Genomic DNA, 273,034 nt, shown 5'->3' with positions numbered 1-273,034 from the left:
TTGCTCCCTGTGACGCATCATTAAACACACACACAGAGTCGCGCTCGAGAAAAAACTGACTCGAGTGTGTCTCTAAACAACATCTCACTAGCCTGAACTGCTGAACAATCAAAATCCTATTCTGAGATGCAATACCAGTAGTTACTAAAATATGTCTCTCCGGAAGCATATCTAACTATCTATTTATCTATCCATGTCTAACACCGCTGCCACCATTGTTAAATGACCCTATCCCCATGTCAAATGGGGCCATCTTTTATTGCTGTATCTGTTTTAAGAACAGAATCAATTATCTTACTCTCCTAAGACGTCTCTGGTGGCAGTGGCTCCCTGGTTCAGCAAATTCCTTCTCTCTCTTCGTCTTCTCTCACTGAACTTATTCTTAAACAAAGGCCTACTGGAATTAAACACTGACATACAAAACTAGACTGTATTTGCAAATTTAACGAAAGTGATTAAAGTGATTCAGCAAAAGCTACCATCATGAAATGGATGGTGGCTTTTTGCTGAATCACTTTAATCATTGCAAATAAAGTCTAGTTTTGTATAAATGTTTAATTCAAGGTCTTTGTTTAAGGGAACAAAAGTGATTTTCATTTGGGGGTGGAATTCATCAAGAAATGGAGTGAATTCATCCATACAAATGAATTCATCACTTGAGGGAAAGCTGTTACACAAACATTCAGGTTATCAATTCTAAACCAGCCGATACTAGTGTGACTAACACCCTGGTCAACAAATAAAGTAATAAGGTCATAATTATTCTAGACCACAATAAATGTCATATAGTATGTAAAAGAAAACACCACTTCCAAATATTGTATGTTCATCCTCACAAGACAAACCCAAAATTCCTGTTGAAAGAAACATATCAATATATTAAAACCTGAAATGGGTTAAAAGCCATGAATATTCAAAACAAAAAATATCTAATGGAGCATTAAATGGGAAAATTCATTATGTAGACATCGATCAGTTTCATAGGTTTTCCCTCTAAAGTCTGGAAAAGATATAAATGTCACTGGCGATTTACCACTTTTACTATGGCCCAGAAAAATGTATCTTCAGAGTGGTGGTTTTCTTTAAGCTTGCTACTGGCTAAAAAGCACATATCAGCCACCCAAGGCCAGGCAGTCTCCCTGTGAATGCTGTTGCATAATACATAGGAGACCCCCACCGGAACCTGGGCACTTCTGGCGCATTGGTTCAATGATGATCATGCTGTTTTTCATGTGGTTGAATTGTGACAGACCCAAATGCTTGCAAGCAGGAGTGCCACTGTCAGGAGCAGCACATAGTTCTCCACTGTGTTGTGTCAGTCAAGACATATACTGTATACTTATAATATATATATATATATATATATATATATATAACATATATATATATATATATATATAAATATATATATATATATATATATATATATATATATATATATATATATTGACAAGTGTCAGTGTCTGTTCTTCAAATCAAACCTGATATCTAAGTGCTTGTCCGGAGTCTAGTGCACCATTTATATATGGTGACCCCAGGTATCCAGTGTCTGTTCTTTAAATCAAACCTGGTATCTAAGTGCTTGGACGGCTGTGTCCGTTGATCGTCTTGCGACGTAAAAGTGATTATTTCATCAGTCTGCACCCTTTGTCCAGTTATTTCCTTGCCAGGGGGACCTCTCTTACGTTTGGTAAGGTCTCAAGAGAATATATATTATTCCCCTCGACCCGTGATTTGGCTGATTAGCTACTACTAATGTTTCAGAGTCACTTAAGGAAGCAGCTATTTTATTTTTGGTTTAGTGTGTAATAAGTTAGGTTATTCTGTCTTTTCGACATTCTATTGTTTTCAGGCCCCCTCTCTTTAAAGTGTAATTGTATAGTCTATCTTAATTTGGTGTAAGTGTGTTTGTTATTCGATGTTTTCAGTGTGTGGTTGATTTTTGTGTTTATTTAATGTATTTTGTAAGAGGCTCAGTGGTCATTTCTTTCTAAAAGTTTGTATTAAATATTAAGGTTTTATATCCTCCTCCTTGATTCCATCTCTGTACACTCTTATGCGGCCATTCCACCTATTAGACTGGTTTGTTTGTGACTTTGTTTGTATTTTTAAAATACTTAGGTGCTTGATGTATGTGGCCCATAACATTTATGACCTTGCTAGATTTGTCGGATCCTGTAGTCACTAGAGTGTATAGAGGGATTCCTTGGGGTGTTTGCAGCATGTAACACTTCTCTCCTATATTCTTGTGTTGGATCGGTGTTTATAATTTTTTTTTTTTTCTTGACCGTAGGATATTTGTGTGTTATTGGTGTTCAGTGTATTGGTTTGTTTTTGGGTATATTTTAGAGATACATTTATATATTTACTGGGGTGTACTAATTTACTATGGCTGATTTGAATATCCCGAGCTCTTGAGTGGAGAGGGGTGGCAGGGACAGGTTACAGAGACTTGAATAAGCCTGATTTAGAGAGGCAGCAGGGTTTGTTGAACTGAAAATCCTGGGTCTGTTAGAAGGGCTTGTTGCTTAAATGTTTATGAAAAGGTTAAGGTGATGAAGGCAGAAGGTAAACCAGGAGATCAGCAGGTGGAGGGCGGTGTCAGTAGAAATTTTAGATAGCAGATTCAGTTGAAAGAATGGAAATAGATCTCCAAAGGTTGAAGGCTGAGGAGAGAGAGAGAGAAAGAGGCAGCAATGAACTTGTTATGCAAGCATTGAGTAATAGGGTTCTTTCTTCTTCCCAACATAATGTGTCTGCATGCCTTGTATTAATCTAACTGAAGCTCTAAAATTAGTCCCAAATTTTCGGTGGAAGTTAACGTGGCAGAGTTTTTTGTTTCATTTGAGAATAGTTTCAAGGTTGGAGTGGCCAAAAGAGTATTGGACCACTCTTATCTCAGAGAGTAAATTGTTAGGTAAGTGCCCAGAAAAGTTTACGTTACCTTGGACGAAGATCTGTTCTCGTGATTATGATTCTGTAAAGGCTTATAGTTTCGAAGGCTTACGAGCTGGTACCGGAAGCACTGACAACGCTTCTCCGTAATTTACAGAAGGAAAGAGGCAGACTTTTGTAGAGTTCGCTTAGGCTAAAGAGCAATTTGGTTGGCGACTGGTTAAAGCTCAAGGGAGGTGACAGACTTGAGAAATTAAAAGAATTGGATTTGGCTTTTCGAGGAGCTTTAAAAGGTCCAGGCCTAATGAGGTGAAGGTACACCCTCGAAGAGTTAAATTAGAAACTTTAGCAGGAGGTGGCACTGGTAAGTGATGAGTACCTCCTCTCATAAAAATGTGATAGGGAAGTACCCAGAAATGAAATCTTGAGCAGGAGAGCTAACAGAGCAGTAATCAGAACAGGTATATTGGTGCTCTCCAATGTTGACCTATATGGTTCTGTACTACTCCTGTTAACAGCTATAATAGGCAGCATCTGGCCAGATAACCCGGAGAAGTTGGAAAACTTTGACTTGTTTCTTCTGTGATAAGAAGGACACATCAAGAGCATGTGTTGGGTGTATTTAAAAGGTCACAGCGACCTGAAAGACGTCCGGTAATGGCCATTCGTAGTGGAATGAGAACGAGTCAGTGGCTGCATCCCCAATAATCAGTGACTAGGCAATAAGTCAACAACTCCTTTTCGAAATTTTGTCTGATGGTTTTGTTCGCTCTTGGGAATCTTCGACTGAGCAAAGAAAGGTTAAAATTTTGCGTGACACTTGGGGCTGCTCAGTCTTTAATTCTCAGAGAATCCTTACCTATTGATTGGAATGTTCAAATAAGGAATATGTTTTGTTAAGTGGTTTTCCAGATACGGTCAGGTCTTACCCAGTTAGAGAGTTTTATTTATCATGCCCGTCTTTTTCAGGTTATTTAAACTGGCCATTATTGATAAATTTCCATTAAAGATGTGGATTTGGTGTTAGGGAATGATGTCGCCCTAATAAATAAAAACTTTCTCATTGTGGCTAAGTTCCGGTAATGAAATACCAGTCACTGATCGAAGGCTAGTAGTGCTGGGACTGGCCGAGTTGGTAGTTGATGTTGATCGTGAGTAGTTTAGATCGTAGTGAAAGCTTAGTTATAGATAGTGGTGTGTTGGATAATAAACTCACTGGACTACTAAGGAACTTATTACAGCTCAGAAAAAGCAGATTTAAAGACCCGCTAGTTCAAATTGGCGAAATTACGGATTTGACGGTCCCTCTCGATTTAAGATAAGTTAATAATATTTGTATAGAATAAGTAGATCTTTTTGATGCCATTAACACAGGTTGTGAAATTGTTAAACAGATTGTGGTTCCTTTTGTTTATCGAAAGGAGTTAATGACATTGGCTCATGAAATATTTGCTGGTCATTTTGGTGTTTTTTAAACCACTCGTAAATTGTGTGAAAATTATTTTGTGGCCCAAGATGAAGATGATGTTAAAAATTTGTAAATAGTTGGTGATGCATGTCAAAGGTCGGGAAGCCTAATCAGCCAATTCCAAAAGCAATTCATTACATCCTATTCTGTTTCTGAACCGTTCAGAGAGGTAATTATTGACGGCTGGTCCTTCGCCGAAAAATCGTGGTGGCAATCAGTATATTTTAACACCATGGATAGAATGTCTGATATCCTGAGGCAATACCACTAATGAAATGTAAAATCTGTTAAAATTGTTGAAGTATTAATTGAATTTTTCACCAGGTTCGAATGCCCAAGTAATTCAGTCCGATTGTGGGTCTAATTTTTCTGAGTAAATTATTTAGGAGAAGATACTGAATTAAAATTAAACATGTGACTTCTTCCATACCACCCCGAAAGTCAAGGCTTTTGGAACGATTTCATCAAACCATGAAGTCTATGATAAAAAAATATTGTTTGTTAATGGTTCTGAATGGGATAAGGAACTACCTTATTTATTATTTGCATTTTATTAAAAGCGAGTCAGTCTTTGTGATTTTCACCTTTCAGCCTTTATTTTTGGTCATTGTGTGCGTGGTCCATTGATGTGGTTCGTGATCTTGGGAGGGGGACGCCCTGATAAGGACTTATTAGATTATGTTATAATTTGCGATAAATTAACGAAGGCTTGGAAGTTTGTTGGTGAAAATTTATTGTGTAGCCAAAAGAAAATGAAATACTTGACCGAAAGACCAAGGAGCGTACTTTGTAGTGGGTGATAATGTTTTGGTATTGCTTCCCATTCCAGGAAACCCTTTAAAAGCTTCATTTTCAGGACCGTGGAAAATTTTAAAGAAAGTAAGTGATGTTAATTATTTAGTTGAAACTCCTGAAAGGAGAGACCCTACCAGTTGGTGTCACATAAATATGTTAAAAGCGTATAAAAGGTCGACAAAGTTATTCCCGTGTGGCATTAGTTGGTGATACTACAAAGTGTACGATATTAATTCTCTTTTCTTTTCCAGACGAGTAATTTTGATGATGATTGTTTTGATGGTGCCGAATGGCTCAATGATAATGAACATTCTGAAAATTTTTTTCAGAAATGGTTTCACATTTGAATTTAGTAGAACAGGATCTTTTGAAAAAGTTAGTTTTTATTATTAGGATTTATTTTCTGGATGTTCCAGGACAGACCACTGTGCTTGAACATGATGTGGATGTGGTAACGCAACCCGGTAAAACAATCCCCTTACAGGTTAAATCTTACTTAAAAATGATGTTGTGGATAAAGAGGTTGATTATATGTTACGACACGGCTGATCGAACCCAGCAACAGCCGTGGTCTTCACCTGTTGTTTTGGTAAAGAAACAGATGGTCAATTCCAGGCTTTTTTATTACCGCAAAGTCAACGAGGTCACAAAGCCTGATAGTTACCCTACTCCAGATAGAGGATTGTATTGACAGGATAGGAATTCAAAATATATAACTAAATTTGATTTGTTGAAGGGGTATTGGCAAGTTCCGCTGTCCAAACGGGCACGGGATTTGTCAGCGTTTGTAACGCATCGAGGACTCTACCAATGTAAAGTAATGCCTTTTGGGATGAAGAATGCCGCTGCGACCTTTCAAAGGTTAATGAATACTTTGGTCCAAGGTTTAGAGGGGTGTTGTTTCATATTGATGATATCGTAATTTATAGTGATGATCAGACAATTCATCTAAACGCAGCATAAGGCTTTTTATTTCAGGTACTTAGAAAGCTGGTTTGGTTATAAACCTAAAAGAGTGAGTTTGCCAAAGCAAAAAGGTTGTATATTTGGGTCACGAAGTAGGATTTGGGAAAAGTGGCTCCGAAACAGGTAAACGTAGACTCTATTAGACATATTGAAATGTCGAAGTGTCGCAGGATGTCAGAAAATTCCTGGTTTAGTAGGGTATTACCGTAGATTTGTTAAGAATTTTTCTGATATCGCTGGAGCCCCCGGACTAATTTATTGATGCAAGAATGTGACTTTGTATGGAATAAGCTGATGCCCAAAAATGCCTTGAAAAGCTAAAGCAGGTCCTAATGAATTTCCTCATTTTGAAAGCCCTGATTTGACGTTCTTTTCAAGGCTTGCTACTGACAGCAGAGCATGCTGTTGAGCAGTTTTGTTGGGCAGGAAGATGCTCATGGAGTATCTCTCATCCTGTTGCCTATTTCTCCAAAAGTTATCCCGGCACAACGGAAATACTGACTGTAGAGAAAGAGACTTTGGGATTAATTTTAGCTGTAAATCATTTTCGCGTATTTATCTCACAGGGACCTGATTAAAATATTAACGGATCATAATCCGTTGGTTTTCTTGAACAGGTTTAGAATAAAAATCAACGGTTGATGTTGGAGCCTCTGCCCAGGAAATGGAATTTTTAGTTCACACATTCCAGGCAAAGTGCATGTTGAAATGTTGTAGTGCTGTCACGCATCAGTGACTGATCGATAGGTTGATTTGAGAAAAACCTTTTGTTCTTCAAAAGTTGTTTTGTATACTTATATTAATTGGATTTGATTAATCCTATAAATTCTATTGAATGTACAGGTTTCAGGTGTGTTGTAATAATGTTGTAGTCAGGTGTTTTTGTTTATGAAATAATTAGTCATATCAAGATTAAGATGTTAAATGTCGATTTGTTTTTCTTCGGTGTCGTCTTGGATTAAGAGTGGTTATGGTACTTTTGATTTGCTTACTTTAGTATTTGTTATTATTGGTGGAGGCTAATTTAAGGTGTTACCATTGTCTTGTGTATGTCCAGGTTAATTTTAAGGTGTTACCATTGTCTTGTTTATGTCCATTAATGATGTGTGTATTTAAGACCCAAACCCGTTTAGTGTGAGGACGCTCTCTGAAGTGTAGAGGCACTAAAACTGAGTGAAGTGAAGTGAAAAGACGCTCTTTGAAACTCGGTGAGTTGCAAAAACAAACAGTGTTGAGTAAGGACGCTCTCTGGAGTGAAAAGAGGCATTATTGGAAGGTGTTGTGAAGGGCCACAATATTGAGTGTGTCGTAAAATCATGGATATGTGAACAGTGTGTTACGTTTTTTTTTTTTTTTTTTTTGGTGATTGATGGTTAGTTTTTATGAATCATTAATCATAATTGTTATGTCCCTGTTCTTATTTATGCCAATGGTCCACATTAATTCTTTTTTTCTTTTACAGCTTAGATAGGTCACGGCTCATGGGTCTGCAGTACAACACAGCTGTTTTTAGGCGTCACAGGCTGGTATGAGCAGACCTAGACTAAGTTGCAATATTTGATCTACTAAGGTTTTGGTCCTTATTTTTGTTTAACTGATATTTGTGTTTTCACAATAATTTAGCCAGGTCACGGGCTCACGGGTCTGTAGCACGGCCGTTTTTTAGGCGCTACAGGCTGGTGTATGAGTGGTGACCTTGGTTGAGGTAACACTAGCCCCATTGTGGTCGATTTATATTTTTGGTTGTTTGTCATTCAGGTTTAGTTCAGTAATAGGTTAGTCTTGTTAATATTGATGCTCTGCTAACCTGTGCCTAACTGCCCACTTGTGAGTTCATGGGGATATTACCATATTTTTCATATGTTGATACTGATGTTATTTTTGGTGTGGTCACTATAAATTATTTAGTTGTATTAGTTTTAAGTCATAATATTAAGGTTAAGATTTGATATCTATTGACTGTATTGAAAGTGGTACAAAAATTTCACAATTATCTAATCTATTTTGGCCTGGCAATGATAAAGCATTCTCAATCACTTTTTGAGTCTTGTCATTGGACTTTATTTTTTCTTATTGTCCCTGTTTTATTTCATAGATTGAATTGCTATGTTTGCTTTTGATATTAGCATTTTAATATGGTTTTTGGGTTATGAGTTAAGTTCAATACTTGTAGAAAATTTCCTTGTGGAAAATTTTTTTTTTTTTGTTGGGTGAGGAGGTGTAGTATGTGTTTAATTTTACGTAAATTGATTTGTTTTGAATAGCTTCACTTTGGCAGCACTATTCTTTTTGGAACGTAATGACCCTGTTTCCTCCTCCTGCTGACATTTCTGACTTGTTGTTTAGTTTTAATTACAATGAGCTTGTTTTATTTTCACGTGGTTTTGGCTGTCCGAGCTGTATTCGGCTCTGTTTCTCGAGGACAGAGAGAGTTGTTTTCTGACGATTATCATTAGAGAGCCTGCCTGATTCTTGGATTAATCCCCAGATTACGATACCTGCCTTTCTTCAGCTGCTGCTGCCGTCCTCCTTTGGGAGTTTGATTTATCTTCGTCACACGCCCTTGGTCCAGTCAGACTGCCATGTAATCTCCCTGCCAACTGGTAAGGTGTGATTGCCCTCGGACGCTAAAACTGCTGATCGTCTTGCGACGTAAAAGTGATTATTTCATCAGTCTGCACCTTGTCCAGTTATTTCTTTGCCAGGGGGACCTCTCTTACGCTTGCAAGGTCTCAAGAGAATATATATTATTCCCCTCGACCCGTGATTTGAAGGCTGCGTTAGCCACTACTACTGTTTCAGAGCTCACTTAAGGGAAGCAGTTTATTTTATTTTTGGTTTAGTGTGTAATAAGTTAGTTATTCTGTCTTTTCGACATTCTATTACTTTCAGGGCCCCTCTTTAAAGTGTAATTAGTCTATCTTAATTTGTAAGTGTGTTTGTTATCTGATGTTTTCCTGTGTGTGGTTGATTTTTGTGTTTATTTAATGTATTTTGCAAGAGGCTCAGTATTACTTTTCTAAAAAGTTTGTATTAAATATTAAGGCTTTATTTTCAGCTTTACTTATCCTCCTTGATTCCATCTTCTGTACACTTTATGCGGCCATTCCACCTATTGTGACTTGGTCATTTGTGACTTTGTTTGTATTTTTTAAAAATACTTAGGTATGTTTGATATGTGGGAATCATAACAATATACAACATATGTATGTATCTATATATGTACATATGTATATGTATATACATGTATATGTGTATGCATATATGTCTATATATGTATATGTATATATGTATATATGTCTATATGTATATGTGTATATGTATATATGTGTATGTATATTGTATATATATATGTATATATATACATATATATGTATATATACATGTGTATATTTGTATATGTATATATTTATATATATCTATACATGTTAATATATATTTATATGTATGTATATGTATATATGCATGTATGTATATATATGTATGTGTATATATATTTATATATATTATATGAATGTATATGTATATATATACATATATATGTATGTATATATATATATATATATATATATATATATATATATATATATATATATATATTATATATGTTAATAGCCCTGGTTCTGAGGGCCATCTTTATTTGGTGTATCTGTTTTAAGAATAGAATCAAACATCTCACTTTTCTTGAGATGTCTCTGGTAGCCGTGGCTCTTCCTTAGGTCAACAAATCCCTTCTCTTTTGTCAAAACTTCTCTCCTAAACCTGTCTTTACACAAAGGCCTACTGTAGTGAGACACTGATCTACAAAACTAGACTTTTTTGTCAAATTTAACGACAGTAACTCAGCAAAAGCTACAGTCATGAAATGGAGTGATTCACACCCCTTATCAATGGAAAACATAACTAGAGGAAATACTTTTTCACAAACAAGCATAGTCATTATTCTATGCCAAGCAATATTAGTGAATAACCCCCTTGTCATCAAGCAAAGGAATAAGGTCATAAAGACCACAATAAATGTCATATCATATGTAAGAGTAAAAACACCACTTCCTAAATATTCGTCCACTTCCCAGAACGATATCCGATTCCTGTTGGAAGAAACATTTCATTATATTAAAAACCTGGAATGAATGTACACATTCAAGACAGAAATAAAAAATGCACAAATGGCCAAATTCACCATGTGGACATCGTTCAGTTTCACTGCTTCCAAACCAGGGGGTTTTCCTTCTAAAGTCTGGAAAAGATATAAATGTCAATGTGTGTTTTCACTTAATTCTATGGCCTTAAATAAAGCATTTTCGTAGTGGCGGTTTCTTTAAACACTACACCAGGCTAAAACACATATCAGCCACTACAGCTCGAGGCAGTCTCCGTGTGAGAGTCACTGTTCCTCTCATAAATATTTCATCGAAGATAGCACACACACGCACATATCCCACTGGAACCTGGCCACTTCTGGTGCATTGGTTCAATGTCCTATCATGGTGTTTCCATGTGCTCGGACCATGATCAAATAGTTCTCTTGTATCCGACTGAGCAAATTCTAATGCACCTCCCTTGAGAACCACTGACGGGTCATCACATAGTTCTTCTGTTGTCCAACGAGAATCAAGACTTAATAGGAGCTCGGACCACCTACTTCTACACGTCCTCGCTCAGATACGATAACTGTCCAATCGAAAGTTCAGTAAGGGCCAACTCCAAAATCATAGCAAAACATATGCACTAGATATGAAAATTATATGTCTCATAACAGATGTTATTCCAATAATAGTTCTTTTATGGAATGCAACACTTAAAATCTTGCATTCTTGGTATCCAGCTATGCTGAATGGCCTGCGAATGCGCAAGCCCATGGTTTCCTTCGCGTCCTGAATTCCTGGCAATCTAACTATGCTGAATGGCTTGCGACTGCACAAGCCCATGTGGAATGCGGCGCTCACGAATCCTTTTCGCCAAACATGTCTCCCAGCAACTACAGCGATATGTAGACGTCCTGTCTGACATCCCTCCAAAACCCTGGATGTTCTCATAAAAGTGCAGGCGTAGAAACCTACAGGCTTACCATAGATGGCCCTATATCTAACTTGTATAAGTTGAGGCTCATAGAAGACATTCCGTACAGCTCTGCTGCGAGGAAGTGGTGTCTTACTTAAGTCGGTCATATCGACAGTCAACCCAAAAAGGTAACTAGTCTACTCACTGTGCCATATTATTACTGAAATATTAAAACTACTAGGGCAAAGGTCATATGATAGAAATGTGAAACAATTCCAAGTTGCTAACTGGAATTTCCACAATCAACTCACTATCAGGTACACTAACTCTAAGATACTATCTATACAAATTCTTACCAGTAAAAATTATGAGAACCCTACCAATATATCGAATTCATTAAAGGCAATTCTAAACATCTGAGAGGTAAAATATCTCATAAAGTCATGAAGGTTCTACCCTGGTTAGCAAATACTGCTCAGTGCCTGCTTAATTCCAGCAAACTAGCAATTGACATATTAGCAACCGCTCCTATGATCATAACAACTGCAATTACCCATGGCACAGCCCTCTTACTTTAAAAGAGAACTGAAAAATCTTAAATATGGAAGTCATATTAAAGTCTTCCTAATCCTATCCTAAACCCCACTGATTTACCCAAACCCGTAACAGAGCAGACAAATTCCGTCCGACACTAAATACCCACCCGAAAACAAAATATTAAGTGACAAAACCTTATTCTGTAACTCTATATTCAAAGATATTGCATCAGACGACTACTGCACATCATAATATTCTTACATAATAACACACGGACCTAACCTCACTACAAAATTAGCCCATGTCACGACTCACAGAGTCATGTGAATGCGAACCATTAACTCAAAGCAGCAAGTTAAAAATGCCAAATGCGAACGATGAAGTCCCTAACCGCAGATGTGATCCATAAAAAAACAAAGAACAAAATTCATATATCTATGAAACTACGGTATTCTGTACGTAGTAATTTTAGCTAAGTATTGCAACACACAAGAGCAAAAACCGAACTTGGACAATTAAAGATTTATAAAATTCTACAGACTAACGTCCACCCCAGTTAAAAAAAACTACGAGTTACGCCCATTTCCAACCCATTAAAAAAACACAGAGGATAAAAAAGAAATGATCATAACCACAGCACAACCCATGTAACCCATACGATTCCCATTAACCCGTCTTTTTAATTTTAGATGTATGTGTCAACCGAGACACCCCATGTTTTCATCTAGAACAACAAATCTATTCCCCTTCTTTGATTCAACAACACGGAATGGACCTTCAAATTTAGAACCTAGCTTATAGTCCAACTGATTCCTGACATTTATTTTCAAAAAAACCCTATCTTCCACAGCCACTTTTACTCTATCTGGTTTGCATTACTCTTATCTACCATGTATCGTGTTTTCACTTCAAGATACATAGCAAGACGCGCATATCTCTCTTTCGCAGTGCATACAAGCGATTTGACTGTTTCACCGCCCGATGGAATAGGCAACAAATCGAACACACCCAGCGCTGGGTAACCAAACAGCACCTCATTGGGAGACATTCCAATGGTATCGCTCACCATAATATTAATACTATGTTGCACCTTTGGAACATATCGATCCCAATTTGGATCATTTCCCCCCACGGTCATCCGAAGAGCTTCAATGACCTTCCTATTTGCTCGTTCACACAGACCATTCGCCTCTGGTCTATAGGGAATAATAGTGACTTTCCGAATGGCCATTACATCCGCAAGACACTCTAATGTTCTATTCACGAACTCCCAACGGTTATCTGTAATGAGAATCTCCGGAACCCCATAACTGCAAATATACCCATTAAAGAATGCAATAGCCGCCTCTTCTACTGTTTTATGCTTCAACGGGAAAATCTCTACGAACCTAATTAATTCGTCAACAATCACCAACAGGTGCCTGTAGCCATAATTAGATTCAAAGAAAATGCTCAACAGGTCCATGTGGACTCTTGCTATGGGTCTGGTAGGAATCGGGAATGAACCCAGTTGACAAGAAGCGACCCTGATGGCTTACATGCATTACAAACTGAACAACTAATCACAAAGTCTTCTCCCGAACTAAGCATATTCTTCCAAAAGAATTGTCCCCGTACATTCTGATACGTCTTCTCAATCCCCAAATGTGGATGCCAGACCTTTAAGAGGTGCAAAATAATGAGCAGTTACTGCTGCTTTATTCAGGACGCAGGCCGTTTATATAGCGGCAGACTGACGTCACACAGAGGAATACAATAGACTCTTGGTGACCTGAGGTCAATTACTCTCGACAATAATTACAATGGATAAATACAAGTTGTGTAAAAAGAACGTGTACAGTGACTGATCTAACAATATTCAAGTACATGTGCAAAAGAAACAGATACAAAATAAGTTAGTAACAGGTACAAATTCACATAGATAAGCGTGGTTGATTGAGTATGGCTGATCCTGCTTGACCTGCTCCTATAGGAGCGGTATTGAAGAAAACGGGTCATTCATCATAGAAGACTCGCTTAGTGGGGACTTTACAAATACTCCCCGCAAGACGTGGGTGACAGTCTGATTAATCCAGGTATCTGCTGGGACGTTGGAGAGTGCCGTGGCTCCGCGAAGTGAGCTAGGGGGTGCGGTGTGAGTGGGAGCGGCTGGCTGTGGGTGTGGTTGGTTGCTTTCGGGGACGGCCCTGCGTCCTCCTTTTGAGGTGGCCCAGCTGCAGAGGCGACGGCTCTCGAGGAGGGTGCTGCATGGTGCCGTCTGCTGTTTCCTCCAGGAGGGTGGGCTTGAGGCGGTCGATTGACATCCAGTCTCCTTCCCGTGCAAGGCGAGGTGGAAGGCTTTGATGTTCCTCTTAAGCATGTGGAAGGGCCCCCTGTAGGGTCTGGTTAGCGGGGGGGTGGACAGCATTGTCCCTGACGAAGACGTGGGTGGTGGAGGACAAGCCGGGAGGCATGAAGGCAGTTGACCTGTCGGCATACGTCTGCTGGCAGGGGGCTAACTTCCCGACTATGTCGCGGAGCCTCTGGACTGACGGGTTGTGACAATCTTCCATGACTAGTTCGCCGGGACTACGAGGGGCTCCCCGTAGATTTTCTCTGCTGCGGACGAGTCACTGTTGGCTCCGGGGGCGGTTCTCAGCCCGAGGAGGACCGAAGGCAGCTGGTACTTCCAATCCTCAGCGGTGCAGTGGGCCATGAGGGACGCCTTCAGGGACCTGTGGAATCTCTCCACTAATCCGTTGGTTGCGGGGTTGTAGGCGATGGTGGTGAGGTGAAATGTCCCCAGCAGGTGTGCCAGGGCAGACCACATCTCGGACAGGAAGGCAGGGCCCCTGTCGGTGGTTATGTGGTCCGGAACTCCGAACCGGCTGATCCAGCTGAAGAGGAGGGCCTCAGCGCACGCACTGGCGGTGGCTTCCTGCATGGGTGTCGCTTCAGGCCATCTGGTTGAGCGGTCGATGATCGTCAGGAGGCATCTGGCCCCGCCTGACGGGGGAAGAGGGCCTACGACGTCTATTTGTATGTGACCAAACCACCTCCCTGGCTGGGGAAACTCGCCTACCCCGGACTCGGTGTGATGCCCTATCTTGCTGGTTTGGCACCGGATGCACTGTCTCGCCCAGGCCCTCACGTCCTTCTGCATCCCGTGCCAGACGAACTTCTCTGTTAGCAGCTTGGCCATCATCCTGCCGGAGGGGTGGGACAGCCTGTGGATGACGTCCAATGCCAGATGGCGGTTGGAAGCGGGCACCAGGGGTCGAGGCTGGCTGGTACTGATGTCGCACAGGAGTTTTGGTCCCCCAGGGGCGAGGGCCACGTCCTTCCACTTTAGGGACGTGATGGCAGTGCAGTAGGCTGGAGTCTCTGGGTCAGCGGTCTGCTCTCGGGCGAGGTCCTCGTAGTTGATCCCGAGCTACACCGCGTTGAGCTCTGGAGAGGGCGTCTGCTACAGGGTTCTTCCTGCCGGGGAGGTATTTGATTGAGCAGGTGAACTCCGCGATGGCCGTGAGGTGCCACTGCTGCCTGGAAGACCATGCTTCCCCCTGCTTGGTGAAGGCGTGGACCAGCGGCTGGTGGTCCGTCCAGATTGTGAAGGGCGTACCCTCCAGGAGGAACTTTGAAGTGCTGCACCGCCCGATACATTGTGCAGAGTTCCCTGTCAAAGGTGCTGTAGCGGGCCTCCGCGGGGCTGAACTTTTTGCTGAAGAAGGCGATGGGCTGGGGGCCGCTGGCGACGATCTGCTCCAGGGCGGCCCCGCAGGTGATGTTGCTGGCATCCGTCGTCTGTTGGAGGGGTGCGTTGGGGTCCTGGTGGGCCAAGGCAATTGCCTTGGTGAGGGCGGCCTTCATCAGGGAGAAGGCCTGCTGCTGGCTGGGTCCCCACACTAGGGATTTCGGTTGGCCCTTCAGGATCTCCGTCAGGGGGGCCATGGTGTGTGCGATCCCGGGGATGAACCTCCTGTAGTAGTTGACCATCCCGAGGAATTCCTGGATGGCCTTGACGGAGGTAGGGGTGGGGAACCTCGTGACGGCTGCGACCTTTGATGAGAGCGGGCGGACGCCATCCGGGGATATCTCGTGGCCTAGGAAGTCAGCTTTTTCGACACCGAAGGTGCACTTGTCGAATCTGACGACGAGGCCATTCTCCTGCGGGCACTACAGGACCACCCAGATGTGCCACAGGTGCTCTTTGGGGACCTGGAAAAAATTAGAATATCGTCCACGTAGCAGACGCAGAAGTTCAGGTCCCCTAGGATGCTGTCCATCAGCCTCTGGAAAGTTGCCCCTGCATGCCTCAGGCCGAAGGTGGAGAAGGCGAAGATGTAGGACCTGAAGGGCGTGATGATGGCGGTTTTCGGGATATCCTCTGGAGCAACTGGTACTTGGAAGTAAAATTTTAAAAGGTCTAATTTAGAGAATATTTTGGCCCCGTGAAAGGAGGCCGTGAGATCTTGCATGCTTGTCAGAGGGTAGTGATCAGGTTCAGTTGCGAGGTTGAGCCACCTGTAGTCGCCGCAGGGTCTCCAGGAGCCATCTGGTTCCTGCACCATGTGGAGGGGAGAGGCCCACGGGTTGGAGGCCTTTCTGCATATGCCCATCTGCTCCATCTCAGTAAAGGTGTCCTTGGTCTCCTGAAGGCGCCGATGGGGAAGCCTCCAGAACTTTGCGTGCGCTGGGGGCCCCTTCGTCTTGATGTGGTGGTAGACTCTGTGCTTTGGTGGGGCTCTGGGTACCTGATGGAGCTCGGGTTTGAACACGTCGTGGAACTCCTTCAGCAGCTGGGTGTACTGGTGTGGGGCGACGTAGCAGATGGTAGGCACGCTGGGTCCCGGTGCCAGGGGGAGGGACTGGCAGGGGTCGGTATCGCGCTGCGACCGACATTGACTGCCAGCCCGAAGTGGGCGATGAAATCAGCGCCCAGGAGTGGGGTCCTTACGTCCACGACAATGAAGTTCCACGTATATCTCCGGCCAAGGATGGAGATCGACAGGAGCCTGGTGCCGTAGGAGAGGAGGAGGGTACCCGTTGGCGGCCGTCAGGAAGGCAGCCAGGTCCAGCGGGCACTTGAGGCCCTCCTGGATGGTGGAAATACTGAACAAATAGCCCCGGTGTCGACCAACATCACCCTACCGGAGATGGTGTCACGGACGTAGAAGCCTAGTGGTTTTGGGCTCCTGGGTTCCTCTGCTGCCAGGGTGGCCTGTTCTGTTGGCCACCACCTACCCCATTTCTTGGATGGGCGAACGAGCAGGGGGGGTTGGCAGTTCCGGGCGTCCTTGCCATACCGCTGGTGGTAGTAGCAAGGGCCCGGTGGACTTTTCTTGTGGTGATACGCTGGCCGCCTTCTAGTGACGGCGCTTATCTCCTCCTCTGCGCTATCCTCCAGCTGAAGGGAACTGATGGGGTGTGCGGGCATGGTTGCCTGCTTCGCTGCCCTTGCGGAGTTGGTCAGCCACTGCGCCGTCCTAATCAAGTCCTCGAGCGGCATGGTGTAAGGGTCGAGGATCTGGGTTCGGACCTCCAGGAGGAGCTGACGGAGGAGGATCTCCCTCGATAGGCTGATTTCAGACTGCCTACCGCTGCTGTTGGTGCCGGGAAGGGTGAGGAGGTCCTGGATCACGCCCCAAGTCTCCACGATGTTCTGGTCATGCTGCGGGCTGGTGACGAGGCCGAGGGCGTAGGCAGCCCTCTCAGCGATCGGCAGGGAGCAGGTCTCAATGAGGGATGTTTCCAGGTGATGGTAGGTGATAGGGCGTGTGTCAGACACCCACGGGACAAGTTTCCTGTAGACATCCTCCGGCAGGGCGTTGATTACGGCGTCGGCTTCTAGCACCTCGTCCGTGAGTCCCACCAGTCTGAACTGTCCCTCGACCCTGTAGAGCCATGATGATGGGTTGCCGTGTGTGAAGGGCGGCAGCTTTATGGTGAGGGCGGCTTTAGTTTGTTCCACCAGGAAGGGCAGCGTGCACGCGGGTAGCAGCGTGGAGGAGCGTGTGATTCTTGGCGTGGGGGAGGGCCGGGCGATATGTGTGGGAGGTAGACGTCTGAGTCCGCGAAGTTTGCGGTTAACTGTATGTGGAAGGGAATGTCCGTGTCCATGCTCACTATAGCCCTCTTAATTGGAGTGGGATACTCGCGTCAATGCGCACTTGGGAGCGCGCCGTGTGGGTCCACTATTGATGCTGGTGATTTGCCGACAAGAGTCAGCATGCCCGAACGCTGGTTACAGCGCCATCTTTAGTCCGTTAGGGGTGTGGGGTAGTTCATGGAGCCAAGACTAAGTAAGTCACCGTCAGGGTCCGCTAATGGCTCCGGGAACCACTCCGGGTTCACCACTTTAAGATTTGCTAAATAATGTGCAGGAGAAAAGTTACTGCTACTTTATTCAGGACGGAGGCCGTTTATATAGCGGTGGACTGACGTCACACAGAGGAATACAATAGAATCTTGGTGACCTGAGGTCAATTACTCTCGACAGTAATTACAATGGATAAATACAAGTTAAGTTAAAGAAAATGGACAATGACTGATCTAACAATATTCTAATACATGTGCAAAAGAAACATATGCAAAATAAGTTAGTAACAGGTACAAATTTACATAGATAAGCGAGGTCGATTCAGTATGGCTGATCCTGCTTGACCCGCTCCTATAGGAGCGGTATATAGAAAACGGGTTGTTCATCATAGAAGACCCACGTAGCGGGGACTTTACACATCCAAAGTTTTTAACAAAAATACATTTAAGGGGAAAAGAAGAGACAGAGGTTAAAGACGTTCTGTTATTAAATGAAGAATTGTCAGATTTTGTCAGAATGGATAATTCATTGGTCCACCTGAAGGGTAATAATTGTGAAGTTTATGTCCAAAACTACTCAGATAACAAACTAACATTATATGCAGGCATTGCCTTTTGCATAGGAATTCCTATTAACAACCCTTTATTAACACTAGAAGAAAAAGCATTTTTCTCTGTAACTGGTCAAAAATCTGAATTAAACAAAGAGATGAATAAAACAGATTTCCCAGAAAACAAAAATAAATTAATTCATGTATTAGAAAAATACAGAGATGTAATAGCTATAGAAGGCGATAGATTAGGCAGAACAAATGTCCTACAACACAAAATTTTGTTAGATGATGGAGCAAAACCATTCTTTATTCCTAATTACAGATTACCAATAAGCCAAAGACCCATAGTTGAAAATTTGATAGAAGAAATGAAGAAAGATGGGGTCGTCATTCCTTCCAAATCTCCATAAAATTCTCTAAAATTGTGGCGGAATTTCAAACACAAAAAAACAGTACACAACACTCACCCTGGTCCTCGGTTGCTGGAAGATGGAGTAAGGCATCCACGGTCGCCAACACAGCACACAAAACCACACAAACCAAAAACCAAAACAGAAAAACACACGACTCACGAACATACAGCAACAAGAACAGCACACTAACAAGGGAAAAACAACAACTTTGTATCAGCACAAAAAACTGTCCAAAACCAAACGACAGACCAGCACTAGCTCTGACTCAAGACTCAAAAAGACTCCTTCAAAACCGAAAAATCCTCACACATATTCCACAGACAGACAGCGCCGCAAACAAACTAACGACCTCATCCCTCTTCCAACAACCGAAGCACTCACTTACGAAAATTACACTCTCTCTCTCTCTCTCTCTCTCTCTCTCTCTCTCTCTCTCTCTCTCTCTCTCTCTCTCAAAACGTTGGGAAATGCTAAATAAAAACAAATTTATTCATCCCTCTATATTTCTCCCCCCTTTTTAGCATTTCCCAACCAATACCTTCCACACTGCATTCAAATCGCCTTACGCAACACCAACGGATGCTCACTAGCAGGTCCTCTAGATCGCACATTTGGCATGGGCACGCAATCATTCTCTCAGAATCATTCTCTCTTCTAGCAACATTCAAATCCACATCTTCTCCTCCATTCTCTCTCAGATTCATGCTATCTTCTTCACTATTCCCACTCTCAATCTCATCCACAATCTCATCTATACCCTCTAACTCGTTCCCGAATACCTCCCCCAATTCTTCAACTAACCCATCCCATTCGCTCATTGACCTTTCCAATTCTTGCAACGATTCATTCATGCTTTCAATCACTCGCATATTACTGCTACGCTCTCTTACTCTTACACTTTCGCTCACCTCAACCGTTCACTAACCCCTACATGTTCAGTCAACTCAGTGATATGAAACCCGCATATGCTATCACGTTCTATTCATACCATCCCATTCATCCGTATTACACGCTTTATCACTCATTTCCACTTTGGCACTCACACCCATCACACAACTTACGGCCATTCAGCTTACTTACGTTCTTCCCTTTCTTACGTTTCCTACCATACTCTATCAAAACAAATTACTTCATGCACTCGTCAGTCTTTCCAGCAAAACCTCCCTCATGCAACAACCCCTCACGTACATGCATCACACGCACCGCTTGCATCCTGGAGGATCCACCCATTTGAACCCTCTTCACACTCAGTTTCCCGAATTCGCTGTCACAGTCACCCTCTTTCGTCTACACACACTTGATACATGCCCTTCCATTCCACATTCGTCACACTTCGCTCTCGGTTCTGAACACATTCTCGCATAATGCCCATTCTTACCACAGTTGCCACATATTACATTCACTCAGGTACCCCTACAACCATTAGCAATATGACCCACCTGTCCGCACCTGTAGCATTTAACCCCCTATCTTTCGTACACTCCTTACCAAATGTCCTGGTTGCCCACACCAAACACGCTCCTAAAGCCCACCTACACTCATTCTTTGTATGTCCTTCCTTTCCACATCTAAAACACTTCGCTCGACTTCCACTCATCGACCTTCCCCTTTGTACACTACTATCCCTAACCCGTCCAACCCGTTGTTCCCTTACAAACCCATCATTCGTCCTCCTGGCACCTCCACATTACTTGCTCTTACACTCCTATCTATTACACTATCGGCCATTCTCATTGGGCCCTCAACACTGCATCCCTAAAGCTTCCAAACTCTGGTACTCTCTCATCTACCCCAGCCCTTACACTTACACTTCTGCTCTCTTTTATAACCCTGTCAAGCTCATAATCTTCTACAATTTCCAAAATTTCTCCCCAAGTCAACCTTTCATTCGTCCATCTTTTCTTCTCCTTCCGCTTCAAGTTCACAAATTCTCTAACTCCATCTGGCACTGTCCCTAACAACTTCCATACTAACTCCTTACATTCATCTATCCCATCATCCCCAAACTTCTTCCTTGCCAACGTCTCCAGCCTACAAGCATACAGTGACAAGGTTTCCCCAGCTTTCATTCTTGCCTCATCAAATTCATTCTTCCTCTTATACTTAACACTCGCTTTCATACGCCTCACTTGCTCAACTAGTCTAGCTTTCACCTTGTCATACTCAACATCTCCCACACTCATAATAACCCTATACATATCAAGCAAAACCCAGTCAAATATTCTCCTAATTCTCGTGCCCACACTCTCTTACTTTCCCCATACTTATCCTGACAAACCTTTCATACTCCCTAAAGAAATCATGCACATCCCTACTTCCATACTCATTATACTTTTCACACCGGGTACCTCCTCACATACATAGCCTTTCTCACTTCTTTCTCACTTTCACTCTCACTTTCGCTACTTCTTTCACTCTGTCCTTTCATACCCTCTTCCGAATACAAAGAGTCCACTTCTGCACTTACATTCATCTTACTCATTACACTCTTCTTCCCCTTTTATCCACTTTTATCCACTCACCTCCATCCACCTCACTATCACTACTGCCTTCACCCCTCTCCCTTCTTTCCTGCCTTTCCCACTTCCTTACCCTTCTTACCAGTTTCCTTTCCTTTCCCTTCTTCCCTTTTTCTTCCCCTGACTTATCCTTTTCTTTCCTCTGTTCCTTCCCTTGCTTTTCATTCCCTTTTCCTTACCCTGCCTCTCATTCCCTCGTTTCTTACTTCCTATTCCCATATCACTTTCATCACTCACGCTTCCATTCACTTCTTCCTCCTTTTCTTTCTCTCTGCCCCTTCACACGTTCCAGAGAACCTGCCTCCAACAGCCCCTTCTCCAAAAACACCCTTGAACATACCTTTCATCATTTCTTCCACACTTTTCATCATTCCTCCAACTTTTATCCATCCTCTCTTCCATTCTCTCTTCCATTCTCTCTTCTGACTCTTTCATCTCCCCTTTCATTTCTTCTTTTTGCACTTTAGCATTCCCTCCACCTCCTCCAACTGACTCCTCAATCTCTCATTCTCACCCCTCAACCACGTATTCTCCTCTCTCAACCTTACTAGTTCCTCTTCCATCCTTCTCTTCAGTCACACTACCAGCCACCAATCTCACTTGCAGCTGCAATACCAGCTGCCCCACGTTGGGCGCCAAATATTATGTGGCGGAATTTCAAAACACAAAAAAAACAGTACACAACACTCACCCTGGTCCTCGGTTGCTGGAAGATGGAGTAAGGCGTCCACGGTCGCCAACACAGCACACAAAACCACACAAACCAAACCAAAACAGAAAAACACACGACTCACGAACATACAGCAACAAGAACAGCACACTAACAAGGGAAAAACAACAACTTTGTATCAGCACACAAAAAAACTGTCCAAAACCAAACGACAGACCAGCACTAGCTCTGACTCAAGACTCAAAAAGACTCCTTCAAAACCGAAAAATCCTCACACATATTCCACAGACAGACAGCGCCGCAAACAAACTAACGACCTCATCCTCTTCCAACAACCAAGCACTCACTTACGAAAATTACACTCTCTCTCTCTCTCTCTCTCTCTCTCTCTCTCTCTCTCTCTCTCTCTCTCTCTCTCTCTCTCAAACGTTGGGAAATGCTAAATAAAAACAAATTTATTCATCCCTCTATAAAATCACGCAGTCAAACTAAGCCTTTTAAGATCTGACACTTGGTATTTCAATAAACATCATTACTACACACAACACATGACAAATATAACAGAAAATATATCAGAATTTACATAAATTATATTAAATTTGCAAAAATATACATATTGCAAGGCTATATCATTATATTCCTCCCCCTAGAAGATTAATTATCCCGGGTTTGAATCCAACGATTCGGAACGGGATAAATAATCGACAATTACATTGTTCTTTCCAAAAATGTTCCCTATCTCTACACAGTAGGGTTACATATTGACACAGTCCAAAAGGAGTAATGAAAGCTGACAGCAACTTAGCATCCTCATCTAAGGGAATTTGATAATATCCTTTTAACAAGTCTATCTTGGAAACAAACTTGGCTTGCCCAATATTACCAAGTAATTGATCAATAAGAGACGAGAGATAATTGTCAGTCACATTGATGGAATTCAGTTTCCTGCAACCAGTACACATCCTAAATGGAAACAGGTGGGGGTTTTTCTTCTCTAACCCTACTGTAGGACTAATCCTCAATGGTTTATCTGTCACTATAGGACAAGGAACGAAGGGTACACCACCAACTTCATTACCCAGTAAAACATGTACACCTTCAACAGCTAGTGAGTTCTTTACAGCAGAACCAATACTTCCTGTTACCAATTCACAGGACAGATGCAAGCAGCATATAGGAGTTACTTGCTCTCTTCGTATACCCTTCAAAATAACTGAATCTCCGGTGAGATTCTTCTCCAACTGCGGGTGGGCACCACGAACTACCACACTATGGTTACTCCCTGTATCACGTAATACCTTGACTGGTACCTGCACACTCCCTCCTTGAGTTGTCAGCATACCTTCATAGATATATGGCTTAAAAGCCTCCAAGCTGCTCAGCCGCTCACTGCTTGAGGTTACATTTCTACTGGTTGCTAAACACTCTGCTTGTCTAGTCTCAGTATTCCCCACACTGCTCTTCGTAGTTTGCTTCACCTGGTTACCTTTAACCACTTGACCAACTGGCTTGGTCTGCTGTTGCATCTGATAACAATCTCGACTGTAGTGTCCTACTCTTCCACACTTGCAGCAGACAACATTAGTCTTCTGTATCTGTCTTGAGAAACTGGGTGATGAGGATTTAACATTCGATTGCTGATGGGTATATCCTGGCTTTGTAATGGCATTGCAACTAGAAGGGTTCCTAATATCAAAGTTCCGGACATTTGAATGAGACCTATAACCTGTGAGTTGTTGGTTTTGGTACTTGACAATATAATTCCTTTTGCTACTGATTATATTGTAGTCCTCACTCAGTGTAGCAGCTTTGTCAAGTTTCTTAACCTCTCTCTCTCTCTTAAATAAGCTCTTATGTGTTCAGGAATTCCTCTAAGATATTGCTCTAGGACTACTAACTCCTCAAATTCGTCCATAGATTTAACTTTAATCGCCTCCAACCATCGTTTGAAACATCTTATTTTGTAGGCATAATCCAAGAAAGTTATCTTGTCATCCTTTCTCAAAGATCTGAATCTTTCATTGTAATATTCAGGGGTCATCTGATAAACTTGTAGCACATTGTGTTTCAGTACATCATACTCTTTACACTGATCAGCTGATAAGGCTAAATAGGCACTTCTTCCTTTACCAATGAGAACACTTTGTAACAAGACTGATCATTTATCCTCTGGCCATCCCATACCCAAAGCCACTTTTTCAAAGTGCTCAAAAAACTCATCTGGAGCTTCTTCTGTAAACCTTGGAATTAACCTCTGTACTCTTACTACATCAAACACAGGGTCCAAATTACCTTGGATATGGTTATATGGTGTTACAGGTAATTTGGAGCGAGCTTCTATTAATTTCATCTCTCTTTCATAATCTTCTCATTTCCTTGCTCTTTCCCTTTCTCCTTTTGCTCTTTCTCTGTCTTCTTTTTCTCTGTCGGCCTGCATCTTCAGCCTAATCAAATTTTCTTCTGATTCTAGCGTCTTCAGCCTAATCAAATTTTCTTCTGCCTCTAAACATCTAAGCTCTGCTCCTGCATCACTGTTCTCTTTCTTTTGCTCTTGCTTATGTGTAAATTCTATTTCAGCTGCAATCAACAATTCTTGTGCCTCATTTAACTCTTTGTCTGTTTTACCAGAGTCCATCAATGCTTGAAATGCAATACATTTGATTTCTGCCTCAATCATACCACTAGTCACATTACCCCACATGCCACTGCTAAAGCAATCCACTGTGCCTTAGGCTTCTTACACACTACAAGCGAATCGAAGCAAAGCGACGATGAGCGATATTAATGTTTTTAGATATTCCTATGCAGAAACGCTTTGGTCTTCACACACGAGCTAAACGGAGCGAAACGAAGCGAAGCGATTCGCTCAATAAATGGACAATATTTTTTATCGCTAGCGACAATCAAATTAGGTAAGTTCCTCGTTAACGTTTTCTGTTGAATGTTTATAGTAAACGTATATAAAAGATCAATATATATTTAATAGAACTTGTTAAATACAGTTCTAATCAAATGTTTAATTGTTTTAAGCAAGTAAACCATTGGTAAAAAGCAAACGGGAAAAACTGTATATTTAAAACATAAAGTTATGTCATATATTTGTGAAATACGAATGAGATGTGTCATATTTTGAGAGTTGGTATATATTACCATTTCGAAACGTGTATCGAACCTGTATCAAAAACGACGCCGCGCTTGAGATGTAAAGAAACAATTCAGTCTGTTTCTTGACTGATTGAGTGCTGCAAGTTGCTGGCAATATGGCCAAGAAGATGCGTTCAAAGGTGAGGATAATAATTTTGGTTATGCTGAGTGAGCTACATTATCAATGTAAGAAAATAAAATGGTACATTTTCAGTTTTGTTTTACATTACTAAGGAAAGGGAGATACACATAGCCAATAATAATAATAATATTGATGATGATACAAAAGAAAAAAATAGAAAATGTATGACGTATGTGAAATCACATAGATTGCCACAAAAATTTACAAAATTTATCCAACATATGAGACACATATGTTGCAGGTTTCATTCGTATGTAGGAGAAAAATCTATTTTCATGTTTTTTGAGTTCTTCAAAGAGATGGTGGAATTCCCCAAGTTTACCTCTCTCATGGTTGATGGGATGGACCCAGTATTTCCTCTTTTGCTGACCGTCCAGCAATAGGTACGCACTCACAAAGTCCTCCATAGCGACTGGTGCAGGTCGCCCAAATGCACCTAATCGCTCCGCTCCGTTTCGCTTATATGTAAACACCTAATCGTTTCGTATCGCTTCGCTCATCATCGCTTCCCGTCGCGTCGCTCCGCTTCGCTTGTAGTGTGTAAAAAGCCTAAGTCAGGTTGGACTCAGATAATTCTTGGGTGGATGGAGTTGCTAAAAACTTCTGAACTTCGAACAGAGCCATTCTCTCTAAGTTACTCAACTAAATAATTTACAATATAATTCAAAACAACTATGTGGTCACTCTTCTATCAAAATATATCCCTAACACCACTAGTATAAATCATAAACCAGAGTGATATTTTGTTTTGTTCTCCCGGGTCTGGGCATCAAATGATATTGTCACGAAGTGTATCAAGTATCTGGTTATCACACAACTACTCACAAAATCCAAAAATTTACCCCACTTCAGCCAGATACCTGAACCCTCTTAACAATAAAATTACGACTGAACACTCTAAGGGTAACAGTGATCCCTTTAAAACTTGCTTATCACTTGAAAAATCAAACTAAGTTTATTAAGTTATGTGTGAGGTATTAAAATATACTAGATAAAAAGGGCATCACTCCATCAAACAACTACAATTGCTTCCCTGGTCTTAATTCACTTCAATAAAACTAAAGGGAACAAAACATGTTTATCACTTTGCCTTATGCACACACAAATACCCCTATTCACTGTGTTTAAGAATTTTAATACAAAAATTTATTTTTAACTTCAAAACTTATAATTAGAATTCACAATCTGAAAAATTTACCATTACTTGAAAACAACACAAGAATTTAATTAATTCTTAAACAAGATTATTTCACAAAACTTTAATTTATCAAGAAATTACATTAACTAAGCAAAATATAAAACATTAAGAATTACTCAAGATTTGAAAAGGAAATCTTAACAAATGAAAATCAAATCAAGTAGGCAATGTTAAAGTATCAAAAATATGTAAAATATTAAGTAAATAAATGTTAAATCACAAGAACACGCAAAAATACACAAAACAAGAACTCACAAAAAAATGCACAAAAGATTTATCAACAACAATTTCACTAAGGCAAAATCTCCCTGATATTTCTTATTATACCATGGTAGCAATAAGTAAAAATCCACTTTAACTTATACAAGCTTGTATCACTTTTGTAAAATCCCTTCCTGTAGCACAAAAACACTTTATATATGGCGCCTATAAGACTGTAAAGTCCCCGCTGCGCGGGTTTTCTATGGTGAACCACCCGTTTTCTTCGATAACCCTTCTATAAGATCGGGTCAAGCAAAATTAGCCATATTTTTCCAGTGTAAATATGTATCTATTACTAATTCATTTGTATCTGTTTTCTTTGCACATGTGTTAGAATGTTGTTATGTCAGTTCTTGTTAACTTACTTTTTACATTACCTGTATTTATCCATTATAATTATTGCTGAGAGTAATTGACCTCAGGTCACCTGAATTCTATTGTATTCCTCTGTGAGACGTCCACACGCCGCTTTATAAGAGACCTGCATTCTGAATAAACCAGCGGTACCTGTCCTGCTCATTATTTAGCACCTCTTAAAGTGGTGACCCCGGAGCGGTTCCCAGAGCCATTAGCAGACTCATACGGCGACCTAGTCTTGGTTCCATGAACTACCCCACGCCCCTAACGGACTAAACATGGTGCTTTAACCAGCGTTCAGGCGTGCTGACTCTCGTCGGCAGATCACTAGCTTCATTAGCGGATCCACACGGCGCGCTCCCAAGTGCGTATTGACACGAGTAACCCACTCCAAGTAAGAGGTCAATAGTGAGTATGGATGCGGACATTCCCTCCCACATTCAGTTAACCACGAACTTCACAGACTCAGATATCTCCCTCCCGCACGACCTACCCGCGCCCTCCCCCGTGCCAAGGCTCACTCGCTCCTCCACACCGCTACCCGCTCCCCGCCCGCTGCCCGTCCTGACAGAACAGACTAAATCCGCCCTTGCCATAAAGCTGCCACCCCTCACGCACAGCAACCCATCATCATGGCTCTACAGGGTCGAGGGGCAGTTCAGACTGGCGGGACTTACTGACGGAGTGTTGCAAGCTGACGCCATGATCAATGCCCCCCCAGAGGAGGTCTACAGGAAGCTTGTCCTGTGGGTTTCTGCCGCACGCCCGTCACCGACCAGCATCTAAAAACCTCTCTCGTCGAGACCTGCTCCCTGCCGGTCTCCGAGAGGGCCGCCCGCACCCTTGGCATGACCAGAACCTCCTGGAGACTTGGGGCGTGATCCAGGACCTCCTCACCCTTCCCGAGATGGACAGCAGCCGTGAACAACTCGTTTTCTTCGATAACACTTCTACAAGATCAGGTCAAGCAAAATTAGCCATATTTTTCCTGCGTAAATATGTATCTATTACTAATTCATTTGTATCTGTTTTCTTTGCACATGTGTTAGAATGTTGTTATGTCAGTTCTTGTTAACTTACTTTTTACATTACCTGTATTTATCCATTATAATTATTACCGAGAGTAATTGACCTCGGGTCACCTGAATTCTATTGTATTCCTCTGTGTGACGTCCGCACGCCACTTTATAGGCGACCTGCGTTCTGAATAAACCAGCAGTACCTGTCCTCCTGCTCGTTATTTAGCACCTTTTAAAAGACTACACAGTTTCACCAAAATCAGATCTTAAAAAATATGTTACCTGTGACCACAAAATCTATTATGCTACAAATTTTACTCTCCTTTGAAGAAAGAGTGGATAAGAGAGAGAGAGAGTCTTGTAAAGTCCCCACTTAACGCATTCTCTATAGTGAACATCCCGTTTTCAGCTGTGCCTTCACATCAGCGTATGGTCAACCAGAACATATGTTTATCACCATAATTGTAAATTGTATATTTATTGTCTTTCCAAATGATCATGCTTTATGTACATGTAACGAAGTATTTATGTTATGCGTCAGACATTATTGATCACTATGTTTTCTGTATGAACCTGTCCTGTTTTTGTAGGAAATTAGTTTGACCTCAGGTCACCTGTAAATCTTTGTACCCGCGGTTTCTGTGAAGTATGCAGACGTCTGCACCCCGCTTTATGAGCAGCTCGCTTCATCAGTAAACTAGCAGTACTTGTCTTCCTGCTCATTATTTCGCACCTCTCTCACAGTGGTGACCCCCGGAGTGATTCCTGGAAGCCATTAATGGACCCAAACGGTGACTAAGTCTTGGCCTGATGAATCTTACCCGCACCCCTAACAGACTATCTACAGCGCTCTAACAAAGCGTTTGGGTGTTTACCGACCCTCGTTGGCAGGTGGCCAATGTCATTAGCGGACCCACACGGCACGCTCCCCCATTGTGTATTGGCACAAGTATTCCCTCACACTTCAAGTGAGAGCGTGAAATGAGCATGGACGTGGACATTCCCAACCACGTACAAATTACTGTGAACCTCTCAGAGGCAGACACCTCCCTCTCGCAACCCCCTCCCATGCGCATCCTCCACGCCGGTGCCTGCACCCCACATGATGACCCCCCTGACAGACCAACCAAAGACAGCCCTTAACATAGGGCTGCCACCATTTACCAGGGAAAACGCAGCGTCCTGGTTCTACAGGGTCGAGGGGCAGTTCAGGGTAGCAGGCCCAATGGACGAGGTGTTAAAGGCGGACATTGCCATCAACGCTCTCCCGGAGGAGATATACAGGAAGATCGCCCCGTGGTTGATGACGACGTCGGGCCCCTCCACCTTCCAAGAACTAAAATCCACTCTCATCGAGACCTGCTCCCTGCCAGTCTCCGAGAGAGCTGCCTGCGCTCTCGACCTCACCTTCAACCCCCAGCAGGTGGGAAACCTCTTGGGAACGTAGCATGCCCTCCAGGACCTCCTCTTCCTCCCTGAGACTGACAGCAGCGGCAGGCGCAAAGAAATCAGGCTGTCGAGGGAGATCTTCCTGTGGCAGCTACTGCCAGAGGTCCTTGGGCAGATCATGGACACATATACCCTGCCAGTCGAGGACCTAATCAGGGTAGCGCAGCAGCTGACGGATTCCACAAAGGCGGCCAAGCGGGCGACCATGCCTGCACACTCCACCAACTGCCTTCTGCCGGAGGACCCCAGCACATAGCCGTCAACATTGTCGAGCAGAAAAGGCTGTCCCACCAGCAGAAGAGGGAGGGGCTGGTGCTTTGCTATTACCACCGGAGGTTCGGGAGAGCTGCCTGGAGATGCGAAGCCCCCTGCCCTTTCTTCCCTTCAAAAAACGTAGGAGGCAATGGCCAACCACACAGGTCGCCATGGCAGCAACAGCAGAAACACCCAGGGGCCCCTTACCATTAGGTTTCTACGTCCACGACACCATCTCCGGCAGGATGATGTTGGTCGACATTAGAGCCATACATTCAGTGTTTCCGCCTTCAGGAGAGGACCGCAGACGCCCGCCGGACCCGACTGCCTCCCTGACAGCCACAAATGGGTCCCCCATCCTCTCCTACAGCACCAAGCTCCTTTTGATCTCCATCCTTGGCAGGAGGTACAGCTGGGAATTCATCATCGTGGACGTCAGGACCCCACTCCTAGGGGTGGACTTCCTCTCCCACCTCGCCTGCTGGACACCGAGTCATGCCAGTCGCTGCCCTTGTCACCGGGGCCCAGGGAGCCCACCATCTGTTCCGTCGCGCCCCACTAGTACAGTTCCCTCCTGAAGGAGTTCCCAGAGGTCTTCAAACCTGAGCTCCGCCAGATGCCTGGGGCTCCTGCCAAACACGGGATGTACCACTACATCAAGTTGAAGGGGCCCCCAACGCACGCAAAGTTCCGACAGCTTCCCCCGCAGCGCCTTCAGGAGGCCAAAAAGGCCTTCGCTGAGATGGAGAGGATGGGCATATGCAGGAAGGCTCCCAGCCCGTGGCCCCCCCCCCTTCACATGGTGCAGAAAGCGGATGGCACCTGGATGCCCTGCGGCAACTACAGGTGGCTGAACCTTGCAACAGAGCCTGACCACTACCTCCTGCCGAACATGCAGGACCTGACGACCTCTTTCCACGGGGTCAAAATATTCTCCAAAATGGATCTTTTAAAGTCGTATTTTCAGGTAGCAGCAGCGCCGGAGGACATCCCCAAAACCGCCATCGTCACACCCTTCGGGTCCTATGTCTTCGCCTTCTCCACCTTCAGCCTGAGGAATGTGGGCGCGACCCTCCAGAGGTTGATGGACAGCATCCTGGGGGACCTGGACCTGCGTCTGCTACGTTGACGATATCCTAATTTTTTCCAGATCCCGGGAGGAACACCTGCGACACATCAGGAAGGTCCTGCAGCGCCTGCAGGAAAGAGGCCTCGACGTCAGGTTCGACAAGTGTACCTTCAGCGTCGAGAAGGTGAAATTCCTGGGCCATGAGATATCCCCAGAGGGTGTCCGCCCAATGTCGTCGAAGGTTGAAGCCACCGAGAAGTTCCCCACCCCTACCTCCATCAGGGCCGTACAAGAATTCCTCAGGATGATCAACTACTACAGAAGATTCATCCTGGGGATTGCTCACACCATGGCCCCCCTGATGGAGGTCTTCAAGGGACGTCCAAAGACTTTAGTGTGGGGTCCCAACCAGCAGAAGGCCTTCCTCCTGATGAAGGCCGCCCTCGCCAAAGCAACATCTTTGGCCCACCAGGACCCTAACGCTCCCCTCCAGCTGACGATGGACACCAGCAACGTCACCTGCGGAGCTGTCCTGGAGCAAGTCATCAGAGGGACCCCCTCAGCCCATCGCCTTCTTCAGCAGAAGGCTAAACCCCACCCAGTCCCACTACAGCACCTTCGACCGGGTACTCTTTGCAGCATACCAGGCGGTACAGCACTTCAAGTTCCTCCTGGAGGGAACGCCCTTCACAATTTGGACCAACCACCAGCCGCTGGTCCATATCTTCACAAAGTTGGGGGATGCATGGTCCTTTAGGCAGCAGTGGCACCTCACGGCCATCGCAGAGTTTACCTGCACCATCAAATACCTCCCCTGCAGGAAGAACCCGGTAGCTGACGCCATCTCAAGGATTGAGATCGACTCAGTACAGCTTGGGATCAACTGCGAGGACCTCGCCTGCAAACAGGCTGCTGACCCTGAGACCCCAGCCTACGGTACAGCCGTCACATCGCTGAAATGGAAGGACGTGCCCTTCGGCCCAGGAAGATCAACATTACTGAGCGACATTAGCACTGGACATCCCTGCCCCCTGATGCCCGCCTCCAGACGTTGGCTGGTCTTTGACATCTTCCACGGCCTATCCCACCCCTCTGGAAGGACAACAGCCAGGCTGCTGACAGAGAAGTTCATCTGGCATGGCATATGGAAGGACGCGACGGCCTGGGCAAGGCAGTGTATGAAGTGTCAGGCCAGCAAAGTAATACGGCACACTGAACCTGGAGTGGGCAAGTTCCCCCAACCAAAAAGATGCTTCGGGCACATCCACGTCGATGTGGTGGGTCTTATTCCCCCATCAGGAGGAGCCAGATACCTTCCGACAGTCGTCGACCACTCCACCAGGTGGCCCGAAGCTACGGCCATGGAAGAAGCCACCTCCAGTGCGTGCGCGGATGCCCTCCTCTCCAGCTGGATCAGCCGGTTTGGTGTTCCAGACCAGATAACAACAGACAGAGGACCAACTTTCCTGTCCGAGCTGTGGACTGCCCTGGCACGCCTAATGGGGACCACTCACCACAGCACCACCTCCTACAACCCCGCAGCCAACGGAATGGTGGAAAGGTTCCACAGGTCTCTGAAGCCGTCCCTTATGGCTCATTGCTCCTCCGAGAATTGGAAATACCAGCTACCCTGGGTCCTCCTTGTGTTGAGAACTGACCCCAGAGCCAACGGCAACCCCTCCTCAGTGGAAAAAGTCTGCAGGGAGAGTCCTGGGGGAACTCGTCACAGAGGACAGGGATGACATAGGGACGCAGAGGTTTCGTGACAGGGTTGGAAAATTCGCCTCCCCACCAAAGGACATTCACTGACAGGACGTCCCCCTTCATGGCCCCCGGTCTATCCTCCACCACCCACGTCTTCGTCAGGGACGACACCATACACCCACCCTTAACTAGACCCTACAGAGGACCTTTCCTTGTACTGGAAAGGAAAAGAAAGCATTCCGAGTAGCCATCCACGGGCGGGAAGACTGGATATCTATAGATCGTCTCAAACCTGTATTCCTGGAGGAGGACTTCGGAGGCGGACCCCAAAGCCTCCCGCAGGATGTGGCACCCTCTCAGACAGCCCCGGACACAGGAAGGAGGCATGGGCATCCCCGGAAAACCCAGAAACCAGACAGGAAGGCACCCCAACAAATTGCTCCAGAGGGCGCCGAGGAAGGCGACCACCCTATCCAGTTGACATCGAGGAAGAGAGGCCCCGTTTGTTACCCCAGCAGATACCTGCTTTGATCAGACGTTGCCTCTGTCTTGGGGGCCGGGGGGAAGTATTGTAAAGTCCATGCTCAACATGTCCTCTATAGTGAACATCCCATTTTCTGTGGTGCCTTCACATCGACCTAGGGTCGACCAGAACATATGTTTATCACCATAATTGTAAATTGTAAATTTGTCTTTCCAAATGATCATGCTTTATGTACATGTAACGAAGTATTTATGTTATGAGTCAGACATTATTGATCACTATGTTTTCTGTATGAACCTGTCCTGCTTTTTTAGAGAATTAGTTTGACCTAAGGTCACCTGTAAATCTTTGTACCCATGGTTTCTGTGAAGTAGGGGAGAGCGGTGATGGTTCGGACATTTTTTTAATTGCTCTCTAGAAGTCAGAGTTTAAGGAGCAGTGATATCCTTGGCATGTCAATGTAAGGTCATCCTACATTTACCAGTAAATGTAGCAAGTCGTTCACTTTATATACTTGAAGCTATTTATCTTCAAGTACAAGTTTCAAAATGTCCGAATCATCCCTACCCATGGTGATGATTCGGACAAGAGCATGGGATGATTCGGACAATTATTATAATTGACATTTACCTTCAAGTCAGAAACAGAAATACCAAACGAAGTGTTTTATTGAAATAATCATAATCACCTTAAAAGATTATTCTCTCCCTTAGTGAATGGCAGACAGAAAATCTACGATGTCTGCTGAGAATAAATGTTATAGTAGTCTTAAAGAATATTGAAACCTTCAAAACAAAAACTAAACTTGAAATATCCTTTTCTTAAATGACCAAAATTTACAAATTATTCTTCTATGAGTAAAACCAAACATAAATCATAACTCAAATACTTGAAATTTATTGTGCTAAATATTAAAGTTGGCCTAACCCTGCAAAAGAAAAGCAAAATTTGAAATACCCTGCTTTCTTTTCATATTCTGCTGAACTGGGTTTGGAAGCACCCCAGTTACTGCCTCTTTACCAATAGTTGCTTCATCCTCAATTTCTGGAAATTTAAAACTATTAGCAGCAAATTTCTGTGATTATCTTAAATAAGAAACCTGAAATTCATCACCCTCGTCTAAATTGCTGATTCATTTGCCTGCATAATAGACTTTGCTACCTTTTACTGGATCTATCCCAACAAGAACAAAATCTCCCTCCTCTGGGACTTTATCAATAAAAACCACTTCTTTGTCTTCTATCTGCTCTGAGATATCAGAAGAATTATTATGATCGGCTGTCAAGATGATGAAGGTCTTCATCACTTGTCTGAGAATCTAACTTTTTGTATTTTTCTTGCTTTTTAATGTTCTTGAATTTCTTGCGTGGTTGTGCTTTTAGGTGGTGTAGTTGGCTTTGGCCTATCAGTCACAAAAGCCCTCAAAAACATCAGTGTAATATAGGTGAATGCCAATGGAATGGAATCCAGATTTGATATTCACATTTTAATTTGTAATTTGTTCTATGATGGGTTTATGAAGTGCTTTATACTAATGAGGGCTAATAAATGCATATACACAAAATATAACTTAATGTTAGTGAGATCTTTTGTTTCTTTGTTGGAATTCATTAGTAAAGGTTTGCTAGGAGGGATGATTCGGACACGTCCAATCATCCCAACCTAGAGTGTCTGACACACCTCAACTGTTCACAACATCTTCGTCATAAAGTGCAAATTCACACCCAAAACTCAAGCTCCTTTATCATATTCACTACACCAAAGCTTATGATTCAAACGCAAAAATTACATAGGAAATGAGAAAACCACGAAAATTACCCTCAATCCTAAAGTAACCAATTCTACAAAGTCCATGTGTCAATTTTTTCACGTGATTTCTCAGAGCTGAAGGCCCTCACATTTTCAGGAAATGTACTGTCCGACCATCCCACTGTCCGAATCATCACACTCTCCCTACACAGACGTCCGCACCCCGCTTTTTAAGCAGCTCGCTTCATCAATAAACTAGCACTACTTGTCTTCCTGCTCATTATTTTGCACCTCTCTCACAGTCTGACCAACTCAAATGGACTCTAACAGGCTAATGCCCAGCTTTCCAAATTCTACTATGAGAAGTAATTTATGTTGCCACTAAGACATTTTTGGGAAACACCCTGGGAATCTTCCCTGAAGGGGAAAAAAATAACAAGGGAAATTTCCCTGGAGAAGGGAAAAGCCGCAAGGGTCAAAGAGGGCTCTTTAGCCTGTCATCTCATATCTGTTTAATTGACAGGGGATTTCCTGCCTGCACACTTGTTCAAACAACAAGTTTTTGAGCCAACCACTGTTACCTAAACCTGTCATCCTATATCTCTTTTTAATGACAGTTTAAGTAGATAAGGAAACAAACCTTCGCTAAAGGGGTTTTTATGCTCGCCTCGGTCCTCAAATATTATTTAGACCTGTCATCTCTCTTTTGATGACAGCTTAAGTGGTTTGGGCACGATCCTTCGAAAAAGAGGGGGTTACCCTGGTTGAACACCTGACACCTGGGTAAACATTAGCCTAACAGCTGTGCAAACATGACTCTAACAGAAAAATGTATCTTATCTCTAAAATCATGCAGTCAAACTAACCCTTTTAAGATCTGGCACTTGGTATTTCAATAAACAGCATTACTACACACAACACATGACAAATATAATAGAAAATATATAAAATTTTACAGAAAATATATTAAATTTACAAAAATATACGTATTGCAAGGCTATATCATTATATTCCTCCCCCCAGAAGATTAATCATCCCGGGTTTGAATCCAACGATTCGGAACGGGATAAATAATCAATAATTACATTGTTTTTTCTGAAAATGTTCTCCATCTCTACACAGCATGGTTACATATTGATACAGTCCAAAAGGAGTAATGAAAGCTGACAGCAACTTAGTATCCTCATCTAAGGGAATTTGATAATATCCTTTTAACAAGTCTATCTTGGAAACAAACTTGGCTTGCCCATTATTATCAAGTAATTGATCAATAAGAGGAGAGGGATAATTGTCAGCCACAATGATGGAATTCAGTTTCCTATAATCAGTACTCATCCTAAATGAGCCATCTGGTTTCTTCTCTAACACACAAGGAGAACTGTAATGACTTGAACTGGGTTCTGCTAATCCATGCTGCAATAAATATTCAACTTTTTTCAAAACGTCTCGATGAAAAGGTAATATGCGGTAAACTCTTTGTTTAAAAGGTTTTCCGTCTTCTCTGATCTTCATCTCATGCTTTGTCAAGTCGGTACACCTAAGTACATCTGCAAAATTTTCAGGGAAACTTTGAATCATTTCACTTAATTCATTGCTTTGCTCAACACTCAGATGTTTTAGTTTGTGCTCCAAATTTTCCACTATTGAAAAATTGTTCATCTTATTTTCAGCTCCCAATTCGTAGCCATCATCGTCCTGTGTAGATGAAGTTGTTTAGGCCATTGACACTGTTTCAGTTCTAGACTCTGAGAAATAAGGTTTCATAATATTCACATGTATCTTCCTCTGTTGTTTCCTTCTCCCTGGTGTTTCAGCCACATAAGTTCAATCACTTAACTTCTCTATTATCCTGTAAGGACCTTGAAACTTATTGGCAAGGGGAAATCTTTTCACTGGTAAGAACACTAGAACTAGCTGTCCAACACTAAAATTTCTTATCTTAGTCTTAGCATCATATTCACTTTTCAGGCTCCCTGGGGCCCGGCGACAAGGGCAGGGACTGGCAGGACTCGGTGTCTAGCAGGCGCTTGTGGCTGATGTCGTCTGCCAGTCCCAAGTGGGCGAGGAAGTACGTTCCCAGGAGCAGGGTCCTAACGTCCGCGACGATGAAGTTCTACTTGTACCTCTGGCCAAGGATGGAGAACGACAGGAGCCTGGTGCCGTAGGAGAGGATGGGGGACCCGTTGGCGGCTGTCAGGGAGGCAGCCGGGTCCGGTGGGCGTCTGCGGTCCTCTCTGGAAGGCAGGAACACCGACCGCATGACCCCAGTGTCGATCAGCATCATCCTGCCAGAGATAGTGTTGGGGACGTAGAAGCCTACTGGTGCGGGGCCCCTGGGTGTTTTGGATGCTGCTGCCATGGCGGCCTGTAGGGGAGGCCGTCACTTCCCCCGTTTCTTGGAGGGGAGAAAAGGCAGGGAGCTTCGCAATTTCGGGCAGCTTTACCGAACCTCTGGTGGTAATAGCAAAGCCCCGGCCTTTCCTTCTTCTGCTGGTGGGGTGGCCTCCTCCTGTCGACAGCGTTGATGCCCTCTGTGGTGGGGTTCTCCGGCTGGAGGCAGTTGATGGGGTGTGCGGGCGTGGAAGCCTGCTTCACTGCCCTTGTGGAGTCCGTCAGCTGCTGCGCCACTTTGACCAGGTCCCCGACCTGCAGGGTGTATGGTTCTGTGATCTGACCACGGACCTCTGGGAGTAGCTGCCACTGGAGGATCTCCCTCGACAGGCTAATCTCTTTGCACCTGCTGCTGCTGTCAGTCTTGGGGAGAAGGAGGAGGTCCTGGAGGGCATGCTACGTCTCCAAGAGGTTCGAGTCCTGCCAGGGGTTGATGGCGAGGTTGAAGGCTCAGGTGGCTCTCTCGGAGACCAGCAGGGAGTAGGTCTCGACGAGCGTGGCCTTTAACTCCTGGAAGTGACAGGGCTCGTCGTTGTCGTCATCTTCTTGTATATCTCCTCTGGTAGGGGCATTGATGGCGATGTCCACCTTCAGCACCTCATCGGTCGGGCCTGCCACCCTGAATTACCCCTCGACCCTGTAGAGCCAGGACGCTGGGTTCTGATGGGTGAAAGGCAGCAGCTTTATGCTGAGGGCCGCCCTTAGTTGGTCTGTCAGGAGGGGCATCGCGCGGGAGCGGGCACCGCATGGAGGAGTGCGCGGAAGGGGGTTGCGCAAGGGAGACGTCTGCCTCCGAGAAGTTTGTGGTAATTTGTATGTGGGTGGGGATGTCTGTGTCCATGCTCATTCCGCAACTCACTTGGAGTGAGAGGGAACACTCGCGTCAATATATGCTTGGGAGCGTGCCGTGCATGTCCGCTAATGACACCAGTGATTTGCCGACGAGGGTCGGTAACGCCCGAAAGCTTTGTTAGAGTGCCGTAGTTAGTCCGTTAGGGGCGTGGGTTTGTTCATCAGGTCAAGACTAAGTTGCCATTTGGGTCCGTTAATGGCTCTGGGAACCACTCCGGGGTCACCACTGTGAGAGAGGTGCGAAATAATGAGCAGAAAGACAAGTACTGCTGGTTTTTTGATGAAGCAACCTGCTGATAAAGTGGTGTGGGGACGTCTGCATATACACAGAGACCGTGAGTACAAAAATTTACAAGTGACCTGAGGTCAAACTATTTCTCTACACAAAACAGGACAGGTACATATAGAAAACATGATGATTAACAATAGTTGGTTGGCCATAAAAATACTCTGACACATATACGTGGTACAAGGGCAAATGAACAGGTAATAAATATACAAATCACAATAATGATAATAAGATTGTGTACATGCGACCTCAGGTCGGCTGTGAAGGCACCGCAGAAAACGGGATGTTCATCGTAGTGAATTTGTTGAGCGGGGACTTTACACTCTCTGCTTCACGCTTTGTAAACATTGTCCGGCATTTCACTGAATGCATCCTTTTCTTATATCCCATGACATTGCTTTAATTATCAGTGTTACCGTCATCGAGGAAGAAGCTGACAAAGACCAAGTAATTCCAGATGTGGGTTGATTGGAACTTTGACTGCAGAAGGAAGAAGAAACATAATGACATGACAACATTTGAGGTGACTCAAGCAAGCAGCCGAACTTGCAGGTCTTGCAGTTGCTGGAGGGTTACTAAACAGTGTTGCCACTTTTTTTTTCACAAAATCTGAGGATCTGCTGAAAAAAATCTGTAGACGCTGAAAAGATTATCTGGAAAAAATCTGTTGATGTCAAGATTGATTTTGAATTTGATGTACGTTATATGAATAACTTACCTGGATCAAGAAAAATAATTCTGAGGTTTAATAAAAAAACAACATGAAGCTCTTTGTACTGTATTTCTATGCCATTTAAGGCTAGCAAAAAAAATTCCCTTTTTTCCTATAACAAAAAATAAAAGCTCATCATTTTCTGTTATTTGTAATCAACTTAAGCATGTTAGAACGAAAAGGTTGTAAAAGAATATGAATATTTACACATACTGACATAAACTAAAGATTACCGAAGCAAATATAACATTTACAATTACAAAAGTACAACTCACGAATTATAAATCTGTAAGAATTCAAATCAATGTAATGCTATTCTATAGAACCAGTGAAGAATGTTTAGCCTTTAAATACCACTATTACCAAGAATTTACACATTAATCAAAAGATAACCAATTTCTTTTCAATTTATAATCAACTAAAGATTGCCGAAGCAAATATAACATTTACAATTACAAACATACAACTCATAAATTATAAATTTCTAAGAATTCAAATCAATGTAAAGCTATTCTGTAGAATCAGTGTAAGAATATTTAGCCTTTAAATACCAATATTACCAAGAATTTACACATTAATCAAAAGATAACCAATTTCCTTTCAATTTATAATAAAAGTTAGCATACTGAAATAAACTAAAGATTGCCAAAGCAAATATAACATTTACAATTACAAAAATACAACTAACACATCAGTCTATAAGAATTTAAATCAATGCAATGCTATTCTATAGCGTCAATGCAGGAATTTCTAGCCTTTATACCAATATGACCATTCACCAAGCCATGCAACATGCTATTCATTTTGTTGTTGGTGTTTGTACTGTACATGGCACTTCCCATTTTTCCTTTGCTTAGCAATCACTTGGAAATTGGAAAATCAAAACATGATTTTCCTTTTATTAACTGCCTAGTGTGCAGCAAGCCTGTTAGGGTGCCTGTTGATAATAGCCTATATTTACCCAGTTTAGTACAACATATGGATACCGTAATGAAACAAAATACTTTTGACAATGTCGCTTTAATTATCCTACACATAAAGGAATATTATAGGAGATTGTGGATTATTTTTGGTAAAAAAAAAAAAAAAAGTAGATTTGGTTCATTTTAAACATTTACTGGCCCCGGACTTCACTCGGAGAACACTGCATCGAAGTGACAACAGAGCAGTTAGAGCAAAGATGTAGGCTATTCTTTCCTGTAAGTTCCTAGCAAAATGATTCAGGAATAAGATGCGAATCATCAAACTTACGCATACTGTCCACCAGTAGGCCTACTGTTAGGCCCTGTTCAGACGAGGCGGAAACCGCCCGGATGCGAAAAGTGGTGACCGTACACATTATGGCGGTTATCGGCGCGGTTCATTCAATGTTAATATGGAAGTGGAGTAAATAACATGCGCACGGTATGTTCAAAAGACTGGGTCCAAAACTGAGAGAATATGAACCCAGATTCATTTATATTTCAAAATGACCATAAAATAATTTGACGATTTACTTAGACTCAATAAGGATGATAGTTCATCATATAACATAATGCAGTGTGTTCATTTACATGTAATTATGAATACACACATCAACACATATATGTATATATATAAAATACATAGATATATGTATGCATGTATATGTATATACATAAACATACACGTGTATATATATATATATATATATATATATATATATATATATATATATATATATATACAGTATATATATATATATATATATATATACATATATTGTCTAATATATATATAAATAAATATATATACACATTTATTTATATATATGTTATATATATGCATACATATATATTATATATATATGCGTGTTTGGATGTATGTATTCATAATTAGCCTACATATTAATGAATACACTGCATTATGTTAATGATGAACTATCATCCTTATTAAGTCAATCGTCAAATTATTTTATTGTCATTCTGAAATAAATGAAGAATCTGGGCTCATATTCTCTTAGTTCTGGATACTCGTGTGTGTGTGTGTATATATATATATATATATATATATATATATATATATATATATATATATATATATGAAATTTTATCACATCACCGTGATTCATATACAAGCATTAAGCTACAAACGTCCTTTAATATCTAATTCGCTCTACCTCGGAAATAATATATTTTCATATATGTTACCAAAGGGGAATTTTTTTTAGTTGACAATAAGTTCGTCGTCCCGTGGGCTCGAACCAGCGAAGGACAAGAACTCAGGACTACAGTGACGCCTTAGCCCACAAAGCCAACAAGTGAGGTATAAGTTATTACCGACCCTCAGCTACAAATCACCGTCGACTCGGGTATTTGTATTTAGAATCAGTATCAACCCACCTCTGCCATGCTAACCTTGTAGTGCGTTTGTCGCATGTAGCCATATTATGAATGAAATTTTATCACATCACCATGATTCATATACAGGCATTAAGCTACAAACGTCCTTTAATATCCAATTCGCTCTACCTCGGAAATAATATATTTTTATATATGTTACCGAAGGGGAATTTTTTAGTTGATAATAAGTTCGTCGGTCCTCTTATTTTCATTATTCATCTATGATGTATAAGTTAATTTTGTGCATAAGTTTAGTTTGCAGAGATGTGTATTATAAAAGTGTTAGTGAAGTAGTATTAATTTATTTGTTTAGAGCATGTCAATTCATTTTTTTTCTTCAAGGTATTTCCAGACTGCCCGAGTCATTCAGAATATTGTAACTTCTGCCAAATGATGTCGCAGGAAATAAGCTAGAATGTCTGCGTCTGGGCCGAAGGCAGCCCATACGACCAAAGTACAAGATTGTCAGTCAGCAGAGAGAGAGAGAGTAGACCGATATAGTACGTCAGCTGGGACCACTTTCTTTGCACTCCCCCCAGGACTTAACTTCATTGTGATTTCCTGTTAGCTTGGGTCACGGCATAGTAGAAAAAAAAGTGTTCCCACAAAAAATACTCATTTGGAGTACAATAAATTTCCATTATAATAATGCTCCTCTGCAAATTATTGAAGCCGCCCAGATGTTCACCTTTTTTAAATATTTGTTTCCTAAATACCCGTATCAAATTTATTTCACGCCATATTAATTTTGAAAGCACATCATTGAGTAACTATTACAGTATTCTACGTTATTTTCAGGATGTAATATGCCCACAGCATGTATCTCTTGACAACTTTGTTTTTTAGTTATGATGCACAGAACTATGCTCGTTACATGTCATATTTGGTTATGTTCTTTGCTAATATTGACTGGAGTCGTCCAGGAGCCAGCGAAATGCTGAAACTTGGAGCATTTAATGTCCCTCGATCTTTTGTGCCTGGCAGTAGACGTGTTGTAGGTGAGACCATTGAAGAAACAATTATGAAACATGCAAAGTCCAGAGGAGGAGCAGGAGGTAGTGGATTGGCTTCAGTGGGATCACCAGAAACTATAAAGCACACCAGTGGTGGGCACGGACAACGCATGAGGGAACTAAATACCTTTGTGCCACTCTTGGCCCTGCAGGCATGATGACTGACAGCCATAAAGACCTAAGACCAAAAGAGATCAAAAGAGGGGACAGTTTTGTTGAGGCGGTGAAAGAGGCAATACAGTGTTTCGGTAATCCTTTTGAAATCGACAGTAACATGATGCGTAACGTAAGGTCTGGTGCACCAGTGCCGGCTGAAATTGAATACGATCTTTGCATGCAGAGGAAATAGGGAAAAAGTCAATGGATGAGTTTGTAGAAACAAGACTAAAGATCAATGTAAGTCATGAAAGGCAACTGGACTTTTTTTGTCCCATCGAAAGGAAAAACCTAAAGACAGTGTGCAATATGACTAAGATGGTAAGATTAAAGTCAAGCCAAAACACGACAGTTAGGTATAGAAATAAAAAAAAAAGTAATGCGTTTCTGTTTTTTATTAAATGTAAAGTGTTAGACGAAAAGGTAGATTTGAGAGAAGTAATGAAATACAGCTTAACACCTGTGCCGTACTCTTTAGCAACTGCAGGTGGCTTCCCAAGGAAAACTGACAAAAGCAAAGGATTTGCCATCTCACAAAAATATTGAATCGGTTGATGCTTCGGAACATCTGTTTGTAGATGTTACAATAGAGGATGGCAACGCACTGTTTTATTACATGAAACAACTGCCAGAGACCTTCTTCGAAATAAGTGAAAGAATTTATGGCTTATGTGCAAGAGGTGATGTAATATTCAGTACAGACACTCATGCAAAAGGTCAGTCAAGTCAATGGAAAGGAAGAGAAGAGGAGAGAGTGAGAAATTTGTCGTAGGTGGTACGAAGACAAGAAGACCAGGGGATTGGAACACCTTTCTCAAAAATGATGAAAACAAGCAACAGCTTGTCGCGCTATTGTTCAAGGTCTGGACAAGCAAAGAGTTTGCTGATAAAATTCGTAGGAAAGTCATATTTATTAAAGAAGGGGAAGCATTTTTCTAATAGAAAGTGGTGAAATGAATGACACTGAAGTAACAGAAACTGAAGCTCTGAAATCAGATCAAGAAGAAACTGACACGCGAATAATTTTGTATACCTTGTACGTCAACAACAAAGGTTACAAATCGGTGAGAGTGAAAAGCCCTGACACAGGTATTTTTCATTTTGCTAGCACATGTTCATAACATAGATTCAAGAGTATTGTTTGATACTGGCCATGGTAACAAAAGGAGGCTTTCAGATATCACAAAATTGGCAAATGAATATGGTCAGGAGCTTTGTTCGGCACTTGTAGGCCTGCATGAATTCACTGGTGCTAACAGTACGAGTGCGTGTACGAGGAAAAGGTAAAATGAGACCCTTGAAATTGATGTTGGCCAACAAAGAGTTCATTTCAATATTTGCAAAACCATGAGAAACTTGGAAAATCCCACAAACTCTGATGCAGAGCTTACAACGTTTCATGTGTTCTTTGTATGGATTAAATAAAGAATCTGATATCAACACAGCAAGGTATCTAAAGCTTGTGGCCAAAGCTAAGAGTGAGAGTGATTTGATGAAAGGGTCTAACTTTGATCTGGCATGTGCGCCACCCTGCAAGTCTGTGCTTTTACAACATGCCAAGAGAGCCAACTACCAAACCAGAATATGCAAGTCAGCTTAAGTTGCAATTCAAGAAGTTCCAAGCCCATGTGAACATAGTTGGAAGAGAACAAATGAAAATCTTGAACCATTATGGAGTGAAGATGACATAATGCCAGTCTCTTTAGTGGGTCTTTCAGAGGAAGGAATTGAGGCTGGGGTAGAGAAAATGAAGAGTAGTTTATTCAGTCAGAGGAAGATCACGAAACAAGTGAATTGAATGTCGGTGAAGAGAGTGAAGATGAGTGAGAGAATGTCCACAACATCACTTCATTTTACAGTTGCCACTTTGTTATCTTTAGTAATGAGGATATGTGACATCCCAAATTTAGTACTAAAAGTATTTTACATACCACACCCAGCCAGCACTGCCAAATGCCTTAAATTGTGCAGTTAATTGATTTTCTTGGTAAATAAACTATTTGCTTTTTATTTATAACAAGTTAATATTCTGTAAATACTCCATTAATATCAGTGCTTATAATATGATGATTTCGTGTATGTTGATATGTTTAAACTTAATGTATGCATATAAAGATTATATGAAGTTCAACCGATACAATCTTTTTATTTGTTCTGCATAATTCAGTATAAACACATTTGGATGAGGCTATCGAGCACTGTTTTTTAAATGGAATGGTCGTCAAATTTAATCATACTATCCGGACTAGTGCAAAAGAGTTTTTATGGGAACATTTTTTCCCAGTTTATAATGAACTAAGGTATGCAACAATACCAAAAAAGTCAAGTCCTGGGTAGTGGGGGGGGGAGGTTGCAAAGAAACTCCCCCTCTAGCTGACGGACTAATACCAAGGGCAGCCTACCTTATATCCCTTTCGTCATCTCGTGTAGAAAGAAGAAACCCAGAGCTTCGTTTGGAGAGGAATTAATTTTAGCAATAGCTAAGAGAAGAGCCGTCCCCAGTGAGAAAGAAGAAGACTGTTAATATAATCTTTTTCAGACCGTATTCTGTAAAAAGTGAAAGCACATTGTAAAGACTTCACTGAATTAATTGTATATGACTTCCTACCACGAGCAATATCTTTGCTTATACCTCATACATATCTCACATATTTTGTGACAGACTCATTCCTTCATAATGATTTGAAATCATGTTATGTTAAAAAGAACAGCTGCACCTGACAAACTGATTTTATGATAAGTCTTTCAGTCCTAATCATTCTCTTTTTTTCGTTATTGATGTTTGATTAAATTTGCCAAAATTCGTTGGTTAAAAGAATCTTAATAACTTAAGATTCGGAATGACATTAAGATTCTTTTAGCCAAGTACTAACATTAGCCAAATCTTATTTAACATCAGTATTGATGAAGAGAAAATATTTAGAAGGACTGAAAGGACTTACTCAAGAACAGTTTGGCGGATGCAGCTCTTCTTTTTCACAGAACCTTGGAAATGTGGTCAGCCTCACTCCAAGTCTGCCTGGGAGGAATTCCCATTCAATTTCAGTCTACATACAGCGTCAAAGTTCAAAGACAATACAAATATCGCCCTTCTGGACCCTTCCAGCTAGTACTCTTTGGATTCAATGAATCAAGAAATAAAGGCTGGCAAATTTGCTGATGAGTGGATGTTCACTGAAAATCGCTTCGAGGTCATTCTGTTCCACTTAACGTAAAACGAAAGTAAGGGCCTCTTTTATACTCATGTATGGTGTTTATGACGTGTGTTTAAGTGTGAAACAAAACACAAACTAATTATTTGGTCGCTAGGGCAGTGAAACAATGGAGCGAGACATATTTTATCTATACCTAGGGTATGTGAGCTTATGTATGTATAAGCTCGTCAATATTTCTCTTATACATACAGTAGTGCATTCTCTACTTCTGTATATCTTCCACTGGTAGCATTTAGCTTTCTAACTCTGGTTACAGCTTGGCTGATAGTAATGATTTCAAGAATTGCACAGTCCGATGACGGAACCCTTTCTTCCCGCGAAAGCCAATTTTTCGAATCGTCGTCATCGAACGCGGGCAGTGAAGTAGGAGTAGTCTTCTTTCTTTATAGAATAAAGTTACTTTTACTTATTGCCGCTGCCGCTACTGGTAATATTAATCTATTTTAATAACGTATAACCTTCTCTCCCTTAAGAGGCGCGGCTGTCGCTCCCTTCCTTCGTGGTTTATCCCAAGCTTGCTCTCCTGTTTGCTCTCCCACCGGGTTTTGGGAGAAGTGAACACGCTTCTTTAGACAGTAGGGTCATTAACATAATCTACGATTCTCTATATTCTTAAAAATTAGCAATGAGAAAGTAATGACAATAAAAAGGAAAACAATAAAAACTTTTCAATAATCATTGCGTCCGTAATGAATGAGCCTTAAGCTTCAGCTGGCGTTGTTGGGGGACTAATAAGGACCTTGATTTTGTTGTCATAATTCAATCTTTTTCCTTATAATCGATGCCCCGTCACTCAAGCAAATGACATGTACAGTACAGCACAGTACAGTACAGTACACCTTCTCACAAGTCCCAACAACCCCTGAAGGGTTGACATCGGCCACGTACGTATTTTAATCCATTTTGTTTCTTTTCATTCACTTTATACAAAGTAATTTGTGAAATAATCGTCTTTTCATCACCAGTCTCATACTTTATTCAATGAATCTAGAATTTTGTCAAACGAAAATTCAATTTTTAATCGGGAGATAAATCGTTGCTCTCACCTTGACAAGAGTGATGTACCACCATGGTATATATATAAAATGATGACCGGTAAATTGACACGTGACGTTAAAAATTGGTCAGTAAATGTAGTACTGGAAAGGTTTATTGAAACTCATCAACTAAAACTTTGAAGGGGGAAGACTTTATTGAATGTAAGACCCCTCTCTGCTAAATCGGTTTGGTTCGGAGATAACTGACACTTCTTTTGAACCAGAAAAGTACCTCATATATTGTGAACTATCTTTACTATGGCATTTTTATACAGCGGAAGGATAATAATGATTAGTTAAGTATTCTAGACTAAGCTTTTTGGGAACGTCCGTCATATTACTGATCTCAATACTACAGTAATTGCGCTCCTAATTACAAAGCTTCAGACTATTTTGTGTTAATGGCGTTTTGATATTCTTGTCCTTTAATCACTTTTAACCAAACTTTTCGTTATTCCTTAGCCCCCTCGACGCTTTCTTGTCTACCACCGATTTTGTTTACTGCATGAATCGCTCAGCTCAACGGGAGCGTTAAGGCCTACCCGAAAAGCTAGAAATCGTACAGACAGCAAGGATGTAGGCTGCAGCAGCTTGATGTCGCATAAACCAGAAAGTTAGTTACAGAGTAAATGCTAATGGTGGCAGTTTAAAGCACAAGAAAAAGGATTCCTTCCTTTAAACCTTGATAAACAGCAATTGAAAGTCAAACTCCTCAGTTTATAGGTCCCCTACACAATAATCTTACTCGGATTTTTGTCAACCCGTGGACAAAATGATTCAGTCTAATTATTATAATTCGCCTATTCGTCCTTAGTATTTTCTGAAGGTGACTTCGTTGTATTTTTGTTGATATTCTTGGTTAATTTCTCTTGTATCCAGTTCTCTGTAGTATTTGAAAAAACTTACGAATGCAAGGTAAAATGCAAAGTTGACTGAAGTGGATATTGAAAGGGGTTGAGATTTTCCTGATTATATCATTTCCATTTTTTTTAATTGTCCACAGATATGAAGGAGCCTTTACATGTAGGCTTGTGAGAGAGGTGCGAAATAATGAGCAGGGAGACAAGTACTGCCGATTTATTGATAAAAAACAGCTGCTTATAAAGCGGGATGCGGACGTCTGCATAGTGCGCAGAGACCCCTCATACAAAGATCTACAGGTGACCTCAGGTCAAACTGCTTCCTTAAAAACAGGACAGGTTATACAGAGAACGTAGTGATAAACAATGTCTGACATATGAAATAAATTTCTTGTTACTTGTACATAATAAATGATTGCTTGGAAAGACAATATATACATAGTTTATAATTGTGATGAGAAATATATATATATATATATATATATATATATATATATATATATATATATATATATATATATATATATGATTAGCTGATAGGTAAGATGGGTGAAAGAAGAGTGAGGGCAGTTAGCTAGCTAACCATGGTAGGGAATAGTTTAGAAAGTGAAATATTAGTAAGAGTAATGTCATGTGGTTTATCCACAATTTTATTTAGGTATGGGTACAATTTTTCTAATATTTACATAATACAATAATAATTTTACATTATAACAACATAGTAAATTGTACATATTGCATATTTTGAATTTTATTTCTTATTAGTATAATCATATTTAAAACATAAAATAAAAAAAAAAATTAGTTCCAATTTCCTCATTTTAACCTTGATGTTAATTATCATAATGATTTTGCATGATACCTACATAGTAAATTCTAAATATTACTTTTTAACAAGGCATTTCTTAATAATATAATGGTTGAGGTTCATCACGATGAATATATGAAGATACTCTTCTCCACCATCTGTGGTCTGTGTTGTTTGGGTGGTTTCTCTCTTCTGATACGGGTTTTGAAATATATATTCCGCTCGACCTTAGGTCGCGGAAAGGACTGCAGAAAATGGCATGTTCTCCACAGAGAACGCGTTGAGCGGGGACTTATACTCGTACAGGCTTGTCAGCCAACGAATACAGTGAAAACGACGTCAGCGTTAACGTTACCTCACCTGGCCATGGATACACCAGTATTTTATCAGCTGGCAGTGACAGAATAAGGTCGTTCGTCATAACGCAGAGGTCGAAATGGATACTAGAGTATTGGAGTTCGCTCTATGGAGAACATTAGGGTATATTCATGGAATATTTTGAAGTCTCTTCTTCAGACGATGTAGGAAATACCTTTGCAGAATTAAGACACAAAGGCTTTGCACTTACAGTATAGTAAATGTACGAGAATCTTCGCCACATGATAGGCTAATATAAGTCACTGGGCATGTTTTTATTTAGAAAACTCACTGGCCGATAACATCATATATTTTTTTTTATATTTATGGTGTTAATCCATAAAGCTAGTCCCCACTGTTGGTTATTTTTCAAAATATATAAACAGTTCTCCATTCATAGTATTAGACATGAAATAAAACAGATTACATTAAGTATCATAAGAATGACAGATGGTTTGCTCGATATTATTTTTCTTATTTAAAACGGAGATGCCCCGAATGGAAATTTGTAGAGAGGTCCACTCTCCCATGTACGGTATGTAAACAGTTTACGAATATTCATGTCTAATCACGAAGAATAAACCATAGGAACATGCTTGCACGTGTTGTGAGGCTTCAAGAAAAGTCAGGGGTGAAAGATTGATTCTTTATTATTGTTGTTTCAGGCCGTACAATGATGCGTAAGATGAGGTACACAAAAAATCTGAAATAAAGACAGGTAAAATACATGACATGATTAATGTACATCTGAAAAGGAGAAACACAAGGAAAGAAAGGCGCGATTTGTCGCCCTTACAGTGTATATAATGGCCATGGTGGTAATGATCCTGCGTTCTTTATTGGAAATTTAATATTCTTCTGCTTCGATTGGAAGGAGGGAAACAATCTTCATTGATATTATTATTATTTGTAAATTACTCATTACTATTGTCTACTGCACAATGAAACGATGTATGTGCATAATGGTTATACCAACTGCTATATCAGAGGGAAATATATATTAACTCAGGGCTTCACAATAAATATTTCACGTACATCTTCTACTGAAATCTTTGTGTCGTAAATAGAAAACGAAATTTAGAACACCAGTTTTCATATGCTTAACTCAAGGTTTTAGAATTCGCATTTAAAACAAGATTGAATTTAAAGTTTGAGCTCATCATTGGGCAGAGGGTGATATTCCAATAAGCAGGTGAATATTTCAGACAGAGTTTATGATGATTTCTTGTGGTATGTATATAAAAATCTTATTAATAAAAAAGGGGGTTGAATTTAATATTGTTTAATGTTAGGCTACTTTCTGAAAAATTCAGTAACTTCATATCGGACATTAATTTATACAGGATATTGTACTTCAGATAGCTTCAGCATAGATTAAGAAGGCTTGCCATGCTTAAATAATATTAAGAAAGCATGATATACCTAAAAGAATAATATCACTAATAGTAATAAAACACGAATGCGCTTAGCTTATTGCTTCTGTTACCTATTGCCACTATATTGCGCAAGCTGTGGATCAGAGGGGCAGTTAGCAGTATTGCCAAGGTTGAACAGTTTTAGCGTTTTCAGCCAAAACAGTGGCCTGACGAGTCGAATAACAAGCCTTTGTCACAAGTCATTAGTTACTTCCTGCATCTCTTAAATAAGTGTTTGTGGTTATACGATAATCCCTTTCCGTAGAGAGTGTGCTAATTTCTATATATATTGCAAATACCAAGATTACCAAAATTCAGCGATTTTTAGTCTTTGCGAGACTCGTCATATACATAGCCTACTAGGAATATTAGGAGTATGATGTTTAAATTTAATGATTGCTGAAGAAGTTAAAGGATGATTTGATAACCAAACCCCATTTAGGTTTTAAAGCGTTGTTACTGAAATACTTTTTTTTTTCATCTTACTTAGGGGATTTCGAGGATCTGCAACTCATCTCTGTTTACATGAACCTCTCATGATGGTTACACTATGTTTTTATCCATTTGCCGAAGTGAAGGTATCTAGAATTTAACGTTTCCTAAAGGCACTGCTACCTTGAACCTTAAAGTGTCACCTACCGTCTTCTAAGATATATAGTTGAATAAGGTGCGTTTGTTTAAATCTGGAGATTATTCGTCAGACTAAGCTTTTAAGCTTTTTATATAATAATAATGATAATAATAATAATAATAATAATAATAATAATAATAATAATAATAATAATGATAATAATTTATTATTATTATTATTATTATTATTATTATTATTATTATTATTATTATTATTATTATTATTATTATTATTATTATTATTATTATTATTAATTTTGGTACATATAAAAAATGTAAGAAAATGAGTGACGTTCTGCAGAACTGAACAGGAAATGGAATTTTAAAGAAAATTTCGTTGTTAAGTTCAAGCTGGTCTTCACGGATTTTTGCACTTGCATGATTAACAGACAAACTTTTTCTTTAAACCATTATCGCATTTTGAACTTGAGAATATAATTTTCCCATGTTTTAATGTAATCTTTACACGTTTTTGACGTTCGTTCCGTTAGCAAATGACCTAACCAACAACACGCGACCCTTGCCTTAGTGAACTATATTAGTTTGAAAGCATATCATAAACTTATTTGAATCTGAATGAGAACTGTCAGTGGGGTTATGGTCCGTATACTTCAATCGTTTTGGGTTTCCCCCCACCCCAAAAATCCTATTTTCCCACTGTGTTCCCCGAATATTAAGATATAAGGGTGGGGTCCAATATCTCTAGAAGTACTCATTTGCTAACTGGACAAATGTCGGAAACGCTTAAAACACATATTAAAACAGAGGAATACGATGATTCCAAGTCAAATAATAGTTTAAAGTAAAATAATTACTGAGTTATAGCATCACCTGAGGCAACATAATCTAAATGTCGCTGAAATCTAACTCATTTTTGGCGTCTTACCAAAATGTTTGCAGGAAAGGTTAAATGGCAATGCTGTTCGAGTGTTGTTTCAGGCAGTCAGTCGTGGACGGTCGGTACCATCCGACGTCCTTATGCTCTGTAGTGTTTCCACTGCCATCATTCTGTAAGTTGCCACCCTAACTTTCTTCCTTCAAGTCAGTGTTTACTTTGATATAAATTTTAAAGGAGCGTACATCATGATTCGAGCGCGAGCCCCTTATGCAAGGGCAAGTCCTGACAACAGTGGCCTTCGATTTCAAGTTGTCACGTCGAGTTTGGTCGCCATTATGTTGCGGTGACTTTGGAAAATGTTGTCTTTACAGCTGCTGCCCGCACCAAGAGAATGCCCTTTCTCCAGCTCCTGCGCGAGCTGCTGCTGCTGCTGCTGGTGCACGGTGCCCTCTTGAATCAGGGATTCCGTCAGGGTCTCATATCCCCGGGATTCTGTTAGAATAGCCTGTGGGGGCATGAGATAAGAGAGGTGGTGCGGGAGAGGCTGCCAGTGCCCCTGAGGGAACCAGCACAAAACATTTACCCGAGGCCGCCTTCCTGCTGAGGCTCACCCGCCGAGGTTTGCCTTGTAGACCTCGACAAAGGTGATGCAAAGGCTGCCCTACCTTCTGAAAGGCTTGGGGCGAAGTTTTATGTAGGTCTTGCCCTGGCTGTCTAGTCTGGAGACCATAGTGGAAAGACTGGTCTTGAGGAGGTAGGCTCTCCTGCCCTCGAGCTTATAGCCTAACAGGAGAAAAGTGAACTGCTGACGCCTCGGGTAGCCATCCTATTTGCCACACTGCCCACAACACATGGGAGAGATTTTCGTGAACACGAGAAATCGGGCTGTGACCCGAGACCTACTACAGTACATATGAGATTGTTGGATTGGTCGTATTTTGATTGAAACCACCATTGCATTTGGACCTGAGAAGCTCATTTTCCTAGGCTACGCAGCCTATTTTAGGTCCTTCTAAGGAAGAGCTGTGCACAGATATAGGCTGTTGTTTATGAATGAAATTTTTTGACAATAATATAGAAAGAGTTGCAGGCTTAAGTTAAGTATACCTTAGTTTTACCAGACCACTGAGCTGATTAACAGCTCTCCTAAAGCCTATAATGCAGTACTTGTGAGATATGGGAAATAGCTTATACCAGGATAATCAGAAATTTTCCGTCTTGTACGTTTGTACGTTAATCCCCTAGGGGCTCGTACTAAATGTGGGGAAGCTCAGTGGGACAGTGTTTACTACCAGCCATTCAGGGATGGATGTAGAAATATGAAAGACATTAAATTCTTGATTATCTCTGTATATTTCTCAGATTGTATTGCCTGTACAGCATTGTAAGACATGTACCCTTTTTTGTCTCTTCCTTCAAAAATGTCATTAATAAATGGTATCTCTATGCAGAGCCCTTCCCTAGAATGACCGTATTTTAGTGGACTTCGAACGTTTCTGACAAGCATGTTCACACATGACCTAACCAACAACACCCAACCTAATCTAACCTTGGGGTCCTTACCCTTGTGCTTGATATAAGGAGGCAAGCGTAGAACAACAGGAACAGGTTCCGTAGATGAAAACAAACCTAACCTTTCATAGAATGCTATCTCCTGACCTAAAGAGACCTTATTTTCCTAACCTCACTTAGGGCACTGTGCCCAAGTAATACGAAACATCAGAGGCAGTCCCATCATTTTGCAAACTATCAGAAATTAGTGTAACACACTCATGACTCACTCACTTCGGTCACTCTAAGGTCTCTTGGTGACCCATGGCTGCTTGCACCAGGCCTCTCCACATTCAATTGTTGAATGGTGCATCTCTTCAATTATCAGGATCTTCCACTCCCAATTCTCAGAGGTCTTTTAACATACTATCTTTCCATTTCCTCTTCTGACAACCTGTGTTTGGACAAGGTAGGAAACCCTCTAGTGTAATTACACTGGAACCCTGTGAATCAGCAGAGAGCAAAGGGAAATTGACCAGGAATTAATGTGAAATAGGAGCAGGTATATTTGAAACCTCCTATGACAAGTATTTGACCTTTAATCTGGAAGCTTCTAATTGTGGTATTTATAACCTCTTGAGCCAGGTTTACTTATAGTTACTTATAGCTTTGGTGTTGAGTCTGGGTCACATTTTATATATATATATATATATTATGTGTGTGTGTGTATGTACAGTCTAAAAAAAAGCTACACTATATATTATATATATTTTCTTGCGATTTCCGCTATATATATATTTTCCCCATTTATCGTTCGTCTGGCAGCCTGTATTGTCTATATGAGTTTCTAATACTTCAGTATACTATATCGGCTGTCAATTGGCGTCATTGTATATATATATATATTTATATAATTATGGCTAAAACTATCCTTGGTAAGAAAGCAGAAATTGTGATACAAAACTGGCAAGTCAATGTCAGCTATTGCAAGAGAGCTTTCTCTAAAAGCACCGTCTCATTGTGGTGCAACCGCCCAAGACAGGAGACCTTGATTCATCACTGAAGCGGAAGAAAGGCTCAGGGAGGCCACGAAAAAACTACAAAAAGAACGGATAACATTTTAAAAGGATTGTTATTCCATCAATGCAGCCAAAAGTTTGAAGTCTCAAACCCTGATCTGCTTAGGAACGATCTGAACAGACCGTGCAACATCGATTGCAGAAAGACCTTGGTCTCCCATGTCGTGTTGCAGCAAAGAAGCCACTCCTCACTAAGCCTATGAAAAAAAGGATGGCTTTTTGCAGAAAATATTTGAAGTGGACTGAAAAGGATTGGGAAAGGGTAGTTTTTAGCGATGAATCTAACTTCCACATTATTCATAGCGCTGGCAAGAAAGTAAGGAGGCCCCAAGGATCTAACCGCATGCATCAAAATACACAGTCAAGACTGTGAAACATCCAGCTTATGATGGTATGGGGATGTTTCAGCGGATATAGGGGTAGTGGGGGATTATATTTTCTCCCAGAGAGCACCAATGAATGGAGAGATTTATGAAAATGTCTTGAAAATGAATTAGTCCCTTACAAGGAACTTTTGGGCATGCGTGTATTTATGCAGAAAATTGGACTGGCCAGGCAATTAAACCAATTGAAAATTGCTGGGCATACATTTGAAGGCACTAGCAGATGAGAAAACGTTTTGAAGGATGCCATCTGTAAGTTTTGGTTTGAAGAAAACTTTCAAATTTAGCATTCAATGCCAAGAAGGTTAAAAGCTGTAGTTTATTGAAAAAATATAAGTAAACTAAAATTTTCCCTTTATTTTTTTTTTTATATGCATTGCTATGATTTGTTTACAAATGTAAAGTGGTTTTTTTTGATTTTTGCGCCGACTGTATCTATACATATATATATATATATATATATAATATACAGAGAGTCCCCGGTTTATTTCCAAGACGCGCTTTTCAAATATATTCATCAGAAATTATTTCCGGCTTACGACGATGTTCGGGTTACGACGCGCACAGAACAATCCGAAAGAAATATGGCCCCAAACGGCAGAATAATCATAATTTGAAGGTTTTTTTGTGTAAAACTCAATAATAATGCAGTTTACGGCACCCAGAGCATTAAAAGTAAGGTTTTCTTATGATTTTTGACGATTTTCGACGATTTTCCGGCTTACGATGATTTTCGGGTTATATGTATATATATATATATATGGGTTCTTTCCCTGATCCCGGACATTTTTCAAGGTTTAATAATCCCAGGATATTTTTGCAAATCCCGGGAAATCCTGGGAAAAAAATTAAGTACAAAAATAGGGACAAATTTGACTGCAGGATGGTTGTGGACTTGTTGTTCTGTTTATATTTTTATATACTGTAAATACAGACAATTTCTGTCGTTATCCTTATGATAATAATGATAGATGTGTAGATTATGTCACTGTTTTGATATTTATATAAAATACTTTATATTTTCAGTGAATTGTATTTTCCCATCAACAGCATCTTGCTAAAATTGCTAAAATCTTGTAAAATTTCAAGTTGCAACGCTTTTGCAAGATAAATCCTGTCAAATAAATCCATGGAGGGAAGATAAAGCGTCTGTTTCAGTGTTTCCAGTTTATTGCAGTAACTAAATCTATAGGGGACAGGGATATAAAACCATGACAAAATAATCATGTATAATTTTGCAGATTTTTCAAGAGGAATATATTACTTCTTTATTACGTGGAAATGTCGTATTACTGTTTACCTAATGCATTATTTTGTATATTTGGGACGGTAATCACGCGAAGCAGGTTTTGAACAAGAAGTGTTTGTGATGAGTGACTGCAGCCTGTGTGTGATACCGTCCACTGTGTCGTGTTATATAAGGTCGTATTCTATGAGAAACTTCTCATTCATTTACTTCATGTTATAAATGAAGAATGCATACGTTTAATTTTTCTTCATCTAATTTTACTACATTTTCTGTCACTAAGTACTCTTTTCATTTCACTGAGTATAAACGAAAACAAATGTATTTTTTTTATCAGTGATAATGAACTATAATTTACATTTTCCTTCGCACTGGAATTTGGAAGCAGAACAAAAATAAAGTAGTAAACGAAGCATATTTTAGCTCTTGTTCTTATTCCTCTTACTTTGTTGACAAACAAAGTGTATGCTGTAATTAAACATTAGGTGGAATTAATAAGACAGTCAATCTACAGTAATATTTCTGCATATCTAGTAATGCTAAGCACATCAAAAACCTGAAAGGGAAACAAGGTATAATGTGTAATTTTAGATAACTGAAAATCCCGGGAATTCTTGGGATCCCGGGATTAGGACTAATTTTATCCTGGAATCCCGGGAAAAAGAAAAAGCTCCAAAACGATAATCCCTAGTATTTATGTATTTATATATATGTAAAAACAGAAGTAGGCGACAGCCAAATGGGATACATCGGCACGAAGGTGGACCATGGAAACGTACTAATTTCAGCACAGTTCTTTATTTCCAGGGAATCTGTTAAATAATGAATAAAATTACTTTAAAAATTGCTTTAAAAATCCGTGAAATTCATGAAATACGGCACAGTTAGAATACAAAATAAAAAAATAAAAAAAAACAAAAAAGACATAAAAGCAGAATAAAAGACTGCTAACCAACCTTATAGCCTACCAAGAAGGCAGAAGACGGAATGCATAAATGAAAAGTTAACTCGGGTAGAGCTGAGTGGAGGTGGTCTGGATATTTAACTGGGGAACAAGTTGTTTAATAAATAATGATTCCAGGTTAGGCAGTTTGCATTCATTGCATGTTTGGCCTATGATACAGAAACCATTTCTATCAATATATGTTTTACAATTTTTTGAATGGTTTCTTATGCTTGAATGTTCGGGATTGGAGAGCCTACAGCCAGTATGGAAACTTAATCCCCCATGAGAGTCAATTCTGACCTTCAGTAACCTCCTCGTGGATCCGACATATGCCCCAGAATTACACTTAGGGCAAGTATACTTACAGTATATACCACGTTAGAGGTCAAAAGCCGGTTTAATCAATTTTTGTATCTGAAAAAGGAACCAATCGTTAGTGGATTTTTTGGGATTAATTTTAGATTAATGGCACCATAATGGTTATGAACAATTTGTGGGAACCTTTATCGAAAAGAATCATCATGTAAAAAAGGAATTTTGGCATAAAAAGCTAATTTTGGTACTGTACAAGGCTTGAAAAAGTCTTTGGCCCTCTCAAAAGAAATATTGTCCCTTCTCCAGAAGGGGCGATAGAATTAGAGAGTGTGGGCTCCCTAGGGTTCTACAACCGTCTTTTTGTGGTGCCCAAAGCTTCAGGGGGCTGGAGGCATGACCTGGACGTCAGTGATTTGAATGTCTTCATTCAGGAGACAAAATTGAAGATGGAGACAAATTGAACTGTCATGTCATCCAGTTGCCAGGGAGACTGGGTGACATCTATAGACATGCAGGATGCGTACTTCCATGTCCCTATGCATCGGGAATTGAGGAAGTTTCTGAGGTTCATGTTTGGGAACAAAGTGTTCCAGTTTCGTGCTCTATGTTTTGGGTTATCGACAGCGCTTCAAGTGTTTACCAGAGTGCTCGCTCCCTGTGCAAAATGGCTCCATCTGATGGGAATCAAGATCTCCTTTTACTTGGATGATTGGCTACTTCAGGCCCAATCGAAAGAGAAATGTTCAGAGGACCTTCAAAAGACTTTTCCTAGCCCAGGAGCTGGGATTGATGATTGTTCATAAGTTTCAGTTGATTCTGTCACAACGGATTCTTTATTTAGGGATGATAATAGACTCAGAGTTGTCAGGTTTTTCTTTCACCGAAGAGAATACAGTCTTGCCTCAAGATACTGCACAGATTTCTTCTTCTGGACCAATGCTCCGCCAATGAATAGATGAGTCTTCACGGGACGTTATCGTCCATAGACTTCTTCTCAGACGCGTCAAACCTAGGTTGGGGAGCTCTGTTGGGAGACAAGGAAATTTCAGGGACCTGGTCTCCAGAACAAAGAAATTGGCATATAAATGCCAAGGAGTTGAAGGCATTATATGCCATATTATATGCCAAGGAGTTGAAGGCAGTTCCTCTGGGGTTACAATTTTTCAAAGAAGTGTACAAGACCATCACAGTGCACTCCGAAAGTATGACTGCCTTGGCGTATATCAAAAACCGAAGGAGGATCACACACTTTCTCCCTTTACGAGATGGCAAGGGAGCTGCCTTGGGCAGAGCAGTTTCAAGTCAAGCTTCTTACATGCTTCATTTGAGGGAAGCTCAACGTTCTGGCAGACGAGCTAAGTTGCTAAAGACAAGTGTTACCCACGGAGTGGACTCTGGATCCTCGTTTCCTCGGATCTTTGGAAGTTGTGGGGGACTCCAGTCATAGACCTGTTCGCGACTTCCAGAAACCATCGTCTCCCTCTGTTTTGCTCGGCAGTTCTGGATCCTTTAGTGTTGGCAACCGATACCATGCTTCAGGACTGGTCAAACAGTCACCTTTATGTGTTTCCCCCCTTCAGCGTGATAAGACAGGTGATCAACAAATTCCAGACTCACCAAAATCTGTCAGTGATCCTAGTGGCCCCCTTTTGGCCAACAAAGGAATGGTTTCTGGATCTTCTCCACCTCCTCACAGACTTTCTGAGGCTGCTACCTCAAAACCTCATCAGCTAAACCACTTCAGGCATTTTCATCAGGGGTTGTCTACTCTGGCCCTGACAGGATACAGACTGTCAGGAAACTTCTTAGAAAGAAGGGGTTTTCTAGATCGTCTTCGCAAGCTATTGCCAAATGCAGGTGACAGTCCTCTGATAGAGTATATCAGGCTAAGTGGACAATTTTTAGAGAATGGTGCAGAAAGCGCAGTGTCCTCTTCTCAGACATCTATAGCCGAAAAATAGCAGACTTTCTACTATATCTTAAGACTGACGGGAACCTGTTGTAGGAGCCAGAAGAGACAATTTAAGTGTCAAATAAAGTAAAGGCAGATGGTTTCAAACAAAGGCTATTCAGACAATTTTCCTTAATATTTATTTATTCTATGAACTACTTACAACTTATAAATGGAATTTTAGGGCCCCTTTTACAGTACTGTACTGGGTGGCCAAAATTATTAATACAAAATAATACTCTAACATATATGTACACACAAAAATGCAAAATGCAAACAGTGAAACTTATATCAAAAACTTCCACGTACACACTAGTCACACAACTTTCTACAACTACTTAATGATTGGGACTAAACACTGCAATTCAACATAAGAGAATAGTACAATAATAAATACAAAATAGATTAGACAGGTTATAAGGACAAATATATACTTAGTATTTACTTGTCCCTTCAACCTTAGGGTCTTTAATCCAAACAAGGGAACACATATACAGTATTATATATTTCCCTTGACAACATTAGGGTAGGGCCCTCTCCAATCAAACAAAGAGAAATGCTTATCAGTAGCAAAAATAAGATATAGTCCACCGCAGCAATGTGCAAACAGATGACACTGAATTAGTACTCAAGGTAAACAACAAAAATTGCACCCTTATACTTCCACAGTATGTCTTTTACATAAGGTCATTGAAACAAACCACCACTGCAAGTTTATCACAGTTGATTGTTTTCAAAGAATGAAGCTACTAAATAGTTCAGCATATACCACATGTCACCTATCAGTGTTCTGCAGTAGTACACTTTGCATTTATCCAATTTTAAGTCACATAAAAACTGCCACAAGGGCAGTCTAGAAGGGGGGAAGTTGTTTCTTTTTTGTTCTTTTCTTTATACTGTCACATTTCTTGAAGCTCAGAATGAACTGGTAGTAATCAAAATGAAAATATTTATTGAATACATTCAACTAAAAAACGACTAAAAACTCAATAACAAAAATATAGATGCAAAAGCAAAACAAAACATCACCTTACTGCATTTGTTTCCCAAAACACAAAAATAGTCTCCCTTGTCAAAGCAAACCCGTTCAAAATAAAATAACAAACAAACAAAAAAACCTACCACACTGCCATCCTTGACAGTCAAGGGTCCACAGGGGAGTGGACCTTTCCTCTAATCAGGATTTATCTGATCTAATTAGATCGTTTGACACCATAAGACAGAAAGAGGTAGCAGCGGTGTCATGGAACTTGGACGTTGTCCTTGAATGGTTATCTGGCCTATGATTTGAGCCTATGCATTCGGTTTTCCTAAGAGATCTAACTAAAAAGACCCTCTTTCTAGTTGCTTTAGCGAACACTGAACAAATCAGTGAGATCCATGCAATAGACAAAAGAGTGGGTTTTTCCCAAGAGAATGCTGTCTGTTCCTTCTCTTTGGGATTTCTAGCCAAGAATAAGTCCAGTTCCAATCCATGGCCACGTTCCTTTGCAAGTAAAAGGTTGTTTGAGATTGTAGGCCCAAATGAGGAAGAGAGAGTATTGTGTCCTGTGAGAGCTCTAAGGTTTTATCTTCATAGCACAAAGAAGATTCGTGGTCCTTCAAACACCTGATGGTGTTCTGTTAAGAATCTTTCTCAGCCACTTTCAAAGAATGCCCTGGCATTCTTCCTTAGAGACCTCATTTCGGAAGCCCATTCTTCTGTTGAAGATGAGGTTTTTCCATTGTGTAAAGTGAGAGCTCATGAAATTAGGACTGTAGCCACCTCGTTGGCATTCAAGCATAATTTGTCTCTCTCCTCAATATTGCAAGCGACTTTTTGAAAATGTAAGTCGGTCTTTACAGCACATAATTTGAAGGAAATTGAAAGAGTTTACAATAATTGCAGTACTTTGGGTCCATTTTCGGTGGCTGGCGTGGTGTTGGGGGGAAGTGTAGGAAACAATCCTTTCTTCACCTTGATTTGAGGTGGTTTGAGTTTTTAAGGAAGCCTGGGGGTACATTGTATCAGAGTGCCCTCCAGTCCTTCATAGTTGGCCAGTGGTTTTTAACTTTTCATGGTATTAGGCGACGTTTATTTCATTGTCGTTTTTTCTGTACTGTGCCCTGGACAGGGACAACAACATTACCTTTGTCAGCAATTGGAATCATCCTTGCTACAAGGTACCCACTAATAGTTTGTAAGCCTCGGCTATACTGCCTCGCCACTATACGATAAGGAGAGAGCCAATAGAGGCAGTACCTTCCAGCAGCAGCTCCCATATCAGATAAGGAGACAACAGGCATTTTTTAATGCTAGCAGTCCTTTCTATTTTCAAATTCATTACCATTTAATATTTTGGGGTAGATTTGTTCATGCATCCCACATCCTGTCAGTGTGGGAATCAGCACTGTAATTGCAGGCAGTCCCCGGTTTACGACGGTTCCGTTTTTACGCTGCGCCGTAAACCGAGAAATCGTCGAAAATAGTCAAAAATCCTAAGAAAACCTTACTTTTACTGCTTTGGGTGTATTGAAAATGAAGTAAACTGCATTTCTATTGAGTTTTTCATAAAAAAAACTCCAAATTTTTATTATTCTGCTATTTTTGAGCCATATTTCTTCCGTCGGATCGGCGTACGTCTCGTAACCCTAGAACATGGGTCGTAAACCGGGAAGTAATTTCTGATGAATATATTTGAAAAGCGTCGTAACCTCGGAATGTCGTAAGCCGGACCTGTCATAAACTGGGGGCTGCCTTTACTGTACTTGGTAAGTTACTGATATGAAAATGACATTTTTATGATAAAACAAAGTTTTATATATACTTACCAAGTAATTACATGATTGGAACCTCCCTCCTCCCATCACATGAACATTATGGCACAAATAAATTGAATACTTTTGCTAGTTGTTCCTCTCTTACCCCGAAAGTGGGCGGGGTTAGTCACCTAGCCAAACAAAATAGCGCTACCCACTAATTTCAAAACTTTTAGCCGTCGGTCAATAGAAACTATAGGAATGTAAGTACTCGTCAGTATATGTAAAACTTTATCATAAAAATGTCATATTTACCAGCAGCCATTTTCCAATAGTAATAAATGTAGCTTCAAATCCTTCATTTTCAAGGCTACCTGAATGGATCATTGGTAAAGCTGATTTGGCAACATTCTAGGAATTCAGCTTAAAGGTGACTCGGCTGATGACTTTCCTCTGTAGAGTCTTGACTTTTTGAATAAGGTTATATTTTTGGCTTGTCTTCAATCAATACCTAGGACTTCTGGCATATTTATCCACCAACCAGTTTCATGATGGACTTGTCAATGCCAGGAAACTCACCAGGTACCATGGAAGAAAATGTGAGCATAGTATTACTGTGTTGAATTTTGTAAAGCAAAAGCTCATTTCTGCATGGAAATTATAAAGGAATCTGACAATTTTTGTACATGCAACTTACCCGTCAGATATTTACTTAGCTATAGTCTCCGACGTTCCCGACGGATATTCAAATTTCGCGGCACACGCAACAGGTAGGTCAGGTGATCTACCATACCCGCCCGCTGGGTGGCGGAATAGGAACCATTCCCGCTTTCTAATCAGATTTTCTCTGTCGCTGGTTCCGCAACATCTGTTGTTGGTTCCTCCTGCTTAGATTTTCATTTTTCGCTCGCTGAGGATTATTTTTGACTGACCTTTGGTGACGTATTGGATCTTTGGCTTGGCATATGCTTTTGTGGTTTGATTTTGATTTTGGCTTTGGATTTTTCTGTAAGAAGATAACACTTGTGTTGAATGCGAGAATCTCACTGTTCTGGAATGGAAGGCTTTGAGCTCTTATGTACGCAAGCTTCCTGTACATACTTACCCGGCAGATATATACGATTAATGGTCCTCCCAGCCTCCCCTTAGGAGACAGGTGGAAGAGAAAATCTGATTAGAAAACGGGAATGGTTCCTATTCCCGCCACCCAGCGGCGGGTATGGTAGATCACCTGACCTACCTGTCGCGTGTGCCGCGAAATTTGAATATCTGTCGGGAACGTCGGAGACTATAGCTAAGTATATATCTGCCGGGTAAGTATGTACAAAACTTTATTTTATCAAAAAATATCATTTTCATATCTTCACTGAATTCAAAAACACCTTAGACTTTGGTTAGGAAGAGAGAAAAATAGCAGGTAAATTTACTCCCTGTCAACTTTCAGTTATCAAGATCCGGTCCTTGTCGTTCGGCCATAAGTCATTTAGGCCATAACATCCAAAACAGCGTAAGAGATCCTTCTGTTCTCGAACGCCTCGTGCGAGGGTTGGGGAGCATATTTGGAAGGTCCTGTAACTTCCAGTGTGGACTTCACAGGAGAGGCAGCCTTACATCAGTGTTCTGGTGCTGAGCAATTTCAGGAGAAGGTGATAGGGCACTCCGTGGTGCTCATGTCAGACAACACCGTGGTGGTGGCCTATGTAGACAAGCAGGGGGGCCTGGCGTCACGCCAACTACACTCCCTAGCGGTGTTCCTTCATCAATGGGTGTTAGATTATTCAGTGGATCTCTCTGCCAGGTTTATCCCGGCCAGGAGGAATGTAGTGGCGAACATTCCGAGTCATCAGAGTCAGGTCATAGGGACTGAGTGGTCTCTGCACCAGGACATTGCAAATAAGCTCTTTCATGTATTGGGAAGACCCTCAATAGACCTGTTTGCAACGAGGTTCAACAGAAAACTAGAGGTGTTCTGTTCCGTGGTTCGAGATCCTTTTGTAGTGGCGGAGGATGTCCTGCAACACTCCTGGGACAATCTGAGATCTGTGCCTTCCCTCCATTTTGCCTAATCTATCCAAGTTCTGAACAGGGTAATGGCCTCTCAGAACCTCAGAATGACCCTAGTTGCTCCAGTGTGGCCCTAAGCAGAATGGTTCCCTGATCTCTTAACCCTGCTGTCAGAAGCTCCAAGAAAGGTTCCTCTGTGGCACAACCTTCTGTGTCAACTCTGCTTCCAGAGATTCCACCCTTCAGTAGAGTCTCTATCTTTACTGCTGGAGATTATCCAGTATCTCCTCTGAGCAAGAGGCTTTTCTTGCAGAGCAGCATTGTAGATGTCTGGCTATCTCAGAAGAATTTCCTCAGTCATGTACCAAGGCAGTTGGGCCGTTTACTGTGGTTGGTGTCGTCAATGGGGTCTCTCTCCAATCGGAGCTTCTGTTCAGCAGGTAGCAGACTTCCTTGTTTTTCTCTGCAGAGAGAAACAACTTTCCATGTCTTCCATCAAGGGCTACAGAGCTGCCTTGAGGGCAATTTTACGAATGAAGGTTATCGATCTTTTTTCTTCCTGGGAGATCTCAGTGCTTCTCAAGAGCTTTGATCAGTCTTGTCCCTCAAAAGAGCTTAGACCACCCATTTGGGACCTGACTTGGTACTGGGCAGCCTCACCCATGCCCTGTTTGAACCTCCACGTTGTGCGTTAGATGGGAACCCGGCTCAAGGTGGTTTTCCTGCTGGCTCTGGCCTCCTCAAAGCGAGTTGGCGAATTCCATAGCCTATCCTATGATGTCAAGCATACGAGGGGTTGGATGTCCATAGCCTTCGAATTTGTCCCGGAATTCGTGGCTAAGACCCAAAACCCGTCTTGTCATGATGACAGATATGAGGCCTTCTCAATTCCGTCTCTTAATGACTTTGTTGATAACGATCCTGACGAATTGTTCCTTTGCCCTGTCAGAGCAGTACGCTGGTACCTGCAAAGGACTCGCTGTCTCCAACCTCATTGCCGAAGACTTTTCCTTACCACTGGCCGGAAGTTTCCAAGAATACAACCTCCTTTTGACTGTATGAAACTATCAGACAAAACTAACCACCCTCCTCTCGCCAAACGGCTCCATTTAATCGGCATAAACTTCAGCCTTTACCTAGATGACTGCTTCTTTGATCACCCTCGAAAGAAAAGTGCACGAAGGACCTTCAGACAACTCTATGTCTTTCTCAAGATCTAGGAATTCTTCTAAATCTCCAGAAATCCCAGTTGGTTCCGACGCAGGAGATTCTTTATTTGTGGATGCTTCTCAACTCTCGGACTTTTCAGGCTTTTCCGTCCCCGAAGAAAATCGCAAACTGCCTACAGACAATTCACAAGTTCTTCTCCCTTTCGTCGTGTTCGGCCCATCAATGGATGAGGCTTCTAGGGACTCTGTCATCTATCAAGACCTTCATCACATTGGGCAGACTGCACACGAGAGTTCTTCAATTCTTTCCCAAAGCCAACTGTGACAGGAAGACTCAGGAGATAAAGTCGGATCTTCAGTGGTGGCTCCCGGAAGGAAGATTTTTGCAGGGGAGATCCCTTCTCCCTCCGAACCCCAATCTAGACTTCTACTTGGATGCTTCAGATCTGGGCTGGGGAGTTCTTCTCGGGGATCAAGAGGTCTCTGGGACATGGTCCCCGGAGGAGACTTCCCTTCACATCAGTGTGAAAGAGCTGAAGGCCATTCATCTAGGCCTCCTACATTTCTATTAGTTGATCTGCAGCAAAATAGTGGTTGTTCATGCAGACAACACCACAATGCTGTCGTATATCGAGAAACGGGACACTTGTCCTTTCTCCTTCTGCCAGACTGCAAAGGACCTTCATCTTTGGGCACACCAGAATCAAGTGACGCTGGTCACTCGCTTCATCCAAGGGAAATTAAACATCCTGCTGGACCCGCTGAGCCATCACAAGCAGGTCCTTCCTACCAAATGGACCCTGGACTATAGGATTTGTGTCGACCTTTGGAGATTGTTGGGCAAACCTCCATAGACTTGTTTGCCACCTCAAGAAACAATTGTCTTCTTCTCTTCTGCTCTCCAGCCCCGGATCCCCTGGCTTGGGTGACGGGCACCATGCTTCTAGATTGGTTAGGTCTGGACTTCTATGCCTTCCCTCCCTTCGTGTCTCACCGCAACATTTCAGTGACACTCGTGGCGCCATTCTGGCCCACAAAGGAATGGTTCCCGGACTTTCTTTGTCCTTTGGTAGACTTCCCAAGGCTGTTTCCCCAAAGACCATGGCTACTCAGACAGCCACACTTCAGGAGGTATCACCAAGGGTTATCCACTCTCTCTCTGACAGGGTTCAGACTGTCAGGAAACTCATCAGAGCAAAAGGTTTTTCAAGAGCAGCTGCAGACAACAGTCTACTTGCAACGTCTACAAGTTGAAGTGGACAGCAGACATCACATCTCATCTTCTGAGACTAGCTCAGATTGCAGATTTTCTCCGGTACCTGAAGACTTCTAAGAGTCTCTCCTCATCCACCATTAAAGGATACCGAGCGATGCTTTCCTCTGTTTTCAAGCACAGAGGTTTAGATCTTTAATCTAATCAGGATCTTAATCATCTCCTTGAGTCTTTTGATATGTCCAAGCAGAAAAGTCTGATATAGTGTCTTGGGACTTGAATGTAGTCCTTAAGTGGCTTTCGGGCCCTCTTTTTGAGCCTCTCAGTTCCGCGTCTCTCAAGAACCTTTTGCGGAAGACCCTCTTTCTAGTAGCCCTGGCTATGGCTAAACGCCGTAAGTGAGCTACATGTGATCAATAAGAGGATTGGCTTCTCCCAAGGGGATGCAGTTTGCTCTTTCACTTGGGGCTTCTTGGCTAAGAATGAGCCATGTGATCGATAAGAGGATTGGCTTCTCCCAAGGGGGTGCAGTTTGCTCTTTCACTTTGGGCTTCTTGGCCAAGAATGAGGACCCTTCTAAGCCTTGGACTAGCTCATTCCATATCAAGAATTTAATGGATATTCTGGGCTCGGACAAAGAGGAGAGGCTTCTTTGCCCAGGCAGATCACTGAGGTACTAACTGCAAAGGACCGAGAAGATCGGAGGACCCTCCCGCATCCTTTGGTGTTCTATCAAGAATCCTTCTCGCCCTCTTTCTAAGAATGCCTTATCGTTCTTTATTGGAGACCTGATCTCCGAAGCACATTCCTGGATTCAGGAAGACACGTTTCCGTTGATCAAAGTCAAAACTCATGAAGTCAGAGCAGTAACCTCCTCTCTCACCTTCAAACATAATTTATCCCTCTCTTCTATTCTTCAGTCGACCTTTTGGAGGTGCAAGTCAATCTTCATGTCTCATTATTTTAAAGAAGTGGGAACAGTATTTGAAGACTGCAGTACCCTCGGACCTTTGGCAGTGGCTGGCATGGTATTGGGGGAAGAAGCATAGTAGAGATCCTGTCTCTCTTCTGCCTCTTCGTCTTGCTATAAGGATGTTGAGTGTTTGGGGAGCCTGGGGTACTTTGTACATGGAGTGCCTACCAGTTCGTTGGATGGGTAATGGTTTTTGTTTTGTTGTGTCAGGGTTGGTGACAGGTGTTCTCTGGTTTGTTGTTATGGTACTGCCCAGGCCAAGGGCATCTTTTTTCCTGCATTATGTCTTGTCAGTGATCAGGCATATCCTGTATTGCAAGACTCCCACTTATGTAGAGGTGACTCTCGGCTCACCTCCACGCCACTACAGGTTAAGAGGAGCACCAACCAGAGGCAGCATTCATCTGCTGTAGCCCTCTTACCAGGTAAGGAAGCGACAAGCACTGCTCCAGTGCTAGCCACCTTTTTTCTAGTTCAAGATTTTACCACACCTAATGTGTTGAATTAGAGTAGACCATTCATCCCACCCCCCTTGCAATATGGGATTCTGCTAAGTAATTACTTGGTAAGTTACTTATATAAAAATGACATTTTGATAATAAAATGAAGTTTTATATATATTTACCAAGTAATTACTGAATCAGAGCCCTCCCTCCTGCCCTCGGTTTCTTTTGTTCATGGACTTTGCGACAATAAATAGAATGGTGCCGCTGGCTTCTGTTGCTCCCTTGCTCCCGTTGCAGCGGACAGGGCCTGTCACCCCTGCTTTGCAACCAACGCGCTACCATGAATTTTTTAATTTAGGATGCCGTGCGAGCATAATCGTTAGCCAAGCAATTGGTAAGTATATATAAAATTAATTATATTATAAAAATGTCATTTTTCATTTTATTTTCCAGTCTGCTTCTATTGAAATGCAAAAAGTTGTATAATCATAACATGGAAAATATGAAAAGAATGAATGGCAAAGTAACATGACGTTTATCTATAAAACTATACTGTACAAAACAAATAAACATTCATGCATAAAAAATCAATCTCTTATCTCACTGTGGGGGAGAGAGAGAACAAAAATACATATGCACATTAAAACTATCTAATAATACACAAGTTACAGTAATTGTTTTTACCAATGTAAAGGAAATCAGAACAACAACAATACTATGAGAGAAACCGGCCATGCCAGGGGTAACTTGGTTGGTGGTCAAATGTTTTGTAAGGCCCATTTATTTCATTTGTATCAAATATTCAATTTGTATTAAACATTGTATAGATATTTTGTCGTATTTATGTAAATATCATTTGAAAATTAACAAATCATTGCTATAAGCATTTTATGGGTGTTTATGCACTTAAAAGTAACAGTTGTATGAGGGTAATATAAGAAGACTTTGGGTGTTTGGGGTGATGGTTTAGGATGTATTTTTGTTTGAAATATTAAATTGTCTTAGTGTGGTAATTTAAGGCACATTTTTGTTTGGACTATTAAATTTGGCAGTGAACTGTTATAATAGGCAGTTGTAAGCATTTTAGTTTAAGGGGTACAGGGTATTTGGTAGTTACTAGATCTTTGAGCATTTTTAGAGGGGTTTTGCATTTCTGCTGACTGCTTTTTCGTGGTGGGTTCTGGAACCTATCCCAGCGAAAAATTGGGGGAGTACTGTACTATGTTTACCTTGAAATAATGAAAGCTGTTTTCATCTTTCAGGTGTATGGCCATTTTTATTTAAGGTTGGAAAATAAGTCACCTCTTAGTGAAACTGCAAACAAGTGTTGAACATGTCTTTGGACAACAGTAAGGCCACTTTGCGGCCTGTCCGCAGAATTCAGTTTGGCATTCTGAGTCCTGATGAAATTGTAAGTGCAGTAATTACATTTCAATGTTTTTGTTTTTTGTTGAATCATTTTGTTGAGAATGTAGTTGATCTTTTAAGATTATGTAAATTTTTATTTAATGCAATCAGATCTGAGCAATAAATATCATGTACTGAAATAAAATTCTGTATACTCAATATATATTCCTAATTTTAAGAATGTTATTTGCACAGAGACGAATGTCAGCTACAGAGGGTGGCATTAAATATGCAGAAGTTTATGAAAATGGACGACCAAAGTTGGGTGGCTTAATGGATCCCCGTCAAGGATGCATTGATAGGAACACAAGATGCATAACATGTGCTGGAAACATGACAGACTGTCCAGGTCACTTTGGTCATATGGAGCTTGCCAAGCCAGTTTTTCACATAGGATTTATTACAAAAACCATCAAGATTCTGAGATGTGTGTGCTTCTACTGCAGTAAACTTCTCTTCAATGCAGTAAGTTTACCTATAGTTATACTTGCTTTGACTAGATTTACTGTACTGCATATCAGTTGATGAATCTCTCTCATTTATACCCAGCTGCTGCTTATAAGATATGGGTTATACGGTATATCTGTTCTAGTAATGTTAAAGAAATATATGAGCTTTTCAGTCGAGAAACATGCCAAGTGCCATTTTTGAAATATAATAAATTAAATTAAAAAATACTTTGACCCAGGATGGCGCTTGACATGTTTCTTGACTGATAGCCTCATATACAGTATAAGTTGACCCCCCGGATTCGCGGACTCAGCAATTCGCGGGATTTTCTGTGGCACCTATCTATAAATTATTTGCAGGAAAACTCATCCATTCGCAGACTTTTTCTTAGAGCAACATTCTGTATTTTCATATTATTTTCGTGACTAAATACTGTACTGTACCTACATATACATTTTATGGTAAAATAATGATTTACAGTACTAATTTTCAAATAATATTAAATTTAATAAGATTAAATAACATTAAATAATAGAAATAATAATTTTATATATGACACCAAGTAATTACATTACTTTAAGGGTATCGGCGGCCTGCGATTTTGGTGATATTGGCTCAAATTCGTGAAAATTAGTTATTGTCATATTTCCACGGATCTGGGTCCCGCCATTGCCACGCGTAAGATTTTATCGATACTGAAGCCTTTTAAACGGTTTAAAGGCCAATTTAAAGGCCACACCCAAGTAGAGAATTAAAGGTCTGGTTAGGGTGGTTTTACTATTTCATTTGCATTCATTCTTCAGGTATTTGTATTTCTTTTCATTGCGTATTCTTTCGTATGCCGTACAATATGTTTTCCTGATAGAGATGGCAACGCTTCCCAGGACTGAATAATGCGAGCCAGTTGTCCCGAGAGAGAATTCTTGTATTTCTTTGATGTAATCGTGTATTTGTTATTTTCAATCCATTGCAACACTTCCTCGGACTTTTGGATGTTAATTGTGTATTATATATATTACCAACATGCCAAAAAGAAGTTTAGTGTTTAAGGAACCAAGCTCTCGAATATCAAAACTTATCTTGAAGCTAAAAGTATAGACACAGCTAATGTTATGGCTTCTCACAAGTTGCCACCAACCACGTGTGCTGAGGAGATGCCAAGTACTTCATATTCTATTAAGCCGCTCGAGTGAAATCTATTATTTCCTTGCAAAAATATATCAAGATGATGATGATGATGGCACCGACGACTTTGTTTTGAAGTTATCTGATGATGAGGAGAGGGAGGAGGAAGAGAATGAGCATTTTCAAGATGTAATTGCTAACCCTGACGTAGCTTCTGGAGATATGGAAGCTGCTGGTGCTCTCGCATTGTGGCAAAGATCACTAGACAGGGAATTCATATATAAAGTATTTGTTGGTGAAGGGGATTCGACAGCATATAAAGGAGTATGCAGTTTGAATGAGGGCACTGGGCCTTATGGCACTCCATATCCAGTGCTCAAGGAAGAATGCATAAACCACATTCGGAAGAGGATTGTCTTTCATCTTATGGCTTTGAAAAAGATACACAATATGTTTCGAAATATGTAACAACAACAAACAAAGTTATGTTTAGGAGTGAGCTTGGAGGACTCAAGAAATTGAGTGATAGCACGGTCATAAAGCTTGGAACATGATATCAGCTATGCATCAAGTTCATTGCTGCCTATTATGAGAAAAATGACAGGAGAAAGCCTGAAAGGCCCTCAGATGAAAGAGAAGACCAGGAAACGAATGTCTGCTATGCATTCAAGAAAGCAAAAGAAGCAAAGAACATCAAAAGGAGGATATGAAGGAGGGGCTCATTAGCCTTCTAAAAACCTGGCAGCACAAGAGTTGAGTGGCATTCTATGATTATCCCCAAAAATAATATAAACTATTTTCTTTAAGTGATAAATGTTTTTTTTTAGAGGGAATAATATATCTCTTATAAAAGAGAGGGGAACAAGTGCAATGTAGGCTTTTCCAAGAAACTTTATATGCTTCTAAAAGCAAAATAAATGGTTAGCAAAACTTTAACTGCATTTTTCTCAAAACTTACTTTTCTACATTCAAATTCCAAAACTCCCTTATTTATGAATGGATTTTAAAAATCTAAAAGCAATTTGAACAAAGATAGTGAGAGAACACATCGGCAAATTTATTTTTCTTTTTCTCTAAAAAAATTTTTTACCAAGATTTAATATATAATTTTATGGTATTTTTTATTGCACTTTTTAAAATATTTCTTTAAAATAGCATACATCACATATTAGATTTTTGAGTTTGCCGTTTTATTTGGTAGGAACTAAACTTTCTGCAATTACTTTTGTTTTTAAATTGAATGATAAATAAAGGAGATGTACTTTAAAAAAACATAAAAAATGTTATGTTTAAAAGAAAAATATTTAAAAAAAAAAGTTTTCATCCAATTCACCTGAAATTTTGTATGCTTCTTTGGTCAAACTAGAGGTAACATCTGTGGAAGTTTGAACACCATCACTCAAAATTAATCCCCGACCCCGCCGATACCCTTAAATGGCAGCTTAAGAATAATAATTTTATATATGACACGTACCAAGTAATTACATTACTTTAAACGGCAGCTTAAGAATTGAAAATTCACGGTGGCGCTCTTTTGTTTTGGTGCAGGTAAGTGCCCTGCCCACTTTCTGGGAAGAATAGGTAAAACGTAGCTGAAGAGCTCACTTCATTTCTGCCATTGATGAGCAAACATCAGTCGTTCAGCAGTTGTGTTTTGTTAAATTCACTAGTTTCACCGAATGGTTTGGTTGGCTATCAAAGGATTTGGTGAAGTATTCTTTCACTTGGTAGCCTCCAAGCTATATTTTCATAGCTTAGCCTTTTTCAATTTTTTGGACTATTATGTCGAACACGAGTGTGACCAGTAACCGGTATTGCAGCAAAGCTGTAATACTAGGTTGACTTCATTTAAACATGATGAACAGTCTGTTTGTTTTCACTGCTGTAGACAAGTATGTTCCCCGACTTGACTTGCGAGGAATGTAGGGATTGGGACATAAGCAAATGAAAAGTTTTGACCAATCATTTGGGTAAATTAGAGAAAGCTAGGCTTAGGAAAGTGGCTGCTAGACCCTAGACTAGAGCTTCTGTGTCCTATACTCCTAAACCTGCCCTTTAAACATCTGACTTACCTGGTAGTTATATATATAGCTTAAGTCCCTGACACGCGGCAGAATTTCAAAACTCGCGGCAATCGCCGATGGGTAGTCAGGTGTACCACCTGTGCGCCTTCTACCCAGGTACATGGAACTATTCCAACTATTCCTCAGATCTTCCCTGCCGCCGTACCAGTTGCATCGTTAGGAATTTCGCTCGTTTGGCCCGTGTTTTTTCACAGTTTTTGGTGAAGTACACTTTGGCTTTGGCTTTCGCTTGTTTTTAGATTTTATTAACTAGAGGCTAGACGCCACTTTTAGATACTGTTGGTTTAAACCCTTGCTTGTTTTCATCTCTCTTACGATTTTCCTTTTTCCAAGATGTCTGACTCTGCTTCGAGTGTGAGAATGTGTGTGAGGGAGTTTAAACCCGGCTTGCGATAAGCCGCTTTAGATCCCCACTCGATTTGTGTAAATTGCAGAGGTAAGAATTGTGAGTTAAAGGACAGGTGTGATGAATGTTTGGGTTTATCAGAGAAAGAGTGGATGGTTTACTATCGCTATGTTTCGAAGCTTGAAAGGGATAGGATCAGAAGAGCCGGGAGTAATAGATCTCGCTCTTCTAGAGATAATCAGAGAGTTGACAATTCTCCGCTTATTAACAATCCTATTATTCCTTCCCCAGTAGTGGTAGTTCCAGACACCCCCACTGATTCTGATAATGAGCCAACTTTGAAAGACATCATGACGGCCATTCAAACCTTTAGACAAAGGATAGAATCCCTCGTAAGAGACTAGAGAGGATTTATGGTCAAATGTGAGAGATTTTAAACACTCAAGTGTTGGTGAGAAAATAAAAGTGAAAGTGTTGTGGAGGGTGCGATTGCTCGGTCCTGTCGTGCTCCTAGTCCTAGACCTCTTCCAAGCTCACCAACCCCTGTGAGAAGGAATGTCGACAGATGAAGGGAGGCGAGAGGCTTTAGCTACTGGGCAGTCGTCCCCTCGAGCGTACCTGTTGACGCTTCCCAGGACGCTCACCCTCGCCATAGGAAAGGCGAGGTTAAAGTTTTTTTTTTTTCATCCACCGGTTGCTGTACGTCAACCGGAGGAAGCTTTTGACCGATGTCGCACAGGCGGCCAGTTCTCAAGTAACCTCTAGGTTTGACGGGACAGCGAACTTTAGAAGTCTGGACGCCAGGAAGCCAGGAGGAGGACGCCAGGACGTCGAGCGTTGAGAAGCTGGACGCCAGGACGTCAGGCTTCAAGAAACTGGACGCCAGGACATCAAGCGTCGAAAGGCTAGACGCCAGGGCGTCGGGAAGCTGGACGCCAGGACGTTGGGCGTCGAGAAGCTGGACGCCAGGACGTCGGGCGTCAAGAAGCTGGACGCCAGGACGTCGGGCGTCGAGAAGCTGGACGCCAGGACGTCAGGCATAGAGAAGCTGGACGCCAGGATGTCAAGTGTCGAGAAGCTGGACTCCAGGACGTCAAGCGTCATGAAGCTGGACGCCAAGACATTAAGCTTCAAGAAAATGGACGCCAACACGCCAGGCGTCAAGGGACTGGACGCCAGGGAGCCGAGCGTCAGGATGATATTTTGAAAGACGTCGCTACTTCCGTCTTCGGAAAATCGGAAGAAGAGAATGATGATATCCCGCATTCTCCTTTGGATCCTATTGAAGAGATTTCTGACGAAGACAATATTAAAGGCCATCAACTTTCTTCAAACTTGAAAAGACTTATGAAGCTATTTTCGGAAGTTTTTCCAGAGAACTTTATCCCGACTGCTTCTCGTTCCCCGCCTTCAGAATTTTCTCTTGGGAAGGCGTATAAGAGGGCAGCATTTACGAAGATGGTTTTTTCCCGCTCGTCCAAAAAAGCGCTTAAAGTTATGAATGAGTGGATGCTTTCGAAGAGGGAACAAGGAAAGACAACCTTTGCTTTTCCTCCAGCCAAGCTAGCTTCGAGGTCTAGCTTTTGTTATCAAACTGGAGAATCGTTCGGCCTCGGAATACCTGCCTCTTCCCAGGGAGACTTCTCAAATCTGATTGACTCTTCTTGTCGAGTGGCCATGGAGAAAACGAAGTTTTGTTGGTCAACATCAGAGTTGGACCACCACCTCAAAAGAATTTTTAGGGCCTTTGAGGTCTTTAATTTTTCTGGACTGGACCCTGGGAGCTTTAGGAAGGAGGATGGAATTATTCAACACGACTGATACCGAAAAACTCGTATATCTGATGTCGTGTATGGATAAAGAACTCAGAGTTGGTGCCAACGGATTAGCTGCTCCTTTCTCAGCGGGAATTCTGAAGAAAAGGGCCCATCTTTGCTTTTTCCTGGCTAATGGGGTCATGCCCAATCAAAAAATCAGAACTGATTTATGCCCTCTCTTTTTCTTCTCACCTCTTCCCTCAACATTTAGTAAAGGAGGTCTCTTCATCCTTGGCCTAGAAAACCACGCAAGATCTGATATCTAAATCAGCAAGAAAAGTCCTACCAACGACTTTCTTCACTAAAAAGAGTAAGGCTGAGGCTCCTGTGTTTCAGGTGTCTCAGCCCTTTCGTGGGCGGCCCTCCGGTAGAGGTTCCTCTAGGAAGGCTAGAAGAACGACAACGAGAAGAGGCTCTAGACAGGGAAGAAGCAGGACCTGACTATCTTTTCCTGGTGGTAGGAGCCACACTGTCCAGCTTCTGGCAAGTGTGGGAGGAAAGAGGAACGGACCTATGGTCCATTCAGTTACTCTAAGAGCGGTACAAGATCCCTTTCCTGAGGAGACCCCCTCTAACAGCAAGACCAATAGACCTTTCTGCCAAATGCAACGACAGAACCAAGGCAAAGGCTCTACAGCAACAAGAGTGTATGATGTTGCAAAAGGAGGCCATAGAGATCGTTCGAGATCCGAAATCCCCAGGATTCGACAATAGGTTTTTCCTGATCCCCAAATGCTCGGGGGGTTAGAGACAGGTGCTAGACGTCAGTGCACTCAACCTTTTTGTGCAAGAAAATGAAGTTCGCTATGGAAACGACAAAATCAGTTCTAGCAGCGGTCAGACAGCATGACTGAATGGCCTCACTGGACCTCCAGGATGCGTGCTTTCACGTCCCCATGCACCCGAACTCCTAGAATTTTCTGAAGTTCGTTCACCGGAAAGTTTTTTCCAGTTTCGGGATCTCTGTTTCGGCCTAAGCAGAAGGGGCTGGCGTCTGGCGCCGAAGTCGAGACCTCAAGAGCAAGTTACCCCCTATTGAGGGACGTCATGATAAGTCTTCACAGGCTCCAGGTTGTAGCCACTGGAGCAGCCCGGAGCTCTTCCCTTCCAGCTCCAAGGGTAACTCTCCTACTAGGAGTAAACGTAGACAGTCCTGTTCAGTCAGGATACCAGGCAGCAAGAGCATGGTGGACGCTGTGCTGCCTTCCGTACATCCTCCTCTTCCTCCTTCGGATGGGTACTCGTCTGCTGAACCCTCTCCATGATGAGGAGGAAATAATTCCCGTAGTTGAGGCTTCCCTAGCCTGTCCCCAACAGCAGGAAGCCCCGCATATAGCTTTACTGCAAAATATGCAGCAGACTTTGTCTTCTCTGGTGCAAGTGTGACAACGAGGCAGAGACTAGAAGGATAACAGACGTCCAACTAAAGCTTCTAGACGTCCAGAGGTTCAAGACGCTGAACGTAGTGAAAATGAAACTCTAGACGCAGGATGCACTGGCGTCAAGCATCTAGGAGTGAAACACCATGACGACAAGTGTCAAGGAACTGGATCCCAAGATGTCAAGCGTCAAGGCATTGGACGTTGGGACGTCAGGCGTCAAGATATTGAAAGACGTGGAGGTAGCTCAGGACGCAAGATGCACTGGCATCAAGCGTCTAGCACAGATTTTCACAAGGATGATTGCCAATGTAACAGAGTTTTTCTTCACACGAGAAACATCAGAATCTCCTTGTACTTAGACGACTGGCTCCTCAAAGCTCCTTCCCGCACACGCTGCCTGGAGGATCTTCAGACCACGATTCAGGTATAGGAGGAACTAGGTCTACTGATAAACAGAGAGAAATCTCAACTGATCTCACCCCAAGAAGTTCTGTACCTTAGGATGAAGATTCAGAGTCAGGACTTTGGAGAATTGAATCTATGCCCGTTACAGTTTAATCCAAATCAGAACTGGGACAAGAAAATAGATCTGGAGACCAAGTGCATCCCCATTTCGGAACCAATAAGGCCGTACTTAGAGTGGTGGAACGACCCCGTCAAGCTCCAGGAGGGCCTTTCTCTACATTAGAGGAGCCTAGACCTAGTGTTGTTCTCCGACGCGTCGGATTCAGATTGGGGAGCAACACTAGGGAAAGAACAAGTTTCGGGCTCCTGGACCAGACAGCAGGAGAAGTGAAACATCAACCAGAAGGAACTAACTGCAATCCTTCTAGCTCTCAGGGAGTTCTAACACACAGTGGAGAACAGCATTGGCCTGCATTAGCAAACAAGGGGGCACTCACTCCTTGGTCGGGTTGGCAGGTTCATCCTTGCTAAGATCCTTGGAGAGGATATGATGTATGATGCCAGTGGCATTTTTAGATTTATTATCGACGCTGGTCTTCTCACAAAAATATATCTCATTGGTTTTCTTTTATCGTTTTATTGCTTTTATAACAGCTATGTTGTTTTATTTAATTAATGTCGGCATCAGTGACCCAGTTACCACGATGCCAGATAACTTAATATCATTCATTCATTCCTCTCCTGTCAGACCTGCTTGGCCAACCAGTGGGTGAGCCCTTTCAGTAACCTAGCCTCTATGGAGCAATTTCTCTCTCTGGGAAGGCTCCATATGAGAACCCTTCAGTTTTACCTGCAGGCTAGCTGGGACAGGAGAGCTCATCCAGACACATTTGTCTTCCCTGTCTCTCAAGAAATCAGGGATTATCTCTTTTGGTGGATATCAGAAGACAGACTGTCAGAGGGAAAGTCCCTTCTCCCATTGAGCTCCAACCTAGACTTTTATGCTGACGCATTAGATCCAGGTTGGGTGGCTCTTCTAGGCAACCAGGAAGTGTCCAGAACGTGGTCCCAGGAACAGAGTCGCTGGCACATCATCCTCTAGAAACTGACAGCAGTTCGTTTGGGCCTACAACACTGCAACAGAAGTTTATAACCAAATGTTGACTATGCATTCAGACAACACTATGGCCTTGATATATATAAAGAAGCAAGGAGGGGACTCATTCATTTTCCCTTTGCTAGGCGGCAAGATCTTTATGCCTTCTTGCCATTCTGTGTGGTATGAGAAGTCCTCAACAAGTTCCGCAACCACACAAACGTCACGATGACTTTAGTGGCCCCATTCTGGCCAAAGCAGGAATGATTCCCATATCTCCTCAAGCTTCTGACAGACTTCCCGAGGTTGTTACCACAAAGGCCAAGTCTGCTCAGACAGCCCCACTTCAGGCGGTTCCACCAAGGATTGTCCGCTCTGGCTGGGACAGGGTTCAGACTGTCAGGAAACTCCTCATAGAGAAGGAGTTTTCAAGAGCAGCTTCAGAGGCAATTGCGTAATGTAGACGTCCTTCCTCTGACAATGTCTACCAAGCCAAGTGGGTATTCTTTAGAGCCTGGTGTAGAAGACATGACATCGTGTCTTCTAAGACATCTGTAGCAGACATTGAAGACTTCCATCTTTATTTGAGGACGTCTTTGCTTCTCAGTCCTCCATGGAGAAACTTAGTTCGCGTTTGTCTAAGGACAGGTATGGCAGGGTGAAAAGGCCTAGACCTTCATGATTGACTCTGTTGTCCCATGGTCATTCTAGTTGTTTTGTTTGAGCCAGATAACTGATGGAGATCCATAGTTGAGTATATCTTAGTTTAACCAGACCACTGAGCTGATTAACAGCTCTCCTAGGGCTGGCCCGAAGGATTAGATTTATTTTGACGTGGCTAAGAACCAGTTGGTTACCTAGCAACGGGACCTACAGCTTATTGTGGAATCCGAACCACATTATAGCGAGAAATGAATTTCTATCACCAGAAACAAATTCCTCTTGTGAGTGCTGCTGTTGTGCCTGCAGCCATTTCTAGGAGCCCTGGGTCTCTAGATAAGCAGTTAGGTAGTAAGCCTTCGCACCAAGTCTTCCATTCTATTGCTGATGGTCCAAATTTTGATTTTGTCAAGGCCACTGGTATTTTTGCATCCGGCTTTTGTGGCTTTTACGGACTGTCTTTCTAAAGTGAAGGTAAGCATGCCAGATAGTTGTGTTCTCCTGGCAATTGTCAACACTCATCGGTGGCAATAAGTGCCAAAATCCACAGATTTTTGGTTATTGGCTGCTCTTTTAGGTATGTATCGGCGCCAATACATGATTATTGGCACCGATAAACGGAAATTGGCACATGTCGGTACTGAAAATTGCCGATTTTCCACACTAAATAAGCACTGAAAATCCGGATCACCGATAACCAAGCCCGCCGATAACCAGGGACTGCCATTATTTACTAATTCCAGCTGGAAATGCCAAAGGTTCTGCAAAAGCTGCTTTAATGTAACCTGGACATTGTCTTGAGACACTTTTCGTTGAAAACACTGTCTGGTGGTCTTTGCTTCAGCCAAAAGAGTAAGTGAATTACAAGCAGTTTCATTATTAGTAGGGTTTTCACATACTGGAGTAGAATTTTTTTTTTTTTTTTTTCTTCTCTCTCTCCATGAAGAGAATGTCCAGTCCAAAGCTCTTCCAAAATTTTCCACTGTTCCCTGTCCTGGAAACTCTAACTCATGAGGAAGAATAGCTACTTTTATGCCCTGTTAAGGGTTTACACATCCCATCTTATCCATTAAGGAAGCAGTGTAGGAACCTATTTTGCATTGTCATGAATCCTGGGGTTCCTATGCTTCAGAATGCTTTGGCTTTCTTTACTAAGTCCTTAATCCTAAAAGCCCACCATGCATTGTCTCCAGAGGACTGTCCCCTATTGAAGGTGAAACCACACGATGTCAGTGGTGGCTACATCTGTTAGTTTTCATCAGCACTTCTTACTAGACCATCTAGTTTTGGTGGTACAGGAAGGTGTAGTTGTTTGTTTGCTTCTAACTACTTGAGGGATGTCGAGATCCAGAATGAAGACTGCCATACACTAGCACATGTAGTTTAGCCAGGGGAGATTATCTCCTAGTCTCCCCATTATCCGTTATGAACAGGTAAAGGTTGTCACCGTCGACCTTCCTCCTGGCAAGTAGGGAACTGTGTGTGAGTTTGTACATTGTAATATCTTACTGTACTTTTCTTTAAACTATTTTGATAAGTTGTATTTTTCTTTTCAATTATTTTGATAAGTTGTATTTGCTTTGTTTTCTCTTGGGTAAGGACATAAAAAGTTGTTTAGATTAAGTAATGTTTGTTTTATGGTGAACAGCCATTGCTCTTGTTGGAGAAGGCTACCCTGAGCTGATCAAATACTACTTTTTTTTTTTTTTACATATAAATTGGTCTTGTTGTTTTGGGTGTGAGGTGCCACGGCAACTCAGATAGGTGGTAATTTTTTAGGGTACATGGTTTAGTTGTGGTTGTAGGCCTGAAGCACTTATGCCTAACTTGCCATTCTGTGTTGCACAATCATCTACCATTTTATCAGATTCATGTTAAAATATAGCGGAAACTGGATATGCTATAATTTTTTTTGAGAGAGATTCATTGGGTAATAATGCAGAAGGTTAGTGTGCTCTTGGTCCCTCATATTGCTGTTAAAAATGGAATAATTAGTCTCAAAGTTGTATGATTAAGATTAAAAAGTAGAAATGATGGTATATTAGATGTTGAAAGAGATTTAGGCTATTCAGAATGTAAAACATACAGCTTACATGTTTAGTATAAAGTAACCATAGCTTGTGCAAACTCTCTCTTCAAGCAAAATCCAAAAATTCGTGAAATTGTGACCAAATCCAAGGGTCAACCAAGGAAGCGTCTTCTTCATGTGTATAACTTGTGCAAATCCAAGATGATTTGTGAAGGAGGTGATGATGTGGATGTTGGTAAAGATCCTGAGGATCCTAGTGTACTGAAGAAGGGCAGTGGCCATGGAGGTTGTGGTCGCTACCAGCCAAAAATCAAGCGAGTGGGGTTGGAGTTGATTGCAGAGTGGAAACATGTCAATGAGGATACTCAGGAAAAGAAGCAAGTTCTAACTGCAGAACGCGTATATGAAATCTTCAAACACATCACAGGTTTGTAATTGGTTCATCAGTAGTTTGATTTAAGTAATTTCCATTTAAGACTTTTTAGATCAATTGTTTCCATTGTCTCCATAAACTATGGTATTTAGAATTTTAATGGTAAACTTACTGTAATTTTCAAATTGAATGTATTAGAAACAAAACGTATTTTTTCAGAGGATAAAATGTACAGTGGCTAACATTGTATTCAAACAATGAATTTTTGTTCTACAAGAAAACTTGGTCAGTGATTATTTTGATTTGGCATAAGACTGTTGATTTCCATATGCTGTGGAGAGTACATAACTTCTCTGTAGTTTATTTGCTCTTTCTTCTGTTAGTAATAAGGTACCATATTTCTTTTTCATCCAAATAGTCACTACGGAGATCTATTTGGTCTACAGTTTCTCTCTCTCCCTTGATGGGTGAGCACGTACCCATAGACTTTAGTTATTTTTACCATAGTCTGACTAATGTTTTCCAAGTTGATTTGGATTTGACTTCAACCTTATTTTAATAACTGCTGGTGGTTTTTGATTTCTTGACAATCCTTAAAGTATGTAGCCTAATGTAATAGCCTATGCTGAAATTTTTTTTTAGCATGTATGTTTTTTTTGTGTGTGTGACATTTGAAAACTTTGTTTTTCATATCTAAATATTTGAGCATCACCATAGGAAGTTAGATAGTGACTCACCCTACTTTGAAAGTATTATACTCTCTCTCTCTCTCTCTCTCTCTCTCTCTCTCTCTCTCTCTCTCTCTCTCTCTCTCTCTCTCTCTCTCTCTCTCTCTCTCCTTGAAAACCCAGTGAATAAAAACATCTACTGGGAGGTTCTCTGATAATATTGAATCCAGTTTGGTTTTTACATGGCTTTCATTCAACTTGGCTTCTGCATCTGTCCATCTGTTTGGGTCAAATCTTGTAACTCAATTTTCAGCCTGTTCCCTTTGTCCGATAGACTTGAAATTTTGTACGATTACTCAACCCTGGTGACAATACAACCTTACATGATCAGTAAGTCAGCAGTGACCTCTCTCTATCTCAGGATATGTATGAAAATCTTCGGATTTTTCATGCCTTCTTTGACAAAGAAGAGTAAGTTTTCACTATAGATTTTTCAAACCTTCTTTGGCTAGACAGGATAACACGTTCAATTTCGTCAGCTACAGTCGTAATTCAGTTACAATTTTTGTCTAAACTGAAAAGTATAAAACAAAAAAATTTTAAAAATTTAAAACTCTTTTATTGAAATCTACTAAAAAGTAAAAAATAATTTTTTGAGACACCAAGATTTTCGTACAATTAAATGTCTACAAAAATAAAAGCGTGGGTGCGAAACTTGGAAGGAAATGCTGCAAGAAATAAAAAATATTCAGTATTTCTTTTCCTGTAGTGTTTCCTTCCATGTTTGGCAGCCACGCTTTTATTTTTGTAGACGTGATTAATTGTAAGGAAATCCTGGTACAGTATGTCTAAAAAATTTATTAAATACATTTTAGTGCATTTTAATAAAAGTGTTTTAAATTTTTTTTTATATTTGTTATGATAAACTAATCTTTTGTTTGTCATATATACAACTTTTGTAGTAAGGATTCCTATCCTTTGGTGATCATACAGGTGAATTCTACTCCTTTTTCCATAAGGGCATCAAATTCCATAATTTTCTCCCTAAGATTTATCCTGTACAGTCTGAAACACTTCATTGGACAGTTGTTGACAGTGATCCCTCTCTCTCTCTCTCTCTCTCTCTCTCTCTGCACCATTCCTTATGACTCTTTGAGAGTAAAGTGCTTTCAGGTAACCTGTGTGTAATGGGTTGCTTTTTTACATACTTCTTTTACACCCAAGGCCTCATTTTTGTTAGTTTTTTCCTTCTCTCAAGAGGTCTCATAACCTACTAAAGCTTATTGCCCTTTTTTTTTTTTTCCTATACTGATATCCAGTTGGCCTGGGCTGGTTCAGCATGGGATATCAAACCTTAGTGGGCTGTGATTTGGTGTCTTGGAAGGATTATGATCCATTCACTCTTTGGGATAGTGGATTATGCTCCTTCCAGGACACATTATCCACTATCCCTTTGGAAGAGTGACTCATGCTCCTTCCAAAACACCATACCATAATCCACCATAATCCACCAAGGTTCAATACACCATGTTGACCCAGCTCAGGCCAATTGAATATTAGTACTGGAAAAAAGGGCAATAATCTTCAGCAGGTTAAGAAATAATCTTCAGTTAAGACACCTCTTGAGAGATGAAAAGAAAACTTGAATGTCTAGACTGATTTTAACAACTTCCATATTCTGAGCAGAATTATAGCTGGATTGACTTTTTTTTTTTTTTTTTTATTAAACTTTACTTAAATTTGTGTTGATGGGCCCAAGCCTAAGTAGCATGTCTTCAGTTTCTGACCTACTAATGTTGCTAGCAGTGGATTGCATTTTATACAGATTTGTCTAGGAAGTGATGCTATTAAGAGATAAGGGTGAGTGAGGGTGTCAGTAGTATTTAGGTCCACCTTGCTTGACGTGGATCTTAGTGCCAGAGATCATAGTAGGACTCTTTCTGTAAAACTGAAAGGTCTGCCATTTGAGTTGAAGATTGATTAATGATAATTGCAAATGTTTTTCTTTTTGTGTAACACTGTAATTCATACTAATCTTGTCTTGCTCAAGTATTATTGCATTTCATATAAATTGATTTTAATGCCTTGCACCTGTTGTTCAATGCTCTTTGGAAGCTATGACACTGGATGGCAACTGTGATTAATAATTAGTAGTCTTGCCAATAAGTAATCAGCAAGAAAGTTAATCATTTCAGTAATTTAACCAAAAGATGTAATGATTATTTCCTTAATTTTTACTCTATAACATTTTGTATGAATAATGTATTTTGTCAGAGCATAATTTTAAAGTTTTTAGGATAGTGCAAAACAAGTACAGGCGGTCCCCGGTTATCGGCAGGGGCTCCATTCTGATGGTGTGACAATAACCGAAGATCGCCGATTTTCGGTTAGTGGCACCTCTGTTAGGTATGTATTGGTGCCAATGCCCAATTATCAGTGCCGATAAGCAGAAATCAGCGATTTTTGACACCGAAAATTGCCGATTTTCGTTGCTAGACAAGCGCTGTTAAACTGGATCACAGATAACCAGGGACTGCCTGTCGTAGTATACTTTTTCTATTTTCTACCAAAGGCTTTAGAGCCTTAGGCAGTAATCTTTAGGATTGTGGGCATTAGTTGTTGAATTGATGTAGGTATTAATATTCATTAATTTTTCAGATGAAGAATGTTATTTGTTGGGTATGGATCCAAAATATGCACGCCCAGATTGGATGATCTTGACAGTGTTACCAGTCCCACCTCTTCCTGTTCGGCCTGCTGTTGTTATGCATGGTTCAGCTCGAAATCAGGACGATCTTACACACAAACTTGCAGACATCATCAAAGCAAATAATGAACTTATACGAAATGAACAAGCAGGTGCTGCTGCACACATTATTGTTGAAAATATCAAGATGCTTCAGTTTCATGTTGCAACTCTAACTGATAATGATATGCCAGGTATGCCTAGAGCCTTGCAGAAGTCAGGAAGACCTTTGAAAGCAATCAAAGCAAGGTTAAAAGGTAAAGAAGGTCGAATTCGAGGTAATCTTATGGGTAAGCGTGTTGACTTCTCCGCACGTACAGTCATTACTGCAGATCCAAATCTACGTATTGATCAAGTTGGTGTTCCAAGGTCGATTGCACAAAATCTTACCTATCCAGAAATTGTCACACCATTCAATATTACAAAGTGAGTTTGTGTGGATTTCAGGTGTTTCACATAATGAAATAACTTTAATTCTGAGTTTTTAATATAGGTATAGAAATTATGATATAGATTTTTTCAACAAAAATACAAACCACTGCATTACTAGAAGTTACACTTTGTATTTTCAAGAGCATTTTATCAAGATATGCCATAGATAAAAGCCATATGGTTTTAGTTATTAGGCCCAGTCTTCTAATATGTATTGTTCCCTTATTTTCTCAACTAAGCCTACAATTTGGTTCAAGTTTAAGTAAAAATGGTCCTTAGTAGGTTTTCATTCCTCATCTAGTGTATAATTCATTTTCATCCTTTTATAGTTTTATTTTTCTCAATAATAAACATGGTCTTTTCATGTTCACTGATTGTAGGGCTCAGTATTTCTTACCTAGTGTAAATAGTATCATCCTCATATTTTAAAGGTAATTTGTATTTTTCCGAACTATACAAACATGAGGTCTTTACAGTTAAATGCCCACCTCATGCCACCCTTCATTCTGATACCAGGCCTGAAAGGCAAAATGAATGCTTACCATCTGGGTGGGCAGGACTCCCACCAGTTGGATGGTAGTTAACTGCCTACCACCATGTTTAAAAATGAAACGGCTGTTGCCAGCTGTGCTGAAGCATATTCCTTATGGAAAGACCTCAGGTTTGTAAAGTTACGAAAAATACGAATTACTTTTAAAATTTGTCATGTTTCTCCACAACAGTAATTACTCTCCCCCCACCAGTAGCAGATGGGCTTTTTTTTTTATAGACATGATGAATCTGTCAAAACATAATGTAGTTGCAGGAGAGTATAAAAAAATTAGTAGGAACACAGAATGCTATGACACCAGTTTTGTGTGGTGGGCTGGGAGATGAGGAGTGCTGCTGCTGCCTGGATGCCCAGCAATCATGATAGAGTATTTTACCATATAGTACTTGTGTTATCTCTAGTTTTGTTATCAATAACTAAGTGAAAAATTTTTCTTCACAACCCCATTGATCATCCATTGCTTTGTTTTTACAGATGGGGAAATTCCCTTTTCATACCACCTTAATTGGTCAAGATTAATAGCCCTCTACTACTCTTACCCAGTTTGGCGAGTGACACCTTCATTGCTCATCATTCATTAGGTTTTGCTAATGAAATTTTCAGTTCATTCAGTTTATGTTTCCCTTTTTGGGTTGTGACACAACTGGTTTTTACTCGTTATTGCATAATTCTTAATTGCTGATGGTTGAAGTGTTCATTTTAGATATTCTGTTTTATTGTTTTAGAATTTTTGTTTCTCTTACACAGTAACCTGTTAACCTTGCAGTTTTCTGAACCATTTGAAAACACTGAGCTGTACTGTAGTGAGTGAGGGCCATTGTGTGTTTTGGATGAGTTTAGCCCAGTTGTTGTAATATTGTTTGTTTTTGATCAGTGATGAGTTTTCTACCTTTCCTCAGTGTAATGATCTACCTGTGCAAGCTTGGAGCTGTCTGACTTCACTGGAGAAGGACCCATAACTTTGGTTTTGTACCACAGAGAATATTGTTCTCCTCAGCTTATATGCAAAATGTGCTGATTGGTGGATGCATCACATAAACATCTACACCAGTGTCTTCCTGATGCTCTTCAGACTCATTTCTTTCAGGGTGTTTAGCCTTTTATACCTTTCATTGCCATCTGTTAAGGGGTGTGTTTCTTTGGTTGTTGCATCTTCTTGTGTCACTCTTTCTCATTCAGCAAATTCATGGGGTTACTGTGATACTGAATAGGAAAACGAATTAGACTCTTCTGGGTTGTGCTCTAACTGCTTCTGATGGTCCCCCAGTGTGCTTGATGATCACTCTCTGCACCACACGACTTCTATCTGTGCTTTCTTTTCTGCTTACTCTTCTCTATTATGTGCTTTTTAGCTTCGTTCATTGTTTTTGCCTGGCCCCTACCATTCTGTACTTTCACTCATGTAGGCACCAGCGACAAATTGTCAGAGAAGTATACAGAATTGGCCTTCTTTGCAACATGCAAGGTGTTTTTTGTTATGCTGAATGACATGCAAAACAGGAATGGTAGGCTATTGCCTCCTGACTTTGCAAATTATACCCATCCTTGGGGTCCACAATTATGCATTCAACTTCTGTCTCAAGATGCTGTGGTGGAAAGCTGATCCTCCTGTTGCCACAACTTGAAGACATTCCTCTTTCTGAACGTAGACCGTGTGATTTAAGTTCTCTGGCCTTGCCTGTGGTAATGATTCTTAGCTTTCTTTAAGGTGCAAGGTGTTTTCTGCTAAGCTGAATGACATACAAAACAGGAATGGTAGGCTGTTGGCCCTTGTTTGGCAAGTGATACTCATCCTTATGATCCTTACCCAAAATTACAGTTATCTAGGATGTGAAATACTGATGTCTAAAGATTCTGTGATGAAAAGCTGTTCCTGTTGCCACATTCATCTTCCTGAATGTAGACCTTGTGATTAAAGTTCTCTGGCCTTGCCTGTGGTAATGATTCTCTAGAATGAAATATGGTGCACCACAAAACTTGGCATTTTGGAACCTTGGTGTGCCATTGTTTATCCTGGGTACAAGCTAGCAGATGAGCAGTGAGTCCCTGAGACATGGCGTTGTTCTCTCTCACTGTAGCAGGGATCATAGTCATTCTCAGGTCTAGTAACCATGGCCTGATTTACTCTCCAGAGGATAGTTGGGTCTCCAGATATCAATCCTTGAGCCAATAGCATGTTTTTAGGAGTGACTCAAGATCAAATTATCATAATTGAGAATTAAAGATTTTTTGTGGACTTTCACCATTCTAGACAGCTATACCTTGCCAGAATCTCTCCTCATTGCAAGAGGAGACACATTCCTTCTCTTGTCTTGTGCCGTGCCCTCGCTACCCCCAGGCACACTACACCAGATTGCTGACTGGTGTTTCAAGAAAAATGGATGCTTCCAGTGCTGCTCATACCCTTTCCAAGAGGATAAGAGTCAAATAATCTATTTGGTGAGGTTAATGTAGAATTCTTGAAGATCTCTGCACCCTTGAGGAAGAGCCTTCCTTCACTGAATTTCTGGAATTTGTCACATTCGGCTTTGAACTCATTTCCAAGATAGAAGCTTTGTGTTTGCAATTGTTCTGCGATGACAAGTGACATTTGCCTGTGGATATGATGTGTCCATGGTGAAGTCTGTCTCTACCATCCTCAAGGACATTGCAGTCATGGTGCCTGGACTGGGCACAAAGTGCATTACATCTTCCCTAGGGTGTCTCTACTTGGTTCTCTGTGCTAGACCAGTGCTTGCAGAAATTTTAAGGATCCAATGGTCACCATCCCAGGCTTGTCACTCTTCCCTTACAGTCATCATTTTTTGATGTTGTACCAGCTCCAGCACTGGTCCCTGGCTGGCTCCTGCAAAAGTGGACACAAGTGTTTCTGTAGAGAACATGTTGCAGGGATAGGTTTCTCATGGTGCCAGAGCTCCTCCACTTTCTGTGGCACACTTTCTGTGGCACTGTACCTCCTGATGAACATCATGCTAAAGAAGAGGGGCCATCTGTAAGGATCTGCCCAATCCCTTATTTTATGTTTACCTCTGGACAGTTCCACTTAGTTGACTTCTTGGAAACTCTTCTTTTTCTGGAGTTGGAAGGCTTCAACTTCGACTTCTTGGAACCTCTTCTTTTTTCTGGAGTTGGAAGGCTTCAACTTCCAACACAGAATCTGCTCCAGTACACAAGTCTTTGTTGTCCTAAATCTTATGATAGCTAGAATCTGAGGCCCAGCCCTTCACCCTGCATTGCCAGCAATTTTCTTTTCTAGGTTAAGCATTTGTATTTTTACCAGATTGGATATGTATCCTTATTGGGTCGCATATCTCCAAAACCCTTGGAGGACTTGGAGAGATCATTGATGCTCATCATGATGGGTATCACCTTACCTTTCTAGAGAATCCTTCTGTTTCCTCAAATAGTTCATTTTTACTTGTATGCCCGTGGCAGCAAGAAGTTCCAGTCACTTGATTGGGAGGTCACATCAGTTATAGCAAAGGAGGCAATTATAGAAGTGAGGTAAGACTCGCCACATTTCTACAATCATATATTCATAGTCCAGAGGGGCTGTGGGGGCTGATAATTTACCTTAATTAGTTCCGGTTGCTTTTGACCTCCTTCATGTTAAAGGCAGTAGTCTGTAACGAGTTTGCTTCCCTGGCCTCACTAAATCTACCTGATGCCTCCTACCACATTCCCATCTACCCGTTCATGATGAACTGCAGTTCATGTAGGAGGGACTAGTCTGCCAAGTTTGTGACCTCTTTTTGGGGTGTTGGTTTTGCTGCAAGATTTCACAAGAACTTCCTGTCATAGGACTCTGTCTCTGCTGTTACATCAAGAACAGATTAATCATTGCTTTGTCAAAACAAGATTGTAACCCCTCAATTCTCTTCAATTTATGCAAACCTTTAGGATTGCAAGTAAACTTGACACATCCATGGAAGCAATTCAGCAATGGCAGTAGACACTTGTAGGGAAATAGTTTGATCTTTAGAAGCAGTTTCATACTTCAGTTTTGCAGATGTTCTTAAGTGACAGCCAAGTTTGTCTGGTTTTGATTGGTCGTAGGTGTCTGCAGAAGGTTGTGCCTCACAGCTGCTTCAGGTTTGATCCCTCTAGCTTCAGCTTAACAGTTTTGGATGACAGTGGTGACTTCCAAGAATTTTTCAGTTTCAGTAACAGACAGGGTTTTGCTGAACATTTGGTGGTGATGGCAGACCATCTGTGACCATAAGTTCCTCTGGTTCTTCCAGATCTAGTTGTGATGTTCTCTAACACTTTAACTTACTTTAACTTAGGTGCTGGACCTTCAAGCAAGGGGTGTTGGTTGCAAGAGAAAAAACTTCTCCATACCAACTTCTTAGGAGCTCAAGACTGTTTTTCTTAGACGTTTAACATTCCTGATAAGCTCGGGATGGTAGGCAGGCAGACTCAGTTTGACAGTATGACTGCTATTTCTTACTTCAGGAGCCACTCGTTGTCATCAGGCTGTATTTGTGGGGGAGGGACATGAATGTGGTAAGGCACTTTTGAATTCCAAGCCCTATCATTCTGGGTGGTTGATGACCATTAACGTGTGTAGTTCATGTTGGTAAATGGGGATCTCCACCTGTTAATTTGTTCATATCATCCATGAACAAATAATTGCTACTGTATTTCTCACCTGCAGCCTGGAAGACAGATTCAGCCATTAGACGACTTGGACGTCAATGCCTGTCCCCCTTTGGCCTCATCAGGCAGTAACCAATGAAGTTTCAAACACCAGACACCCAATTGAGCCTCAGTGGCACCACTCTGGGCCCAGCGAGAATGTTCCATTAACATTTCGGATCCGGTCATTTACAACTATTAACATTTCGGATCCGGTCATTTACAAACCAAGGATTCTCCAATTCTGGAGGAAGCTTCAGAAACAGCCCCACTTTTGTAGGTTCCACATTTGGCTGGAATCTTGCTTTCTTCACACTAGAGTTTATCCAGCAGAGATTGAGAAAAAAAGAGATTTGTTTAAAAATTCATCATCTGTAATCACGAATCCATGTGACACGTTAGTGACTAACCGTAATCATGAGGAGTGGATTAGTTTTATTAAAGTGTGTGATGTAAGGAAGACTTTGTTTTAGTAATTGGAGATTTTTTCAGTTTTACCCATATCCAGAAGAAATAATTTTTATGTGTGAGTAAAGATTACAAGGTGGCTTTTCTGAAGTCTTCATCACTGGATTTGAGTGCCATTTGGGGCATTTCAGACTTACACAGTTTGGGGGACACATATGTCACAGAGGTGCCTCAAGATTTAGAATGCAGACATTCTAAAGCACACCACCCAAGGGAACTTCAGGTGTCACTTTATTTTATATTTCACTTCAGTGTATTCATCACTGGTCCAGTAAGGAAGTTTCATTGTGTGGCCTTTAAGAAAGACCGTTCTACCTTGAAGTTTCACCCGTGATACAATATCATCACATTCCACCAAAATAAATATACCCAGCTTTGTTCTTTGAATCTTCAAAAAATAGAAGGCTTTCAGTTGTTTTTGACCAGTGAATTATTCTCATTTTGTACCAAGCCAGTCATTATCATCATAATAGTATTATGTTGGGCACCCAGTGTGCAAGGCACACTGTGCTGTATGTGTTATTTAGGTTACATTCTTTGCAGTATCCCTTCAGCCTTAGCTGCATTCCCCTATGCCTTGTAACAACAAAATATTTTCTATACAAACCCAATAACCACCACAATCCAGGCTAAATATGTTGTAACATAACCTTCTGACCAAGCAAACTTGATGTTAGCCAATTAGAAGAAAAATCAGTGGAAAGAAGGCATGCACATACATATTGGTATAAAAAATGTTTAAATTTTGCACTTTTTGCACTTAACACAGCAAGTTGAACATCAGTGTTCTGTGCTGAACATCAGTGTTCTGCAACATAGCAAGTTGAACATATAGTGTCCTGCTATCATTGAGCAGTGAAGAAGCTGCATTGGAAAGGTTTGCATGGATTGTTTTTGATCAAGCTGGCATTATTCCAGCATGGGCTGTTGCTCGTGGAGCAGACACACAAGTGAAAAGATCATCGATGAAAAAACTTATCATGATTGTCTACTTCATCCCCAAGCATAACTATAATCATGCTGATATGTTGGATTATCAGCATCATAATCAACATCATCATTGTTATCCAACAGCCTCTAAGTCAAAGATGGCTAAAATTGCAGAGAGACACACATAGGCCTAAGGAGATTCAAGATTAGCAGCTTCACCTTCCCTCACAAATAAAGGTAATGGGCCTTCCAGTCAAAGAGCTTATTCCTGATAAGCTACCAGTTGTTATTTATGGCCCATTCAAGCGATATGAATGGTTTCTCCAAATTTCATTATCGTATGAAATAATCAGACAATGTGAGGATATCTGGTTGCAACTGCAAAGTTGATAATGGACCTGTCATGCAGTAGTCTGCCTGACTCAAGTGGTTAATCTTAAGGGGAATGCCTTCCTTACATCCCCACACCCGTTCTGCTTGGTTCTTTTATGCATGGAGTGAGAGATGGTGAATTGCATTGGATGATGGTCTGGGCATGGGCAATGGTAGTTTTTTTTTTTTTTTCTTAGTACAACAGGTTAATGTAATTCTATATGTATTTATTCTTTGCTTGTCTTCTCTTACAAATACATATCTTGGTGAAGTTTTCTAGTAGAGGCAGTGGTTTGTATTATCCCAGTTAGGATTTTAAAAGAAAAACTTTTATATTACAGAATGCAGGAGCTTGTAAAGCGAGGCAACAACCAGTATCCCGGGGCTAAGTACATAGTTCGTGATAATGGAGCACGTATAGATTTGAGGTACCACCCCAAACCATCTGACCTTCATTTGCAGTGTGGTTATAAAGTAGAAAGGCACATCACAGATGGAGATTTGGTCATTTTCAATCGACAGCCAACTCTGCATAAAATGTCCATGATGGGTCATAGGGTGAAAGTAAGTGCTGTTGTGTTTGGCTCTCAAGTACCCCTGTGTCTAGAGGGTGAAGTTAAAAGCTCAGTGAATCTGTACAAATTTTTTTTTTTTTAGGATGTACAAATTTTTTTTTTTTTAGGATATGGACGCCTCAATTTTAGATCAGCATCTGGATGAACACGGAGGAATTTAGCCAATTCAAAATTAATTTATAATCTACAGTAATGTAAATATCTCCAGATGTATCAAGTTGACAGCAGAGAAGCATTGCAGTCTGAACTTCCTGACCTAATGACTATTAAAATTGCAATAAAAAATACAAGGTGGTTGTATGACCAAAGTGACATCATAAATATCCTCACACATCAAAGTTAAAAGCCAGTACTAGAATTTCCTCCCCTTTAGACAATCTGCAAGATCTTTTTTAGTATCCACCTGTAATATTTATTGAAAAATTATGTAAATAATCCTGAACTTCATAGACGGCACAGAGAAGTACATACAGTAATGCTTTAACTACAGTAATAAGACCAGTGGGTGGTGTGGTTCCATACACTGTGGTTATGGGGATTTGAATAGCCTAGCCTAAGTTTTGGCTACCAATAAATCTTAGGCTAACCCTGACTAGGGTACGTAGAAATACACAAACTTGAAAAATGTGTTAATCTACTTTTATACTAAACAAAACTCCTGGCAAATACTGCACTAGTAAACAAATTGTATCGTGCAAGACCTTCATCAAATAGCCTATTTAAACAATGAGTAGCCGGTAACTGAAATCACACACTATTAGTCCATAGTTTTTGTATATATTTTTTTGTATTTGTAATGAATGTTATGTGCAAGTTATAAGAAAAGGAAAACTGACCAGGCCAACCACATGATGCACATATATGCACAGTGACTTAATAAAAATGCTCTGAGCTAAACTGTCCAGTTATTTATATTATTTGGAATTAATCTTTACTGTGAAAGTTAGCTTTATCTTCACGCCGTTTGGTGCAATCGGCATTTTAAAAAATCAAATTACGCTTGGCTAACCCGCTCAGACTCTCTCTGTAGTCATCTGTTTCCCACCAAATGGTGCTGGAGTGTTTATGTTTGTGACATATTTCTTCATGACGTCGTGTCAAACACACATTCTCAACTGGCTTTAGTAGTGTTTTGATGATGTCTAGCTAATTTCCCCTGTATGGTATTGTGCTTGTTTTCTGTTTTTGCTTTATGTCATCTACAACAAGTAGAGATAAGAGCATTAGGCTGTATAGGAAAGATTTTGTGAAAACTGATTATTGTCAATGACAACGTAGCCTATGTTAGCAGCTATGTTAGACTAGCTGTGCAGGCTTGAGTGTGGTTTTCATGCTAAGTGGATTATGAGTGTTTGATGAGAGGATGTAATTTTGTGAAGTATCAGAAGATGTTAGAGGCGAATAGTTTACATAGATAATTAGGGCACACCAGCAGCCTACTCAGTTTTTCCTTTTGTCTTCAGTGTTGCTTTTCCTTATTCATTTAGCTTACCTGATAGCCTAGGTTAATCTCTCTCTCTCTCTCTCTCTCTCTCTCTCTCTCTCTCTCTCTCTCTCTCTCTCTCTCTCTCTCTCTCTCTCTCTCTCTCTGCTCTGCTTATTTTGCTCCCTAAGTGGTTCAGGAGAAAAATAATAATAGACATATATTCTTTTCTTAGTTAGGTTTTTGATCGAAATATTAGGGCCAAAATTGCCCTCCCCCAGTTTTCGACTTTTTTCGGTTTCCCATGAGAGAGAAGGTGTAGGAGCCTTGGCGTCTATCTTTAGGCTGCCCTCTGTACTGGCCTGCTTCGGTTGGCTGTCTCCTCTGACAGGGAACCAAGGCATGTCTCAGGACCAAGGTTCTGTGCCCTTCGACGCTTCTCTCTCAACCGTTTTTCCAATTTGGGTTTAGCGCCAAACCACTGAACAACTCCGGCCAAGTGCAGAGTTTGTCTCTCGTTCACTGGCTGAAACAGTGTTGCCAACTGGAACAACCTGAAATTTGCTAAATACAGCCATTTTTCCTCTCTAAGTTGGCAACACTGGCTGGCTCCCATTCCATCCCTTTTGGAGAGTGTATTGTGAAGTAGACGGACGGTAAGGTTAGGATTCAGACATTACATTTTCCTCATTAGTTCTGAGCCACGTGTCAGTCCCCCCCCCCCCCAGTTTTCCTCCGTATCATCTCGTATTTGTCACTTTGTGACAATTATTCCTTTTTGTGTGGCTCTTCCTTTTCTGCCGCTTACTTATCTGGAGTGAGTTAGCGTAGTAACAGCTCTCGTTTCTCAATATATGCCTCTCAGGTGTATTCACAGTTGTGTGATGACATCATACAAGAGACTTCCCTTTCTCCATCTGTGCAGATAACATACTGTTGTCGAGGTTACATGGTGACATCATGCAGGAACCCTGTACCTTTTCACTTGTGCAGGTGGCTCCAATTGTTGAAGGGTTAGGTGGTGATGTCATGCAAGAATTGTCTTCCTTCCCCACCTCTGGCATTTCGTGACATCTTTGCTAACGTTACATGGTCCTCCGTTTAGACTTGAGGAGTTTCAACCATGATTTGATTCTCCTTTAGTATTTAGGCAATGCATAGCTCGTGTTGTTCCGTTTTCGCTTCCTTTGACCAAACCTGAATCCGGTAACTGGCACTCTTTAGTTTACTTCTACCTTGGCTCCTGTTAAAACAAATAAGGTAACACTGATTTTCGTAGGGTGCGTTATCATGAAATTGGAGCGTTTGGGAAATGGATGAATAGTCGAAGAGAAACGGAAACTGTTTAGTGTATGCTGGCTGTCAGATGCCACTGCATCTTTTTCCAAATTTGAAGCTGCCTAGAGCTGGGTTAGATCTTACATACATTACATGCTTTTCATCTTCCTCTGTTCATCTTGTAGTTTCTAGTTCTTGGACCTAGGAAGCTAAGACTCCTCTAATAGGTAAGGTAATTTGGCCTAATTGTGAGGTGAAAATACCCTTGAATGTGGTATTTCGTTCTTTGTGTTACAGGTCAATTACTATATGTAATATTTTAGCTTGCATTTGTAAATATGTATGTGTAGATTGTGTGTACGCATGTAGATATAATGATGTCTGCTCTGTCTACATCACCCCAATTTTGTAGCCTATGTTATAAGGCATATAGGTAAAAAATCAACATAGGCCACAATACATAAAGCTAAGCTATCCCATGTTTACTGTACCTTAGGCTAGGGTAATATAGACCTAAATGCCATAGGTTAGGCTTTCATACCTAAAAATAAATACTGTCCTTGATGGCTTCGTTGCCAGATTTTGGGATGTAGGGGTAGTTTATAACAGATAAATAATACATTAGTTCTTCATCGTAGGGGTGGGTAGAGCTCTCAGCTAGCACACTGTTGGCCCAGCGTTCAACTCTCCAACTGGCCAGTGAAGAATTAGAGAAATTGATTTCTGGGGATAGAAATTCATTTCTCGTCATAATGTGGTTCAGATTCCACAATAAGCTGTAGGTCCCGTTGCTAGTTAACCAGTTGGTTCTTAGCCACATAAAATAAGTCTAATCCTTTGGGCCAGCCCCAGGAGAGCTGTTAATCAGCTCAGTGGTCTGGTTAAACTAAGATATACTTAACTTAAGATATGGTGATAATCATATTTATATTAGTCCTGTAGATGATAGACCTACTTCCAAGGCTAAAGGGAGGAATCTTATTCCTTTTACAACTCACTTGTAAAGTAACAGACAGTTGTGGAAAAATCATATAGGTAGTCCTGCTCAACCATTAGGGTAGAAATTCTTAGCACTACCTTTGAAGTCTTCCCTCTAGGGTCTAGCCCTTACAGCCATTTTTGCACCAAAGTTCCAGGTAGAATTTCCCAATTTACTGTCGCGTTTTGCTTCAGTAGAGTTCTGGCTCATGTTATCAGTGACAAAATGTGACACTTCACCTTAACTGAAGTTTGGAACTCCCAGTTCTAGTAGGCTGTGTGGATCCTCAGAAGGCCGTGTGCAGATTTTTAGAAGGATATGGCAAGTGTCAAGCAGAACATTTGGTAGTGATTAGTCTCAGGGAAAGGTATTTTCTACTTTTTGTTATATTTTATCCCCATCAACTTACTAATATCCCTCCCTCTCCTTCCAGCCTGAGAAGAACCCTAAAAGAGTTCAGAGGTCTGGTTAAACAAATCATTTATAACTAACCTCCCTCTCTCCACCACTACACACAGAAAAGTTCAGAGTTGGGAAGGGTAGTTTGGACATCTGTTATGCAACGAGGCCATCGAGCCATCGGCATGTGTCTCAAGTTTATTCATATTACTCCCTTTTCTGTGAGTCATTCAGTTGTGTCCTGGCAGCTTTTCAGAAGGGCAAAGGATAAGTTCTGTCGACATGTAGGACACGTACTTCCTCTTCCCAGTACTCCTTCAGTCAAAGTAAAGTATTTTCCTGTGAGTTGAAGTCTTAGCAGTATAGATTCATCTGCATGGTATCAGAGTAGTGTAGTTCTCCCATATTTGGATTACTGGTTTGTTTCTCACCAATTTGTATTTTATGATGAGAATTATGTTTTATTTCTAGCCTTAGGAGTGGACATTTTGTTCAAGGTTGACTATTTATGCTTTTCTAACCTAGTCAGTTGTTTATCTGGGGGTAAGGATCAGCTGTCTCTTGTTGAAATTTTTTACCAACAGATAGAAGGATAGCAATTTTCTACCACTGTTGAGAGCTTTGGGTTGACCTGTAGGCCTGAAGAACCTTTACACTGTCCTCGGATGTCTCGGAGGCAGTTTGAGGGGCCATTCCGAGAAACATTTGATGTCAGGAATGGGAAGTGTAAACATCCTACAGCTCTTGGTAGTTTTGAATACAGTAGTCATACACAAATCTTTATTCGTACATAATACAACAAGGAAAGCCAAATCAAGAATTTTGTTCAGGCTAGCAAAGAAACTACCTTTTCCTTTTTTCCTTTAGACAGAGTGCAGCAACGTATTTCCATTTCCTCGTTTTGCCCTAAGTAGAAACCTGGGTGCTGAAGACAAAGTCAGCAGTAAGGGCAAGGTCTCCAGTCAGATAGTCTCCTTTGCCTCAGGTTTGCCAGAAGTTGTGGAACCTTTAGGGAGACCCAAGCACCCATCTTTTCATGACTACCCAAACACTACATTACCAGTTTACTGACTTCCATGCCAGGATCCTCAGGCATGGGCAGTGGATGTCTTCATTTAGAATGGTCGAATTTAGACCTCTAGGTTTTTGAGAAATACTCAAGTTGTGAACTTTGCAGATCACAAGGATGATTTTGATAGCACATTTGTGGCTCCAAAGGGAATAGTTCCCCTAGCCTCCACTTTTAGACTTGTGTATCAATAACAATGGTTAGTTTTTGATCTTGGTGCTTGTCCTGGGTGATATCCAGCACCTGTTCCACTAGATATCTTGATTCAAGCTCTACCAGTATCTCAGATATGCAAAGCCGCTTTCTGTTATAGTGATCAAGGATACCACTTTACATTGCTTTCAGTTTTGCATCATACTGACTGGAATATTTCTCATGATTTAAAGTTTGAAGAAGTTTTCAATCTGTTATGCTGGGAATTTCATCTTCTAATCATGTTTTACATTGAAATATAGACACACAGCTGTTAACATAATCTCAGTTAAGCCCTTTGATAAGGCATCACTTATCTATAAAGACACTAGTGCCTAATTTAACTACTTTGGTAGACAATGAAGAAGTGGCTGTCTTTACATCCAGATCAGACCTAGCAAGAGGTTATATTAGTGAGCTTCAAGCCCTATCTTGTTCTTTGGCTTTGCTCTAGTGGCAACCTCTCTCTTTTCGTTCATTACTTAGAGGAAAGACTTAGAGTTGTAAGCCCTTCCCAGATTTGTGACAATGCCTAATTTAACTGCTAGGGTGGCAGTGGAATAATGGCTGTCGGTGTCCAGTTAGAACTCTGAAGGGTTTACCTGGACAGTCGTAAACCTGTAAGAGGAAAAGCTAAGAATTTATCTGTGATGTTAGAAGGCCAAACACTCCTATGTCCAAGATGGGTAAAGTCTATGCACACACAGTTGATTCCTGAGTTTTTACCATTTTTCGAAATAATCCTCATGGCTTCTGTCCCGTAAACATGTCTAGAGAAGGTTGTCCTGCAGCTCAGGGGAGTTATAACTGTTTTTGTCTCATTATTTGTGAATGTTCAGTTTCAGCATGAGCCGTTAAGCCTTTAGTCCTTTTGTTGTGGTGGGGACACTTTCTCCTGAGCCAAATATGATAGTAACCTTGCTTTTCATCTTGTTAGAAATCCTATTGAAATTTGGGACTGAAGGTACACATTGGTGTATAGGAGTTCATCGTCTTATATGATGGTGGTAGTTGTGTTTAGTTTTGGACTGTCAGTTATGGGCTTTCGACTCAGGCACATGACTCACCAGTGCTCATCGAGATAGATCTTCTGACAAGTCTCACTACAAGGACCCTACATCCTGTTGTGGTTCCAATGTCTGGCGACAGTACTTACCAGTAAGGATCACACATCAGGCAGGAATGTTGAGAAGCTTTTTCTCCCCTTAAAATGATTGTATTCTTGTAATACTCTCGGTCCTAGCAAGCAGGTTCGGCTTACACTTGGGCCACTCTAATCGTATTGTGCCATCCCCTGTGGGGTAGGGTAAGGGGCAGACATTTGGGAGTCAGCTCTCACTTGTGCCATTAGTCGAAGAATAAACTCCATGAGAGGCTAATGATATCTTTTTAAAGTTTTCAGGTTTATTTTTTTTTTCTATTTGATCTTTATGAATAGTAAGAATAAAGCGATGAGTACCCCTGGGCCCTCTGATGATACTGTTTTGGCACAGATGATGACAGTTGCACCCACCTTGGAGATTGAACATTTTCCAAATGTTCATGACCCATGCAAGAAAAAGGATATGCTAATAGATTCACAATTTCGTTTAAAACAATCTGTGTAATAAAAATCCACAATTATATAGTAAGTATATTACTATGTAAAATATGTAAAATAAACCAAAGACTTTCAAACACTTGAACAGTGTTCCTCATCAGTGCTAATGTTAAAATGTATATTGTTAGCACTGATGAGGAACACCGTTCAAGTGTTCGAAAGTCTTTGGTTTATTTTACATACTGTATTTTACATAGTAATATATTTGCTATATAACTGTGGATTTTTATTACACAAAATGGATATCCCTGTAAAAGAAAAGGACCTGGCATTGTTAAAATGGAACCATTCTCCTTTGAGCCAGATGTTTCTGTGCCTGTGTCGTCCCCATCAAAAAAAAGGAACGAAAACTAGTTGAAACTTTTCAATTGTGAGCCGTTTGGAGCCTAAAAGACTAAATAAAAGAAAATATAGACCTGACTCAATTGATTCACTTTGATTCCCTCTTTGGAGAATCAGACTGTTCAAGGTTTTTGAATTTGCAAGCTGACCAATATATATCCTTATTAAAATTGGAAAATTACTTGTTGAACCGATGCCCATCCAAGAGATGAGCATAAGAGAAATTAAAAAAAGGGAATGGTTGGTTGAAACAACAACCAGAATCCAGTCAGAAAATTATCAGAACGTTAAAAATATAGAGAACATAAATATAAGCTTTACAAGGCATGATACCATGAACAGTGTGCAAGGCACAGTAATATTGCCAAATCTAGAAGAAGAAATGCAAAACAAATCAATGTTTTTAGGTTTACAGAAACGATATAACAACGTTGAAGACTGCAAAATATATGAGGTCCCAGGCAGGAAAGACAAAAATAAATGAATCAAAATAGCAAAAATAAAGTTCAGTGGCAAACCTTGCCCTTGAAAATTAAAATACTGTGATTAAATAGGGAGCTAAGACCTTATCTTCCCAAACCCATGCAATGCAATAACTGTTGCAAATATGGCCATACAGGCATTAAATGCAGAAATTTTCCAAGATGTGCCTATTGCAGTTCGCAAGAACATTGAATACGCTGGGACTGTGGCCAACCAAAATGCATAAATTCTGGCCTAGAACATCATGCCCGATCTAAAATGTGCATTCTATATTTACAATACTGAACTTACACTGAACTTTCATTACTACAAGAACGAACAGGCATGTCATTCAGGGAAGCAAAGTTAGAACTAAAAGTGAGAGGATTGAATGACCCAGCTAAGAAATTTAGGTATGCAGATACTTCAAAATCAAATAACACCCGAACTGAAGTGAATGACAATAGAAATAAAGAAATACCACTAAAAAAAAAATATGTGATCAAAAGAACTCTTCTATGGAGATTTCTTACAATAACGACATTATCACAATCGACAATAGATTTACCTCCTTACCAGAAATAGATACGAATATTGACATAAAGAAAGAAGAATTAAAATCACAAGAATATGATAAACAGATGACACAACTCAGAAGAGGCAACTAGAGAAGACCCCACCTAATTCTACCAAACAAAGCTGTAAAAAGATAAGTAACCCACCAATCTCAACAAAAGTTGAAGTTCAGAAACAGAACACTAAATCAAAAAATTTCCTCTGTCTCCCATAGTAACAATAATACCTCTAGGAGCAGAATCACAAAATTCAGATGAAATGGAAAACCAAGAAAAGGCGTAGGCTTCCGTCTTGTTCTTGTGCGTCCTCTTCGCCCTCTTCGTTGTCATCGTCTTTGTCTCGCCCTACTCATGCTTGAGTTAGGCGTTGGAGGATTGAAGACTTTGTTGCTTCGCCGTCAGAGAAGCCAAGGATTGTTTTGTCAGCCTCTTCCCACAGACACGTCTCTAATTTGCGTACGCAGATGCAGTCATGTCCATGTTCCTGTGGATGGTGTTCATCGCTCTGCAACCCCTCAGAAATCAGCTTTAGTCATTCATTCCTCTCCTCTTATTCCATGCAAGTTTGGCAGAAAGATAATAAGGCTCTGATTAAGAAGTTGAAAATGGTGGACCCTGTTAGTAGTCTAGTAGTCTAGGCTTACAAGATGTTCTCCTTCGAGGATTTGGGTTTCCTGACATAATTACAGGTGGTTCTCTGACCTGCTTCCACCTCATCTGCGTATCAGATGCCAGATGCCACAGCTTCCTTGCATATATGATTTTTTATTGTTTTTGAAAGCGGTTTCCAGTTGGCGCCAGAAGATTTACCCTAATGTTAAGACCAGGTTTGTTAGCTATGAAAAATACAAATTATTAAAAATTTGTCATTTTTACCAAGTTATAAATTGTTTTTTTATGTAAGTAACTCACCAAGTAATTACATAGCTATAGTTTCAACTATCGTGGCAGGCTAAATTTCAAAATTCACACCAGTACTTCAATTGTTTTAATGTAGCTGACTAGTCCTGCCCACTAACGGAAATACCAGAAACAACTTGGCATACAATCTCATTCAGTTTCCTGCTGGTCTTGATGTAACAATCAATACAATCAATGATTAACTCACCTTTACTGAATAATGTAATAACCGTTCCGAGTAGTGTAATAAACCTAAACATTGCATCCGCTACCATTTTTGCTGAGTAGCGTAATAAAATTTAAGCATTGCTTTCGCTATCAAACTGATATTTTTGGTGATGAAATACTTATCTGCAAGTCTCAAATAATGTCTGTTAGTTGAGATTTGGCTGTATGACAGTACTCTGTGTACTTCTAACACTTGTCGGTAAAGAACTAATTCAACATCTTATTTCACTTTCCCTTGCAGAGAACTGAAAAGTGTAAGGGCAGAACACAGTAAGGAGAGAAATTGCTTCGTATTTTGGTTGTTGTGCTGGCCTCTTGGAAGAATCAACGTTCTTGACAGCTGAGAATCAGTGCCGAACACCCAATAGCACTCGCCAACTCCCCGAGTTTTTAGCTCCCAAGCTACTACCTTGCCGGGCGCCCAACTAACCTGGCACCATCTACATAATGGGAGCACCCAGCACCTGGCACTAACTCCCGATTGTCAGCTATTGGGCGCCCAGCCCCCGTTCTCAGGCACACAGCGCTGGTTACTGAGATCCTGGCGCCAGCTCTCCCTGCTACCTATTTTTCTCACCTGCTACTAGCCCTCTTATTTTTATTCACTTGCTCCTGCGCCTGGTCTCCTCGCGTCCTTCCTATGCCATTGACAGTCTTGTGTCTGGGTTAACAAAAGTTAACTTTGTAATAGTGAAGTGTTGTGCAGTGGAGGAGGTGGCTACTTGTCCCTCAACACTCCTAGACAAAGGTCACTGTCAGACTCCCATGCACCAGGGAGGAGGCTTACTGGAAGTACAAGGGAGGTCGGGGGGTTTATACACGGGTAGTCACCCCCTCAGTCAAACCTGTTGCCAGTCCCAGGTATCGACAGACAGCCACTGGAAAGGCATGTTACTGGATGTGTAGTGAAGGGGTAGCTATCCAGTCCCTGTCAGACTCCCATGGACCAAGGAGGCATAATGAAGTCCTTGGGAGTCCGGAGGGGTTTGCCTTGGGTAGTTGCCCCTTGGTCATGCCAATTGTCCAAAGGCATCAATGGACAGCCATTGGAAAGGTATCCGTAAAGGTGTTTTATGCTGAATATAGGCTGTTGGAGAGGCACTTTGCAGTTGCTAATTGCACTTCTCCACTCTCCTGTAAGTGACTCAGGGAGCAGGAGCAAGTCCACCGACTTCTTGTAGCTTCTGGGACAGTCCTCATTGCTGGTCTCTTTAGCTTCCAGTTGTGGCGCGCCAGTATTTGGTGCCAAGTTCAACAATTTTCCAAGCGTACAGTTTTTCCAGAGTGCCCAGCAGTGTCTGAGCGCCATCTCCTGTCTGGTGCCAGCCTACAAGTGACTGGCGCCAGTTCCTCCTTGGCTCGGTGCCTGTTTCTTTTTAAGAATGTGCTCTTGCTCTTTCTTGGATGCCAGTTCCTATTGAATAGGTATCAAGATAACCCCAACTTTCAAGTGACTGGCGACTGTCCCCGAGCACCAGATGCCAGTTCTCCAGATCAGGCTAGACAGGGAGCTTACAAGCTTTATTGTCTCTCTTCAGTCTGTTCCAACTTCGTTTCAAGTTCAAGGCGAAGCCGACGTTGCTTTCCTTTAATGACTCCAGTGTCTTGGAATCCTGTTCTTTGTGGACAGAGGCTGTACATCCCTTTTTTAGGAGCTTGCTGAGAAAACTGTCACCTCTAGCGTTTTCATCTTCCCTCTAAAGTCTCCAAGGAGTTGAGTGTTGGACTTTCATTGATAAGGAGCTAAACAAGTATCTTTTGAATTGCCTTCTTCTGGTACTTTGATGGAACTAGACGTCCGCATTGAAGATCCCGTCAAGAGTTTTTAAAGTAAAGTTTGTCTTGACTGGCAGCAGGAGCAAGGGCCTAAGATAGAAACAGCCAAATGTTGACCGAGAGACTCCGCCTCGTTTTACCTCTCGTCCTGTCTTGTGCGGACAAGGACAGATGAGATGAATTTTAGAGATTTCCACTGCTGCTCTTCTTCTATGAGTCATCTGTCAGCCAAAAGAATAAAAACTGCTTTCAGACGGTCGTCAAATTGCATATTTGGAACATTAGGGAAAGAGTCCACTGGGGTCTCTATTGTCCTCTGAGACGTTAATCAGGTTATCAGACTTCCTTGAGAGTTTGCAACTCTTCCACAAGTTTCATCCAGTTCCAAAGTGTCTGACACAGACAGTAACACCATAACTTTTCAAGTGGCTAAGAGGTTTGCTTCATCTCACAGCCTTCCTTCAGCTTCACTGTGCTTCCACCTGTCTCGTCCTCGATCCATCTTCTTTGGAGTGACGATGTCTTCTCTCTTGAACGTCCCCTTGTTGAAAGGCCTTTCTTGAGCTCCAAGCGGGAGAGTAAGTACCATACTCTCTCTCGAACCAGTGCTTTTTTGAGGCACCCATTCCCGAGTATCTGGAATAATTTTCTGAACTCATGGTGCCAACTTCTGGCAGTGCCGATGACCAAAACTTCTTATACCTGATCCAGAGCTCTTGGCACTTTCCAGCCAGTAATAAGCTTCTGGCTGAAGGTCTAGCTTCCGCTCACAAACATATTTTCTGTTTAGAGGATTTTGTCTGCTGTCTGCAGAAGAATTTGTTGCAACTGGCTTTGGACAAGGCCACTGTTATTCCAGGCCTTGTTTGTCTCCTCTGGACTTTTCAACCCCTTGATAAGCATGCCAGTTATTATTTTTGCCACGTACAGTGTCACATATCTCAGTCTGTATGAGGTGTCTTCCACGCAGGCATTATCGAGTCCAGTAAGTAATAGACAACTGTCAAGAGTCACTGGGGTCGGTGTTTAACCCACACAGCTTTATGCGAGTCTGCACTATGGTCTGCATGGTCACTCATTTGCTTTTGAGTCTGCAGTGTCGTCTATGGGTTGGTATGACCACAGCCCTCTTTTCTCTTGCCCTAGACCAACTGGGACAGGGAACACAGCCTTGCCCATTGTTGTTTCCCGAAGCCCCAGTTTTAAGTCAGACCTGCAGTAGTGGATGTCTGAGCTTAGCATTTTTGAAGAGAAGTTCCTCCTTCCATTGAGACTAGTCTTAGCCTTCTTCAACAGCTTGATTTACATCGGGGAAAACGAGGCCTTCATATGTCAGAGAGCTGAAAGTGATCCACATAGGGTTTCAGTACTTCTCATCCCTAGTTCACTCCATACTGTAGTAATCCATTTAGCTCAGATCACAGTCCTAACGTTTATTACTTTAACAAGGAGACACACTCGCTCATTATCTCCTCCTAATAGCAGGAGAACTTCTACAGTGGATGATCAGTCGAGTGTTTTAGTCATTTGATTTTTTCAAGCCAACTAAAGTTCTGGCGGATGAACTGAGACATCAGAAGCTTTTTCTTTCTTTTAAGGGAACCTTGATTCCCCTGGTCTTTGAGGTTCTGTGGAATCTATGGGGCAGGCCGATTTGGACCCATTTTACCACATTAAGGAACCTTCGTCTTCCTCTCTTATGTTCTCCAGCTCTAGACCCTATAGCATGGGCAGCAGACTTCATGCTCCAAGCTCGGCTCTTCAGGGACCCCTACGCCTTCCAGCCGTTTGACTTAGTCAAGGAAGTATTAAACAATTTTAAGCTCATTGCAACATTACAATGACCCCTTTTAACCCCATTCTGAACCATATGATATCTTCAGAATCTATCACGGTTGGTGAACCTTCCAAGACTCCTTCCCCAGTCTGCATTTACTCAGTTAACCTCACGTCAAGAGATACCACTAAGGGTGGTGCACTTTTACCCAGAGGGACTGCACACTGTCCGGAAGCTTATCAGAATGAAGGGGTTTTTCAAGACATACTACAGAGACCATTGCTAAACGCAGCCATCAATCCTCTTGCTCTGTCTGCCAGACTAAATGAGCATTTTTTCCGTAGTTGGCCTCTCAGACTCCTCGTCCCTTATTTGAAGACATCTGTGACCTAATGGTGGATTGCCTCTTTGAGGAGATCTAGTCTCTCATATTCTATCGTTAAGGGGTATCAAGCCACATTGAACTCACCAACGAAATTTGCTCGTATACCCTTGAACCTTCTAGCCAAGAATGAGGACTCTTCCAGTCCTGGTTCCATTCTTTCTACCTTAAGAATCAATGGAAGAGAAGTCATTCTTGTCAGCTGAGAGCAGTGCTCTAAGCACCCTGGAACACCCTTCAGCTCCCAAGCTCTTTCTCGCCTGACTTTCAACTCGGCTGACTCCAGCTACACCCTGGCACCAGCTCATGCTCCAAGCACCTAGGAGCGTCAGGCAGCCCCCAAGTAATGCCTCTCTGGGCACCCAGATCATCTGGCGCCAACTTCAGCTTGGTGTCATCTCAAGAGTACCCAGCCCCTGACACCAGCTGCGGGTTGTCTGGTGCCAACTCTCCCCTCATCTTTGGCTCTGGGGAGAATAGTGAGCTCTTTCTGGTTGGAGCTTTCATGTATTGCCAGAGCAGGATTGGGAGAGCAGAGAACCTTCCTTATTTGTAGTGTTTTGGCAAGGACCCTTTTTGCTCTCTGGCTAAGAACGTATTGTCTTTCTTCCCAAAAGGATTTTATTTATGAGAACTACTCCCAGGTTCAGGAGAGCAGTTTGCCTACTTTTAAGTGGAAGCTAAACATGTCAGAACAGCTTCTATCTCAGTAGCTTTGAAGCACAGGATGCCCCTTACTTCCATTCTGCGACCAACCTACTGGAAGTGTAATCTATCTTCACTTCACAAAAATTTAATTAATTAAGACAGCGCTAAAATTTTTGCATTACCTTGCAAAGTATTAGTAACTGGCATGGGATCATGGAAGGAAGCATACGATTTTCTCCTACTGTCTCTTCACCTTGTAGTGAAGTGTTGATTTTTAGGAGCCTTGGGGCGTTGCGAGGTACCCGGAGAACCCGCCACTCTCAGTGGATTGGTTGTGGTTTTTCTTCAGTGTAGGTGACAACGACGTCTGGTTGTTTTTATTTTGGTACTTTGCTCCCAGGGGCAAGGGCACCTTTTAAAGTTTTGCTAGCCATCTGAGTACTCCTTTGCTATAAAGCTCCCACGTAAGTAGAGGTGCTCCTCGGCTTTACCGTCACGCCACTACAGGTTAAGATGAGCACCAACCAGAGGCAGTATTCTCCTGCAGTAGCTCTCTTGACTTAGAAGGAACGACAAGCATTGTCTTCAGTGGTAGCAACTTTTTATTTCAATTCATTTCATGACTTAATGCTTTGGAGTAGAGTTTTTCCATGTATCCCACCTCCTGTCAATATGGGATTCAGCTATGTAAGTACTTGATAAGTTGCTTATATAAAAATGAGATTTTTATAATCAAATAAAGTTATATATACACTTACCAAGTAATTACAGAATCAGAGCCCACCCTCCTCCCCTCTGATGGACATGGGGCACAAACATAATGAGACGTCTGCTAAGTTGTTCCTGGTATACCTGTAAGTAGGTGGGACTAGTCACTTACACTAAAACAACTGAAGTGCCAGTGCAAATTCTGAAATTTAGCCTGCCGCGACAGTTGAGACTATAGCTATGAATTACTTGTTAAGTACAGTATATATAAAACTATTTTATTATAAAAATGTCATGTCTAATAATTTTTTAAAATTATATTTTGTAAAATTATAATTACAGCTCACACAATATCATAACATAATTAAAGTCAGTAACAGATTCTTAGTATATTTATTGTAAAATATTTAAAAGACATCTTGGGATGGGGAGTTGCAGTATATTTCCCCCATGACATCTCAGGCCAAACTGTCCTCTACTGAGCTATTGTAGTTACCATCTAAGAGTTACCAGAAGTCATTTATGGCCCATGGAATTGATCTGAACACTTTTCCTGCAAAATTTGTTCAACTGTATGTCACGTAATGTTGATTGTCAAGGGACGATACCCTGATATTACCCCAAAGCTATAAATAGTCATCAGTTGATGATGCCTGCTCTCAAACAGTCACGTTCTTGTCCCCAAACACACCACCTCTGATCCAGCCCATGGACCAGCAGATCATCTGTAATTTTAAAAAGCTATATAACCCTCAGACAAAAATCATTTAAACATCTAAAGAAAAATCATCAGTTAATGATGCCTGCTTTCAAACAGTCAAGTTCTTGTCCCTACAACCTGGACACACCTACCTCTGATCCAGCCCATGGACCAGCAGATCATCTGTAATTTTTTGGTGAAACACTTTGCTATACAAAGGCACTCTTCCAGAAGCGCCAAGAGTACTTTTAGACTCTTCCAGATATTCCCAGGGAATAGTTAATTCTTTTCCCCTTGATAACTATCCTTTGATCCTTCTCCCGTACTCTGAACCCCCTAGTTAACCAAATTCAGACAATTCAATAGAAGAATCATTTTAATATCCTGCATTGCCTCACTCATGTTGATAAGGTCTTGGGAGAAGTTTCCTATAGGATCTTGAATTCTGCATGGAAGACATTGTGGCCAGAAGCTGTAACATAAAGGGGCTTTAAAGGCTTTGAGGAGGAGTCTGGCCTAGTTGAGGAGGATATTTGTCTTGGCAAGTTCAGGAGCCAGGAAGTCAGAGGTGAAGACTTGGAGGAGTTATTGACAAAGCACAGAGAATAGCTGATCACGAAGGAGCTGCAGGAAATTTAGGGGGAGCAGCAACAGGTGGTGGTTGAGAAACTGTTGCCAGTTGAGGTGGATGGAAAGGAGAATATCCCACTTCATTAATAAAGGACATTTGTGCCAAGTGGGTAAAAGTGCAATTTTGTTGAAAAAAAAATCACCTGAACAAAGCTCTAACAAGTCCAAATCTAAATCTATTAAATGACAAAACAGTTTCTGTTTTTAAGGCCATGCTGAAAAGACATGGAAAATAACTATCAGTTGGTAGGGTTTTGGTGACAATTGCACCTGAAGAGTCTCAATCAAGGCTCTGGCCATGAGGACAGAAAATTGAAATGGAAAAAACACCAGAAGTCCCGTGCCGTTATTGGTAGGGGACTCATAAAATGCTTTATAAAGTTATCATTTTCCGGGGTTTTGGCACAAATTAATTCAAGTTGCATCATTCCTAATAAGAAAACTTAATATTTGGTACTCATCATGCATTTTGGAACCAAATAACGAGTACTGAGGTATCACTGTATTTGATGAATACCCTACCTAACCCCGACCTTGTGTGCAGTGTATGCAAATCTGCACAATTAAACATTAAATATAAGTGCCAGTCTTCCACCTAAAGCAAATGCTGAGATTTGGAAATAAATTCCTATTGAATTATGAACATTTGCATTTTATCGAGTTATTATATTTAAAAGAACCACAGGATCATCTAAATTTTATAATTAAAGACAAACCTTTTGGACCAGCTTTACAATTTAAGAATTTTAATGCAGTAATCAGGGTAAACTACTTAATAGCAGTAACTGTATAGCTTGTTTTGCAGCATTGTTTCTTTTGTTCTTGTGCCCTTTGGCAGTCTTTGAAAGAACCAACTTTGTTTCTAAAATAATTTTCTGTTAACTTGCACCAGCCCCCTTTCGGGAGGAAGAAGAAGAAAAGGAATAACTGTTTTTAATGTTCTCGTACTTGGGCGGTAGCAATGTTAGTAATTTAATTTCTCATTAGTAATGTATTGAGTTATTTGTCTGTCGATGTCAAATAATCAAATGCTTAAGATTCTTAGTGTGGAGTTAGATTAATGGTTACTTTTTGCAGGTTCTTCCGTGGTCAACATTCCGTATGAACCTTTCTGTAACATCTCCATACAATGCTGATTTTGATGGTGATGAAATGAATTTACATGTGCCACAAAGTATGGAAACAAGGGCTGAAATTGAGAATCTCCATGTCACCCCACGCATGATCATCACACCACAGGCTAACAAGCCTGTTATGGGAATTGTGCAGGACACACTCACAGCTGTCAGAAAACTAACAAAAAGAGATGTTTTCCTTGAGAAGGTAAGACTTACATCATGTGGATTTTATGTATTTTGATATAATTAGGGTACAATGCACAGTGGTAAAGGATCTTTGTCTCATCCCTTTGGCACGGCTGCTGCTTGACTTTCTTTTACTTTTCATCCATTTCCTTAGGTCTCTCCCCATCCAGCTGTCCAACTTCTTAAAGGGGTCTGGCTAGAATATGAATGATGGAAATTGAGAAAACAATTTCTGTGTTTTTTATTGCTAGTTATGGTATTAACAATGTGAATATGAATAATCACATCAAAGTTCATTGTAGTTTTGCAGATATTTGTAATCACCTCTCAAACTGGAGGATATGCTTTGTATTTGATTATCAGAATTGGCTTGTTACAGTAAATTTTATTGAAAAGGATATTACAAACTTCAAACTTATTTCTTTGTTTTAAGGTAGTTTCATTAAAACTTCACATACAATAAACCTTAACTTGTCCAGTTAACAGTGGTGAAAATTTTTATACTGTATAGGAATAGATTTTTTTTGGTGGTAGTAAAAATTGAAATAATTTTTAGAAGTTCTTCTTCTGTGTTGGAAGGTTATAAGGCCATGTTGATTTCATTCCTGTGGAGCAGGCATTAGAACTTCTTTTAATTGCAGAAGCAAACAAAATGGAGAGTCACAAAATGCCTTTTTGGCTTTAAAATTGGTGCATGTGATTACTTTTATTCCTGGTATATGTACTGTAGCCATAACTGTATAATTTTTTCCTTTCTGTAACTGACTGGCACACACAGCTTTATCTTACCCATCTTAACTGACTGGCACCCTTAATATAATCTTTCGTAAAATGTACATGGCTTGGGCTAAGACCCTATCATACAACCATCATAGAATGTACAGAACAGTAGTAAAAGTAGTACCTGTAAGAAAGGGGCAGTGAGTCACCCTGCCATTAAGTAAGAAGAGTTAGGGTGAATGCTGTATTCCAAATGGCCAGGTAAGCCCTTCAGTGAAGTTTTAGTTATATTGTTGAAGCAAAAAAATGTAAAAGAAACCAGTAATTTTTCAGCAGCAAATTTATTAATATGAATATTTGATCTCAGGAAGAAAAGTTTTACGAAACCAAAACTTGAAGTGATGGTAGGTAGATTGTTTTTAAATCAGAAAGAAGAGAATTTGATGGGAGCTTAGATAAGGACATTACTTTTCTGCTACAGAAATCTATAGTGATGTAATGCAAAAAAGAGGGAATACCAGGAAAGGGAGTTTTAATTTAAGCCGCCTAGGAGAGTAAAACCACAAAAGTGCAAAAATACAGCATTTCGTACTTATTAATGTGGTGAGACAGGTGAAGCAGCAAAACAATCACAAGCATTGTGTATGCGTGCAGACCTAACACATTTGCGGGTGGTTACAGAACAAGACATGGACACCTCAACTTATTGGGTATGTCTGTACCTTTCTCATATTCACAAAAAAAACTGCAGTTCATGTTAAAATGTGGTCTTTTATGTCTAGCGTAATATTATTGAACTGCTGGTTGGCATGCTGGAACCCACAGCTGCTGTCTCGTCTACCCTCCTGATCCCCTACCTACCCTGGCTCTATTCAGGGCAGACAAAGAAGTTTGCAGGAGGAGGGTGGATGTCTCCCCTACCTTCCTGTTTCCCTACCTACCCTGCCCCCACCCAGGGCAGACAAACCAGTTTGCATGGGGTGGTTGGCTGTGTCATGTCTCCCCCACTGTCACCTTGGGGAAGGACAAACAATATCAGATCCTCTCAGATTTTATTATGATAGATAGATAGATAGTAACCTGGCTGAGCTATAGTTTTGCGGTGTTTTTTGCTCTGCTACATTTTCTCTTTAAAATGAATCTGTAATTAAACCGTTGCCAAGTTTTTGTTTAATAATGACTAACATTTAAATGAAGACTTAATTATTTGGAATGAATCTTACCTACTGTTAAAGTTAGCTTATAGTACATCTTCACGCCGGCAGGTGCGAATGGCATTTAAAAAATCAAATTACACTTGGCTAACCCATTAGGACTCTCTATATCACCTGTTTTCCCACCAGGAATGTAAACAGTTAAGTCAGAATTCTTAATGCCTCTTGCTTCCACAGACGTGTATGAATCGGCATGATTTTTTTCGAGCTAAATTTTCCCCTGTACGGTATTGTACTTTTCTGTTTTTTGCAGTTTGTTTGCTACCACAAGCAAAGGTGAAAACATTAGGCTGTATAGGAAGAGTTTGTGTAAACCAATTGTTTTAGCTTTGCTGTTAACCATATAGTCTATGTTAGCCTAGCTGAGACATGAGCGAGGTTTTTCTTGTCAAAATAACGAGTGATCTGATGAGATGCTAGATTTTTGTGTAGTATCGAAAATACTAGAGAGATGGTACTGCATCTTCTCCGGCTTTCAAGCAGCTTAGAGCAGATTTAGGATTTACTGTACATACAATATAGCCTAAGTTGCCTCTGGTACGTCAGGTACTTAGCCTAATTGTGAAGCGACTTTATGTTGCGATATTTTGTTCATATCGCTATAGCTCAATTGCTGCAAGAGTAATGTATGTTATATACATTTGTAAGGTTTTGCAGGCATTTGGTAAATTACTGGGCTGTGTAGATATATGTTATTGTGTGGTGTCACTGTTTTGTCAGCTCTGTCTACATTCCCCCCTTTTTGTAGGCTATATTTTATAAGGCATACAGGTTAAATAACCAATGTAGGCCACAATACAATAGGCTATCCCATAGGTTAGGCTATCATACCCAAAATAAATACAGGCCTAATGGCTTTGTGGCCAACTTTTAGGATGTAGGGGTAGATATATCAATCTATAACATATTACATTTTATGCCTCCATCACCATTTAGTACATTTAATAATACTGATAATACAGTAGTTAAATATAAACCCTGTAGAGGCAGAGTTTCTTGATGATGCGCCAGCCTTGTGTCCTCTCCTTGATAGCCCTACTCTTAGGCTAATTGGTGGAATGTCTTTTTCCTTTTCTCAACTCAGTTGTAAAGTTTCAGAAACAATTGTGTATAATTATTTTAAGTTAACCCTGCTCAGCCATTAGTTGCCGTATTTGACAGTGGATCATCATCGTGTCCTTCACCCCTAAATGTTTAAGGCTATCACCTAAAATGCCTCAGATCAGGATATTAGGTTCTACAGCCTTTTTTGCATATCAGTTCCATGTAGAATTTCCCACAGTTTGGAAAGATAAATTGGACAGCCTGCTTTGAGCCATGGGCTTTTCCTGCCTCGACAAGTTTATTCATATGCCTCCCTTTTCAATGGGTCTTTCAGTTTGCTCCTGGCAGTCTTTTGGAAGGGCAAAAGATAATTCCTGTCAACATGTAGGACACATACTTCCACTTCCTGGTACATCTTCAGTTGAAGTAAAGTTTTCTTGTGTTCTCTCATGTTTGGACAGCTGGTTCATTCTCACCAAATGGGTTTTTATGATGGCCTTGATGGTGAAGAACTGTTTTATGTCTAACCTCAGGAAGGGTTTTTTTTTTCTATGTTGACTAAACTGTGCTTTTCTGACTGAGTCAGTTGCTTATCTAGAGGGCCATTCTGAGAAACTTTCGATGTCGGGGAGCTGGAAGGCAAACTCTCTATAGCTCCTGGCACTTTAAGATGGTCTTATGCAAGTCTTGATTCTTACTTAAGATGACAAGGGGACGCAGTTCAAGAGCATTCTTCAGAGCAGTAGAGAAACTTCCTTTTCTTTTGGACAGATTCCTGCAATATTTTGTTTAAAAAAAAAAACTGTTACTGAAGACCAACTCACTGGTTGCCAAAAGTTTTGGAACTTTTGGGGAGACCCAAACACCCTTCTGATCTCGACTGCCCTAAGCACTACTCTACTAGTTTACTGCCCTTTATGCCAGGATCCTCAGGCAAGGGCAGTTGATGTCAGTTGTTGCCTTCCTTCAAGTTTGGTCTATTCTAGACCTTATGCTTTTTCTCTGTTTGCAGTTTGAGGAAGTACTCAAGCTGTAAGCTTAGCAGATCACGATGATTTTCATAGCTCATTCATGGCCCCAAAGGGTTGGTTCCCCTAACTTTCTTTCCTGACGGTAGATGTTTCGTCATCTTATGTTCAGGAAAGATTTTTTTAGACAGTCTTTTAAGTAGATTCCTTCTAGCACCCACATGCTTCATCTACCCTCGTGGAGATTGTCATATGTCAGTTACGAGGTTAGGGCTTTTCTAGAATGACCAAGGAAGCAATCCTTAAATCTAGAAGGCCCTCCTTTGTTAGATTTGTGAATCAATATGAGGGGTTAGTTTTTTGATCTTGGTGCTAGTCCAGAGTGATATCTGGCACCCATTCCACAAGAGATCCTGTTTGAAGTTCTACCAGTATCTCAGGTACACTAAGCAGCTTTCTGTCACAGTGATCAAGGATACCACTTTACATAGTGCTTAGAACAAGTGCTTTCAGTCCTACCTTTTGCTGGCTGGAATTTTGCTCACGATTTAAAGTTTGAAGAGTTTTTCAATCTTTTGTGCAGAAATTTCATCTTCCTATCATGGTTTATGATGAAATTTAGTCGTAGTCCTTCAGACCTTCAACCTCGGTTGAGCCTTTTGATAAGGCATCACTTGAGACTTTGAGGACACTTTTCTTTTAGCTCTTGCTGCGACAGAGAGTACTGCGTTTCAAGCCCTCTCTTGTATGTGGGGTTTGTTCTAGGACAACTTCTCTTCTCTTTCTTTGCATAAAGAAAAGATATAGTAGTGAAGCCCTTCCCAGTTTTGTGACAGTTCCTAATTTACCTGCTTTGATAGACATTGAAGAAGTGGCTATCTTTATGTCTGAACTTCAAGCCCTCTCTTGTTCTTGGGCTTTGTTCTAGTTGACATCCGCTCTCTTTTCTTTCTTTTCGTAGAGGAAAGATATAGAACTGTCAGCCCTTCTCAGATTTGTGACAATGCCTAATTCAACTTTGTAGGTAGGCAATGAAGAAATGGCTGTCTTATGTCCAGTTAGAACTACTAAGGGTTTGTAGGTGGGCAACGAAGAAACGGCTGTCTTATGTCCAGTTAGAACTACTAAGGGTTTATCTGGACAGACATAAACCTTCAAGAGGAGGAGGTTTTATATTTTCTTTGTTGTTAGTAGACAAAACCCTCCTATGTCCAAGATAGCTAGTCATGCACACACAGTTGATTCCTAGCTTTTACTTTTTTTGGAAATAATCCTCATGGCTTCAGTACTGTAAACATGTTTTTATTTCCTTTAATCCCTCTTTATAGTAAAGGTTGTCATGCAGCTTTGGGGAGATAGCTTACGTAGACAATTCATTAAGGCACACCAGGAGCCTACTCAGTCTTTTCCATTTGTCTTCCTGTGTTGCTTCTCCTTCTCCTCCATTAGCCTACCAGATAGCCTAGGTTAATTCTTCTCTCTCTCTCCTTTCCTTTTGCTCCCTATGTGGTTCAGGAGAAAAATATGAGTGAGATATGTTCTTTTTTCATAGTCATGTACATATAAAAGAAAGGTGTTGGAGCCTTGTCATCTCTCTGTAGCCCTTTCCCTGGACTGCCCTTCATCTGATGGTCTTCTCTGACAGGGAAACGAGGTCTGTCCCCTTCATCACCTTTCTCAACCGTCTCTCCAGATCAGTTGTTTGGTTGTTGGCTCCTGCTTTCGCTAGTTCATGTGTCACCCCGTTTAGCGAATGTGATATAAGATGGGTGTAAACTGTAGAGTAATGTAGAGTTACAGGCTTATTACGTTTGCCCCAGTAGTTCCGAGTTGCACACTAGTTCTGTTTTCATTTGCTCTCCCGATATCGTCTCCGTGTGAACGATATCCCTCCCCCCTTCTTTCTTAGTTTTCCCCTGTATCGTCTCGTATCCGTCATCGTGTAAAAATTATTCGTAATAGCGGCTTTTCCTCTTCAGCTGCTTCCTTCTCTAGAGGGAATTTGCCAGTTGTCAGAACATCACTCACTTCTTGGTAATCACCTCTTGTTACGTGATGACGTCATATAAAATCCTCTCCTTCTCCACCCAGATTTCCATTCACTCCTTCCAGCTCTGTCTCCTGGCATTCAGTGTCATCATTGCTGATGTTCTGGTGTGGTCACCTCTTCCCGTTTAGACTTTTAGGAATTTCAGCCGTGTTTGTGGTTGATTCTCCTAAGTTTTTAAGTGATGCATAGCTCGAGTGGTTCCATTTTCCTTTTACCAAAGAAAGATAAATCTGTGAACTGATGCCCTGTAGTTTACTTCTACCTCAGCTCCTGTTAAAATGATTAAGAAGTTAACATGGATTATGGTAAGGTGCATCATCATGGAAGTAGAGCCTTTGGAAATGGGTGAACAGTTGTAAGAGCAAGTTAGGAAACTATTTAGTGTTTAATAGCTTGACTCCTAACACAATGTAGTGCTGTCAATTGTGTTTTGTATAGGAGGTATAAAGCCCTTAGTCCTTTCGTTGTGATGGGGACGCTTGCTCCTGAACCAAATGTAATGGTAACCTTGCTTTCTATCATATCGTTAGTTGTTAGCAAATCCTGTTTTGAACTTTGGAAGCATGAAGGTACACTGGTGTGTAAGAGCATACCTTCATATATGAAGGTGTTAGTGTCTTTAGTACTCTACAGGGTAGAGTCCTTTTATTCCTGTAAGGGTCCTCTGACAATTCTCGCTATGAGGGCCTTACACCCTGTTGTGGTTCCAACCTCTGGCTACAGTACATGTCAGTAAGGATCACACAACAGGGAGGAATGTTGAGAAGCTTTTTCTCCCCATTAAAAAGCTTTTAATTTGCTTTGAGCTGCTCAGTGTTGTTTCCCAGGCTGCACTAACCCACCATCCTCATTCAATGTAGTAATCAGCAGACTTTAAAAGTAGGTAAGATTCATTCCAAATAATGTTGATTTTCGTGATAAAATTAATTATTTGGATACTTACTTACTGTTAAAGTGGAAACCCACCCAGCCTCCCCACATCTTAGTGGGCGGTCATGAAGAATTGTGACTTTGTTTGCATTCCAGTACCACCTGGTAGGAAAACAGATGACTACAGACAGTCCTAACAGGTTAGCCAAGTGTAATTTGATTTTTTAAAATGCCAGTCGTACCTGATGGCGCGAAGATGTAAGCTAACTTTAACAGAGTTAAAGAATTTAAGACATCCAAATAATTAATTTTATCATGAAAATTATCATAATTTTATTCATAGGCCTTGTTCATTTTCAAAGTTTTGTCCATACAAAAATTTCCTTTCATGAAGAAAGAATTTTCAACTTAAATTACTGTAGTTCATAGTTAACAAATATCTCTTAATTTACAGATACTGTAAAGTACAATCCTCAATGAAGTGCTCCTTGTATATGAAAAACTAATGTATATTTGTAAAGATAAGCGTTATATTTACTAAATGAATGCAAAAGTAATGATGTAGAATCAGTTGATGAACTTGTAACTGACTGACTTGCTCATGACTTGAACTTCTCATGATCATGGCTTGAACATAATATTGATTGTGACTTGAACTTAATATTGATCATGACATGAACTTAACCCTTAAACTCTGAGCCTCTACTTACAAAAGTGTCTGCCGTATGCCGGCGGGGTTTGGGAGTTAACGCCGAAGCGGAAAGAAAGTTTTTTCAAAAAATCACAGCACGCTTAGTTTTTAAGATTAAGAGTTCATTTTTGGCTCCTTTTTTTCTCATTGCCTGAAGTTTAGTATGCAACCATCAGAAATGAAAAAAAATATCATCATATATAAATATTGGAATATATGGCAGCGCAGAAAAAAAATTTCATTTATAATTGTATACAAATTGCGCTGTGAGCAAAACAGTTAAAGCTAATGAGCTATTTTTTTGTTGTTGTATTGTACACTAAATTGCGATGATTTTGGTATATAACAAATTGTAAAACAATCAAAGCAACACAGAGAAAATATTATCACAAAATGATGCATGAATTCGTAACGGGCGGACATAAAAAAAAGTTTTTTTCAAATATTCACCATAAATCGAAATATCATGCTGGAGACTTCCTGTTTGTTGCAAAATGAAGGTAAATTATTGAATATTAATAGAATGTAAGAGTTTTAGCTTACAATTGCATTTTTCTACCATTTCAGTTGAGTCAAAGTTGACCGAAGGTTGAAATTTTGGCACTTACCGTGATTTATATGAAAATATTTCAAAACTAATAAAAGCTATAACCATGAATTATTTTTTGTTGTATTCTACATGAAATTGCGCACATTTTCATATATAAAACTTTATGTAAAGGCTAATAGAAAATGGTGCAAAAATTACGACAAAGTGATTAAAGAATTTCTGAGATTTTCAGCAGAGTTAGCTGATGCTTTCTTTTGGGATAAGAAAGAAATTCGCACATGCGCAGCTGGGTCATGCTTGTAAACAAAACAACAGCGTGATCCATGAACTCCCAGCATCCCTCAAGGCGCGTAATTTAAAATTTTTCGCAAACGAGGCCTATAAGTATTTTTCCGCTATTACCATGGAAGAACAAAAATTCATTTTTCTTTAAAGTAAAGCACATGGAGAGGGGAGGTGAACAATGATAATGAAAAACTATAATTGGCATAACTCAAGAAATGAAAATAGCAAATTGGGTAAAATGCACTCTGTTGCCAATTAATTGACAATATGTTTGCAAAATCCCCATAAATGAACATTTCCTTGCAATCTGGCCGTCAGTAACGGTTGTGGATTTGCAAAAAAATATTCCTTGGAAGCCCAGCCGTATATTTCAGTAGGTGTAAATAACATTCTTCCTCAAAGGTTAGCAAGGAAGGAGAAGGAGTTGTAACAATAAAAAGCATAAATTCCCATAGGCAAAAAAATGAAAAGAAAAATACAAAGGAATCTAAAGATGAAATCATTGTGCTATGTAACTTACTATAAAAAGAATATCCACTGAAATTCATGCTTAAGCTTCAGTTCAGTATCATAAATAAACAAAGAATGTGTCAAGTATAAAATGCAAAAAAACTCGAGATATTAGACATTGCTGAAAATGGAGACATAATGAAAATCTCAGTTAAGGGGTGAGCACAGACAAAAGTTCTTCATCCAAGTCAAGGTATAAAATAAACTAAATATGAATACAAAAATGAAAACAGTTCAGTTCATACTGGTAAGGACAGTGGCAGTTAATACCTAAAGAGAAGTAGTTCATACTTGAAGGGACATATTGGCAACATCAGCGACACTGACCAGAGCAAAGGTGCAGAAAGGTAAACCCTGCCAAACCCTTAACCCATTAAGACAGAGAAGAGAATATATAAAACTTTCAAGAAAATATGCACATGAATAAGCACATTGTAAAGAAATGGATGAAAAAAAACACAAAAAGCAGTGTAGACTTGAGATGGACCATACACATCTTATACAATATGAGCTACCCAGAATAAAGAAATGTTGCAGTTTGACAAGGGGTTAGGCTTGTTTAGAGTTCTGTAACATCTTTTCTTTCAACTGTTGAAGCCTGTGTACAGCAGTACCTCCAGTTTTATATTTCATTTTCCCACATTTTCAGCCTTATGGCAATTTTTATTAAAAATTAGTAAATCAGAAGTTTTTGCTTAATAGGATAATAAAAATCAATGTACAGTACTGTACATCAGTTTATGTAACTTATGTCTTTGAGCAGCAAATATTGATAAACCATATGAATATAAATGTGAATGAAAAAAGTGCAGAATCACATAAAAACACTAGTTGAAGTATAATAATGTAATGTATAAAACCATTTAAAACCTTCGAGGCAATACAAAGAAGAAATCAGAAGGAATGAATGAATACAGAAGACAGAAAGCAGTACAGCTAGGGAATGAAGAGATGCAGCAAAAGGCCCTTAGTACTCTTGACACTGTGTCATTCAAGGTTCAATGTAACTTTATCTGTAGGAGCATCTATTTATCAGTAAAGGGTAAAATTAATTTCTTGTATATGTTTAGCAATGAAAATGTGTTACGGGCTTAATGTAGGCTTTTTCGAGTGAGAAAGGCAATCACAATAATTGAAAGTTAAAGTGAGTTTCCAGTTATTTAAAATTATTATATAGCAATGTGTGGGTTGAAAAGAAGAATGTTTGCGTCTACGTATTTGGGACTTCCCCAATGTTTTCAGCCTTTTTTTTTTTTTATTTTAGGCTGAAATGATGAACTTGCTGATGTTCTTGCCTATTTGGGAAGGTCGCATGCCTCAGCCAGCTATTTTGAAGCCCAAACCTTTGTGGACTGGAAAACAGCTCTTTTCTCTCATCATTCCTGGAAACCTTAACCTGGTCAAGACACATTCCACACATCCAGATGATGAAGATGATGGACCTTACAAATGGATATCTCCTGGAGACACAAAGGTATAAAGACAAGTTTATTTCCTATGGTAAATGTCAAGTAGTTTTATGCTTTGTAGCCCAGCCATTCACTAATAATATCAATTCACCCAGGCTACAAACTAGTTTATAGCTTGCAGTGAAGATTGATTTCACAATTTTTTACTTTGAAGTGAAAGCATAGAATTTTAAAAATATTTAAACCAGATTGATTTTTTTAAAACTAAAGTAAACATTATTATTTTGATTTTGTGAAATCACCGCACTAAAAGATGGGTGAACTCAATATTTGGCAGTTTTTCTATTTTTCTCTGAAATCTGATTGTTTATAGAGTAAACTTGCCAAATTGGAATGCAACTCATAAAGTGGAACTTTGCAAGTTCTGTCCCTAGCCTACCCAAACCTTAGCCTAACCCTGCAATAAGCCTATGATAAGTTTGTATAATAACCATAAATATTGCACATTAAAAAGCAGAATTTCTCACCTCAGATAACTGTTGTGGTACTCGTGTAGACTAAACTATTAAACAAATACTACAGTGGTGTAATGTAAACAAAAAAGATAATAGTAAGCAAAGAAGTTTTAATACAAAACATCTGTAAGCTGGTCTGCACTTTTTGTCAACCCGAGTCTGCCATAGTCTTCTATGATCCCTGCCCATTTTTTTTTTATATATAAAATCTATTGCAAAAGAAAAAAGGCTAAGTACAAGCTTCCTTTATGTTACAGGGGAGTTGTAAGTAAAATTTCTAAGTAAAAACAGGTGTCCTGTTAATTAAATAGCATGTTAATACTATACACATATGCACAGATCAGGTGTTTTTGTTTGTTAAGGTGTATTATGCACCAGTGTATGAAATTGAAAAATTCCCTTCTGATGGCCTATGTTAATTTCAAGAAGGCATTTGACAGTATCCACAGACTTACGTTAGGGAAGGTCGTGTTTCACTGTGATATTCTTGTTAATACATAAAACTAATGGAAGATCTATTTTACAGAGTAGGGGCAAAGTTAATGCTCGTGGATTTTTGCGTAGTGAATTTGCTTTAAAATGGGCTACTACAGGGGAATGTTAAACTTATCACCTTTACTGGTTGCCCATCTCATGGATTTTATAAAAAAAAAAAAAAAAAAAAGTGGTTAGAGATGGAAAAGGTTTAGATTGGTGTATTGACAGGAGACTGAAAGGCTTAAAAGACAAAGGGCTGTTTTAATCAGCAAAACCAAAAGATTTATAAGGGGTTGCTTAATAAGAGTTCTTCACATAGAGAATGGGCTCATGAGAAATCCTAGAAAAGCAGAAGTAATCAGGGCAGAGTATCTCAAAAGGATGAAATAACATCAGGTGGAGAAAGGGTTGGCTTTGAAGATTTCTATTTCATAGGTTTTTATAATAACTGAATTGGCCAACAGTGGATGCAGAAGGGATCTTTTGCAATTTGATCTTTCGTTAAAGGAGTAACACACTAAATCCTTCCCGTATTGAAAAGTGTTGAAACCGTCAATAGTCCAGATATATACATCTGCCTTATCAAATACAAACTGTGTGATTGCATTAGTTTGAGGGTTTCTGTTTGGATGTTGTATGGCTCTTACTTGAAGCCATTGTATCAGCAAAGAAGCTCAAATAGCCATTGAATGTTTGTATTCAAGGTAGTTAAAATGGTATTGATTACCATTCCTTTCCTTGTATGGCCACCACAGCAAGAAAACACTACTTCTACCTCATATGTTTGATCATTGAATTTAGAATGAGTACCTGAAGTTCATTATTCCTTTTAGCTATACCTTACCCATAATGTTGGCTTTGGTACGAGCAGTGTCCTGGTTTAGGCCTGTGGATTGTGCCCTCACGGACTACGTCGTTACAGCTATTCTGTCTTTGGATCATAGAATTATGGTTAGGAGGTTGCTGATGTCAGGTGGTAGAGCTCTTACTCACCTGGCACACAAAGTAACCAACCAGTGGGCAAACCTGGTCCTGAAAAGGAGAGGTTGTGTTCTCTACTTTCTTGCCTGGTGTCTCACAAGAGCAGCCCCTCAGTGTGGAATAATTCGGTGTTGAAGTGGCCTCTCTACTTTACCCCAGGAAAGGTATTTAGCATTTGAACTTTGATGGGAGAACTCTTGGGACTCCCTGTTCACCTGCACAACAACTTTTAAACCCCCTCAGGGAGATATGGTGCCTGCCACTAAACCTTCAGGTCTGGCAAAACCAGTGGTGTAGCTGGCATTCCACATGGGGGCTGCCTAGGTGGGGCCAAGATGTTTGTTGGGGGCTAAAGAAAATTTACAAAAAACTATGTACCAGTTCTGTAATTAGTAAAATATACTGTTCTCAAATGTATATATACATGTGAATGAAGGAAAATAATAATATTAGTAAACCTGTATTTGTAATGGTAGAGCTCAATTTTCGATTAATTTTCAACTCTACTATATGCAAGTGTATCAGATACTGTGATGTAAATCACTATATGCAAATGTATCAGATACTGTGATGTAAATTTCCTCAACCTTATATTCAACACTAGCCGAATTTCCATTATCAAGCTTTAATTTTCAACTATTGTATAGTGATATCCTTGTCACGTAAATATATCAAAATAGTGCATATCATCAATAACACAAAAGACTTATGACCCTCCAAAATCTCTTCAAAATTTCAACCTTTCCCATTCCCTCTTTATCTCCTCTCCTTGGAAATTAACTCTAAGCAACAATAGCAAATTGCATTGCAGTTATTCAGAACTGTAACTATAGTTTCAATCACTTCATACTCCTACAAAAGTTGATAACATTAAGTTGGATCAAAATATCATGAACAAACATGTCATTTGTGTTGAAAACCTATAACTGTAATTCTGCTTTTGACCACCAAAGTGTTCAAGTTTAGCTACAAAGGGAATTTCAACTGTGGTGGCCAGTGGGGCCAAGCATCTGACTGCCCCCCCTCCCCCCCATAGCAACGCCACTGGGCAAAACCCTCCATGTCTGGTTTGCAGAAGTAGACCGAGCTTCAGAAGCCTAGATAGGACAACAGTCTTTTTCCTCTGTTAGGAAAGTAGGGGGGCAGACCTTCCCAGCCCTTTCATCCCCCTTTCTCTGGTCAGCCCAAAAGGGGTAGTAAGGGAAGTGGTCTCTGAGAGCAGCATTCTCCCTTCTCCTCAGGGTTGCCAGTTACACCTCTCTTCCCCCTTCCCCCTCCCCCTCCCCTTCCCCTTCCTGGGCTCTTGCTACGGGAACAGGATGTTTCAGTGGTGTTACATAGCCTTTTGGTGCTTCCTATGAACTGCTGTCTTGTTTTTGTGACTGTGAAGAATGTTTTCCCTTAGCTTTATCTTTGGTGAAGAGGGAGGGGAACTGCATGATTTGTTTTATCACATTAAGCACCTGGGAGGGGGGGGCCTCTTGTTCTCTTGTCCCAGAGTTTGTAGCAAACACTCAGAACCCTGAGAATGATGTCGAGGCTAAGTTTTTCCGAGAACTGTAAGTTGGTGGAGGAAGAAGAGGCAACACTTCTCCGTCCTGTTAGGGCAATTGTCAAGGAAATTTCTGATGAGCTAAAACATTGGAAACACACCTGTTGGAGAACAGTTATCTGGGATTAGCCATTTGACCTTTCGTTTGAATGCCGACTTGCCAATCAGTGCAGAGATATAAGCTATCTTTAACAGTAGGTAAGTATCCAAGTAATAAATTTTATTATGAAAATTTATGCTTTCTTGTAATTTATGTTTTCTTGTAATAATGTCCTGTGAAGTGCATAAAGTATTTCTGAAAAGGAAAGTTCGTTAATTTTTTTTGTGAAGCTGGGAAGTACAGGCAGTCCCCGGTTATCAGCGGGGGTTCCTTTCAGAGGGTGTGGTGATAAGTGAAAATCGGGGCTTATCGGCACCGAAAAGTGCCAATTTTTGGTTATCGGCACCTCTGTTATGTATGTATCTGTGCCGAAAACTGCTGATTTTCATCGCTAGACAAGCCCCATAAAACTGGATCACCGATAACCGAGCCCGCCGTTAGCCGGGAACTGCATGTAATTTAAAAATTACAGAGTTTATATTTTCAGTTGATAAGCATTTAACACCAGGCACACTGGAATGTTTAATGTACAATATTAATAGCGACATTTAGACTAAGTAGGGAAATTTAAATCATAAGTCCTGAATTTATATAAATACATTGTTGGTTTTGTACCATAAACATGGAACCTTTACAGTACAGGCAGTCCCCAGTTAATGGCGGGGGTTCCATTCCTGCTGAGCGCCGGCAACAGAAAATAGCCACTAACCGAAAACTGGCGATAATAGTGCTGATGAACCACTTCATGGTGTCACTAACTGGATATCAGCACTGATAACCAGTTATCAGCGCCGATAATCGGGTATCGGCGCCGATAAACTGCTTACTGATGCCGATAAACCGCTTACTGACTGACGCTGATAAACCAGCATCACTAGCCAAGCGCCATTAACCGATGCCACAGGTAAACAGGGACTGCCTAGTATATTATTGACCCTAAACAGAGTGAGCAAGATGTATGCATTATGGTAATGACTTCTATGTACAGGCAGTCCCCGGTTAACAACGATCCAGTTTTATGGTGCTTGTCTAGTGACGAAAATCGGCAATTTTCGGCGCCAAAAATTGCTGATTTCCACTTATCAGTGCCAATAATTGGGTATTGGCGCCGATCCATGCCTAACAGAGGCGCCGATAACCGAAAATCGGCACTTTTCAGCGCTGTTAACCCCCCAAAAAGCACCGAAATCGCCGATTTTCGGTTAGCGGTGATTTTCGGATAGCGGTGATTTTCGGTTATCATCACACCCTCAGAAACGGAACCCCACCGATAACTGGGGACTGCCTGTATTATGTTTTACGCAAATATGTTAGTGACTATAAATTTTTATGGGTTGAAATGGTTTATGCAACATGATAGAGTTTATGTTGGAAGCTTTCTTTTGATTCAAGAGTTTATGTTGGAAGCTTTCTTTTGATTCATCCAGTGTATGCTTTATTGCTGCCAGTACCGTAAACTGTGAGGAATGTTAACCAGTAATATATTTACCTTTGCAGGTGTTGGTGGAACATGGAGAACTGGTCACTGGAATTCTCTGCAAGAAGACTTTAGGAGCTTCTTCTGGGTCTATGTTGCACGTTGCTTGGATGGAATTAGGTCATGAAATTGCTGGTAGATTTTATGGTAACATTCAAACTGTGGTAAACAATTGGCTGTTGCTTGAAGGTATGAGCATAGGTATTGGTGATACCATTTCAGATCCTGCCACATACAGAGTCATTCAGGACACTATCCGGAAAGCTAAGGAGGATGTAATAGAGGTTATTCATAAAGCTCACAACGATGAACTTGAGCCTACACCAGGTAACACATTGAGACAAACTTTTGAGAATCAAGTAAATCGTATTCTGAATGATGCTCGAGACAAAACTGGTGGTTCTGCTAAGAAGTCACTGACAGAATATAACAATCTAAAGGCTATGGTAGTGTCTGGTTCAAAAGGATCCAATATTAACATTTCTCAGGTTATTGCTTGTGTGGGTCAGCAGAATGTAGAAGGTAAAAGAATTCCTTTTGGCTTCCGGAAGAGAACTTTGCCTCATTTCATTAAGGATGATTACGGTCCAGAGTCCAGAGGTTTCGTGGAAAATTCATATCTTGCAGGACTGACCCCATCAGAGTTTTATTTTCATGCCATGGGTGGTCGTGAGGGTTTGATTGATACTGCTGTAAAAACTGCTGAAACTGGCTACATTCAGCGTCGACTTATCAAAGCTATGGAGAGTGTAATGGTAAACTATGATGGGACGGTTAGGAACAGTGTTAGTCAAGTGATTCAGCTCAGATATGGCGAGGATGGCTTAGCAGGAGAATATGTAGAGTTCCAGAAGATGCCAACTGTCAAGTTGTCTAATCGTCGGTTTGAAGATAGATATAGATTTGATGTTACAAATGAAAGGTATTTGAGACGTTTGTTCAATGAAGATGTTGTACGCGAGTTGATCGGCTCTCCTGAAGCTATTAGTACTCTGGAAGCAGAATGGCAGCAACTTCAAGAAGATCGAGTTGGTCTGAGAGAAGTTTTCCCCAAGGGTGATACAAAGGTACTTAAACATCTTTATTTCTCATTATAAAGTAAAAAAACTAGATTGTTTTCTTGTTGGTCATCAGCCTTCATAATTTCTTAATAATTGGATTAGAGAGACGAAAGTTACTATACAGTGGCACCTCAACTTATGGATTGTTGGGTGGGGGTCTGCCTCTCCCAGTAAGTAGCAAATCAGTTAAGTAACAAAGATTGTGGTTTATAGCTGACACAATACAGTACCTTGGAGCAGCTCTCTTTGCTTATAGTGTTCATAAGTTCAGTATAAATTAATTAATAATCCATAGCAATATTTTGTCATTTTCATTCAATTTAAAACTTTATTCATTCAGTTTCAGGGATAGGCCTATGTCTGTAACATGTATTGGAATACTTCTAAATATGCATACAATACAGTACTGTATAGCTTAGACTAACACATATGTGGGCAATTGCGGTAGTGCTACCTACTTAGCCGGTATGCTTGCAAGATAGGTAAAATATAGAAAAATCATACTACATTATATAAAAAAAGTACACCTCTCTCTCTCTCTCTCTCTCTCTCTCTCTCTCTCTCTCTCTCTCTCTCTCTCTCTCTCTCTCTCTCTCTCACAGTACAGTATTGTGCCAAACATAGTCATTTCTTGTTAAATAAATTTTTCAATTTGCAGTTGTATATGTATTCGTATGTTAGTGGTGGGAGTAATGGATTACTAACCAAAGAAAATATCGTAATGGATTTCTTTTACTGAAATCACTTAGGTGAACAATTACTACACAATTTGTTTTTTACTTTTGACTTAACAGAAAATTGTTCTTTGGGAAAGAAAGATGAAAGAAAACATTAATTGAAATAAGATGGTCATGCCTTGCTTTCTTTTACCCAGAACAAAATTTGTTACAAAATCTTATAAATGCTGTACAAACATGCCTTTTTAAATTTCCTTGCAGCCACAAGTGGGCTTCTGCTTAACATTTTTCTAACTAATAATGGGTCATGAAGAGTAAGAATCAGTAATACTCAGAAAGGCTGTGCAGTAAGGTAAGTAGAGTTTTCAATTGTAAAACATGCAAAATTCAAATATGTTGAGTAATCAATTACTTTCTCAAAATTAATCAGTAATCACGATTTCAAAAAAATATGGTAGCACCCACCACTAACATATGCATTATGTTAAGGTATATTGCGCACTTACTGTGCGTTTGCCCACCTTTCAGTTTTTTTTTATAGGGAATGTGGTGATTGCTAACCTTTCTTGCTGTATAAAAAAATTATTTTTTTTATATAACCCAGAGAGGGGGAGAGAGAGAGCGCATTGTGTAATCTTATTCAATGAGTACTTGTATGCTTGTACATACACACATAAAATTTTATATATATGTAATTACATTACTGTATTAAGTACAAGTAGTATTCTTCATTGAAATTTTAATAAAAAAATGCTGTAAGGGGGGCGAGAAAGAGTTTTGTAATGTGATTCTTGTGTATGTATAGACTTGCACCGATATAGGCTGGAAAGTATATATATATGTAATATGACACTTTTGTAAAATACTGTACCTGAAATAGAGAGAGTTCACCACCTCGTGTGTGGTGTTTCTTAACCCTTAAACGCCGACTGGACATACCGTACGTCAACTAAAATTGTCTGTGGGGTGACGAGTGGACGTACTGTACGTCAACTACAAAAAATTTCAACCTTTGGTCAACTTTGATGCGACCAAAATGGTCGAAAAATGCAATTGTAAGCTAAAACTCTTACATTAGAGTAATATTCAATCATTTACCTTCATTTTGCAACAAATTGGAAGTCTCTAGCACAATATTTCGATTTATGGTGAATTTAAAAAAAAAAACTTTTTCTTTATGTCCGCGCGGTAACTCTGCCAAAAATTTCAGAAATTCTTTCATCACTTTGTCGTAATTTTTGCACCGTTTTATATTAGCCGTTACATAAAGCTTTATATATGAAAATGTGCGCAATTTCATGTAAAATACAACAAAAAACAACCCATGGTTGTAGCTTTTATCAGTTTGGAAATTTTTTCATATAAATCACGATAAGTGCCAAAATTTCAACCTTCAGTCAACTTTAACTCGACCGAAATGGTTGAAAAATGCAATTGCAAGCTAAAACTCTTACATTCTAGTAATATTCAATCATTTACCTTCATTTTGCAGCAAATTGGAAGTCTCTAGCACAATATTTTGATTTATGGTGAATTTTTAAAAAAAAACTTTCCTTACGTCTGCGCGCAGTAACTCGGCCGAAAATCTTAGAAATTTTTTAGTCACTTTGTCGTAATGTTTGCACCATTTTATATTAGTCGTTACATAAAGTTTTTTATATGAAAATGTGCACAATTTCATGTAGAATACAACAAAAAATAACTCATGGTTGTAGCTTTTATCAGTTTTGAAATATTTTCATATAAATCACAATAAATAGAAAAAATTCTGCTTTCGGTCAACTTTGACTCGACCGAAATGGTCGAAAAACGCAATTGTAAGCTAAAACTCTTACATTCTAGTAATATTCAATCATTTACCTTCATTTTGCAGCAAATTGGAAGTCTGTAGCACAATATTTCAATTTATGGTGAATTTTTGAAAAAACTTTTTCCTTATGTCCGTGGTAACTCGGCCAAAAATCTCAGAAATTCTTTCGTCACTTTGTCGTAATGTTTGCACCGTTTTTCTAATAGCCGTTACATAAAGTTTTATATATGAAAATGTTCACAGTTTCATGTAGAATACAACAAAAAATAACTCATGGTTGTAGCTTTTATCGGTTTTGAAATATTTTCATATAAATCACGATAAATAGAAAAAATTCGACCTTAGGTCAACTTTAACTCGACCGAAATGGTCGAAAACTGCAATTGTAAGCTAAAACACTTACAGTCTAGTAATATTCAATCAATTACCTTCATTTTGCAACAAACGGGAAGTCTCTAGCACAATATTTCGATTTATGGTGAATTTAAAAAAAAATTTTTTTACATCTGCGCGTTACAAATTCATGCATCATTTTGTGATAATATTTTCTCTGTGTTGCTTTGATTGTTTTACAATTTGTTATATACCAAAATCATTGCAATTTAGTGTACAATACAACGAAAAAAAATAACTCATTAGCTTTAACCGTTTTGCTCACAGCACGATTTGTATACAATTATATATGAAAATTTTTTTCTGCGCTGTCATATATTCCAATATTTATATATGATAATGATATTTTTTTCATTTCTAATGGTTGCATACTAAACTTCAGGCAATGACAAAAAAGGGAGCCGTAAATGAACTCTTAATCTTAAAAACTAAGCGTGCTGTGATTTTTTGAAAAAACTTTTTTTCCGCTTCAGCGCTAACTCCCGAACCCCGCCGGCATACGGCAGACACTTTTGTAAATAGAGGCTCGGCGTTTAAGGGTTAATGAAGGTGATCATTTTCAAAAAACGCACCCCACTGACTGATATTGTGTATAACAAAAAATCTTAACTTGAAGACAAAAATAATGTAAACAATAGTAAATGCCAAGGAAAGTAACAAACCAAATTATATGTACAGTAAATTTCTTGTAATCTTACCTATGAGATGATGATTGAAGTGTATTAAGGCCCCAGCGGGCATGGTGACTGGAAACATTTAGTCCAAGTTATTGTCACCAAATGCCATCAGTAATTTTTGGAGTAAATTGTGACGTTTCAAACTTACGTGATTGGTGGTGTGAGACTGGGGCAATTTCACTTCTTTAAACCATAAATTGTATTTAACCACAAATCTTAGATTTTTGAGTTCAGGTGCACACAATGGAACCAAAAATCATGTAAGGAAGTGGTTCTATTGATTTGATTAAGGAATTCCTGTTCTGTAGTACATGCACAGTGCAGCTACATTTCTTTTAACTACAGATCTTAGAATTTCAGAGCATGTGCTCACACAATGGAACAAAATCATTTTCAAGAAAATTCATGTAAGGTATTATTATTATATGTCTAAATAACGTTGGTTTGCATTTGTGTGATTACCTGCTCTGAAATAGAGATACAGTACACTTATGCATGCTGTCACGTTTTATTTAACCATATGAAAAAGAGTGACACTTCACTTCTAAAAATTACTGTTTAAGCATAAATTTAACAGTGTATATCAAGAGAAGCATTATAAATTATAGTTGTATTGTACACTGTAGTTAGAACTTTTAACATAGGAAAAATAACTACACACAGTTTACTTAAAAGTACTTTTTCCCCCTTGCCAGACAAATAACTACACACAGTTTACTTAAAAGTACTTTTTCCCCCTTGCCAGACTTGACAATGCATCTGATAAGTTGAGGTGCCATTTTATTCAAGATTAAATTCACTTTTGAAAGAATTTAGATCGGTGCTCTCATATGGCTTGCCAAGATTGTCAAAAGAAAAAAATCTGAATTTATCCATATTTTTCACTGGAAAAATATTTAGTTTTTTGTAATTTTTAGCATTGAAATAGCTTCAACATATAGTATATATGCAGTAAATATGAAAAGAATCCATTATAATCTCAGATTACAAAAATGAAAAGACTTTTGTTTGCATGTGATGTATGTAACTAGTTTTCTCATGGTGTGATCAGTATATTGTGCAAATAAAATGTGATGACCGAAAACTATAAGTAAAATGTTTATCAAACCTGTCAGTCATATAAAGTCCTCATGCATATGAAATCTTCCCAGATTTGTCAATACAGAAAGTAAATAGCATTGTGCAGTTGACCAGGTATGCACACCTGCAACCCATGGTTGGATAGAAACTATTTTAATTTTGTGTGTAGTGCAGAATTCTTCCCAACTCATTGGCAGTTTGGAAAAATTTCACTCATTTTCATTTATTTTTCATTCTTTTCAGATTTTTTCACCATCACATATAATTCTTTTTCCTTCCTCTGATTTCATCATTACTTAATCTAATTCTTTTTTCCTCCCTCTTTGGAGAGCAAATTAATAAATGATACTTACAAGTTGTGTGTGTAGTAGTGTTTGCTGATGGTGTAGTGGTTCCGTGCTGTGACCTTTTGAAGTGTTGTATTGTGCAGTTGAATAATAATTTTGTGGTGTTAATCACTTATTGCAGTTATGTTTAAGCAAAGTTTTCAAGTTTTCTCAGGCTCCTGAAATCCTGGAGGTTGTGGCAGGAGAGACAGGCAGAGCCAGTGGTAGCCAAAAAAGATTGAGGTTTTCAAAAGTTGCAGATGAAGTCATCTCTTATTCCTGCTGCCCCTGATCTTCAACCTTCACCATACACAGTTGGGCAGACTTTCATTGGTGTGAGAGCGACATCATTGCACTTACTACTTATATTCCTCTGATTGCATACTATTTTGCTCATCTGCCCCTCCTGAGGGAGGTGTAGGTGTCCTTAATCTTAGATTACAGAGCAAACCTCTCTAAAGTACTTGAACTAGGGCAATTGAAGTAACTGCATTTAGGGGCCTCAGAAGACTCTTCTATCAGTTCAAGAAGGGCTTCCAAAATAGGATAATTCAGTCACCAAATTGGACTTATTCTCCAGAGCATCATCAGAGCTCCTTACAAGCCACTTTGAGAAGTGTCCTTGCTTCATTTCTTCAAGAAGACAGGTTTTTGCTGGCCTTTGACTCTGAAAGAGGCAGGAGTGAGTTGTTTGCTCTGTCTGCATACCAGTGGTTGGTCTTCAGTTTGTCTGTCTGCTTTGGATTTCATTGCCAAGATAGCCAGCATTAATGTATCACCTCTGCTTCAGTGGCCATTCTAGTCTAGGAGGTAAATACTCTTCAATTTGTTTACACATCAGAATATTGTTCTGCAGACTGAGGTGGGTCGTCCTTCAGGTGTTATAGAGGGATGAATAAATTTGTTTTTATTTAGCATTTCCTTGTTAGTGTGCTGTTCTTGTTGCTGTATGTTCGGCAGTTTTTGAGTCAGTGGTTTTTTTGGTCTAAAACAGTGTTTTTTCTGTTTTGGTTGGGTTTGTGTTTTTTTTTGTGTGCTGTGTTGGCGACCGTGGGCGCCTTTACTCCATCTTCCAGCAACCGAGGATCAGGGTGAGTGTTGTGTACTGTTTTTTGTGGTTTGAAATTCCGCCACATTATATTTGGCGCCCAACGTGGGGCCGCTGGTGTTGCAGCTGCAATTGAGATTGGTGGCTGGTAGTGTGACTGGAGGAAAGGATGGAAGAGGAACTGGTGAGGTTGAGAGAGGAGAATACGTGGTTGAGGGGTCAGTTGGAGGAGATGGGGGTAATGCTAAGGAGTGCAAAAGAAGAAATGAAAGGGGAGATGAAAGAGTCAGAAGAGAGGATGGATAAAAGTTGGAGGAATGATGAAAGGTGTGGAAGAAATGGTGAAAGGTATGTTCAGGGGTGTTTTTGGAGAAGGGGCTGTTGGAGGCAGGTTCTCTGGAACGCGTGAATGGGCAAGAGAGAAAGAAAAGGAGGAAGAAGTGAATGGAAGCGTGAGTGATGAAAGTGATGTGGAAATAGGAAGTAAGAAACGAGAGAATGAGAGGCAGGGTAAGGAAAAGGGGAATGAAAAGCAAGGGAAGGAACAGAGGGAAAGTAAGGATAATTCAGGGGAAGAAAAAGGGAAGAAGGGAAAAGGAAAGGAAACTGGTAAGAAGGGCAAGGAAGTGGGAAAGGCAGGAAAGAAGGGAGAGGGTAAAAATTGTAGTGATAGTGAGGTGGATGGAGGTAAGTGGATAAAAAGAGGGGGAAGAAGAGTGTAATGAGTAAGATGAATGTAAGTGCGGAAGTGGACTCTGTATTCAGAAGAGGGTATGAAAGGACAGAGTGGAAGTAGCGAAAGTGAGAGTGAAAGTGAGAAAGAAGTGAGAAAGGCTATGTATGTGAGGGAGATTGCGTGGGAATATTACGTACGTTGGTGAATGTGGATGATGAGAGGTACGTGAAGGTATGGCAGGTGATGACAGGTGATTTGAAAGGAGTTAATGATTGGATGTATGAGGAGTTGAAGGAAAGAGTAAAGGTAGATGAAAATGTAAGTGATAACGTAAGAGAACGATTGAGGAGAATGTTGTGGGATAGGCGGGGGCATTGAGTCGTGGAGACGAGGATTTTGGGGATCAAGCTTCCAAATTTAAAATAGTTCTGGAAGATGACACCCCATATATCAGCGTCCCGACATTTTTCTCCGTCTATCAATCGTGAGATAGAGGAGCAGTGTGAGGAGCTTGAGAGGGTGGGAGTGATTGAAAGGAGTATGAGCGCCTGGAATAGCCCCATTGTACCAGTACGTAAGCCAGATGGAAGTTTGCGAATGTGTGTGGATTATCGGAAGGTGAATGAAGTAACTGTGAAAGAGCGATTCCGATGAATGTGGTGTCTGATTGTGTATACAAGATGAATGGAATGAAAGTGTTTACAAAATTAGATCTGGTAAGGGGCTATTACCAGATGCCTCTGGAGGAGGGGAGCAGGCATATTACGGCCTTTTCTAGTGGTTCCTGCCACTACCAGTTCCGAAGATTGAGTTTCGGACTGGCTAACCGCCTGCTGCCTTCCAAAGGGCAATAAATGTGGTTCTGGCTGGGTTTGATCATGCAAGAAGGTAACTGTTTTTATAGATGACATTTTGATTGCAAGTGAGACTGTAGAAGAGAATATGGAACTGCTTGAACGAGTGTTAGAAAGGTTGGAAGAAGTAGGAATAAAAGTAAAACTTGAAAAGTGTGCTTGGTTGGCTGGGGAGGTGGAATTCCTAGGGCATATTGTGAGTGGAAGAGGTGTAAGGAAGAGTGATAAGTTCGTGAATAAGGTAAAAGGAAATTTCCACGTCCCGGACCGTGCGTGAGTTGAAAGGATTTTTGGGTTTAATTGAGTTTGAAAGGAAGTTTATAAAAGATTGTTCAGGATCGGAAACCACTTACTGAATGGACGGGAAGAGAAATTGTGTAAGATTGAAATGGGATGAGCGAATGATCAAAACGTTGAGAGATTGAAAGAGGAGGCTGCAAGAGACGTGATGTTGGCTTTCCGGACTATAGTGAGAATGCGAATAAACTAGAACTGTATACGGATGCAAGTAAATATAGTATGGGAGGATGCTTGGTACAAATGCAGAAGGCGAATGGGGAGAACAATTGAGAGTAATTGCGTATGTGAGCAAGGCGTTTGGAAAGGCAGAGTTGAAATATTCGGTGATTGAAAAGGAATTGGCTGCAATAAGGTTTTGTGTGAAAGCGTTGAAAGTATTTTTGTATGGGGTAGATTTTGTGATACGGACGGACCTTCAACCGCTAGTATATATGGTTAAAAAGGAGAGTGTGAATGCTAGAATTGCGAGAACGATAGAGGATTTGAATGAGTTTAGTTTTAAGGTAGAGTATGTACAAGGTAGACAGAATATTGTTGCAGATGAAAGAGTTGTTTGAGATGGTTGTGATTGATTGTGTGTCGTTGCCTGTGACTGCTAGAGGACATGTGGGAATGGTTGTAATGGTAGATCATTTGAGCAAGTTTGCATATGCGGTAGCAATTCGGAACAAAAAGAGTGAGACTGTAGCGAGAATGGTGGGTCAAGTGATGTTGCCAATGTGTGTGTGCAAGCCGATGCAAATGTTGAGTGACAATGGGCCTGAATTTGTTGGATGGGAGTTTGAGCAAATGTTGCGTGATTGGGCCATAGAACATGTGTACTCTATCTTGCCGATATGCCCAGTGAGAATGGATTGGCGGAAGGTAACGGTGAGAACGTTGACAGAGATATTACGCATGATGAGTGAATGTGATGATTGGGATGTAAATCGTTGGGCGAAAGTGTTGTGGGTATACAACGCCACCGATAAGGGTATTGGTATGTCTCCGTGTAAATATATGTTAAATTTTGAAAAGATAGTGAGACTGAGATTGGGTCTATCTGAGAATGATAGGGAGGTATGGAAGAAGGCACATGAAAGGTTTGAAAGTTACAAGGTGGGAGAAAGTGTTGAAAGAAGTAATCGAGAAAGGGCGGTTGAATGTAAATAAAGTGCGTGAAAAATTTGAGGGTCCGTATGAGGTGTTGGAAGTTTGTCCCAGTGGGCTTAGTTATGTTGTAGGGGCAGTATGTGTAGATGGTAGTGTGAGAGAAATGCGAGCAGTCATCACAACCAATTGCGAGATGGAAGGATGTACCGAATATGTGAGAGAGAATGGGGTGTATAAATGGTTGAAATCGAATGTGGGTGAACCAAGTATGCATGAGAGCTTGTGTATGGAGGATCAGCAATTTGTTTTGATAGAGTATGGTAAAAAACGTAAGAAAGGGAAGAACGTAAGTAAACTGAATGGTCGTAAAATCAGTTGTGTGATAGGGTGTGAGTGCCAAAGTGGAAATGAGTGATAAATGGCTGCGTGTAATACGGATGAATGGGATGGTATGGATAGAACGTATAGCATATATGCGGGTTTGATATAACTGAGTTGACTGAACGTGTGTAGGGGTTAGTGAACGGTTGGAGGTGAGCCAAAGTATAAGAGTAAGAGAGCGTAGCAGTAATATACGAGTGATTGAAAGCATGAATGAATCGTTGCAAAGAATTGGAAAGGTCAATGAGCGAATGGGATGGGTTAGTTGAAGAATTTGGGGAGGTATTTGGGAATGAGTTAGAGGGTGTAGATGAGATTGTGGATGAAATTGAGAGTGGTAATAGTGAAGAAGATAGCGTGAATCTGAGAGAGAATGGAGGAGAAAATGTAAATCTGAATGTTGCTGGAAGAGAGAGCGAGTCTGGGAGAATGATTGCGTGCCCGCGAACGCGATCTAGAGGACCTGCTAGTGAGCATCCGTGGGTGTTGCGTAAGGCGATTTGAATGCAGTGTGAAAGGTATTGGTTGGGAAAAGCTAAAAGGGGGGAGAATTATAGAGGGATGAATAAATTTCTTTTTATTTAGCATTTCCCAACGTTTTGAGAGAGAGAGAGAGAGAGAGTGTAATTGTCGTTAGTGAGTGCTTCAGTTGTTGGAAGAGGGATGAGGTCGTTAGTTTGTTTACGGCGCTGTCTGTCTGTGGAATATATGTGAGGATTTTTCGGTTTTGGAGGCAGTTTTTGAGTCAGAGCTAGTGCCGGTCAGTGGTTTTTTTTGGTCTAAAACAGTTTGTTTGTGTGCTGATTCAGAGTTGTTGTTTTTCCTTGTTAGTGTGCTGTTCTTGTTGCTGTATGTTCATGAGTCGTGTGTTTTTCTGTTTTGGTTGGGTTTGTGTTTTTATGTGTGCTGTGTTGGCGACCGTGGACGCCTTACTCCATCTTCCAGCAACCGAGGATCAGGGTGAGTGTTGTGTACTGTTTGTGGGTGTGAATTCCGCCACATAATATTTGGCGGACTCTACAGTTGTTCCTTCTTCAACGCGTCTTGTTCCAGTTAGGAGAAAGGACAATAAGGCCCAATCAAGAAATGATTCTTCTCCTGATTCCCTCGGACGCAGACGTGTGAATAGACACGGCCGTGTAGATTGTGATGGATGTACAAGTAGACACTACTGTAGAGATGGATACAACCACAATTCTTCATCTGACTTGCTGCTTCACCGTTCTAGATGGCATTCCTCATCGTTATCTTCAAGAAGAGACCACCACCATCGTTTGTCCTCCCCCCATCTGCGGCCGTCATTCGCCTCCCTGCATCTGCAGCCGTTGTACAAGAAAGGGTCTTCTGCATCTCGAACCAGCGATTGATACCTCTCTCTTCCCTCTACTTCAAAACTTCAAGCTCCCACAAAGGTATGAGGATCTGACAGATCTTATGCTCCAGTTCTAAACCCTGCGAATCCTTCAGAGGAGGCAGACAGGGATCCTTGTGTCCAGAAGGCGGGGGATTTTCAGGAGTTTCTTCCTCTTTCTTCTTATGACAAGGTTATTGATCTCATTCTTTCTAAGAAGACAGTGACTCCTTCTACGATTGTTCCGACAGGAATAGAAGCCTTGCTGGGACCGAAGAAGGACTCAAAGGCATCTTTTGAGTTGCCTTGTTCCAGTCACACTGACTCAGTCCTCAATCATGTAAATTCCGTGATTTCGGGATGGGATAGCTGCTTCTTTGGAGTCGACGGCTTCTTCTGCCTTCCAAACTGTTTCTTGGCCAGATTTGTGGTCTTCAGCTGTTGCCAATGTTTCTTCTTCACCTTTGTCAAGAAATAAATTCAATAGTTTAGCTTACATCAGATTGTTGCAATCTGGTGCTAAGGCTACCTTACCCATCTGACTGCTGATTTGTGGGCTAATATCCTGCTGATGAGGAGAGATGCAGCCCTTTCCAAAGTGGCTTGGTCTGTTGATGTGGATTCCTTATCCTTGAGGAATGGCGATATTCTGGACTCCCAGCTTTTCCCCAGGGATCGGATGCAGCTGTTGACAGGCATGGAGCCAACGAAAACTATCATCTCGTCCAACAAACAGTGAGTAAAGCAGCAGCTCCTTCTTGTCCAAGTGTTCCAAGGCAGAATCCGCAGCCCTCTCCCAAGAAGCCTATAAGGCCTCCTCCTACGATCAAGACGTCTCAACCTGCTTTGTCAACAGAGAAGCCTTCCCAACAATGTTCCTTTCAGTCACGCTCTTCCAGGCCAGGAAGGGGAAATATGGCCAGAGGTAGGGGAGGTAGACGATAGAGTGGGTGCCCCTCCCCACTCTGTGCCACCAGCAGGGGGATGCCTGGCGAGCCACTGGGCTACGTGGCAGAATTACAGAGCGGAGCCGTGGGTGGTAGATGGCCTGCGGGTAGGTTATCTACTACCTTTCAACTTTGCTCCTTCTCTCTCCAATTGCCTCTCCCTCACCTCACTTACACCCAGGGTTCTCTGAAACACCTAGCTCTCCAAGAAGAAGTGAGGAAGATGATGGAGAAGGGAGCTGTAGAGCAAGTAAAGCATCCTTCCCCAGGATTCTACAGCCTAGTCTTCTTAGTCCCCAAAGTAACTGGCGATATTGGAGGCCGGTGGTAGGCCTATCAACAATGAACCTCTTTATCAGAAAGACGAGGTTCAAGATGGAGACTCTTCAAACAGTCTTGGCAGCCATTAGAGACAATGACTACATGCTGACCATAGATTTGAAGGACACTTACTTCCAGATCCTTATTCATCCCTCCTCCTGGAAGTTCCTTCACTTCAGTCTCAGAGAACTGGTGTTCCAGTGCAAAGTCCTTTGCTTCAGTCTGACAACAGCTCCCCAGGTTGTGGCGGGATTTAAAAAACACAAAAAACAATACACAACACAGATACACAGAACATATAACCACATACAATACTCACTCTGATCCTCGGTTGCTGGGAGATGGATGACGTGTCCACGGTCGCCAACACAGTAGACAAAATTACACAAACAGAACCGAAAAACAGACTTTCAACCCAAAAAAAACTAGCAAAAAGAAAGAGACACATGCACAGACAACAATGACATCCAACGGAAAACACACGACTTACAAAACGTACAATAATCCACCATCAATGTCCGCCTTGCACAGAACTCAGCTCAAGACTCCCCAAAACCTAAAAACCTCCCTCGACATTTGCACAGACAGACAGCACCCTAAACAAACTAACAACCCCATCCTCTTCCAACAACCAATCACACACTAACAACAATTACAAACTCTCTCTCTCTCTCTCTCTCTCTCTCTCTCTCTCTCTCTCTCTCTCTCTCTCTCTCTCTCTCTCTCAAAACTCTCTCTCTCTCAACACAAAACGTTGGGAAATGCTAAATACAAACAAATTTACTCATCCCTCTATAATTCTCCCTCCTTTTAGCATTTCCCAACCAACACCTTTCACACTGCATTCAAATCGCAACCCAACACCCACGGATGCTCACTAGCAGGTCCTGTAGATCGCGTTCATTTGGGCATGCAGTCATTCTCTCAGAATCATTCTCTATTCTAGCAACATTCAAATTCACATCTTCTCCTCCATTCTCTCTCAGATTCACGCTACCTTCTTCACTATTACCACTCTCAATTTCATTCACAATCTCATCTATACCCTCTAACTCGTTCCCAAATACCTCCCCAATTCTTCAACTAACCAATCCCATTGTTGCTCATTGACCTTTCCAATTCTTTACAACGATTCATTCATGCTTTCAATCACTTTCTATCACTGCTACGCTCTCTTACTCTTACACTTTCATGTATCACCTCCAACCGTTCACTCACCCCTACACGCTCAGTCAACTCAGTTATATCAAACCCGCATATGCTATATGTTCTATTCATACCATCCCATTCATCCGTTATTACATGCTTTATCACTCATTTCACTTTGGCACTCAAACCCCTATCACACAACTTACGACCATTCCGTTCACTTACGTTCTTCCCTTTCTTACGTTTCCTACCATACTCTATCAAAACCAATTGCTGATCCTCCTCATGCAACAACCCCTCACGTACATGCATCACACGCACCGCTTGCATCCAGGAGGATCCACCCATTTGAACCCCTTCACACTCAGTTTCCCCTGAATTCGCTGTCACAGTCACCCTCTTTAACGTCTACATACACTTGATACATGCCCTTCCATTCCACATTCGACACACTTAGCTCTCAGTTCTGAACACATTCTCGCATAATGCCCATTCTTACCACAGTTGCCACATATTACATTCACTGGGTACCCCTACAACCATTAGCAATATGACCCACCTGTCCGCACCTGTAGCATTTAACCCCTATCTTTCGTACACTCTCTTACCAAATGTCCCGACTGCCCACACCAAACACGCTCCTAAAGCCCACCTACACTCATTCTTTGTATGTCCTTCCTTTCCACATCTAAAACACTTAGCCTGTGACTTCCACTCACTGACACTTCCCCTTTGTACACTACTATCCCTAACCCGTCCAACCCATTGTTCCCTTACAGACCCACCATTCATCCTCACTGGCACCTCCACATTACTTGCTATTACACTCCTATCTATTACACTATCGGCCATTCTCATTGGGCCCCTCAACACTGCATCCCTAAAGCTTCCAAACTCTGGCACTCTCTCATCTACCCCAGCCCTTACACTCACACTTCTGCTCTCTTTTATAACCCTGTCAAGCTCATAATCTTCTACAATTTCCAAAATTTCTCCCCAAGTCAACCTTTCACTCGTCCATCTTTTCTTCTCCTTCCGCTTCAAGTTCACAAATTCTCTAACTCCATCTGGCACTGTCCCCTAACAACTTCCGTGGACTAACTCTCTTACATTCATCTATCCCATCATCCCCAAACTTCTTCCTTGCCAACGTCTCCAGCCTACAAGCATACAGTGACAAGGTTTCCCCACCTTTCATTCTTGCCTCATCAAATTCATTCTTCCTCTTATACTTAACACTCGATTTCATACGCCTGTTGCTCAACTAGTCTAGCTTTCACCTTGTCATACTCAACATCTCCCACACTCATAGTAACCCTATACATAACAAGCAAAAACCCAGTCAGATATTCTCCTAATTCCCGCGCCCACACTCTCTTACTCTCCCCATACTTATCCTGACAAAACCTTTCATACTCCCTAAAGAAATCATGCACATCCCTACTTCCATACTCATTATACCTTTCACACCGTCCTCCCTCACATACATAGCCTTTCTCACTTCTTTCTCACTTTCACTCTCACTCGCTATTTTCACTCTGTCCTTTCATACCCTCTTCCGAATACAAAGAGTCCACTTCCGCACTTACATTCATCTTACTCATTACACTCTTCTTCCCCCTCTTTTTATCCACTTTTATCCATTCACCTCCATCCACCTCACTATCACTACTGCCTTCACCCTCTCCCCTCTTTCCTGCCTTTCCCACTTCCTTACCCTTCTTACCAGTTTCCTTTCCTTTTCCCTTCTTCCCTTTTTCTTCCCCTGACTTATCCTTACTTTCCCTCTCTCGTTTCTTACTTCCTATTCCCACATCACTTTCATCACTCACGCTTCCATTCACTTCTTCCTCCTTTTCTTTCTCTCTTACCCCTTCACACGTTCCAGAGGACCTGTCTCCAACAGCCCCTTCTCCAAAGAACTCCTTAAACATTCCCTTCATCATTTCCTGCACCCTGCTTACTGCAGACTCTAACTTTTATCCATTCTTTCTTCAGACTCTTTCACCCCCTCTTTCATCTCCTCTTTCATTTCTTCTTTTGCACTCCTTAGCATTACCCCCATCTCCTCCAACTGACTCCTCAATCTCTCATTCTCACCCCTCAACCACGTATTCTCCTCTCTCAACCTCACCAGTTCCTCTTCCATCCTTCTCTTCAGTCACACTACCAGCCACCAATCTCAATTGCAGCTGCAACACCAGCTTTTGTCCCCCACGTTGGGCGCCAAATATGTGGCGGGATTTAAAAACACAAAAACAATACACAACACAGATACACAGAACAAATAACCACATACAATACTCACTCTGATCCTCGTTTGCTGGGAGATGGATGACGTGTCCACGGTCGCCAACACAGTAGACAAAATTACACAAACAAAACCGAAAAACAGACTTTCAACCCAAAAAAAAACGAGCAAAAAGAAAGAGACACATGCACAGACAACAATGACATCCAACGGAAAACACACGACTCACGAAACATACAATAATCCACCATCAATGTCCGCCTTGCACAGAACTCAGCTCAAGACTCCCCAAAACCGAAAAAAAAAACTCCCTCGACATTTGCACAGACAGACAGCACTGTAAACAAACTAACGACCCCATCCCTCTTCCAACAACTGAAGCGCACACTAACGACAATTACACACACACACACACACACACACACACACACACACACACACACACACACACACACACACACACACACTCTCTCTCTCTCTCTCTCTCTCTCTCTCTCTCTCTCTCTCTCTCTCTCTCTCTCTCAAAATGTTGGGAAATACTAAATACAAACAAATTTACTCATCCCTCTATAAGGTGTTCACAAGAGTTTTCACCTAAGTGTCAACGTGGGCTCATGCTCAGGGAATTCGCCTCCTAAGATATCTCGACTACTGGCTGGTCTTGGCGAGTTCTGAGGGAAAGATAATTCAAGACAGGGATTGTCTTCAATTTGGTGCGGCTTAGGCATTGTGATAAATTTGGAAAAGTCCAGTCTTCAACCCAGTCAAAGAATCCTTTACCTAGGAATAATCATAGACACTGCCTCGTCAAGAGTCTTCCCATCGGGTCAGAGGATAGAGACGTTCAGGACAGTGGCTCACTCCTTCCTGTCCGAATGGAACCAACAAGCTCGGCAATGGCAAGTGATCCTAGGACTTTTGACATCACTAGAGAAGCTGGTTCCTCATGGCCATCTTCATCTTTGTTCCCTGCAATGGAGGCTGAAGGAACTTTGGTGTCCAGCAGGGGACTTTCCTCAGCTACAGGTCCCTCTGTCGACAGAGGTATGAAGCGACCTTTTATGGTGGTTGGACGATGAAAATCTAACAGTGGCAGTACCTCTTCATTCACCCCCTCCAGAGCTGCTCCTGTTCTCGGATGCTTCTTCTGAAGGTTGGGGAGCATATCTAGAAGATCTGACTTCAGGTGTGTGGAGTCCTCAGGACAGGAAACTTACATCAACATGCCATGCTAGAGTTGAAAGCAGCCTTCCTAGCACTTCAGGAGTTTCAAGAAAGTGGTGGAGACACTGTTGTTCTGATGTTGGACAACACTATGGTGGTAGCTTTTGTGAACACACGAGGCCTAGTGTCAAGCCAACTTCTCTTGATAACAATCCGGTTAACCAGTGGTTTATCAACAACTCAGTGGACCTCATGGCCAGGTATATTCCAGGGAAGAGGAATGTAGTGGCTGACAAGCTAAGTTGTCGGGGACAGGTTCTAGGGATGGAGTGGTGTCTGCATCAGGAGGTGGCAGACAGGCTTCTTCATCTGTGGGGGAGACCAGTGATAGACCACTTCATGACAAGGTTCACCAGGAAGCTAGAGGTCTATTGTTCAGTATTTCCAGAAATCTTTGTCGTAGCAGAGGGCGTCTTTCTCAGGATGACCCTTGTAGCTCCTTTATGGCCTCAAGCAGGATGGTTTCCAGATCTTCTAACTGATGGTGGTTCCACGAGTAATACCCCCTTGGCAGAATCTTCTCTGTCAACCTCATGTAGAGCAATACCATCAGTTGGTAACATCCCTGTCTCTTCATGGTTGGAGACTATCCAATATTTCCTGCAAGCGAAAGGCTTTTCTCACAGAGCAGCTAAACAGATGTCTCATTACCTCACATCTTCTTCAACCATGTATTAGGGGAAATGGGCCATCTACTGTAATTGGTGATGTCGACAGGGTTTCTCTCCACTCTGAACCTCTATTCAGTGGATAGCTGATTTTTTTATGTTCCTCACAACAGAAAACACCTTTCTGTTTCTGCTATTAAGGGCTACATGGCTGCCTCTTATCTGGGATCTGACTCTGGTGCTAAGTAGTCTCACTCAAGCACCGTACAAACATCTGCGTCAGTCATCAGACAGGAACTTGACCCTCAAGATGGTGTTCCTTCTAGCCTTGGCTTCTCCGAAGAGAGTGGGCGAACTCCATGGCCTAGCTTTTGATGTTAGGTTGGAAGTCAGTAGTGTTCGAGTTTGTCCCAGAATTTGCGGCTAAAACTCAAAACCCCTCAGTTCGTGATGACAGGTTTAGCTCCTTTTCCATCCCTTCCCTTGGGGATTTTGTTAAAGACGATCCAGATGAATTGCTCCTTAGCCCCATCAGAGCACTGCATTGCTATCTAAAAAGGACTCAACAACTCAGACTGGGATGCCAAAGACTTTTTGTTAGCACAGGCCAGATCAAGAAAGAAGTGTCCAAGAATACTATTTCGTTTTGGCTTCATGAAGTGATTAGACATGCCTACTCCTCATCATCACTTTCTACTGCCAATACTGTGCATGCAAGAGCACATGCTATTAAAGGACTAAGCTCCTACTTCACATTCAAGAAGACTTTATCAGTTCATAGTATCCTGAATGCTGGTTCCTGGCTCCACCAAAACACATTCACTTCTTTCTACCCGAGGGACATTGCCTACAGGTCCTTGGATACTTTTTCCTTGGGTCCAATGGTGGCTGCTCATGGGACAGTTTTGTATCTTGCCTAAGATAATGGTATGAAAGTGAGGATGATTGAGGTGACTGGTGTGTTTTCCTTCCCCCTTTTTCCTTTCTTCTCTACCTACGGACCGTAAGAAGATGGTTCCATCATACGCTGGAATGGGTCAGATACAGGTGAGTGAAGTAGCTTTACTGGTAGGTTGTTTTTATTCTACATGAATATACCTAGCAGTAGCCAACCCTTCCTCTCTCTAGCCAGGAGAGAGAGGAACGGTAACAAACACGTATAGGTGGCTACCTTAGTTTGTTACCTTCCTTTAATCCAGTGAGTTTCTGCGTTGGACTTAGCCCAGTAATCTGACTGTTGGATACCCATATATCTAACAGATCAGAAGCTTAGGCCTCCTTCCTTTGAATTCTTTTATTCAAGAAGTATGACTGTGTGTGCAGAACCTCCAGTCGGTTCAGGATTCTCTTAGCTCTCACCAAAAGTGAGTCTATCCTAGTTGAGACCCAGGTTTGTTCCCGATGAACAAATGACAAATTTTAAATTAATTTGTATTTTTCATAGCTAACAAGCCTGTGGTCTTAACATTTACTGCCCACCTCTAGCCTCCCCTCTTTCAGTTAACAGTGGGCTGGAAGAAAACTGAGATGTCATTGGTTTGAGATAAGGTTGCTGGCCGCTTCCCACCCCATCTCCTTGATGGATTCTAGATGCCACCAATTCCTTGCATAAACAAATCTTGTTTTTATTTTTACTGGTTCCCAGCTGATGCCAGAAGATTTATCCTAATGTTAAGACTGCAGGTTTGTTAGCTATGAAGAATACAAATTACTTTAAAATTTGTCATTTTTCATAACCGTCGAGAAATGCAGGTATGCTAAATGTCAGTGAGACTTTGCTCATTTTTCACTTCTGACATTATGCACGGTTGGATAGGGTGGTACTCATTTGGGCCATTAGTTATGGCAGGTCAAATTTTACCATCCTTTTAATAATCACCCTTGTTTTTTCATCATTTAGTCACAGAACAAAATTTTTCTTGGTTACAAAGTGCAGTGTCTCACTTGAATGTTTAATTGATCTGTCCCTTTTTTTTTTTTTTTGATATGCCACAAAACAAACATTATTTTGTTTTTCAGCATTCAGGTACTTGTGCTACCTGATCAGAATAACTTTATGCTTGGCTCCTCCTTCATGCTGTGTCACATTTGTTTTGTGCAAAGCAACAAGAATGGTTGCTACCAACTGATGGGTCATGGACATGCACTCTTAGAGCTTCTGCTGCTTCTGTCTACAAGACAAAGTACACATGAATGGGGTTATTTGAACTCTGCTTCTGTCTACAAGACAAATTACACATGAATGGAGTTATTTGAACTGTGGATGAGGGCTCTGTGATTGATTGGTTTGCATGAAAAAATATATTTGTAATAGAAATTGATTTTTAACTATAATGTTCATTGAATTAATAAATTGCCACCAGCCTTTTGGGCATACAGTTCCTATCCAGACTTGGAATTTGGTTTATAAGTAGAGCACTCTAAGCTACCTAACATGTAGGTGTGAAGATCAGTGATTTTCGAGTCACATTGACACATGTAAAATGGAAGTGTTAATCCATGAAAGATCCTGCTAGACCATTTCAGTTTGTTTATAGGAATGTTATGTCAATTTCAGAAAATGACTATATCAATTTTGCTTTTATACAGTTTTTCAAAATCAACTCTTGACTTTGTGCTTAGAAGGAAATACATATGGGTTTACTTATCATCATCTTGAGCATTCAGTTGTTCCGATGCGAATATGAACCTATGCTTTCATGTATGGAGTACTCATGCATGGCGCATTTCTGCTACTGCTGAATTGCCTCTAAAAATAAAATAGTTTCATTAGACCTATTGACATGTGACCTGAGACAGCTCGCTCCATTGTGCTCGTAACTGCACCTGACCAACCAACCAACCACACACACACACACACACACACACACACACACACACACACACACACACACACACACACACACACACACACACACACACACACACACACACACACACACACACACACACACACACACACACACACACACACACACACACACACACACACACACACACACACACACTCTGATTCCTCTCCCCTTTTTGTGCTGTACTGTTTTCTTTGTCTGTAGGGTGCGCTTGCCCCCACGTGTTGTGTTATCGTCAGGTCGTTGCCTGAATAATTATAGCTTCCCCCTCAGCACTTTCGTTAGTGCAGTGCGATATGTGTTTTCTTATTCGGGTTTGTACCCTTTGTTTGGTGGAGGAGAAAGTAGTGCGTACATAAGAACATGAATCACATGGCGTCTCCTTTGTGCATAGTAATTGATAATGTGGTGCTCAAGTGTTCTGGTGCTTTCCTCCCTTGCTTAAGTGTGGCCCAGGGTTTGTTTTTGGTCAGATTTAAGTATTTTCCCTGTGAGGCCTGGCATTAGGTTTTATTGGCTTTCCCCTTGGTGTGTTTTTGTCCTTGAAAGTACTGTGTGGTACCCATGGGTTCCCGCTCTCTTCTCCTCTTACCCAGACTGATTTGGGTGGGAAGAGAGAAGAGAACCTTAAACCTTGGGTGCAATGCTGTTCCAGCAGGGGAAAACCTGCTGTAAGTTTATGTCCCTGGTAGCCATGGACCCCCACTTAGTTTGTTTTTGTGCAGGGACAGAGAATGTTCTCACAAAGCCACATGCAAGAATTGTGTGGACTGGCCCTCACAGCAATGGTTGAAATACGAGAAACGGCAGAGGAAGAAGGAAAGTTCCACCTCCTGGGAGCCCACGCTGAGCCTGTCTCCATGCCCTCCATCAATCCCTTTGTCATCCTCCCCTTCCAGTGATGCCCATGAAGGACTTGTTTAGACATACTACGTCACAGACAGGAAGGCAAAGAGTGGAAGATATCCTCCAGAGATTCATGCAGTGCATGAGGCACGAGCCAAAATTTGACATCGCTGCAGAAGCCTCTGATACAGGGAGACTCTTCATCTATCACCACATGGTCTAGAATGACTAAGGTACTGGCAAGAAGCTAGTCCTGGCTAGTAGTAAGAAAAAGGTGAGACCGGACTTGGTAGCCCATTCTTCCCCTCCATTCAAGTACCAGAGAATGGAAAATGTCCAACAGTTGGAGGAACATGCAGCAAGGGACTCACGATTGGTGGACCCACTCCAGCCACTTCCAGGGCCTCACGATTAGCGGATGCACTCCTGCCTCTTCCAGGGCCTCATCAATAGTGGGACCTTTCTCTGTGAGGCTTTGCAGGGACAGAGACAGGTCTGTTACCAGTAGGGGAGAAAGATCACAGGATGGTGGAACTGATTGGATAGGAGCAGCTGGTCGTGCTAAATGATAGACCGGTGCAGAGCCAGCGACAATGACATGAGTCGCTGGCTCTGTACCGATCTATCCCAGATATTCCCCCGGGAGAAGTCCCTGGTCTTGCTCGAGGAGTAGGTCATCCAGGCATACCTTCCTCCCCCCTCAAGCTGATCAGGGCAGAGCCCTATCTTGCTCCACTTCACCCCGCTCATAGCACCAGTCATGGGGCAATGATGACACTGTCCCTGGTTGCCATCTCTCCCCATGTAAGGTGGTACAGGACTGCCCAGCACATCATAGCAAGGTCGGAGACTGCTCTACCCCAGGGAACAAGGTCAAGACAGGGCCGATCTCCTGCTGTAGTTCTTCCCTGTCATCCAAGGCTAAGGGTAGATTCTGTGCATCCAAGGCTGAGGGTAGACATCCCAAGACCCCAGGGGAAGGGGGGACCTCAGAAGTGAAGGAGTCCTCTCGCTTCTAGAAGTACCAGACAAGGAAAAGGGGTTTATTGAGTTTTTCCTCTAAATCAGGAGGAATTTGGGACACTCAGAGTCGGATGACCCCATACCAGAAGAGCTCCCTGCTTCTTGTTTTTCAAGCAGATGGCAAAGCAACTTCTGAAAGCCTAACAGGCAGTTCATCTTCCCTGGTCACCATTGATTCAAGGCACCATGAGGAAATTGAACAGTCCAATAAAAAGGGAAGAGGGGTCCTTAGCATCCTCTAGGTGGGAGAAATTAACCCCCCCTTCTTCCCGCACCAGGCCAAATATTATGTTCCGGAAGATGCCATTACCATGCTTAGAAAGCTAGACTTGACGTCTGCAGACTCTTGAACAATGTACTGTTGAAACATTTCTGCAAACAAAGGTAAAAAAGTTTACCCACACTGAAATGATGAACCTAGAAGCAATGTTGGGGAGAACATTGAGAGTTGCCCCATGGTTGGATAGATGCCAAGGAGCATGGCTGAGAGATACAGATGATGTTGTCCCTCCTTCAAAGTGGCACATTGAGGGAGTACATGGCTCCTTTGGGGAAGGGCTTTTCCTACCTTGTCCAGCAAGCGGCACATAAAGGCCAACGTAAAGGCCCAGAAACAAATTTCAGTGGACAGTTGGCTAAATCTCAAGAATAGCCTGCTACTGGATTCAGTGTATTACTTGCCTCTGGTAGTGATGAGACAGGCTTTGGAAGAGAGAAGAAAGGACATAAAGGACTCCCTCACCTCAGCATTGCAAAAGCAAGGAACTAGAGGGCAGTCCACAGGATCCTCAGCCTGTAGCAGGCATCCGCCTCCACTATTGTCAGCAGAACCAGCCGACACCTCAGAATAAGAGGAGGAGGAGTGCAGTCTTTTATTATAGGTCCTCAGTACCCCTCCATCCCAGAAGATGGAACAGGATGGGGAAGAGGTGAGGCTCTAGGCAAGAACTGCCAAAGGTGGGGGTTTTCTGGGGAGCAAGATGTCAGTATGGCAGCTGTTCGGAGCTGAGGAGAGGACAGTGCGGACCCTCAGGAAGGGATACATATTTCCTTTCGTGAAACAAGACTGCTGTTGTTGGAACTGATCGAGCCCACTCCTGCCGGAGCAACTCACTCGAAGGGAGGGCCCTGCGACTGGAGAGCAGAGATATGCTGCACAAGGAGGTGATAGAAATAGTGAAGGACGTCACATTGGGGTTCCACAGTTGCCTCTTCCTAGTGGAGAAAGCATTGGTGGGTGTTGGATGCCAGTCATAGATATGTTGGCCCTAAACATCTTCCTACAACAGACACCGTTCAAAATGGAGACAGCACAGTCAGTACTGGCATTGGTCAGGGAAGGGGACTTAATGGTCTCGATAGACTTACAGGACGCATACCTTCACACCCTGATACACTCCTGCAGGAAGTTTCTGCAGTTTGTCTCCCAGAAATGACATACCAAGTCAGGGCTCTGCTTGAGACTTGAGACAGCCCTTAAGCCTTCACTCGGGTCTTCCAGTTAGCATCAGAATGGGTGCACAGGCGGGGTATCAGACCTAGGAGGCACCCTGATAACTGGCTCATCCTGACACCCTCGGCAGAGAATGCTTTAAATGACTGGCACTTTGTAGAGATTTGGGATTCTGGTCAACCTCAAGAAGTCAGACCTTGTACCGAAACAGAACATCAGGTACTTGGGCATGGTGATAGACATGGTGGTGGGGAAAGCTTACCTCTCCCAGGAGTGGTTAGCGAACCTGATCAACATCTCCGACCCCTTCCTGTCGAGCCCCCTCCAACCAGTCAAGCAGTGGCAGGTGCTGGTAGGCTGTCTGGTGTGGTTAGAGAAATTGGTACCCGTTCCTTCAGTGGCAGATCAGAGGGAAGGGAGAAGGCAATACAGAAGTTCAGTCGTAATGTTTACACGAAGGACAAGGTCTTGGAAGACCTGTGTTGGTGGAGAGACCCGAGGAACCACCTGCGGGAAGTGCAAGTAAGTCAGCCACCTTCGGAGATGTTGATATACTCAGATGCATCCCAAAGGGGATGGGGCGCTCACCTGAAGGACCATGGAACAACTAAGGCAACACATCAGCATCCTGGAGATGTGAGCAGTCTGGATGGTGCTCCAACATTTAGAGGACCTGCTCCAGGACTAGGCCACAGTCGTGATGAGCAATAACACTACAGTGGTGGCACACTTGAACAAACAGGCACCATGTCTCACGAACTGAACAAGCTGGTGGTAGAGATGCACAGATGCACAAGTGGGCAGGTACCCGGGGACTTCTGCTAACAGCCAGGTACATCCCCGGAAAGAAGAACACCGACTTGGATCAGTTAAGCAGGGCGGACCAAACAGTACTAGGTACAGATTGGTCACTGGAACAGGGCGTCATGAACAAGATGTTGAGCGAGTAAGAGGGCCCCTTGTTAGACCTGTTCAGCACATGAAGAAACAACAAATTCATTGTATTGTTCTCCAGTACCCAATCAAAGGGCTGTCCTGCAGGAAATTTTCCAGCACACTTGGGAAAACATGGACAGCATGGACTAAGGAAGGTCATCAACATGCTGTTCATGTCCCAGTGGATAAGGATGACCCTAGGGCAAGATGGCCCCTAGCAGAATGGTATGCAGATCTCCTCCATATGCTAGTGGACATACCAAGGCACTCCACATTGCTGAATCAAGAACACAACGGTCAATACTTTTAGGCAGTAGCCTTTCTCCAATTTCACAAGCAACTCCTCAGAAAGAAAGGCTTTTAGGTGGCTTTTAGGTGAAAGCTTTAGCTGCCATCTCTGACCCTGTCATGCCGTCAACCTTTTGGGGTATATCAAGGAAAGTGGAAGGTCTTCCGTCAGTGTTGAAGTGGGAGGGATTTTCTCATCATCCTGCAGCAGGAGAAAGGCTTTTCAGTGACAGCAATCAAAGGATACAGGGCTGCCCTTGCCCAAGTGTCCAGACCAAGAGGTAGAGGTCTTTCATCCTTCTGGGAACTGTCAGCCATGTTGAAGCATTTCAAAGAGCTTTACCCCACAGGAACTAGAGCCTCCCGAGTGGGATGTGACCAAGGTCCTTGCCACCCTGAGACTACTGCCTTATGAGTTCCTCAAGAAGGCATTGGACTGGGATTTGACTCAAGACAGTCTTCCTACTAACCTTGACATCTGCCAAGCAAGTAGGCGAGTTTCATGCCCTCTCATGTGTTGTCTCCTACACCCATGGTGGTTTCCACTCAGTCTCACATTTCTCCAAGAATTTGTGGCATAAACCCACAATTCTGCCTCCCAAGACCCAAGTTTTGATGGTTTCTCTGTCCCCTCCTTGAATGACTTGTAGGTGGTGAAAAAGACAAGATGTTACTGTGCCTGGTGAGGTCCTTGAGAACCTACCACAGGCGTACGTCCCCTCACAGACTGGCCTGTAGGGGACTTTTTCATAAGTACAGGCCTGGAAAAGAGGGACGTTTCACGAAATACTATCTACTTCTAGTTGAGGGGAGTGATTGTCAGAGCATACCAGACTGATGACAACAGCAACCCTCTGTCAACTGTGAGGGCCCACAACATCAGGGGGATCAAACCCTCGCTGGCATTTAAGAACCACCTCTCAGTCCTCCAAGTCCTAAGAACAGGGGTTTGGAACAGATAATCATCCTTGACCTCCTCCTGTCTTAAGGGTTGAACACACAAGTCCTTGGACAATTTCACCTTGGGACTGGAAGTGGCGTCCCAACAAGTGATATAGGAATGTTGAGCCCTGTAGAAGCTCTGTCCAAGGAGGAGGAGGACAGCATCACCTTTGTTAGGAAGGTGATGCTGTCCTTCTCCTTGGACAGAGCTTCCACAGGCCTCTCCTTTCCGATTATTGGGGAGGGATACACCCCACCTGGCAAGTCGACTTCCCACCTCCACGTGGGTGGTTGTCACTCGTTCTCATGTTTCTCCGAGAATCCCACCTCCCAAGACTGAAGCTTTGATGGTTTCTCTGTCCCCTCCTTGAAGGACTTTGTACAGGGTGAAAAAGCCCGATGTTACTGTGCTTGGTGAGGTCCTACCTCCAGTGTATAAGGTCCCTCACATACCAGTCTGTTGGACACTTTTCATGAGTACGGACCGGGAAAAGAGGGAGATTTTACGCAATACCATCTTCTGGTTGAGGGAAGTGATTGTCAGAGCATGCTAGACTGATCACAACAGCGACCCTCATGCCAACCAGAGTTGGGCCTCATGACATCAGGGCAATTGGACCCTCAGTAGCATTTAAGAAGAATCACTCAGTCCTCCAGTTCTTAAGAGCAGAGGTCTGGAAGAAGCAGTCAACCTTCACCTATCCCAAGGACTTAGCACACAAGTCCTTGGACACACCTTCCCCTTTGGACCGGTAGTAGTGGCTTAACAGGTGATATAAGGATGTCAAGCCCTTTGTTGCAGAGGTGGTGGTGGGTATATACAACACATACCCTGATCCAGTGCATGCTTGTGACCAGCAGGTCAGTAGGTTACAGAGGGACTTCTTGAGGTGTCAAAGGCGTCAACTCCCCCACGATTATCAGGAGGGACACACCCACCTGGCAGCCGGATGAGAGATTGATCTCCTGCCTCCAAGTGAGGCTCTATATATGAAAGCTTAGGCTCGTATTTGTGTTGGAACAAATACCAACCTCTTAAGTGCTTTGTATTTTTCCTAACATATGAACCTATGCTTTCCGTTTTCATATGTATAGGTTTACCCTCCTGTGACCACCCCGTGTAGTTTTGAGCTCTCTCCATCTAAAGAGTAGAGTGTAGCTGCAGATGGCCTGGTTTACACAATGTAGGAGTCAGGCTGTCTCAGGTAACTTTTGACCATAGGCCTAATGATAGGATTTTGTTTTTAACGACAAACCAGTAGCAGCCGAAGTGCAAGTACTCTATATGTGAAAGAAGCATATGTTTGTATGATAGGAAAAATGCAAATTACTTTAGAATTTGGTATTTTTGCCATAGCAAACTTCTCAAAAATTCATGGCTTACTGTGGCAATATAAAGTGGCCTTTGTACTTGATAAATATTTTATTGTAGGGAGTTTTTGGTGATGAATATATTTTAAAACTAGGGAGTACTGTATATGTTACATCTATCCTGTAGGTGGGTGGCTAAAGTGATCTTTATACCAATGCTTGAAAAATGGTACATTGTCAATTATTTTATGAATTTTTTACATTTGAAATTTAAAATTATATACTTTTTTTCTAGGTTGTATTGCCATGCAACTTGGAGAGGATGATCTGGAATGTACAGAAGATCTTTCACATTAACAAAAGAACTCCAACAGACTTATCACCCGTAAAGGTGGTCGAAGGTGTAAGAGATATGCTTGTGAAATGTAACATTGTGACAGGAGAGGATCGTATTAGTGTACAAGCCAACAGGAATGCCACATTCTGTTTCCAGTGTTTAGTGAGGTCTACACTGTGCACCAAAAAAGTTGCTGAGGAATACAAGTTAACTACAGAATCATTCAACTGGTTGATTGGTGAAATTGAAACAAGGTTCCATCAGGCAATTGTAAGTTATATTTTCATTTTTTATTTTTACTAAGTTCACTGGGAAGGGTGAGGAAAATGCACTGGAATTATTGAGTCTGATAAAACACTAGAAGTTTAGTTGTGAACTATATACTTCATCTGTCTTTGTTACTGCTTGATGCAAAATTACTTGTTAGAAGTAATTTCAACTTATGCTTTCCCTTTCACCAAGAGTGCTGAATTGTTAAGTGTTTGTTTTTGTAATTGGTATGATCCTTTTAAATAGAAAGTAATTTTTTTCACTTATTAGATTGGCTCTTTAGAATAAAAAAAATGTAGATTGCTGAATTATAGAACTAAAAAAAAATGCTGAATGGCCTTGTTGCCCCAGTACTTGGCTTTTAAACTTAGGTAGCTTGATGATTCAGTTTAACAGTATTTAATGTGTGCTAGTTGGTGGTAATATAAACTGGTGTTACAGTTGGAAGTTTTCTGCACTAACTAGATAACCCTGGTTTTTTGTCTAACATTGTTGGCCTTTAATCCATTGTATTTGTCATCATGAATCATTGTTAAAACAAAACAGAATTTTTAAAAAACGATGATGAGAACTTGGTGGGTAAGTACAGTTTACCCAGGTTATTTTGTATATTTTTAGGATTGTTCATCATGTGAATAACTTGTTTGATATGATATCTTTAATAGTAATCCCTATCACTCAATCCCTGTAGGGATGCAGTGCTGTCAGTGCACCTCACATGGTGCACTGTAGGCATTACTTAATGGTTCCGTGCAGCTACCCTTTTTCCCTTAACTGGACCTCTTGATATTCCCTTTCTTCCATCTTACATACCACCTGCTCCTAACAGTGTAACTGTGGGGTTTTCCTCCTGTTACACCTTGAAAATCTTTAAACCCCCAATTTCTCTTTCAGTGCTGAATGACCTCATAGATCCCAGCACTTGGTTTTCGGCCTAAATTTTATATTCCATTCCATTCTTATCACTCATTCCCTGGGTAACATGGCATACACTTGGTGAATATTAGAGCGTTCTGTCTCTTCTTTAGGGCATCTTATTGCGGGGGGTCTTAGTTGGTGGTGAGATGTAGCTGTTTTTGTAGATAGTTTTCCAATATTCATAGATAAAAGGAATGGCTTTTCTGTAATACTGAGGGAGGGCTTTTTCCTTGGAAGCAGGAACACTATGAAGAAATGTATAAGTATTAACTGCCGAGCAGAGTTGCTGAGAACTACTCTGGCATATTAGTGTCTTATTCTGCATGTGTGCCCATGTATATTTGTACATGTATATGTGTGTATGTACACATATGCATCCTTTTCAGGTAAACTAAATATGTATTTGCTGTGAATTTGCTTGCCTTTCTCTCTGGGTTGTTCTTTATTGCTGTTTGTATGGTATGTGGTATGAAAATTTAAGAATCCTTAGTTGTCCAAAACACATCAGAATCTGCTCCAGCTTGCCACTTTACGTGCAGTTCTAACCATTAAATTAAAATGCATTTAAGGCAGTAGGTATTGCATATCCTTACAAGCTCAAGACACACTAAAACAATTAGGTAGCATTTAGATTTTTATTTTTCAGTTGTAACCATTTGTAAACTGCCTCTCTCGGACAACTCACAGATTGATTTTCATACCTTAGAGAACTTTGCTTGTTTCACCTTGTTTCTGTAGTCATTGCAGAATGGAGGATTTTCACCTGACATAACAACCTACGAGTTGAGCCCTGTATGTCCAATCCTTAGCCTGCACATCATTGTTTCTAGTCTCCTTGGCATATAAGGATACGACTAAGGAGATATTGATGATGTAATACTGAATCGTTTGTGGGTTGTTTCAATATTTTCCCAAAGGAACTGCTAAAGTTTTTTCATTTTTTGACCATCAAGAGGACATACATCTGTATATATAGTAAGCATCTGGTTTCTGGAGAGGTGACTGCTTGCGTTCTGAGTTTCATCAGCTTGCTTTTTCCCAAGAACCCCAACCTGGGAAGGCACCCAGCAAAACTTTACTTCTTTATCCTTTATTTTCACTAGGAACAGCTGTTCCAATATCTGAAATCAATGAGTGTGAAGAGTTAAAGGATTATAGAGACTGAAGTACATTTCTTGAGTCACAATGTATAATAAAGACGTTTCCATTCAGAATTAAAATTTCCTATAAGGCCGCTAAAACTGCAAGCAGTTCTGTTGCAAAAATAGATGCAACAGATGATAATCTCCCGCTTCTTTTACATCAGGAAAGGCCACTCCAAAGCCGATGCCACCATCAGACTTTGAGCTATCTGTGAAAACTGCAACAGAATTATCATGTAGGAATGAATATTCTAGAAATATCGTTTGCACTGCTTCATTGGACATTTTGGCTTTTGTCAGATAAACATACCTGCACCATTTTACCCCTGGAAAGTTCCAGAGAGGCCTAATGAATATCTAGCAGGTAAAGTCTGCATCCTTGGCATGTTTGACTGGTTGTACATATTGCTCGAAGCAAATGGTTGGGATTGCTTGGGGTGATTTTCATAAAAATGCTGATGCCTTTCATTTCTGATACAAATGTTGGTTAAGGACTTTGGGAGCCTCTGAAATCTGTACCAGCTCCGAACGAGCAGATGTTGGTAATGTAGATCCAGAGGCATCTCACCAGTATCTACAAGCATGCCTTCAGTGGGAGATGGCTTAAATTTTGAAAAGAACAACATCTGGGTTTGGTCAGCACCCCAGGAAGTGTGGGACATAATTTTCAGGACATTTATTGCTTTCAAGCATTTTTTCTCAATATACTTCAGATTTAGAATCCAAGTTCTCTTTGGGGGAGGGTAGGATGCCACCCCTCCCCCCTTGGTTGGGGGACTTGATTCGGTGTGTGATTTACTTCCAGGTTCAGACTTTGATGGCACCATTCTCTGTGAGTATTGGTTGACCTTAGGCCTCCCCGGAGAACCGCAATTGAGGGAACTACTTTCTCATCTGATGTTACCCCACCATGCATCTTCTACTTCTGGGAACGTTCTGTCTGTTGTGCTGTCTTCACAAATGACTTCCGCAGCAATCTCTGTGACAACTGCCTGTGTATCGGCTGTGGCTTTTGGCTGCATGTCTACATCAGTGTTTCCCTCTTCATATGATGCTCCAGGTACAGCCACTCCATCCCATATCCAGGCCTTACTGGAGAGGGTTCCAGTCCTCGAAAGGGTCAACCATTCCGTTTCTACGGTACCTAGAAGGAAGCGCCTCAGATCTCCATCTCCGGATTTTCAAGACACTGAGAAAACGCTGGCGGAAGAGGGACTTTGCACTTTCTCTTCCTGAGAAGATTTTCGGTCTACGCAACAACTCCCCACGCTACAGAAGCCCTGCTCAACCTTGGCAGAGCTAGTATAGCAGAGGTTGTTCTTGTTGCTTTCTTAGTAGGGAGCATTCTCCCAGGCATTTCTCTCCTGATCATCCACGAAAAACTTCATCAACCTGCTTCTCCTCGGGATCCTTTTGCTTCTTGGCCTCCATCTCCAGTTCCTTTGACTTCTTGGGGATTCAGAGGATTTAAAGCTCTTCATTTCATCCTAAGAATGAGTGTGATTATTCAGATTCTCATCCTTCTGCACTACCCCTGAAGGTTTTAGATCCTGAATGTGCTTACACTTTGGTCATTCAAAGGGATGACGTTCAAGTTGGAGATATGCTGGACACAGCTGATAGGAGTTTTAGAGGTTTGGAATTGGAAGACCCTCTCCCGCTTGATCTTGATGCTGACGAGTTGGCCATTACGTACAGTGAAGTTGTTGGGATGATTAGGAAGTACCATGACGTGGAGGAAACTGCTACTGCCCCATCAGACCAGTCTTTGGCCCTTGAGAAGTTCTTAGGCCCCAAGAAAGAAGCAAAGACCTTGGTAGGATTACCCTTGGCCAATCTTGCTGATTTCACTTTAGAACAGGTGGATGCTCTTGTCTGTGGAAAGGATCTGGGCGATCTCTCAAGTTACTGCCACCTCCTCTTCATAGGCACAGGCGTTTTTATGCCACCCCAAGAGTCGCCCTGCAGCCTAGACAATTGGATTCGGACTTTTCTACGGCGGCAAGCAAGATTTCGTCGACAGCCTTTCCGAAGGATTCTAAGGAGTGTGCATCCTTCTTTCATCTTCAGTCTGGGGCCAAGACATTTCTTTTGTGACCCACTTATCGGTGAGTATGTGGGCTAACTGGCTACTGAAGAGGAGGGACTCCACTCTTTCTGGGGTGTCTAGATATATCAGCCTGGAGTTCATGCTAGCAGTAAGAAATGGAACCTTATGAGAATCATCTTCCCTGTTCTTGAAGGACCTGGTTCAGTCCACAGTTGATAGACAAAGAGCTGATAACAACAACCGGCTGGTTCTGCAAATGGTCTGTAAATCGTCAGGTCCTGCTCGTTCCAACTTAGCTATAGAGAGACAGCCTGCTTCTCAGAGGAAACTTCAGACTTCACCAGGTCCTCGTAGGGAGCGACAATTGTCTCCTAAGACCCCTAAGACCTCTCAGCAGCATCCCTTTCAGCTGCGATCATCTAGAGGCACACAGGGAAGTGCTAGAGATGGCACCCCTCCCCATCCGCTGCCATTGGTGGTGGGGTGCCTGGCAAGCCATTGGGCAACTTTGCAGCAACTATGAGTGGAAGATTGGGTAGTAGATGTTCTTTGGGTAGGATATCGACTCCCTTTCGACTTTCGTCCTCCTCTCACAGATCATCCTCTCCATCAGAGGACGTACCTTCCAGGCTTGTCAAAGGATCTGGCTCTCCAGAACGAAGTGAGGGCGATGACGGAGAAGGGAGCTGTGGAAGTAGTGAGGGATCCTTCCATGGGTGTCTACAGTCGAGTTTTCCTGGTAGAGAAGGCATCAGGCACCTGGAGACCAGTGATAGACCTGTCAACTTTGAATCTGTTCATCAGGAAGGTTTGTTTCAAAGTGGAAACTCCCCACACAGTTCTAAATGCCATCAGACAGAGTGACTTGTTGACAATAGACCTGAAGGATGCCTACTTTCAGATCCCAATTCACCAGTCATCTCATAAGTACCTTCACTTTGTGCTGGGATAGACAGTTTATCAGTTCAAGACGGTTTTGAGGTCATTCTTATCAAAACAGACACAGCCTGCACATCAGTGGCAAATCGTTCTAGGTCACCTGTCATCTTTGGAGAACCTTGTCCTCATGGTTGACTTCACCTCTGCTCTTTACAGTGGAGATTGAAAGAGTTTTGGTCCCTGCTGAGGGATTCTCCATTCTTCCATGCCGCTCTGTCACAGGAAGTGAGACAGGACGTGGCACGTGGCTGGACGATGGGCTTTGTGCTCATCTTCCAGAGATCCTTCTCTTCTCGGGTACCTCTACTGATGGGTGGGGGGCTCATATGGAGGATCTTTTGATTTCTGGAATTTGGAGCCCAGAAGAAAAATGTCTTCACATCAACGTCCTGGAGCTGAAAGGGGGGGCCTTTTTAGCCCTCCAGGAGTTTCAGGATCAGGTAGCAGGTCTTTCCGTGGTTGTGATGTCTGACACCACCACGGTACATAACAAGCAGGGGACCTAGTCTCTCACCATCTTCACGAATTGGAAGTCCAGTTTCACCAATGGGCTATAAACCGCTCGGTGGTTCTGTCAGCCAGGTACATTCCAGGAAAAAGGAACGTATTGGCAGACAAATTGAGTTGTCAAAGCCAAGTCTTGGGGACAGAGTGGCCATTGCACCAGGAAGTGGCAGAAAGGCTGTTTCTCCTTTGGGGGGACACCAATGGTGGATCTGTTCACTACCTGTTTCAACAGGAAACTGGAAGTATTCTTCTCAGTACAGGTATTGTCCCACTTATGATGGGGTTAGGTTCCAAAAACCCCATCGTTTGTTGGAAAAAACGTATCCCAAATATAGCCTAGCCCACACTAGGGTATTCAGTACCATCTATACATTTATGGTAGCCTAGCCTACACTATAAAATATACTTTGTACATACATGGTATAGTAATGATTAATATTAGCTAATTCTGGAGGTTCATGCTGATTGACTAATGATAATTCAATACAAAGAGAAATTGAATAACAAGAATTAGCATAGCCTATACTGTGTTATACCATATACATATACGGTAGCCTAGCCTACATTATACTGTACTCTATATTCACATATATCGTATTATACAAACATCAACATAAAAATGAACATGTATCTTTTCTATGAATCTTTCAAAAAGTTATGCTTTACTTCACTGTATCCAATAACATTTTGTGTATTTTTGCATTGCTTTTGTATTATAAATTGTGATCAATGTTTTGGTTTGGAAATCAATTACACAGTAAGTTTATTTCACTATTTAACCCAGTTCAGAGCGCTTTTCTTGCTTCTACTTAGCGTAAATGAATCTCAGGATACTTTATTTATATGGGACAAGGTTATTTTTCATTAAACGAAGTGTTTTTAAATTGAAATATAACTTGAATACGTCTCGTTGTGAAATTAATTTAGCCATTTTTTCGTTAATAGATGACTTTGGCCATTGTGGCCATGTTTGTGTTATGTAAAAAATCAAGATTCCATTTGCTATTTTCACGTGATTTCATCTTAATACGAAGTTTACATATTTATCTTTTATCGGCACGAAAACAGATGTAATATGTATTCTTTCATGCCCATTAGTTTTGATTAAAACACTTTTCTGCAGTTATATTTACCGTCGAGTTTCATCCATGTTGCCAATGACGATAATTTATAGTTAGCACTTGAACATTGTTTTCTCAGCTTCAGCTTCAACTTGCAGCTTAAAAACTTGCAGCTTAAATTTAGCAGTATATTTCCTTGCCGATCTTTTCTCCATAGCGAATAAGGGTATAATGTCATTTGTAACATAACTATGGTAATTGTTAACTACAATGAAAACTTCTGTTGTTATCCGATTCAGTTATTAGCAAAACAGCAGTTTCTTGTTCAGTTGTTTATGGCTGTATGCATTTACACGAGTATAACGTTACTAACAATACTTGTATCATGCTCTTTTACTTTTTTAACTAGAAGATGGGATAAAGAGATGGAGAAAAGTTGGTCTATTGTAATTTGGTGTCTCTTGTTGCCTGATTGTATGCTGCTGCATGTGCCCGTGCAAAATTTAAAAATATTTTCTAAATATTGACATATTGGTATTAATTGCTAACCTCATCGTAAAATTGAATTATTGTAAGGCAAATTATCGTGACTCAAGGACCTGTAGCTCCAGGTCCTTGGGCAGCTGCAGAAGACGCCATTCAACATCCGTGGAACAACCTGGATGTGTACGCCTTTCCACCCTTTTGCCTGATTCAGGAGGTAATCAACAGGGTAATATCTTCCCAGAACCTCAGGATGACTTTGGTAGCTCCCTTGTGGCCACACGCCGAGTGGTACCCAGCCTTTTAACTCTGCTAATAGAAGCTCCGAGAGAGACTCCTCCTTGGCACAGTCTACTTTGCCAGCCTCACATTGAAAGATATCATCAGTCCGTCAAGTCCCTATCTCTTCACAGTTGGAGACTATCCAGTGTCTTCTGCAAGTGAGAGGCCTTTCTCTCAGGGCAGCGTCAGAGATGTCCTGATATCTTGGAAATCATCAACATCCGTATACCAAGGAAAGTGGGCAGTCTACTGTGATTGGTGTCATCAAAGGGGTTTCTCTCCAGTCGGAGCTTCTATTCAGCAAGTAGCTGACTTTCTTATTTTCCTACATAGGGAAAAGCTCCTTTGTGTCCACCGTTGAGGGCTATAGGGCTGCTTTGGGACTGGTTCTTCATCTAAAAGAAATGCATCTATCTTCCTCATGGAGATTTCTATGCTCTCCAACAATGGTCAGGAAGTGACCCCAGGTGAGCCTGACCTACAATCTATCATTACTTAACTTTTCATCCCACCAATAAGTCTCCCTATGTAAAGGCTGAAGGTTTGCACTGTATTCACATGGGAACAAATCACAAATTTTTAATCAATTTAAATATTTTCCGAACATATAAACCTGAGGCCTTTACATTAATGGCCCACCTCAGCCACCCCTCATTCAGTTTTCCCTGGGCTAGAAGATCACTGGAACAACCGGGATTCTTAGGGGCAAGCGAGATGAGGCTCCGCCCACTCATTGGCCACATTGGGTGACACTGTATCCCTCCGCCACACTTGGATACTGTTATGCAGAATTTGTTCATAACTGTTGTTCTGTGTGGGCAGGAGAATTTCCCAGTGTAAAGGCCTCAGGTGTGTATGTTAGGAAAAATACAAATGGATTAAAAATTTGTGATTCTATCATTTTCTCCATGATTTGACACAGACATGATGTCAGTGCAGTGGGACGATAATGCTCTTATCTTGAAAGGGTTTTTCCCGGGTTTTACAAATGGGAGTAATTTTAACATCCCCCATTGCTTAGGGAAGATATGTTCTTGAAAAATTCTATTACTAAGGCTCAATATGAACACTGGTATTTCCTGGTGTATACTTAATCATTGAGTATGTTATACTATCCAGTCCAGGAAGTGATTCACTTCACTTAATTGAGCTGATTCAGATGCCTTCATAGGAAAAGGTACATTGTCTTGTTCGTTCCTTGATGTATTAAAATCAATTTCTACTTGTTCCATACCCTTCCAGCAAAATGATTAGCAAACTCATTCGTGACTAACCGGGGATCTGCTACTTCACAATTATTGATCTTGATAACTGGAGGCTGACAATGAGTAAATTTGCCTGCTATTTTTCTAACTCTGCCAAACTAAAGTCGGGTGTTTTTTAATTTAATGCTATTAAAATTGTCCAGGATTCCTTTTGTGCCTTTTAGTTTTCTGTAAAAGAAAACTGTTGATATGGCATTGTCCGTCCGTCCACACTTTTTCTGTCTGCCCTCAGATCTTAAAAACTGCTGAGGCTAGAGGGCTGCAAATTGGTATGTTGATCATCCACCCTCCAATCATCAAACATACCAAATTGCAGCCCTCTAGCCTCAGTAGTTTTTATTTTATTTAAGGTTAAGTTTAGCCATGGATCATGCATCAAACAGCATCATACGCTGTACAGAAAACTCGATTGCGCCCAAGAAACTTCGGGGTATTTTTTAATTTCCATGTGTGGAAATGAGCCCTTGTTTTTCAAAATTCAGTACGGTAATACTCACATTTTCTTCTGCGATATCTGCGAGTTTCCTGCGATATCTGTGAGTTTCCTGATATTTATGAGTCCACCAGAGAACTGATCAGCAGATAAACATGCCTGAAGTCCTATGTATCGATTGGAGACCAGCTAAGACAATAATTGTGTTGAAAAAATTGAGAGCATTATCTACAGAGGGAAAGTCATCAGCTGAGTTATATACTGAGCTGTGTTCTTGGAATGTTGCCCAATCAATCACTTACATTGAAGTCTTCCATTTGTTTCATTTCTGTAGTATCATTTTTATATTTTCTGCATTTTCTCACAACCCAAAAGATGAAACCAATTGTGAGGGTAGGGTATGTATGTATGTATGTACATACATACATACATACATACATACATACATACATACATACATACATACATACATACATACATACATACATACATACATACTCCAATGCTTTCGTTGATAGCACCAAGCCTTAAGTTGAAAATAGCACAATATGTTGCCAACATCTACAAATTTGCATTATAAATGTTGTTAATTAGAGATGACACATCAACTGATAAAATATTCTCTTGTGTATTCTATATTTTTTATAATTACACCCATAGCCAACTAAATTTTTAATGAAATAATGTACAGTAGTCCAGCAAAGCAAAAAGGAAAAATGGCAGTACATGGCTATGAAACGCACACACATGAACTTGCACACTATGTAGAGATGGTAATGTCATTATTGATGAAATGCTACATGCAGATGTAAGCACACACAGTCATATAAGTAAAACTTGCGATGCTATGAGGTGAAATGAAAAATGATTAATTCCAATAAAACAGAAATTGATCAAATACTTTTCAGTAGTGTTGTTAGAATGAATTTGCTTTGGACAGTCATCATTGAAAAATGCCATATGTACTAAAGATGTAAACACAGGGTGTTTTACACAAACAGTTTCCATGATAGGGCAAAATGAGTAAAACAAATGAATTTTGGCAAAATGAGTAAAATGAAATATGCATATGTACTCATGTATCATTCAATCTCGAGTATCATGTTACCCTTGAAATTTCATCCCCTAAACATGATTTCATCATATATGTACCTTGTGTATCATGTGAGTTGCATTTTTGATAGCCCAGATAACATTAGGCTAACCTCTGTTCTTCAGCAATCCCATCTTCCTGTTATATAAATGAAAGTAAAAACAAAAAGTCGTTACATGCAGAACAAATTTCAATTTTGGTAGATCATACCGTATAGTCTGGGCTTTCAAACAAGATTACTAAACTTACGGCATATGTACCATTCATAACTATCTCTTATAATTAACAACAACTTACTATATATATTGCATAAACACCATTTACCAAAGAACTGACATAAACAACATCAAATATGATGTAATTGAATGAATTGGGAAGCAGCTGCTGTGTGATTTTGAGGAATTTTATTTCAACATAAAGTATGTTAGTTTACCTTTGTATACCTGTTTTACTCTTATGTACAAAAATAAAAATAATTCCAGCAATAATCCATTTCTTTTAGCAAATAAAAATTGCTTATCCTTCTTACAGGTGAGGGAGGAGGATACAGAGTTAGCCTTGAACCCCCTAGAATTTTTACTAGTCCTTTCTGGATTTCACCCTTATCTGAAGGCCCTTTGGCTTTATTAATTTGGATAATCAATATATATATATATTACTGTATATATATATATATATATATATATATATATATATATATATATATATATATATATATATATATATATATATATATATGTATGTATGTATGTATGTATGTATGTATGTATGTATGTATATATATATATATATATATATATATATATATATATATATATATATATATGCATGATAATACTTCTGTTATCCACATTAATAGAGCCAAGGGCCTGTCAGATGAGGGCGCATAAAAAATCTAGGGGTGTATAAGGGTTACAGCAACTCTGTACCCTACCTCACCTAACTTTGTCAATACCACATAACTTTAAATTCTCAGTATGCTTATAAACAATAATCATGGCACTTTAAACTGAAAACTTTATGCAAAAGACAATTATCTACTTTTCCCCCCTTATTGGTAACAAAATATACTTTGAAAAAATGTAACGCCTTTTTCTCTTTAATGACACAGTTCGTTAGGTAACCAATTTACTTGTGTTAACCCACAGCTTATGGTTTTATCACCATTAATGTATTTTTATTATACAGCGACTTTATTAGTTGTTACCATACTGTATTGCCATGCATGAGATATAAAATGAGTGTGTGAACTAGTCTAGGTGTTACACTCACAGTATCCATTTGCTACAAAAATGGGCCATTGCAGCTGTATATAAGATAAAGGTAATGGTGATTAAACTGATATTTTACTTTTGGAATCCATTTATACTGTACAGTATTATTATGTTAAAATATCTTCATAATATGTATAATAAAAAAACAGTCATACACCAATTGCATTTGGTAATGTTTACATTCTCAGGATCAGCTGATTGAGCCTGCTAGCAAAAGAATTAGGAGAATAATTTTTTTGTTGCTAAAAGAAACAAATGTATTACTGGAAATAATATTTTACTTATATTTTTGTCCATTTATTAGTTTAAATTATTTTTTCTTTTCTAATAACTGATCTCTTCTTTCTGTATTTCTTATTACCTTTTGTTGCTTTTTTGAAATGAACACCAATTCTTTGGAAGCTTGAACTTCAAGTCAGTGGCCCCTGTGGGCTGGTTCCATATGAGTATGGTTCATCTTCTGAATATTAATAATACAAGCCCAAGGGTTCCAGTAGGGAAACTAGTACAGAAAAGGCAATTGAGAACTAAAGAGTAAAGTAAGAAAGAGAAGTAACATGGATAAAATAAGATGATAAATTACAAAATAGCAGAAATAAGACAATTAACAAATAAACTAGGAAGTAAGACTCACACCACTTTAACTAGGAAGTAAGACTCACTCCACTTTTCTTGCCTCTCAAGTACAGTACTCCACAATTAACGTTTTAAAAATTAAACTTGCAACTGTTGCTGAAGAATCCAGTCCACCATAAGCCCTTGTGTTTACTATACCCCTTTTTTCATATTGTTAAAGCTGGAAGTGGCGGGGAAGGTGAACGCTCAGAAAGCCTTAATCAACACCCAGGTTCTGAGCTTGGGTCTGAGGTTCTGAGCTTGGGTCTGCATGCGGTCAGGATTCAGTTTTGAATGCTTTGCTCATTCCGATTTTGGCCTATTACTTCATATGATAATGGGATAATTCCTATAACAAATTTAATATACCTTTTTTTAGTCTTCTTCACTAAGAATGTCTAAATTTGTGGATGAAGATTCCCAATAAACAATACAGTAAAGGTGTTTGTCCATTGCAGGCTGCTCCAGGTGAAATGGTAGGAGCCCTTGCTGCCCAATCCCTTGGTGAACCAGCCACTCAGATGACACTCAACACTTTCCATTTTGCTGGTGTGTCTTCTAAGAATGTAACTCTTGGTGTGCCTAGGCTAAAGGAAATTATTAATATTAGTAAAAAACCAAAGGCTCCTTCACTTACTGTGTTTTTGGTTGGTGCCTCTGCTAGGGATGCAGAAAAAGCCAAGAACGTTCTTTGCCGTTTAGAACACACTACTCTTCGAAAGGTTAGTATTGCCTCGTATTTTACCTCAGATGTATGTTGTGTTAGTTTAAAGATAGATTAGTGAAAAATTTGAATAAAATATCTTAGTATAATGTGACAAAAACATAAATGCACCTACAGTTTACATACATCTGAACTTCATGTGTACAATATCACACGTGAATTGTAAGTTTTTTATGTAGATTATAAGAAATTAAAAATAGACAAAATTTTAAAGGAAAGACTGTGATGCATGCATAAATGTACAAGGGATATAATTATGTGTATACATGTTTTGTACCATCTATAATTGTGTCCACTTTTATAACCCCTAGTATTGAGCAGTAATCAGTCTCTCAACATACCTGTGATAAGAATAATAAATAAAAGAATTTATGTAATGTACTATATGTACATCATTAATATAATTAATATTTAATTCAAGAGAAACAGTTAATATCACTACATTATTGAAAGCATCAGGATACAGACTGTACTTTCATATATAAAATAATAATGTTGGTCTTGCTAGTTAAGGTAGTTATACAAATATAGACATCATTGTACATTTACATATACCATATATATAAGAGAAGACATCATTGTACATTTACATATATATATTTAAGAGAACAGTAATAATAAATTCCATAGGTATTAGTCAGAATCTAACTTAAATTTATTTATTGATGGTATGAGACTTCTAAAAATCAAGTTTATTTTATAGTTTCTTAATCACCCAAGTGGGAAATTTAGTACTGTATCATTTAGTTTATTTATGAGTACTTGACCATTGAAACAAAGTCCATATCATTCACACAAAACATTTACTAGTCGATGAAATATGACTCTATATGTTAAGTGGTGTATTTGAGTGAAAAGCAAGTAGTCAGAGTATTTCAAAATTAAATTCTCTCATTTTCATAAATTTTAAGAAGACATTTATTATTTGTAACGTTAATATCCATATCCAGGAAGATCATTTATACAGGTCTTTATTAGTATTTAAAATTCAAATACTCTTTGGTATATTGAATTAATATAGAATACCAGCTGACATACCTGGCATTGCACAGTAAAAGCTCAAAGCATAGAATGCACCCAGACCGTAGAACACACTTGGATATTTATATATCCCAACTTTCTGTTAGACAGGAAAAGGAATCAAATCTATCTATAGTGTAATATAAAAGAATTCTTACTTATAGGTTTTCAAAAATATAAATACTGTATACAAATTATAAAGTAAAATCTTTCACAAAATCACTATAATATTACTTTAACATAAAACTTGATTGTAAACATTTTTAGTTTCACCATCAGGAGCAAGGATAAATAAATTTTTGGGTGAACCCATCCTTGAACAGTCATCTAAAAGAGCGAAATGAAACTCACATTCACTGAAAGATGATAAACTGGAAGAGTTGCTGAGTTAGCTTCCCTTAAATACAGACTTCTTTTTATTTTTACAAATCTCCAGAAGGCTCTACCAACACCAAGTTATATTTGTTTCCAAAAATTTTCAGAAGATTATGCAGAGTTGTATTCATTCTGTTCAACTAAGCTTGGACTTCAGTGGCAATGGGAGTGTCACTATCCATGTCAACGACCCCAAAAACTATGGATTCAACTCTAATCTCGGTCATTTTTTACATTTTATTTTTCACCTCTTCTCACCCCCCCCCTTCCTATCATGGCTGAACTTGCACTTAAGGGGCATCAGGAGTGTCACTATTCATCTTGCAGCCTCATAAACTATGGGATTAGACACTAATAGCTGTCATTTTCGGTTATTTTTACGTCACCCACTTCCCACCCCACCAGCATTGGTGCTAGTGGTGTCTTACCCCCACAGTACAGCCATGCCCCAAACTTATGTGAGGTTAGGTTCCAGAACCCCTCGCGCAGGGCGAATTTTCACGTAAGGTTGGCACGGTCTCTAAAAATGCTAATAAATGCTTATTTCTAAAGTTTAAACACTAAATATGACCCTAATCATGTTCCCAAATTATGAAGCTAACTTTTAAATGAAATTAAAGTTACTGTAATTTCATTTAAAAGTTAGCTCAATACATTACCCTTAAAAAAAGAAATAAATGGTTGACATAAAAATAGCGAGTTGGAAGAGAATTTCTCTCTCCCCCTTCCTCCCTTCCAACCAATCTATTTTTAGAAGTCTTCTCAACCCCTTTTTAATAACTTCTTTATTTTACGTCTCTTTCTCTTTGTTCTGAAATGCTTTTTCATGAACAAACAGTGTTTTTTTATTTGGACTAATTCAGCTCTTAGTTATTATGTCTCTATGTTTTAGAAAGTATTTGCCACACTAGTGCATTTACAGTTTGTAGACTTACAGGTCAAATTAGGTAAATTTAAACTATCTACTGTACAGGTAAAGACATACAGAGAAATAACAAGTTATAAAAATGTGTGAACGCTAATTACGAGAGAGAGAGAGAGAGATAAGGGTTGTCCGTACTTAGAGAGTGAAATTATTTATCAATTATTACGGAGACAGAGAGAATAAAACGAGAGAGAGAGAGAGTTGTCTTACTAGAAATATCAAGTTAAAATTATTTATGAATTATTACAGAGAGAGAGACGTTATTCATACGTTAGATATCAAAAGATGGGAATTCACAATTTATGAAGGAAAAAGAAAGAAGAAAGAGGGAAAGATAGTACCAGAAATCCTTTGACACGCTGTGGGCAACGATTGACGCATTTGACAGCTTTGCCCTAGCCCCTCTCTTCAAAGGTTTCATGAAAGATTGGGAAATGATATTTGTTTGTTTAAAATATCACATACTGTAATTTACTATAGAAATGTATACATTTTGTAATTACAGTTATATTATTATTATTATTATTATTATTATTATTATTATTATTATTATTATTTAATCTTATTAATATATGAAAATTAGTACTCATTATTAGGTAAGTCATTTATTTTATCATACAAAACAAACATATACATGTAACCAACCTTAAAAGTTCTCTCATCTCTTACTGAGATGAGAGAATTTTTATGGTTACATGTATATGTTTATTTGTTTTGTTGATAAATAAATGATTTACCTAATAATAAGTACTCATTTTCAAATATTAATAAAATTAAATAATAACAATAATAATAACTAATTGCAAAATTTATACATTCCTAGAGTAAATTATTTGAACCTTTTAAACAAACAAATATTTCCAAATCTTTCTTGAAACCTTTGAAGAGAGGGACGAGGCCAAAGCTGTCAGATATGTCAATTGTTGCCCAAAGCGTGTTAAAGGATTTCTCTCTCTCTCTCTCTCTCTCTCTCTCTCTCTCTCTCTCTCTCTCTCTCTCTTTTTCCTTTATAAGTCACGAATTTCCATCTTTTGATATCTAACGTAAGAATAACTCTCGCTCTCTCTCTCTCATGTTATTTTCTCTGTCTCCGTAATAATTCATAAATAATTTAACTTGATATTTCAAGTAAGGACAATCTCTCTCTCTCTCTCTCTCTCTCTCTCTCTCTCTCTCTCTCTCTCTCTCTCTCTCTCTCTCTCTCTCTCTCTCTCTCTCCGTAATAATTGATAAGTAATTTCACTCTCTTAAGTAAGGACAACCTCTCTCTCTCTCTCTCTCTCTCTCTCTCTCTCTCTCTCTCTCTCTCTCTCTCTCTCTCTCTCTCTCTCTCTCTCTCTCTCTCTCTCTCTCACATTTTTACAACTTATTATTTCTCTGTATGTCTTTCCTTGTACAGTAGATAGTGTAAATTGATCTAATTTTACCTGTAGTACCGTCTACGAAGTGTAAATGTGATAGTGTGGCAAATACGCTCTGAACCATAGACATAATAACTAACAGTTGTATTAGTCAAAATAAAAAACTATTCGTTCATGAAAAGGCATTTCAGAACAAAGAGAAGGAGATGTAGAATAAAGAAGTTATTAAAAGAGATTGAGGAGACTTCTAAAAATAGATCAGCTGGAAGGGGAGAGAGACAGAAATTCTCTCCCAACTCACTACTGTATTTTTATGTCAACCATTTATTTCTTATTTTAAGGGTAATGTATTAAAGCTAACTTTTAAATGAAATTACAGTAACTTTAATTTCATTAAAAGTTAATTTAATAATTTGGGAGCATGATTAGGGTAATATTTAGTGTTCAAACTTTAGAAATAAGCATTTATTAGCATTTTTGGAGACCGTGCCAAACTTTCGTGAAAGTTCACCTCACACGAGGGGTTCTGGAACCTAACCTCGTGTAAGTCCGGGTTATGACTGTGTATATATATATATATATATAATAAAATGAATTGTCATAATAAATCTTCAGCAAAAATACTAACGAAATATAAAATGAACAAGTAAATACAAACTAAAAGGGTGAGGCGTAAAATAACGAAAAATTAAAAACACAAGCATAAAATATGAAAATAAAACTATAGTGAAATGTAAACAAACTACCACTCACAAAGTAAAATATTTAACGACCTAATTGAGTACCTACTATGAAATTACCATAGCTAGTTGAATACCAGGCGAGTTGTTGTTCAATTCGGCTTCATCTTTTTAATAGTCAGCGACTCTGAAATTAAAAGGTCAGTCTGTTTGAACAAAAGACAGTACCGAAAATCCAGGTCAGTGAAAGGATGGTCTGTGCTAAACTGTGTTCTCCAAACCACCCTTTTCTGCCATTAGAGAACACAGTTTAGCATCCTTTCACTGACCTGGATTTTGGGTACTGTCTTTTTGTTCAAACAGACTGACCTTTTAATTTCAGAGTCACTGTCAAAAGATGAAGGGGATGAAGTAGGTACTCAATTGGAATTGAACAACAACTTTCGTCTGGTATTCAACTAGCTATCGTGTTAATTTCATAGTAGGTACTCAATTAGGTCAAGTTAAATATTTTACTTTGTGAGTGGTAGTTTGTTTACATTTCACTATAGTTTTATTTTCATATTTTATGCTTGTGTTTTTAATTTTTTCGTTATTTTACGTCTCACCCTTTTAGTTTGTATTTACTTGTTCATTTTATATTTCGTTAGTATTTTTGCTATATATATATATATATATATATATATATATATATATATATATATATATATATGTATGTATGTATGTATGTATGTATGTATGTATACATATGTATATATATACGTTTCTATACATATATATATATATATATATATATATATATATATATATATATATATATATATATATATAAATGCAAATGCAGTGTCCCTTTCATCCCTAGCTGTAACTCCTTTCATTGTGCTATACGTCCATTCATATTCTCTTTTCTTCCATCTTACTTTCCACAATCTCCTAACAATTGTTTCATTATTTTCAGTGCTGAATGACCTCATAGGTCCCAGCGCTTGGCCTTTGGCCTAAATTTTATATTTCAGTTCAAGTTCCAATTGTCCAGTGTTTGTAGTGTCTGAGTTTTGTGAAAATACATAGCTCACAGGAAATTTTGAGCAGTTTCCTTGAAAACTGCATATCTATGTACATTCATAAGCTGTGTAAATAAAAAGAAAAGTATGTATACATTTTGAACATGAACCCCTTGCATCTGGTCATGGTCATGGTCTTGTGAGGCATAATAATAGCTTTTGGGCTTTGATTCTGACTGGTTTAGGTGAGAATGTATATTTGTCACCATGCAGTTTGAACAAATTTTAAGGGAAAACTGTTCAAATCACTTGAATGGGCCATAAATGACTTATGGCAACTCTTAATGGCAACACACATCATAGCTGGCAATAGGAAAAAGTCCAAAGAACAGTCTTCTATTAGAAGTCACAGGAAGGCACTACACCTCCCCATCCCAGTACATCTCAAATATATTTGTCCATAAATATACTCGGTGATTGTTGCTAGTTTTAGTTTTCATCTTTTATTATGATAGTATGTTAGCTGTAATTGCAGTTTTGCAAAATGAAGTACAAAAAAAATATTAGAACATGTATAACTCACTAAAAGGTACTATAGTACTTCTCCCCATCTCAGTACATCTCGTAAATATTTTTCCATAAGTATACTCATGGCTTGTTACTGATATGAGTTCTCATCTGTTATGTACATAAGCTGTAATTGTAATTTTACAAAATGAAATAAAAACAGTTGCTAGAAATAACATGTACAACACACTAAAATTACCATATTTTTACAAGCATCATGATAACCCCCCATTTTCAACTTCCTGTGGAAGGTACAAAAAATGTTTAATAATTTATTTCTTATATGTGTATTTACACATCTCCCTCCTTCCAGTGGTATGATTTTTTTTTTTTTTTATTGGCCAACCTTGAAGTTTGTCTGATCTTGGGATATTTTGTATATAATTTTAGAGAGTTTATATATATATTATATATATATATATATATATATATATATATATATATATATATATATATATAAAATATATATATATATATATTTCATAGGTACAGGGTATATATATATATATATATATTTTTTTAATTAACTTGAGTTGGTACAGTATTTGATTTCAAGGAAATTTTGTTTGGTTATTGCAGGTAACGTCCAATACAGCTATTTACTATGATCCAGATCCCCAGAATACCTGCATCACAGAGGACCAAGAATTTGTAAATGTTTACTATGAAATGCCTGACTTTGATGTCTCGCGCATTTCACCTTGGCTGCTTCGTATAGAGTTGGATCGTAAAAAAATGACTGGTATGTATTTGATTATCACTAAAGTCTGTGGTAAAAATGTTGATATTTTGTGTAATTGATGTTTCTGTAATTAATTTTATGCATTTCTAAATTTCTACAATAGATAAGAAGCTGACCATGGAGCAAATTTCTCAGAAGATCAACTCTGGATTTGGTGATGATCTTAATTGCATATTTAATGATGACAATGCAGAGAAGCTTGTTCTTCGTATCCGTATTATTGTTGGGGATGACAAACTTGCAGACGATGCTGAAGAGCAGGTAAATTTAATCATGCTTTGTGTTGGAATTCAGTGCAGTATGTTCGTTATAAAAGAGATTTAAGGAGGCCATCAAGCAAATATTCTGAGCTGTTAATTTTATTAATAAGATGTTCGCTGAAATGTTGTAATTTTGTGTGAGTACTCTTCTTTCAAGGCAATTAGTGTTCTGTTAGTGACAAGTACAGGTAGTCCCTGGGTATCGGCAGGAGTTCTTTCCAACAGTGTGACGATAGCCAAAATCGCCAATAGCCGAAAATCGGCTGCTTATCGACACCTCTGTTAGGTATGTATCGGTGCCAATACCAGAATATTGGTGCTGATAAGTGGAAATCAGTGCATATTGGCACCAAAAATCGCCGATTTTCGTCCTCCCTAGACAAGTGCCGTAAAACCGGATCGCCGATAACAGAGCCCGCCTATAACTGAGGACTGCCTGTACTTCGTTTATCTATTTAATATTGTTTAGTATTCTTACTGAGGCAATGAGAGCCTCGTTTTCATAACTACTTTTATTTTCTACACTATCTTATATTAATACTGGTTTAGATTTTATAATGGTTGGGAAAGAATATGTTTTTGCATTTGTGTTTAATCATGTTTTTATGGCTAGGTGAAGCCTTACAATAATTAGTTAAGTGTACTGTATTAGCTAATTACAGTATTTACCACATGTTTGCTTTGTATTCACCTTGCTATGTTACCTGGAAAAGAATACAGTTGCTCCAGAACCATGACCACTTCCTCTCATTTTTTCACTACCTGGTGTCATGGTAGACCAGCAGAAATCTAGGAGATTTCATCACAGTGCTTATCAAAAGGGGAACAAGCAGCTCACCTTTGACAGGTAGTCATCATCAGTCATCTTTTGTCTCTGGAGAAGCTTGTTTCACCAGGAACTGTATGATGGTACACTCTGTAGTGTTGAGTGACAACATGACCATAGTAGCCAACCCAAATAAATGTGTGTTATACATCCCTTCTTTGCCAGCTGGTAATGCTATTGCATGATTGGGCAGTTTGCCACACACATTTCATCCAGAAGGAAAGATTTTCTGGACCAGTTCAACAACCAGGGGTAGTTAGTCAAGACAGATTGATAATCACTCTTTTGCATGGGGGAGAGCTTTTTGAGCATGGTGAACTCGTAGTGTTCAATCTGTTCACCACATGGTTACACAGTAAGCTTCTGGTGTTCCTCTCTGTTCCAGAACCTGGGCTTCCTTGGAAAATACCTTTCAACAACCCTGTGATGTCTGGATGTCTCTACCTCCACCTGTCAGTCTGATTTGCTGAGTGTTCGTCACTTTGGGTTTCAAATAACCATGGTAGCTCTTCATTACCCCTATGCCAAGTAGTTTCCTGATCTGCTAGCTCTTCTGGTTGAGGTGCCTAGAGATTCCCCTTTGGTCCACTCTTAACTGTTAGCCACCCATTTTGGGGTAATATCAACTACTGTCTACCAGGGAGGAATAGACTATCTTCTGTGATTGGTATCTCTGATGGGTTCTCTCTTCAGTCAGCGCTGCTTTGCAGCAGATCATGGATTTACTCCTCCACCTTCGGGACAAGTTCCTTGTAGTCCCTTGGGTGAAGCCTGTTGCTGCCATGAGCCAGGTCTTCTGACTGAGAGGCATGGAACTCTTTTCTTCAGTAGAGTTGTCTGTGCTCATAGAAGCTCTCAACTGTTTTGCCCACCTCACTATCTCAACCTTCAGAGTGGACAGTGGCTGACTCAGGTTTTAGATTGAAATCTCAAGACTTATTTTGCAAGCCTGAGTACAGGCAGTCCCCGGTTTACGACGAGGGTTCCGTTTTTACGCCACGTCGTAAACCTAAAAATCGTTGAAAATCGTCAAAAATCATAAGAAAACCTTACTTTTAATGCTTTGGGTGCATTGAAAACGATGTAAACTGCATTTTTATTGAGTTTTTCATAAAAAAAACTCCAAATTATGAGTATTCTGCCGTTTTGAAGCCATATTTCTTCCGTCGGATCGACACGTAACCCTGGAACATGCGTCGTAAACCAGGAAATAATTTCTGATAAATATATTTGAAAAGCGTCGTAACCTCGGAACATCATAAACCAGGGACTGCCTGTATTGTCGTAATTTGTTGACAAGTTGCACTTCCTTTTGTAGTATATGTGGGTCTCTTAGGGCTGGAATTTATCTTGCTGTCTTTCATGAGTTGCTGGAAAACTAAAGTCCTGCTAGTTTATGACAAAGGACTACAGAATCTTGTGGTCCTCTCCCTCCAAGAATTTATCAGTGAGGAGCCAAATTAGATGCTTTGATGCCTAGTATGAGGCCTGCTGCACTGTCCGTGAGAACACAACCTCTTAGGCCAGTGTGTTAGGGTTTGTTTTTTTCTAGTACCAGCGAGCACAAGAAATTATCCTGAATACCCTTTCTTTATGTCTTCATGAAGTGGACATACAATTTGTCTTGTGAGGAAGACAGTCAGTCCAATCAAGAACTCACAGAGCTTGGGGCATTTGCCCATCCCTGACTGTTCAGAAAATTTTTTGGTCCACAGTTAATAGCACAGATGTTTGGTAACACCAGACTAGGGACATCACCCACAAGTCCTTGGGCCCTTCCCTGTAGGACATGTGGTGGCTGCTAAATAGGTTGTGCAGTCTTTAAGCTCCTTTTGTACAAAATTACACGTCTTAAATTACTTGGGTTATATGAGGCTGGAGGTTGAGCTCTATTCCTCCTCCTGTCCTCTGCAAAGCTGCAGTCAGACCAAGTACATGCTGCATGGGTCACAGTGCAGATGGATACATCGCAGTCTGGCTCTGGGTCCACCAGTCTGGCATCCCTGTACCAAATTGTGAAGGTGGTTACAGGATTCTTTGCTCCTCTGCTTGCAATCATAACAAGGAGCATGGCATTTCTGGGTGGCAATTCAGCTTGCCAGTCAATTCAGAGACTATTCTCCCACCCAAAGATTGAGTTTCTGACATAAGAAGTGAGGGTTTTTATTACCACAGGAAAAAAAAATAAGATGAAGTTGATTGGTGTATTTTAAGGTTTACCAGCCTGAGCCTTTTATCATAACCCCACCTCAACCACCCCATGTGATCCCTGGTGCCAAAGGAAAGTGCTTGATGATGGCATGTGAGTTGGGGGTCCCCCCCCTTCCCACCTGCCACTAACTACCTTAAGTTTCAATGACCAATTCCAGCTTGTGCTGAGGAATAAGCCTACATAAAAGGCTCTGGTTTATATACCCATGAAAAATAATTACTTTTGAAAATTTTATTTTTAATTAGATGAGTGTAGGAAGTATTTTAGAACCTGTCCTTTTTGGAATATAGTCAGTTTTTTAACAGCAACATTGCAAAGGGATGCCATTTAGTATGTGTTACATTATGCTTTGCAGTTGGTACTAAAAGTCCTCTGCTGCTTTAGCTCCAGTTGCTTTGCCTTTGATCTTTGCATTTTACTTTTCATCTGTTTCTGTGATTTCTCTCCATTTAGTTGTCCAATATTTTGTACAAGCCATCTGAGAGTTGAGAATGTGACTAAATTAGTTGAACAAGTGATCTTGTTCAACTAATTTATAACAGCACCAAGAGTAGACAGTTGCAATAAAATTAGAAGAACGTTAGATCTAATTTTTGTTTGTTCCTATAGGGATATCAACTCTATGGCTTTCATATATGGACTATCCTTCAGCACATGCACTGGACTGGCTGTAGATCTGACTGACGAGGAAGGTGGGGTGGTGGAGCTGGGGGAGGGGAGGATGTTACCCAAGCCCTCCATACTCAATCCATCCATTCTTCCTTTAGCTGCTGTCAGTTGTGGACACAACACACCACTTCCACTCCTCCCCTCTGTTCAGCTGTAGTTGGCTTCTTCCCCAGTTCAGCTGTAGCTGGCTCCCTCCATAGTGTAGCAGTAGCTGGCTGAGTACCAGTAACCTTTACATTTTTCTCGCTCAGTGGTACTGTACATTTCCTGGTGTGTTTTGTTACCTCATTTGTGTCTTTTAGTCTGGTTGTTCTTCCAGCATGAAACAAACTCAGCCAATACTGCTGTGAGGATCATGGACGGCCATGTAACCACTTCATATCTCCCTTTGCTGTAGATCTGTATTCAGTATCCACATCATTTAGAGGAAGGGAGTGCTCATGTGCCCTTTCTTGTGATGAAAGTGCATTGTGGTTTTCCCCCCAGTGGGAGCATTACAGTAGGATGAGGAAGCCGAAGAAGGGCTCTTTGGTATCCATAGAGCATGTCCCCACAACATGAGTGACATCTTGTCCTTCCAGATCTTTCTTACCCCCTTCCCCGCCCCTAGTGCTTCTTTTGAGAAGGATAAGTCACCAACTAGCAAACCAGTTCATCCCTCATCAGACGATGAGGAAGCTAAGGATAATTCATTTTTTATGTAACTATGGAAGGTTTGGCCTTCCTTGAACGTTGCAGGTTCTCCATATCTTTTTGCCCTCTTAAACTTGGCAGGAAAGAATGGAGATCAATAGATCACAGTCACAATATTGGAGACAGATCCCTCACTCCTCCTTACGGGTACCCCCACCCTGCCGAGAGACAGATCCCTCACTCCTCCCTACAGGTACCCCCACCATGCTGACCCACTGGTGGATAGGTTTTTGAGGCATACATAGCATTATGGCTGCTCTTCCTCCTTTTCATCATCACCTTCCATATCCTCCTTGGACTTGTATCATCGAAGAAGTAGTCAGAGTCCTGTACAATGAGTTCTTGACATTCTTTGTACCATCACTCCGCCTCTTGTAGGTACCGTAGGGCAGAGACATCAGTTCACCCTTGGGTCACTGGCACTCTTTGCCCTATTCAGGATCCCTGTTGCCATTCTTGCGCAGTTCTCACAAGCCATTACAGGTTGACCAGCACTGCCTGCTCAGTCTCCCCTCTGCTCCCAGTCACAGGAGAGCCCACTTGCCACCTTCTTTCTGTAGGTGACTCAACGAAGTCAGTCAAAAACTTGGGCCTCCAATCACCTTACATGTACTGTTGATGTATTTCTCTTTCTGGAAGGTAACTCCCAGATTGTGGATACCCTTTCTTTCGACCTTGATTTATTGTAATTCTCTGTAGTATTTTCTGATTTTCTTTTGGAAACGATAAGTTATTACCTTAAATGAGTTTGTGACAAAAATGGAAACAAATATTACATATATATAAAAAAATATCAGGAACAGTCGCCAAAAATAATTTTTATCTTGTCTGCTGGTATTTGGAAGTTTTAATTTTTTTATGGTTGCATACATCATCAAAATGCAAAGGACCTTTATTTGGATGATGTTAGAAGATGCCTACTGCCATATTGGGATTTATGGCCTCTAGGAGGTCAGAAAATTAAAAAGAGTTGGCAGTTCTAATGGGAAAATATTGCAGTAAATGAAAAAATGCACAGTATTACGTCATCAGTCTCCTTGGTCATATCTGGATATGCCAAGGAGACAGTAAATGATGTTATGCAGATTGAGGATTGGACATGCAAGACTCACTCATGGGTTCTTGATGTCCTGGAAAATCCTCCATTTTGCAATGACTGTAAGACATTTGCTGGTCAAGTGTCCCAGCCTTGGGAATTTGAGATGTAGGTTCCTTTCCTGGGGTTGTGACAGAGAAGGTCATTTTATTCTAGCTACAGTCCTCGGAGAGGATTGTAACATAAGGCAGTTATATAGCTTTATGTGGGAGGCGGGCCTCCTCAGCAAAATTTAAATTATACATATAAGGTATATGTAAGTATTGATTAATATGTAGCAATATAGTAGTCTTGTTTATGCAGGTGACTAACCCTGCCCGCTTTTAGGGTGAGAGAGAGAAACAATTAAGCTAAGAGCTTCACTTTTGTTTCTGCTGGCTTAACAGCGACACGGTGTTAAGACAGCAGCTCGATTTTGGTTTTCGGCTTGACAATCTTAGCTTTTGGTGATGTATTTTCAGCTCGGTAGTCTTCGGATTTGTATTGTTTAACTGATATATATTGTTTTTCCTGATTTTCACTATTGTTCTCCTAGGAGATTTTTTTTTTTTTTTTTTACTCTGTTAGCTAGTAACTATGTCAGACTCTAGCGCATCGAGTATTAGGTATTGCAGCAGAGGTTGCAATACTCACTTCACCAAGGCATGGTATGATTCACACACCTTATGTACGACATGCAGAGGACAAATTTGTTCAATTGACTTGACATGTGAGGAATGCTGTGAATGGGACGAAAGAAAGTGGAAGACTGTAACTTCTCACCTATCCAAGTTAGAAAGGGATCCTAAGAGAAAAGCAGCTGCTAGAGCTGAGGTTAAATTAGCAACACTAGACGTGACTCAGGAATCTAGTGAGGTCAATATTCCTTCTCTCCCTTTTCTTGCTAAAGTGATTCCTCCTACTTCCAGCTCTCCTCCTGCACCACTAATCTTTGCTCCTGGTTCCCTCACTCCCGACTTGGATCACTATGCCAGTCTCGAATCAAAATTTGATAAGTTTGATTTTCTTACTAACACAGTGACACAGTTGGGTGATTCGATGCGTGTCCTCGTGGACAAATTCAGTGCAAAGTGTTCAAGTGATGTGCTTGTGGAGGAGGTGGCTACCCATCCCACCAACTCTCTTAGGCAAAGGTCACTGCCATACTCCCCCAGCCCTGGGAGGAGGCATACTGGAGGCCCAAGGGAGGTCGGTGGGGTCTGCCCACAGTTGTCGACCAAAGGCAGCCGCTGGAAAGTTGTGCCTAGTGTGTATCATCTCTCATCTAGTTCTGGGGATTCTGGCCCTTCCCACAGGCACCAGTGGAAATTCTCAGACAAATCTCATCCGTTGAAAAGGCACGCACCTCTCAGAGACCAGTCCCCTCAGTCATACGGCAAGAGGTTCTGGGAACGATCAGGTAGTCCGCAGCCGTTGTGCAGCAGATGGGACAGTCCTGAATGTTTTTCTCAACCAGTAGCTCCCAGGCCATCATCTGTGTCCAGCAAAAGGACTAGTTCTTCAGCTTTCAAGTGCCCATCTGGAATCGAGGACACCCATTTGGCAGCTGAGCGCTCTTTGGCGACCGAGTGCCCAGTAGCAAACAAACGTTCACTAGTAGCTGAGCACCGAGATGAAAAGAAGTGCCCAGTAACACTCACAAACGCTTGACACCCAAGAACCCTTCAGTTCAGCACCCGGATTGTTTGGTGCCCACTCCTGTTTTGCTGACTTCCTCATTAAAAATGCCCGTTTTCTTTGCCTCTTCATTCAACTTCTGTGTTGTCAACTCCCAGTTTGGACCTTTCCTTGGCACCGCTGCAGAAGCAGTTAGACAATATTTTGGGTATTCTTAAGATTCAACTTCTTCCTCAGTAGCGCCTGAAGATCGCTCTCTGTCCCTGGTCTCATCGGAAGAAGAAGATTTAAAACAGGACTCCACCCCATCGGCTTATGCTGCCTTACTGAATAATTTTCCAGATTTCTTCGCTCTGGCAGCCCCTTCTTCTCCGGCTGCCTCATCTGTGATGAGTGACCTCCCCGGTTATTCATCTAGACTTCCCAGAATAGTTTTATCTTCTTCGTCTAAGAAGGCTGTGAGAAAAGTGGATCTCTGGCTTTTGGAGAAAAGATGCCAGGGCAAGGCATGCTTTAGTATTCTGCCTTCCTGCCTTTCAGCCAGGAGATATAGGCCATATGTGACCAGAGAGGCCCCATCCTTGGGAGTGGGTGCCTCCTCCCAGGGGGACTTCTCTGATCTTTTTGTTGATTCGGCCCGTAGGTTGGCTTTTGCTCCAGCAAAGACTACGCTCTCTGCGTTGGAGATTGACCATCTACTCAAGAACATGTTCAAAGTGTTTGAAGTTTTTAGTTTTATGGATTGGTCCATAGTGGCCTTGGCAAAGAAGATCAGAGATTCGGATCTCCCTCAGGATATCGCTGCTGATTGAGGAGTGTTCTCTCCTGCACCCATAAAGCAATTAGAGACAGTTCTTTGGAGATCTCTTCCCTTTATGCTATGGGGATTTTGAAAAACAGGGAACTCTGGTTTTCGTTTGTAACTAAGGGTGTGTCTCCATTGCATAAATAGCTCTTCTTGTCTCCCCTTGGATAGTACGCATCTTTTCCCACAAGCAACAGAAGAAGTGGCTTGTCGCCTTCATAAGACATTTACACAGGACCTCCTCTCTCAATCTGTGAGGCATCCGAGAGAGTGGAATGCCACATTTTCAAGTCATCTCCTCTTCAGCGTCAACCCTTTCGAGTCAGCAGGCAGAGATCACAGTCAAGACCGCGAGCTTCTGTATGTTTCACCCTGCGTGTGGCCAACAGACCCTCCACCAAACCCATAACCCACAAGTGAGTTATCAGCCCTTCATGCTCCCAAGGGAGCCAGACTCCAACTTTTTTTGGTAAAGTTGGAGAATGAAAGGGACAGATCAATGGGTGATAGAAGTATTAAGGGAAGGGTATTCTATCCACTTCAAAGACAAACCTCCCTAATCCAGCTCTCCAGTCAAATTGGCAGCTTACTCCATAGGATCAATGAAGTATTTAGCCCTCTCGGAAGAAGTGTCGTCTCTCCTCAAGAAGAAGGCGATAGAAGTGGTGGAGAATATAAAGTCCAAGGACTTTTACAACAGGCTGTTTGTAGTACCAAAAGCCACAGGAGGATGGAGACCGGTACTCGATGTGAGCGCGCTGAACTTAGGTAGCGAAAACAAAGTTTCATATGGAAACAGTTCAGGCTGTATTATCATCCATTTGTCGAGGGGACTGGATGATGTCTCGACATGAGAGATGCTTGCTTCCACATTCCCATTCAGCAAGACTCGAGGAAGTATGTAGATCCATTTTTGGGAATCAAGTATTCCAGTTTCAAGTGTTACGTTTCTGCCTGTCAGCAACACCACTTATTCACCAGAGTTTTCGCCCCATTAGCAGTTGGCTTCATCTGCTGGGAGTGAATATTTCCCTATACCTGGACGATTGGTTGATCTGTTCGCCCACAAGAGAGGTGCATGGAGGACCTTCAAAGGACTTTGCTTTTGACTCGGAATCTAGGTTTGCTGCTGAACCTTTAAAATTCCCAACTGACTCCCTCTCAATAGATTCTATATTTAGGGATGAAGATCAACTCTCAGAATTTTCAGTTTTCTCCTTCTCCCAAAAGAATAGAAGCCCTTCTGAAGAAAGTCACTCTTTTCCTTTCCCTACAGAAGTGTTCAGCCACTCAATGGATGAGTCTCCTGGGTACTCTGTCATCGATCGAACAGTTTGTGAGGTTGGGAAGCTGTATATGAGGCCTCTACAATTATTTTCAAGTTGGTTGGGATCAGAAGATAAATCAAGACTTGTGCATTTTCCCAGTAACACCGTGCATTTTCCCACTAACACAAGAGATAAAGGAGGACCTGTGTTGGTGGAACTCCGCAAGCAGACTTTCAGAGGGAAAGTCTGTTTCAGTAGTGAACCCCGACCTAGACTACTACTCCGGCGCGTCGGACCTATGTTGGAGAGCTCTCCTTGAGGGAAAAGAAGGTTTGGGAGTTTGGTCCCAACATGAGAAAAATCTTCACATAAACACCAAGGAACTGGAAGCAGTCCATTTAGGACTGCAACATTTTGCAAGAGAAGTACGCAACAAAGTAGTTACGGTTCATGCAGACAGCCTGACAGCCTTAGATTATATAAGACTCCAGGGGGGGGGCTCACTCATTCTCCCTTTGCAAGACAGCCAGGAGCCTCCTACTTTGGGCAGATCAGAATCAGACCCAGCTGTTAAGGCGGTTTATTCAAGGGAAGTGCAACATCTTGGCAGACGAACTCGGTCGTCGCAAGCAAATTCTCCAGACAGAGTTAACCCTGGACCATCGGGTATGCTCCGACCTGTGGAAGTTGTGGGGAGAACCGATGGTGGATTTGTATGCGATGCCCAGAAGCCACCATCTCCCCCTGTTCTGCTCACCTTCCAGACCCTCGAGCCTGGGCAACTAATGCGATGATGCAAAATTGGTCAGGCATGGGATGATGAGGGAGGTAATGAAGCTCCAATGGCATCAAAGCACCAGGATGACATTGATAGCTCCCTTCTGGCCGAGGAAAGAATGGTTCCCGGAGCTTCTCAAGCTGCTAGTAGACTTCCCACGCCTTCTTCCAGCAATCCCAAGTCTATTCAGACAACCCCATTACAGGAAATTTTATCAGGACACATCTACTCTGGCCCTTACAGGGTTTCAACTGTCCACAGACTCTTGCGAGCGAAGGGCTTTTCAAGAGCTGCGGCAGAAGCTATTTGTAAACGTAGATGACATTCTACTAACAATGTCTACCAGGCAAAGTGGGCAGTGTTTAGACTTTGGTGTGAGAAGAATAACATCTCTTTTTCTGAAACCACTATAACTCAAGTGGCAGACATTCTTTACTTGAGATCCACCAGGGCCCTTTCTTCGTCTACGATAAAAGGATATAGAGCTATGCTTAGCTCAGTCTTTAGACACAGAGGTTTAGACATTTCTTCCAACCAGGATCTCTCAGATCTTATTAAGTCTTTCGACATGACCAAGGTTAACAAGGAGGAGGAGGTATGCCCTTGGTCATTAGACGTAGTCCTCAAGTGGCTGTCTGACTCACGATTCGAACCAGAGTTCATCATTGTTGAGGGATCTTCATGCAATAGACAGAAGGATAGGTTTTTCTCAAGGTGACGCTGTCTGTTCCCTTACCCTTGGCTTCTTGGCAAAAAACGAGAATCCTTCACAGCCATGGCCTCATTCTTATGCTATTAACCCTTTAACGCCGAAGCCCTATTTTCAAAAACGTCTCCCGTATGCCGGCCTCTCCGAGAGGTAGCGCTGCGGAAAAAAACGTTTTTTCAAAAATCACAGCGCTTAGTTTTCAAGATTAAGAGTTCATTTTTGGCTCCTTTTTTCATTGCCTGAAGTTTAGTAAAAAAGAAATAAAAAAAATATCATTATATATAAATATTGGAATATATGACAGAAAAAAAACTTGTATATAATTGTATACAAATCGCACTGTAAGGAAAACGGCTGAAGCTAATGAGTTAATTTTTTTAGTTGTATTGTACACTAAATTGCGATGATTTTGGTATATAACAGATTGTAAAACGATTAAAGCAACACAGAGAAAATATTATCACAAAATGATGCATGAATTGCAACGCTGAACAAAAAAAAAGTTTTTTCAAAATTCACCAAAAATCAAAATATTGTGCTAGAGACTTTCCAATTGTGCCAAAATGAAGGAAATTGATTGAATATTATTAGGCTGTAAGTTTTTAGCTTACAATTGCATTTTTGAACCATTTCGATCGAGTTAAAGTTGACGAAGGTTGATTTTTTTCTATTTATCGTTATTTCGATGTAAATATAAAAAACTGTGAAGAGCTAAAGGAATGATATATTTTTGTTGTATTCTACATGAAATTGTGCACATTTTGATGTATAACACTTTATTATGAAATGGCGAAAAAAATCACTGACGCAAGAAATGACAGGATTTTCAGCGGAGTCCGATGCGCTAATAAAAATCTACATATTTTGCTAGAGACTTTCCGTTTGTTGCAAAATGAACGTAAATGATTGATTGTTACTCGAATGTAATAATTATGGCTTAAATGCATTTTTCGATCATTTTGGTCGAGTCAAAGTTGACCGAATGTTAAAATTTTGTCAGTTATCGTGATTTCGGCGAAAATTAAAAAACTGTGAAGAGCTAAAGGAATGACATATTTTTGTTGTATTCCGCACATTTTGATGTATAACACTTTATGTAACGAATAATATGAAACGGCAAAAATTACGGCAAGGACGCAAGAAATGACAGGATTTTTTTTTTTTTTTTTCAAAATTCACCAAAAATCTAAATATTTTGCTAGAGACTTTCCGTTTGTTGCAAAATGAAGGTAAATGATTGATTGTTACTCGAATGTAATAATTATGGCTTACGGATGCGTTTTTGATCATTTCGGTCGAATCAAAGTTGACCGAATGTTAAAATTTTGTCAGTTATCGTGATTTTGGCGAAAATATTAAAAAACTGTGAAGAGCTAAAGGAATGACATATTTTTTGTTGTATTCTACATGAACATTTGTAAACAAATTTGATGATATAAAAAAGGAAAATAAAAGGAAAATTTTAGTTCACTTATATTTTTTCAATACTTAGACATTTCTCCATTATTTTTAAGTACAGCTTTAACCTTCTTGGCATTGAATGTGCTAAATCTTTGAAATATTGTGCATCCATGTCTTCAAAAAAACTTACGGATGGCATCCTTCAATTTGGGGAGGGACTCATCTGCTAGTGCCTTCAGTTTCCGTTTCATGTAAAATTTTCAATCGGGTTTAAATCTGGTGAATTGCCTGGCCAGTCCAATTTCTGAATATTAAATTCCTTAAGAAGGTTTGTGACCTTGTGAAATCGGTGGCAAGGTGCCCCATCTTGCATAAATACACGCATGCCCAAAAGTTCCTTGTAAGGGACTAATTCATTTTCCAAGACATTTTCATAAATCTCTCCATTCATTGTCGTGTTAGAAAATATAATCCCCACTACCCCCATATCCGCTGAAACATCCCCATACCATCACATAAGCTGGATGTTTCACAGTCTTGACTGTGTATTTTGATGCATAGCGTTAGATCCTTGGGCCTCCTTACTTTCTTGCCAGCGCTATGAATAATGTGGAAGTTAGATTCATCGCTAAAAACTACCCTTTCCCAATCCTTTTCAGTCCACTTCAAATATTTTCTGCAAAAAGCCATCCTTTTTTTTTCATAGGCTTAGTGAGGAGTGGCTTCTTTGCTGCAACACTTCTTTCTGCATCATTTTCCGTTCAGATAAAGCAGATCAGGGTTTTGAGACTTCAAAATTTTGGCTGGCATTGATGGATGTTCCATAACAATCCTTTTAAAATGTTATCCGTTCTTTTTGTAGTTTTTCGTGGCCTCCCTGAGCCTTTCTTCCGCTTCAGTGATGAATCAAGGTCTCCTGTCTTGGAGCGGTTGCACCACAATGAGACGGTGCTTTTAGAGATTCCCAGCTCTTTGCAATAGCTGACATTGACTTGCCAGTTTTCCATAGGGTCATTTCTGCTTTCTTAACCAAGGATAAGGAAGTTTTAGCCATAATTCATTAGCTAGCGCATAAAGAGCGCCAAATGTAGCGGTGACGAAAGCGTGAATGGGGCACGAGCGCATACAATGACAGCCGACCTTTGTGATAGCTTGAGTATCACTGAAGTGCATTAGAAACTCATGGTACCGAACAGCGAGACAATACAGGCTGCCAGACGAACGATAAATTGGGGAAAATATATACTTCTCGGGCGGAAATCGCAAGAAAAGTCCGAACGCATATTACAGTAATATAGAAGTCGTTTCGCTTTTTTTTTGCGACTGTATTCTACATGAAATTGCACACATTTTGATGTATAACACTTTATGTCACGAATAATATGAAACGGCGAAAAAATTACGGCAAGCTGACGCAAGAAATGACAGGATTTTCAGCGAAATTTTTTTTTTTTTTTTTCAAAAATTCACCAAAAATCTAAATAATGTGCTAGAGACTTTCCGTTTGTTGCAAGATGAAGGTAAATGATTGATTGTTACTCGAATGTAATAATTATGGCTTACGGATGCATTTTTCGATCATTTCGGTCGAATCAAAGTTGACCGAATGTTAAAATTGTCAGTTATCGTGATTTCGATGTAAATATTAAAAACTGTGAAGAGCTAAAGGAATGATATATTTTTGTTGTATTCTACATGAAATTGCGCACATTTTGATGTATAACACTTTATGTAACGAATAATATGAAATGACGAAAAAAATTACGGCAAAGCTGACGCAAGAAATGGCAGGATTTTCAGCGGAGTTCGCGCTGAATGAGCGGAGGAAAATTTTTTTTTCAAAATTCACCAAAATTCTAAATATTGTGCTAGACTTTCCGTTTGTTGCAAAATGAAGGTAAATGATTGATTGTTACTCATATGTAATAATTATGGCTTACAGATGCGTTTTTCAATCATTTCGGTCGAGTCAAATTTGACCTAATGTTAAAATTTTGTCAGTTATCGTGATTTCGATGTAAATATTAAAACACTGTGAAGAGCTAAAGGAATGATATATTTTTTGTTGTATTCTACATGAAAATGCGCATATTTTGATGTATAACACTTTATGTAACGAATAATATGAAACGGCGAAAAAATTACGGCAAGCTGACACAAGAAATGACAGGATTTTCAGCGGAGTTCGCACGTGCGGAGCAGAGGAAAATTTCTTTTTCAAAAATTCACCAAAATTCTAAATATTGTGCTAGAGACTTTCCGTTTGTTGCAAAATGAAGGTAAATGATTGATTGTTACTCGAATGTAATAATTATGGCTTACGGATGCGTTTTTCGATCATTTCGGTCGAGTCAAATTGACCGAATGTTAAAATTCACTTTGGATGCTGTGTCCTTCTCCAGCATCCCAGTCTAAAACTCGCCTCACACGCTCACTTCCGACAGGCAGTATGCGCCTTTCACGGTCCTGACGCCTTTGTGACATCTCTGCAAACGTTCTGTTGCAGCACGAATACGCTAATACTCGCAAAAGTTCAACAAAACACGTCTGCATCAAAATATCGCTCCCGCAAGGTGCTGCTCTGATGCTCTCTGATGCGAGATGGGGGAAATTCGGCGCATGCGCGTCTGGGTGACGCTCAGAAACAAAACAACAGCTGGATCCGTGAACTCCCAGCATCCGCCGAGGCGGCGGGATTTGAAATCTTCCGCAAACTAGGCCTACAATTATTTTTCCGCGAATATTTAAAAAAAGCATTTTCAGTCGACGTTTGCAACGTCCACTCGGCATTCGACAGACAATTTTGGACGACCTTTAAAACGTCCAACAGGCGTTTAAGGGTTAAAGGCTTATTGAACATCCTGGGTCCAGAGGAAGAGGAGAGAAGTTTGTGCCCAGTAAGAGCGCTTAAATATTACATCAAGAGGACAGAGAAGATTAGAGGCCCAGCAAGGAGTCTTTGGTGTTCGGTAAAGAACCCGTCCAGGCCTATGTCTAAAAATGCTCTATCGTTTTTGTAAGAGACCTGATTCTCAAAGCACATGCTCAAATTGGAGAGAATGTTCTGCCTGTGCGAAAAGTTACAGTGCACGACATGAGAACAGTGGCTACATCAGTTGTTTTTAAGCACAATCTTTCTCACTTCGATCTTACAGACTACATTCTGAAAATGTGGTCTGTTTTTGCTATGCATTATTTGCCAGACGTGGAGATGACTTACGAAGACTGCAGTACAGTTGGACCATTGTCTGTGGTTGGCGTAGTGTTCGGGAAGGGAGTGTAGGAAGCAACGTTTATTCGCCTTGACAAGGTGTTGAGTTCATGGGGAGCCCGGAGGGTACAAGGTACCCAGAGTGCCCATCAGTTATTTCTATGTAGGGTTGTGGTTTATTTATATATGTGCTTTTTATGTGTGGTGTAGGTGACTATTTCTCTGGTTTTTTTTTTTTTATTGTACTGTGCCCTGGGCAGGGGCATATTATTGTCGGCTTTGTTAATGAGCGGAGATTCCTTTGTTGCAAAGTTTGCTTCGTGCTTTGTTAGCGATCAGAGTACTCCGCTACGAAGTCGCTCACTTCAGTAGAGGCGACCCAACCAGAGGCAGTACCTACCTGTGAAGCTCTCTCACCAGGTAAGAAACAACAAGCATTGTTTCAATGCTAAGCCTATATATTCTGTTCTCATTTCATTATCATTATTAATGTCTAGAGTACAAGATGTCCATGAATCCCCCCTCCTTCAGTGTGGATTCAGTTAAGTAATTACTGGGTAAGTTACTTATATAAAAATTACATTTTTATAATATTACATTTTTATAATAAAGTGTTATATATACTTACCCAGTAATTACAAATGGAGCCTGCCCTCCGTGGACTTTAGAGCATAAACAAAAGTGAAGTTTCTGGCTTAGTCGTTTCTATCTCCCACCCTGAAAGTGGGCGGGGTTAGTCACCTACATAAACAAAAGACTATCACTACCGTGAATTTCAAAATTGAAGTTGCCGTCGAGTTAGAAACTCTTAGCTAAGTAATTACTGGGTAAGTATAATAAAACTTTATTTTATTAAGGAAATGTAATTTTTCTATTTAAATTTATTATGGCATCAATAACCTAGATGTTGTGATGCCAGTTTTAATAGATGTAATCAGTCAATCCATAGGTAAGTGAAAGGGTTGAAAGCCCTTCCCCTCTGGAACCCCTCCCTGCAGACCCATTGTGGCTGCTCAACAAGTGTTGTGATTACTGGGTCCTGGACTGGGTACCCTACTTCTCACATGAGTTCATAGGCTTGATTTTTATTTGGGAATGAATGATTGCTCCCTCATCTTTTCCTTTCCTCTTCTTGAGAGCATTCGAGGTGAAGTACACGCTGGGGCCAAATGAGTTACAGTTAATTACACTATGGGCTCATGTTCAGCTAGGTTCCAGTGAGTCACCTTCTGTTTCCCATTCTATAACAAGGGGAAGAGGAGATTCTGAACCCAACACTTTATATAAACCAGAAAAGGGAGAGGTACCATTCTGTCATTTTGTAGTTGCATGCAAGGGGATGAATGGTTCTCCTGGTGGTTACAAAGCCTTTTATTAAGAGGTAAGACTCCTAACATGAAAGGCGTAAAGTTTGTATCCCTGTAGGAACAAGTCATACATTTTTTAAGTAATTCATATTTTTCCTCTATATACAAATTAAAGCTTACATATAGGTTTCAACTATGTCATCTGCCCTGCTTCATCCATACTGTCAAAAGAAAAATGGCTTGCGTGCATAAGGAGAGCATGGGTAACACACACAGTTATGTTTTTTGTTAGTTGAGTCTACAGATGGTCCAGCATGTGCCCCGAAGGGTACTCTATGTACGAAAGGCTTCTGCTTGTTTGCGTAGGAGATGTACAAATTACTTTGAAAATTTGTGACTGTTAAGGACAGTCCTTCCAGGCTTTCCATAAATGAAACTATACTATGCTAGTTAAACTAATTAGTTGTAAACATAATAAATTGGTCATACATGTTTGACATTTGGTTAGTTGATGACTAGCATGTAATACAAGAGTGTAGGAAATTCAGTTCAATATTTACCACCTCTATTGTTCATCCCTTTTGCAGGCTTTCCTTCTGAGACTGAGCCACTAATGAGTTTTACTTCAAATACCCATGGGAATATGATGTTCTTGTTTGATTGAAGGATTTCCCTTCTGTAACATTACTATGCTGTCATTGGCTAAGAATCATTATGTAATTCTACATCATTAAATTAGATTTATCTTTTTGGGTAAGAGGTTCTAGCAGGGAAAAGAGGCATACTTTCAAGGCAGAAAAAGACTTGGCATAATTTTTTTCTACTTGTGTTGCACAAGTAGAATTTTTAGATTTGAGAAGATACTATAGAAAATAAAAAAGAACTCTGTAAAAACCTATACTATAAAGTAGGACAAAACACAAGACTTTTTAATGCTTTGTGGTTAAACAGAATATAATGAAAAATGAAGAGTCATTACTGTAAAAGTAATAATACCAACAGAAAAAGAAAAATTTTAGTTAAATAGGTCTGTAGTGACATTGAAGATTTTTATTTAACTCCATCTGGTTGGTGGTTATCTATTATGAGGAATATATCTTGATGCAGACGTATCTGAGACTGTTCCATCTCTCCAAGATAGAAGAGAGAATATGAACAATACAGTACAACTACCCTTGTATTGGCATTGGCATACAAACATACGATCAAACTCTAACTGCAAGTTGCCACACACAAGAGATTTCACAACGGTATGATGCTTACAAGAGATTTCACAACCATATGATACTTTTAACTGCGTAACAGGATATGATTTTACTAACTTTCAACACAACAATGTTACATTTGAATACGAAATACATAACACCAAAAACTGGCAAACAGATTACCCTCCTGATCACACTACCATCTGTCCGCGACAGATTCAATGACGTGTCACAGTGTCGTCAAAATATTTGGTAAATATCACCTACTCTCTCTCTCTCTCTCTCATACTTTCAAGTTTCTTTCTACTCTACCTTTACAAGAAATTATTCAGTCAACAGTGTATTTCAGTTACTGCATATTTATTACATATTGCTCAGGTGTGCCTAATGTGTGATCCACCACCAACGCTCGACTCAATTTTAAAAAATATGACGTGCCCTTCAAAATAACAAGTCATAACAGATTCAGGTAATCCATAACAAAAAAACATTCCAAGACAATTCACAGACCAGTACCATCTGCTTGCAATCACATATCTAAAAGAAAATATAATTGTCACCTGCCATCAATCTCTGTATATCCATTACAAAGTACATAGACCAATATTAGTAAATGCATACAACTTGTAATTACATGTTAGAAAACAGTCTGCTGATAGTTAAGCAAAACCCAAATAATAAGTATATAATATAGAACATTATGATACCCATATATAAAAAAAATCACATCAGTAGTGTGGTAATAAAAAACATTGCCAAGTTTCAACTAAATACAAGATAGAACTCAAAAGTCATTCTGGAAAACACATGCAAATGGTCTCACAATAACATATCAGTGTATATTGTATTTCTTGATCAGTAAACCATATGGAATGAATAAACATGTTATAGAGGAACTGTTATGATTTGAAGTGCTGTGACAATCCAAATGCACCAGTTGAAAGCACGAAAGCAACAATATACCGAGTGATACAAAATGTAATAATACATTCAGTGATCCGGCTTGTTAAAAAGCACACTTCTCAGTTTCTTCCTCCACACCACCAATTACGTATTCACAATGTGTTGGCCACCGCAAGCATTAAGCTCTGTCAGTTATGCAAAATGCAAGACAGTCCTAATAAAATGTGTGCCCCTGGGCTGGTAGACCCAGACTACTTAACTTTTAGGTCCATTCAAGTATTAGTTGATGCATGCAGTTAAGGAAACCAACAGTAAATTATTATGTGAACAAAATTCTATGAAGAAATTGTCAGACACCTTAGTATTTTATCATTTGTTTAGTTTTGATTTGTGCTGTAAAATCCTGGTATGGCACGTATTTATAGTATTATAAAAATGCTGCACCTAAACCCCGGTAATGTCGAGTTGGGATTCTTGCCTTCAAACGTAGTTGCCCTAGTGACTCCTGTATTTACAGCAACATGGTTTGATAAAAATAAATCCTCTTTTAAGTGTTATTTTGGCAGAATTTAGCTACATGGATGTTACACTCTGTTTGCATAGTTGACACTAGTGGCTTAAGAAGAAAACTGGTAGTAAATTACTTTGAAGTTTGATTTTAATTTAACTGATGATTTTTACATGATTGATTTTGATCAACCAAGCTGGTATTGTCTTTCTGCATTTTCTTACAGTACAAACCATTGCATTATATAGAGGTTGCCTCCTCATACAAAAGGTTTAATGTCCACTTTAGAGAAAAAGACAACTGTGGTTGAAGATAAGGGGCACACCCCTACATGAAACTTCCTCCCTTTCCTGAAGAGACAAACATTTTTCTTAATTAGATATTGAATGGTCTTATCCTAAAATTAGCAAAGTGAAGGGCTAAGAAAAATCCAGTGGTTTTTATCAAAACAAAACAGATTTTAATTATTTGCTGTCATGCAGTACTCTTCTGTTGCATTGTAGCTTGTATTAAAAGTGGATTACCAAGATATCAAAGTAGGAGGCTCCTACGAGTTCATTGGTTTTATTTGACAAAATATTTTAAGTCTTTAATTTTAGCATTTAAGATTTGAGAGAAGTATGTTAACTTTAATGGAATTATCTTCTTACAGGTGGACAAAATGGAGGATGATACATTTTTGCGTTGCATTGAAGCAAATATGCTGAATGATTTAACTCTTCAGGGCATTGAAGCCATCACTAAAGTATACATGCACTTACCACAAACTGACGAGAAGAAAAGGATTATCATTAATGACCAGGGAGAATTTAAAGCCATTGCTGAATGGTTACTTGAAACTGATGGTACAGCTTTAATGAAAGTTCTTTCAGAGCGTGATGTAGATCCTGTCCGTACATCATCCAATGACATTTTAGAAGTTTTTGAAGTCTTGGGTATTGAGGCTGTGCGTAAATGTATTGAAAAGGAAATGAATGCTGTGCTGATGTTCTATGGCTTGTATGTAAACTATAGACATCTTGCTTTGCTTTGTGATGTAATGACAAGCAAAGGTCATTTGATGGCTATCACACGTCATGGCATTAACAGGCAGGACACTGGAGCGTTGATGAAATGCTCATTTGAGGAGTCTGTTGATGTGCTGATGGAAGCTGCTTCATGTGCGGAGGTAGATCCTATACGAGGTGTGTCTGAGAATATTATGTTGGGTCAGCTTCCCAAGATAGGCACTGGGTCCTTTGATCTTGTGCTTGATGATAACAAATGTAAACTGGGTATGGAAATTCCTATGCCTGGAGCTGGTATGATGATGGGAGGAGGATTTGGTGCTGCTTCGCCATCATCAGGCATGACTCCTGCCCAGACCCCATGGTGCTCAGGAGCAACTCCCTCCATGTCTCCATATGGTGCCTTCACTCCTGGTTTGGGCACAGGTATGACTCCAGGAGGTCCATCCTTTTCTCCTGCTCCTGCAAGTGAGACAACGGGTCTTTCACCAGGATACTCTCCTGCCTGGTCACCACAGCCAGGTAGCCCAGGGTCACCTGGTGGGATGAGTCCATACTTCCCCAGCCCAGCCAATCCTCTTTCTCCTTCATATTCTCCTTCTTCCCCAGCCTATCAACCAACATCACCAAGTATGACACCAGCATCACCTGGTTATTCTCCTACTTCTCCAACATACAGTCCTACAAGCCCACAGTACTCTCCTACATCCCCACAGTACTCTCCAACCAGCCCATCTTATTCACCAACATCTCCCTCATATAGTCCAACTTCGCCATCTTATTCTCCAACATCTCCATCATATTCCCCAACATCTCCTTCATATTCCCCAACATCTCCATCATATTCACCCACATCTCCATCATACTCTCCCACTTCCCCATCATATTCCCCAACATCACCCAGTTACAGCCCAACATCACCATCATACTCACCAACTAGTCCATCATACTCGCCAACTTCACCTTCATACTCACCAACATCACCATCTTACTCACCAACTTCCCCTTCTTATGCACCTAATTATTCTCCTTCTTCACCTGGCTATTCTCCAACTAGTCCTTCATATTCCCCAACCAGTCCTTCTTATTCCCCAACTAGTCCCTCATATTCTCCAAGTTCTCCTCAATATTCACCTGACTCTCCTTCATATTCTCCTAGTTCACCAAAGTATTCCCCTACCAGTCCTAACTATTCCCCTACAAGCCCTACATATTCCCCAGGATCACCTTCTTATTCCCCAAGTTCCCCAAAGTATTCTCCGACCAGCCCCACATACTCCCCAACATCACCATCATATTCACCTTCATCTCCCAAATATTCACCAACTTCACCCAACTACTCGCCATCATCTCCTAAATATTCGCCAACATCACCAACGTATAGTCCTTCCAGTCCACAATACAGCCCCTCAAGTCCCAAATATTCCCCTACATCTCCCACTTACAGCCCAAGTAGTCCCAAATATTCCCCGACAAGTCCCACTTACAGCCCCACCACACCAGGCTATAGCCCAACATCACCTCTGTATTCCCCAAGTTATGAAGAAGATGAGGAAGAACAGAGAAGAAAACAGAAAAAGAAGTCTAAACGTTAAGTACCATTTCTTTTGTAGACTTAGTATAAGTAGAGGGAATTTCACTTTAGTTGTGGACTATATTATGATTTGCTATATTAGGGATAAGAATGATGATTTGCTATATTAGGGATAAGAATGGAAGGATTTTTTATCAGGTCCTATTACTTTGCAGAAAGGCAAAAAAAAAAAAAAAAAAAAAAAGCTTTAACCTAATGTAAAGCATTCTGTACTGGATTTTTATTATAACTGAGTACGGGAAGATTTTATTTAATTATTGTATCTGAATATTTAGTGTTTACTCTTTACATCATCAATATATGGTGTTGCATTGTTACACTCCACTAGTATAATGTTGTATTGTTTAAAGGCTTTGGAAAAGAGTGGCTACTTATCTTGTAGGTTAAAGAAAGCATCAAACATTAGATTTTGCAGATTTGTTAAAATTGCCGAACTGAATTTAGTTCCTGGTAGCTGCAATTTGTGTTAAAAGGCTGAATGGCCATATTCATGGAGACGGATTTTTTAAGAAAATCACTAATACAAATGTGTGATTTTCACATATTTTGCTTATGGTTATTCCACTACCTTTATGTTGTAAACTCTTACACCTTGACTGAAGGATGTTAGGGATTTGTATTAGTAACCGACATGGTTGATAAAAATTATAATTTTGTTGATTTAAAAAAAATGCACTTATTTGTTTAAAGAAACCCTTTGACTTGATGATCAAATGGGAAATTCATGTTCTTCAAGAGTAAGTTCATCAAGCTTGTATTTTAAATTTTTTTCATTTTTCATGTCTTATTGAAATGTACTGGATTACAATAAACAATAAAATGCATTTGTTTTTTCCTTGTAAACATTTCCAGCTTCTAAGAGACTAAATGTTCTTCTTCAAAGATGGACATGGGATATATTTAGGCAAAACTACACTTGAAAAGTTTAGTATGTTTGTTTTTCTTGAAACTAAATAAAATTTCAGTTTGACACAACAATAAACTGTAGTTTTGTTAACAGACATTAAGTCAGCAGTTTACTGTAAATTTGATATGTAAAACGCTAAATAAATGGCTGTATCTAAATACCTCTTGACTCCCTGAGATATACTGACTGAAGTTGACTAAGCTACTCAACTTTTAGTGACCTCCAGAACCAGTTAAACAGTGCTATTATGAAATGTCTCTACAGGAAGAACAAAACCAATTAAGTAGTGCTATGACAAAATGTTTATGTATAATACATAAGCAGATAACCAATCCTATGACAAAATATGTCGATACAGGAAGACAAAACCGGTTAATAGTGCTATGACAAAATGTCTGAACAGGAGACCAAAAACTGTTAAGCAGTGGTATCATGGAATGTGTCTGTACAAATGTCTCTGTACAGGAAAAACAAAATCAGTTAAGCAGTTTTATGGCAAAAAATATCTGTACAGGAAGAAAAAAAATAATTTGGCACTTCTATGACAAGATGTCTCTGTATGGGAAGAACAAAATCAGTAAAGCAGTTCTATGACAAAGTCTATTTACAAGAAAAGAAACAGTTAAGCAGTACTAGGACAAAATATATCTGTAAAGGAAGAACAAAACTATTAAGCAGCACTATGACAAAATATGTCAGTCCAGGAAGAACAAAACCAGTTAAGCAGTACTATGACAAAATGTGCCTGTACAGGAAGAACAAAATAGTTGAGCATTACTATGACAATATTTCTGTGTACAGGAAGAACAAAACAGTTGAGCACTACTATGACAAAATGTCTCTGTACAGGAAGAAAAAAGTAGTTAAACAGTACTATGACAAATAGTCTGTAAAGGAAGAACAAAGCGGTTAAGCATTATTATGATAAAATATGTCTTTAAAGGAAGAACAAATGCTGTTGAACAGTACTATGACAAGTCTTGTAAAGTAAGAACAAAAGCAGTTAAGCAGTACTATGACAAAATGTCTTTATGCAGTAAGAACAAAACAGTTAAGCAGTACTATGACAAAATGTGTCTGTACAGGAAAAACAAAACAGTCAAGCAATACTATGACAAAATATCTCTGTACAGGAAGAAAAAAACAGTGAAGCAGTACTATGATAAAATGTCTCTAAACAGGAAGAACAAAACAGGCAAGCAGTACTATGACAAAATGACTCTGTATAGAAAGAACAAAGCAGTTGAGCAGTAAGACAAAATATCTCTATACAGGAAAAACAAAACAGTGAAGCAGTACTATGAAAAAATGTCTCTGTATAGCAAGAACAAAACAGTTATGCAGTACTATGACAAAATGTCTCTATACAGTAAGAACAAAACAGTCAAGCAGTACTATGAAAAAATATCTCTGTACAGGAAGAACAAAACATTTAAGAAGTACTATGACAAATGTATCTGTACAATAAGAAAAAACAGTCAAGCAATACTATAACAAAGTGTCTCTGTACAGTAAGAACATAACAGTCAAGCAGTACTATGACAAAATATCTGTACAGGAAGAACAAAAGTCAAGCAGTACTTCGACAAAATGTCTGTACAGGAAGAACAAAACCGTTAAGCAGTACTATGACAAAATGTCTCTGTACAATAAGAACGAAACAGTCATGCAGTACTATAACAAAATTTCTCTGTACAGTAAGAACATAACAGTCAAGCAGTGCTATGACAAAATATCTACAAAACAGTCAAACAGTACTATGAAAAAAATATCTCTATACAGGAAGAACAAAACAGTCAAGCAGTACTATGTCAAAATGCCTCTATACAGGAATAACAAAACAGGCAAGCAGTAGTATGACAAACTCTATCTGTACAGGAAGAACAAAACAGCCTAGCAGTACTATGCCAAAATGTCTCTACAGGAAGAACAAAACAGTCAAGCAGTACTATGACAATATGTCTCTATAGAAAGAACAAAACGGTCAAGCAGTACTATGACAAAATATCTCTATACAGGAAGAACAAAACAGTGAAACAGCACTATGACAAAATGTCTCTGTACAGTAAGAACAAAACAGTTATGCAGTACTATGACAAAATGTCTCTGCACAGTAAGAACAACAGTCACGCAATACTGTGACAAAATGCCTCTGTACAGGAAGAACAAAACAGTTAAGCAGTACTATGACAAAATGTCTCTGTACAATAAGAACGAAACAGTCATGCAGGACTATAACGAAATTTCTCTGTACAGTAAAAACATAACAGTCAAGCAGTACTATAACAAAATATCTCTGTACAGGAAGAACAAAACGGTCAAACAGTCCTATTACAAAATATCTCTGTACAGGAAGAGCAAAACAGTCAAGCAGTACTACGACAAAATGTCTCTGTACATGAAGAACAAAACAGTTAAGCAGTACTATGACAAAATATCTCTACAGGAAGAACAAAACAGTCAAGCAGTCCTTTGCCAAAATATCTCTGTACAATAAAAACAAAACAGTCAAGCAGTACTATGTCAAAATGCCTCTATACAGGAAGACAAAACAGGCAAACAGTACTATGATTAAATATATCTGTACTGGAAGAACAAAACAGCCAAGCAGTACTATTACAAAATATCTCTGTACAGGAAGAACAAAACAGTCAAGCAGTACTATGCCAAAATGTTTCAGTACAGGAAGAACAAAACAGTCAAGCAATACTATCACAAAATGTCTCTGTACAGGAAGAACAAAATAGTCAAGCAATACTATGACAAAATGTATCTGTACAGGAAGAACAAAACAGTCAAGTAGTACTATGATAAATTGTCTCCACAGTAAGAACTAAACAGTCAAGCAGTACTATGACAAAAATCTCTGTACCAAAGGATAAAACAGTCAAGCAATATTATGACAAAATTTCTCTGTACTGAAAACACAAAACAGTCAACCAATACTATGACAAAATATCTCTGTACAGGAAGAAGAAAACAGTCAAGCAGTACTATAACAAAATGTCTCTGTACAGGAAAAATAAAAAAGTCAAGCAGTACTGTGACAAAATGTCTCGACAGGAATAACAAAACAGTCAAGCAGTACTATGACAAAATGTCTCTGTACAGGAAGAACAAAACAGTCAGGCAGTACTGTGACAAAATGTCTCTGTACAGGAAGAACAAAACAGTCAAGCAGTACTGTGACAAAGTGTTTCTGAAAAGGATGGACAAAACAGTCAAGCAGTATTATGACAAAATGTCTCTGTACAGTAAGAACGAAACAGTCAATCAGTACTATGACAAGATATCTCTGTATAGGAAAAACAAAACAGTCAAGCAGTACTATGAAAAAGTATCTCTGTGCAGACAGAACAAATCAGTCAAGCAGTACTATTACAAAATAACTGTAAAGGAAGAACAAAACAGTCCTATGACGAAATATCTCTGTAAAGGAAGAAGCTAACAGTCAAGCAGTACTATGACAAAATGTCTCAGTAAAGTAAGAACAAAACAGTCAGGCAATACTATGACAAAATGTCTTTGTACAGGAAGAACAAAACAGTCAAGCACCACTATGACAAAATATCTCTGTACAGGAAGAACAAGACAGTCAAGCAGTACTATGACAAAATGTCTGTACTGGAAGAACAAAACAGTCGAGCATACTATAACAAAATATTTCTGTACAGGAAGAACAAAATAGTCAATGAATACTATGACAAAATGCCTCTGTACAGGAAGAACAAAACAGTCAAGCAGTACTGTGATAAAATGTCCCTGTGCAGGAAGAACAAAACAGTCAATCAGTGCTATGACAAAATGTCTCTGTACAGGAAGAACAAAACAGTTAAGCAGTACTATGACAAACTATCTCTGTACAGGAAGAACAAAACAGTCAAGCAGTACTATCACAAAATGTCTCTGTACAGGGAGAACAAAACAGGCGAGCAGGACTATGACAAAATATCTGTGTAGGAAGAACAAAACAGTCAAGCAGTACTATGATAAAATGTCTCTATACAATAATAACAAAACAGTCAAGGAGTACTATGACAAAGTGCCTCTGTACAGGAAGAACAAAACAGTCAAGCAGTACTTTGACAGAATATCTTTGTACAGGAAGAAGAAAACAGTCAAGCAGTACTATGATAAAATGTCTCTGCACAGGAAGAACAAAACAGCCAAGCAGTGCTATGACAAAATGTCTCATACAGGAAGAACAAAACAGTCAAGCAGTGCTATGACAAAATGTCTCGTACAGGAAGAACAAAACAGTTAAGCAGTACTGTGACAAAATATCTCTGTACAGGAAGAACAAAACAGTCAAGCAGTACTATCACAAAATGTCTCTGTACAGGGAGAACAAAACAGGCGAGCAGGACTGTGACAAAATATCTCTGTATAGGAAGAACAAAATAGTCAAGCAGTACTATGACAAAATATCTCTGTATAGGAAGAACAAAACAGTCAAGCAGTGCTGTGACAAAATGTCTCCATACAGGAAGAACAAAACACTTTAGGCATTACTGTGACAAAATGTCTCTGAACAGGAAGAACAAAACAGTCAAGCAGTACTATGACAAAATGTTTCTCTTCAGGAAGAACAAAACAGTCAACCAGTACTATAACAAAATGTCTCTGTACAGGAAGAACAAAACAGGCGAGCAGGACTATGACAAAATATCTCTGTATAGGAAGAACAAAATAGTCAAGCAGTACTATGACAAAATATCTTTGTATAGGAAGAACAAAACAGTCAAGCAGTGCTGTGACAAAATGTCTCCATACAGGAAGAACAAAACACTTTAGGCATTATTGTGACAAAATGTCTCTGTACAGGAAGGACAAAACAGTCAAGCAGTACTATGACAAAATGTTTCTCTTCAGGAAAAACAAAACAGTCAAGCAGTACTATAACAAAATGTCTCTGTACAGGAAGAATAAAACAATCAAGCAGTACTATGAAAAAATAACCCTGTACACGAAAAACAAAATAGTCAAGTAGTACTATGATAAAATATTTCTGTGCAGACAGATCAAAACAGGCAAGCCGTACTATTACAAAATATATCTGTACAGGAAGAACAAAACATTCAAACAGTCCTATGACAAAATGTCTCTGTACAGGAAAAACAAAAGAGTCAAGCAGTACTAAGCAGTACTATGACAAAATATCTCTGTACAGGAAGAACAAAACAGTCAAGCAGTACTATTACAAAATGTCTCTGTAAAGTAAGAACAAAACTTCAGGCAACACTATTACAAAATGTCTGTGTACAGGAAAAACAAAACAGGCAAGCAGTACTATGACAAAATATCTCTGTACATTAAGATGAAAACAGGCAAGCAGTACTATGACAAAATGTCTCTGTACAGGAAGAACAGAACAGTCAAGCAGTACTATGACAAAATATCTCTGTACAGGAAGAACAAAACAGTCAAGCTGTACTATGACAAAATGTTTCTGTACAGGAAGAACAAAACAGTCAAGCAGTACTATAACAAAATGTCTCTGTACAGGAAAAATAAAACAGTCAAGCAGTACTATGAAAAAATATCCCTGTACAGGAAAAACAAAATAGTCAAGCAGTACTATGGCAAAATATCTCTGTGCAGACAGAACAAAACAGGCAAGCCATACTATTACAAAATATCCCTGTACAGGAAGAACAAAACATTCAAACAATTGCTATGACAAAATGTCTCTGTACAGGAAGAACACAAGAGTCAAGCAGCACTATTACAAAATGTCTCTGTAAAGCAAGAACAAAACATTCAGGCAATACTATCACAAAATGTCTCTGTACAGGAAGAACAAAACAGGCAAACAGTACTATGACAAAATGTCTCTGTACAGTAAGAACAAAACAGTCAAGCAGTACTATGACAAAATGTCTATGTACAAGAAGAACAAAACAGTCAAGCAGTACTATGACAAAATGTCTCTGTACAGGAAAAAGAAAACAGTCAAGCAGTGCTATGACAAAATGCCTTTGTACAGGAAGTACAAAACAGTCAAGCATTACTATGACAAAATGTCTCTGTACAGGAAAACAAAACAGTCAAGCAGCACTATGGCAAAATGTCTCTGTACAGGAAGAACAAAACAGTCAAGCAGTGCTATGACAAAACATCTCTGTACAGGACGAACAAAACAGTCAAGCAGTACTATGGAAAAATATCTCTTTACAGGAAGAACAAAACAGTAAGGCAGCACTATGGAAAAATATCTCTATACAGGCAGAACAAAAGTCTAGCAGTAATAGGACAAAATATCTCTCTACAGGAAGAACAAAACAGTCAAGCAGTATTATCAAAAAATATCTGTACAGGCAGAACAAAACAGTCTAGCAGTACTATGACAAAATATCTCTGTAAAGAAAGAACAAAAAAGTCAAGCAGTACTATGACAAAATGTCTCTGTACAGTAAGGACAAAACAGTAAAGCAGTACTATGAAAAATATCTCTATACAGGAAGAACAAAACAGTCAAGCAGTACTAGCACAAAATATCTCTGTACAGGAAGAACAAAAGAGGCAAGATGTACTAAGACAAAAAGCTTCTGTACAGGAAGAACAAAACAGTTAATCAGTACTATGATAAAATATCTCTGTACAGGAAGAACACAAGAGTCGAGCAGTACTATGACAAAATGTCTCTGTATAGGAAGAACAAAATAGTTAGGCAGTACTATGACAAAATATCTCTGTACAGGAAGAATCAAACAGTTAAGCAGTACTATGAAAAAAATATTTCTGTACAGGAAGAACAAAACAGTTAAGCAGTACTATGACAAAATATCTCTGTAAAAGAAGAACAAAACCAGCAAGGAGTACTATGGAAAAAGGTCTCTGTACAGGAAGAACACAACAGTTAATCAGTACTATGACAAAATATCTCTGCACAAGAAGAACAAAACAGCAAAGAAGTACTATGACAAAATGTCTCTCCACAGAAAGAAAACAACAGTCAAGCAGTACTATGACAAAATATATCTGTACAGGAAGAACAAAACAGTCAAGCTGTACTATGACAAAATGTGTCTGTACAGTAAGAACAAAACAGTCAAGCAATACTATGACAAAATATCCTGTACAAGAAGAACAAAACAGCCAAGCACTACTATGACAAATTGTCTCTCTACAGTAAGAACAAAACAGTCAAGCAGTAGTATGACAAAATATCTCTGTACTGGAAGAGCAAAATATTTGGGCAGTACTGTGACAAAATGTCTTTGTTCAGGTAGGACAAAACAAGCAAGCAGTACGATGACAAAATGTTTCTGTACAGGAAGAACAAAAGTCAAGCAGTACTATGACAAAAAATCTCTGTGCTGGAAGAACAAAACATTTAGGCAGTAATGTGACAAAATGTTTTTGTACAGGTAGAACAAAACAATCAAGCAGTACTATGACAAAATGTTTCTGTACAGGAAGAACAAAAGTCAAGCAGTAGTATGACAAAAAATCTCTGTACTGGAAGAGCAAAACATTTAGGTAGTACTGTGACAAAATGTCTTTGTACAGGTAGAACAAAACAGGCAAGCAGTACTAAGACAAAATGTTTCTGTACAGGAAGAACAAAAGTCAAGCAGTAGTATGACAAAAAATCTCTGTGCTGGAAGAACAAAACATTTAGGCAGTACTGTGACAAAATGTCTTCGTACAGGTAGAACAAAACAATCAAGCAGTAGTATGACAAAATATCTCTGACCTGGAAGAACAAAACAGTCATGCAATACTATGACAAAATGTCACTGTACCGGAAGAACAAAACAGACAAGCAATACTATGACAAAATATCTCTGTACAGGGAGAACAAAACAGTCAAACAGTACTTTGACAAAATGTCTATGTACAGGAAGATCAAAACAATAAGAACAAAACAGTCAAGCAGTAATATGAAAAATGTCCGTATAGGAAGAACAAAACAATTAAGCAGTACTATGACAAAACATCTCTGTACAGGAAGAACAAAATAGTTAAGCAGTACTATGACAAAATGTCTCTGTACAGGAAGAACAAAACAGGCGAGCAGTACTATGACAAAATGTCTCTGTACAGGAAGAACAAAACAGTCAAGCAGTGCTGTGACAAAATGTCTCTGTAAGAAAGAGCAAAACAGTTAGGCAGTACTGTGGCAAAACGTCTCTATACAGGAAAAACAAAACATTCAAGAATTACTATGACAAAATGTTTCTGTACAGGAAGAACAAAACAGTCAAGTAGTACTATGACAAAATCTCTCTGTACAGGAAGAATGAAACATTCGAGCAGTACTATGACAAAATATCTCTATACAGGAAAAGCAAAATATTCAAGTACTACTATGACAAAATATCTCTGTGCAGACAGAACAAAACAGGCAAGCCATACCATTACAAAATATCTCTGTACAGAAAGAACAAATCATTCAAACAGTCATATGACAAAATGTCTCTGTACAGGAGAAACAAAACAGTCAAGCAGTACTGTCACAAAATATCTCTGCACAGGAAGAACAAAACAGTTTAGCAGTACTATGACAAAATGTCTCTGTAAAGTAAGAACAAAACATTCAGGCAATACTATCACAAAATGTCTCTGTACAGTAAGAACAAAACAGTCAAGCAGTACTTGACAAAATGTCTCTGTACAGGAAGAACAAAACAGTCAAGCAGTACTGACAAAATATCTCTGTACAGGAAGAACAAAACAGTAACACAGTACTATGACAAAATGCCTCTGTACAGGAAGTACAAAACAGTCAAGCATTACGATGACAAAATGTCTTTAAAGGAAAAACAAAACAGTCAAGCAGCACTAAGACAAATTGTCTCTGTACAGTAAGAACAAAATAGTCAAGCAGTTCTATGACAAAATGTCTCTGTAAAGGAAGAACAAATCAGTCAACCAGTACTGTGACAAAATGTCTCTGTACAGGAAGGACAAAACAGTCAAGCAGTACTATGACAAAATATCTCTGTACAGGAAGGACAAAACAGCTAAGCAGTACTATGACAAAATATCTCTGTACAGGAAGAACAAAAGAAGAACAAAACAGTTAAGCACTACTATGACAAAATATCTCTTTATAGGAAAAACAAAACAGTTAAGCAGTACTATGACAAAATATCTCTCTACAGGAAGAACACAACAGTCGAGCAGTACTATAACAAAATGTCTCTCTATAAAAAGAATAAAACAGTTAGGCAGTAATATGACAAAATATTTCTGTACAAGAAGAACATAACAGTTAAGCAGTACTATGACAAAATGTCTCTAGACAGGAAGAACAAAGCAGTTAAGCAGTACTATGACAAAATATCTCTGTACAGGAAGAACAAAACAGTCAAGCAGTACAATGACAAAATAACTCTATACAGTAAGAACAAAACAGTTAGGCAGTACTATGAAAAAATATCTCTGTACAGAAAGAACAAAACAGTCAAGCAGTACTATGACAAAATATCTCTGTACAGGAAGAACAAAACACCCAAGCAGAACTGTCACAAAATATCTCTGCAAAGGAAGAACAAAACAGTTAAGCAATACTATGACAAAATGTCTGTATAGGAACAACACAACAGTCTAACATTACTATGACAAAATGTCTCTATACAGGAAGAACAAAATAGTTAGGCAGCACTATGACAAAATATCTCTTTACAGGAAGAACAAAATACTTAAGCAGGACTATGATAAGACATATGTCTACACGAACAAAACAGTCAAGTAGTACTATGACAAAATATCTCTATACAGGAAGAACAAAACAGCTAAGCAGTACTGTGACAAAATAGCTCTGTACAAGAAGAATAAAACAGGCAAGCATACTAAGACAAAATGTCTCTCTACAGGAAGAACACAACAGTTAAGCAATGCTGTGACAAAATACCTCTGTAAAAGAAGAACAAAACTGTGAAGCAGTACTATGACAAATTTCTCTGCACAGGAAGAACACATCAGTCTAGTAGTTCTAAGGCAAAATGTCTCTGTACAGGAAGAACAAAACCGGTCAATACTATGACAACATACCTCTGTACAGGAAGACCAAAACAGTTAAGCAATACTATGACAAAATATCTCTGTACATGAAGAACAAAACAGTTAAGCAGTAATATGACAAAATGTCTCTGTACAAGAAGAACAAAACAGTTAGGAAGTACTGTGAGAAAATATCTCTGTACAGGAAGAACAAAACAGTCAAGCGCTACTATGACAAAATGTCTCAGTACAGGAAGATCAAAACAGTCAAGCAGTACTAAGATAAAATATCTCTGTACAGGAAGAACGAAACAGTCAAGTAGTACAATGATAAAACGCTGTACAGAAGAACAAAATAGTTAAGCAGTACTATGACAACATATCTCTTTACAGGAAGAACAAAACAGTCAAGCAGTACTGTGATGATATGTCTCTGTACAGGAAGAACAACAGTTAAGCAGTACTTTGACAGAATGTCTCTGTACAGGAAAAACAAAACAGTTAGGCAGTACTATGACAAAATATCTCTGTACAGGAAGAACAAAACACTTAGGCAGGAATTTGAAAAAATATATTTGTACACGAAAAACACGGTCAAGTAGTACTGTGACAAAATATCTTTGTACAGTAAGAACAAAACAGCTAAGCAGTGCTGTGACAAAATATCTCAGTACAAGAAGAACAAAATAGGTAAGCAGCACTATGACAAAATTTCTCTCTACAGGAAGAACAAAACAATTAAGCAGTACAATAACAAAATATCTCTGTACAAGAAGAACAAATCAGTGAAGCAGTACTATGACAAAATGTCTCTGCACAGGAAGAACATAACAGTCAAGAAGTACTATGAAAAAATATCTCTGTACAGGAAGAAAAAACAGTCAAGCAGTACTGTGACAAAATATCTTTTTACAGGAAGAACAAAACAGTCAAGCAGTACTGTGATGATATGTCTCTGTGCAGGAAGAACAACAGGCGAGCAGTAATATGACAAAATATCTTTGTACAGGGAGAACAAAACAGGTAAGCATTACTAAGACAAAATGTCTCTGTACAGGAACAACAAAAGTGGTTAAACAGTACTAAGACAGAAAGTGTGTACAGTGAGAACAAAAGCAATTAAGCAGTGCTGACAAAATAATCTCTGTACAGTAAGAACAAAACAGTTAAGTAGTACTATGACAAAATATCTGTGTAGGAAGAACAAAACAATCAAACAGTACTAAGACAAAATGTCTTTGTACAGTAAGAAGAAAACCAGTCAAGCAATACTGTGACAAAATGTCTCAGTATACGAAGAACAAAATAGTCAAGCAGTACTATGACAAAATACCTTTCTACAGGAAAAACAAAAGTTAAGCAGTACTGTGACAAAATATCTCTGTACAGGAAGACCAAACATTTAGGGAGTACTGTGACAAAATATTTCTGTACAGGAAGAAAAAAACAGTTAAGCAGTATTATGACAAAATATCTCTGTACAGGAAGAACAAAACAGTCAAGCAGTACTGTGACAAAATATCTCTGTACAGGAAGAACAAAACAGTCAAGCAGTACTAAGATAAAATATTTATGTATAGGAACAACAAAATAGTCAAGCAGCACTTTGACAAAGCAACTGTACAGGAAGAACAAAACAGTTAAGCAGTACTATAACAAAATATCTGTACAGGAAGAACAAAATAGTCAAGCAATGCTGTGACAAAATATCTCTGTACAGGAAGAACAAAACAGTCAAGCAGCACTATGACAAAATTTCTTTGTACAAGAAGAGCAAAACATTCAAGAGGTACTGTGATGATATGTCTCTGTACAGGATGAACAACAGTTAAGCAGTACTATGACAAAATATCTTTGTACAGGGAAAACAAAACAGTTAAGCATTACTATGACAAAATGTTTCTGCACAGGAAAAACAAAATTGGTTAAACAGTACTATGACAAAGTCTGTACAGTAAGAGTAATACTATGACAAAACATCTTTGTACAGTAAGGCCGCTTTCACACATATCGACTTTACGCTGTCCGCCATCCACGGCATGACGTCGTCCTCTCAAATAAAATGGATGTCTATATTTCACAGACTGGCGCCGTGAACAACTTGGCGCCGTCGACGGGAAGAACCGTTGTCACAACGGCGCCCATTTGAAACGCGAGTACGGCGTCGCGCCGTCGGCATGCGGCGTGAAATGTAAAAAGATGGACATGTTCACGTGACGGCGTTCCGCCGTCTGTACTGGAAGTTGTCAGCGACACTACTTTGAGTTGTTTCCTGACCACAGAATAAACATAGTATTGCTCGCCAGTCAGAATGGAAGACGTTGAAATAGACGTTGAATTGTTGATTAGCCTGGTTCAAGAGAGGCCTGTTCTCTGGGACAAAAGCCTTGAAGCATACAAGTCCAAGACTGAAACTACTGCAGCATGGAGGGAATCTGCAATCACCTGAACCCGGACATTGAGTCTATGAGCGACGATGCAAAGAACAAATTCTTTACTCATTCTGAAATAGTTGAAAAACTGTTTTGCATCCCTTCTGAGTTCCTCATAAAGTGTCACAAAAGCTCCAACCACTGGTCTGGCAACATTGATATTATGGACCCACTTTCTGCCGTGTGAACGATGTTTTTCTTTTTAGATATAAGTAATATAGGTAAAGCAAGTGGTCCTGTGTGTCCATGATGAAAGACTGGAGGCAATTGGCGGTGGACGGCAAAGGTCGTGCTGTTGCGTGGATTTCCTCAGTGTCAACACAACGGCGCTCTCTCTGGAATGCACGGCGCTGGGTTAGAAAAAGGCAAAAGTTGATACGTGTGGAAGCGGCCTAAGAACAAAACAGTTAAGTAATACTGCGACAAAATATCTCTATAGGAAGAACAAAACAATCAAACAATACTTTGACAAAATGTTTCTGTACAGTAAGAAGAAAACCAGTCAAGCCGTACTATGACAAAATATCTCTGTACAAGAAGAACAAAACAGTCAAGCAGTACTATGACAAAATATCTATGTACAGGAAAAACACAACAGTTGAGCAGTACTATGACAAAATGTCTCTGTAAAGTAAGAAGAAAACTGTCAGGCAGTACTATGACAAAACATCTCTGCATAAGAAGAAGAAAACAGGACTATGACAAAATGTCTCAGTACAGGAAGAACAAAACAGTCAAGCAGTAGTGTGAAAAAGTATCTCTGTGCAGGAAGAACAAAACAGTCAAGCAGTACTAGGATGATATGTCTCTATGCAGGAAGAACAACGGTTAAGCAGTACTATGAAAAAATATCTATATACAGGAAGAATAAAACAGTTAAGCATAACTATGACAAAATGTCTCTACAACAAGAACAACACCAGTTAAACTGTGCTATGACAAAATATCTCTGTACAGGAAAAACAAAACAGTCAAGCAGTACTATGACAAAATGTCTCTGTACAGGAAGAAGAAAACAGTAAAGCAATCCTATGACAAAATGCGTCTCTACCGGAAGAACAAAGCAGTCAAGCAGTACTGTGACAAAATTTCTCTGTACAGGAAGAAAAAAAAGGAAGCATTACCATGACAAAATCTCTCTGTACAATAAGTACAAAACAGTCAAGCAGTACTATGATAAAATGTCTCTGTACAGGAGCAACAAAACAGTTAAACAGTACTGTGACAAAATGTCTCCATACAGGAAGAGCAAAACATTTATACAGTACTGTGACGAAATGTCTCTGTACAAATAGAACAAAATAGTCAAGCAGTACTACGACAATATGTCTGTGTACAGGAAGAACAAAACAGTCAAGCAGTTCTATGAAAAATATCTTTTTACAGGCAGAACAAAACAATCAAGCAGCACTATGAAAATATATCTCTACAGACAGAAGAAAACAGCCAAGCAGTACTGTGACAAAATGTCTCTATACAGGAAGAACAAAGCAGGTAAGCAGTACTATGACAAAATATCTCTGTACAGGAAGAACAAAACAGTCAAGTAGTACTATGACAAAATGTCTCTGTACAGGAAGAATAAAACATTTAATCAGCATTTTGAAAAAATATCTCTGCACAGGAAGAACAAAGCAGCCAAGCAGTACAATGACAAAATATCTGGGTACAGGAAAAACAAAACATTTAAGCAGTACTATGACAAAATATCTCTGTACAGGAAGAACAAAACAGGCAAGCAGTACTGTGACAAAATATCTCTTTACAGGAAGAACAAAACAGGCAAGCAGTACTATGAGAAAATCTCTATGTATAGGAAGAACAAAACAGTTAAACAGTACTGTGACAAAATATCTATGCACAGGAAGAACAAAACAGTTAAGCAGTACTGTGACAAAATGTCTCTGTACAGACAGAACGTAACAGTCGAGCAGTACTGTGACAAAATATCTCTGTGCAATAAGAACAAAATTAGCAAGCAGCACTATGACAAAATGTCTCTCAACAGGAAGAACACAACATTTAAGCAGTACTATGACAAAACATATCTGTAGGAAGAACAAAAAATCAAACAGTACTATGACAAAATGTCTCTGTACAGTAAGAAGAAAACCAGTCAAGCAGTACTATAACAAAATATCTCTGTACAGGAAGAACAAAACAGTCAAGCAATACTATGACAAAATGTCTCCGTAAAGTTAGAAGAAAACAGTCAGGCAGTAGTATGACAAAACATCTTTGTAGAAGAAGAACAAAACCGTCAAGCAGGACCATGATAAAATTTTTCATTACAGAAAGAACAAAACAGTCAAGCAGAACTATGACAAAATATCTCTGTACAGGAAGAACAAAACAGTCAAGCAGTACTGTGATATCTCTATACAGGAAGAACAACAGTTAAGCAGTACTATGACAAAATATCTCTATACAGGAAGAAAAAAAACAATTAGGCATTACTATGACAAAATGTCTCTACAGGAAGAACAGCAGCAGTTAAACTGTACTATGACAAAACGTCTCTGTACAGTAGGAACAAAACAGTCAAGCAGTACTATAACAAAATATCTGTATAGGAAGAACAAAAGAGTCAAGCAGTGCTATGACAAAATGCGTCTCTACAGGAAGAACAAAACAGTCAAGCAGTACTATGACAAAATCTCTCTGTATAGGAAGAACAAAACAAGGCAGCAGTACTATGACAAAATCTCTATGTACAAGTAGTACAAAACAGTCAAACAGTACTACGATCAAATGTCTTTGTAAAAGAACAAAAAAAAAAACAGTTGAGCAGTACTGTGACAAAATGTCTCCATACAGGAAGAACAAAACATTTATGCAGTACTATGACAAAATTTCCCTGTACAGGAAGAACAAAACATTCAAGCAGTACTACGAAAATATGTCTGTGTACAGGAAGAACAAAACAGCTGAGCAGTACTATGACAAAATATCTCTGTACAGGAAGAACAAAACAGTTAAGCAGTACTATGAAAATATATCTCTGTACAGGAAGAACAAAACAGTCAAGCAGTACTATGAAAAAATATCTCTTTACAGGCAGAAGAAAACAGTCAAACAGTACTATGACTAAATGTCTCTATACAGGAAGAACAAAGCAGTTAAGCAGTACTATGACAAAATATATCTGTACAGGAAAAACAAAACAGTGAAGCAGTGCTATGAGAAAATGTCTCTGTACAAGAAAAACAAAACATTTAAGCAGCACTATGAAAAAATATCTCTGTACAGAAAGTTTAAGAGGTGCAAAAGAAACGAGCAGGATAAGGTTACTGCTACTTTATTCATGATCCAGGCAGTTTATATAGCGGCAGACTGGCGTCTCGCCACGGAATACAATGGAAACCTCAGTGACCCGAGGTCGATAATAAATAACAATAAATACAGCGAACCAGTATACTTTACAATATAAGAACAGACGTAAATGGAATTGGATACAATCTTGATGCCTGTGAAAGAAGAAACATGTGATACATTTTTGACAGCAGGTAAACAAAATATATACATAGTTTAAATGATTCTACTTTGCGTGACCTGACGTGTTAGGCGTGACTAATTGTAGGCAAAGAAAAGGGGACGTCACCACAGAAAACTTGTCCAGCAGAGACTTTACAATTAACACTTTTAGCAGAGACTTCACGAATGACTTTACAGATGTCTTTACAAATACTGGCCTTCCCCCCCCAAGATGTGGGTAACGTCTGATTAGTCGGCGTATCTACTAGGGCGCTGCAGGGAGCCCCAGCTGCTTGAGGACATCGGGGGAACGCCCTCTGTGTTGGTTTGCCTGGCTGTGGGTGTGGGCTGACTTTTTGGGGCGGACTCCGCCCCACGAGGGCCCAGCTGTGGCGAAGGCTGAGCAGGCAGAGGGTGCGTTGCGGTGACGTCTGTGTCCTCCTCCAGGAGGGCGGGCTTGACCCGGTCAATTGACACCCAGTCGTTCCTCCCGTGAAGTGCGAGCAGGAACGCCTTGGTGGTCCGCTCCAGAACGCAGAAGGGTCCCCTGTAGGGCCTGGTCAGTGGCGGGAGGACGGTGTCATCCCTGACGAAGACGTGGGTGGTGGAGGCGAGCCTGGGTGGCATGAAGGTGGCCGACCTGTCGGTATATGTCCGCTTGCAGTGGGTGAACTTGCTGACTATGTCGCGAAGCGTCTGGACCGAGGGGTTGTGGCGATCCTCTGTCACGAGCTCACCAGGGACCACAAGGGACTCACCGTAGGTTTTTTCAGCCGGGGATGGGGCGCCGTCGGCCCTGGGGGCAGTTCTCAACCCGAGAAGGACCCACGGCAGCTGGTACTTCCAGTCCTCGGTGGTGCAGCGGGCCATAAGGGACGCCTTCAGTGACCTATGAAACCTCTCGACCAAGCCGTTGGCTGCTGGGTTGTAGGCCATGATGGTGTGATGCATTGTTCCCAGCAGCCGAGCCAGGCTGGACCACAATTCGGACAGGAAAGTGGGGCCCCTGTCGGTTGTAATGTGGTCTGGGATGTCGAAGCGGCTGATCCAGCTGGAGAGCAGGGCCTCGGCACATGTGCTGGCAGTGGCTTCTTGCATTGGCGTGGCTTCGGGCCACCGCATTAAGTGGTCTACCGCCGTCAGGAGGTATCTGGACCCACCTGATGGGGGAAGGGGCCCAAAGATGTCGATGTGGATGTGGCCGAAGCGTCGCTCTGGCTGCGGGAACTCGCCTACCCCGGACTCGGTGTGATGCCCCACCTTGTTGGTTTGGCACTGCAGGCACTGCCTTGCCCAGGACCTCGCGTCCTTCTGCATTCCGTGCCAGACAAACTTCCCTGACAGCAGCTTGGCCATCGTCCTGCCGGAGGGATGTGAGAGGCCGTGGATGACGTCAAATACCTGGTGGCGGCGGGAGGCTGGCACCAGGGGGTGGGGCTGGCCAGTACTGACGTCGCAGAGGAGACTTGGGCCCCGGGCGAGGGGCGTCCGCCACTTAAGGGAGTGATGGCAGTGTGGTAGGCTGCGGTCTCTGGGTCGGCGGCCTGTTCCCTGGCGAGTTCTTCGTAGTTGATCCCGAGCTGCAAGTTCAACTCGGCCCTGGAGAAGCGTCCACCACAACCTTCCTGCCGGATGAGGTACTTGATGGAGCAGGTGAACTCTGCAATGGCCAAAAGATGCCGCTGTTGCCTGGAAGGCCATGCGTCCCCTTGCTTTGTGAAAACCGTGTACCAGCAGCTGGTGGTCCGTGTGTCTTGTGAAGGGCATGCCCTCCAGGAGGAACTTGAAATGCCGAACTGCACAAACCACTGCTCAGAGTTCCCGGTCAAAGGTGCTGTAACGGGTCTCTGACAAAGCAATTTCTTGCTAAAGAAGGCAATGGGCTGGGGGCACCGTCAATGACCTGCTCAAGACAGCACCACAGGTGAGCGTTGCTGGCATCCGTCGTCAGCTGGAGGATGGCGTTGGGATCCTGGTGGGCCAAGGCGGTTGCCTCAGCGAGGAGCAGCCTTCAGTCAGTGAGAAGGCCTGCTGCTGGCTGGGTCCCCACAACAAGGACTTTGGTTGGCCTTTGAGTGTTTCTGTCAGGCGGACCGTGGTGTGCACGATCCTGGGGATGAACCTCCTGTAGTAGTTCACCATCCCAAGGAACTCCTGGACGGCCTTGACGGAGGTGGGGACGGGGAACCTGGTGACAGCTGCGACTTTGGATGTGAGTGGGCGGACACCATCCGGGGATATCTCGTGGCCCAGAAAATCGGCTTTCTGGACGCCAAAGGTGCACTTGTCGAAACATACGACGAGGCCATTCTCCTGCAGGTGCTGCAGGACTGCCCAGATGTGTTTCTGGTGCTCCCTGTGGGACCTGGAAAATATAAGGATATCATCTACGTAGCAGACGCAGAACTTCAGGTCCCCAAGGATGCTGTCCATGAGCCGCTGGAAAGTCGCCCTGGTGTTCCTCAGGCCGAAGGTGGAGGAGGCGAACACGTAGGACCCAAAAGGCATGATTGATGCCATGTTTGGCTGGGGCCCCAGGGACTTGGCTGAGCTCGGGCCTGAAAACTTCCAGGAACTCCGTCAGCAGCTGTGCGCACTGCTGGTGGGGCCCGTCCACAGATGGTGGGCGCCTCGGTTCCGCTGCCAACGGGAGGACTGGCAGGTTCGGTGTCAGGTCTAAAAAGAACTTCCTACCGACATTGACTGCCAGCCCGAAGTGGCCAAGGAAATCTGCACCCAGGAGCGGGGTCCTCACGTCAGCGATGATGAAGTCCCAGGAATATCTCCGGCCAAGGATGGAGATCAACAATGGCCTGGTGCCATAGGAGAGGATGGGGGACCCGTTGGCGGCCGTCAGGAAGGCAGCCGGGTCCGATTCTCGCTTGAGGTCCTCTCTGGATGCCGGGAAGATTGATCTAACGGCCCCCGTGTCGACCAGCATCATCCTGCTGGAGACGGTGTCGCGGACATAGAAGCCTACTGATTCTGGGCCCCTGGGTTCTTCTGCTGCCATGGCGGCCTGTCCTGCTGGCCGCCACCACCCCCATTTTGGAACGGGTGAATGAACAGGGTGGCAGGCAGTTCCGGGCATCCCTGCCGAACTGCCTGTGGTAGTGGCACAGCCCCGGGAATTCCACCTGTTGTGAGGCGCTGGGCGCCTCCTGGCAACAGTGTTTACTTCCTGCACTGTGCTCTCCTCCTGCTGGATGGTGCTGACTGGTAGTGCGGGTGCTGGTACCCGCTTCGTTGCCCTCACGGAGTCCGTCAGGTTCTGCGCCATGAGGATCAGGTGTGGTCGAGGGTTATGGCATTTTACAAAACAGGATTTGTGCCCAGACCTCTGGGAGGAGCTGAAGGAAGGAGGAGCTCCAACAGGCTTATTTCGTTTTGTTTTTCGGTGCCGTCGGTGTCTGGGAGGGTAAGGAGGTCCTTTATCATACCCCATGACTCCCTGACACTCTGCTCCTGCCATGGGCTGACAGCGAGGTTGAGGGCGCAGGCAGCCCGCTCAGCAACCGGCAAGGAGCATGCCTCGAGGAGGGACTTCTTCAGGAGGTGGTGGCTGAGGGGGCGTGCGTCGGACACCCACGGGACGAGCTTCTCGTAGATTTCCTCTGGCAGGGCGTTAAGTACGGTATCCGCCTGCAGCACCCCGTCGGTGAGTTCCGCAATCCGGAACTGGCTCCCGACCCTGTACAGCCATGACGATGGGTTCCCCTGCGTGAATGGCGGCAGTTTTAAGGTCAGGGCAACCCATGATTGTCCTGCCGGGCAGGGCCCCTGGCAGGGGAGAGTGCGGGGCGTGGGCAGGGGTGTGGAGGAGCGTGAGAGCCTCGGCGCGGGGGCAGGCGCGGATGATATGGGGAGGCAGACATCTGAATCTGCGAGGTTAGCGGTTAACTGAACAAGGGAAAGAATGTCCGCGTCCATACTCGCTCTTTGCCCTCTTAACTGGAGTGAGGAACTCACGTCAAACGCATGGAAGACGTTGAGCGCGCCAGTGAGTCCGCTAATAACGCTGGTGATTTTGCCGGCGAGAGTCAACGCCTAAACACTGGTTCAGCGCTGCGATTAAATGTCTGCTAAGGGAAAAGTAAGTTCCTGAAGCCAAGACTGAGTTGCCGTATGGGTCCGCTAATGGAACAAAATGGAACCACTCAGGGGTCACCATGCTGTAGAGGTGCGAAAGAAAAAAGCAGGATAAGGTTACTGCTACTTTATTCATGATCCAGGCAGTTTATATAGCGGCAGACTGGCGTCGCACCGCGGAATACAATGGAAACCTCAGTGACCCCAGGTCGATAATAAATAACAATAAATACAGTGAACCAGTACACTTTACAATATAAGAACAGACAGAAATGGAATTGGATACAATCTTGACGCCTGTGAAAGAAGAAACATGTGATACATTTTTGACAGCAGGTAAACAAAATATATACATAGTTTAAATGACTGAACTTTGCATGACCTAACACGTTAGGCGTGACTAATTTTAGGCAAAGAAAAGGGGACGTCTCCACAGAAAACTTGCCCAGCAGAGACTTTACAATTAACACCTTTAGCAGAGACTTCACGAATGACTTTACAGATGTCTTTACAAAAGAACAAAACAGTCAAGCACTACAATGACAAAATATCTCTGTACAGGAAGAACAAAACATTTAAGGAGTACTATGACAAAATATATCTGTACAGAAGAACAAAACAATCAGGCAGTACTATGACAAAATATCTCTGTGCAGGAAGAACAAAACAGTCAAGCAGTACTATGACAAAACATCTCTGTACAGGCAGAACAAAACAGGCAAGCAGTACTATGAGAAAATCTCTACGTACATGAAGAACAAAACATTTAAGCAGTACTATGCCAAAATATCTCTGTACAAGAAGAACGAAACAGTTAAGCAGTACCATCAAAATGCTTCTGTACAGGAAGAACACAACAGTTGAGCATTACTATGACAAAATGTCTCTGTACAGGAAGAATAAAACAGTTAGGTAGTACTATGACAAAATATCCCTTTACAGGAAGAAAAAAACACTTAAGCAGGAATATGACAAAATATATCTGTACACGAACAAAAGAGTCAAGAAGTACTATGACAAAATATCTTTGTACAGGAAGAACAAAACATTTAAGCAGTACTTTGACAAAATATTTCTGTACAAGAAGAACAAAATATGCAAGCAGCACTATGACAAAATGTCTCTCTACAGGAAGAACACAACATTTAACAGTACTGTGACAAAATATCTCTGTAAAAGAAGAACAAAACAGTGAAGCAGTAGTGTGACAAAATGTCTCTGCACATGAAGAACACAACAGTCAAGTAGTACTGTGACAAAATGTCTCTGTACAGGAAGAACAAAACTGGCCGTACTATGACATAATATCTCTGTACAGGAAGAACAAAACAGCTAAGCAGTACTATGACAAAATGTCTCTGTACAGGAAGAACAAAACAGTCAAGCAGTACTGTGACAAAATGTCTCTGTACAGAAAGAACAAAGCAGTTAGGCAGTACTGTGAGAAAATATCTCTGTGCAGGTAGAACAAAACAGTCAGGCACTACTATGACAAAATGTCTCAGTTCAGGAAGAACAAAACAGTCAAGCAGTACTAAGACAAAATATCTCTGTACAGGAAGAACGAAACAGTTAAGCAGTACTATGAAAAATATTTCTGTACAGTAACAACAAAACAGTTGAGCAGTACTATGACAAAATATCTCTACAGCAAGAAAAAAACAGTCAAGCAGAACTGTGATGATATGTCTCTGTACAGGAAGAACAACAGTTAAGCAGTACAGTGACAAAATGTCTCTGTACAGGAAGATCAAAACAGTTAGGCAGTACTATGACAAAATATCTCTGTACAGGAAGAACAAAACACTTAAGCAGGACTATGACAAAATATATCTGTACATGAACAAAACAGTCAAGTAAAAATATAACAAAATATCTCTGTACAGGAAGAACAAAACAGTTAAGCAGTACTGTGACAAAATATATCTGTACAAGAAGAACAAAATAGGCAAGCAGCACTACGAAAAAATGAATCTCTACAGGAAGAACACAACAGTTAACCAGTACTGTGAGAAAATATTTCTGTACAGGAAGAACAAAACAGTGAGACAGTACTATGACAAAATGTCTCTGCAGAGGAAGAATGCAACAGTCAAGTAGTACTATGACAAAATATAACTGCAGGAAGAACAAAACAGTTAAGCAGTGCTATGACAAAATATCTCTGTACAAGAAGAACAAAACAGTTAAGCAGTACTATGACAAAATATCTCGGTACAAGAAGAGCAAAACAGTCAAGCAGTACTATGACAAAATGTCTCTGTACAGGAGAACACAACAGTCAAGCAGTACTATGACAAAATGTCTCTGTACAGTAAGAACAAAGGAGTTAAGCAGTACTATGAGAAAAAGTCCCTGTGCAGGAAGAACAAAACAGTTAAGGAGTACTATGACAAAATATCTGTACAGGAAGAAGAAAACAGTTACGTAGTACTATGACAAAATATCTCTGTACAAGAAGAACAAAATAGTCAAGGAGTACTATGACAAAATGTCTTTGCACAGGAAGAACACAACATTCAAGCAGTACTATGACAAAATGCATCTCTACAGGAAGAACAAAAGTGTTAGGCAGCACTATGACAAAATATCTCTGTACAGGAAGAACAAACAGTTAAGCAGTACTATGACAAAATGTCTCTGTACATGAAGAACAAAACAGCTAAGCACTACTATGACAAAATGTCTCTGTACAAGAGGAACAAAACAGTCAAGGAGTACTATGACAAAATGTCTCTGTACATGAAGAACAAAACAGTTAAGCAGTACTATGACAAAATGTCTCCGTACAGGAAGAACAAAACAATTAAGTAGTACTTTGGCAAAATATCTCTCTACAGGAAGAGCAAAACAGTCAAGCAGTACTATGACAAAATGTCATTGTACAGTAAGAGCAAAACAGTTAACAGTACTGTGACAAAATGTCTCCCTACAGGAAGAACAAAACAGTCAAGCAGTACTGTACTATGATAAATCTCTGTACAGGCAGAAGGAAACAGTTAAGCAGTTCGATGATAAAATATCTCTGTACAGGGAGAACAAAACAATCAAGCAGTACTATGACAATATGTCTCTGTACAGGAAGAACAGCAGTTAAGCAGTGCTATGACAAAATATCTCTGTACATGAAAAACAAAACAGTTAAGAATTACTATGGCAAAATGTCTCTGTACAGAAAGAACAAAAGCAGGTAAACAGTGCTATGACAAAATGTCTTTGTACAGTAAGAACAAAACAGTTAAGCAGTACTATGACAAAATATCTCTACAGGAAGAACAAAAGCGTCAGGCATTACTATGACAAAATGTCTCTTTACAGTAAGAACACAAACAGGTAAACAGTACTATGACAAAATGTCTCTGTATAGGAAGAACAAAACAATTAAGTTGTACTATGACAAAATATCTTTGTACAGGAATAACAAAACAGTTAAGCAGTACTATGACAAAATATCTCTGTAAAGGAAGAACAAAACAGTGAAGGAGTATTATGAAAAAATGCCTTTGTACAGGAAGAACACAGCAGTTAAGCAGTACTATGACAAATTGTCTCTGCACAGTAAGAACAAAACAGTCAAGCAGTATTGCGACAAAATATTTCTTCACAGGAAGAACAAAATGGTCAAACAGTACTATGAGAAAATGTCTCTGCACAGAAAGAACAAAACAGTCAAGCAGCACTATGACAAAATGTCTCTGTACAAGAAGAACAAAGCAGTTAAGTAATATTATGACAAAATATCTCCTGTACAGGAAGAACAAAACAGTTCAGCTTTACTATGACAATATTTCTCTCTACAGGAAGTACAAAACAGTTAAGCACTACTATGAAAAAATGTCTCTGTACAGGAAGAAGAGAAGCAGTTTAACTGGACTATGACAAAAAGTCTGTATAGGAATTATTATGACAAAATGCCTCTCTACAGGAAGAACAAAATCAGTTAAACAGAACCATGACAAAAAGACTGTAAAGTAAGAGAAAAAGCAGTTAAGCAGTACTATGAAAAAATGTCATAGTACAGTAAGAACAAAACAGGTAAGCAGTACTATGACAAAATGTCTCTGTACATGAAGACGCAACAGTCAAGTAGTACTCTGACAAAATGTCTCTGTACAAGAAGAACGCAACAGTCAAGCAGTACTATGACAAAATGTCTCTGTACAAGAACACAACAGTTAAGCAGTACTATGACAAAATGTCTCTGTATAGGAAGAACAAAATGGTCAAGAAGTACTATGACAAAATATCTGTACAGGAAGAACAAAACAGTCAAGCAGTACTATGGCAAAATATCTCTGTACAGGAAGAACAAAACAGTCAAGCAGTACTATGACAAAATGTCTCTGTACAGTAAGAACAAAACAGTTAAGCAGTATTATGACAAAATGTTTCTATACAGGAAGAACAAAACAGTCATGCAGTACTGTGAGAAAATGTCTCTGTACACAAAGAACAAAAGTCAAGAAATATACACAAAGAACAAAAGTCAAGAAATACTATGACAAAATGTCTCTGTACAGTAAGAACAAAACAGTCAAGCAGTACTATGACAAAATATCTCTGTACAGTAAGAGACAATACAGTCAAGAAGTACTATGACAAAATATCTCTGTAGAAGAAGAACAAAACAGTTAGGCAGTACTATGACAAAATATCACTTTACAGGAAGAACAAAACAGTCAAGCAGTACTATGATGATATGTCTCTGTACAGGAAGAACAACAGTTGAGCAGTATTATGACAAAATATCTCCGTACAGGAAGCACAAAATACAGGAAGAACAAAACAGTTAAGCATTATTATGACAAAATGTCTCTGTGCAGGAAGAACAAAAGCCTTTAAACAGTACTATGACAAAAGGTTTGTGCAGTATGAACAAAAGCAGTTAAGCAGTACTATGCCAAAACATTTCTGTACAGTAAGAACAAAACAGTTAAGCATTACTATGACAAAATATCTCTACAGGAGGAACAAAACAATCAAACAGTACTATGACAAAATGTCTCTGTACAGTAAAAAACCAGTCAAGCAGTACTATGACAAAATGTCTCTGTACAGGAGGAACACAACACAAAACAGTCAATCAGTACTATGACAAATACCTTTGTACAGGAAAAACACAACACTTAAGCAGTACTATAACAAAATGGCTCTGTACAGGAAGAACAAAACAGTTAGGCAGTACTATGACACTATATCTCTGTACAGGAAGAACAGTTAGTTATGATTTGTTTAACCAGACCTCTAAACCCTTTAAGGGTTCTTCTCGGGCTGGAAAAAAATGTTGGGGGAAGAACACATGAAAATTAAATAAATAAAGAATAAAAAGGGGGAAAATTAAAATAAAATAAAAATTTGAGGGAAAAGAGAGAAAAAAAGAGGGGGGAAAATTTTATATATTTCATTTATTAATTTAATTTTATTTAAGAAGAGAATGATATTATTAATTGAAAAGTTATTATTTTCAGTTAGAATATCCTTTATGGATTTATTTTGTAAATAAGTATTTCTTTCATGTTGCTATCTGGGACAGTCAATCAAGATATGTTTTATTGTTATTGGGATGTTACATCTTTCACAAGTTATTGGATTTGTGTGCGGAGTTGACATCAGATGACCATGTGTGAGTCTGGAATGTCGTATTCTGAGTCTTTAAAATTACTTCATTAATTCTTTGTTTTGGGTAGAAGAATGCCACTTTTTAACTTCGTTCTCAATTTATCTTAGTTTGTTTTGAGGGGGCATATTAAATGTCCAATCATTTTGCCAATCCCTATAAATCAAAGGTTTAACTGATGCTAGCCAGTCTGATATGGGAGCTTTCGTAGTAGTTGGGTGGATTGTACAAGCCAATTTAGCAGCTTTATCTGCTTTCTCATTACCCTCAATGACTACATGGACTGGGATCCAACAAATATGAACTTGAAGGCCGTTTGTAATTAAATGATGAATTTCCTGTTAGATATTTTGGACAAGGTGATTATTTGATTTAAATGATCGTATTGCTTCAATTGCACTTGTTAAGTCGCTCAATATGAGTTCTGAAAGAATTCCTTTTTTAGATATAATCTGGAGAGCCAATTGTATGGCTGTTCATTCAGCTGTAAATACTGGTGTTATTAGAGGAAGGCCCATTTGAATAGTTTCATCACTTGAATAGGCTGATGAGCTCACTCCAGCTTCATTTTAGGATCCTTCTGTATAGATTACGAAGGGATTACCCTTCCGTCTTATGTGTTCCATGGCATGTTAATGGTACATTTCTGTGTTGAACACATACTTTTTGAAAGATATGACAAATATGTGCATATTTTTGCACTTTTTAGTGTCCATGGTGTGATCTGATTTATTTCTTGGGTAAATTTGGGTATCATGTTAGTAAATTCAATAGATGATTAGTTTTTAAGTAAATGGGTTTTGATTTGGGTTATTATTTGTATTTTGATTATTGAGAAATTTATTTGATACAGGAGACGTGCCTGCTTGAAAGGATAAGCCTCTTCTTAAAGTGATTAGATCTCTGTAATATTTTAGAGGCAGTTGGCCTGCTTCTGCTAGGATAGAGACAGTTGGAGATGAGTGGAAGGCTCCTGTACAAATACGCACTCCCTCGTGATGTGAAGCATCTAGAGATTTTAGAGTTGCTTCTGAGGCAGTTGAATAAATTGGACAGCTATAATTTATAATTGATAGTAACTGGAATTCGTTTCTGAACGATTAACTAGGCTTTTTACTGGGGAGGTCTGTTGTGATGTAAGAGAGGCCTGTTGCAATTACTATACTCTTGGGCTTTTATGAGCAGTAGAGGAGGGGGAGAGGTGTTCTCAGCTATTCTGTGTTAAGATTCTTTATGTTTATTATGAGTTGTTACAGCATTTGAATTTGAATGGCGTTTTACTGGATCACTGATTCCTCTCACATTCAGTTCGAGTTTGGCTTCGTTAACGGGCATACCAGTTGTGTCCATTAACATTTGTAATTCTGTATAGTATTGATAAAATATAGTCTTTAGGTTTTGCATGATGATTTAATTTGCAATTTACACACTTGAAAGTTTTGCATTTCCAATTTGCTGTGTGGTCTTCAGAACATACAGCACATAGCGCGTTACTTCTACATCTTTTTGTTGAAGGGCCATATTTTAGACAGTTAGAACATTGGAGAGGTTTAGGGACAAAGGGGCGAACTTCTCTATTTAGTCCTAGAATTTTTATTTTTCGTGGTACTTCCCGGTTTGTAAATTTTATTTTGACTATTTTAATATGTTTATTTGCATCCTTTCTACTTGGGACAGTATATAATTCCAAGTCATGTATGTTGTTGTATCTTAATTTAAGGAGTCAATTAAGATTTGTTTTGATGGTAGCTCTTTTCATCATTGTCTGGGAGCATCACTGTTCCTTGCGTATAGTTTAGTGTTTCATGGCTGGTTACTGTTCCTTTTATTTCATCTATGTTGGTTATTTGTAGAAAGGTTGTTGATTGGGCTTTGGTTGTTGTTTGTATCAGCCATTCATTGTTTTTGACATGTCTACATTCCATATCTTGTGTGGGGTGTATATTTAATCATTTGTTCTCTAATATGGCTGGTGAGATTTGTTTTTCTGCTTTTAATACTAAAAAACTGGACCAATTGTCTGGTCCAAAAATATGTTGAAAATGAACTAGCGTTGGATTGAGTCGATAGTTATTTCTTTTTTTCTTTTTTTCAAATTCATCGGTGATGAGTTGTCTTGTGTTTTAGAAGGATTACTTTTCTCTATTTTAGAATTATTGTCCATTATGTATGGTTCCAGTGTTATGATACTGGAGTTTACCAATTTGTTTTTATTTGTTTCTTTTTGATTTTCTAAACTCTCTGAAACTTTAGGAATTGATATTTTACTTGGAACAGGATGTTCCTTTGTGGCGTTTATATCTAATACTAAGGAAGTTCGGGAGTGACGTTCCAATAGTCATCGACTGTGCGAGAATTTTACCATCATGGGGTCCAGGGATACTGAAATCTTTTTGACTACTTTGCATAAAGGATAAAAAAAAATGAATAAACTTTGAAAAGATGTCATTGGCTTTTTATGAAGATGAATGTTCCACTAATGCCACAAGTGGGAACTGATTCCCAAATGTCCGCGTCCCTACCCTACCCCAAAAAGGAGATGGTATATCATGATTAGTATGGCCCAAGTGTAAGTAAAACCCGTTCGCTAGGCCTGATTGTATTGTAATAATATAGTCATCCCCATCCTAATCACAATGTGGGCTAACTGGACAGGAAGCCGAGAGTCCTATTCCTAGAACCAGGGCCCCCTGGAATCCGTGGTCCAGCTCCACAGAATAGTTCCGCCTGAAAAACCAGGTCCGAACATTATCAGGTAGTTGATGGTTCTACCACAGATCCCACTATTTAGCTTCAGATTCAACTCCACTCCAGGCTATTAAGTTTGGTAATTTTATCATAAGTGGAAAAATCCACAAAATTACTCCTAAAATGTATTATTATATATGTGGGACACTTGGGATCAAACTTAGGAAAAAAAAAAATAGATCCCTAGATTCGAAAGCCCCTCACCACATCAAGGTGGTTCCAATTTGAGGGGGTACAGGAAGAACAAAACAGTTCAACAACACTATGACAAAATATATCTGTGCAGGAAGAACAAAACAGTAATGCAGTACTATGAAAAAATGTCTCTGTACAGGAAGAACAAAATATTCAAGCACCACTGACAAAATGTCTCTGTACAGGAAGAACAAAGCAGTTCAGCATTGCTATGACAATGTTTCTGTGTACAGGAAGAACAAAACAGTTAAGCACTACTATGACAAAATGTCTCTGTACAGGAAGAACAGAAGCAATTAAACAGGAATATTACAAAAAGTCTGTATAGGAAGAATAGAACAGTTCAGCATTATTATGACAAAATGCCTCTGTACAGGAAGAAAAAAATCAGTTAAACAGTACTATGACAAAAAGTCTGTAAAGTAAGAACAAAAGCAGTTAAGTAGTACTATGACAAAATCTCTCCGTACAGTAAGAACAAAACAGTTAAGCGCTACCATGACAAAATGTCTCTTTACATGAAGAATGCAACAGTAAAGAAGTACTATGAAAAAATGTCTCTGTACAAGAAGAATACAACAGTTAAGCAGTACTGACAAAATGTATCTGTACAAGAACACAATAGTTAAACAGTACTATGACAAAATGTCACTGTACAGGAAAAACAAAACAGTCAAACAGTACTATGAGAAAATATCTCTGAACAGGAAGAACAAAACAATCAAGCAGTACTATAACAAAATATCTCTATACAGGAAGAACAAAACGGTCAAGAATTACTATGACAAAATGTCTCTGTACAGGAAGAACAAAACAGTAAAGCAGTACTATGAAAAAATATCTCTGTACAGGAAGAATAAAACAGTCAAGCAGTACAATGAAAAAATATCTCAGTACAGTAAGAATAAAACAGTTAGGCAGTACTATGACAAAATCTCTCTGTACAGTAAGAACAAAACAGTCAAGCAGTACTATGACAAAATGTCTCTATGCAGGGAGAACAAAATAGTCATTAACTACTATGACAAAATATCTCTGTACAGTAAGAAAAAGACAGTCAAGAAGTGATATGACAAATATCTCTATGTACAGGAAGAACAAAACCGTCAAGGAGTACTATCACAAAATATCTCTGTACGGGAAGAAGAAAACAGTCAAGCAGCACTATGACAAACTATCTCTGTACAGGAAGAACAAAACAGGTAAGCAGTACTATGAGAAAATATCTGTACAGGAAGAAAAAACAGGCAAGCAGTACTATGACCAAATATCTCTGTACAGGGAGAACAAAACAGGAAAGAAGTACTATGACAAAATATCTCTGTACAGGAAGAACAAAACAGTCAAGCAGTACTATGACAAAATGTGTCTGTACAGGGAGAACAAAACAGTAAAGGAGTACTATGACAAAATGTCTCTGTAAAGTAAGAGCAAAACAATCAAGTAGTAGAATGACAAAATATCTCTGTACAGTAAGAAGAAAACAGTTGAGCAGTACTATGGCAAAATATCTCTGTAAGCAAAGAACAAAACAGTGAAGCCGTACTATAACAAAATCTCTCTGTACAGTAAGAACAAAACAGTCAAGCCGTACTATGACATAATGCCTCTATGCATGAAGAACAAAACAGTTAAGCAGTGCTATGACAAAATGTCTTTGTACAGGAGCAACAAAACAGTCAAGCAGTACTTTGACAAAATATCTATGTACAAGAAGAATGAAACAGTCAAGCAGTACTATGACAAAATATCTGTACAGGAGGAACAAAACAGTTAGCCAGTACTATGACAAAATTTTCCTGTACAGGAACAAAACAGTCAAGCAGTAAGATGAAAAAATGTCTTTGTACAGAAAAAACAAAACAGTCTAGCAGTACTTTGACAAAATATCTGTGTACAGGAAAAACAAAACAGTCAAGCATCATTATGAGAAAATAATTCTCTACAAGAAATACAAAATAGTCAAGCAGTACAGTAACAAAATATCTCTATACATGAAGAAGAAAACAGTCAAGCAGTACTATGTAAAAATATGTCTATATAGACAGAACAAAACAGTCAAGCAGTACTATGACAAAATGTCTCTACAGGAATAAGAAATAAGTTAAGTAGTACTATAACAAAATATCTCTGTACAGGAAGAACAGAACAGTTAAGCAGTACTATGATAAAATGTCTATGTACAGTAAGGACACAACACGTAAGGAATACTATGACAAAATATCTCTGTACAGGAAGAATAAAACAGTAAAGCAGTACTATAACGAAATATTTGTGTACAGGCAGAACAAAACAGTTAAGCAGTATTATGACAAAGTATCTCTGTACAGGAAAAATAAAAAAGGCAAGCAGTAAAATGACAAAATGTCTCTGTACAGGAAAAACAAAACAGTCAAAGCAGTACTATGACAAAATGTCTCTGTACAGTAAGAAGAAAACAGTGGGGCAGTTCTATGACAAAATATCTCTGTATAGGAAGAACAAACCAGTTAAGCAGTACTATGACAAATTTCTCTGTACAGGAAGAACAAAACAGTCAAGCAGTATTATGACAAAATATCTCTGTACAGGAAGAACCAAACAGTTAAGCAATACTACGACAAAATATCTCTGTACAGGAAGAACAAAACAGTCAAGTAGTAATATGGAAAAATGTCTCTGTACAGGAAGAACAAAACAGCTAGGCAGTACCATGACAAAATATCTCTGTACAGGAAGAATAAAACAGTAGAGCAGTACTATGAGAAAATGTCATTGTACAGAAAGAACAAAACAGTCAAGCAGTACTATGACAAAATGTCTCAGTAAAGGAAGAACAAAACAGTCAAGCAGTAATATGACAAAATGTCTCTGTATATGAAGAATAAAACAGTCAAGCAGTACTATGACAAATCTCTGTGCACTAAGAACAAAACAGTTAAGCAGTACTAAGACAAAATATGTCTGTACAGAAAGAACAAAACAGTCAAGCAGTACTATGACAAAATGTCTCAGTACAGAAAGAACAAAACAGTCAAGCAGTAATATGACAAAATGTCTCTGTACATGAAGAATAAAACGGTCAAGCAGTACTATGACAAATCTCTGCGCACTAAGAACAAAACAGTTAAGCAGTACTAAGATAAAATATCCTTGTACAGGAAGAAGAAAACAGTTAAGCATTACTATGACAAAATGTCTCAGTACAGAAAGAACAAAAGCAGTCAAACAGTACTGTGGCAAAAACTCAGTAGAGAAGGAACAAAAGCAGTTAAGCAGCACTCTGACAAAACGTTTTTGTACAGCAAGAACAAAACAGTTAAGCAGTACTATGACGAAATATCTCTACAGGAAGAACAAAACAGTCAAGCAGTACTATGACAAAATGTCTGTATGGTAAGAAGAAAACAGTCAAGAGTACTGTAACAAAATACTATGACGAAATACCTTTGTATGGGAAGAACACAACAATTAAGCAGTACTATGACAAATCTCTCTGTAATTAAGAACAAAACAGTCAAGCAGTAAATAACAAAATATATCTGTACAGGAAGAACAAAACAGTCAAGCAGTACCATGATAAAATGTCAGTACAGGAAGAACACAACAGTCAAGCAGTACTATGACAAAATGTCTGTACAGGAAGAAAAAAACAGTTAGGCAGTACTATGACAAAATATCTCTGTACAGGAAGAACAAAACAGTTAAGCAGTGCTATGAGAAAATGTCTGTACAGGAAGAACAAAATAGTTAAGCAGTACTGCGACAAAATGTCTCTACAAAGGAAGAACAAAACAGTAAAGCAGTACTATGACAAAATATCTCTGTACATGAAGAACAAAACAGTCAAGCAGTACTATGACAAATTTTCTGAGTACAGGGAGAACAAAACAGTCAAGCAGTACTATGACAAAATATCTTAGTACAAAAAGAATAAAACATTCAAGCAGTACTGTGACAAAATATCTCTGTACAATAAGAACAACACAGTTAAGCAGTATCATGACAAACTATCTCTGTACAGGAAGAACAAAACAGTCAAGCAGCACTATGACAAAATGTCTCAGTAAAGGAAGAACAAAACAGTCGAGCCTGACTATGGTAAAATATCTCAGTACAAGAAGAACAAAACCATCAAGCAGTACTATGACAAAATATCTCTGTACATGAAGAATAAAACAGTCAAGCAGTACTATGACAAATCTCTGCGCACTAAGATCAAAACAGTTAAGCAGTACTAAGACAAAATATCTCTGTATAGGAAGAAGAAAACAGTTAAGCATTACTGACAAAATGTCTCTGTACAGAAAGATCAAAAACAGTTAAGCAGTACTATGACAAAACATTTTTGTACAGCAAGAACAAAACAGTTAAGCAGCACTATGACGAAATATCTCTACAGGAAGAACAACACAGTCAAGCAGTACTATGACAAAATGTCTGTACAGTAAGAAAAAACAGTCAAGAGTATTATAACAAAATGTCTCTATACAGGAAGAACAAAATAGTCAAGCAATACTATGACGAAATACCTTTGTACTGGAAGAACACAACAGTTAAGCAGTACTTTGACAAAATATCTCTGCACATGAAGAAGAAAACAGTCAGGCACTACTATGATAAAATGTCCCTGTACAGGAAGAATAAAACAGTTAAGTAGCAGTATGACAAAATGTCTCTGCACAGGAAGAACATAACAATTAAGCAGTACTATGACAAAATGTCTACAAAACAGCCAAGCAATACTATGACAAAATGTCTCTGTACAGGAAAAACAAAACAGTCAAGCAGTACTATGACAAAATGTTTCTGTACAGCAAGAACAAAAAAGTCAAGCAGTACTATGATAAAATGTCTCTTAACACGAAGAAGAACAAAACAGTCAAGCAGGACTATGACAAAATATCATTGTACAGAAGAACAAAAAGTCAGTCGAGTAGTACTGTGACAAAATGTCTCTGTACAGGCAGAACAAAACATTTAAACAGGTAAATAACAAAATATCTCTTTAAAAAGAACAAAACAGACAAGCAGGACAATGACAAAATCTCTGTACAGTAAGAACAAAACAGTACTATGATAAAATACTCTGTACAGGAAAAACAAAACATTCAAGCAGTATGATGAAAAAATCTCTCTGCACAGGAAGGACAAAACAGTCAAGCAGTACTATGACAAACTATCTCTGTACAATCAGAACAAAACAGTTAAGCAGCACTATGACAAAATTTCTAAAACAGGAAGAACAAAAGAGTTAAATAGTACTATTACAAAATGTCACTGTACAGGAAAAACACAAAATGTCTCTGTACAGGAAGATCAAAACAGTTAGGCAGTACTATGACAAAATACTCTGTACAGGAAGAACAAAACACTCAAGCACTACTATGACAAAATGTCTTTGCACAGGAATCATGGAACAGTTAAGCAGTAATATGACAAATATCTCAGTACAGGAAGAACAAAACAATTTGGCAGTAGTGTAACAAAATGTCTCTGTACAGGAAGAACAAAACACTTAAGCAGTACTGTGACAAAACACCTCTGTACACGAAGAACAAAACAATTAAGCAGTACTATGACAAAATATCTCTGTACAGGAGGAAAAAAACAGTCAAGCAGTACAATGACAAAATATCTCTGTACAGAAAGAACAGAAGCAGCTAAAGAGTAATATGACGAAAAGTATGTAAAGTAAGAACAAAACAGTTAAGCAGTACTATGGCAAAATATCTCTGTACAAAAGAACAAAATAGTTAAGCATTACTATGACAAAATATCTCTGTACAGGAGGAACAAAACAGCCAAGCAGTACTATGACAAAATGTCACTGTACAGGAAGAACAAAACAGTCAAGCAGTGCTATGATAAAATATCTCCGTACAGGAAGAACAAAACAGTTAAGCAGAATTATGTCAAAATATCTGTATACAGGAAGAACAAAACAGTCAAGCAGTAAATAACAAAATATATCTGTACAGGAAGAACAAAACAGTCAAGCAGTACCATGATAAAATGTCAGTACAGGAAGAACACAACAGTCAAGCAGTACTATGACAAAATGTCTGTACAGGAAGAAAAAACAGTTAGGCAGTACTATGACAAAATATCTCTGTACAGGAAGAACAAAACAGTTAAGCAGTGCTATGAGAAAATGTCTGTACAGGAAGAACAAAATAGTTAAGCAGTACTGCGACAAAATGTCTCTACAAAGGAAGAACAAAACAGTAAAGCAGTACTATGACAAAATATCTCTGTACATGAAGAACAAAACAGTCAAGCAGTACTATGACAAATTTTCTGAGTACAGGGAGAACAAAACAGTCAAGCAGTGTTAAATGTATGTTTTTTTTGTCCAAAAGAATACTCTCGATCTTGTGTTTACATTTGTTAAAATGTACGTTTAGCGTCTAAAAGAACACTCCCTATTTGTTTACATTGTATTAATATGTGAAATTTAAGTAGATTACTGAGTATTGCTAAACTTTACTTATATGACAATTGTGGAGTGTGTTTAATCAGGTATATATGTGTTTGTGTTGTAAAACAATTATTGTTTTGCCCTTTATGAGGGTGACACCTTTTGAAGTTCCCCATTCCCTGTGCTGTGTCGTATTTATGCCCGTTCTTTTCAGAGTTTCTTGCTATTTTTATATTGAAGTTGTAAATTGATGTACCAATTGTGTTTTGTATCTTGTTTGTACCGTTATTGTGAATTTTTGAGTGAACTGGGAATTATAAAAAAGAACTGTGGAACCTGTTACGTTCTCCCCAAGCTGTTTGAATTTTGAATTTTTGTGAGAGGAAATAAACGATTGAAGGAAGCGCGCGTTTCTCTCTCTCCATGAGAAAGTTGAGTATTGAGGAGATAATGTCTCACGATGAGGCCAGAGGCCCCAAATAAACAGTCAAGCATGGTGCCCAGAACCCGGGATCAGAAGAAAGTGACGATTTTCCCGGATTTCCTGACATTTTGATGAAACTGAGAAGTCTTAGATTGAAGAAAGTCGGAGCTGAAGCATGGCTGCGTTGTGCTGCGAGAAAATTAGGTGGAGTTATACAAGGCCAACCAAGCTGGCATGAGCTGACTAGCCTAGTGGACGAATTCGACCACCGTAAGTCTAAGTGGGTTGAACTAGATGATGCGGTGCAAGACTTGATCGAAAATCCGGAAGAAGTCAAAAGGTTAGTCTATGAAGCCGACGATTTCCTCAGTGAGGTAGGCCAAACACGCATTGCTGCTGCAGAAGTTTTAGAAAGGTTAGGCAATGGTAGACTTGTGAACTTGAATAGTAGGGCTACTGAAGGCAGTATAATTTCTGCAAGTGAGCCTAGTAGTGAAGCACATAGTGTGAAATTGCCTAGGCTTGAGTTATTAAAATTTGGCAAAAAAATAACTGAGTGGATGCCGTTCTGGGATCAGTTTAAGGCTATTGTTGATGACAAGCCTATGCCTCCTGTTAACAAATTTATGTACCTGCGCTCTGTGTTGGAGGGTGAGGCGAGAAGAGTTATACAGGGTCTGGCTCAGACGGCAGCTAATTATAATTCGGCATGAACTGTTAAAAGAGAGGTATGCCAAACCAAACAAGATAATTTCCGCCCACATTCAGGATCTAATGCAGCTTGCGTTGTCAAGGAGATCGAAGTACGACAATCAACTCTTGGCGTTGTACGGAAGTTGCAAGACGACGTGATAGCCCATGTTCGCAGTTTGGAGGCTCTTGGGGTAGGAGGGGACCAATATGGGCTGGTATTGGCGCCCATGATCTTGTCCCTGCTCCCCACGAGATTAGACTGGAGTGGTCTCGAAGTCAGCAAGAGGAAGGAGACCTTAAAGGGCTGCTGAATTCCTACAACGAGAAGTTGAGGGGCGAGAAAGGGCTGATGCCCTTCAGGGGCTGAACCACCGAAAGACTGAGGATCCTGGCGTGGAAAAAGGCAGAAAAGGCTCATCCAGGGTTCTGCCTCAGCCCTTCAAACTTCATCAGAAGAGAGTGCCTCTAACAAACAGTGTGCATTCTGTGGAAAGCTGCATCCTAGTGATAAGTGTTTTGGTATAGTGAAGTTCACTCTTCATGAAAGAGAGGAAGCCATTCGTGGAAAGCGGCTGTGTCTTAAGTGTTTATCTCCTGGCCATTATGCAAGGGGTTGCTGGGCCAGGTGTTCAAAGTGCAAGGGTGGCCATCACCACGTCTTATTTGTCAGGAAGAACAAAACCCTGTAACAGCTAGTGAGAAAACCCTGAAGGAGAAAAAAGGTGCAAGGGAGAGTGAATCTGTTACAAATGTGGGAGTGGCTCCTTGTGAGTCAAGGGCTAGGGCTATTAAGCAGTGTTGTGTATTACAAACAGCAAAGATAAAGGTTGTAGGCTATCAGGGTATAATATCTGCAACTGTAATGTTTGATACAGGATCGGATCGATCCTACATTTCAAGGACTTGGTCAAAAGGGTCAGGCCCAAGTGGCTGACCTCTGAGTATTTATCATTTTCTGCCTTTGGGGAGGTAAGGCCTCCAAGGCAGATTTGTGTACTTTATGAAGTGATGAGTTTAGGGGTTAATAACCACAAATATAGCTTTAAGGTAGCTGAGATTAATGTAATTTGTCCCCCTTTATGTAGGACCAAGGTGGATCCCAAGTGCTTAGAGCCCTTTGCGCATCTTAACCTAGCTGATGAGTATGGATCCAACCGAAAGATACAGGTGGATATGTTGATTGGATTAGATTTGTATTGGAAGCTGATGCTCCTAACAAAATTGTGTGTCATGAAGGGCTTGTAGCCCAGGAGACTGTTTTTGGTTGGGTTTTGTCTGGATCCTCAAAACAGGTCCAAAGATAACTGTGATGTAGGTGTGCAACTGTTAACATTTTCTAATTTTCAGGAAGATAGCTTGAGTAACTTTTTGGGATTTAGGATCTGTAGGTATTCAAGCCCAGGAACCACGTTCTGACGCTATATTAAGCCTGACCCTATTCTGGTGCAATTTGAGAAATTGGTAGTTACAAGGAAGGCTGTTATGAGGTGGCCCTTCCAGGAAATCAGAGTCTGTAAAGTTAAAGTTACTTGATAACAAACACCATGCCTTGAGAAGATTGGATAATCTGAGTCAAGTAAGTTAGATAGGGACCCTGGTCTGCAGGAACAATATTATACAGTGTTTGAAGAGTATGAAAAAAAGGTATTATAGAAGAGATCCCACCCCATCAGTTGGAGGGTGGGTACCCAGTGTTCTATTTGCCTCATAGACCTGTGGTGCGGGAGGCAGACTATCTCCACCAAAAATCAGGCCTGTGTTTAATGGGTCAGCTCAAAACAGTAATGGTGTGTCCCTAAATGACTGTTTAGAAAGTGGTCCTTCCTTAAACCCAGATTTAGTAGAAGTTTTACTGAGGTTTAGAAGATGGAAGGTGGCCTTAACTGCTGATATTACAAAGGCTTTCCTTCAAATTAAGGTGAGGAGGGAGGACCGTGATGTTCAAAATTTTTGTTGAAGAAAAAATATTGTAAAACATTTCCGTTTTGTAAAAAGTACCCTTTGGAAATAAGAGCAGTCCCTTTTTGTTGAATGCCACCTTGAAATTTCATTTAAAGAAATACCCTCCCTCAGAGGTGGTTTCTGAATTGCAGTTGAGAATCTGTATGTTGATGACTGGCTTTCTGGGGCTGAAAACCCTGCTGAAGCCTGTGCAAGATTTGATGAAGCCTGTGGTATGTTGAAGAAGGCTGGTATGTGCCTATCAAAGTGTACTTCTAATTATAAAACCTTGCCCATGACAGAGGATTCTATTGTAGAAGGTGTAAAGGTGTTAGGCTTACAAAACATTCCTCCTCGGACTGTTTTACATTTAAGGTAGAGAATGTAGATCCCTTTGGGGATATTGTTTGTACTAAAAGAAATGTGTTAAGCCTAATTGCTCGATGTTTTGACCCCTTGGGGTTCATATGTCCCAGTGTTATGCATGCAAAAATGCTATTTCAAGAAATCTGGAGATTAGGTCTAGACTGGGATGAACCATTACCTGAGGCTATGCAAGGCAGAGTTAAGTTGTGGGTAGTAGGACTTTCTGTACTTGAATCATTGAGAATTAATCGTTACTTATTTTCAGAATTGTCCTGGAGAGAAAACTCCCTGCTATTGAACTTCATGCCTTTGGTGATGCGTCCGGAAAGGGGGTAAAAAAATGTGAGAGTGCCAGAAAGGGTAATTTCAAGGTAACATTGATTGCTGCTAGAGTAAGGTAGCCCTATAAAGAAAGTTTCCCTCCCAGGCTAGAATTACTTGGTGCCTTATTGTGTGCTAGACTGGTCGTATTTGTGAAGTCTGCGTTGCGGCTGGTCCAGGAGGTTTCAGTTCGATGTTGGACTGATTCCACTGTTGCCAAAATGGATTAAAGGAGAACCGATAGATGGAAAACCTTTGTAGCCAACAGAGTTGTGGAAATTCAAGGATTGACTCCACCATCTTGTTGGCAACATTGTCCTGAAAAAGGACAACCCAAGCAGACCCTGATAAAGAGGTGTTTATACAGGAGCAACTCAACAGTCTGATGTTTGGTTAGTGGGTCCTTCTTGGCAAAACCTCATCTCTCCTACTTAAGGAAGATGCGAAAAGAGGGATTCCCACGAGAAGAGCAATGTGAAACAGACACTGTTTGTGTTGCAGTTGAGTCTGATCTGCCCTTGTTTGAGTTTTCCCGATGGAGCTCCTTTCCAGGAAGGCTCAAATATAGTAGGTTGGGTGTTAAGATTTGTTGGTAATTGTAAAGCTTCATCCCTTAAAGCTGGCGGTCCCTATGACTTATGGAGAATTGATGAAAGCCAAGAACAAACTGCTCTACTGTGCTCAAAGAGAGGCCTTTGCAAGAGAAATAAATGCTCTGGCTTTGTCTCAACCCCCTCCTAAGGGGTCCCCTTTGGTCAAACTTGATCCTTATCTAGATGAGGAAGGGTTGCTGAGAATAAAACAGCGCAGAGAATGCCAAAAATTGAGTTTTGAGAGTAAGCACCCTATCATTGTCCCTGGTACTTACGTTGCTTGTTGTTGGTTCAGTTTCAAGCATGGATTGCTTAAACATGCTGGTGTTGTTGTGTCTTGTTTCACTCTGAAAACAATTATTGGATCATTCGTCTTCGTCAGATTGCTAAGAGGGTTTGCAGAGAATGTGTCAAAAGATGTGAAGCCAAGGCCTGTTCCCAGCCGGTGGCTCCCCTTCCTGAGTTAAGAGTCAAAACTGCCCCTCCCTTTCACTGTTACAGGTCTAGACTTTGCTGGTCCCTTATTTTGTGTTGATTTCCCTCCAAGAAGTTGTATCTTCTTCTCTTTACTTGTGCTGTTGTCAGAGCTGTCCACCTAGAGCTTACTGAGTCTCTCTCGGTTACTGATTGCAACTTGGCAATTCGTCAAAATTTACTCTGACGTGGGGTACCTTCTGTGTTCTACTCTGACAATGCTAAAACCTTTTACAGGTGTCTCCAACCTGTTGAAGCAACATTATGGCCCCATGGCCCCCAATGGAAGTTTATTGTACCTAATGAACAAAACAGTGGGGAGGCTGGTGGGAAAATGTCTCATTAGATCCGTGAAGGTTGCGTTGAGAAAGACGTTGGGCACAAAACATTGTCTAGGAGTGAATTAGAAACCACTCTTCATGAGGTGGAGGCATGTATCAATTCTAGACCCTTGACATTTGTAGGTGAAGAACCTGATGTTGCTAATCCCCTACTCCATCTCATTTTCTTATTGGTCGTTCAGCAGGTTTTCAGGTGGAACTGGCAGATGACTCTGCCTCAGGTGTGACCTCAAAGGATTTGTGTGTGAGAGAGGCTGTGCGTCTGAGTCAGTTGGAGAAATTCTGGAACATCTGGCAATCCGAGTACCAAGAAACCTGCCTTGCATGGTAAAGGGGTTCAAAACTAATTGTAATTTAACAAAATGTTCTGTTGTAATAGTAAAGGAAGAAAGAGTGCCTAGGCTGCTGTGGCCACTTGGAGTTATTACTGAGTTGTACCCTGGAAAGGATGGAATGGTGAAGAAGTGCCAAGGTTAAAATAAACGTGGATTTGTAACTAGAAGTTCAAAACCTATACAATTTGGAGATTTCAGATATCAGTGAGGAAAGTGTTTGTAATTCCCTGATGAAATAATAAAAGAAAATCCAGTTGTAGGGGATCCCATGGACCCAGTTGAAACAATCACTGAGTCTACTGTAGGTAAAAACAAAAGGGGGAGATCTGTTAAAGTACCTGTTAAACTTGACTTGTAATTTTCAGGTTATGAACAAAAGTGGAGGTTCTTATGATGATAGGAGTGCTGAGACACTCTATGGTGGGGAGGATGTTAAATGTATGTTTTTGTCCAAAAGAATACTCGATCTTGTGTTTACGTTTGTTAAAATGTCGTTTAGCGTACAAAAGAACAAAACATTTGTTTAATTGTATTAATATGTGGAAATTTAAGTAGATTACTGACATTGCTAAACTTTACTTATATGACAATTGTGGAGTGTGTTTAATCAAAATATATGTGTTTGTGTTGTAAAAAATTATTGTTTTGCCCCTTTAACAAAACAGTTAGCAAGCAGTTCCCATTCCCTGTGCTGTGTCAGTATTTATGCCCAAAACTTTTCAGAGTTTCTTGCTATTTTTATATTGAAGTTGTAAATTGATGTACCAATTGTGTTTTGTATCTTGTTTGTACCGTTATTGTGAATTTTTGAGTGAACTGGGAATTATAAAAGAACTGTGGAACCTGTTACAGTTCTCCCAAAGCTGTTTGAAAAATGAATTTTTGTGAGAGGAAATAAAACGATTGAAGGAGTAGCGACAAAATTCTCTCTCCCGTGAGAAAACTGAGTATTGAGGAGATAATGTCTCTCGATGATGAGGGCCAGAGGCCCCAAAAACAGTCAAGCAGTACTATGACAAAATATCTTAGTACAAAAAGAATAAAACATTCAAGCAGTACTGTGACAAAATATCTCTGTACAATAAGAACAAAACAGTTAAGCAGTATCATGACAAACTATCTCTGTACAGGAAGAACAAAACAGTCAAGCAGCACTATGACAAAATGTCTCAGTAAAGGAAGAACAAAACAGTCGAGCCTGACTATGGTAAAATATCTCAGTACAAGAAGAACAAAACCAGTCAAGCAGTACTATAACAAAATATCTCTGTACATGAAGAATAAAACAGTCAAGCAGTACTATGACAAATCTCTGTACACTAAGATCAAAACAGTTAAGCAGTACTAAGACAAAATATCTCTGTATAGGAAGAAGAAAACAGTTAAGCATTACTGACAAAATGTCTCTGTACAGAAAGAACAAAAACAGTTAAGCAGTACTATGACAAAACATTTTTGTACAGCAAGAACAAAACAGTTAAGCAGCACTATGACGAAATATCTCTACAGGAAGAACAAAACAGTCAAGCAGTACTATGACAAAATGTCTGTACAGTAAGAAAAAAACAGTCAAGAGTATTATAACAAAATGTCTCTATACAGGAAGAACAAAATAGTCAAGCAATACTATGACGAAATACCTTTGTACTGGAAGAACACAACAGTTAAGCAGTACTTTGACAAAATATCTCTGCACATGAAGAAGAAAACAGTCAGGCACTACTATGATAAAATGTCCCTGTACAGGAAGAATAAAACAGTTAAGTAGCAGTATGACAAAATGTCTCTGCACAGGAAGAACATAACAATTAAGCAGTACTATGACAAAATGTCTACAAAACAGCCAAGCAATACTATGACAAAATGTCTCTGTACAGGAAAAACAAAACAGTCAAGCAGTACTATGACAAAATGTTTCTGTACAGCAAGAACAAAAAAGTCAAGCAGTACTAGGATAAAATGTATTTGTACAGGAAGAACAAAACAGTCAAGCAGTACTATGATAAAATGTCTCTTAACACGAAGAACGAAACAGTCAAGCAGGACTATGACAAAATATCATTGTACAGAGAGAGCAAAACAGTCGAGTAGTACTGTGACAAAATGTCTCTGTACAGGCAGAACAAAACATTTAAACAGTAAATAACAAAATATCTCTTTAAAAAAGAACAAAACAGACAAGCAGGACAATGACAAATCTCTGTACAGTAAGAACAAAACAGTACTATGATAAAATACCTCTGTACAGGAAAAACAAAACATTCAAGCAGTATGATGAAAAAACGTCTCTGCACAGGAAGGACAAAACAGTCAAGCAGTACTATGACAAACTATCTCTGTACAATCAGAACAAAACAGTTAAGCAGCACTATGACAAAATTTCTAAGTACAGGAAGAACAAAAGAGTTAAATAGTACTATTACAAAATGTCACTGTACAGGAAAAACACAAAATGTCTCTGTACAGGAAGATCAAAACAGTTAGGCAGTACTATGACAAAATACTCTGTACAGGAAGAACAAAACACTCAAGCACTACTATGACAAAATGTCTTTGCACAGGAATCACGGAACAGTTAAGCAGTAATATGACAAATATCTCAGTACAGGAAGAACAAAACAATTTGGCAGTAGTGTAACAAAATGTCTCTGTACAGGAAGAACAAAACAGTTAAGCAGTACTGTGACAAAACACCTCTGTACACGAAGAACAAAACAATTAAGCAGTACTATGACAAAATATCTCTGTACAGGAGGAAAAAACAGTCAAGCAGTACAATGACAAAATATCTCTGTACAGAAAGAACAGAAAACAGCTAAAGAGTAATATGACGAAAATGTATGTAAAATAAGAACAAAACAGTTAAGCAGTACTATGGCAAAATATCTCTGTACAAAAGAACAAAATAGTTAAGCATTACTATGACAAAATATCTCTGTACAGGAGGAACAAAACAGCCAAGCAGTACTATGACAAAATGTCACTGTACAGGAAGAACAAAACAGTCAAGCAGTGCTATGATAAAATATCTCCGTACAGGAAGAACAAAACAGTTAAGCAGAATTATGTCAAAATATCTGTATACAGGAAGAACAAAACAGTCAAGCATTACTATGACAAATTGTCTATGTACAGGAAGAACAAAACAGGCAAGCAGTACTATGGAAAAATATGTCACTACAGGAAGAACAAAACAGTCAAGTAGTACTATGACAAAATGTCTGTACAGGAAGAACAATACAGTCAAGCAGTACTGTGACAAAATGTCTCTGTACAGGAAGAACAAAACAGTAAAGCAGGACTATGACAAAATGTCCCAGTACAGGAAGAGCAAAACAGTTGAACAATACTATGACAAAATGCCTCTGTACATGAAGAACAAAACAGTCAAGGTGTACTGTGACAAAATGTCTCTGTACAGAAAGAAAAAAAACACTCAAGTAGTACTGTGACCAAATATCTCTCTATAGGAAGAAAAAAACAAGTCAACCAGTACTGTGACAAAACATCTCTGTACAGGAACAACAAAACAGTCAAGCAGTACTATGACGAAATATCTCTGGATAGGAAGAAAAAAATAGTCAAGCCGTACTATGACAAAATATCTCTGTACAGGAAGAACGAAACAGTTAAGCAGTACTATAAGAAAATATCTCTCTATGGGAAGAACATAACAGTCAAGTAGTACTATGACAAAATGCCTCTGTACAGTAATAACAAAACAGTTAGGCAGTACTATGACAAAATATCACTGTACAGGAAGAACAAAACAGTTAAGCAGTACTGTGACAAAATATCTCTGTACAGTAAGAACAAAACAGTTAGCAGTACTGTGCCAAAATATCCCTGTACAGAAAGAGCAAAACAGGCAAGCAGTACTATTACAAAATGTCTGTGTACACGAAGGAAAAACAATTAACCAGTAATGTGAAAAAATATCTCTGTACATGAAGAACAAATTAGTCATGTAGTACTATGACAAAATGTCATTGTACAGAAAGAATACAACAGTTAAGCAGTAAATGACAAAATATATCTGTACAGGAAGAACAAAACAGTCAAGCAGTACATGATAAAATGTCTGTACAGGAAGAACACAACAGTCAAGTAGTACTATGACAAAATGTCTGTACAGGAAGAACAAAATAGTTAGGCAGTACTATGACAAAATATCTCTGTACAAGAAGAACAAAACAGTTAAGCAGTATCATGACAAAATATCCCTGTACAGGAAGAACAAAACAGTCAAGCAATACTGTGACAAAATGTCTCAGGAAAGGAAGAACAAAACAGTCAAGCAGTACTATGGCAAAATATCTCAGTACAAGAAGAACAAAACCGTCAAGCCATACTATGACAAAATATCTCTGTACAGGAAGAACAAAACAGTCAAGGAATACTTTGACAAAATGTCTCAGTACAGGAAGAACAAAACAGTTTAGCACTACTATGACAAAATGTCTCTGTACAGGAAGAACAGAGGCAGTTAAACAGGACTATTACAAAAAGTCTATAGGAAGAACAAAACACTTAATCATTTCTATGACAAAATGTCTCTGTACAGGAAGAACAAAATCAGTTAAACAGCACAGCGACAAAAAATCTGTAGTTATTTATAAATGATTTGTTTAACCAGACCTCTGAACCCTTTTTGGGTTCTTCTCGGGCTGGGAAAAAAAATAAAAAAACAAGTGGGGGAAGAATATATAAAAATTTAAAAATTAAATAATTAAATAAAGAAATAAATAAAAAAATGGGAAAAATTTAAAATAAAATAAAATTAAATATCAATGTACAGGAAGAACAAAACAGTCAAGCAGTACTATGACAAAATATCTTTGTACAGTAAGAACAAAACAGCAGTACTATTCCAAAATATCCTTGTCCAGAAAGAGCAAAACAGGCAAGCAGTACTATTACAAAATGTCTCTGTACAGGAAGAAAAAACAATTAACCAGTACTGTGACAAAATATCTCTGTACATGAAGAACAAATTAGTCATGCAGTACTATGACAAAATGTCATTGTACAGAAAGAATACAACAGTTAAGCAGTAAATGACAAAATATATCTGTACAGGAAGAACAAAACAGTCAAGCAGTACTATGATAAAATGTCTGTACAGGAAGAACAAAACAGTCAAGAAGTACTGTGACAAAATGTCTGTACAGGAAGAACAAAACAGTTAGGCAGTACTATGACAAAATATCTCTGTACAAGAAGAACAAAACAGTTAAGCAGTATCATGACAAAATATCCCTGTACAGGAAGAACAAAACAGTCAAGCAGTACTGTGACAAAATGTCTCAGGAAAGGAAGAACAAAACAGTCAAGCAGTACTATGGTAAAATATCTCAGTACAAGAAGAACAAAACCGTCAAGCAGTACTATGACAAAATATCTCTGTACAGGAAGAACAAAACAGTCAAGGAATACTTTGACAAAATGTCTCAGTACAGGAAGAACAAAACAGTTTAGCACTACTATGACAAAATGTCTCTGTACAGGAAGAACAGAGGCAGTTAAACAGGACTATTAGTAAAAGTCTATAGGAATAACAAAACACTTAATCATTTCTATGACAAAATGTCTCTGTACAGGAAGAACAAAATCAGTTAAACAGCACAACGACAAAAAATCTGTAGTTATTTATAAATGATGTGTTTAACCAGACCTCTGAACCCTTTTTGGGTTCTTCTCGGGCTGGGAAAAAAAAAAAAAAAAACGAGTGGGGGAAGAATATATAAAAAATTTAAAAATTAAATAATTAAATAAAGAAATAATAATAAAAAATGGAAAAATTTAAAATAAAATAAAATTAAATATCAATGTACAGGAAGAACAAAACAGTCAAGCAGTACTGTGACAAAATATCTCTGTACAGTAAGAACAAAACAGCAGTACTATTCCAAAATATCCTTGTCCAGAAAGAGCAAATCAGGCAAGCAGTACTATTACAAAATGTCTCTGTACAGGAATAAAAAACAATTAACCAGTACTGTGACAAAATATCTCTGTACATGAAGAACAAATTAGTCGTGCAGTACTATGACAAAATGTCATTGTACAGAAAGAATACAACAGTTAAACAGTAAATGACAAAATATATCTGTACAGGAAGAACAAAACAGTCAAGTAGTACTATGCTAAAATGTCTGTACAGGAAGAACACAACAGTCAAGAAGTACTATGACAAAATGTCTGTACAGGAAGAACACAACAGTCAAGAAGTACTATGACAAAATATCTCTGTACAAAAAGAACATAACAGTTAAGCAGTGCTATGTGAAAATGTCTCTGTACAGGAAGAACAAAATAGTTAAGCAGTACTATGACAAAATGTCTCTACACAGGAAGAACAAAACAGTAAAGCAGTACTATGACAAAATATCTCTATACATGAAGAACAAAACAGTCAAGCAGTACTATGACAGATTTTCTGAGTACAGGAAGAACAAAACAGTCAAGCAATACTATGACAAAATATCTCAGTACAAAAAGAAGAAAACATTCAAGTAGTACTATGACAAAATGTCTATGTACAGTAAGAACAAAACAGTTAAGCAGTACTATGACAAAATGTCTCAATACAGGAAGAACAAAACAGTCAAGCAGTACTATGACAAAATATCTCTGTACAGGAAGTGTAAGGTGTCAAAAAACGAGCAGGTAAAAGTTACTGCTACTTTATTACAGATCCAGGCAGCTTATATTGCGGCCGACTGAATGTTTCTGGGCAAGAGACAATGGAATTGACTGTGACCTGAGGTCGAAACAATAAACAATAATATGCAGTGAACGAGTACAAATTACAATACAAAACATACAGAAGAACAAAATGGATACAGTCTTGATGCCTGTGAATGAAGAAACATGTGATACACAATGTGTGACATTCAAGTATAAATACCATAAAGTAAAAATGATTAAAATGCGTGACCTGGCACGTTTTAGGCGTGACTAATTGAGCTTGAAGAAAATGGGAAGTCACCAAAGAAAACAAGCTCAGCGGAGACTTAATTAATGGCGCCAGAAACGCTATCCTGGCGCCGATGGGGTGACTTTACAAATACTCCCAAGACAAGGGGACGCGTCTGACTAATCCCTGTATCTGCTGGGACAAAGGGTGCCGCAGCTCCTTAAGATAACGGAGGAGCCTCCCGCCTGTGTGAGGCTGCTGGTTGGGCAGTCCCTTCCTGGGGCGGCCGCAAACAGGCAAGCGTGCTGGAGTGCGGTTCTCGGAAGGGTGCTGCGTCGCTGCCGGGACTCTCCGACAGGAAGGCGGGCTTTAGCCGGTCTATGGAAACCCAGTCGTTCTTGCCTGGGAGTGCCAGCTGGAACGCCTTGCTGTTCCGCTCCAGCACGCGAAGGGTCCCCTGTAGGGCTTAGTTAGTGGTGGACGGACGGCATCGACTCTGACGAAGACGTGGGTGGCGGATGACAGCTGTGGCGGCATGAAGGTGGTTGCTTTGTCGATGTATGAGCGCCTGCAAGGGGCTTAACTTGCCGCCACGCCGCAGAGCCTCTGCAGTGATGGGGAGTGGCGTTCATCCGTCACGAGCTCTCCCGGCACCACGAGGGGTTCCCAGGTTTTGTTCAGCTGCGGATGGGGTGCCGTCGGCTCTGGGGCGGTCCTCAACCCGAGGAGGACCCACGGCAGCTGATGTTTCCAGTCCTCGGCGGTGCAGCGGGCCATGAGGGATGACTTTAGGGACCTGTGGAATCGTTCGACCAAATGTCTTGGCCAGGGTTGTAACACTGTGGTGGTGTGGTGCGTGGTTCCCAGCAGTTGAGCCAGGGCAGACCACAACTCGGAGAGAAGAACAAAACGGCCTGTCGGTTGTGATGTGGTCCGGATGCCAGGCAGCTAACCCAACTGGAGAGCAGGGCCTCAGCGCACGCCGCTGGCGGTGGCTTCTTGCATGGGTGTGGCTTCGGGCCACCTCGCCGAACGGTCTACCACCGTCAGGAGGTATCTGGATCCGCCTGATGGGGGAAGGGGCCCGAAAGACGTCGATGTGGATGTGGCGGCGCGCCCTGGCTGTGGGAAAAATTACCCCGACTGCGTGTGACGACCCACTTTACTGGTCTGGCACTGCAGGCAAATATCTGTTTTGCCCAGGCTGTGGCGTCCTTTTGCACCCCGTGCCAGACGAACTTTTTGAAAGCAGTTTGGCCGTGACTGCCGGAGGGGTGTGAGAGGCCGTGAATTATGTCGAATACCTGGCAATTTAAGGCTGGAACCAAAGGGCGGGGCTGGCCTGTGCTGATGTCACAGAGCAGGCTGGGGCCTCCGGGGCGAGGGTCACGTCCCGCCACTTGAGGGATGTGATGGCGGTGCGGTATGCTGGGGTTTCTGCGTCAGCGGCCTGTTCTCTGGCAAGGTCCTGGTAATCTACACCAAGCTGCACTGTTCAACTCGACTCTGGAGAGGGCGTCTGCTACGGATTTTTCTTGCCGGGAGGTACCTGACAGAACAGGTAAATTCGGCTATGGCTGAGAGGTGGCGCTGCTGTCTGGAAGACCATGCGTCCCCTGCTTCGTGAAGGCGTGAACCAGTGGCTGGTGGTCTGTGAAGATTGTGAAATATCCCCTCCAGGAGGAACTTGAAGTGCCGAACTGCGCGTACATCAGCGCAGAGTTCCCTGTCAAAGGTGCTGTAAAACTCTGCGGGACTGAACTTTTGCTGAAGAAGGCGATGGGCTGGGGCGCCGTTGATGATTTGCTCCAGAACAGCACCGCACTAAAATTTCGTTACTGGTGTCTGTCGTCAGCTGGAGGGGAGCCTTGGGATCCTGGTGTGCCAAGGCGGTTGCCTTGGTGAGGGCGGCCTGGCGTCAGGGAAAAGGCCTGCTGCTGGCTGGGTCCAAGAAGACAGGGACTTTGGTTGACCTTTTAGGACTTCCGTCAGGGGGACGTGGTGTGCGCGATCCCGGGATGAACCGCCTGTAGAAAGTTTACCATCCCAAGGAACTCCTGGACGGCCTTGATGGAGGTGGGTGTCGGGAACTTGGCATGGCTGCCACTTTCGATGTAAGAGGGCGGACGCCTGTCGGAGACACCTCGTGACCCAGGAATTCTGCTTTCTGGACGCCGAAGGTACACTTGTCGAAACGGACGACGAGGCCGTTCTCTTGGAGGTGCTGGAGGACTGCTTTGATGTGTCTCTGGTGTTCGCTGTGAGACCTGGAAAATATGAGAATGTCGTCGACGTAGCAGACACAGAATTTTAGGTCCCCAGGATGCTGTCCATGAGCAGCTGGAAGGTGGCCCCGCGTTCTCAGCCCGAAGGTGGAGAAGAACAAAACATAGGACCCGAAGGGCGTGATGATGGCTGTCTTTGGTATGTCCTCTGGCGCAACAGGTACCTGGAAATAAGATTTAAGAAGGTCCAATTTAGTGAATATTTTGGCCCCGTGAAAGGAGGCCGTGAGGTCTTGCATGTTGGGCAGAGGGTAGTGGTCGGGCTCCGTTGCAATGTTGAGCCGCCTGTTAGTCGCCAGCAGGGTCTCCAGGAGCCGTCCGGTTTCTGCACCATGTGGAGGGGGAGGCCCATGGACTGGAGGCTTTCCTGCAGATGCCCATCTGTTCCATCTCCGCTGCTTTTTTCGCCTCCTGAAGGCGCTGAGGGGGAAGCCTGCGGAACAAATGTGTCGGGGCCCTTTAGTCACTATATGGTGGTATATGCCGTGCTTGGCTGGGGCCCTGGGGACTTGGCTGGCTCGGGCTTAAATACCTCAGGAACTCCGACAGTAGGTGTGCATACTGGTGGGGGGCGAAACGGGCGCTGATGGTGGGTCTGGGTCCCGCTAAGAACGGAGAGACCGGCAGGAGTCGGTATCGAGGAGGCGCTGCCACGCCGAAGCAGGCCGGGCGCGCCAAAAATCGGCCCTCAGGAGTGGGGTTCCTATGTCCAGACATGAAGTCCCAGGAATAACTCTGGCCAAGGATGGAGATCGGCAGGAGCCTGGTGCCGTGGGAGAGGATGGGGGTTCCGTTGGCGGCCGTCAGGAAGCAAAATGCCGGGTCTGGTGTCTGGTTGCGGTCCTCTGGATGCTGGGAAGACCGATTTAAAAATATCCTGTGTCGACCAGCATCATCCTGCCGGAGACGGTGTCGCGGACGTAAAACCCTACTGTTTTGAGGCCCTGGGTTCTTCGGCTGCCATGGCGGCCTGTCCTGCTGGCCGCCGCCACCCCGCTTTTTGAACGGTTGAACGAGCAGGGCGGCAGGCAGTTTCGGGCGTCCTTTCCAACCACTTGTGGTAGCGACAGAAGCCCGGGACCTTCCATCTGCTGTGGTTCGGTGGGCGTCTGTTGGCGATGGCGTTGACGGGCTGCTCTGTGTCTTCAGGCTGGATGGAGCTGACCGGCTGTGGCCGGTTTTAGCCGCTGTTGCCTTGACGGAGTCTGTGAGGTGTTGCGCCATGTCTCTATGAGGTCCTCGACAGGCATGGTGTAGGGTTGAGCGATCTGGTTGCAAAATATACCTCCGGGAGGAGTTGGCGAAGGTAGATTTCCGCAAGTTATCTCCCTGCCGCTTGTTTGTCCACCCAAGTCTGGTATTGACAGGAGATCTAGTACCATGCCCCAAAATGTCTCTTGAATTGAGGTCGTGGCGTGGATTTATGGCAAGGTCGATAACAGTCGGGCGGCCCACTCGGCGATGGGCAGGGAGCAAGCTTCGAGGAGGAACTTTTTGTGGTGCTGTATGTGAGGGTGTGTGTTTCGGTACCGCGAGATGAGTTTTCTGTACACGTCCTCCGGAAGGGCGTTGAGCACTGTGTCGGCCTGTAGGATTTCGTCCTGAGGTCCGCAATTCTGAAGTGGCTCTCCACCCTGCGCAGCCACGCCGATGGGTTCCCCTGCGTAAACGGCGGCAGCTTTACGGTGAGGGCGGCCAATTGTGTTGCCCGCCGCCGTACCCCTGTTCGGGCGCTGGTGTGGAGTTGCGGAGGGCCTCGATGCGGGGGGCGGGCTAAATGATGGGAGGTAGGTAAACAGTCCGCGGGTCCGTTTAACTGCATGAAGGAATATCCGCGTCCATGCTCGCTCCTTTGACCCCTTACTGGAGTGGGGTAAAAACGTCAAACGCACTTTCGTGCGCGCCGTGTGGTTCCGCTAGTGACGCTGGTGGGGCAAGCCGACGAGTCAGCACGCCCAAACGCTGGTTACAGCGCCGTGTTTAGGCCGCTAAGAGCGTTTTGGAGAAATCCTGGAGCCAAGACTGAGTCGCCGTGTGAGTCCGCTAATGGCTCCGGGATACTCCGGGGGTCACCACTGTAAGGTGTCAAAGAAACGAGCAGGTAAAAGTTACTGCTACTTTATTACAGATCCAGGCAATATATTGTACAGGACTGAACGCCGGGTCAGCGAGAGACAATGGAATTGACTGTGACCTGAGGTCGAAACAATAAACAAAATATGCAGTGAACGAGTACAAATTACAATACAAAACATACAGAGCTACAATATGGATACAGTCTTGATGCCTGTGAATGAAGAAACATGTGATACACAATGTGTGACATTCGACATAAATACCATAAAGTAAAAATGATTAAAATGCGTGACCTGGCACGTTTTAGGCATGACTAATTGAGCTTTTTAGAAAATGGGAAGTCACCAAAGAAAACAAGCTCAGCGGAGACTTAATTAATGGCGCCTTTGAAGAAACGCTCCTGGCGCCGATGTGGTGACTTTACAGAAGAACAAAACAGTTAAGCAATACCATGACAAACTATCACTGTGCAGGAAGAAAAAAACAGTCAAGCAGTACTGTGACAAAATGTCTCAGTAAAGGAAGAACAAAACAGTCAAGCAGTAGTGTGGTGAAATATCTCAGTACAGGAAGAACAAAATTGTGAAGCAGTACTGTGACAAAATATCTCTGTACAGGATGAACAAAACAGTCAAAGGAATACTTTGACAAAAAGTCTCTGTACAGGAAGAACAGAGCCAGTTAAACAGGACTATTACAAAAAGTCTATAGGAAGAACAATACAGTTAATCATTACTGTGACAAAATGTCTCTGTCAGGAAGAACAAAATAACTTAAACAGCACTACGACAAAAAGTCTGTAGTTAGTTATAAATGATTTGTTTAACCAGACCTCTGAACCCTTTTAGGGTTCTTCTCGGGGTGGAAAAAAAATAAAAAAACGAGTGAGGGAAGAATATATAAAAAAAATAAAATATACAAAATTAAATAATTAAATAAAGAAATAAATAATAAAACATGGGAAAATATTTAAAATAAAATAAAATAAAATATCACTGTACAGGAAGAACAAAACAGTCAAGCAGTACTGTGACAAATTTTCTGAGTACAGGGAGAACAAAACAGTCAAGCACTACTGTGACAAAAGATCTCTGTACAGTAAGAACAAAACAGTTAGCAGTACTATGCCAAAATATCCCTGTACAGAGAAAGCAAAACAGGCAAGCAGTACTATTACAAAATGTCTCTGTATAGGAAGAAAAAACAATTAACCAGTACTGCGACAAAATATCTCTGTACATGAAGAACAAATTAGTCATGCAGTACTATGACAAAATGTCATTGTACAGAAAGAATACAACAGTTAAGCAGTAAATGACAAAATATATCTGTACAGGAAGAACAAAACAGCCAAGCAGTACTATGATAAAATGTCTGTACAGGAAGAACACAACAGTCAAGAAGTACTATGACAAAATGTCTGTACAGGAAGAACAAAACAGTTAGGCAGTACTATGACAAAATATCTCTGTACAAGAACAAAACAGTTAAGCAGTACTATAACAAAATGTCTCAGTACAAGAAGAACAAAACAGTCAAGCAGTACTATAACAAAATATCTCTGTACAGGAAGAACAAAACAGTTAAGCAGTATCATGACAAACTATCCCTGTACTGGAAGAACAAAACAGTCAAGCAGTAGTGTGATAAAATGTCTCAGTAAAGGTAGAACAAAACCGTCAAGCAGTACTATGGTAAAATATCTCAGCACAAGAAGAACAAAACCGTCAAGCAGTACTATGACAAAATATCTCTGTACAGGATGAATAAAACAGTAAGGAATACTTTGAGAAAATGTCTCAGTATAGGAAGAACAAAATAGTTAAGCACTACTATGACAAAATGTCTCTGTACAGAAAGAACAGAGGCAGTTAAACAGGACTGTTACAAAAAGTCTATAGGAAGAACAAAACAGTTAATCATCTCTATGACAAACTGTCTCTGTACAGGAAGAACAAAATCAGTTAAACGGCACTACAACAAAAAGTCTGTAATTAGTTATAAATGATTTGTTTAACCAGACCTCTGAACCCTTTTAGGGTTCTTCTCGCGCTGGGAAAAAAAACGAGTGGGGGAAGAATATCTAAAAAATTAAAAAATTAAATAATTAAATAAAGAAATAAATAAAAAAAATGGGAAAAAATTAAAATAAAATAAAATAAAATACCACTGTTCAGGAGAACAAAAGAATCAAGCAGTACTGTGACAAAATATCTCTGTACAGTAAGAAATAAACAGTTAGCAGTACTGTGCCAAAATATCCCTGTACAGAGAGAGCAAAACAGACAAGCAGTACTATTACAAAATGTCTCTGTACAGGAAGAAAAAACAATTGACCAGTACTGTGACAAAATATCTCTGTACATGAAGAACAAATTAGTCATGCAGTACGATGACAAAATGTCATTGTTCAGAAAGAATACAACAATCAAGCAGTAAATGACAAAATATATGTGTACAGGAAGAACAAAACAGTCACGCAGTACTATGATAAAATGTCTGTACAGGAAGAACACAACAGTCAAGAAATACTATGACAAAATGTCTGTACAGGAAGAACAAAACAGTTAGGCAGTACTATGACAAAATATCTCTGTACAAGAAGAACAAAACAGTTAAGCAGTGCTATGAGAATATGTCTCTGTACAGGAAGAACAAAATAGTTAAGCAGTACTACGACAAAATGTCTCTATACAGGAAGAACAAAACAGTAAAGCAGTACTATGACAAAATATCTCTGAACATGAAGAACAAAACAGTCAAGGAGTACTATGACAAATTTTCTAAGTACGAGGAGAACAAAGCAGTCAAGCAGTACTATGACAAAATATCTCAGTACAAGAAGAAGAAAACATTCCAGCAGTACTATGACAAAATGTCTTTGTACAGTAAGAACAAAACAGTTAAGCAATACTATGACAAAATGTCTCAATACAGGAAAAACAAAACAGTCAAGTAGTACTGTGACAAAATGTCTCAGTAAAGGAAGAACAAAACAGTCAAGTAGTACTATGGTAAAATATTTCAGTACAAGAAGAACAAAACCGTCAAGCAGTACTATGACAAAATATCTCTGTACAGGATAGGCAGTACTATGACAAAATATCTCTGTACAAGAAGAACAAAACAGTTAAGCAGTGCTATGAGAAAATGTCTCTGTACAGGAAGAACAAAATAGTTAAGCAGTAATACGACAAAATGTCTCTACACAGGAAGAACAAAACAGTAAAGCAGTACTATGACAAAATATGTCTGTACATGAAGAACAAAACAGTCAAGCAGTAATATGACAAATTTTCTGAGTACAAGGAGAACAAAACAGTCAAGCAGTACTATGACAAAATATCTCAGTACAAGAAGAAGAAAACATTCAAGCAGTACTATGACATAATGTCTTTGTACAGTAAGAACAAAACAGTTAACCAGTATCATGACAAAATGTCTCAATACAGGAAGAACAAAACAGTCAAGCAGTACTATGACAAAATGTCTCAGTAGAGGAAGAACAAAACAGTCAAGTAGTACTATGGTAAAATATCTCAGTACAAGAAGAACAAAACCATCAAGCAGTACTATGAAAAAATATCTCTGTACAGGATGAACAAAACAGTCAAGGAATACTTTGACAAAATGTCTCAGTACAGGAAGAACAAAACAGTTAAGCACTACTATGACAAAATGTCTCTGTACAGGAAGAACAGAGGCAGTTGAACAGGACTATTACAAAAAGTCTATAGGAAGAATAAAACAGTTAATCATTACTATGACAAAAAGTCTCTGTACAGGAGGAACAAAATCAGTTAAACAGCACTACGACAAAAAGTCTGCAGTTACTTATAAATGATTTGTTTAACTAGACCTCTGTGGGGGAAGAATATAAAAAATGTAAAAATTAAAAAATTAAATAAAGAAATTAATAAAAAATGGGAAAAAATTTAAAATAAAATAAAATAAAATATCACTGTACAGAAGAACAAAAGTTAAGCAGTACTGTGACAAAATATCTCTGTACAGTAAGAACAAAACAGTTAGCAGTACTATGCCAAAATATCCCTGTACAGAGAACACAAAACAGGCAAGCAGTACTGTTACGAAATGTCTCTGTACAGGAAGAAAAAACAATTAACCAGTACTGTGACAAAATATCTCTGTACATGAAGAACAAATCAGTCATGCAGTACGATGACAAAATGTCATTGTGCAGAAAGAATGCAACAGTTAAGCAGTAAATGACAAACTGTATCTGTACAAGAAGAACAAAACAGTCAAGCAGTACTAAGATAAAATGTCTGTACAGGAAGAACACAACAGTCAAGAAGTACTTTGACAAAATGTCTGTACAGGAAGAACAAAACAGTTAGGCAGTACTATGACAAAATATCTCTGTACAAGAAGAACAAAACAGTTAAGCAGTTCTATGAGAATATGTCTCTGTACAGGAAGAACAAAATAGTTAAGCAGTACTACGACAAAATGTCTCTACACAGGAAGAACAAAACAGTAATGCAGTACTATTACAAAATAATCTGTACGTGAAGAACAAAACAGTCAAGCAGTACTATGACAAAATATCTCTGTACAGGAAGAACAAAACAGTTAAGCAGTATCATGACAAACTATCCCTGTACAGGAAGAACAAAACAGTCAAGCAGTACTTTGACAATATGTCTTAGTAAAGGAAGAACAAAACAGTCAAGCAGTACTATAGTAAAATATCTCAGTACAAGAAGAACAAAACCGTCAAGCAGTACTATGACGAAATATCTCTGTACAGGATGAACAAAACAGTCAAGGAATACTTTGACAAAGTGTCTCAGTACAGGAAGAACAAAACAGTTAGCAGTACTATGCCAAAATATCCCTGTACAGAGAGAACAAAACAGGCAAGCAGTACTATTACGAAATGTCTCTGTACAGGAAGAAAAAACAATTAACCAGTACTGTGACAAAATATCTCTGTACATGAAGAACAAATCAGTCATGCAGTACGATGACAAAATGTCATTTTACAGAAAGAATACAACAGTTAAGCTGTAAATGACAAACTATATCTGTATAGGAAGAACAAAACAGTCAAGCAGTACTATGATAAAATATCTGTACAGGAAGAACACAACAGTCAAGAAGTACCATGACAATATGTCTGTACAGGAAGAACAAAACAGTTAGGCAGTACTATGACAAAATATCTCTGTACAAGAAGAACAAAACAGTTAAGCAGTGCTATGAGAAAAAGTCTCTGTACTGGAAGAACAAAATAGTTAAGCAGTACTACGACAAAATGTCTCTACACAGGAAGAACAAAACAGTAATGCAGTACTATTACAAAATGTCTCAATACATGAAGAACAAAACAGTCAAGCAGTACTATGACAAAATGTCTCTGTACAGGAAGAATAAAACAGTTAAGCAGTACCATTACAAACTATCCCTGTACAGGAAGAACAAAACAGTCAAGCAGTACTTTGACAAAATGTCTTAGTAAAGGAAGAACAAAACCGTCAAGCAGGACTATGACAAAATATCTCTGTACAGGATGAACAAAACAGTCAAGGAATACTTTGACAAAGTGTCTCAATACAGGAAGAACAAAACAGTTAAGCACTACTATGACAAAATGTCTCTGTACAGGAAGAACAGAGGCAGTTAAACAGGACTATTACAAAAAGTCTATAGGAAGAATAAAACAGTTAATCATTACTATGACAAAAAGTCTCTGTACAGGAGGAACAAAATCAGTTAAACAGCACTACGACAAAAAGTCTGCAGTTACTTATAAATGATTTGTTTAACTAGACCTCTGAACCCTTTTAGGGTTCTTCTCTGGCTGGGAAGAAAAATAAAAAAAACGAGTGGGGGAAGAATATATAAAAAATTTAAAATAAAATAAAATAAAATATCACTGTACAGGAAGAACAAAACAGTCACGCAGTACTGTGACAAAATATCTCTGTACAGTAAGAACAAAACAGTTAGCAGTACTATGCCAAAATATCCCTGTACAGAGAGAGCAAAACAGGCAAGCAGTACTATTACAAAATGTCTCTGTACAGGAAGAAAAATCAATTAACCAGTACTGTGACAAAATATCTCTGTACATGAAGAACAAATTAGTCATGCAGTACTATGACAAAATGTCATTGTACAGAAAGAATACAACAGTTAAGCAGTAAATGACAAAATATATCTGTACAGGAAGAACAAAACAGTCAAGAAGTACTATGACAAAATGTCTGTACAGGAAGAACAAAACAGTTAGGCAGTACTATGACAAAATATCTCTGTACAAGAAGAACAAAACAGTTAAGCAGTGCTATGAGAAAATGTCTCTGTACGGGAAGAGCAAAATAGTTAAGCAGTACTACAACAAAATGTCTCTACACAGGAAGGACAAAACAGTAAAGCAGTTCTATGACAAAATATTTCTGTACATGAAGAACAAAACAGCCAAGCAGAGCTATGACAAATTTTCTGAGTGCAGGGAGAACAAAACAGTCAAGCAGTACTATGACAAAATATCTCAGTACAACAAGAAGAAAACATTCAAGCAGTACTATGGCAAAATGTCTCTGTACAGTAAGAACAAAACAGTTAAGCAGTACTATGACAAAATGTCTCAATACAGGAAGAACAAAACAGTCAACCAATACTATGACAAAATATCTCTGTACAGGAAGAACAAAACGGTTAAGCAGTATCATGACAAACTATCTCTGTACAGGAAGAACAAAACAGTCAAGCAGTACTGTGACAAAATGTCTCAGTAAAGGAAGAACAAAACAGTCAAGCAGTACTATGGTAAAATATCTCAGTACAAGAAGAACAAAACCGTCAAGCAGTACTATGACAAAATATCTCTGTACAAGATGAACAAAACAGTCAAGGAATACTTTGACAAAATGTCTCAGTACAGGAAGAACAAAACAGTTAAGCACTACTATGACAAAATGTCTCCGTACAGGAAGAACAGAGGCAGTTAAACAGGACTATTACAAAAAGTCTATAGGAAGAACAAAACAGTTAATCATTTCTATGACAAAATGTCTCTGTACAGGAAGAACAAAATCAGTTAAACAGCACTGCGACAAAAAGTCTGTAGTTACTTATAAATGATTTGTTTAAACAGACCTCTGAACACTTTTAGGGTTCTTCTCGGCTGGAAAAAATAAAAAAACAAGTGGGGGGAAGAATATATAAAAAATTTAAAAATTAAATAATTAAATAAAGAAAGAAATAATAAAAGATGGGAAAAAATTTAAAATAAATTAAAAAATCGAGGGGAAAAAAGGGAAAAAAAGGGAGGAAAAACAGAGGGGAAAATTATATTTTATTTATTAATTTAAATTTGTTTAAGAAGAGAACGATATTATTAATTGAAAAGTTATTACCTTCAACTAGAATATCCTTTATTGATTTATTTTGTAAGTATTTCTTTCATGTTGCCATCTGGGACAGTCAATCAAGATATGTTTGATTGTTATTGGAATTTTACATCTTTCACAAGTTATTGGATTTGTGTGCGGAGTTGACATCAGATGACCATGTGCGAGTATGGAATGTCCTATTCTGAATCTTGTTAAAATTACTTCATTAATTCTTTGTTTTGGGTAGAAGAATGCCACTTTTTAACTACGTTCTTAATTTGTCTTAGTTTGTTTTGAGGGGGTATATTTGTCCAATCCCTATAAATTAAAGGTTTAACTGATGCTAGCCAGTTTGATATGGGAGCTTTCGTAGTAGTTGGGTGGATTGTACAAGCCAATTTAGCAGCTTTATCTGCTTTCTCATTACCCTCAATGACTACATGGGCTGGGATCCAACAAATATGAACTTGATGAATTTCCCGTTGGATATTTTGGACAAGGTGATTATTTGATTTAAATGATCCTATTGCATCAATTGAACTTGCTGAGTCACTCAGTATGAGTGCTGAAGGAATTCCTTTTTTGGATATAATCTGGAGAGCCAATTGTATGGGTGTTAATTCAGTTGTAAATACTGATGATATTTGGGGAAGGCCCATTTGGATAGTTTCATTACTTGAATAGGCTGATGAGCCCACTCCAGCTTCATTTTTTGATCCATCTGTATAGATTACGAAGGGATTACCCTTCTGTCTTGTGTTCCATTGCATGTTGATGATATATTTCTGTGTTGAACATATATTTTTTGAAAGATATGATAAATATATGCATATTTTTGCCCTTTTTAGTGTCCATGGTGTGATCTGATTTATTTCTTGGGTAAATTTGGGTATCATGTTATGTAAATTCAGTATTTGATTATTATTTTTATAAATGAGTTTTGATTTGGGTTATTATTTGTATTTTGATTATTGAGAAATTTATTTGATACAGATGTGCCTGCTTGCAGGGATAAGCCTCTTCTTAAAGTAATTAGATCTCTGTAATATTTTAGAGGCAGTTGGCCTGCTTCTGCTAGGATAGAGACAGTTGGAGATGAGCGGAAGGCTCCTGTACATATGTGTAATGGGGAAGGTATGCACTATGCACTTCTTATAAACTGTCTGTTGTACTGCTTGTTTTCACTTCCGTGCTCAGATGTCGGCTATCTTTCAATATTTCATAAGTTCTTCTTTTATACATTTTGGGTTAAATGAAATTTGTGTTTCCCCTTAATTACATTTATTTAGTCTTTAAACTGTTTAACTTTTCCACCTTTCAATGGGTAGCAATGACCAAGTCTTTATCTTAAAAGGCACATCGTAAAATTCTTGGACTTAGAATTTCACTCGCTATGGGCATTCAGAAATTTTATATAAGTTCACAAGTCTGTTCGAGCCTTCACTGTCACCTCTCCACACATCTCGCACACTCCCTGGCCTGATGCCTTTTCTCTAACTGACTCTGCTTCCAGAGCCTTCGTATATATGGGTATGGGTTCGATGCCTAAATCTGGTATAACTTTCCCGATTTTCGTCCAGATGGGCTTCCCTTTTCCATTAATGTTTCACATTTAATTGTATATGTAATTCGTTCAACGGTTGTTATCGAGTTAATGTTATGGTGAGCGAGAGGTCACCAGGCGAGGTCAAGTTCATCTTTTTGCCCAGCGCAGTGCGGGTAAACACTTTTGAGTCACTGGTGATGAACGGTTAAACTCGGCATCTGTTATCACTTAGTTTCGTTAACGTCTTTTCTGTTTTGCTCTCTCTGTCTTTATCGGTGATTTTCTGTATGCCCTTGTGCGTATATCAAAATAATTAGTTTATTTAATTATAGACTCGATTCTATTATATATATGCACTCCCTCGTGATGTAAAGCATCTAGCGATTTCAGAGTTGCTTCTGAGGCAGTTGAATAAATTGGACAGTTATAATTTATAATTGATAGTACTGTTGCATTGTACAACATTAACATTGTATCTCGTCCTGCATCCCATTTGGTGTGAGAGATTTTCTTTAATAATGTAAGGGCTTTAGATCCTTTGGCTTTGATATATTTGATATGATCTTTCCAATTTAAATGTTGGTCAAAAATTATACCCAAATATTTAACACTATTGCACATGTTTATCTCTTCATTATAAAGATATCACTTACTGGTTTGTTGTTTCAACCATCTTTTGTCTTTGCAGAAGACAATGCCATTTGTTTTATTTATCGACAACTTGAAACCTACTGAGTTAGTCCAAGTGGTTATATTATTTGTTGCTATATTAAGTATTCTTTGAGCATGTCTCAGAGAATAACTTGAATAATATATTACAAAATCATCCACATACAAACTATTTTGTACACCCTCAGGCAGGTTCACAGTAATATCATCTATTGCCAGGGCAAATAAGATGCAGCTCAAAACACTGCCTTGGGGGATACCCTCCTCTTGTATGTAGGAATTTGAATATGTATTTTCCATGTGTACTTGAAATGTACGATTTGTTAAAAAATTGTTGATAAATATTGGAAGGTGACCTCGAATATCGAACCTGTGGAGTTTGTGCATTATGTTGTATCTCCATGTGGTATCATATGCTTTTTCTATATCAAAGAAAATAGCCACTGTCAGCTTTTTCTTTTTAAATCCTTTTTTAATATGATCTTCTAACTGAGTTAATGGGTCTAGTGTAGATCTACCTGCTACTGATCCCGATTGGGTAGGTGATAAAATTGAGTATTTTGTTACGACACTTGTTAATCTCAAACTAACCATTTTCTCCAACAGTTTGCACAAGCAACTTGTTAGTGATATTGGCCTATAATTAGTGGGGTTGCTAGGGTCTTTTCCTGGTTTACTGATGGGTATGATTATTGCATGTCTCCACTTAGTTGGGAAGACATGCCTTAGCCATATGTTATTATATAATTTTAATAAGAATTCTTTAGGTAGTGTAGCTAAATTTTGGATCATTTCAAAAGAAATCATATCCTGACCCGGAGCTGATGAGCGACATGATTTTAGGGCAAAATTAAGTTCACCCATATTGAATTCTTGATTATAATGAAGGTCCTCACCAGTTTCAAAAAGTGTGATTCATTTTTTGTGTTCTAATTCTTTTGAAGTGTTCATCTAAATTAGAATAAGCACTAATATCTTCTATATGTTTGACTAATATATTTGAAATATCTTGTAGGTTATGATTTAGTTTGCCATTATATTGTATTGGGCTTCTAGATGGTCTTATATGTTTACCATTGATTTTACGAATTTTGTGCCACATTTCCTTTATTGAAATATTTGGTGACAACTCCGTAATATAATTTTTCCACGATTGAACTTTTTCGAATATTATTGTTTTTCGAAACTTTGCATTATATTTATTGTAAAGTGGTTTAATGTGATCAGTAATTATATTTATAACTATTATCTTGTTTAGTTTGTTTATATTACAAGGGCCTTTATTAAGGGCGTTTAATCTAGACTTAAGTCTATTCAAATTACGTGCTTGAGTGTGTTTGGTTTGATTTAAGAGAGATAAATTGTTAGACCACCAAGGAACGGGGATACATTAGGGATTGAAGAAGTTTTGGGGATGCTTTTATCTTCAGCACTGATTACAAAACTGGAAAAGAAATCATTTGTGACATCATTGTTTTGATTTAGTGGAAAGGGAGGGATATTTCTAGTTTGTAAACTATATTTATCCCAATCAGCTTTCATTAAGTTATATTTTATGGGAAATGATTGTTTTTTGTTGTTCATATAATTCAAAACAATTGGAAAGTGGTTACTTGTGTATGAATCGTCTAGGACACTACATTCCAATTTTTCGATTAATTCCAGTGAGCATAATGAAACATCTATCGAAGAGAAGGTTAAATGAGTTTTTGAGAAGTACGTTGTTGAATCACTTTCATTCAGGCAATGTAAATTCTGATCATTTAGCAATTCTCAATATTTGTGCCGGCCAAGTTACTGGTATGTGTGCTGCCCCATAATGGATTATGGGCATTAAAGTGGCCTACTATTAGTAGGGGGCCATTTACATTATTTAGTACTTGTGGTAAATCACTAAAGTTTGAGTTAAAATTTGGCTGATTATATAGATTTAGTATAGAGATAATTTGATTGTCTGGCATATGCAATTTTATTGCAGTCATCTGATATCACAATGATGCAATATTTAAGGGTTCATAAGTTGAATCGTTATGAACATATATAGCTGTTCCTAGCTTGCCATCCGCTATTGGTGAGTGGAAAGCTAATTTATAGTTTCTAAAGTTCTTAGGGGTTGTACCAATATGCTGCAGACATATGCAAATAGGTTTTGTTCCTTTAGTATTCTCTGGATTTCACTTAGCCAAAGCCGAGTGGAAAATCCATTCATGTTCCACTAAATTATTTTATTGGTCATTGTTTGGTGGGATTGGCGTTAGGTTTTGTAACTTAATTGTTGATTTAGCTATATCCCGTAACATTTTAAGGGAGTTTGTGTTACTTTGTGGTTTCTTTATAGCTAGGTTTGATTGCTGAATATTTGATGCACTGATTGGTTCTTCTTCATATTTCCTTATTAGCAAATCTATTTGAGTTTTGATCGTGTTTTTTTTTTTTTTTAGTTTTAAGGATTCCGAGCATGTTCGCCATCTTGATGGAATGCTAAAGGGCATTTTCGGAACCTAGTAAAGTTATTTATGAAATTTCAGGTTATAGTTTAATTTTTGTTAGGTAAACGATTGTACGTTATGATGAAACTCTTGACATCCGCAAGATATATCGTTCCGAGTGTTGAAGGAATGGTTCTGATCTCTGGGTCCCAATTATGTTTCCATTATTGGATGCTGAAATATTTTTGTTAGGAATTTCTGGTATAGGTATCTTGGATCTCCGATGTGATGGTATAAAATTTTGATTTTAATTTTTAGGTTTATTTTTTATTATTATTCTTTGGTCTTGTTGAGGGTTGATTTGATGTGGGTGTGATTTGATGAATTTTATGGGTTTCTGATTCTTCAGTGGGATGTTTAATTGAAGGTTTCTTCGTTGATTTTGGTGATGAGAGTACAGAAGAGTTAGTTGATTTATCCATATTTGGGGAATCGTTATTTATATTTGTCTTGGATTGTGGAACACTATGGATTTCCACTTGTGATGCAGTTAATGTAATCTGTTTCTGATTAATGGGCGAGACTGGGGTTTTGCTAGATCTATCTGTGAACGGAATGTTAGGTTTTTTACCCTTAGGAGGAGTTCTGTCAGTTACTTTCCTTTTTTTATTATGGTTGTTTTTTTAAAGTCACCAATTCATGTGGATAGTGTTTCAACAAATGCGCCATTAATTAAGTCTCCGCTGAGCTTGTTTTCTTTGGTGACTTCCCGTTTTCTTCAAGCTCAATTAGTCACGCCTAAAACGTGCCAGGTCACGCATTTTAATCATTTTTACTTTATGGTATTTATACGAATGTCACACATTGTGTATCACATGTTTCTTCATTCACAGGCATCAAGACTGTATCTATATTGTAGCTCTGTATGTTTTGTATTGTAATTTGTACTGTTCACTGCATATTATTGTTTATTGTTTCGACATCAGGTCACAGTCAATTCCATTATCTCTCACGGCCCGGCGTCAGTCGGCCGCAATATAAGCTGCCTGGATCTGTAATAAAGTAGCAGTAACCTTTACCTGCTCGTTTCTTTGACACCTTACAGTGGTGACCCCGAGTATCCCGAGCCATTAGCGGACTCACACGGCAACTCAGTCTTGGCTCCAGGATTTCTCCAAAACGCCTTAGCGGCCTAAACACGGCGCTGTAACCAGCGTTTGAGCGTTGCCGACTCGCCGGCGTATTGCCACCAGCGCCACTAGCGGAACCACACGGCGCACGAAAGTGCGCGACAAACGCGAAGTACCCCACTCCAGTAAGGGGTCAAAGAGCGAGCATGGACGCGGATATCCCCTCCTTCATGCAGTTAAACGCGACCAGCGACTCCGAGGTTTACCTACCTCCCATCAATTTTCTGCCGCCCCGCATCGAGGCCCTCCCGCAACTCCACACCAGCCAGCCCAACACACGACGGCCGGGCAACACAATCGCATGTGCCGCCACCGTAAAGCTGCCGTTCACGCAGGGGAACCCATCGATGTGGCTGCGCAGGGTGGAGAGCCACTTCAGAATCGCGGACCTCACGGACGAAATCCTACAGGCCGACACAGTGCTCAACGCCCTTCCGAGGACGTGTACAACAAACTCATCTCGCGATGAGCACCAAACACACACCCTCACATACAGCACCACAAAAGTTCCTCCTCGGCTTGCTCCTGCCCATCGCCGAGCCTGGCCGGCCCCTGCATCGACCTTTAGCCAATAATCCACGCCACGACCTCAATCCAAGAGACGCTTTGGCATGGTCGAGATCTCCTGTCAATACCAGTCTTGGGTGGCACAAACAAGCGGCAGGAGATAAGCTTCATACGGGAAATCTTCCTTCGCCAAACTCCTCCCGGAAGTTGGCAACCAGATCGCTTTCACCCCTACACCATGCCTGTCGAGGACCTCAGAGAGGCGGCACAACACCTCACAGACTCCGTCAAGGCTTCACAGCGGCTAAAACCGGCCACACAGCCGGTCAGCTCCGTCCAGCCTGAAGAGGACGTAGAGCAGCCCGTCAACGCCATCGCCAACAGACGTCCACCGAACCACAGCAGACGGAGGTCCCCGGCTTGTCGCTACCACAAGTGGTTGGAAAGGACGCCCGAAACTGCCTGCCGCCCTGCTCGTTCAACCGTTCAAAAACGGGTGGCGCCGCCAGCAGGACAGGCCGCCATGGCAGCCGAAAAACCCAGGGCCTCAAAAACAGTAGGTTTTTACGTGACACCGTCTCCGGCAGGATGATGCTGGTCGACACAGGAGCCTTTTAAGTCGGTCTTCCCAGCATCCAGAGAGGACCGCAACCAGACACCAGACCCGCCGCCTTTGCCTGACGGCCGCCAACGGAACCCCATCCTCTCCTACGGCACCAGGCTCCTGTCGATCTCCATCCTGGCCAGAGTTACTCCTGGGACTTCATTGTCGCGGACGTAGGAAATAGCCACTGGGGCCGATTTTCTGGCGCACTTTATTGCTAGTCGACGTTGGCAAGCGCCTCTCGATACCGACTCCTGCCGGTCTCTTCCGTTAACGGCGGGACCCAGACCCACCATCAGCGCCGCCGCCCCCACCAGTATGCACACCTTCTGTCGGAGTTCCCTGAGGTGTTTAAGCATCTTCGCCAAGTCCCCGGGCCCCAGCCACATGGCATATACCACCATATAGTGACTAAAGGGCCCCCATATGCGGTTTCCGCAGGCTTTGCTCAGCGCCTTCAGGAGGCGAAAAAGAAAAATGAGATGGAACAGATGGGCATCTGCAGGAAAGCCTCCAGTCCATGGGCCTCCCTCCACATGGTGCAGAAACCGGACGGCTCCTGGAGACCCTTGGCGACTACAGGCGGCTCAACATTGCAACGGAGCCCGACCACTGTCCTCTGCCCAATATGCAAGACCTCACGGCCTCCTTTCACGGGGCCAAAATATTCACTAAATTGGACCTTCTTAAATCTTATTTCCAGGTACCTGTTGCTAAGAGGACATACCAAAGACAGCCATCATCACGCCCTTCAGGGTCCTATGTGTTCGCTGCTCTCCACCTTCGGGCTGAGGAACGCCGGGCCACCTTCCAGCGGCTCATGGACAGCATCCTGGGGACCTAAAAGAAGCGTCTGCTAATGTAGACGACATTCTCATATTTTCCAGGTCTCACAGCGAACACCAGAGGCACATCAAAGCAGTCCTCCAGCTCATTCCAAGAAAACGGCCTGTCGTCCGTTTTGACAAGTGTACCTTCGGGCGTCCAGAAAGCAGAATTCCTGGTCACGAGGTGTCTCCGACAGGCGTCCGCCCTCTTACATCGAAAGTGGCAGCCGTAGCCAAGTTCCCGACACCCACCTCCATCAAGGCCGTCCAGGAGTTCCTTGGGATGGTAAACTTCTACAGGCGGTTCATCCCGGGATCAAGACACCACGGCCCCCTGACGGAAGTCCTAAAGGTCAACCAAAGTCCCTGTCTTGGGGACCCAGCCAGCAGCAGGCCTTTTCCTGACGAAGGCCGCCCTCACCAAGGCAACCGCCTTGGCACACCAGGATCCCAAGGCTCCAGCTGACGACAGACGCCAGTAACGTTATGCCATGGTGCTGTTCTGGAGCAAATCATCAACGGCGCCCCAGCCCATCGCCTTCTTCAGCAAGAAGTTCAGTCCCGCAGAGTCCCGCTTACACCTTTGACAGGGAACTCTGCAATGTAATCATTTGCGGTTCGGCACTTCAAGTTCCTCCTGGGAGGGGACGCCTTCACAATCTTCACAGACCACCAGCCACTGGTTCACGCCACGAAAGCAGGGGACGATGGTCTTCCAGACAGCAGCGCCACCTCTCAGCCATAGCCGAATTTACCTGTTCCGTCAGGTACCTCCCGGCAAGAAAAATCCCGAGCAGACGCCCTCTCCAGAGTCGAGTTGAACGCAGTGCAGCTTGGTGTAGATTACCAGGACCTTGCCAGAGAACAGGCCGCTGACGCAGAAACCCCAGCATACCGCACCGCCATCACATCTATCTTGCGGACGTGACTCGCCCATGTTTGGCCCCAGCCTGCTCTGTGACATCAGCACAGGCCAGCCCCACCTTTTGGTTCCAGCCTCACGCCGCTTGCCAAGTATTCGACATCATTCACGGCCTCTCACACCCTCCGCAGGACCACGGCCAAACTGCTTTCAAAAAAGTTCGTCTGGCACGGGGTGCAAAAGGACGCCACAGCCTGGGCAAAACAGTGCCTGCAGTGCCAGACCAGTAAAGTGGGTCGCCACACGCAGTCGGGGTAGGCGAAGTTCCCAGCCAGGGCGCCGCCGCCACATCCACATCGACGCCGTCGGGCCCCTTCCCCATCAGGCGGATTAGATACCTCCTCACGGTGGTAGACCGTCATTTTTATTGGCCCGGCCACGCCCATGCAAGAAGCCACCGCCAGCGCGTGCGCTGAGGCCCTGCTCTCCAGTTGGGTTAGCCTTAGCAAGCGTGTTTGGAACATCACAACCGACAGGGGCCCCGCTTTCCTCTCCGAGTTGTGGTCTGCCCTGGCTCAACTGCTGGGAACCACGCACCACACCACCACAGCGTACAACCCAGCGCCAACGGCCTGGTTGAACGGTTCCACAGGTCCTTGTAGTCATCCCCTCATGGCCCGCTGCACCGCCGAGGACTGGAAACATCAGCTGCCATGGGTCCTCCTCGGGTTGAGGACCGCCCCAGAGCCGACGGCACCCCATCCGCAGCTGAACAAACCTTTAGGAACCCCTGTGTTGCTGCCGGGAGAGCTTTCGGATGATCGCCACTCCCCATCTCTGCAGAGGCTCCGCGACGTGGCGGCAAGTTTTGCAGGCGCTCATGTATCGACAAAGCAACCACCTTCATGCCGCCACAGCTGTCATCCGCCACCCACGTCTTTCAGAGTCGACGCCGTCTTGACCACTAACTGCCCTAAAGGGGACCCTTCCGCGTGCTGGAGCCTAGTGCAAGTTATTTATGGCACTCCCAGGAAAGAACGACTGGGTTTCCATTTTTGTTAGGTAAAGCCCGCCTTCCTGTCGGAGAGTCCCGCAGCGACGCAGCACCCTTCCGCCCAAATCGCACTTCCAGCACGCCCACCACCCCGAGGGAATGGTTCCGCCCAGGAAGGGACCGCCATGCTCAGCAGCCTTACAGGCGGGAGGCCCTCAGTTATCTTCAAGTTAGGTACCCTTCAGCTGGTTAGGTACACTGGATTAATCAGACGCTGGCAAAATTCTTGGGAGAATTTGTTTTAATTCGGCGCCAGGATAGTTTTCGGCGGCGCCATTAATTAAGTCTCCGCTGAGCTTGTTTTCTTTGGTGACTTAATTTTCTTCAAGGATTTGATTTTCACGCCTAAAACGTGCCAGGTCAATTGAAATTTTAATCATTTTTACTTTATGGTATTTATAGTAATGTCACAATTGTGTATCACATGTTTCTTCATTTTGGCATCAAGACTGTATCTATATTGTAGCTCTGTATTTTTGTATTGTAATTTGTACTTGTTCACTGCATATTATTGTTTATTGTTTCGACCTCAGGTCACAGTCAATTCCATTGTCTCTCACGGCCCGGCGTCAGTCGGCCGCAATATAAATGCCTGGATCTGTAATAAAGTAGCAGTAACTGAATTACTTTCTTTTTACCTTATGGTTTTTTTGTCAATTAAGTTTTCTGTGGATGATGTTAGTGCATTATGAGTATCCAGATCTGGATTATTAACCTCTGTTGATTTTTCCATATCACTGGAATTCGTTTCTGAACGATTAACTGCTCTTGTTACTGGGGAGGTCTGTTGTGATGTAAGAGAGGTCTGTTGCAATTACTATACTCTTGGGCTTTTATGAGCAGTAGAGGAGGGAGAGAGGTGTGTCTCAGCTATTCTGTGTTGAGATTCTTTATGTTTATTATGAGTTGTTACAGCATTTGAATATGAATGGCGTTTTACTGGATCACTGATTCCTCTCACCTTCAGTTCGAGTTTGGCTTCGTTAACGGGCATACCAGTTGTGTCCATTAACATTTGTAATTCTGTATAGTATTGATAAAATATAGTCTTTAGGTTTTGCATGATGATTTAATTTGCAATTTACACATTTGAAAGTTTTGCATTTCCAATTTGTTGTGTGGTCTTCAGAACATACAGCACATAGCGCGTTACTTCTACATCTTTTTGTTGAAGGGCCATATTTTAGACAGTTAGAACATTGGAGAGGTTTAGGGACAAAGGGGCGAACTTCTCTATTTAGTCCTAGAATTTTTATTTTTCGTGGTACTTCCCGGTTTGTAAATTTTATTTTGACTATTTTAATATGTTTATTTGCATCCTTTCTACTTGGGACAGTATATAATTCCAAGTCATGTATGTTGTTGTATCTTAATTTAAGGGAGTCAATTAAGATTTGTTTTGATGGTAGCTCTTTTTCATCATCGTCTGGGAGCATCACTGTTCCTTGTGTATAGTTTAGTGTTTCATGGCTGGTTACTGTTCCTTTTATTTCATCTATGTTGGTTATTTGTAGAAAGGTTGTTGATTGGGCTTTGGTTGTTGTTTGTATTAGCCATTCATTGTTTTTGATATGTCTACATTCCATATCTTGTGTGGGGTGTATATTTAATAATTTGTTCTCTAATATGGCTGGTGAGATCTGCTTTTCTGCTTTTAATATTAAAAATCTGGACCAACTGTCTGGTACAAAAATGTGTTCAAAATGAACTAGCGTTGGATTGAGTCAATAGTTATTTCTTTTTTTATTTTTTTTCAAATTCATCGGTGATGAGTTGTCTTGTGTTGATGGGGTTTTACAAGGATTACTTTTCTCTATTTTAGAATTATTGTCCATTATGTATGGTTCCAGTTTTATGATACTGGAGTTTACCAATTTGTTTTTATTTGTTTCTTTTTGATTTTCTAAACTCTCTGAAACTTTAGGAATTGATATTTTACTTGGAACAGGATGTTCCTTTGTAGCGTTTATATCTATACTAAGGAGATTTGGAAGTGACGTTCCAATAGTCATCGACTGTGCCAGAATTTTACCTTCATGGGGTCCAGGTGTACTGAAATCTTTTTGACTACTACTTTCCATAAGAAGGAAGAAGGAAAAAAAACTAATAAATCTTGAAAAGATATCATTGACTTTTTATGAAGTTGAATGTTCCACTAATGGCACAAGTGGGAACTGACTCCCAAATGTCCGCATCCCTACCCTACCCCAAAAAGGAGATGGTATATCATGATTAGTGTAAGCAAAACCTGCTTGCTAGGACTGAGTGTATTGTAATAATACAGTCATCCCCATCCTAATCACAATATGGGCTAACCGGACAGAAAGCCGAGAGTCCTGTTCCTAGAACCAAGCCCGCCCTGGAATCCGTGGTCTAGCTCCACAGAATAGTTCCACCTGAAAAAACAGGTCCGAACATTATCAGGTAGATGATGGTTCTACCATAGTTCCCACTATTTAGTTTCAGATTCAACTCCACTCCATGCTATGATATCTTTTCCCATTTATTAAGTTTGGTAATTTTGACAAAAGTGGAAAAATCCACAAAATTACTCCTAAAATATACAATTATATATGTGGGACACTTGGGATCAAACTTAGGGATAAAAAAGAAATTAATCCCTAGGTTTGAGAGCCCCCTTACCACGTGAAGGTGGTCCCAATTTGAGGGGGTCGCTGATGAAGTGGACTTATGCACTGGCAACCCCGTTTCCTGCACTGAATGGCAATTGCAGGTGATAATTTTGATGGGTGTGAGGGACGAAAGAGTTAATACAACACCTTATCCCCCTCCAACCCTCATCCACCCTTACAGAGTTCGTGACATGCTGTTGCTCTTATGAATCTACACATGCAACTGCATCAGCCTTGCATCTTCCCCTAGCCAGGTCAGTGCAGTATCTTCATACAAGAGGAACCAGTGCCTACAGAAGACTCATCGATCTCCTGACCAGCGTTCTCACCAGTCTCCTAAGAGCGACCCTTGTCAATACTGCTCTCACAGGCACAACTCTGGACAATGCCCAGTCATGGGTGCCACCTGCAATAACTGTGGATGCACGGGTCATTGGCTCCGCTCTCAGAAATGCCAGAAACAAGGACATTTTGTGAAAATGTGCAGATCTACCAAGACGAATTGGACCGGGCATGCAGCCTCACCTTCAAGCCCAAGTGGAAATTATCCCTCACCACCTACTACGTCAAACACCAGCTGCTGTTTCGTGGGTGCCAACTCAGATAATGAATCCCCCACAACAGTCATTGTCTCCACCCTTGATGGATGTCTTGACAGCAGATGGATCCCCCAAGACACCTGCTGTGGGATGCTTCCAGGCAACACTTCGCCCCGGCAAGAAGTGTGTTTAGCCACCATACATGTTCATGAGGATAACCAGACTGCCCTCCTCTCCTGTGGACACTGTAGAGCCCTCGCCATAGTGTCACCAGAATTCCCAAAGCTTATTCTCAAGGTTACGCATGTCAACAGATGTGCCCAGTTTCTTGCCTCCACCATGACGTCACCTGCAGCTGCTAAGGACTATTTTCTCCGCCATTTCAGCGACGTCCTTATATCCAAGATGGATCTGCAGACTCAACTACTAAAGAATATGGCAGGTCCCCCAATGCAGATCCACCTGAAACCCAGCACTGTACCATTCTCTGTACACATGCCCAGGCCCATTCCATTCGCCCTCAGGGATCAAGTGAAAGAACAACTTGACTCCTTAGTGCAACAAGGAATCATCACACCAGTAGGCGATGAACCCTCCAAATGGTGCCATCCCATGGTCCAGGTACCCAAGGACCAAGGTGTCCACATCACTGTAGATCACATCCACCTAAATTCTCAGGTCGCCCGCCCTACACACTTATTGCCAATGCCCCATCATGCCGTCCACAACACTTCTCCCACTGCAAAGTACTTCACCACAGCAGACACCCTACATGATGGCAGAAGAGGACTGCCACCGGACCATGTTTATAACTCTGTATGGAAGATATCAGCATTGTCGTAGCCTGATGGGTTTTTGGCAACAGGTAATGCAAACTGCCTCCGTGGTGATATATCCCTACAAGGTATCCCCAACTGTGTGTAAAGTTGTGGATGGCATTCTCCAGTCCAACAAGGATCTCCCCTCCCACCTACAACACATACACCAAATGCTGACCAGGTGCCATCAATATGGCATCACCCGCAACAAAGAGAAATTCGCCACAGCTGCCCCTAAAGTTAACTTTTGCGGTTATGTCCTATCATCCCACAGCATTACAGCAGACCCCAAGGTATCCGCTATATGTGACTTCCCTACACCGTCCAAAGTCACAGACCTCAGGTCATTTGTGGGTCTTGTCAATCAACTTGCAGACTTCACTCTGGACATCACAGCAACAGCACAACCCCTACGTCCACTTATGAGCCCAAACGTTCATTCATTTGGACCCCCGACCATGAGCAAGCATTTAAGAAGGTCAAGACAACTCTGACTTCACCACCTGTCACCCTTCAACCCAACCTTGCCTGTGGTCCTGCAAACAGGTGCCTCACATCTGTATGGCCTCAGCTTTGCCTACTTCAAGACAATTGCTGAGGTCAAATTTGTCACATCTAGTGGGGCTCTCGTTTTCTTACAGACACAGAAACTCGCTACGCCACCATAGAGCTGGAGATAGCCTACTCGCAGTCACTTGGGCTATGGCTAAGTGCCACTTATATTTGTCTGGACTTCAACATTTCACCTTAATGACTGACCATCTCCCCCTGATACTGATTCTCAACCACTACACCCCGGACGCCATTGAGAATCCACGGCTACAACGATTCAAGGTGAAAGTGGCCCCTACATCTTCACCGCAGTCTGGTGCATGAGGAAACAGCTCTGCATACCAGACACCCTGTCTCGCTCCCCAACCAGTTGCCCCACACCTGAAGATGAGGAAGACTGCACCGCCTCGACTGCACATCAGGCACATTGTCGCCAGCTCTGCTGCTTCTGCTGACAATCAGGCAACAGGACCCATCATTGAAAAAGATAGGACTCTACAAGAAATCCACACCATTGCAACTCAGGATCAAGACTACAATCGCCTCGTCCACTACGTCTCCAATGGCTTTCCCACCAGCTGTTACGACCTCCATGCCTCTGCCCTCCTGTATTGGAAGCTGCGGGATAGCTTGTATGCAGATGGAGAATTAGTGCTATACGGGCCCCGGATTATCATCTCTGCAGCCCTCTGTAGATGCACCTTGATTAGCCTCCACGACAGCCACTGAGGGATCGAACCTCTCGACATTGTGCAGGACAGTGTTTTGGCCAAGCACTGATGCTGATATAAAGAATACTGTAGAAAGTTGCGATGCCTGCCAACAGCTTCTCCCCAGTCAGCAACAAGAACCTTACATGTGTGATGACCACCCATCCCGGCCCTTCGAAAGTGTCAGCTGACTTCTTCCACATAGCAGGGAAATCCTTCCTTGTTATCACTGATAGACTTTCAGGCTGGCCTGTGGTTGTCCCCTGTGGACGTGACACAACCGCAGCCAGAGTCAAAAGAATGTTATGTGTCTTCTTCCACGAGGATGGTGTCCCACTCCACTTACAGACCAATAGAGGTACCCCATTTTCCAGCCAAGAATTTGAGCAATTTTCCAACTGCTGGGGCGATCATCACATCATCACTTCTCCACATTACCCACAGTCCAATGGACACAAGGAAGTTGCAGTAAAACCACCTGATCATCAAGACCGCCCCATCTGGGAACACAGATTGTGAAGACTTTGATAGAGGACTGATGGAGCTTTGGAACACCCAGACCCCTGCAGATTCTCTATGGCCACCCTTTTCGCACCTGTGTTCCAGTCCACCCCAAGTCGTTCACAGCTGAGTGGCAAACTAAGACTGAGAACTACGCCCACCGTACTGCCACCCACACTGACCAGGCCATGGGCCTCTGCAGTTCATATGCCCGCCCTCTAACTGAGCTCACTATCGGCCAGTGAGTCAGGATACTGGCCACCATGACGCTACAAAGGGACAAGATCGGCATCATCATGGGTCACAGCAGGTCAATTCAGTACAAAGTGCGCCTTCCTAGTGGTCGCTTATGGTTCCGAAACAGAAGACATTTACGCCCAGTGCCTAATATAAGTAGTGACATCTCCCCCAAGTCCCTGTGTCCCCTTGCTCTGGCCAGGAAAGAGAGCCATCATTTAAAACCCCAAATGCCCCTTGTCGTTCATCCTGACTCGCTGAAAGGAGTTAATGTTCTGCTTGAGACAGTGATACAAGCATAAAGGGGTAGGGAGGGTATAGCTATCAAATATCATTACTGTTGCATAGTACACACATAACATACAGTTTACATGCATCCATATACATTTAATTTATTATTGTTTTACAGAAGAATTATGTTTACTTTATCATTTATCCTACATCAGTGCTTAAACCATTATACTTATTGTAAGACCACTAGCTTGATTGTGCATCTTGGCAACATTGCAGTTATATATCACAACACTGCTATTGTTTCCCGCCGTGTGCGATGCATAAGCATTTCCACAGTTAAGTGGCCGCTGAAGCGTGGCAAGTGTGGGACATCCGCTTTCATGTTAGTGTCTGTCATTATTATATGGGAGTATAAAGTATCTTTGAATTTAATTCATCACCCTTATTTCCATTGCCTACATGAACATATGTGGCAGGGTTACATTCTGCAGATACAGGAACAAAAACAGTTAAGCAGTTCTAAGACAAAATATCTCTTTACTGGAGAAACAAAAACAGTTAAGCAGTGCTATGTCGAAATGCCTCTTCACAGGAGGAAAAAAACAATTAAGCAGTTCTAGGATGAAAGGTCTCTTTACAGGAGGAACAAAAACAATTAAGCAGTGCTATGGCAAATTGTCTCTTTACAGGAGGAACAAAAATGGTTAAGCAGTTCTATGATGAAAGGTCTCTTTACAGGAGGAACAAAAACAGTCAAAGCAGTTGTGTGATGAAAGGACTCTTTATAGGATGAACAAAAACAGTTAAGCAGTACTATGATGAAAGGCCTCTTTACAGGAGGAACAAAAACAATTAAGCAGTTCTATAACAAATGCCACTTTACAGGAGAAACAAAACAAAAACAGTTGAGCATTTTTATGATCAAAGGTCTCTTTACAGGATGAACAAAAACGCTAAAAAGTATTGTGACAAAATGTGTTTACAAGAAGAACAAAAACAGTAAAGGAGCTCTATGATGAGATGTCTCTTTACAAGAGAAAAAAAACAGTTAAGCAGTTCTACGATGAAAGGTCTATTTACAGGAGGAACACAAACAGTTAAGCAGTTCTGTGATTAAAGGGCTGTTTATAGGAGGAACAAAATCAGTTAAGCAGTTCTATGATGAAAGGCTTCTTTACAGGAGGAACAAGAACAGTTGAGCATTTGTATGATGAAAGGTCTCTTTACAGGAGGAACAAAAAACAGTTAAACAGAGCTATGACAAAATGTCTATTTACAGGTTAACAAAAACTGTTAAGCAGCTCTATGATAAAACGTCTCTTTACAAGAAACAAAAATAGTTAAGAGTGCTAGGAAAAAAAATCTTTGTACAGTAGGAACAGAAACATTTAAGCAGTGCTATGACAAAATGTCTCTTTACATAAGGAAGAAAAACAGTTAAGAAGTGCTATGGCAAAATGTCTTTGTCCAATAAGAACAAAATCAATCAATCAATCAGTTCTATGATGAAAGGTCTCTCTACAGGAGGAACAGAAACACTTAAGCAGTGCTATTTTAAGAGGTGCAAAAAAAAAAAAAGAGCAGGTAAAAGAGAACTGCTAATTTATTCATGATCCAGGCGCTTTATATAGCGGCAGACTGGCATCGCACCGTGGAATACAATGGGAGCCTCAGTGACCTGAGGTCGATAATAAATAACAATAAATACAGCAATCAAGTACACTTTACAATGTGAAAATAGACAGAAGTGAAATTGGATAAAATCTTGATGCCTGTGAAAGAAGAAACATACGATACACAATTGATAACAGGTAAACAAATATATACATAGTTTAAATGATTGAATTTATGTGACCTGGCACATTAGGCGTGACTAATTGTAGAGGCAAAGAAAATGGAACGTCTCCACAGAAAACTTGCTCAGCAGAGACTACAAATGACTTTACAGATGACTTTACAAATACTCCCAAGATGTGGGTAACATCTGAT

At 40.4% G+C, this 273,034-nt stretch overlaps 4 protein-coding genes across 4 annotated transcripts; all 4 read left to right on the top strand.

Moving 5' to 3' along the window:
* The first annotated feature begins 51,923 nt into the window (after positions 1-51,923).
* LOC136827880 (DNA-directed RNA polymerase II subunit RPB1-like) lies at positions 51,924-196,012 on the top strand. Its single transcript, XM_067085344.1, has 14 exons — positions 51,924-52,054; positions 69,100-69,248; positions 69,440-69,709; positions 80,750-81,065; positions 84,338-84,851; positions 92,157-92,379; positions 109,536-109,781; positions 119,929-120,138; positions 125,196-126,242; positions 153,348-153,659; positions 166,180-166,443; positions 172,957-173,119; positions 173,223-173,380; positions 193,240-196,012. The coding sequence occupies exons 2-14, from the start codon at positions 69,171-69,173 to the stop codon at positions 195,187-195,189; spliced, it is 5,751 nt and encodes a 1,916-aa protein (XP_066941445.1). The 5' UTR covers positions 51,924-52,054; positions 69,100-69,170; the 3' UTR covers positions 195,190-196,012.
* A 14,028-nt stretch (positions 196,013-210,040) lies between these two features.
* On the top strand, positions 210,041-211,569 carry LOC136827614 (S-antigen protein-like). The gene is made up of 3 exons (XM_067085089.1): positions 210,041-210,528; positions 210,773-211,120; positions 211,344-211,569. Exons 1-3 carry the CDS (start codon positions 210,041-210,043, stop codon positions 211,567-211,569), a joined length of 1,062 nt encoding a protein of 353 aa, XP_066941190.1.
* Positions 211,570-219,766, top strand: LOC136827612 (trichohyalin-like). Its single transcript, XM_067085087.1, has 8 exons — positions 211,570-211,721; positions 216,698-216,881; positions 217,316-217,503; positions 217,928-218,084; positions 218,310-218,468; positions 218,643-218,827; positions 219,027-219,116; positions 219,505-219,766. Exons 1-8 carry the CDS (start codon positions 211,570-211,572, stop codon positions 219,764-219,766), a joined length of 1,377 nt encoding a protein of 458 aa, XP_066941188.1.
* Positions 219,767-220,143: 377 nt separating this feature from the next.
* On the top strand, positions 220,144-230,764 carry LOC136827609 (trichohyalin-like). The gene is made up of 12 exons (XM_067085085.1): positions 220,144-220,338; positions 220,801-220,901; positions 221,154-221,257; positions 224,741-224,876; positions 225,261-225,499; positions 225,645-226,020; positions 226,740-226,925; positions 227,124-227,237; positions 227,742-227,952; positions 228,888-229,027; positions 229,350-229,507; positions 230,562-230,764. The coding sequence occupies exons 1-12, from the start codon at positions 220,144-220,146 to the stop codon at positions 230,762-230,764; spliced, it is 2,163 nt and encodes a 720-aa protein (XP_066941186.1).
* Positions 230,765-273,034: the final 42,270 nt, after the last annotated feature.

Source organism: Macrobrachium rosenbergii, chromosome 42, assembly GCF_040412425.1.
Source record: "Macrobrachium rosenbergii isolate ZJJX-2024 chromosome 42, ASM4041242v1, whole genome shotgun sequence".
In the NCBI taxonomy this organism is placed as follows: Eukaryota; Metazoa; Arthropoda; class Malacostraca; order Decapoda; family Palaemonidae; genus Macrobrachium; species Macrobrachium rosenbergii.
This window is presented reverse-complemented; position numbering and strand designations above follow the sequence as displayed.

Excerpts from the sequence above, each read along its gene's own strand:
- LOC136827880 (XM_067085344.1), top strand. The coding sequence starts at position 69,171 with ATGTCTTTGGACAACAGTAAGGCCACTTTGCGGCCTGTCCGCAGAATT. Across the intron at positions 126,243-153,347 it reads TCCCCAAGGGTGATACAAAG|GTTGTATTGCCATGCAACTT; the intron begins GTACTTAAACAT and ends CTTTTTTTCTAG. Across the intron at positions 173,381-193,239 it reads CAGACGATGCTGAAGAGCAG|GTGGACAAAATGGAGGATGA; the intron begins GTAAATTTAATC and ends ATCTTCTTACAG.
- LOC136827614 (XM_067085089.1), top strand. The coding sequence starts at position 210,041 with ATGTCTCTGTACAGGAAGAATAAAACATTTAATCAGCATTTTGAAAAA. Across the intron at positions 210,529-210,772 it reads TACTATGACAAAACATATCT|AAAGAACAAAACAGTCAAGC; the intron begins GTAGGAAGAACA and ends TTTTCATTACAG. Across the intron at positions 211,121-211,343 it reads AAGAACAAAACAGTCAAGCA|GAAGAACAAAACATTCAAGC; the intron begins GTACTATGACAA and ends TTCCCTGTACAG.
- LOC136827612 (XM_067085087.1), top strand. The coding sequence starts at position 211,570 with ATGTCTCTATACAGGAAGAACAAAGCAGTTAAGCAGTACTATGACAAA. Across the intron at positions 217,504-217,927 it reads GAGAAAATATCTCTGTGCAG|GAAGAACAAAACAGTTAAGC; the intron begins GTAGAACAAAAC and ends ATCTCTGTACAG. Across the intron at positions 218,085-218,309 it reads TGTACAGGAAGAACAAAACA|GAGAACACAACAGTCAAGCA; the intron begins GTGAGACAGTAC and ends GTCTCTGTACAG.
- LOC136827609 (XM_067085085.1), top strand. The coding sequence starts at position 220,144 with ATGTCTCTGTACAAGAAGAACGCAACAGTCAAGCAGTACTATGACAAA. Across the intron at positions 225,500-225,644 it reads TGAAAAAATATCTCAGTACA|TAAGAAAAAGACAGTCAAGA; the intron begins GTAAGAATAAAA and ends ATCTCTGTACAG. Across the intron at positions 226,926-227,123 it reads TATTATGACAAAGTATCTCT|GAAGAACAAAACAGTCAAGC; the intron begins GTACAGGAAAAA and ends TTCTCTGTACAG.